This window comes from Pinus tabuliformis, chromosome 1_1 (genome assembly GCF_031772625.1).
Source record: "Pinus tabuliformis cultivar Carrire ecotype Pingquan chromosome 1_1, CPIR1, whole genome shotgun sequence".
NCBI lineage: Eukaryota > Viridiplantae > Streptophyta > Pinopsida > Pinales > Pinaceae > Pinus > Pinus tabuliformis.
Window position 1 is genome coordinate 131,318,505 of NC_142297.1, and position 288,358 is coordinate 131,606,862.

Below are 288,358 nucleotides of genomic sequence, written 5' to 3' on the forward strand. Positions count from 1 at the left end.
GCTTGTTTACGCGCATAGGAAAACTCTTCACTCTCTCTTTGCGATGCGATATAGCTCTTAGGGAGTTAAATACAAAAATTTTGATAAAAATATTTTTGAGATTTTTTGTTAAGGGTCCCCCTTTGCTTGATATTATTGCTAATACTAATCAAAGAGGGGGGTTGTTGGTGACCACAACAGGCCCTTAGCCACCAGGGAAGCACTGCTATAGTTACTCCAAGATCATAAGACAAAACAACAACGAAGTTATATATTAATCATAAATGGCAGAGTTACAGCGATCGCTCTTCAGAGAGAGTCGATGATCAAAGTTAAGATTACAACAATAAGTTCTACAAATTAACAATAAAATCCGCCCACTGGGCTACCAGCATTGTCCCATTTTATAATGGCCAGGCAGAAGTATCAAGAGTACTGATAAGCCTTGAAACAGTGATCCCTCAGGATCAATGGATACTGAGGGATTCTATTTGTCTTTGATTTCCAGTTATCGTTTTGTCCTCTTTCGCTGATGTCACATTTTCTGTTCCTTTTCCTGGACCATGTGCTTCGATCTTGATTTCCTTGTCTGGATTCAGATTCCTGTCAAAGGGATAGTAGTTGCTTCTACTTTTTCTTTTCCTCCAAAATAGTGATTTTCCATTTTCTTCACTTTCTGTATAGAAAAAGACAATAATTAGTCATTTTGCATCAATCACAAATCTCCTTAATTCTATCATAATTCTTTAATCATATTACCGTCTTAGAGTGTAAAGAAGTTATGATTCAAAGGAAAATATAAATAAATAAATGGTAAATACATATCTCTTCCAGTGTTCAACACACCCCCCTGCTTACGCTTTTTCATGCCCTTATGAAAACATTGTAATTTACATGCAAGGCAATTCGGGAATAGGGTGGGGAATGACTTTCATGCAATGGTGATCCAAATCTTGGGGGGAGACCCCCAAGGTCTCAAAGATTGAAATGGATCTTGGGGGAAAGGCCCCCAAGATCTGAAAAATTGAAATTCCAAAAGAAAAAGAGGGGAATGCCTAATAAACAAAACCACAAAGATTTTTTCTATAATACAATAGAGAATAATTGTAAGAGCTATATTGTGGTGGACAAAACTGTCCTTTTACAAAGTGCAACTTGTTACTTATAGTATTTTTCAGTTACAATACCATGGGTCAATTCCATGGGTGAATGAATACCATGGGTGTATGCCACAATACCACAGGTCAAATCAATGGGTGAATGAATACCATGGGTGGAAGTCACTTACAATATCATGGGTGGATGCCACTTACAATACCATGGGTGGATGAATAACATGGGTGGATGAATACCATGGGTTGATGCCAATTTCCATTTGGATCATTCCTCCCTCCTTAAGAAGTAATTTGTGTGAAGTTCCCTCCTACAAAGTCCTTGTTGAATATGAAGACCCACTGAAGAGAAGGGTTTTATGTGGTTAACCCATAACCATGATGAACGAATATCCGAGGATAGAGATACCCTATAATGCTTGTGACCAACTGTGATACTGACAATGTGCAGCCTAGCAAATGGACTTCAATGAAGTGTGGGTTTGTGGATGACCCATAACCATGAAAAACAAAGATCCGAGGATAGAGATACCCTGTAATGCTTGTGACCAACTGTGATGCTAACAGTGTGTGGCCTAGCAAATGGACTTCGATGACAAGGATTTTGTGTGGTTGACCGATAACCATGATGTTGGTTATTGATGATGTAATAGGTGCCTACATAGCCTGAGGTGGGAGGGCATGTCTCCAAAGAACCCAAGCCAAATTCTGCTATGATGAAACTAATGAATGTGAACTAGGTGATTACTAAATCAGGGTGGGAGGGCATGTCTCCAAAAGGAACCCACTCTGAATGCTATTCTAGAATTAAAATGGACATAAATCGGTCAATATAACTCAGAATATTTATTATAACCTATTTTTGGAAACATAAGGATCATTTTTCATCTTCCCATGTGTTGGAAATCCTTATCTAGACACTCTGAAATCTCAGATTTGCGCTGCAACTATTCTGCTGTCACAAAAGTTTTGAAAAAATAGTTGATTTTAAATCAGCAATATCTCACACATCTGAATTCTGATTCGACATTTTTTTTTTGAAATTGGGTGATTTTTCTAGGGGAACTCATATATGTAATCATTTTTTTGAAATTCTGCATAGAAAGTGCAAAATATTATAGGAGAGTCGTCATCCAACAATTGTCGTTAGAAAAAATCTAGAACATTGTTGATTTTAAATCAACGATATCTCCCTCATCCAAACTATGATTCGACCATTTTTTTTTAATTTTGGTACTTTTTCACAAGGAATCTAGATCTGGTATTTTTTTTGTAAATTTTGTACCAAATGTTTCATATCTGATCTGAAAAATTGCTGCCCAAAAACATTCCTACAAAAAAATGAAAAAAGAAAAATTCTTCCTGCTTGGCCCAAGAAAATGCTCTATGGAGGACGTAGCACATGCCTGAAGTTTGTTGAATATTGCTACAAAATTTGAGACTGAAATATGCATCAAACCCTAATTGCCATGGAATCATAACTTGCTATGATACCACTAATCCGGATATTGTGGGGAGACCCCCAAGATCTCAAAAATTGAAATGGATCTTGGGGGAAAGGCCCCCAAGATCTAAAAAATTAAAATGCTAGAAGAAAAAGAGGAGAATGCCTAACAAATTAAACGACAAAGATTTTTTTATAATAAAATAGAGAATAATTGTAAGAGCTACATTGTGGTGGACAAAACTGTCATTTTACAAAATGTGACTTGTTACTTATAGTATTTTTGAATTACAATACCATGGGTCAATTCCCTGGGTGAATGAATACCATGGGTGGATGCCGCAATATGTTGGGTCCCTATAATACTAGTGATTACCCCATTACTATTGTAGTTATACCCCTTATTTATATTGTTTTTCCCCTATTACCCCCATATTGTTATTTATGTGCCCCATAGAATCCCTCTATTGTTATTTTTGTGGCTTTATATTATTATTGTTAGGTCGGCTGGATTATATTGTGACTCCCTAGACTCCTATAAATAGAAAGGAGGTTTTGTCATTTGTATCATCCAAGAATTGTTCATTTATGTAATGTAAAGGAGGTTGCCCCCTCGAAGAGGCTGAATTCTAAGGCGTTGATCTATCTTTTCTATCTTTTCTTGAGCTGGTTTCATAACATTTGGTATCAGAGCTTTGGATTCTAGGGTTTCGCTGCTCCAAATAGGTCATCGTGGCATTTTCGCTATAACTTTTTTGCTGTGACGTTTTAGAAGTCACAAAAAAAACCCATTTGAGAAAAATTGGCGCTGAACCGTGGGTCCGAATTTCAGAGCTTTTTGCGCGATATTTTCGGAGATATGATCTGAGGAAGTTGCCCTTTTTTGCAGACTCCTGAATTACATTCAAAACAGGTGACCTGGGGAAAATCATCATAACTCTCTCTCTGAGGATCGGATTGAAATTTCGTAAAAAGGTACAGAAAGAGGACAGACTGTAGTTTCTTGTGTGTGTGTTTCAGATTCAAAGGTTGAAACAGTGACTCGTGGCACGTCGTACAATTGCGCTCTACTGAACCAGTCTAAAAGCAAGTCACTGTGGGAGATTTCATATAACTCTTCCTTGGAGAATCCAATTTGGCTCAGACTTGTGGAATTGGAAAGAGGACACAGAAGGCTACTACAGGTAGCAATTTTAGAACTAGATGATCCAAAATTACAGAGATACATCAGATTCAATATCAGGCTTCTATAAAGTGAAAAAAGGTGTGTAGTTTTTTTTTAAATTTTTGTGTAAGCTTCGTTTAATGGAATTCAAAGGGCATAGTAAAGCATTATTATCGGTAGCTGATGCCCCGAGGAAAGAAAATGCAAACACCTAGTAAGGAACCTGAAAGCTCTAGCATGACTCATGAAGAAGAAGAAGAAATGCTACATGATATATCAAAATTACAAAAACAAGTGCAACAAATGTCACGTTCACAAAAGCTAACAAAAGCTAAGATAAGTGGCGTGGAATCTAAGATAAAGGGCATGGAAGCTAAGATGGATGATTCAAAGATAGATTTGAAGAGAGACATGGTAGATTTGAAGATACATTTGAAGACAGACATGGCAGATTTGAAGACAGATTTGACAAATTTTCTACAAGAAATACTTACTAATGGTGAAAAGGTTGTAAAGGAAACTCATGATGTGAACAAAAGTAATGTTAATCATGATTCCATAGACGCTAATGTTGGATCGAAGACCCACCATATTCCAAAAATCGATATGAGGAAGTTTGATGGCAAGGATCCCGCCACATGGATATTACAGATGGAGCAGTTCTTCGATCTCAATAATGTGCAAAACACACAAAAGGTACGTATGGCAACTGTATATTTGGAACCAAATCAGTTTGTATGGTATAAATGGCTTTGCTCTCGTAAAAAATTTATCACTTGGGCAATTTTTACGGAAGAATTGATAGCACATTATGAAGATACAAAAAGCAACACTTTTTTTAGCCAATTGATAAGTCTCAAACAAAAGGGTTCAGTAATGGAGCACATTGAGGAGTTCCAAAAATTGAACATAAGGGTAAAAGATATTCCAGAGGAGCATAGGATTGATGTGTTCATAGGGTCTTTAAAGGATAATATCCAACATGATGTTCGCCTTTGGGAACCTGATTCATTAGAGAAGGCATTCAGGTTAGCAAGAAAAATGGAAAGAAAAATTATGGCAACTAGGAAGCATACCATTCACAACTATAAAGACGGAAGTGTTGTTTCTCATAGTCTTCCACAACCTACAAGGTTGACACCACAACAATTGGAAGAAAAAAGAGCAAAAGGGCTTTGTTACAATTGTGATAGAAAATACACAAAAGGTCATAAGTGTGCTGAGAAGAAATTATTCTACATAGATTGTGAAGAGGAAGAAGAAAAGGAGCAAGAAAGGTCAAAAGAAGAGGATATACTCCAGGAACAAAGCCTAGATGAAGAACAAATAAATCCGACCATATATTGTAATGCATTGGCGGGAATTACCACTCCTCAAACCATCAAGATAGAAGGACAAATCAAGAAGAAAAAGGTAATAGTGTTGATTGATTCAGGAAGCACCCACAATTTTATTCATTGTAGGGTAGCAAAAGAATTGAATTGCTTCCTATATCCAGCACCAGAGTGTCAAGTGATGATTGCAAATGGAGGAACAATAAATTGCTCTGGAAAGTGCCATAATATCAAGCTATCCATGGGAGAATATGTATTGACTAGCCCAATGCTTTCCATTCCAATGGGAGGTGCTGATGTTGTACTAGGAGTCCAATGGCTACAATCCTTGGGTACAATAGCTTTTAATTTTCAAGAACTTTTCATGAAATTTTATGTGGAAGGAAAGGAAGTTGAATTAAGGGGTATTGTAGGGAAACCAGGAAAGATAATCATCTCTAATGGCATGACAAAGCTTCTAAAAAAGGAGCAAAGAGGTGTAATTGCACAATTATGTTCACTAGATGTTTCCACATTGGAATCATCTATTTCGCCAGATCTCCAAAAAGTCCTGGACAATCATTCCAAGGTATTTGAGACTCCCAAAGGTCTCCCACCTATGCGTGATCATGATCATGCTATTCATCTGATTCCAGGAAGTGTTCCGCCAAACATCAGGCCATACAGATATCCCTATGTCCAAAAAAGTGAAATTGAACGTATGGTTGCAGAAATGCTAGAGGCTGGTATAATTCAACCGAGTCAAAGTTCTTTCTCAGCTCCAATAGTATTGGTGCACAAGAAGGATGGATCATGGCGCATGTGTCCAGATTATAGGGAGCTCAACAAGCTCACTATTAAAGATCCATTTAAAGCCAGTACAGTTTCTACTGCATTTATGGAAACAGTTCAAAAGCTACATGGAAACCCAAAGATTATTGTAAGTGATAGAGATCTCATTTTCACGGGAAATTTTTGGACAGAATTATTTTCTTGTCTTGGTACTCAATTAGCTCACAGCTCATCATATCATCCTCAATCTGATGGGCAAACTAAGATAGTAAACAAATGTTTGGAAGGATATCTTCGTTGCTTTGTATTTGATAAACAGACACAATGGGTCAAATGGTTGCCTCTGGCTGAATGGTGGTATAACACTTCCTTCCATACAACAACAAAAATGACCCCATTTATGGCATTTTATGGGTATCAACCACCATCCATCACATCATATTTAAGAGAAAATTCTAAGGTTTAGGTAGTGGAACATCACATCGAACATCAACAACAAGTCCTCCAACTCTTAAAGGATAACCTCGTGTTGGCACAAAATAGAATGAAACAACCGGCAGATCAACATCGCAGTGAAAGAATTTTTGATGTAGGTGATTGGGTATTCCTACGGCTGCAACCATATAAGAAAATGTCCCTAAAGCAAGCTAAGAAGGATAATAAATTATCACCAAAGTATTATGGTCCGTACAAGGTGTTGCGAAAGATTGGTACTATGGCATACAAATTGGAGCTTCCTGCAGCTTCTCGATTGCACCCAGTTTTCCATGTTTCATGTTTAAAGAAGGTTATAGGCGACAAGCTCCCAGTTCAAACAATATTGCCAGAACTTGACGAGGAAGGAAAAATTATATTGGAACCAGAAGCAGTCACAGAAACAAGAACTCGACAGCTACGAAATCGATCAATTTCAGAGTATCTTATCAAGTGGAAGAACTTATCCGCTGAAGATTCCACATGGGAGGATGAGAATTTTATGTAGAAGTATCAAAAACTACTCAAGCGTTGAGGACAACAATTTTTTGAAGGAGAGGGGCATGTTGGGTCCCTATAATACTAGTGATTACCCCATTACTATTGTAGTTATACCCCTTATTTATATTGTTGTGCCCCTATTACCTCCATATTGTTATTTCTGTGCCCCATAGAATCCCTCTATTGTTATTTTTGTGGCTTTATATTATTATTGTTAGGTCGGCTGGATTATATTGTGACTCCTTAGACTCCTATATATAGAAAGGAGGTTTTGTCATTTGTATCATCCAGGAATTGTTCATTTATGTAATGTAAAGGAGGTTTCCCCCTCGAAGAGGCTGAATTCTAAGGCTTTGATCTATCTTTTCTATCTTTTCTTGAGCTGGTTTCATAACACAATACCACGGGTCAATTCCATGGGTGAATGAATACCATGGGTGGATGTCACAATACCACGTGTCAATTCCATCGATGAATGAATACCATGGGTGGATGTCACAATACCATGGGCAAATACCATGGGTGAATGAATACCATGGGTGGATGTCACTTACAATACGATGGGTGGATGCCACTTACAATACCATTGGCAAATTCCATGGGTGGATGAATACCATGGGTTGATGCTATTTTCCATTTGGATCAAGTGGTCTAAAACCATGATTTCTAGTTAAAGCTTCAAAAATATGCCCTGTTTGGCCTTCAGGAAATTCATATAGGGCTCTATACCCTGGTGCAGGATACCAGATGATTGGACTTCGAAACCTACAGCCTAACAAATGCGGGCCCTCTCTCAATATGAGGTCACTATAGGCAACCGGGTGATCAGCAGCTAGCTTAAAATTTTCATAATTGAATGTTTCTCAGTCCTGAACATTCCAATTGAAAGTCTTGTATTGGAGTTTAGCTACTGCTATGGCAAGGTATTTGATGGCTAGGAAGTATTCTACCCCTTGTTGGACAACTGTTGTGTGAATGGGTCCCAATGTCTGGATCACACCATGCTTTCTCATTAAGCTTCTATGCTTATTCCATAGTCGTAATGGGTTTCTTGGTTCACCCCTTACCCATAGATCTAACCCGTTCTCCTATCTTTGAAAGGTATTATGGTCTTTTAACCACTTTATCTGGTTAATAGCAAAAGAGATGAATGCTTGGAGTTGGATATCACCCACAAAAGGGCTAGGGTTTTCTTTCGTTTCACCGTCCAACACAAGATTATGCAAAGAAAACTCACATAGCAATTGCTAGACTTTCACCTCATAATATTTAGAGTAGTTTATGAAATCATCAATAGTTTTTAACTCTATAGGCAGTCCTGCCTTGACAACTTTAATTTTTAATTGTAAGTGCTTTTCCATAAAAAACAAAGCATAATTTTTGGCAGGTGCCCTACAGGCTAGAACATCAGTATATAGAGAACATAAGGTATCCATTTGACTCATAACTGTCTCTAGTCTATTGGTTACCTTTTTAACTTTTTCCTCTGCCCTATGCCATCTATCAAAGGGGTCACTCTCCGATGCATTGATGTTCTTTACTTGCTGTTGTAACTTCTGATATTTATCCTGAGGAACAGTTTCCTCTATGAGATTTTCTATCATTTGTTGGGCCTGTGCCAGATATTTTTGAAGTCTCACTATCCTCGGATAATTATCCATCATAACATTTTTGGGCTAGAGATCTACTTGGATCTCCTTATTGCGACATCTGGTTCCTATAGTTTGCATTTCCTTCTCATAAATTGTCCAGTTAGTCATGATGCTAGAGGACAATACCTCTGTTTGGAAGTCCTTATTACAGACTGGTGTGCTTTTTGTTTGGGCCTCTGCATTTATAATAGTTGCATGCTATTCCTTGTGGTCCTGATTCATAATGGGATTGATTTGAGTCCTTTTTGTCTTCCTTTTATGGGGTTTCGTCTGGGTGGTTGCATCCTTTGTTCCAGGAGTTATTTTTGAGATTTTCCCCATTTTTAGGACCCTCATTTGCTGTCTGATCTGTTTAACTACATTTAGTAGTCTCTACTGTTCCTTTCGCAGCCTTTGGATTTCATTCATTTTCTTCAAAGGAACAACAGTTTCTTTTCTTGGGCCCGGGATTTGTTTTTCAGATTGTACCCTTGCCTTGGCCTATTTCCATGATTTCTGCTTGGAACACTTCTTTAGTGTTCTCGTCCTGCTGATCAAGTTTTTCAGGGGTGGAAACCCTCGGTTGATCTGCTATTTCTCAGATGGCTTCCTGTGAGTAGAGTGTTCCTATGATTGTCTTCCGTCTTCTTCCTCATTGTTCATTTCCTCAGATGCACTCTTATTGTGATCAGAGTGCTCCTGTGATGGTCTTGACTCAATATATAGGTTAAGTGGGTTGTGGGGTTGGATGTATTCCCCCAAATTGGCCAAAATTTGGGCCAATTCGTCTTCTTGTAGAGGGTTTTTTTGTGGGCTTTCGCTGAGTTTCTCTACTTCCTCCCCTTCTTCCTCGCCAAAGTGCTCAGTTTCCTCTTCCAGTTCCTCTTCTTCATTTTCTTCTAATTCTTCTTCTTCATTTTCCCCTCCTTCAAGTTGTGGGGGTTGCTCGTCCTCTGAGTCATATATCTCTACTGGCTAGCTACTGCTTTCTTGGGGATTTCCCAACATTCCTCTGCTTCTCCCAAATCTAGTGGACTGTCTTCGTTTCTACGGTCTCATTGGCGTGCTATTGGTTCTCTTTCGTTTTGGGGCTGGTAAGGCTAATCCCCCATCTATTGAGAATACCAATTCCTCCCAACTATTTTGCTGTTGAGCGAGACTATAACTGACTATTAGTTGAATTAAGCTATGATGACTTACTACTAGTTTTACATGACGAGATTTTCTCATACTTCAAGCAGCATCATGAAATAAAGAATTTAAGTATGTGGGCATATTTACAACACATTTTTGTTTTAACACAACTAACAATTTGAGATGGCATGGTCTTACCACGTCTTTTCTGCCATCGCTAGTGATGTAGTTTTGCACAATCCTGGCTAATTCTGCCCATGGATCTCCTATGGTTGCAGGAAGAACTCCTTTTCCTTTGACAGTAAGGCTCTGTCCTTCGTCTTGAAAGATGGTTATAGCATCTTGAAGTCTCACTTTCTCTAGGTCCATACTAGTCCAACAGTTGGCGATCCCGATACTTCAGCAATTATCATGTCTGTTACTGTGATTTGCCTCCCCCTCACCATGGAATGATCTTCCTGCAAATTTTGCATAAATTCAATGGCCACCATCTCATTAGACTACTATAGTTGGTTAAGGTAGGTAATCCATCCTGATCTTATTAAAATTTTGCATGCAGCATCGGAGATCATTAACACCTACTGCTCACTACATATTGATCTGCCTCCCATCTTTGTTCAAGCTTAGCACACTATTACTTTTTTTAGAGTAAAATCACAGAAATGGCGATGGAACAACAAGTTGTTCAAGCTTTAGCACACTATTAATTTTTACAGAGAAAAATCATAGAAATGGCGATGGAACAGCAAGTTGTTCAAGCTTTAGCACACTATTAATTTTTACAAAGAAAAACACAGAAATGGTGATGGAACAACAAGATTTTCATATTGGGAAATATCAATATCATTTAGCTTTCTATTCCCGAGTTTTGATGGAGTCATAGTACCTACAAATAAAGTATTGACACATATGCCAACATAATATGGAGGTCACCCATGCCCCCTCGAAATGTGATAGGCTTTCCTTGGCCAGCAAATAAAGGAGCAGCATGTTAGACTACAGTCGTACAGTAAAATAAAGAAACTGCATATATATCCATGATATGATTACAAAAATCAGTAGATTATTGAAATCGAGGCTTATGATGGGAATCGCAAATAGAGAAATAGATGATAGGACAACTAATGTAAGTAAAAGTTCTTATGCGGTCATTATCCACTTTAACCATTATGATTGATTTACAATTGATTTTTCATGTATAAAAGGTTCGAAAGGGTTATATAAAATAATCTCGTTTGAAATCAATATAAAGATATAAGAAAAAGGGTTTATAATGACTATTGGTGTATGAAAAGTATGACTTCAATACCATCAGCAAAGCTCTATTGCCCACAGGTGTCCATAACCTTGACAGAGTTGATTGTTTCACCGTTGGAACAATAATCCTTTATGTATGCCTAGGAAAGTGTTGTGCGATGTCAAAATGGAGTTCATTGTGTTGGCTTGGTAACCAGATGAATCACAATCCATTCACTAGGAAGGAGTGAAAGGTGGGCAGGTTGGCTTGTGATGAGACCTCTTATTCCAAGGATTTTTTTATTTTTCTGATATGCTTCTTGGATCACATCCCTAGTGTGGTGGCAATTGTTATGAAACCAGCTCACAAAAAGATAGAAAAGATAGATCAACACCTTAGAATTCAACCTCTTTGAGGGAGCAACCTTCTTTTCATTACACAAATGAATGATTCTTTGATGATACAAATGACAAGACCCCCTTTCTATATATAGGAGTCTAAGGCATCATAATATAATCAGATCCAACATAACAATAATAATGTAAGGGCACAATAATAACAATAGTGGGCTTGTATGGGGCAAAATAATAACAATATAGGGACTGCATGGGTACAATAATATAATAAGGGGGTTGTACTAATAACAATAAGGGGTTACACTAGTAGTATAGGGGCCTAACATGCCCCTTTCCTTCAAAAAGTCTTGTCCTCAATGCTTGAGTAGTTCTTGATGCTTCTGTATAAAATTCTTGTCCTCCCATGTGGAATATTTGGTGGGTAAGCTCTTCCACTTGATGAGATACTCTGAAATTGATCGATTTCATCGATGTCGGGTTCTTGTCTCTGTGACTGCTCCAGGTACCAATTTGATTTTTCCTTCCTCTTCAAGTTCTGGCAATATTGTTTGAATTGGAATATTCTGCAACTTTTGAATGAGTGGCCATTCTTCTTCTTCCCTCTTCCATTCATCCCTTGCTTCGTTTATCCAATCTGGTTGGATAATAGAAATATCACAAAACAATGCTTCCACATCCTCATCCTTTATTGAGAGTGCATCTACAACAAAATTTTTGTTCCCTTTTCTGTAGATAATGTCAAAGCCATAACCCAACATATTTGTGACCCATTTTTTTGTTCTTCTAAAGATAATAGTTGTTCTAGAAAGTATTTAAGACTATCATGATCCATTTTTACCTTGAAGTGTCTTCCCATTAGGTAGGGTCGCCATTTCTTAAGTGCATGTAATATTCCAACATTTCCTTCTCATAAATAACTTTGTGTAAAAAAATTCCCTTGATTGGACAACTTTCAAAAGCAATGGGTCTTTCATCTTGCATTAAAACAGCACTAATTCCATTTCCTGAAGCATCACATTCCACAATAAAGTTTTTTGTGAAGTATGGTGTAGCCAATATCGGTGCTTAGCACATTGCCTCTTTAAGATGTTCGAAGGCCTTTGTTGCTTTTGGAGTCCATGAAAATGCATATTTCTTCAATAATGTTGTTAGAGGTGCTACTACTCTCCCATAATTCTTAAAAAACTTGTGATAATACCCTGTCAACGCGAGAAATACTCGCAGATGCTTTATGGATGTGGGGATTTTACATTCCTTAATGGCTTTAATTTTGCCAAGGTCTACCTTAAATCCTTCATGAGATACATTATGATCCAGATATTCCACCTCTTGTACTCCAAAGAAACATTTGGATCTTTTTGCATATAATTGTTTCTCCTCCAATAGTTGTAGCACCCTATCAACATGTTCAACATGATCCTTCCAAGACTTGTTGTAGATTAGTATATCATAAAAAAATACTAACACAAATTTTCTAAGGAAGGGTTTGAAAATGGAGTTCATCAAACCTTCAAATGTAGAAGGTGCATTGTTAAGGCCAAAAGGCATGACCAAAAATTCATAATGACCCTCATGAGTTCTAAATGTTGTTTTTGAAATGTCTTCAGTCTAATTTGATGATAACCTGAACGAAGATCTAACTTAACGAAGTAAATTGATCCATGCAATTCATCCAGTGATTCATCAATGACAGGAATGGGAAACATATCTTCAATAGTGAGCTTGTTGAGCTCCCTATAATATAAACACATGTACCATGATCCATCCTTCTTATGCACCAATACTACTGGAGCAGAGAAAGAACTTTGACTAGGTTGAATTATACCAGCTTCTAGCATTTCTGCAACAATACATTCAATTTCACTCTTTTGGGCATAGGGATATCTGTACAGCTGATGTTTGGAGGAATACTTCTTGATATCAGATTAATAGCATGATAATGATCACGAATAGGTGGGAGACCTTTGGGAGTCTCAAATAACTTGGAATGATTGTCCAAGACTTTTTGGAGATTTCGAGAAATAGATGATTTCGATGTGGAAACATCTAGCGAACATAATTGTGTAATTACATCTCTTTGTTTCTTTTCTAGAAGCTTTGTCATACCCTCAGAGCTGATTATTTTTCCTGGTTTCCCTGCTATACCCCTTAATTAACCTTCCTTTCCTTCTGCAAAAAATTTCATGAAAAGTTCTTGAAAATTAAAAGCTATTGTACCTAAGGATTGTAGCCATTGGACTCCTAGAACAACATCAGCACCTCCCATTGGAATGGAAAGCATTGGGCTAGTCAATACATATTCTCCCATGGATAGCTTGATATTATGACACTTTCCAGAGAAATTTATCGTTCCTCCATTTGCAACCATCACTTGACACTCTAGTGCTGGATATAGGAAGCAATTCAATTCTTTTGTTACCTTACAATGAATAAAATTGTGGATACTTCCTAAATCAATCAACACTATTACCTTTTTCTTCTTGATTTGTTCTTCTATCTTGATGGTTTGAGGAGTGGTAATTCCAGCCAATGCATTAAAAGATATGGTTGGATTCATTTCTTTGTTGTCTAGGCTTTGTTCGTGGAGTATATCATCTTATTTTGACCTTTCTTGCTCCTTTTCTCCTTCCTCTTCACAATCTATGTATAATAATTTCTTCTCAGCACACTTATGACCTTTAGTTTATTTTCTATCACAACTGTAACAAAGCCCTTTTGCTCTTTTTTCTTCCAATTGTTGTGGTGTCAACCTTATAGGTTGTGGAAGACTAGGGGCAACAACACTTCCATCTTTATAGTTGTGAGTGGTATGCTTCCTTGTTGACATAATTTTGCTTTCCATTTTTCTTGCTAACCTGAATGCTTTCTCTAATGAATCAGGTTCCCAAAGGTGAAAATCATGTTGGATATTATCCTTTAAAGTCCCTATGAACTGTTGAAAATGAAACAAGATGATGGAGCTTAGTGAAAAGAAGATGCCTTCACTAAGTGGGCCCACAGCCTGTTTTTGGCGCAAAGTCTATTTTTAGACTATGTCTATTTTTAGACATATCGATCATGGTCTATGAGTTGCAGGATGCTATTTATGGATGATTGGTAATGTTGGTAAAAATAGATGGACCTCTATTTTTAGACATATGGGCGGAGTCTATTTTTAGACTGCAAGTCTAAAAATAGAATAGTCGAATATTATTAGCTCTTAATAATATTTGGACTATAAACATTATCTTATCCTCTTGCAGCACTTCAGTTCGAGCTACGGATGTGTCACATGCAACTGCCAGAAGGAAATATGCTTTTCCTATGGGTTAGTTGAGCTATTGCATGATGGACTTCAGTTACAACTCAAGTGATTGAGTTTGGTGGAGTTGATTGAGGAGTTGATGGAGTTGTGTTCAGTTTGACTCAGTTGAACTAGTTGTATTTAGTCTAACTGCCAAATACACTAGTGATGAGTGATGTGAATTAATTATTAATTAATTCACTAATTATTAACTCATAAATCAACTAAAGAATACATTAGTTAACTCAGCGCATGGACAGTTCAGTGGAGACAAGTGTTAGAGGTGGGTGAAAGGGTGAGACTAATATTAGTTGTGACTATAGCTGTACATTAGATTTACACAATCATTGATTGAGATTGCCAATGAGGATTGCGCAGTACAAGACAATGGAATTCGAACTTGGATCAGATCTATTCTCAACTTGGATTGCGCAGTAGAGGCAGGCAAAGAGTGGAGGAGATTTGAACCCATGACTTGTTCAGATCTGAGCTAGTTTGTGTGTAGCAGGTGGAGATAGTACTAAGTACTTGTGAGGAGTATTGTACTATGTATTGTTACATGTTCTCTATCATTATAATATACAGATAGTTGGGGGTTTTCAGTTGTATGCTTTCCCCATTACATACTGTGTTGATATGTGCGATTGATGTTTCAATGTGTGCATGCAATTGTTTTTTAATTCCGCAAATTGATGATCAATGGTAGAGGAGGTTATGTATTATGCATGCATTCCGAAAATAGCGTATAATCAGGATAATCTCTGTGAATAAGTGTTATATTATTCAAAATTTCTACATGGTATCGGAGCGAAGTTGATCATCAGATCTATTATTCAGAAAGTGATTACATTTTATTTCTTCAGACAGAGTCTATAATCGGTCCAGGTAGCCTCTGGATTCATCCTTCTTTTGGAAGGTGAGATATCTGGTAAATGCCCATATAGTCAATCTCTGTATGAGAAATACTTTGTTCTCACAAATTTTAGATCAGAAGCGGTTGAGTTTTGAGCTGGTGGAATTCGAATTTGCAGTAGTGTTTTCTTGGTGTTGAAGTTGAAAAATCTTTCAACGGATTGCGATTGGAGTATGCCCTTGAAGGTAGCTCAAATTATATTGCATGGAAAGATAGGATGGAGGTGGTGTTAGATGACAATGGGTTGAATGATTTCATAGATGCTGAGGTCCCAAAGCCTACTGATGTTGCTCACGTTGAGGCTTGGCAAAAGAAGACAGTAAAGTGTCAAAGGATTTTGTTGGAGGGTGTGAAGGATCAGATTGTATCCAACCTGCATGGAAAGGCTTCTCCATACATGATGTGGAAAGCGTTGACAGATTTATTCCAAGGCAAGAGCGACCAGAGGAAGTTGGCGCTCAAGGATAAACTCAGAAACATTAAGTGTGAGAAAGGAGACAGTATGCCCAAGTATCTCACGAAGTTCACCCAATGTCGGGATGAGCTGGGAAGTGTGGGGGTGAATGTCGATGATGAGGACTTGGTGAGCTTGGCTCTCCTTGGTCTTCCGAAGAGTTGGCATTCCTATCAGGACTCTGTCAATCGTCAGGAGAAATTGCCAAGATGGGAGAGACTTTGGTCTAATCTTGTGCAAGAGGAGATTAGGCAGAATACCAGGGATGGATCTTCATCAAAGGCATCCGATGAAGAAAATTGCGCTTTGGCTGCCAAAGCAAAGAAGGGGAAGAACAAGAAAGCTTCTCATTCCAGTGCGAAAGGTAAGAAGCAGGACATGTCCAAGGTGAAGTGCTTTCAATGTCACCAGCACGAACATTATGCCACAAATTGTCCGCAGAAGAAGAAAAATATGCAAGCTACTGAATCTGCAGCAGGAGAGGCCTTAGCCTTGCAGTTTGAGCTAGATTTTTCACTGATCGCATGCTTGGTATCAAGTGTGATGGGATCGGTATGGTTCTTGGATAGTGGTGCGTCTTTTCACATGACAGGAGATTGAGATTTGTTTTCTGATCTGGATGAGAAAGATCTTGGAGTGCACATTGAGATGGGCAATGATGGTAGATACAGTGCGACCATTATCGGTACCATTTCCTTTGAGAGGGAGTCTGGTAAACCCTTCGTATTGAAGGAAGTGATGCATGTTCCATGATTGAAGAAGAATCTTATCTCTGTGGCGATGTTAGAAGACAAGGGATATGATGTTGTCTTCAGTGAGGGAAAGGCTTTCCTACGTAGTAAGACAATAGGAGAAACCCGGAAGATATGGGTTCAAGTCAAGAACCTTTATCAATTGCATGTAGATGGCTGCACAACAATGGCATGCAAGGTAGAAGGATTGGTGAGCCGGGATGATGGCAAGTTGTGGCATCGGAGATTGGGCCACCTTCAACATGGAGCCTTGAAGATACTACAGCAGATTTCTATTGGGCTTCCTAAAGGCACTCTTGCAAAGTCAGATTAGTGCAAGGGGTGTACTTTGGGAAAATTTGTGAAAGCCACCTTTCACGAGAAGGATAGTCGCGCCACAATTATCCTTGAGAGAATTCACACAGACGTGTGTGGACCTTTCTCAGTAGCTTCGACAACAAAGCACAAGTACTATGTGATCTTTGTTGATGATTTCTCTCGAAAGTGCTGGATATTCTTCATGCAGAAGAAGAGCGAGACATACTCAAAGTTCTGTCAGTTCAAAACACTGGTCGAGAAGGAATCGGGGAAGAAGGTGAAGGCTCTTAGGAGCGACCATGGTGGTAAATTCATCTCTTATGAGTTCAAGGACTTTTGCAGTGCAAAAGGGATTCGAAGAGAGCTCATAGCTCCCCATAACCCATAATAGAATGAGGTTGCTGAGCAAAAGAATAGAACGATCGTGGGTGCTGCATGGGCGATGCTGCATGATCAGGGCCTACCCCTTCACTTGTCGGCGGAGGTATGCAATACTACAGTATATGTGTAGAACCGTTGTCCTCACAAGATACTTGGCATGAGTACACCCAAGGAGGCTTATTCTGGAAAGAGGCCTGATATTTCCCATTTGAGGATTTTTGGTTCTCATGTTTACATGCATGTGATGAAGGATTTTAGGAAGAAGCTGGAGCCGACCGTAGAGGTTGGGATATTTGTGGGGTACACTAATATGCCCTAAAACTATTGTGTGTATTTGCTAGATAGTCGCAAGACTGTTGTGTGATGAGACATCAAATTTTAGGAGTAGAAAGCCATGAAGTGTTTGCTTGAGAGGGAGCCACACTTGCATGCAGATGAGGAGCTATTAGTTCCTAAGGATGAGCTTCAGGATGTGGATCAGCCACAAGATGAAGTTCATGGAGTGGAAGAGACCACTCATGCAGTGCCAATCATCAGAGGGCGAAAGCGCACTACAGAAGCTGAGCGACTGGCTCAGGATGCAAAGAAGGTTGTAGGACCACCTACAACACAGCGAAGATAGAGATTGCCACCTGATTGGTACACTAGATACATGGCTCTTGTGAGCGTGTCATGACTGAGCCATCCTCTTTCAAGGAAGCTGTGGAGGATCCCGCATGGGTAGATACCATGGTGGAAGAGTATGATTCGATTGTCAAAAACAGTGCATGGGAGATTGTCCCAAGACCGGAAGGGAAATCAGTGGTGGGTTCGAGATGGATCTACAAAGTGAAGCAGGCAGATGAGCTGTTGATACTTTCATGCAAGGAGGATCTTGCTAGAGAGTTTGAGATGAAGGACTTGGGCCTCCTTCATTATTTCCTGGGATTGGAAATTTGGCAGCGCAGTGATGGACTATCTGTTTCTCAGGGTAAGTATGCCCGGGAGATACTAGATAAGTTCAACATGCATGGCTGCAAGCCTGTTGATACTCCTATTCTTAGAGGTTGGAGGAAGGAGGATGCTACTTTAGCGGAGGTAGTGGATGCCACTATTTATCAGCAATTGGTGGGGTCGCTTATGTATTTGGTCAATACATGACTTGATATATGCTATGCTATTAACCAGCTTTCACAAGCTATGGTTAAGCCAACCAAGTTCTTCTAGAAGGCCGACAAGCATGTATTTCGTTATCTCAGAGGCACATCAGGATATGGATTGTGGTACAGACAGGAGGATGAGGTGAAGCTATGTGGCTTCACGAATGCAGATTGGGCAGGGAGCCCAATGGACAGAAAGAGGACATCTGGAGGGATCTTCAGTATCGAGTTGACAACAGTTCCTTGGTACAGCAGGAAGCGGAGATCTGTGGCACTCAGTTCAATAGAGACCGAGTATATGGTAGCAAGTTTGGCTGCATGTGAGGCTATATGGATGAGGAAGATCCTGGTCGGGTTGTTCAGGTCACACTTGGAGCCTACTGTGATTTATCGTGATAACCAGAGTTGCATTAAACTCTCGGCTAATTCAGTATTTCATGATAGATCCAAGCACATCGACATCAGGTACCATCATATTAGAGATTGTGTGCAGCGGAGAATCATGTTACTTTCATACATTCCCACGGAGGATCAGGATGCTAATATCTTGACGAAGGCGCTCACCAGGAGAAAATTTGAATACCACAGAGGCAGGATAGGGGTTGCAGATAATCCATATCTTGTTGAGAGGGAGTGTTGAAAATGCAACAAGATGATGGAGCTTAGTGAAAAGATGTCACCTTCACTAAGTGGGCCCACAGCCTATTTTTGGCACAAATTCTATTTTTAGACATATGGATCATGGTCTATGAGTTGCAGGATGCTATTTATGGATGATTGGTCATGTTGGTAAAAATAGATGGACCTCTATTTTTAGAAATATGGGCGGAGTCTATTTTCAGACTGCCAGTCTAAAAATAGAACAATCGAATATTATTAGCTCTTAATAATATTTGGACTATAAACATTATCTTATCCTCTTGTAGCACTTCAGTTCGAGCTATGGATGTGGCACATGCAACTGCCAGAAGGAAATACACTTTTCCTATGGGTTAGTTGAGCTATTGCATGATGGACTTCAGTTAGAACTCAAGTGATTGAGTTTGGTGTATTTGATTGAGGAGTTGATGGAGTTGTGTTCAGTTTGACTTAGTTGAACTAGTTGTATTTAGTCTAACTGCCAAATACACTAGTGATGAGTGATGTCAATTAATTATTAATTAATTCACTAATTATTAACTCATAAATCAACTAAAGAATACATCAGTTAACTCAGTGCATGGATAGTTTAGTAGAGACAAGTGTTAGAGGTGGGTGAAAGGGTGAGACTACTATCAGTTGTGACTATAGCTATGCATGAGATTTGCACAATCATTGATTCAGATTGCCAATGAGGATTTCATAGTACAAGCCAAGGGAATTCGAACTTTGATCAGATCTATTCTCAACTTGGATTGCGCAGTAGAGGTAAGCAAACAATGGAGGAGATTTGAACCTGTGACTTGTTCAGATCTGAGCTAGTTTGTGTGTAGCAGGTGGAGATAGTATTGAGTACTTGTGAGGAGTATTGTACTATGTAATGTTACATGTTCTCTATCTTTATAATATACAGATAGTTGGGGGTTTTCAGCTGTATGTTTTCCCCATTACATACTGTGTTGATATGTGTGATTGATGATTCAATGTGCACATGCAATTGTTTTTTAATTCCGCAAATTGATGATCAATAGTAGATGAGGTTATGTATTATGCATGCATTCCGCAAATAGTGCATAATCAGGATAATCTATGTGAATAAGAGTTATATTATTCAAAATTTTGACATGAACACATCAATCTTATGCTCCTCTGGAATATTTTTTACTCTTATGTTCAATTTTTTAAACTCCTCAATGTGCTTCATTATTGAACTCTTCTGTTTGAGACTTATAAATTAGCTAAAAAAGGTGTTGCTTTTTGTATCCTCATAATGTGCTGTCAATTCTTCCATAAAAATTTCCCAAGTAATAATTTTTTTATGAGAGCAAAGCCATTGATACCATACAAACTGATTTGGTTCCAAATATAAAGTTGCAATACGTACCTTTTGTGTGTTTTTCACATTATTGAGATCGAAAAATTGCTCCATCTGTAATATCCATGTTGCGAGATCCTTGCCATCAAACTTCCTCATATCGGTTTTTGGAATATGGTGGGTCTTCGATCCAACATTAGAGTCTATGAAATCATGATTAATATTTCTTTTGTTCGCATCATGATTTTCCTTTACTACCCTTTCACCATTAGTAAGTATTTCTTGTAAAAATTTGTCAAATCTTTCTTCAAATCTACCATGCATGTCTTCAAATCTATCTTCAAATTATCCATCTTAGCTTCTACGCCCTTTATATTGGATTCCATGCCATTTATCTTAGCTTCTGTTAGCTTTTGTGAGAGTGACACTTGTTGCACTTAGTCTTGTAATTTTGATATATCATGTAGCATTTTTTCCACTTCTTCATGAGTCATGCTAGAGCTTTTAGATTGCTTACTAGGTGTTTCCATTTTCTTTCCTCAGGGCATCAGTTACTCATAATAATGCTCTACTATGCCCTTTGAATTCCTACACAATGATTTTTCAAACCAAGCTTAAGAAAAAATTTAAAAAAATCTACACACTTTTTTTCACTTTGTAGGAGCTCGATATTGCCTCTGATGTATCTCTGTAATTTTGGATCATCCAGTTCTGAAATTGTGATCTGCAGTAGCCCTCTATGTCCTATTTCCAATGCCACCAGTCTGATCCAAATTGGATTCTCCAAGGAAGAGTTATGCTAAATCTCCCATAGTGACCTAATTATAGACTAGTTCAGTAGAGTGAACTTGTACGACGTGCCACATGTCTCTGTTTCAACCTTTGGCTCTGAAAAATATACACAAGAAACTATAGTCTATCCTCTTTCTATACCTTCTCATGAAATTTCAATCCAATGCTTAGAGAAAAAGTTATGATGATTTTCCCCAGGTCATTTGTTCGGAATGTAATTCAGGAGCCTGTAAAAAGACCAACTTCCTCAGATCATATCTCCGTAAATATAGCGCAAAAAGCTCTGAAATTTAGATCCAAGGTTCAATGTGATTTCATCTCAAATGAGTTTTTTTTCGCTTGTGAAATGTCGCAGAAAAAAAGTTATAGCGAAAATGCCACGATGACCTATTTGGAGCAACGAAACCCTAGAATCCAAAGCTTTGATACCAAATGTTATGAAACCAGCTCAAAAAAAGATAGGAAAGATAGATCAACGCCTTAGAATTCAACCTCTTCGAGGGGGCAACCTCCTTTACATTACACAAATGAATGATTCTTTGATGATACAAATGACAAGACCTCCTTTCTATATATAGGAGTCTGAGGGGTCATAATATAATTAGGGTCGACATAACAATAATAATTTAAGGGCACAATAATAACAATATGGGGACTACATGGGTACAACAATATAATAATGGGGTTGTACTAATCACAATAAGGGGTTACACTAGTATTATATGGGCCTAACAGCCATAGTGGGAATGCCACTTCACTTGCTTCCTTATGATCATGGTAAGTTGGCTCTTGATGAGACCGCCTATCCTCCATCTGACAAATCATGTTAGTATATATATATTCTTTTATTTTATATAGCACTTTCCTATTTATATATAGAGGGTGGCTCAACACTCCTTAAGAGTAGGGATGGTGGAAGAAGTCTAAACATCTCAATAGAAAAAAATATGTCCTTATTCTTATTCAATAATAATAATCAAAGAGAATTATGAAGATTTAAGAAAGAACCAACATGATAAAAATAATCAATCAAATTGATTTTAGTGAAAATAAAGACAACAAAGTGATATAAATAGTTGTGTCATTTTCTCTTTTTTCTTATCGATTCAAAGCAATTTCTCTAAAGATAACGATTTTTCTTTGATTTGTTGATTTCAATATCCTCTAGTTTTTTTGTTCTTGCATAAATGTATAGTTGTGCCTTAAATGAGCCATTATTCAAAAAAATTCTCTAAATGATAAAAAACACACACACACAAAAAAGTGCACTCAAACAGTGTTTTTCCTTAAAAGGAACATCTTTTATTCCCTAAGAGGGACAACAAAAGAATATTTGCACACAAAAACCGGGGTTCCTTTAAGAGGAACAACAAGCAAAAGAAAAAAATACACTTGAAACTATTGTTCCTTAAGAGGAACAATAGTTGTTCCTTAAACGAAACAAAAAATAAAGCAAGCACAAAATAAAATACCACTCCTTTGGCGGAATGGCTTGAGATCATCCGAAATCGAAACTTTTGTTCCTTTGGAAAGAATGGCAGAAAGAAAAAAAATGCAAAGGAGGGTTGTTTCTTTAGAAGGAATGGCAAAACAATTTGGCGGAAGTTTTGTTCATTTGGAAATGAATGGAAAAAAAATCTGGCGAAAGTGTTGTTCCCTCAGAAAGGAACAACAAAAATTCAGTAATGTTGTTCCTTCAGAAAGGGACGACAAAAAACAAAAGTGTTGTTCCTTCAGAAAAGAACAGCAAAAATGCAGAAATGTTGTTCCTTCAGAAAGAAACAACAAAAAATGAAAGTGTTGTTCCTTTGGAAAGGAACAACAAAAAACGAAAGTGTTGTTCCTTCAGAATGGAACAAAAAAAATGTAAAAGTGTTGTTCCTTCAGAAAGGAACAGCTAAAAACAAGAGTGTTGTTCCTTCAAAAAAGAACAACAAAAATGCAGAAATGTTGTTCTTTCAGAAAAGAATAGCGAAAAGCGAAAGTGTTGTTCCTTCAAAAAGGAACAACAAAAATATGAAAGTGTTGTTCCTTCAAAAAGGAACAACAAAAATATGAAAGTGTTATTCCTTCAGAAAGTAACAGTAAAGGATGTGAAAATATTGTTCCTTCGGAAAGGAATAGAAAAATGTGAAAGTGTTGTTCCTTCGGAAAGGAACAACAAAAAAATGAAAGTGTTGTTCCTTTGGAAAGGAAGATCAGAATGCAAAAGTGCTATTCCTTCAGAAAGAAACATTAAAAAACAAAAGTGTTGTTCCTTCAGGAAAGAACAACAAAAGACGAAAGTGTTGTTCCTTTGGAAAGGAACAACAAAAAGGCAGAAATGTTTTTCCTTCGAAAATGGACAGCAAAATGCAAGTGTTGTTCCTGTTAACACTCAAATTTTCCTAGAAGCTGTAAGAAGAAGGAAAGGGATCCGAGGTAACTACAAACCAACTTTTAAGTATAGAATCTAGCCAATATGTACTCAAAGAGGGCTCTCTCTTTATGATTTAGCTTTGTTTATGGGATATTAGGCTAGTTATGAAAGCTTGGGGGGTTTTGATTGTGTTTGGTGGTGGAATTCTGTAGCAGATGAATAGAGCAAAGTATCTCATGCCATTGGGTTATGGAGTCAATTGAATATGGCTTAACTAGATCAAGTTTATCAATAAAGGAAGCCTTCACAGAGCAAGATAACTAAACAAAGGAAAAATGGTAACTTAAAAGGATGGAACGGACTTAAAAGGGAAAAAGGGCAATTAAGAATCCTTTAACATGTTTTAAGAAGAGGGAAAATGGGTGATCACTAATAAAAAAACCATTAAGAATCTCTTATTAAATGACCACAATGATAAAATAAGAAGCAGGAGCAATTAAGAATTCCTTGCTTATGATAGCTTAGAAGAAAACATTTAGAATAAAAATGATTTTAAACAAAGATTGCACTTAAGAACTTTCTGAAATATACTTTTTCGTTTTAATATTCAGATATGAAACACAATTAAAATAATAAACTAGACAACAAGAACACATTAGATATAGAATACTTATTTTTCCAACGCTTAACAAATGAATCTTATAAAAAGTCCTTTGCTTTATTTCTTCATCTAGGCAGCCATACAAGAATTGTCCAACAGCTTTTCTTTTCCAAAATAATAAGTCTATAGAAATGTCTAATAATCCACCCTTAGTACTTCGAATAAGGAAGTACTTATACAAAAATTTACAATAAAATATCTCTTAACAAAGAGAGATATAATCTGGGAAGCCTAACTATATGTTACGTAAAAGTAGAGACAGATGGTCTCGAAGATAGAAGCTATAAGTAAACTGATGGCTTGTTGTCCCTATTTTTGTGAATGAGCTGGAGGCAGGCCCTATGCTTTAGCATCTTGTTGTCTTCCTCGTAATTTAGTGTTGGCTGTTTGCTTTTCAACTTCTTACTGATACTCTTTTACCTATTCTGATACTGTTTACCTACTTTATCCCTGTTTACTTTTTTACCTAAATTGACCATGGTAAATACTGAAAATTTACTTTTTACCAAGGTAGATTACAAAATCTCTATCATATCTGTCCACCAATCTTCCTTTGGTATTCTGGTCCTTTAAAGTTTCCTAAATATTTCATCAACCTTAGTGTATTTGACAAAATTAGGCTGAACTGGAAACAAATGTTTTATTTCATGTTCAATTTAAAAAAGGTTCTCTAGACTGTCATAGAGAACTCTGCCTGTAGGCAGTCTCTTGGGTGCAGATGTACTAGTTGATGAACTAGCCTGATTGTTTACATACTAAGCCAATTTGATAATGTAGTCTTCATGCCTCATCAATTTATCTTTAATTACTAAAGGACTAGGAAGTCCTTTGCTCTGTAAAATACCAAATTTCTCGATAAAATCACTAATGTCCTCCGGCATCAGAGACATTTTGGTCAATACCTTTTTGATTTCTAGGATAGTTGCAGTTCTATCCTCAATATTTAGTTCTTCAAGCTGGTACCTATTTTTGCTATTCAAAAAATTTATTAGCATGATTTCTTCCTCAGGCTTCCCTCCTAGTTCTTCATTAGTCTTTTGAATCTCTTGTAGAGCCACTTTCACCAATTCAATTTATTCAAAAATTATTTGTATAGATGACCAAGCATCATTTATTGACTGAGTGATGTTGGTCCATAGAATATTTCTAGTGTTTGTTAAGAGCTTTTCAAGGGTAAGGTCATTCTCTAGTGTTTTCACCTGTTGTGTCAAGCCTTATTCTTCCTTACCTCTTCAGCAAAATTAATTTTTGAAACATCATATTTATGTTTTAAGGTAATAAAATTTTTCTTTACCTTTTGTAAATTAGAGACTTGGAGTTTCACCTCCTCCATTGACTTGATTAACTCTTCTATACTCAAACCTAAAGTTCCTACTGGTGTTGTTCCTGTGCTTATACATGTAATTACTTCTGTTGGGACCGAAGAGACATTAGGTGCGAGGGTTGTTGCAAGTGTTGTAGGGACGTCCATGGAGACCACTATTATCACATTTTGAGGCTGAGAGGTCAACTCACTCTGCCTGTTTTTTAATGAATTTTCTAATTCTTTCTCAGTCTCCTTCAACTATTCATTTAGCCTTAGGACTAAGTCCATAAGCTCTTCTTCATATTTCTTTTGGATGACTTCAGCAATTTGTGGATGCCTTGATGGAGGTACCTTTAACTACTTTCTTAAGGCAGCTATGTCTTCATATTTTTTCTTTATTAAGGCCTCTGCAGCTTTTACATCCTTTGGGTTATGACCCAATCCAATGACCAACTCTTCTAGTGATTTAATTCTATTTTCCTTAGCCTATGAGGAGGCTCTTTCTAGCTGTAAGTGGGCAATTGTGTTGTTTAATGAATTTTCTGATCTTTGGGCCATCATGGCCTTACTGGTTAATGTTAAATACACCATCTCCCTATTGGCTTATGTAATTTAATCTAATCCAGGGGGTGAATGTTCTTGGCCATAATCTCAAAATCAGTTTTGAGGTAGCTTGCATTGACTAAGGCTATTATACTTTGGGCTTGAAAAAAATCATTAGCATTTTACCTTCTTTGATGTCATAGGCTGACATCAACCTATTCTGATTGGTGGGAGCCATCTTCAAATACTGATTATAGACCCGAACCCTTAGTGGTTCATTTCTGGATTTTATTTCTTTGAACTTCTCTTTAATGTCTAAGTTCTTATTAACTGAAGGCCCGAAGGATGACACTTCAGCGCTTTGTTGTCGTTCCAATTCCTGTATCTGTGAGCTAGAAGGTGTCCCACCTACTGGGAAAGTATACTGATTGTCTGCACCTTCTTTTCTTTGACTCTTTGTAGTTTCTTCAAAAAATTCCTCCTCTAATGGGGGTTTAGCCGGTGCCTCTTAGCACTAGGCTAATCTGATGGACCGCTAGCAGGGGTAGCTAATTCCTTGTCTCTCTTTAAGCTCTTTCCCTCATTCAGAGGAGTCTGCAAAATTGGGGGATCTCCCATTTTGACTTGATTTGGGTGGGCCTGTGTTTGAGCCTACTCCTAAGAGGTTTGAGGCTGCTTTGACATGATTGATTGTTCTATTGCTTGAGTGTTTGTATCTTTTTGTCTTCCCTATGATGTCTTTGCAAGTGGTGTTCTGGTCTCCTATGAAAGCCTTTGAGAGCTATCAACTATTGAGGCACTAGTCTCTGATGCTGGCTTGTGAGAAGTATCAACTAGCACTTGTTCAAAAGAATCCAAGTCAAGTGTATTTTCTATATCTTTCGTGACATTTTCTACATTGACCTGATCACTATCCATTTTTACAAGAGTCCCTTCCCTCCATTCATCCATGTTGGCATATTGCTCAATTTCTAGGATTCTATGATGAAAATAGGGTGATAGTCTATTTTTCATTCTTCTATCACAGATGAAACTATGAGGGTCGTATGGAATCTAGCCAAAGCTTTTGCTTAATCTCATGTGGTCTTCTAAGATTTTCTCTGCTACTTTTCCTACTTCCCTATTATTGCAGATGAATGGGTCTAGGTGATCTTTAATTCTCAGTTGTGATTTCTTCTTGGCCTTGGTAAAATGAACATCCTCTGAGTTGATCATCTATCTATAACATTCTAAAGTAAATATTCTCATTGGGACATATCTTGGTAGCTTCAATGGGGGGAGCTCACAACCATATACCCTAATTTCTGTGTAATTCTAGTATAAATACCAGTCACCTACTCTGTACTGTTTTGATAAATGAAGGATCCTCTTGATTTCATCATTAATTCTTGGAGGAGGATTTCCTGTTAGCAAGGTAGTTGCTGGGTGGATAAATTGGTCAATGAACTGATTATAAGCAAAATATGTATGGAAGATAGAAGTCCAGAAGATGACTGACCTTGGATTACTTTTTGTATCAAGTTTCTTGACAGAAAAAGGGAACTTGTCAGATTGATAGTAGAGGATGAGGTGATATATGAAGGAGGAGTACTTGAAAACCTTTTCATTTTCCAATCTCATGAACTAGTCATGGATTTTCTCAGCAATATATGAAGCATAATTATACCTCACAGCAGGGGATTGACCAAGGGTAAAGATGGACAGCAAAACTAAGACCAACTCATCTACATACTCACTAGTGTTGAATCCCATAACTGTAGCTATCATATCAACTATGATTTTGCCTGTATCTATGAAGAAAGCTGACATATAAGGAGGAGGATCTTTGGGTTGATGCTCTTTTACTATGAAGGTCTAACAGAGGCAATTGAGTTCAAATTGGGATAACTTGGTTGATTTTTCAATCAATTCCCCAAGGGGGATGGGGGTGAGGGTTTGACTAGGATGAAATTGCAGCATTTCATTGATTGAGTCAGTAGTTATTGTGAAGAGGACTGTTTGATTAGGAGACATCACTGCACTAAGGTTGGGGTCAAAATTTTCGTGGCACTGATGGATTATATCAGGAAACATGTGCACAGAAGGGAGAAAGTATATGGGGAGGTTGGATTCCCACAATCCTATTGCATCATGGCCATTCAAATGATTGTCTCGGCATTAGAAAAACACTTTGAGATGGTCTTTATCAATAATTAGGTATTTTATTTGCAAATATTTATCTGCTAGGGGCAGATAGTCTAAATCATGGTGAGAGGTGGAAATGGGTGCAATATTTAGGGCTACCGGAGTTTCCATTCTAGTTCTTGTGGATTCAGAATGGAAACAAAGGTTTTCTTTGAAAAATTGGTGAAACAATGGGTTTGGGGGGCTTGAATTATAAAAGTAGTAACCAAATTATGGTAAATTTTGGACTTTTCAATCAATTTGTAGTGGAAAACAAGTATTTGTCGGGTTTTCTTGATGGGAAATTGGTAAATACCTGCTTTTGAGGATAGGAAATGGAATGCAGGTACTGCGTGTGACTGGATGGCTCTGGTTGGCATTGACTGCAAAGTTTGAAGTTGGTTGGCGGCTGGGAGCACAAGATGGTTGATCTCGTTGTTAAAATTGCATGGATGTATAGGTTCGCAGAATAGAATGATGAAATGATTTGTTTTATTTTTATACAAAGTCAAGAATTTGGCGGGTTTCGAGATTTGGACGAGTGACGTCGATGGGCAAATGATATGATGTTTTTTCATTTAGTGGGAGGTGGTAAGTGGCTTTTATCACCTGCTTATGGAGGGGGGCAATATTTGGGCTCATCCGTGCGATTCCATAGAATGAATGACGCATGGTGGAGGCATTGTTCACAAAATCACTTCGCGATCGCATGCTAACGTTTGGTCACAGAGGCTCGTGTGAAATGCATGATAGTCATCAGATCTTGGTGGCTTGATTGGATGACTATCGGGGAAGTAAGGTGACGAGAGTTTGATGAGGGCAGGCCCGATATAATTAAGAGTTTTTTAATCATATCAAGAGCAGTGGGATTGGTTGGGGAAGTTGTTAATTAACCATGAGGGTTAATTAACCCTTTTTTAATGTGTCAGGGAGTCAGGGTTCTTAATTAGTTATGGATTAACTAATTAATTCCAATTAAAAGTGCATTATGGTTATATTTTAACTCAAGAGGCGGGATATTAATATTTCGAGGTTTTTACATAGTTAAAGTAATACAGGAATAGGTAATTTTTTATATGGGGGGACTATATAATAGTATGAATTAGTAGTTAATATGACCAAGTGGAGTAAGCGCTAAGTCCAAACATTTTCATGCATATATTTAGACTTCGGCTAAGTGAGAAAAGAGGGTTTTTATGAAAGTATTTTAATTTCCCTTAGGAAAAACTTTATCAATGGAATGAATGATTTATGAAGGGGTGTAATTATTGATGAATGGGCTTAAGCACTTAGGTATTTACAAATTATTAGGCTGAGGGTCTGGTCACTCCAGAAGTCAGAGAAATGCTCTGAGCCCCTCTAACTTGTTAAATACCTTGGCACTTAGGGGAAATTAGTGAAAATTTAGGGGAAATGAGTAGGGGAGTTAATTATTTTGACTTTTCTTGCTTGATATATATTTCCTGTGCTACATGCCATTTTCCTTATGATGAAAGTAAAAATATTTGCACATTTAAACTCATCATTCACCATATGTTATTCTGCAACCATCATCTACTTATCCTACTTACTTAACCTATCATTTTTACTTCTTTATTTGGGTGCACTTAGACTGGCAAACCCTTATCAAACGTTTCTTTTCTTTTACATGGTAATGCCTATATGAGTCTACACGTATTACATCCAAGGGCTCAGATTAAACTATTGAGCTCCTTTTTCACTCTACCTATCTACCAAGATTACACTGTTTGGTCAATTCTTTATTCTCTATTTCTACAACATGAAATTGAAAAATGAATTAACCAAGCTTAAACTATTTGAGTATTCATGAATTGTGGCATAGGTGACAAGTTGCACACAATTGTTTATTCTACAACAGTAAAACATTAGTGGCATTTAGACTTGCAAACTTTCCTGGTCTTTCATTTTTTGACCATCTTTTTATTCGTTTCACCCTTTGATTTTTCTTCTAGGGTATACCCTCTTTACATTTTTTATTTTATTTTTTGATTTGTTACAAATATGGAAAATCTTTGCAACAAGTAAAGGTATGAACATATTACAAAGCTCAATAAGTCAATCATGACATATGACACCTATTGGTATAAGGGAATAACAGTGGCTCCACTTGGGGATGGCTTTTCCTGGTGGAAAGTCAAGAATAGTGTATCAGAGGCCTTCTGAATGACTTTGATCTTGCTTTGCAATCTTCTTTTGCTTGCATCTCTATTGTATGTATGACAATGATACTTCTAAAGCTTAGGGTCTTCTCTTCGGGCTTCAACTCCAAAAGGTTACTGTCCAATCAAAATTATGACATTACAAAGGATATAATATGTACATGTTAAGAACATGGTAACAGTAGTAAGTAGGATCAACATAATGTTTCAACATCCGACCATTCACTGGTCCTTCCTATGCTTCTATACCATCTTATTTTTTGAGAAAATATATATTATTTCCCTTGAAAGCATAGATGATATATGGCCCTTTCCATAGGAAGTCAAAGTTTCCATGTTTCCCCTTATCCTCTCTTTTGGAATCCCATCTTAACACTTTGTCTCCAAGATAGAAATCTTCTGCCTTGGTTCTTTTATCAAATATCTTATTAAGCTTTTCCTGCAACACTTGGGATGTTTGGTACACCTCCTCTTTGCTCTACTGTAAATTGATAGTCTGGTTTATCCTTCTTTGAATATCATTAGGTTCTACTTGAGCTTCTTGGAGTAGTTTCATAACAAGGACACTTACTGATGAAGGAAAAACAATTTCCATGCCATATACTAACTCATAAGGACTGGTTCCAATGGATTTTTTGGTTGTAAGCTTGTCTAACCATAATGCATTTATCAGTTTCTTGTTCCAAGTCTTTTTGTTTTCCTCTAATAGTATTTTAATGATATTAATTAGACTCTTGTTGGAAGATTCAACCAGTCCATTCCCTTGAGGGTAATAGGCTGTGGAATGGCCCAGTGTAATGTGGTATTTGTTACAGAAACTAATCATCTTTTTTTATTTAAAAGCTGCATATATTGGTTTCTAGGAAACCTATGATCACTGTTTCATTGGCTTGTCTGGAGGGGATGGCATCTATCCATTTAGTAAAATATTCAATGGTAGTGAGTATCCATTTGTGTTTGCCTAAGGAGGGAGGATGGATTTCCCCAATGAAGTCAAGACCCCATTGTTGGAAAAGCTTCTCGGTGGAAATGGTTTTTACGGGTAAAGGTAACAACTTTTTCTTGCCTTCAAAATTTGACACTTATGGCAAGAAGTCACAAATTTCTTCACATCTACAAACAAGTTTGGCCAATAGAATCCAGCCCTTAGGATTTTATCTGTAGTTGATTTCCAATAGAGGTGTCCACCATAGCCTCCTGCATTAAATTCTTGGAGAACCTTGTCAGCTTCATCTTTTAATAAACAATTCAATAAAATTCCTTCATGATTTTTCCAAAAAAGAGTATTATCTAAGATGCAAAACTTTGAAGCTTTCATTTTTAAAAACTTATTTTTGTTTTCGATAACCCTAGAGGAGCCTACAGGTTTTGTAAAATGTAAATTACATCAGCATACCAAGATGAATCTGAAAAGGCCTGGCTGATTTGTGGAGTCGCCATCTCCTACTCGTCATCCAATTCATTTACGTCCAGGGCTTGACAATTAGTTTCTTCCATGAGTTTGGCCAATCTCTGTCCTTTTATTAGTTTTATAGGTTTTATCTTTATATATCATACTCTAAGATGGTAGCAATACATTTACCTCTTTTGCCATCAATTCCACCTTGAGTTAGGATGTCTTTGACAACTGCATTAGGTACATAAGATATCACATGAGAGTATAATGTATAGACTCTAAAGTATTTAATGGCTTTTACAAGAGCAAAAGCTTGCTTCTCCATGATTTTGTATTTTAATGATGCATCTCTGAGTGCTTTACTAAAAAAGGCTATAGGTTTTTCACATCCTTGGTCATCCTTTTGTAATAAAACAACCGCTATAGTGTGTTATGATGCAAAATAAAAATGATGAAGTCTCTATCAAATTGAGGACTTGTGAGGACAAATGTTCTAGTTAAGGCCATTTTAATTTCTTCAAATGATTGCTTGGCCTCTACTATCCATTTTATACTTGAATCATTTTTTAGCGTGTTATTCAGTAATCTAATGAGTTTTGCTAAGTTAGATATGAATCTTCTCAAAAAAATTATCTTCCCTAGGAAAGCTTGAAGTTCTTTGATACTTCTTGGATGAGGTATTTGTAGTATAGCTCTAATTTTGGAAGGGTCAATTTGAATGCCATCCTTGGATATGATATGACCTAAAAGTCTACCCTCCTCTCGACCAAACAAGGACTTCTTTAGATTCAAAGAAATACCATATCTCTTGCATTTTAGAAAGACTTGCCTAAGATGGTCCCGGTGCTATTGATCTGATTTAGAAAAAACAGTTAGATCATCCAGATATATAACAAGAAAATCATGAATTTCTTTGGAAAATGCAATGTCCATTTCCCTTTGGAAGGTTGCTCCAGCGTTTTTTAGTCCAAATGACATTTTGATGTACATAAATGTGCCCCATGGTGTTGTAAAAGCAGTTTTCTTTTGGTCATCAGGATGAACCAAGATCTGGTTATATCCTGAAAACCCATCTAAAAGTGAAATTCTACAAGAACCCACTACCCTTTGCAAAATATGATCCGTCTTGGGTAAAGGGTAGTTATATTTCAGAGAGACCTTATTCACATTTCTTAGATCAACACATAACATTATTTCCCCAATTTTCTTCCTATTAGGAACCAAGTTAGACACCCACTCTGAAAACCTAATAGGGGCAATAACCCCCACTTCATACATGCGTTTAATTTCTTTTTCAATCAGTGGTAATAATACAGGTTTGATTCTTCTGAGTTTTTTTTTAAAAGGATTTTGATTTTATTTCAGAGGTATAGTGTGTTGAATAATGGAGGTGTCATATGACTTCAAATCTTCGTAACTCCAAGCAAAGATATCCTGGAATTCCTTCATAATTTCAACATATTTTAATTTCTAGTTGAGAGGTAACGATTTCGATAGTTTTATCACTTTTAGATCATCCTGAGTTCCTAAGTTGTACTCTTCAATATCTGCTTTTAACAATTCCATTTTAGGTTTCTTGGGAATTTGATTAGAATCAAAAAGGTCTTCTAGAGGAGTCAATCCTTTTGGTAAATGATTATCTTTTAAGTTAATAACCTTTGTTTCCTCATCAATAATTTCATCTAGGTCTATTTTTTTCAGGCCTTGAACTTCCTTTTGTGTGAATTTTGTGGGATGAAGCATATTAATTGAAATTTCCTCTAAAATGTTTTTTTCTACCTCATATATTTGATTGGAGTTAATAATTGTATCTACATTTATGACACTGTTAGAAAACTATTCATCTAAAGTTAAAAAATTATTGATCTGCTCATCAATATCAAAAACCTGCCAATTCTTCAGATTATCAGGGATGGTTGGTCTATGCCTAATTTCAGCAGTGAACTAATGATTAGGTTCGAAAGGTAAATTTGTAGGTGTTGGCAAACATTTCCAGGTTGTAGGCTTGCAAATTGTGTTTTCTAGGGATTGTGGCAAACTAAGTTTCCAGAAAAGTATTGAGAATCTCTATGACTGTTCCTCTATAATACCCTAATCTAGGATCTCTAGTTAAGTATTTTCCTTTGATTTGTTTAATGATTAATTACAAGTCTCCTATGACAGACACCCTAATTGCTCCTAATCTTTTGAAAAGTTTAAGACCTAGAAAGTGAGCCTCATACTCTGCCATATTATTGGTGCACTTAAAATTTAATCTGTAGGCATAGCCTTCAGCATGGTCATTTTCTAAATTATACACCCAAACTCCTGCCCCTGCCCCTAATTTATTGACTAAACCATCAAATTATAAATGCCACATAATCTCATGCTCATAATTGGTGTCTGGGGTGGTAGGAATTTGTTTAATAGTGGAATCGGGTTTCTCATTATCATCTGGTTTTTCTTTGGTATCTGATATTTCCTAAATCTGAACACTTGATTTTCCTTTTTCAATTTCTTTTTCTTCTGCTGCTAAAACTTTTAAGGTGTTGGGAGGATTGGTTTCTGCATTATACAAAATGAATGAATCCATGTCAGAGTGTATTGAGTAGATGGGGAAATTTTGTGGTTTTTCCTGACTACTTACTACATATTTCATGAATGTTTCTCTGTATAGTTTCTTTGATTGGCCGAAAACCGAGATAGTAGAATAGGACATGTCCAATTGAAGAGATCCCTGAAGCTTAGCACCCCAGGACTTACACAATGACATGTCATGTTTTGGTGGTATATCTACTACCACTATATCTATTAAGATTGTTTTTGCAGGGTAGGAACCAGTGAAACACACAAGTCTTTTATCAATCCTAAACATCTCACCTAACTAAAATCAAAAGAAAACATATCTTTGTGTAGTCTAGTGATGTCTAGGTCTAGCTTTTCCATTACAGACTTGGGCATATGGTTGTGAGATGCCCCAGAATCAAACATGGCATTATGAAGGATTTTATCATGTATGTTTAAGCTCACTTACAAGGGAGGAATTCCTGCTTCTAAATGTTTCCCATTTACTTCTGGGCCAAAGATTAATTCGGGTTGGTCATCAAAAACATTAACTAAATCTTTAGTTCCACTAATCTTTAGTGATCTATTGATTTGAGTTTGATAAGCATCATGTTTAGCTAATACAGATAATGGAACAACAATTTTTAGTTTACCTACTTTAGTTTTCAGATTAAATGGTTTTTCTGTTTGGGTTTTTGGATTTCAAACAATAGTATTCTCTCTATTTTTTATGTTTTCTGTTTTTTTCTCCTTTTCAGGAGTGGGGTTATGATTTTCAGCTTCTCCTGAATCAACTTCTGGTGGTTGCTCCACATTTCCATTGAAAGGAAGAGGAGTGTAGGACTATTTATTATTTATTTGATTATTAGAAACATCTTCAATTATTGGGGTAGAAGGGTTATTGTTTGATCTAGAAGGAATATGTACAGGTGTGGAGACTGTCTTAACTTTTATTGGCTATTTTAGAACCTTTGGCTTGTTTGCTTTAGGAACATAAATTCTCCTACTTCTTAGGTTGCATTGCTTATGCACCTCAAATATGGCTATGTCATATCCTTCCTTCAAGTCAAATGATTCACCTGACTAAGTTTGAAATTGTTTAAGAATATGGGCTTCTTGATCTTCTTAGGTCAGAAAAACTTGTTTTTCATTATTGAGCCCCATCAGATTTATTTGAGTATCTTCTACTGGATCTTCAGAGTTGGAAGCTTATACATAATTCTCTTGGAAAGGGGGTCTAATGTTTTGGTCTGGACCAGTCTTCCCAGTGTTCTGATTCTAATTTTTTCAGAAATTAGGATCTCCCTGTGTCGGTTGGCTGACCATCCCAAGGAGCTTTCCTTTCAATTGTTTCCACTCTGTCTCCTAATCTATCCATCCCTTTAATTATGGCATATATTTTTTGTTCAAAGGGTGAGGCTTCTTCCTTTACTGGTATCCTCCTTTCACTCCTAGCTTTGGCTCTTTTAGACATCAGGTTGGCTTCAGCACTGACAACTATGCTTTGCATATCTTCCAAAGTACGAGGGGTTCATTCTCTCAGTTGGAAGGCCATATTGGAATCAAATCCATCTAGGAATTTGATCAAGGCTAAATTAGGTGGGGGTCAGAGTTTTTGAGGTATGGCATTATAGACATTATTGAATCTAATACAGTAATCCTGCACGGTTTCTTGTGCTCCTCTCTTTAGGTTTTCATTATCACATAGAATCTGAAGAGGATCTTTCTTTTTCTCCCATCAATTTAGGAATTGTCTTTGGAGAGTTTTTAGGTTGTATATACTATTTGCTGCTAAAGGTCTAAACCAAGTTTTGACTTCCTCGGTTAGAATCTGAACAAATATTCTCATTCATACATCATCAACATCTATTTCATATATTTCAAAATAATTAGTCATCTTTTTGGTGTGTTGTTGAACTATAGAGGTACTAGTACCATCAAATTCAGTGATCTTACTTTGGTAGTCCTGGGGCATGGCACCTAAGTTTGCTAGTGGAACCAGGGGGGTATAGATGTTTTCCATTGATGTAGGTAATGATGAAATGAAAACTGGGGTTGGGAGAACAATGGGTGTTTGATTTGTGGATGGAGGGCCAAAAGGGGTGGTCTGATGTGGAGTGTTTTGTGGTTGAGATGTATGAGGAAATGGTCATGAGCTTGCAAAGGCAGAAGTGATTACAGAGGAATTGGGTGTTCCTTCAATGGTAAGATCAGATTGTATTGAGTTATGCAAATGTCTATCAATTGAGGAATTGACAGCTTGAAGCTCTAATTCTTTGATGAACAATGGGTTTGGGATTAGGTCAATTAATTCAGAATCAGATGAAGTATTGAACAAAGAGGTTTCAAAGTATTCATCAAAGGGTTCGTCTTCAAGATAAATCCACCTAACAGGATAGGATGTTGATCTGAAGGTGGGCCGAGAACTAACAGAACATTCTTGGCTTTCTTGTCTCCTAAGAATTCTAGGGATCAGATTGGAGTTCTCAAACACTTGTGGTGGATTGGGATCGAGATTAGCTCTATTGTAACGAGTCCTTTCTAAAGCCAGGTTTTTAGCTTTAGTTTTGTATTTTTCTTAATTGATATCGAGAAACAACTTCTATGATTTCTTTAAGATGCTTTAGATTCAATATTTAAATTTTCTTAAAGATTTGTTATGATTGAGGATTTCGTTTCCCTAGTGAAGTTGCCACTATGTTAACACTTAGATTTTCATGGAAGTTGTAAGAAGAAGGAAAGGGGTCTGAGGTAACCACAAACAAACTTTTAAGTATAGAATCTAGTCAATCTACACTCAGAGAGGGCTCTCTCTATGATTTAGCTTTGTTTATAGGATATTAAACTAGTTATGAAAGCTTGGGTGGTTTTGATTGTGTTTGGTGGTGGAATTCTGGAGCAGATGAATAGAGCAGAGTATCTCAGGCCATTGGGCTATGGAGTCAATTGAATATGGCTTAACTGGATCAGGTTTTTCAACAAAGAAAGCCTTCACAGGGCAAGATAGCTAAACAAAAGCCAAATGGTAACTTGAAAGGATGGAATGGATTGAAAAGGGAAGAAGGGAAATTAAGAATCATTCAACATATTTTAAGAAGAGGGAAATTAGGTGATAACTAATAAAAATCAATTAATAATTTCTTATTAAATGACCACAATGATAAACTAAGAAGCAGGAGCAATTAAGAATTCCTTGCTTATGATAGCTTAGAAGAAAACATTTAGAATAAAAATGATTTTAAAGACAGATTGCACTTAAGAACTTTCTGAAATATACTTTTTTTGTTTTAATATTCAGATATGAAACACAATTGAAATAATAAACTAGAGAACAATAACACACGAGATATAAAATACTTATTTATCCAATGCTCGACACATGAATCCTCTAAAAAGTCCTTTTCTTTATTTCTTCATCCAGCCAACCATACAAGAATTGTCCAATAGCTTTTCTTTTCCAAAATAATAAGTCTATAGAAATGTCTAAGAATCCACCCTCAGTTCTTCAAATAAGGAAGTACTTATACAAAAATTTACAATAAAATATCTCTCAACAAAGATACATATAATCTAGGAAGCCTAACTATACATAAAAGTAAATATAGATGGTCTCGAAGATAGAAGCTAAAAGTAAACTGATGGCTTGCTGTCCTTATTTTTGTGAATGAGCTGGAGGGAGGCGCTATGCTTTAACATCAAGTTGTCTTCCTTGTAATTTAGTGCTGGCTGTTTTCTTTTCAACTTCTGATTGATGTTGACATGTTCGGATACTCTTTACCTGCTTTATCCCTGTTTACTTTTTTACCAAAATTAACCATGGTAAATACTGAAAATTTACTTTTTATCAAGGTAAATTATAAAATATCAGTCATATCCATCCACCAATCTTCCTTTGGTATTCTGGTCCTTTTAAGTTTCTTGAATATTTCATCAGCCTTAATGTATTTGACAAAATTAGGCTGAACCTGAAACAAATGTTTTATTTCATGTTCAACATAAAAAGGTTCTCCAGACTGTCATAGAGAACTCTACCTGTAGGCACTGTCTTGGATGCCGATATACTAGTTAATGAACCGGCCTAATTGTTTACATACTGAGCCAATTTGTCAAGGTAGTCTTCATGCCCCATCAATTTATCATTAATTACTAAAGGATTGGGACATTCTTTGCTCTATAAAATACCAAACTTCTCCATAAAATCATTAATGTCCTCCTGCATGTTCTGGCATCTTCTTTCTAAATTCTGCATCAAAGACTTTTTGGTCAATACCTTTTTTATTTCTAGGATAGTTGCAGTTCTATCCTCAATATTCAGTTCTTCAAGCTGGTACCTATTTTTTCTGTTCAAAAAATTTATTAATCTGATTGCTTCCTCGGGCTTTCCTCCTAGTTCTTCTTTAGTCTTTTGAATCTCTTGTAGAGCCACTTTCACCAATTCAATTTGTTCAAAAATAATTTATATGACCAAACATCATTTACTGACTGAGTGATGTTGGTCCATAGAATTTTTCTAAAGTCTGTTAAGGGCTATTCAAAGGTGAGGACCTTCTCTAGTGTTTTCACCTGTTGTGCCAAGCCTTTGTTCTTCCTTTCCTCTTTAGCAAAATTAATTTTTGAAACATCATATTTCTATTCTAAGGTAACAAATTTTTTCTTTACCTTTTGTGATTCAGATATTTGGAGTTTCATCTCCTCCATTGACTTGATTTAACTCTTCTGTACTCAAACCTGAAGTTCCTGCTGGTGATGTTCCTATGCTTGTACCTGTAATTACTTCTACTGTGACCGAAGGGACATTAGGTGCGAGGGCTATTGCAAGTATTAAAGGGACTACGGTGGAGACCACTGGTATCACATTTTGAGGCTGAGAGGTCGACTCACTTTGCTTGCTTTTTAATGACTTTTCTAATTCTTGCTCAGTCTCCTTCAACTATTCATTTAGCCTTAGGACTAAGTCCATAAGCTCTTCTTCGGATTTTTTTTGGATGAATTCAACAGTTTGTGGATGCCTTGATGGAGGCAACTTTAACTGTTTTCTTAAGGCAGCTATGTCTTCATCTTTTTTCTTTGTTAAAGCCTCTGCAGCTTTTACATCCTTTGGGTTATGACCTAATCCAATGGCCAACTCTTCTAGTGATTTAATTCTATTATCCTTCGCCTGTGAGAAGGCTCTTTCTAGCTGTAATTAGGTAGTTGTGTTGTTTAATGAATTTTCTAATCTTTAGGCCATCATGGCTTTACTGGTTAATGTTGAGTACACCATCTTCCTTGTCTACTTGTGTAATTTAATCTGATCCACGGGGTGAATGTCCTTGGCCATAACCTCAAAATCAGTTTTGAGGTAGTCTGCAATTGACTGAGGCTGTTGTACTTTGGGCTTGAAAAAACTCATTAGCATTTTACCTTCTTTTATGTCATAGCCTGACATCAACCTACACTGATTGGTGGGAGCCATCTTTAAATATTGATTATAGACATGAACCCTTAGTGGTTCATTTCTGGCTTTTATTTCATTTAACGTCTCTTTAATGTCTAAGTTCTTATTAACTAAGGCCTGAAGGATGATACTTCAGCACTTTGTTGTCTTTCCAGTTCTTGTCTCTGTGAGCTAGAAGGTGTCCCACCTGTTGGGAAAGTATATTGACTATCTCCACCTTCTTTTCTTTCACTCTCTGTAGTTTCTTCAAAAAATTCCTCCTCTAAATGGGGGTTTAGCTGATGCCTCCTAGCACCAGGCTGATCTGATGGACCGTTGGCAGACGTATCTATTTTCCTGTCTCTCTTTAAGCTCTTTTCCTCATTTAGAGGAGTTTGCAAAATTGGGGAATCTCCCATGTTGACTTGAGTTGGGTGCACCTTTGTTTGAGCCTGCTCCTGAGAGGTTTGAGGCTGCTTTGACATGATTGATTGTTGGTCTCCTTTTCTCTTCCATGTGATGTCTCTGCAAGTGGTGTACTGGTCTCCTATGAAGGCCTTTGAGAGGTATCAACTGTTGACGCACTAGTATTTGATGTTGGCTTGTGAGAAGTATTCACTGGAACTTGTTCAAAAGAATCTAGGTCAAGTGTCTTTTCTAGATCTTTCATGACATTTTCTACATTGACCTGCTCACTATCCATTTCTACAAGAGTCCCTTCCCTCCATTCATCCATGTTAGCATATTGCTCAATTTATGGGATTATGTGATGAAAATAGTGTGATAGTCTATTTTTCATTCTTTTATCACAGATGAAATTGTGAGGATCATATGGAGTCCAACCAAAGCTTTTGCTTAATGTCATGTGGTCTTCTAAGATCTTCTCTGATTTTTTTTCTGCTTCCCTATTATTGTAGATGAATGGGCTTAGGTGATCTTTAATTCTCAGTTGTGCTTTCTTCTTGACCTTGGTAAACTGAACTTGATCTGAGTTGATCATCAATCTATAATATTCCAAAGCAAATATTCTCATTGGAACATATCTTGGTAGCTTGAATGGGGGGAGCTCACTGCCATATACCCTCATTTGTGTGTGACTCTAGTATAAATCCCACTCATCGACTCTATACTGTTTTGATAACTGAAGGATCCTCTTGATTTCATCATTAATTCTTGGAGGAGAATATCCTGTTAGCAAGGTAGTTGTTGGGTGGACAAATTGGTCAATGAACTGATTATAAGCAAAAAATGTATGGAAGAAAGAAGTCCAGAAGATGACTAACCTTGGATTAATTTTTGTATCAAGTTTCTTGATAGAAAAAGGGAACTTGTTAGATTGATAGTAGAGAATGAGGTGATATATGAAGGAGGAGTACTTGAAATCCTTTTCATTTTCCAGTCTTATGAACTGGTCATGGATTTTCTCAGAAATATATGAAGCATAATTATACCTGACAGCAGGGGTCTAACCAGGGGTAAAGATGGATAGCAAAGCTAAGACAAACTCATCTACATACTCACAAGTGTTGAATCCCATAACTGTAGCTATCATATCAACTGTGATTTTGTCTGTATCTGTGAAGGAAGATGACATATAAGGAGGGGGGATCTTTGGGTTGACGCTCTTTGAATATGAAGGTCTGACAAAGGAAATTGAGTTCAGATTGGGATAACTTGGTTGATTTTTCAAGCAATTCCCCAAGGGAGATAGGGGTGAGGGCTTGATTAGGATGAAATTGCAGCATTTCATTGATTGAGTTAGCAGTTATTGTAAAGAGAACTACTTGATTGGGAGACATCACTGCTCTGAGGTTGGGGTCATAATTTGTTAGTCAAGGCCTTGCTATGTGACAATGTTGGTTGATATGATGTTATACATATGGGTTACCAATTTGATACTTCTTATAACAAATTATTCAAATTGAGAATGATCAAGTACCATTATGAATACCTCCCTAGTTAAGAGGGAGTGTTGAAAAATTTGACTAGGTTCGGTCTTCATAATGACATGTAATTGTGATTTTCGTAAATAATGAAAAGAAGAAAATAAAATTATTTTTTTGATGCTTGTTTCATGGGTTTCATGAGAAAGGTATTTTATTTTAGATGGTTCCCATTAACAGCCTTAGGATTTGTCATTAAAGTCAAAGATTCAATGTCATGTATGAAGATCTCTACTTGAGCATGTGCCAAATGTATAGAACTCTGTAAATCCCTCAAACGACAAGAACGAGTCCCTCTCTTCCTGTCGGCCTGTAAATGAAGTAATGGTTCATATCAACTCACTCAATTAAGGAGACACACCCATTGAGATGCTCATGTCGGCTCATTATATAAGACAAATTACTATATATATGCGGCTAGGCTCTTCACTTTTGTACAACATGGAACTTCGCATGTCTCTGGGATTTCGGTGAACAGTGGAAGAAAGGAGGTTCAAATCACCTCTAATTCGGATATCTATCTCGGTGAATGGTATAGCTTGAAGGCTATAGATCAAAGGCTACAATTCTATGAGAAGAAATGGAATTTGAATCCCTCTAAGATTAACATCATAGTGACAATGAGAAAGTGACAAGTTATGAAAGGAATGTGGATATATAATGAAGAGACAATGAAAGTATGTTTTGAGCCAAAAAAATTTGGATCTCTGAAAGAAGGTCTTGGTGCTAGGAAGAAGTCTCATATCAGTGTTAAAATTAAGCTACATATTTGGTGCTATCTTTGATGATGTAACAATTAGTTTTAGTGATTCTGCAAAGATCATAGTTTGGTGATATAACAATGATATGTTTGCATGATGAGAGTGGCATGCTATTTCATTAATACTATGTCTCGAAGAAGGTTGAAATGGAAGAGGAGTCTAGAAGAAGGTTGATTGTCAAGGGATCTTGTGTCTTGGTCTTGGAGTGGCTAATAGGTCAAGGGTATTTGTCTTGGTATTCGTCAATTGGAATCTCTATAAGAAGAATTTGTGCGGGTTTTCCTCTCAAAGAGTGAGAGGTTTTGGCCCTAGCTCATAGCCTACATCCTGTCTCTCTTGTCTATTATGTTCATGCATTAGTATTTGTTTGATGAAGAAGAACACTAATGACTTAAGTAAAGAAATTATCCTAATCTAATGAAGTAAAAGACACTCAAAAGAAATTACTAATCAAGAGAAATCACTTAATTCTAATGCCCTATATTTCTCAACGCCCCCTTCGTTAATGTTTGAGGATGTGGGGGTTGCCACTATTAGGTGGAGGCTATTGATCTGAGCGGGCTTCATCTCCGACATTCATTGTTGTGTCTTTGTTATTTTTCAACCAACAATAGTCACATCAAACCATTTTATTATATGAAACATATAAAAAACAATTAAAATATGATGGGGTGGCATTTAAATGCGTGCGCCATTTTATTGGGATTTTATTTTTATTTATTTTTTTAATCCATTTTGTTACAGGGAAAAGTGTCTATTTAGAACTGCTCTATCCCACTAAGGTGTGACAGCTGCCTTAGAAACAAACAGAGAAAAAGTACTTTTGTTTTTCCTTTATGAATTATAGATAGAGAGGAACAGAAAGACCAACCTCTGTCTTGCGCTAATCCTTCGATTCGATCCCTCTCTTCTTTGATAGTCCTCAGCTACCTACTCCCTTGCACGCCCAACTTCACAAAGTACCTGTAAGATCACAGAAGCATAGCACTATACAAAGACATGGATCTATAATCATAAACAATCTAGGATCAGATGTAAATTGATCATACAAATGTAACAAGCATCAATGATACAAAAGCATGGAGGAAAACTCAAATAGCTTTTATTGATAAACAAGAAAAGATCCAGGAGGAGTTACAACCAGTTGTTCCGACCGAGCATCAACCTCGCAGCAAAGAAGACCCTCTTCACCTCAAACAAAGCTTAGATCACCCAACAATCTGATGTTTGTCTCTAGAAACCAACAGCAACTCCTTACAATATGCAAAATTCCAGCCTTTAGATCTCTGGGATGAGGGATCCATATATAGATATCTGTAAGGGGGATGAGTCAGCTTGTGATTTGATTAGTGTCTTCTCTTTGACAGTTCTTGCTTCCACTTGGAGACTGAGGGCCTCTTACTCATCCTTGGTCGAATTCAGTGAGGCAAGTGTCACAGGAGAAGATTCTGGAAGCTTCCATTGCCTCTCCACCTCGCGGAATGACACTGCCATTTGTCATTTCTCGCCCATCACACCCCACAGAAGGGACTTTTGAAATGCAACGCACCCTCACAGTGTATTTAGGTGAGATGCAACGCACTTAGCCAGTGGAGCAGCTGCAATGATCTTGTTTTGACCAATTCTGAGTAGTTTCTCATGGAGAACTTCTGGGAGAAGCTGTAATCTATTGACCTTGTTCCTTTAGGGGTTAGAACAACACTTTTAGGGACTTAGGAGCCCTTGGTTTATGGACATTTCATGCTTGGGGTTGTAGGGCACAAAAATGTCTATAACACCTTTTATCCTTTTGATTTTTCATTTTGATTTCTCTTTTCTTTCTTTTGTTTCTTTTTCTCTTTTTCTCTTTTTTGTATTTTTCTTTCTTTCTCTCTTTTTTTCAAATCTTCTTTTTCTCTCTCTTTTTTTTTTAACATAAATGGAAAAACTAGAAAATAGCAATAGGGTACAAATAACTTACAACAACTTCCTTGCCAACGTTTTTGTAGAATCTTTTCCATTTTTCCACTCTCAGTTGTAGTCTCTTGCAAGAGCACTATGTACGGTTTCTCCGTGTTGATTTTTGTTTTCAAGTAAGGAAACTTACCTTCACTATTTAAGCCCTAAATATTGCATGAGACTATTTTCATTGGGTAAGGTGGAGGGTTCTGGGGAAGTGATTTATGAGATGACTCATTTAACTAGAGTTCAGAAGAAATTCCCCTCCTTCCCTTAGGGAAACCTTTGATGATTTTATTCCCTTCTTTCCTTTTTTAATAACTAGTAGGTCCGATTGGGATAGACTTTGTTGTCCACCCTCTTTTCCAAGGATAAGTGGCCTTGTGTCACCCTCAAACTAGGTCAATCGAGCACACCATTGACCAGATAAGTTTATGAAGTGAACTAGTTGGTTAGAGGGAATGTATTTGATATCTGCCTTAACCCATACTCGAAATAACTCCAACATTTTCTTTTCATCAGCTCCTAATATGTTGTTCTTCTCTTCCACCTCCAAAAATTTGCTGGTGTGGATGAGGACCTCCTTTAGTTTGTGATCCTCCTCCACATCTTCTGGTGTTTTCCTCTTAGGTGTTGGTCTTTCTATTCCTTTGTTTTTCTTTTGATCTGCATCCATGAGGTTTAGTGCCAATTGTCTTGCCCGGCTTTTTGCATCACCCATTTTTTCCAAATCACCCAAAATTGTAAAAGGTTTTTCATCCACGGTTTTCTGCGCTTTCATTGGAGCCACATCTATTGTCAACATTTCTTTGGTGGGTTTAGCAGCACAGATACTTTGTTGTGTTTTTTGATTATGGGCATTTCTTCCCCTTCTTTAACCTACAGTCTGGAAACCCTCCTCGTCCTTAGGCATTGTATTTTGTTTCTCCTCAACTAATCTAAGCAAATAGTCTCTAAAGATATGGCCATATCCATGGAAACGAAGACACTTGAATGCCACATTCTCATAATTGAGAGGTTGCGTCCAAACTATGTCATGGTATTCAAGATCTATTGACTCAGGTAAGGCCTGAGAAATATTCATGTGAACACAAATCTAAGCATAAGCTGCATGTCTTTTTTTCTTTTTGAGCTCGAATATCTTAACAAATTCTCCAATGGAATTCCCAATACCTTCAAGAATATCGAGCTCCCAGAATTCTTCTGTCAGGGAGAAAAAAAGAACCCACAATGAGGCTACCAAAAATTGTTCCTTTTCTAAGTTATAGCATTCTTCCTAGAAACAAATAAATAATCATGCAATTTTCATAAAGTATAGTCCATTTTCAAACACTCGTTTGTGGCCTTCGAGATCTTCAAAATAATCATGAAGAAACCCTTTACTCGTAGTCGCTAAACAAATAGTGAAGATTAATTTGAATATAAATGAAATCATAATTAAACAAATCCTTGTCTCTTCTAACTCTTCCCCAAAAATTAATTCGTGTATCATATATTAATTTCCAGTTCTGTAATGTTACATAGCGCTTCCATCAAAACTGAATTATATACCCTAGCGTCGACCTACAAATCCTAAGCACATATATTTATATATATATAATTTTAAGAAATTAAATTATTATTGGTCGAAATTGATCCCTATAGGTTTTAACTCCATACAGAAATTACCTACATACAAATTCTAAAAATAACACAGAAAATAAACAATGCAAGAGCATAACACATAAAACACATATACACAGAGATTTTCCCCTGGATCCCAAAATCGGGACTACCAGCTTGATTTTTCATTATGTCCCTTTCAATGTTACAATACATATTTATACATGCTGAAGCATCCAATGCCATGGACCGAAAACCATCGCGTCCAAAACCATGGACCAAAAAACCATAGGTAAGTCCACCCAACCTAATATAGGGTCCAAGAAAAACTTCTCGGGGCATTGCCTCGGACCCCATAGAGGGAGGCTACCCGCCCCCCTCAAACCCCTTGCTGCGCAATCAGCATAACAAAGGGGGGCGAAGCCACCCACTCGACCCCCCCACCCCCCCCCGGTTCACTACGTAGGTTAGTCGTGGAAAGAATATAACACAACCCAACAATCCCTATAAGTGATTGCTAGATGCATACTTAGATAATTTATAATAGTTGTAAACCTATTCACTACAAATTTACATTTGAAATTACATCTAATTCTAATTTAATCTACTCTTATTATGATACGGTTTTGGAATTTTATTTTTTAAGTAATTAAAATCTTAGATATAGTTAACCTATTAAATTATTATGGAACACTTTTGTTTGGTATTTTACCAATTCGTAAGTTGAAATTTATTAATTTTTCAAGTTTTAGCATAATATTATTTTCTTTTGCATAATGGTTTAGTGTTAGTTGAATGTAATTAGCTTAGATCCATCTTAACCTCTTTTCACTTTAAAAGAGAAATGCATATCAAGAGATTTGATCTATCTCTCTGTTTAGTAGATGTGGAGTTAAGATGGATCTAGGCTTGGTAAATATGGAATTAAGATGGATTTAGGTTGTTTTAATTTCCCCCTTTAAATAGGCTATATTCCACATGAATACCATGAATTCTCATAATCCTAGAGCTCAAAAACTACTGGTAATAATTTATTTTTATTTAATTTTCACCAAGTTAAAATGTTTACATGACATGACATTACACTACATACAAAATCTCTACCTACTAGATTGAAGACTCTCTTGGGGTAATTAAGACTTTTCATATTTTGTTTGATTTTTTGTAAACATGTTGTATAGAAGATAAATTTGCATATATATTGAGAGGTGTGTGTTAATATGGAAATAAATTTATTTTTTATATTTATTTTTGTTTTTCTTTATTTTGAATTATTTTAAAATACAATTAATTAAAAAATAAATTCAAAATACAATTAATTAAAAAATACAATTAAAATTCGTATTTATAAATTAAATTAAATAACATTATAATTTTATATATAATTAAGTGGTTTATTATATTTCTCTTTAAATTATATATATATATAATAAATAATTATATTTAATTATAATTTTAAGTGGCATGGTTTTTTAATGATGACATAGACAATAAGCGATAGTTTGAATAATAATGATTCAATCTACATCCACAACTAGCAATGTGGGATAACTATCTTTAATACTAATTTTACAACTAAATTATCATAAATTTCTTCACTGTATTTTTTTATTATGTATATAACGAAACATCCTCATAACAACTAACTTGATAGAAATGTATTTCTTATTTCAATAGTTTAGTGAGAAAAATATTAGGGAGTCTTGTAAATAAATAAATGAGTGAAAATGGAAAATTAAGTTGGAAATGGGCGGCTGGAACCTTCCCTCAAAAGAAAGTAAGTATCGAATGTTCGTCCCGTCAAAGAATTCATCCACGAAAGTCCTCATCATGAGATTTGACTTTTATCTCTATAAATTTGGCATTTTAATAAATTAAAATTCAAACAACCCAGATAAGCAAAAGGACAAAGCAAATTGTGAGATTCCCACATGACAATTACTGATGCGCGGACTGTCACAGACAGCCAGGGCACTTCCACCGTCCACGGTGAGTGTCAAAATTGGACACGACATTATCAACGTGATTATCGTTACAGAATCTTACACTGGATGTTGGACGCCTATAAAGGTACCCCGTCAATCACGAGATCGATCTCCGTTGATGTCTCAGGGCCTAGTGAGTCAGTGACTCATTTCCCAACCCGCATAATGGGACTCAAGAAGTAATGGGACTCAAGAAGTGAACACTAAAATCATCTTGATTGTCAGTTATATTATATTAAAAGTTTCAGTGGGTTACAATTCTCTATCCAAGGACAGTAGTACAGGAGGAACTCAGTAATAAGACGCTAACATAGATGATGATGACAATGGTATTGATTTGTGCTTTCCTTATGGTGTTTGGTAAGGAGAAAAATACACAAATTTTACTCCGAGAACTTTTATCAATTTTGTATGGAAACTTTATTACAAGCACTTTCCCAACTTTCAACTACTTTAAGTCATCTATCTACATATAAAAATAAGTGAACATTTTCATTTAAACACCATCAGATAAGAATAATGGCACCACTTTTAATATCAAAAATTTATTTGAGTCCAATTCTTTTTACTCACCCTGGTCTTTCTATAATGCAAGTAATTGAAATTTCATTCTATAATATAACAAGCTATTGCAAAAGCATACACAAATCATTAGTTCTTTTAATCTAATAAAGACTCATTTAGGAAATGGAAAAGTTGGACAAAAAAATGGTAATTGTTTCATTTTCTTTCAAGGAAAAACCCATGGACACTTTTTCACATTTTGTGGATGTTACCTCACATAAATCCACTGACATTGATTACAGATAGTGACCTAGTAAAGACAACCAATGCAGGGATCAAAAGCACTCAACCAACTCAAAACCTAATAGTTTCTTATTAACTTCTGATGCAAAAGTGCTCTTTGTTTCCACATCTATATTGTTTGAAAACATCAACTCAACTTAGGGTTTTGGTTTCTCTACTACATTTCCATTGAGAAAGCCCTATTCCTCGCCACCTTGACTAAATAATCTTGGTCTTTATAATTCCCTATAGATTATTAAATAGGGGACAACAATTGTTTCAAGATCTATATTGTTTGAAAGCAACAACTCAACTGTTCTCTACTACATTTCCATTAAACGATGTTTGAAAACATCAATTCAACTCCTCTCTATTGCATTTCCATTAAACGATGTTTTGTAAAAGCATGCTTTAAGTGAGATTGTTTTCCATTCATCTCAATGTAGTATCCTTGAACACACCTATCACAAAAGAAGTGTAGTCTGAGGTGGAGAGAGACTTTGTTGGAGCAACTTGAATCATTTCTAATGGGGCTTTGAAATCAACTTTGCAATCTCAATTTCACACATTCTAGGGATTGCCAACATAAGTCCATCTCCCATATCTAATAAATAGTAATAGGATTAACAAGGATCTATGTTGGTTTATTTTAGTATAGAATTTTATAATATTATAGTCCATTTTAGTTTTTAGTTTTTATTATTATGGTTAGATAATTTTTTAATTTTCATTTTTATGTATTTTTTCCAATTACTTTTTAATTTAGATTGTAAATTTTTTATTATTAAATGACAATGCATAAATCTAAGACAAAAGACAACATATTTTGTGCCAATCCAGAGTTATTGTATTTTATTTAATTATAAAAATAAAAATTGTTATATTCAAGAAATACAGGAAAAGCAGCAAGAAAAGCCATTTATAGCCAAGACTATATGTTTGAGGTATCCATCAATGATGATTACAAAGTATTGAACTAATATTGTTGAACATTCATAAACCTATTACCTAGATCTAGCTATCATGAATCTTTCACAAAACAATGAATTGGAATGAATGAGCATTCATTTATTTGTTGGTAGTTGGAGTGTTGAAAAAATGTAGCAAGAAAGGCTCAATTTGACTTTAGCCTTAGACAAATTGAGTAAATCGAATTTCCACATCAACATGACAACTTGGAGGCAGTTAACTAGTGTGACATGGATAATGTCACTCAGTTAGCTCAATAAATTCAAGTTAGAGGGCTTGGAGTTCAGTTATGTATGCGTGATTGCTAAATTTTAGTAGTTCAGTTCAGTTATTTTTAGTTATATTCAATTAACTGACCTCTAACTATTGTCAAAGTTAGTTGAAGGTCAATTGTGTAGTGGGACAACAATCTAACTCAGATATTTGTTAGTTAATTGATCAATCAACCCAAAATAGCTATTTCATGTAGAGAATTTGAGTTCCTCAGCTAAAGTGGAGATGACAAGGCAATGTAACATCAATTGTAGACTAGTCTTGAGTGTACAGGTGTTGCATGAAATCAGTGATCAATCCTTGGGAATTGCGCAATCAATTTGGTGGAAATTCCTCAAGAATAGGGGTTAATTTCCTCAGGATTTGCACAAGGAAATAAGAGACTAGGTGAGTAAATAATTATCTAAGTGTTGACCAAAGGTCGTTCATTGAGAAAAGAGAACAATTATTATTTTGTAGGTCGAGCTTAGAGTTGGAGCTAGCAATTGTAATAGATTCTCAATTCATCTAATTAATGCAAAAGAGGCTTGAGGGGTTTTTTTCCCAGTTGGGTTCCCCTAAAAATAATTGTGTACTTGTGGTTTTTCTTATTGCATGTATGTGCATGTTGTTTTAAATTGTGAATTTCATTTCACAGATTAGTAGAGTGGAATTGTGTCTCATGATTTTCAATTAGAATTCTTGAGAAGTTGCAATTTATATTAAATTTAAACATGGTATCAAAGCCATGAATTCACATTAGAACCAGTATTTTGAACATGTCTCTTAACAATTTCGAATTTGCAGAGTTCTTGTAGCAATTTTTCTTCATGATCGGGATAATGTCTTTCAAAGGACTGAGATTGGAGTATGCCCTAGAGGGTAGCTTGAATTTCATATCCTAAAAGGATCGAATGCAAGTAATGCTCGATGACAATGGTGTGTTAGAATATGTTAAAACTAACATTGCAAAACCTCCACATTTGAATGCACAACAATTAGCCCAATGGAAGAAGGATGTTGCAAAGGCTAGGAGAATTCTTCTGGAAGGTGTGAGAGACCATGTGGTCTCAAATATCCATGGCAAAGAGACACCATTCGCTATGTGGAAGGCATTGACTGATCTATTCGAAAATAGTAGTGACCATAGAAAATTGGCCCTAAAAGACAAACTTTAAAACATTAAGATGCAAAAAATTGATATTATTTCGCAGTATCTCACCATATTTACACAAGTTCGTGATGACCTTGGAGGGTTTGGGGTGACTTTTGCAGAAGATGACCTAGTGAGCCTAACTCTTCTAAGCCTTCCAAAATCCTAGCACAACTACCACGACTATGTGAATGGAAGGGAAAAATTACCAAAATGGGAAAGGTTGTGGCCTAATTTCGTTCAAGAAGAGTTCAGGAGAAATAACCAAGATGGAACTTCATCTAGAGCACAAGATTAGGAAGTTTTTTCCTTGGTTGAAAATGGGAAGAAAGGCAAAGGGAAGAAGAACTAGAGGAATCCTGAATCTAGCCAAAATAATGGCAAGAAGAAAGACTTGCGTAATATCAAGTGCTTCCACTGCCACAAGTTTGGGCACTCTGCACACAATTTTTGCACAAGAGTCTACCAAGAAGCCTACATGAGGAGCATCATGTGAATTATTGGCTTCACAATTTGAATTAGACTTCACCCTAATAGCATACATGATCAACACTGTTATGGGGAGTGTGTGGTACCTTGATTTCGTTGCCTCATTCCATATGACAGGGTGCAAGGAGTTTTTCAATACCCTTGAGGCGAAGGATCTCTAGATGCACATTGAAATGGGGGATGATGGGAGGTATAGTGCTACAATAATTGGTATTGTCACCTTTGAGAGGGAGAAAGCCTCTCCTCTTCATCTCAAAGATGTTATGTTTGTACCTAGTCTAAAAAAGAACCTAATCTTTATATCAGTTGTGGAGGATTGTGGCTATGATGTTATTTTCAATTAGGGGAAATCCTTTCCGAGACACATAGCTACCAGGGAGGTGAAGTAGATCGAGGTTTTAGTGAAGAACCTATACTGCACTACATTGAGCAACAAGGCTGAAAAGGTTCAAAGTCGCGATGTTGGAGAACTCTGGCACAGGAGATCGGGCCATTTACACCATGGTTCCTTAAATATCATGTAACAAATTACCACCAACATCCCTAAAGGCTCCCTTAACCAACGTGAGGTTTGTAAGGGTTGCACATTGGGGAAGTATGTTAAATTCACTTTCCATGATCGAGAAAGCAAAGCAGATGCAATATTGGAGTGAGTCCACTCTAATGTTTTTAGACCCATTTCTACTGCCTCCATAGAAAACATAAGTACTATGTTATTTATATTGATGATTTCTCTAGAAAGTGCTAGATCTTCTTCATGTGGAAGAAGGATGAAGTTTTCTCCAAGTTTGTTGAATTTAAGGAATTGGTGGAGAAGGAGACTGGGAAGAAGGTGAAGGATTTCATGAGCAATAATGGAGGTGAATTTTTTTTGCAAGCCTTCAAATATTTATGTGTGAAAGAAGGCAATCAAATAGAGCTCACGACATTCCATAACCCAAAGCAGAATAGGTTAGCTGAGAGGAAGAATAGGAGCATAGTGGGAGAAGCAAGGGCCATGTTGCATGATCAGGGGCTTCCTTTTATCTATGCCCAGAAGCATGCAACACCACAGTCTACTTGCAAAACCATAGTCCTCATAGGATTCTCGACATAATCACATAAGAGGAAGATTTCTCTGGAAGAAAGCTTGATGTGTCTCATTCCAGAATTTTTGGAGCTTCATTTTATTGTCATGTCTCCAAGGATTCGAGGAAGAAACTTGAGCCTATAACAAAGTTGGTAGTTTTTGTAGGTTACACCAAAACTCCACACAATTACCAGGTGTATCTTCCTTCACTGAGGATGGCAGCTGTGAGGAGAGATGTCAAGTTTGATGAGGAGAAGTCTATGAGATGCCCTCTGGAACGAAAGATGAGTACCCCACTAGAGCAGGAGATTATAGATCCAAAGGAGGAGCCTCGGGATGAGCTTCAGGAGGTTGTGGAGTAGCCACATGCAAAGGAGTATATAGGAGGTAGAGTGGAGGTACACACTGAAACAAAATATTCTAGAGAGGGGAGAAAGAGAACCATAGAAGTTCATAGATTATTGTAGGATACAAGGGAGAATGTGGGAGCCCCCACATCACAGTGTAGGAAGAGGAGGTCACCTAATAGGTACACTGGGTACATGGCTCTCATAACAGAGCTCATTGAGACATAGCCTTCTTCACTTGAGGAAGCATTTTCTCAACCTGTTTAGGTTAATGCCATGCTGGAAGAATACAAATCCATAATGAAGAACAATGTATGGGAGGTGGTGCTAAGGCTAGAAGGGAAATTAGTGGTTGGTTTGAGATGGATCTATAAAGTGAAGCATGCAGTGGATCGGAGCATCAAGAAGTACAAGGCCAAATTTGTGGCCAAAGGATTTTCTCAAATAGAGGGAGTGAACTGTGGGAAAACGTTTGCACTAGTTGCAAGATATTCCTCAATCAGATCCATTCTAGCTTTCGTTGTGTAGATGGGATGGAAAATTCACTAGATGGATGTGAATACTACCTTTCTCAATGGTGTTGTTGAGGAGGAAATTTACATAGAGAAACTAGAAGGATTTGAGACATATGATCGAGAGTCACATGTGTGTAGACTCAAGAGAGCATTGTATGATCTCAAACATGTGCCTCAAGCATGGTACACTCAGAGTGACATGTATCTCAAAGGATTGGGTTTCACCAAAAGTGAAGCAATTGTGAACCTCTATCACATTGTGGTAGATGGTAAGTTGCATATTCTTGTTTTATATGTTGATGATTTAATATTTGTAAGTGATGAATAGATGATCCACTCTTTAAAGAAGATCTTGCAAGATAATTTGAGATGAAAGACATGGGCCTCATACATTATTTCCTTGGGCTGGAAGTATGGTAGGGTGATGGTGAATTATTTGTTTCTCAAGGCAAGTATGATACCGAGATACTTCGGATATTTCTCACAGAGAATTGTAAGTCGATGGACACACCTCTATCCACAAACTGGAGGAAGGAGAATGCCACTTCCAGTGAATAGGTTTATGCTACCATTTACAAGAAACTTGTGGGTTCATTGATGTATATTGTGAACACATGACCTGAAATGTATCATGCATTCAATCAACTTAGCCAAGCTATGGTGAGGCCTGCCAAATTATAATGGAAATCAACAAAACATGTGTTATCATACCTCAGAGTTAGTACCCAATATGGATTATGGTGCAAACAGACAAAGGGAATGAAGTTGCAAGGTTTCAATAATGTAGATTGGGCAAGGAGTCCATCCAATATGAAAAGTACATCAGGTGCTATCTTCAGTGTTGGGTCCACAACTATTTCCTGGTATAGCATGAAGTAGAGGCCTATGGTTCCTAGCTCAACAGAGGTTGAATACATGGTTGCAATTCAAGAAACATGTGAAGAAATATGGATGAGGAAAATAATTGTGGGAATATTCAGTCAGGATATGGATCAGACAATAATATATTTTGATAATTGGAGTTGCATTAAGATATCTGAGAATATGGTATTTCATGATAGATCTAAGCACATTGATATCTGGTATCATCACTTGCGAGACTGTGTGCATAGGAGAATTACGTTGCTATAGTACATTCTAACTGAGGAGCAAGTTGCTGACATATTGACAAAGGCATTTTCAAGAGGTAAATTCGAATTTCATAGGTGCAGGATAGTGGTGGTCGAAAATCCCTTTCTTGCTAAGATGGAGTGTTGAAAAAACGTAGCAAGAAAGGCTCAATTTGACTTTGGCCTTAGTCAAATTGAGTAAATTGAATTTCCACATCAGAAGGACAACTTGGAGGCAGTTAACTAGTGTGACATGGATCTTGCCACTCAATTAGCTCAGTAAATTCAAGTTATAGGGCTTGGAGTTTAATTATTCATGTGTGATTGCTAAATTTTAGTAACCCAATTCAGTTATTTTTAGTTGTATTCAGTTAACTGACCTCTAACTATTGTCAGAGTCAATTGAGTGTTAGTTTTGCAACAGGACCGTAGTTTTGTATTGCATCATGGAAACTGTGTTCTCATCTACCGATTTTTGCTTTTGTTGTGCCTAGCTCCTGATGGCTGAAAAGAAAGGAAGATTGAAGTTCATTTATTATTAATGAAGAGGAAATAGGTTAAAGAGGAAAGATAGTTTCCCTCAATCATTATTACATTCTGCTTTAGAGAAATGAGGGCATTCATGGTTGTGTAATTGATGCCTAGTCTTTCTTGCACCAACTTCTTCCAATTTTCTCTGTTGTAAACAAATAAGGAAATGATTTATCCATTCTTCTTTCCTTAACTTCACTTCACTTTCAATCAAATAGAAAAACACGGAAAAATGATTTAATCAACTGAGAGTAGTAAATCATTATCCAACATCAATTGTTGCACCTAAAAAGAAAGAATGATGTTGGGGGCTTTTTTGGCCTATCAGGGTTAGAATTTTTCTCTTTCAACTGCGTCTTTTGGTTGAGCTTTATATTCATAGTCTACATCATAGAGAAATGAAAGACATAGGTGGCTCAATATGATGTATATATACAGTAGTAAAATAATGGAAAGATAAAATAGATAGTCATAGTGTTTCCTAAGTTGCATTCAAGATGATTTGGGAAGGACATAAACACATACCCTTTTTAGTGTCTCTATTTTTTCGTTTTTCCTGAGTAGTTGTAGACCTTGTTCTCTTTCAAGTTTTCTCAGTTCCTCCTCCTCTTTTGAAGCAGAGGCTACTTCATATTTTTCAGAAACCATCTATCAATCATATGGATAAACATAAATCTATTCTTGTTTGATGGTTGTCAGAATAAGTGCATGAAAATTACAATGTGATATCCTCAACATATATTCAAGTGTGCAAGGAACATTTTTATAATATTTATAATGATAATATTGACATAAGCTTCAAATCCCTTCCATTTGAGTTCATTAATAGGTGCTCTTTCAATATTGCAATTTCACTTTGTAAACTGTCCACTTACCTTAGCCTTCTTTTGCTTGTACAAACTCCATCCCCCCCATGTACTTTTATTTTTCCTCAACAAAAAACTTCATAGAAACATTTAGCAAATCCTTTAGTTTGGTGTGGTAGTGGTGAACTCCAATATTCTTCCTAGACTTACAAGTTACATTTTTTGATGTTATTTTCCTAAAACTAAATTTGTTTGATGTTATTTTCCTACAACTTAATTCGTTTTCCTCAATTCCTACGACTTAATTCTACAAAGAATGAGAATGTACCTGCTCATATGGATCTCTCTCTTCCTTGGTCATGTTTTTCCATTCCTCCCCCAAAATTTTTGCAATCTGTCGCAACTCATTGTTATCAATAATTTTATTGCTAACAATAGATTCTATATATATATATATATATATATATATATATATATATATATATATCTGATGGATATCTATCAAATTTGAAATGGCATATAGTTAGCAATAGTCTTGTTTGCATATATTTGGATGAAAATCTTTTGAGAAAATTGTAAATGTGTTATTTTTAGTACTTCTTTCTTTTGTGAAAATATACAATTTATACCATTGTGATGACTTGTACTGTAGAAATCTTAGGTTTATTTAACAATTTTTTACGTATGGTTCATATTGAAGAGTGTGTGGTTCATGAGTTTGCAAGTGTGTCCTCCCCTAGATTATGATTTTCTAAAGTTTTTGGTTGTTAGAATTGTCTAAGGCTCCAAACTTAAGAACCCCGATATCATCGCTACTAGACATAGAGTTGTTGTTGGTTTTGTCCTTGCAGTCAATCTCTCTCTTTTTGGATTAAAAGCTATTGCATCACTGATAATCAAACATTTGTCATTTTGAATATCTATACTAATGGTATTATGGGGCTTGCTTGTGGTTGAGATTTACAAGTTGGAATAATTTAGTCTCTCATGTTTGATTTTGGAAAGTTTCAAAGTAACTGAAAACAATTTTAACTTCATGACTTGCTTTCATAGGCTTCGTGTTTTAGTGTAGCATTACCTTCCCTAATTTTGTATAGGAAGCTCATGTTATGTCGTTATTTTGTCATATTGTTGTAGTGATTTGCATAAAGGATTTCCTATTTTCTAGACATTAAGTATTTTTGTCTCCACATTTTTATTACTATAAGTTGTATATTAGGCATTGCTAAGTTTCATAGATCTAACTCTATTTCTCCTATGACATGAGAAATAGTTTGTCAACTTATTAAGCTTGTAACATAGATGGAAAGTTGACATTATTAATATATCATCTAGTTTTATTTTCAAGCTACCTTTTTTCTAAAAAACCGATCTTGCGATGGAAGAGAATATGGATGGTCTAATGTGATTACCCTCATCTACCCGGACCGTATGACAATTGTATATAGTAAAGCAATTAATCTGCACACTTTGTGAACTCACACTCATTTGGTATGCTTATCATGATCCATTAGGCATTTGCTATTTTCCAATTTCATATCTAATAGAGTTGGAGATATATGAATTTTTTGAGGCTTTTATGTCTGTCTTACATGATCTCATCATGTGTTTATACAATTGGAGATTTCCTCCTTTAGGTTAATTGTTAAACTATATTTGGTGAATGGATAAATAGAACAAGGCAGTGTTCAATTTGGACCTGCCATGTGCACCAAATTTGACCAGTCCAAGGTCTCTAACACAGGCATTCATGCTTGATGAGGTATTTAAATCAACTTCTAGAGGAAGCCCTTACCATCTAAATTCTCAAATATTTTCATCTCAGAGTGGTGGAGAGTCTAGCTCTATTATTTCTGCTACCCTATCCTATGAAGAGTTTGAGGATGGGGCAAATATACTAATCTTGAAAACTCGGGATTTGAAAGGGTAAAGGTGACACCTAAAACCCATCTCAAGTTAGGGTAAGCATGGAGAGACAAAAGCATCAATTTTTTGAGATAAAATTATTGATCAACCCTGACCATTGAGGTTTCGACCACTAATTTGCATATTTCTGAGTAAAAAGAAAATGCCCACTAAGAAAGGGGAAGAAAGGATGAATCCAAACTTCTGTGTCTAAACCCAGGTTTGGACCTTGCAAGCACCACGTTAAAAAAATATGAAACACTTAAAAAAAATACATATCAAGTACTAAAAGTTCTAACACAACAAAAACTAAATAAAAGTAAAGTACCCACCTCAGAAAGTATCGAGCTTGGAGCACGAGAAAATGAACAAACCTCACTCATATTATAACACTGGAAACACTGTACAACTTTTGCCAGCTTCGTGATGCTCTCAGGAATCAAACCAGACATTTGGTTCATGGATAAATCCAAGTTTGTGAGCTCTGCAAGATTCCCTAAAGTCTCTGGAATTTCTTCGATGAGGTTGTAGCCCATAATCCATAGACGTTGCAACTTCTTTAGATTTCTAGCTCAGAAGGTATGGTTCTTATGAGAAAATTATATGGACATCATGTGTTTTCTATGTTTACCATTCACGTTTTCTAACATAAACATAAAATGTGTGAAACACTTTTTCAAATTGGTGTCACACTTGATTTGCCTAAATGGAATGCTTTATATTTAGGCTTCCGAAAAAAAATCTAATGTCATCCTCTGAGAAAACATTGATGAAAGACACATCATCGTGTTTCTAAGCACATGACAAACTGTAATGTGGGTGGGAACCATGATGACCCAAAGCACAAAGGAAAGGCTTGAATTTGAACAATTTATCTATCAAATACCATAACAGAGCTTCAGTTCCTGTCACAAAACTTCATCGAACTGTTTGATGTGTCTTTTGAATCTGTTTAAACTGTCAAATTCCAACCCTGACGGGTATCCCGCAGCATGCTCATTGATCAAATCCTAGACAATCCCATGGGAAATGGACATGGACTCTGCCGCTGAGGTAGTCATTCACGAAACAAATTTACAAAACTGTAACATTCATTGTACCTACCAACTAAGTTTTGACTTGAAGCAATACATTAAGTGGTAAGATGATTATACCAGAAAAGTATTCAAAAGAAAAAATCCAAAAAGGAGGATATGTATTTCAATTATGTGTAGACCATGTGATGATTGAATGCGATCAAAATAGTAAGTGGGAATTTATTATTGTATCTATTTTGGGCACATTAATTTATCTCCGAAGAAAACAATAACTGGCTTTCACAACTCGTCGAAATTGATCACAAAAGAATGAGCATCGTAAACATGACAAGGAGGGCGATGATGATATCTGCACCCAAAAAAACTGTTGCGAGAATTTTCTATATTGCATTTGTTTCATGTCAATGGGCGATGATAACGTCATTCATGATTACAAATTTGTATGAATTGAGAGTGTACAAAGACATATTATTTGCATTCGAGATTCTAGTTGAATTTGTATTATATTACAGATTGTATGCGTAGCCATTACAAATGATCATTATTATTATCTATGATAGAAAAAAGCCATTGCAACTATGGTACGTAGAAAACTTTTGAACCTTGGAATCCACCGCAAAATAACACATAACTGTGATTATGGTACAATAAAAAAATTAGAACTCATGGAAAATATAGTGGTGTTGTAGTTGGGAGAGAATTAGGGCCATGATCTGTGTGGCCCATTATTGCACTGGGGCTCCAGAAAGACTGCTCATTGGACATTGTTTCGATGCCTGGCGAATTAATGAGTTGTTTAGATGGTTGTTGACGTTGTTGTCATAGCGTTGAGAAAATTGGAGAAGAGATTTAAGACTTGCAAATCTGGTAACTTGTCGAAAACAGTGAGAATCAGAACGTTGAAGGTTTTTTTTGGTTGGGAGAGATCCAATGCTTGATACTTGGGAGCTCGGAGATGAAATCTGGGAGTTGTGAGATGCTGCCATGTGGTAAAAAAATGATGATTTGATGGAGGAAAATGAAAATCAAAGGATCTAATTGGTCAAATATAACCAAGCAAACCCAGCAAAAGAAGACCTTAGGTGTAAATATTATACTATATAATAATACTTATTATATTCATATTATAATGTTATAGTTTTTATATTCATATCATAATGTTATAGTTTTTATGTGATCATTATATGAAATAATTTTTGTTGAGTTTGATTATGATTTATAATGGTTGACAATGTTAGACCACAATTTATTATGTTTTATTATGGTTGACTGTGTTTAATTATATTTAATTATGTTTTGATTGTCATTAATTATTGTTAGCCTTTTTTAATTATAATCCACTACAATTGATCATATTTGATTATGGTTGACTCTGTTTAGTTATGGTTAAATATGATTTAGTTGTTGAATTCCTTACTGTGCTTGAGTATGGCTACTTATGATTGTCTATGTTATATTTCTAGTTAACCATATTCGTCTATACCTAATTATGGATGGACATGAATAATCATGTTCACTATGGTTGAACATGGTTATAACTGATAATGTTGACTATGGTTTAGCATGATTAATTGTGATTGAACATGGTTCATAATATAATTTTATATAGTTATGTTAATAGTTCACTATATATTTGATTGTATAATTATATATAATATAGCAAGGACAATTCCTTAAATAATAATGTAATTTGGACCATATTTGATCATGGTTGACTCTATTGACATCTGTTAACTATGTTTGGCTAGAGTTGAATTTGGTTAATTATGGCTGATTATAGTTAACCATAATTTACTATGTTTGACTATGAATCACAAAGTTTAATTAATATTCACCATGATTGACAATAATTGACTAACTTTCAAAACTTTTTAAGTATGAAGGGTTATGCTACCATGTTTCATAATTATTTACATTAATTAACTATGGTTGTCTTTCGTTATTGTTGAGTCTCAAAATTTTCTTCCATCTTCATCCATATTTCCATTATTTCATAACCATTTAGCCCTCATTTCATAACTATCTAGCCTAAAACCCTACATCAAGTAACCATCTTCATAATTATATGGGTTCGGATCCTTGTTTTCCAAAGTTATTTAGTTTATGTATATAAAGTGAATTTATGATTAAAAACTAGGAAATTAACATGGTTTCATATATCTATATATGTGTTACGAGTTTTGTGAAATGATTTAATAAAAGTAACATTACATAGATATTCAATTTACGAGCTGCGCACGCTGCCTAGGGTTTCTGCTGCGCATCAGATTGGCTTTCTGCCTATCGTTCATCGACCATGACCCCCCCGGAGGCTCCACCGGAGGGGGTCGATACCAAACAAGCGTTCTCCAATCTGGTAAATTCATTGCCGCCTCAGCGTCCTCATCCTGCTGTCTCAAAATTTGTCAAGAAATTAGACGGCCTTCAAGAAGTTCGTTTGCCTCCTGCCCTACCTCGCTTAGCTGCTCTTTCGTTGGCAGAAAAAAGACTCATCAGTTAGTTTACGGGCCTCTGGCCCTCCCCTAAAACCGTCCAGAGATGGGTTGAGAGAAACTGGTCTGATAAAATACAAGGGAAGATATCCATCAGATTCTGCGAGAAAGGGTACTTCACATTTCACTTTGAATCCAAAGAAGACAAGGATTTAATTTTCAGAAACGGACCCTATTTCATGGATTCTAGGGGCCTATATCTCAAAAAATGGAGCCCTGATTTTGATCCTGAGCTTGATGTCCTCAATGTTGTCCCAGTCTGGGTCCGGCTCCCTCATCTTCCCCTTCACTGCCAGGGGGATGATTCAGTCCAAGCCATTGGGAGTGCAGTTGGTAAATATGTAGATCGAAGCGAGCCAAAAGACAACATGCAAGCTTGTGCCTGGATTTGTGTTGAACTGGATCTCGGCAAAGGCCTCTCGGAAGCCATGAAGCTCAAAGTGGATGACTAGAGCCATATTCAACAACTGGACTACGAGAAGATCCCGTTCAAGTGCAAGGTATGTCATGAATACGGCCACTTTGCAAATCGATGTACTAAGCTTATTAATGTAGAAAATGGTCTTCAAGAGGAACAATGGGAAGTGGTTAAAAAGAAGAAATCGGCCTCCCTGGCTAAAGGTCCCTCTGAAGCTGGTCCATCGACCGCTGCAATAGGTCATCCTTCCCCCTCTTCTCCTACTCCCTCCAAATCTCCCCCAACTCCCCTCCTCTGCCTCCTTCATCTAATCCCTTCTCTATCCTTTCTCTCCCTGAAAGCCAACCCCTAGACCCTCCCTCTCATGAAAGCCTCCCCCAAAGCTCTTCCAAATCCACCTTGCCCCTGATCATCTCCTCTCAGCCCCCTTTGGATCCTCCCTTAAACAGAATCACCAGGAGCTCTTCCAAAGACCACGGAGGATCTAGTGAAACCTTCAAGAAGCCTGGACCGGGTAGGAAATCCGCCAAGCAGCATCGGGATGAGAACACGCAGAAAGATATAGCTATGGGAACTCAGACACCCATAGAATCTTTCATCCTGGGTCAACATGACAAAGATACAGACAACAAGGAACAAGGGGGGCGAGCACCACCCTGGACATCACATTTACAATGATAAAAATACTGTCTTGGAACAGTAGGGGATTTGGGCACCCCTCCAAGATAGCAGCCCTGAGAGATCTCATTCACCAAGAGAAACCTGGAATCATTTTGCTGCAAGAAACAAAGCAAGGTCAGAGGGAAATGAACAATATCATAGAACAACAGAATCAGTATAAAGGAAGTATCAGTGAAGCAAGAGGAGCTTCAGGAGGAATAGCCACTATCTGGAACCAGAATATATGGAACTGTAATTCGGCAACCATCAACCAACACTGGATCAAAACAGTCTTGGAAAACAAAGAAGATAGGCAAATTGTAGTCATTTACAATATTTACGTGCCCAATCACTACAGAGATAAGGATTGTTGTTGGCGCGATCTAAAGTCCAGCATCGATGAAGAAGGGAGTTCCAACATTATTTTGGGAGGCGATTTCAACCTTATCCTCCATGCCAACGAAAAGAGAGGCGGCAGTTTCACTTCTGACCCCTATAGAACACATCTGGAAAACATCATGCAAGAATCCGAACTTGTGGACATTGTACCCAAAAATCGACGTTACACATGGAGCAATCGCAGGATTGGCGCAGGTAATATTATGGAGAGATTAGACAGAATCTTAATCAATGTTTCGCTTCTTTCCACGTTCTCTGTTGGATACACCAGCGTTTTGACATGCCCTGTCTCAGACCATTTCCCTATCACGCTAACGCTGGAAAATCACAGCAATCTCGGGCCTATTCCCTTCAGGTATATCTCCCTATGGAACGACATTCCAGTAGTGGCTGAAATCGTCCTCAGTACCTAGAGACAACATGTTGAAGGGTCCCCTGGATTCATATGGGAGTCCAAAATAAAAAAAACCAAACAGGCAATTAAAGAATGGGCCAAAACGAGCTACAAAGAGCCTGAAGAGGTAAAAAAGGAGCTTAAAAACAACCTCAACAGCACGCAAAGAGCGATAGAGGAATTTGGCCTCTCCCAAGAAAGTAAACAACAGGAAAGTGACCTCTATTCACAATTGTGCCAAGTTAAGAGAGCAGAGGAGTTAAAATGGAGGCTAAAATCGAGGCAATTGTGGCTGCAGGGAGGAGACAGGAACTCAACTTTTTTTCATAAACAAACAACAGCCAGAAAGGTAAGGAATAGCGTACGCTCCATAATAGATGCTGAAGGTAACAGGCAAGTAAGCCAGGACACCATCTGGAGGACATCAACAAAGCATTTTCGAGACCTCCTAACTGAAACTAAAGAACAGGAGGATTATACTAAGCTATTGCAACATTTGCCTACAGGGATAAGTAAGCAAATAAATGATAGTTTAACCAGAGAGATTGATGAGGAAGAAGTCACCAGAATGGTATGGGCCTTTCAGCCTGACAAAGCCCCAAGCCCTGATGGTTTTCCCATATGTTTCTATCAAACATTCTGGGGAATCATAAAAAAATACCTGATAAAAATGTTAAAATGGATCCAACGAAAGTGAAAAATAGGGGGGTACACCAACGCCACTCATCTGGCCCTCATACCCAAAGAAAACTGGCCCTCTTCATTTGCCAGATTCCGTCCTATTTCCCTTTGTAATTCCTCCTACAAAATCCTGTCCAAAGTCATCGCCTCTCGCCTCAAACCCTTCCTTCCATCCCTCATTTCTGAAAATCAAGGGGGGTTCTTAGCAAACCGACATATAACTGACTCCATCCTCCTAGTACAAGAAGCCATTCACTCGAGCCAATCCAGGAAGGAGAAAGGATTTGTTCTCAAACTTGATTTGGCCAACGCTTTTGATAGAGTGAGGCACTCTTTTCTCTTTGCTGTCTTGAAGAAGATGGGTTTTGATGCAAGCTTCCTTAACCTCATCAAAGCTTGCATCTCCGGGCCATGGATCACCCCTCTTGTAAATGGCAGACCAGGTGAAGCTTTCCAATCCTCCCGTGGTCTAAGTCAAGGTTTCCCTCTCTCACCTTATATTTTTATTCTAATGGCTGAATCATTTAGCAAAGCGCTGGATTTCCATCGGAGGGTTGGTCTCATAACAGGAATAAAATTTGGGAATGGAGTCAAGAATATAAATCACTCTCAATTTGTAGAAGATACCTTGCTAATTGGGGGGGCTTCTACCACAATAGTCAGGCGTTTCAAAGTTCTTCTGGATAAATTCATGGATTACTCTGGTGGTCTGGTCAATCAGAAAAAAAGTTGTATTTACGGCCGGAATACAACATTGCAGGTCCTTCATAATATTGCTGTAACATTTGGGGTCTCATATCACTATGATTGGACTCATTTTTCATATTTGGGCATTCCTGTAAGCGTAAGGCCATTGAGGGCAGAAGTCCGGGACACCATAACCGATAAGATGAAAAGGAAAGTACATCAGTGGGGTTCAATATGGCTTAACCCAGCTGGTTGCCTCACCCTTCTAAAATCTGGTATATCCTCTTTGCCTTTATACCAATTTACTCTCCTTCAAGCCCCTACCTCCTTCCATCACAAAATGGAAGGCATCCTCCGTCATTTCTTGTGGCAAGGAGGGAAGCAAGACAAAAAGAAGTTTAATTTCATTAGCTAGAAGCAAGTAATTCAGCCCCAAGACCGAGGTGGCCTTGGCATCAGATCCCAAAAATATCTTAACTTAGCTTTTGGAGGAAAAATGGTTTGGAGATTCATAACAGGCCTTTCTGCATGGTGGAAAAGGGTACTAGAAATTAAATATTTGAATTTTCCAAGGCATCAGCTCCTCGATCAAGACATCCCCAACAGAGACTCCACCAAAATCTGCCGCTTATGCAAAAAAGCAATTCCTATAATTGCCCAAAATACTTCCAAAATTCCTAAGGGAGGAGCAAGCATCAATATTGGAACAGACAAAATCATGGGACAACAACCTATTAATGTGAAAGCTGGAGTCAATCCCATCCTCTTTTTTTTTGAAGGAACTGGCATCCATCATTTAGATCAGATCTCTCAGTGGGATCCTTCATCCCTACTATGGTCTGGATGGTCTTTCCCTGTTATACCCAATGATCTCAAAGATAGTTTGTCAGCTCTCCAATATCACTTGCATAATATAGCCCTTATCAAAAAGAATACCTCAGATGGATTCAGTTGGGACCCTTTTGGATCTGCTTATACCATTAAGGTTGCCCATCAATTCCTCTGCAGCAGCAATCATCCCATGCTAATCTGGAATCATTGGAAGGTTGTTTGGAAGTCTGAGGCCCTTCCAAAAATCAAATTTTTTATATGGACTCTTCTTAGAGGAAAAACTCTTAGTGCCGAAAACTTGCAAAAGCGTGGAATTATCGGCCCCTCTCGCTGTCCCAACTACTTGGCTGCTGAGGAATCCATCCACCACTTATTTATTGATTTCCCCTTTGCTACTGAACGCTGGGGAAACCTGTCTCAGAACAATCAGACTCCGTGGACCAGCTAAGATAACATAGGAGAAATTCTGCATAAGTGGAAAAAGAATTACCCCTGGCAGCGAAGGAAGAATAGCATTGCAAAAATTCTCAAGCCCCTTGTCAGAAATATTGATTCTTTCATCAAAGACTCCCATGACTTTGTGAATCTCATTAAGAATGAAAGGATAGAACGTGATGACATCCTTGTTAGCTTTGACGTAGTGTCCTTATTCACCAAGATTCCTCTTGATGAAGCCATTCAGGTTACAAAAGATGTTACTGATCCAGGGACTGCAAGATTGGCCAAAATCTAATTGCGATCAACAGTTTTCACCTTCCAAGGAACATATTATGAGCAGACATCTGGAGTGGCAATGGGATCCCCCCTTTCGCCAATCGTGGCCAACTTAAACATGGAATACTTTGAAAAGAAGGCAATGGAATCTTACCCTCTGAAGCCAGCATGGTGGAAGCGATTTGTCGATGATACCAATATAAAATGGACACATGGTAAAACAGAGCTTGACAAGTTTTTTATTCACCTAAATTCCATCCCTTCAAAATAAAATTCACTATGGAGCTTGAAGAAAACATGAGCATCCCATTTTTAGACATTCTCATCATCAGGAAAGAGGATGGCTCCCTAGGGCATAAGGTTTTCAGGAAGTCAACCCACATAGAAAACTACCTCCACGCTGATTGCCACCATCACCCAGCCTAGAAATTTGCTGTTCTAAACACTCTTGCTATCAGGGCCCTTCAAATTTATGACGCTGATCATCTGAATGAAGAAAAGAAGCATTTAGTCTCAACCTTTAAGAGTATAGGCTACAAAGAAAATGAGATTAAAAGAGCAATAAAGAAAGCCGAGAAAAGGATGTTATCTCATGAACCTAAGGCCCGAGATCAACCTCAGGGTGGTAGGGTTTTTCTACCTTATATTCATGGAGTTACAGATAAGATTGCAAAAATCCTAAGGAAGAAAAACATAAGCACGCAATTCTTAGCACCTGGAACTATTAGGCAAGTTATGAGATCTGTCAAGGATAGTATTGATAGACATCAACTTAAGGGAGTCTATAAAATTGATTGCTCATGTGGAAAAAGCTACATTAGTGAAACAGGTCGCTCCCTGCAAACCAGACTCAAGGAACATGGAGCTGATATTAAGAATGAAAGGTCTCGTACTTCCTCCCTAGCAGAACACTCCTCAAAAACTAAGCACTATGTCTGCTTGGAAAGAGCCTCAATTATCGCTAGGGAAGAACAACATCATAGGCGAAAGATCAGAGAAGCTCTTGAAATTATCAAACACCCGCATAATCTCAACAGAGACAATGGTATGGAGATTAGTGGAAGCTGGCTTCCCCTAATCAGAGAAATTAAGGTCACCAATACTTCTCAAGTTTAACTTTCTGTGGTAGAATCTCCTCTTCCTCCCGCCCCCTCTCCCCCTTTCGCCCGCGCCCCCTTTTCTAATCTTAGTAAGTTAGTAAGCTCGCTCTAATAATTTAAGTTTAATAATAATAATAATAATTAATGCAAAATTAAACATTACAATTATTAATTATTAATTATTAGGTCTTGATATTTATCATTCATTAACCCTAATTATTTATTATTTATTAATTATTATATCATAATATCAATTTTAATATAATTATTATTATTACTATTATCAATACATTTTAAATGATTTTAACATTAATACATTACACTAATAATACTATTCATAAAATATCAAAATATATTAATAATAATTCTTTTAAAATAATATTGTACTAACATAGATTATATATAAATAAAAATTAAATATTAAATACAATATTCTAGGATTAATATTATTAATATTAAATATTAATACAATATTCTAGGATTAATATTATCAATATTAATTACGATCAATATAAATATTATTAATACTAATTACCATTATTAATTATTATTATATTAATAAATAATAATTAATAATAATAATAATATTTACAATTAATATTATTAATAATTTCTTTATTAAATTAAATATAACTTATTCTTAAAATATATTAATAATAAAAATTGTACTAACATATATTATATATAATAAATATTAAATAATAATACAATATACTAGGATTAATAGTATTAACATTAATTATGATCAATATGAATATCATTAATACTAATTATTATTATGAATTATTATAATACTAATTATTATTATTAATAATTATATTAATAATAATAATAATTACAATTAATACTAATAATAATTATCATATTAAATTAAAAGTAACTAATTATTAAAATATTATAATTAGTTAATTAAAATTAATATTAATATTAATTTTTAAAATGATCAACATAATAATAATTTATATTAATTTAAAATAAATTAATTAACTCATCATTAAAATGAGGGCCGACTTCTCATCATAAATTAATCAAAAAATTATTTTTCAAAAAAGAAAAAAGAAAAAGAGAGTCGACATTCATCTCAATTTACTCTCCTCATTACTATTTAATCTCTCAATTAAGCTCTTCTTCTATCAAACATTCAAGTTGTCCTGATGATGGATCCCGGTTGGGATTTGAAACGTTGGCAGAAAATGGTTCTTATTGTGGATTCTCCAGTAACTAAGTCAAAAGAATAGCATTGCGAAGAGGGTTTGGGATATTCTATCTTACACCATGTTATGGAATATTTGGTTGGCCCGCAATCGAAAAGTTTTTAAGGACAAGGGTTTGAATACTAGAAATCTATGCAGCAAAGCAAAGGGTCTCGCCCTTGAAACCATATCAGCGAAAAACCAAAGGACTGTAGACATCACCGAGCTCAGTTTGGAAGAACGAAGCTTTATTGGTCACTTGTTGGTCAAAAACAACAGTAGGCAGATAGGTAGCACTGCTCACAACAGGCAAAATGTTGTCCCTCATAATTGGAAAATTAGACTCAAAGAAAATGAGTTTGCTGCTTGGATCCAAACTTGCAACAGGTACTGTCTTTTTTTCAACGGAGCTTCAAAGTCGAACCCTGGGGTTGCAGGGGCTAGACGAGTGATAGTTAATGCTAATGGAGACATTGTTTTATCATATGAATGGGGCCTTGGCCACATTTCCAACAGCAAGGCAGAAGCACTGGCCCTATACTAGGGACTTATTCAACTTGGGAAGCTTGGTACAAATGCAGCCTTCATCTTTGGAGATTCGACAGTTGTTATTAGTTAAATGGTCTAGAAGAAAGACTCCATAAATGTGTTTCTCCAGCAGATTTTAAGTCACTGCCACATTCTAGCTCAACCTATGGAAGATCTGCGCTTTCATCATATTCTGTGCAACTTAAACAAAAATGCTGACAAACAAGCCAACAAGGCATGTGCCAGACCTCAAGGTTGTCTAGTTTGCAATGGAGTGGAGACCTATCACCATTTGCCATGACTATGGAAAGCTTTTTCCTCATTCAGCTTTGCAACAAGCTCATAAGTCCTAATATGATAGAAGATCAGATGAATTATAAATCTCTCACTGTGACCAAGACAGACAGAGGGATCGGGCACACTCAGGTAATTCATTTGCACGAGTTATCAGTCAGTCAACTGTTCCTTTTCTCACATCAGGCTCTCCCTTACCCGCTCCCCTGTTTCAGCTCCTTCTCTCCCTTAATTCTGCCTTTTCCCTTTCGGTTCATCTGAACACTTGGTTCCTGCGGGCCTGTCTAATTCTTATGTCTCATGAATCCCCTTCCTTTGGAACTTTTGGATGGCCCCTGTTCAATGATCCTCCCTCCGGGCAGCATATTCCACTCACATCGCTCAAAGAACAGAGCCCCACGATAGCGCTCCCAGCCTCTTTTTATCAGGATCTGTTATCAACTATTTCATTGACGCGGTTCAGACATGCACTACAAATAGAGATATCATATTTCTCTTCATCTTTTGGCACAGATCAGCAAGGCGTTTCAAACAGGCACATCAGGCTTCTTTCCATTTATCATAGTCAGGCATATCATCCATTTCACTATTGATAGATAATGTTCTGCAAATGTCGTCTTTTAGCGCTCCAATTTGTTAGGATATATTCCAGCTTAATTTTCATTTCAAAGCCCAAGTGGAGGGAACCTGGAGGATCCTGTTGTTGTAAATCCTTCTTTCCTAGCTTCACTCGGCGAATAATTATGTACTACAAGGGAGCAGTTTCCATCTCCCTCTTTTTTCGAAAAGCAATATAGCAACCGATGATGTTAAAATATATATATATATATATCTGTCTGTGTGTGTGTGTGTGTGTGTGTGTTATGAGTTTTGTGACATGTGTAGGCTTATTTGGAGGTTCTAGAAGGGTCTTACTTGACCTCCCAAGATCAAATTCGAATTTCAACTCAAGAGGTGGACCATATTCCAAGGAGAAAGATCATGGAGATCTTGATGTGTCATAGGATTTGTATCTAGTATTTAGGGATGAGTTGAGACAAGTATGGATCTAGTAGATATTTAAGGGATCTACATTTATTGAGTAGATATCCCTAATTCATGTATAAATAAGAGGAGCATCCTTCAAATGAAGCCAACAGTTGTTAGTTATTCACTAGCATCAGATTTATGATTGTTCATTCAACATGAATAATATTATTTTCTTCCAATTATGATTTATGAATGTTGCTTGATTCTTAGGGAGTGATAGTTGTTCATGTGTGTTCATTGAGGAATGGAAGGATCCCCATCAACCACAATTCACATACATCTGTAACATAGTTTATTTTCTATTCTTTCCTTTCATGTTGGTGTGATTTATTTTCCACAAGTGTGTTTTGTTATGTGAAGATTTATTTCCTTTCAGTAGCTAGTTTTTATGTGAGAATGAAAACCAAGACTCTTGAACAAGAAACTCTTCTCCATGCGCTAGATTGAACTTAAACAAGATTTACTTTCTTATATTCTTTCCTAGATTAAATTTATGTGAAGATTTAATTGTTTCTTAAATTCTAGTTTATGATTTGATGCAATGGTAATGTTGTTGGAGTAGAACTGTGAGAAAGGAAACCAGGACCTCCTATCTACACATCACAAACCACTGCTCTTTAGTTTCTCTTCTTGGAGGAAGTAATGTGAGGAAGGACAACTAGGACCTCCTAAGTTAGGAGCCTATTCTCTTGTTCGTTGCATCTTGAATCAGAAACTTAGTTTATTTAAACATAGAATTTATTTGTAATATGTATTTCCTTTATTTGTTTCTATCCTAAACAAACTTTCCACAACAATTTCATCTAAGGTCCCATATATTTTGTTTTGCTTCTAAGTTTGCAAAACCACCGAGTTGACATATTAAAATAACAAGGGATTTAACATACCATTAAATCACCCTACAATTATCTATGGTTTTTTTTGACAAATTCGGTTGCTATTATAAATCTGAAAAAGAGAGGGAGATTGAGCTCCTGAAATACATGCTGAGGTGCCAAGAAGAGCTAGGGAAGGAGTTACAGGTTAAACAAAATTCCTCCTTAATCCTGCCTTTTGAGCTTCTAAAAACTAAAGACAAAAGGTAAATCCTAACAAACTGTTGTAATAAATAACCAAATTTACAAAGAATATAAATCTATATTACTATGGCTAGTGTGTCGAGCAGTGGACTCTTCAGGTTTGTCGTCGGCGCTAACTTGCTTCAAGCTTGAAGAACTTGTTGGAGCTGCGTTTTTCTTTTCCATCATGTATTTCTCATTAACAATACGATGTTGACTGTCGGTTTTATCTTCTAGAGCCTTTAGATGGGCTCGGACTTGCTCCAGCTCTACTTGGAGATCTAAACAGTGAAAACAATCCTTGTTGTGATCCAGGAACCAAGGTAGATGCGTTGCGCCTGTGAGAGGACAGATAACAAAGGGGAACAACAAAAATGCAAGTTCTGTTCTTTTTGGAAAGGGAACAACAGAAAAACAAAAGAGCCGATCCTTAGGAAAGGAACAACAAATAAATGCAAGCGTTGTTCCATCAGGAAAAAGGAACAGCAAAAAAGGAACAGCAGAAAAGGAACAGCAGAAAAGGGACAGCAGAAAAGGGATAGCAGAAAAAGAATAGCAGATAAGGAACAATAGAAAAGGAACAATAAAAAAGGGACAGTAGAAAAGGAACAGCAGAAAAGGAACAACAAAGAAGGAATAGCAGGAACAGGAGAGTCGTTCCTTTGGAAAAGGAACAAAAGAAAATACAATTGCTATGTCTATACCGAGTTTGTTGAGATGAATGGATCCAAAACGTCTCTTCATCATGGTAACAGCTGAAATGTTGAAATCTCCAAAGATGTGAGCTGTGTCTATATCGAGTTTGCTGAGCTGAATGGATCCAGGAGGTCTCTTCATCATGGTAAATTCTGAAATGATTCCACGCCTTTATAGACAAGGAAACCCAAAGGTCTGGCACAAGCTTTCTTGGCTTGACTGTCAGCAATTTTATTGAGCGATTGCAAAATATGATAATAGCGCACGTCTTTTATGGTGTGTCCTAAGATTTGGCACCATCTAATAATCTTCTGAAGGAGAGCATTGGGAAGATCCCTGTTTTGAACCATTGCACTGACGACTATCGTCGAGTCTCCCAATATCGTGACTGTGTCTATACCAAGCTTCCCAAGTTGGATAAGACCTTGGTAAAGGGCCAGGGCTTCTGCTCTGTTATTGGAAGTGTGGCAAAGACCCCACTTGTATGACAGGATGTTATCCCCATTAGCATTAAATATAACTCCTCCCACCCCTGCTACCCCGGGATTTGACTTTGAGGCCCCATCAAACAGAGATAATGCTTATTGCTATTTTTAAGCCAAATTGCAAATTCTTCCTCTTCTAGCCTAATCTTCCAGTTAGGGGAAGCATTGTTGTTTCTGGTGCTAGCAACGCTGCCCATCTGATTGCTAGTGTTTTTGTCTAACAGGCTTCCAATGAAAATGTGTTCTTCTATGCTGAGAGCGCTGACATTTATACTTATCGGATTCTTAACTGAGATGATCTTGAGGCCAAGACTCCTTGCCTTGATGCAAAGACTTCTAACAGTCGAATCCTTGTCCTTAAAGACCTTCTGATTTCGTGCTAGCCAAATGCTCCATAGCATATTGTGGGGAAGAATATCCTAGACTCTCTTCACTGTGTTATTTTTCCTGTGCTGCTAGGGGTAGTTTTTTTTCCATTTGTAAAGAATTTCTCCTATGGTGTTTTGGGTGTTCCATGGGATTTGATTGTTGTGAGATAAGTTCCTCTAGCAGTCGATGGCAAAAGGGCATTCAATAAAGAGATGATGCATTGATTCTTCAACAGCTAAGCAGTTAGGACAGCGAGAGGGACCATTGATTCCCCTCTTTTGCAAATTTTTGGTCGTGAGGACTTTCCCTTTGAGGAGGGTCCAGAGAAAAAACTTAATTTTTGGAATTGCCTCGGATTTCCAAACCACCTTCCAGTGGTTCCAACTTGGCATGGGGTAGCTGATGTTGCAAATGTAATGGTGAGCAGCTTGGATGGTGTAAGAGGATCCAGATGGGTCCCAACGAAACCCATCAAGATCATTCTTTTTGACAGGGGCTATACTGTGCAAATGGGATTGAAGGGCAGAAAGATTAGTGTTAAGGCCATTGGGTATGGCTGGGAATGCCCAACCTGACCAAAGAAGAGTGTGAGGATCCAATTGGGAGATCTGGTCTAGGAAATGTATGCCTGTTCTTTCAAGAAAGGAAAGGATAGGGTGGACTCCCCCATGTCTGCTTATTGGCTGCTAACCCATGATTCCGTCAGCTCCAATGTTGATGCTTGCACCTCCATTGGGGATTTTTGAAGTATTTTGAGCGATTAGAGGAATTGCTCTCTTGCATAGTCGCCAAATTTTGGAGGAGTCTCTTTTGGGAATATCTCGGTCAAGAAGCTGATGTCTAGGAAAATTAAGATATTTAATTTCCAGAACTTTTTTCCACCATGCTGGGAGTCCAGTAATGACTCTCTAGACAATTTTTCCTCCAAAGGCTAAATTGAGAAATTTAGGAGATCTAATTCCAAGACCTCCTCGTTCTTGGGGCTGGATCCCCTTCCTCCAATTAGTCAAGTTGAATTTCTTTTTATCATTTCCCCCCCTGCCATAAGAATTGGTGGAGGACAATTTCCATTTTGTTGTGGAAGGAGGCCGGAGCTTGAAGAAGAGAAAAATGATATAGGGGGAGAGAAGATATACCTGACTTAAGAAGAGTGAGGCGACCGGCTAGGTTGAGCCAAATGGATCCCCACTACTGCACTTTTCTTTTCATTTTGTCAACTACTGTGTCCTAGACTTCTGCTCTCAAAGGTCCAACACTTACAAGGATGCCCAAGTAAGAGAAGTGGGTCCAATCATACTTGCATGTGACTCTGAAAATGTTGGCAATATTGTGGAGCACCTGTACTATTGTGTTCCAGCCATATATGTAGCTTTTCAAATGATTTAACATTCGCCAGAGTAGTTCATGTATTTATCAAGGAGAGATTTGAAGCACTTGGCTATTGTAGTGGATGACCCTCCAATCAGCAGGGTGTCATCGGCAAATTGTGAATGATTTATGTTATTGACCCCGTCCCCAAATTTTATTCTTGTGATTAAGCCAATCCTCTGGTTGAAGTCCAACGCCCTGCTGAAGGTTTCAACCATTAAAATAAAGAGATAACGTGAGAGAGGGCAACCTTGTCGGAGGCCTCTGGAGGATTGGAAAGCTTCTCCAGGTTTGCCATTTACAAGAGGGGAGATCCATGGCCCCGAAATGCAGGCTCGAATGAGGTTGAGAAAACGGTCATCAAATCCCATCTTCTTTAAAGATGTCAAGACGAATGAGTGTCTCACTCTGTCAAATGCATTGGCCAGATCAAGCTTGAGAATAAACCATTTCTCGTTTCTGGTTTGACTTGAATGGATGGCTTCTTGCACAAGTAAAATGGAATCAGTTATTTGTCTGTTGGATAAGAATCCCCCTTGATTTTCTGAAATGAGGGGGGAGAGCAAAGGCTTTAGGCGAGTAGCAATGATTTTTGTCAAGATTTTATATGAGGAGTTACAGAGTGATATGGGTCTGAAACGAGCAAAGGAAGATGGCTTGTTTTCTTTGGGGATGAGTGCTAGATGAGTGGCATTAGTATAATTTCCTATTTTGCCTTTTCGTTGGATCCAATTGAGAATTTTTGTCAAGTCCTTTTTAATGATTCCCAAAATGCTCGATAAAAGCAAATGGGAAAGCCATCCGATCCTGGGGCTTTATCAGGTTGAAGAGTCCAGATTGATCTCCTGATTTCCTCCTCATCTATCTCCTTGCTTAAGCTATCATTCGTTTCCTTGCTTATTCCTGTTGGGAGATGCTGCAATAGATCTGTATAATCCTCTGCTTCCTTTGTTTCAGTTAGCAGGTCCCGATAGTGATCTGTAGCAACTCTTTGAATGGCCTCCTGAGTGCTTTGTCTATCACCTTCAACATCTAGGATGGAGCTTACATTATTCCTTATCTTTATGGCTATTGTTTTTTTGTGAAAAAAAGTTGGGTTCTTGTCACCCCCTTGCAACCATAATTGTCTTGACTTGAGCCTCCATTTTGATTCATCTTCTCTGTTAACTCGATATAGCTGTAAGTAGAGTTCATTTTCCTACTGTTTGTTCTCTTGGGAAAGGCCATTTTCCTCTATTGCTTTTCGAATACTCTTTAGATTATTCTTAATTTGTTTTTTTAACCTTCTCTGGTTCTTGATACTTTGTTTTAGCCCATTCTTTTATGGCTTGTTTTGTTTTCCGTAAAAAATTTCCCAAATGAAATCGAGAGATCCTTCCATGTGCTAGATCCAAGATCTGTAAACAATTATTGCAACTGCTGGTATATCATTCCAGAGAGAACCATATCTGAATGGGGCCCAAGGTGCCTATGATTTTCCAGCGTTACAGTTATTTGGAAGTGATCGGAGGCAGAGCACGTTAGAATGTTAGCATATCCAATGGAGAAATCATAGAGAAGTGTAATATTGATGAGAATTCTATCCAACCACTCCATGATGTTACTAGCACCCATCCTGTGGTTGTTCCAAGTGTATTTGCAGTTTTCTGGAGGGACATCCATAAGATCATGCTCCTACAAGATATTTTCCAACTGTATTCTGTATGGATCAGGTGTAAAACTGCCTCCCCTTTTCTCATTGGCGTGGAGGATTAAATTAAAGTTACCTCCTAGAATAATGTTAGTGTTTTCTTTTGCGTCCAGACTATCTTTTGGATCATGCCAACAACTTTCCTTATCTCTGCAGTAATTCAGCACATAGATGTTGTAGATGATAATGGCTTGCTGATCTGCTTTATTTTCCATAGTTGTTTTGATCTAGTGTTGATTTATTGTTTCCAAAATACAGTTCCATATACCTTGGTTCCGAATTGTTGCTACTCCTCCTGAGGCTCCTCTTGCCTCACTAATGCTTCCTCTATACTGTCTCTACTGCTCAATGACTTTACTCATTTCTTTGTGGTTTTGTTTTGTTTCTTGTAACATAATGATTCCTGGCTTCTAAGAAATGATAAGATCCCTTAGGGCTGCTACCTTAGAGGGGTGTCCCAGTCCCCTGATGTTCCAAGATAATATTTTCATCATTGGATATGCGGTGTTCGGGGAGGTGCTCACCCCCCTTTGTCCTTCTTGATTGATTCTTTGTCATGTTGTCCTAGGATATAAGTTTCTATGGGTGTTCCCATTGTTATGTTCTTTTGTGCGTTCTCGTCCCTATGTTGATTGGCAGATTTCCTTCCCGAGCTAGGTTTCTTGGAGGGTTCACTAGAACCCCCATGATCTTTAGATGAGCTTCTGGTAATTCTATTGAGGGGATGGTCAAGAATAGGCTGAGAGGAAATAATAAGAGGCAATGAGGATTCGATAGTGTCTTGGCATTGGCTTTCAAGGAGAGGGGGCACCTTGGGATCAGGGGGGGAGAGGACTGAGAAGGGGTTGGATGAGGGGAGGGTATGAAGACGGGAGAGGGGAGGTGGCTTAGAGGGAGTAGGGGAGGAAGGGGTGGGATGAGTTGCAGAAGAGGTCTAAGGGACTGAATCAAGGGGAGCTTTCACTGAAGAGACTGTTTTCTTTTTTTTAACCATTTCCCATTGTTCTTCTTGTGATCCATTTTCTACATCAATAAGTTTAGTGCATCTATTGGCAAAGTGGTTGTATTCGTGACATACCTTACACTTAAAGGGGATCTGCTCGTAGTCCAGTTGCTATATGTGGCTCTAGTCATCCACTTTAAGCTTGATGGCTTCCGGGAGGCCTTTGCCGAGGTCCACTTCAACACAGATCTGCACACAGGCTTGCATATTTTCTTTTGGTTCACTTCAATCAATATATTTTCCGACTGCATTCCCGATGGCGCGAACCGATTCATCTCCCCAGTAATGAAGGGGGAGGTGAGGGAGCTGAACCCAGATCGGGACTGCACTAGGAACATCTAGCTCTGGATCAAAATCTAGGGTCAATTTGTTGAGATACAGGCCCCTTGAGTCCATGAAATAGGGCCCATTTCTGAAGATTAAATCCTTATCTTCTTTAGTTTCAAAGTGGAAGGTGAAGTACCCTTTCCCGCAGAATCTGATGGAGATTTTCCCTTGTATTTTGTCGGACCAGTTCCTTTCAACCCATATTTAAATAGTTTTTGGAGATGGCCAAAGGCCTGTGAATTGACCTATAAGTCCTCTTTCTGCAAGAGACAAGGAAGCCATGCATGGAAGAACTAGGGGTAGGCTGCCCCCCTAAAGAACATCCAACTTTTGATGAATTTCAAAACTGCTAGTCGGGGACGCTGTGGGGGCAACGATTTAATCAATGTCGAAAAGGCCTGTTGAGGATCGATCCCCTCCGGTGGAGCTTCCAGAGGCGCCATGAAGGGAGGCCGAAGCTCAGTCTCCTGCACTATGATCGTTAGGTCAGTCCCACGGCTGCAGCTCGGGTGCCAAAAAAAAAATGGGTAGTGGGCTTGGCCTGGTTTAGACTAACTACTCACACGACGAGCTACAACCTTGCTAGGGATCGAACACAAGACCGGTCCATCATGACGAGGCCAACTTTACCACTACGCCGCCTCCACGACCTTTACAGTTATCTATGGTTATAATAATAATAATAATCTAATTTTAAGGTTACAACAAAGCTAGACACCAAATTAGTGTATAAGATCCCCTTGTGTGTGGGACAATGAGCTTACACAATGATTTTAGTACTAAAGTCTACAAAGATACACATACTCTGCCCCCCTCTGGATTTGAACCTATGACTTGTTAGGAGAAAACACATGCTCCTAACCATTATGCCCACTCAAGTGGTATTGGATTGCAACATTCCTTAAAGGTTACATTACATCGTGACATCAACCTTAACCAACTTATCTCAAATTGCTACACTTTTCGATGGTTATTTTTCATTGCAACACCCATCAAGGGTTATGTTTCAATGAATTTGGTTAATTTTGGTTGGTGATGGTTGATTATGGTTAACAACTGTTATTTCAGATTGAGATGTTCCTCAATGGTTATGTCTCATTGCAAAATTCACCTAGGTAGGTTTATTTCAAATTGTTGTACTTCTCAAATATTATCTCCATTTTAGAAAAAAATGGAAATTAATTTTTTTTTTCATGGAAAACTAGCCCACCTACGAAAATTAGCCCCTAAAATTTTCCTTGCAGAGAAATGGAGTGAAAAGGGAAATAATGAAAACACCCTAGAATGAGGTAGTATACCACATAATTAAATATATCCCTTGTTATGTAGACTTATTATGGTGTATGCATACCAATTTAGATTACTACATCAACTCAAACACCTATCCCACCCCCATCCATCGCAAAATTTAAGTATTCCCTATGTTCTCTTACAATCATTGAATGATATGAGTAGTAATTAAAGGAAGGAAAGCATGAGGCCTTGGCTCATCTTGGAATTACTACATCAAGAGGCACTCTACATCCCAATATAAGGGAGATGTGTATGTGTAATGTAATGTAAGAAATATATAATGTCAACTCAACATGTTGAATTTATAAGACGTAAAGTATATTGTAAATATTATCCACTTTTAAAAAGGTATTATCAAATGCTATGGGTTATTTAATACTATAGGTCTATAAACAATAAATTGTATTGTATTAAAGTTATCCAAATATCAAAATAATATTATAACATGAGAAAACATATAATATATTTAAATAATATAAAATATTACATGAACTTAAAAAGTTATTATCTAATACCATGGGTTACTTAATATCGTGGACCCATAAATAATGAATTGTAAACCAGTCTAGCCAATATGGTATATATGTTGTAATGTTATGTTTTTTTAACATTTTGACTTGGTCCAATTACATAAAAATAATTAAACTAGCATAGATCCATTTTAACTTTGGATTTACCAAGTATCAAGAGGGATCAAATGTCTTGAGATACAAACCTCTTTTAGAGTGAAAAGAGATTTGACCTATCTCAAAACTTGGTAGATCAAGAGTTAAGATGGATCTAGTTTGATTAAATTAATTGCTTGTGATGCTTTAGATATTATGGAACATCACGTTTCATGGGTTTGTTTTGTAGATATGGATAGATAAAATTTCTTGGATACACAAGAATCCTTAAAGGAGATATGTATTACAGTCAAGAAGAAGGGAAAACCATTCTTGGATCTTTTAAGAAAAATAAAAAGAATATTAGGGTAGAAGTGATAGATAAAGAAATTGTAGCGACATTTTTTAAGATGGGCACACCCCTTAAACCCAAGCAAAGGAAACCAGTGATTAAATAGGAACCTCGTGTCCTTAGAAGGCATAGACCTAAAATCAAATCAAATTCCAAGAAGAAGCACATTACAGAATTGAAACTACCTAAAAATGAAGGAGTACCCAAGGAAGAGGCACAAAGGGTACAACAAGAACCTATAAGTATTTTTGGGCCATTAACTTCAGGGAGGATCCTGCTAGCACATATCTTACCCCATTAAATTTTGGAAATCTAAAAGGCCGAGATAAAGGACCATAAATGAGAAATTAGTAGGGGAAGTACGTAGATTATAAAATAAAATTGACTAACTCGAGAATATGATGTTTCTCATAATTAAGGAGGAAAATAAGAAGGAGCAATTGGAGAATCAAAACAAAAAAATCAAATAGCAATCAGAGCAAGCATAAGGAGTAATAACAGTCAGGGATAAGGTCACAAAGATGGAGGCTTCTATGGGGGTCATGACACATTTATCGTTAGGTTTAGCTAGCTACAAGTAGGAAACTAGAACCTATGCACTCCTTTTGAGGGAGAAATGGTACAAGTATTAGATTTTTAATTTAGCTCAGTAAGGGGAATTCCATATCTAAATCCCTAAAGAAATTATCAATCTGTCATGGTAGCAACATGGATAAAAAACCTAACTTGTGTGAGTTTTACCTCCACAACCTTGTGTTATCACAATAACCCTCCAAGAATTCCAATACCTAAGTGGGGGATGTACAACTCATATCCTTGGAATCTTAGATTAGGCATGAAAAAATGAGCGTAGAATCAGTTAATAAATAATTTTAGGATAAACTATCTACCCCTATATTGATTAAGATGGAGGACCCTAATCCTAGAATAATCATAGTAGCTCATTATATTTTTTGGAGGAGCAATTGTTAGCTCCAATATGGAAATGAAGACAAGAGGATTCCATTTTTCCCTTCAAAACATTATGTGGTTATTGAGGCTATGAATGTTAGAAAATTATATATTACAGAGCAATGGAACACATAAAATATTGCAAAAATATACACACAGAAAACACATAAAACAAGAGAGACACAGATATACATGGTTCACCCAGTTTGGGCTACATCCACAAAGAAATAACCAGTCCTTCATTTTATATTATCCAACAAACTGAAGAGATACAAACTACAACAGATCCACTGTAATTCCCTCTTCGCTCTCAATCTCCTCTCTCTCCCTCACTCATAATACAGATCTACATAGACGTAATACAATTCCCTCATATATAGCGAGGGGTTGCCTTCTAGGGAAAAAAAACCCTCAATTAAACATAACTTCTACAGTCAGATCTCTGCCTAATGAACGGCCCAGATTGACTACAAAATTACAAAATTTTACAAGGAAAATTTACATCTATTTTTAGCTTCAGGGGCACTTCCCCCGATCGGGGGACGGGGTGCTCCTAAAGGTCGTAGCCACCCCCCTAGACCTCACTTGCAGCAAATATTTTACGGGTGTCGTTTCCGCCCCATTACGAACTAGGGTCAAATGTGGCGATACCTTTGAATACAGAAGATAATCATGCTCCACACCCAGCAATGAAACCACAAAAGCTTGCCATATAAGGTGGCAAACCCTACCCTATGGCCTTCAAATTAGGGAATCTCATTCACCAATCAATTTACAAATGTCATCTCCAAGACACCTCTATATAAGAGAATATTGCTAAAACTTAAGACAAAGTGGATAGGGTTGTGGTTTAAGGCATTGCTCCTCCTTATACCTTCAAGGGAAATAATCCAAGACTAATAAGCCAAAGAATGGAGGAATATAAAGGACTCAACTAGTTGTTACCAATAGGTGGAACTAACCAAATATGTTTCCTTGGATGCAAGGTAATTTTTCAAGGAGCAACGAGATAATAATTAGGAGTGATAGAGGAGATATGGGTTACGCAAGGGTTTGCAACACTTCAAGTTGTGGGGTGATGATGAACCACATAATGTACATCCTATAGGACCATCTCTATTGATATTTCATCAATTCCACATGTTCATAACCTTGGAACAAATATTTTGATAGACACATGATGATTATGTGTACATTAGGGTTGCTTGAAATACTAGCTTGTCTTTAGGTTCTTTTAACTTCTTTTTGCATCTAAATTGAATAATATGACAAATTATGTGAGGATTTTCTCAACCAACAACAAGGTTTCTAGGATGTTTTTCCGTCTTATAAATAGCTTTATCTTAAGCCACTTGTATACATTTAAGGAAAATAAATCTATTAGAGGAACTTATCCGGATAACTAGGAGACATCACTAAAAATGAAGCCCTAATTTAGGGATCTTTTAGGTAATTTATCCCTCCTACCAAGGAGGTTACTCCCACACCTTGTACAAGTAGATCACAAGGCTTAACCTCATGAGTTAGCTATTTTTATTAACATTCCTCCTATTATACAAATTTCAAGATTTGTAATCAAGAACTTATGTCTTTCATTTTAGTAATTTAATGAAGTATTTATGTTATTCATCCAATTAATGTGATTTCTTGAAGGGATTTGAGCATCTTGGGAGAGCCCAACCCATAGGAGCTCCAAGGATCCTTGTGCGCTTTCTTTCTTCTCATTAACATCATTTTTTTATGTTGAAATTGTTTATGCAATTCCTTCATTGCAAGGAATGTTTTTTCATTCTTGAGTAATTTTTTTTTTTTTTTTTTGCATGAATAAATTAGGCATTGTGATGCATATTTTGTCATATAAAAACATTTTTCTTCTTTGAATTTCCTGTATGATTTTCCTATAGAATTATAGAATTTCCAATAGCTCTACTATTGTTCCTTTAGTACAACCCTGAATCATTCATTTTAAGCATTTTTCTTCTTTATAATGCATACTTTGTCTATTAATTCATCAATGGCACCAAGAAAAGTGGTTTAATATAAAGGGGTATCAATAATTAGATAGTATTCTCTTGAATTTAGTTATGAATTCTTTTGTTTTGTGCATTTTGAATTATTCAATTTAGATATTTTGGTTCTTATAGTTTAGAAATAGCTTCTTTATTTCTGCAAATTAGTGGTGGCACTTTTGTTTCTATAACGTAGTAATGACATATTTATTACTTGCAACTAGAGCTAATTGAGAGTTGATTTAGTATATTTAGCTTTGAATGAGTCTTAGTGATAAACCATGAATTGCTTTCCTTTTACCTGATCTAGCGGGGTGACATTAACCTTCATTAGTTAGAATTGATAGCTACCTCATGTATAGAGAATGTGGCTTCCACATATAGTTCCCAACACCTCTTAAGTTTCTATGAATCCCTAGTTGAAAATTAAAGTTGAGAGAAACATGAGGACAACATTATTATTGTGATTCTAGATACCATCACGTGGTGTATGAGTGCAACCATATGGATGGATGGGTTTGAAAATTTGGAGGGGATGGGAAATGATAAATTCTCTTGATTTCTACAAAGGAAGGAAAATATTCGAGGGGAGGGGGACTGAATGTTATTCCAAGAGTTGGGGTAGGGTAGCCAAGGAATGAACTTGCCCTATAGCCTAAGACAAAGATAGGAAAAATGTTTGTAATGATGAATGATATAATGGTGGTACTCGAGACTGTTGTGACCAGCAACAACCCCCCCCCCCCCTTCACATTTAAGTGTTATCCAAAATACTAAATGTATCGGGACCCTTAGTTAAAATTTAGGAAAAGCAATAGTAGTGCTTAAATTCCTTTTCCGCAAAATAAAGTTACCATCGTAAGCTTAGGAAACTCCTTCGAATACTTAAAACGTAAGTTTATGATAAGGGAAAAATCTTTAAAATCGCATCGTAAAATGGTAGAATGATGCCACCATTCAAGTGCAATCCCGTCATATGCGAGATTTGGTATTGAACAACTATCGCGTCGTAATAAGAGAAACCTATAAGGAAAAACTTCAAGATTTACCGATTTGCGATGACGTCGATCGCAAGATCGCATATCACACGAAACAGGTTAACGAAATTTGTTATACATAAACTTCTGCAATCTGCGATATTGCGATATCGCGATATAGCGATGGTTGCGATGTTAAGCCAAACCAACGCCACGATGTTATATTTGTGCGATTTTACGATATTGTGATAATGCGATCTGCGATGTTGTGATCTGCAATGTTGCAAACCAAATCACAAAATCGCTCCATCGTAGATCGTTCGGGCACAATATTCAAAGAAAAGCTACTTGCCATAAGCTGACACATGATTATGCGCTTTAAATGCTAATACAGGAGTTAGTTGCCATTTATTAATAAAATATGGACGCGTTCTTCTCAAAGAATCACTTCACGTAAGGTGGTGTATTTAGTATGTCTGCGGCATTTAAAACTCTCCCATCACCCGTCCGGGTCATTCATTTCCATTTCACTTGTGAATTGCAGGAATGGAGAACGGAGGACGATATAAGGCAATACGCAGGTTGAAATGGGGAATAAAAACAAAGCCCTGAGCTCCGAAGAAAAGAAAATGGCGCCTTTATATACATACACGGCTTGTAACAGAGACATAGGAATAGCTACATGGGAAGGCATGTACAGACTGCTCGAAAAAGAGAATCCCACAGTAATGAAAGTTACTGTTGTCGCGGGCTCACAGAGTTCTTCTGAAGCATCCCTAGAAGAGCTAGCGTGCTCATTCCTACATCGGATAGCAGCAAGGCCCAAAATTCTCCCATACATAGACATGGTCAAGTGGATACTTGATAGCGCAGAAATGAAAAATAGACAGTTCAAGGTTCATGGTCAAGGGCTCATCGGGTCGTTCTCTGCATAGGACTTAAAGCTTATGTATCATCTACCTGAACCACAGGAAACTTATAACATGCAATTCATAGAGAAATTTGTGAAGGAGAACCTGAACCTGTCAGAAACCACCAAAGACTGGTCCAGGAAAGATGAACCGCTCAAGAAAGATAAACACGGTATGTACAGTACTGGTTACCTTACCTCCCCATATTGCTTTGTTGCTGCCATGCTCTGTAGATTATTTGGAATGCCAGATATCAACAAATTTTCATCTAAATGGTTACCATTACTAGATGTTGCCACAAATGCCAATATTGTAGATTGGGCCAAAATTTTATCCGATAACCTAATCATGGCTATTGTCAGTTACCGGTCCAAAAGATCTACGTCTCAAAGGATTTATCCTCCTTTTTACCTAGCCGCATATGTTATGGATTCTATATGTTATGTTTCTAAATTCCCTGTTATGGGTTGGAAGTGGACAACTCAAGACCCCTTACCCATCCATGTCTATCATAAGATATTGTGGGACTCTCAGTTCACTCCATATTTCTACCAGATTTGTCATGGACTTATGCTGCCCTTGTATAGAATGTTGCATGATAAAGAACCCCCGAAGTGCTCACCTAAAGCATAGATAGATATCCTCCCCATCGCAAGATGGTTCGGAGAAGAATTGTTCACTTATGTTAGAGTATTTGGAAGTACTGCACCCCCTCATGTTCTACCCTTTTATATCCCTGATAAACTCCTAGCTCGAGAAATTGCATATCAAACCTGTTCAGAAGGCAGTCTAACTAAAGACTTAAAGGACAAAAAGAAGGCTATATGGCCACAGTTTCCTGTGGCTTGTGGGGCCTATTCGCTATTTGATGTAGGTCACGTGTTCACTGAAGTATAGAATATGATGTGTTTACAACTATTTAAATTCCCGGGAAGACCATTTGACACGAATGAGGTTGCCCAGAATTTCACAACTACAGTCAAGATAAAAGTGTTCGTTGGGAAAAAGGATTTATTTGATGATATATTCCAACATAAAAGCTCACTTCAAGAGATTTTGCGTGAAGCCCAACTGCAATTGTCTCCAGAAGACTTTCAAAAGTTTACGGTATACAGAGAAAGAAGACTAGCCAGTATTACTCTAGAAAAGCTACGACTGTCTGCAAGAGAACCAACTCCAAGCGTTAGTCTCAGTGGGAGTTCAAGCACTAACGGATCTAAATCCAAGTCGGAACAATAAATGCCTGAACACTCTAAAAGATCCGGAAATGACCAAGATAGGAGCGAAGAGTCAGCTAAGGACACCGCTCAGTCAATGGAACTTCCACAACAATAGGTTATTACCTCCCCGCAAAGAGATCCTCCCCCTCTCGTCATTGAAGCACCACCAGTCACGACAGAAATAGATAAGGAATGGGAAACCTTCAACGAACTGATCAATCTTGAAGGACAAGCCCCAAAAACACCTGTGAGCAATACACAGGTAGCACAGGAAGTAGTCACAACCATAGTTAGTGATGTCTCAGAAATAGAGCATATTCCTATTGCTCCATCTTCTGAGCTTCTACTTAATGTAGAATAAATTCCTCCTCTAGACATATTTTATAGTCCCCAACATAAAGTAGTGGTAAGAAGACAGAGAAAGAAAAGGAAATTAGAAAATAAACTCTCTCAAGATGCAGAGCAATTAGACGTCTTATGGAAAGATCCCACCAGTAATCCGACTGAAAATCTCACCAAACTATCTCAAATCGCAGGAGCGTATGCCTCTGTGACTATTGACAAAGCATCAGAAGTACATCAATTGTTGAAAGAGAGAGAAGATCAAATACAGGTACTGCAACTACAATTGCAACAAGCCAACACTAATAATGAGGCACACAAACAGCTTGAAAAGTTGCAGGAGGACTTCCAGCAAATACAGATAAGTTATCAGAGAAGTTTGGACGAGAAGGGAAAACAGTTACAGGATTTACAAGAGATGCACAGAGACGACCCTAAGCTTACAAAGTTTATTTCAAAATCTATTTCCTTGAATGAACAATTGCTGCAGCAGCAAGAAATGTTGGGCCAAATGATATCATAGTGGAATTATTATTGCGAAATGAGTGATAAGATCACTAATCAAGTGGTCGACTTACGAAGTGACTATGATCTGATTGATAAACGAGTGACTGAGTACTTGGCTTGGCAAGATGAAGACGAGGGAAAAGGAGCAGGCGCACCAAGAAAAAATGAGAACCATAAAGAGCTGCTCTTTAACAAGTGGGACGATCAAATCAGGGAGGCAGAACAAGCGGCAGAAATAGCAGCCATGACAACAACCATTCTTATTGGCTGTGTAAATGAGAATTTGCACAGAGGAAATTTAATCGCAGAAACCACCCCGGGATATTTACCGAACAAACTACAAATAGAGATGGAATGGAAGCAGAGAGCGCAAGAAAAGGGAAAAGCAGTCCAAGCGCTGAACAAGTTAAATTGGGAATGTTACTGGACATACTTGGTAAAGCCGCATGGTCAGTGGATGACTGTGAAGTGTATCATAAATGCGGCCGAAAATATGGTACCAGCTCTCATCAATTTTGTTTTCTTAGCCTAGCTCATAGCAGAAGTCAGCCAGTCGACTCTCCTTAAACCAATGCTGAATACATGCAGTTTTAAAAACCAGATACAAAAGTAGTTTAGTTCTGAATTTAATTTTCACTTTAAATTTTGCTTAGAAAAAGGGCGGTCATTTTAAACCGCATCCTGAATTTTTGTAAATAAACTATTATTAGATTTATGAAGTAGTATTTAAACCCTTCTCATGCATTTAGAGAAGGGTCCAGAAATTTATCAAAAACTTGTCCTCAGAACATGCACTTTTGCACCCTCAGAGGAGGTTTTATTGAATGAATGGATCAATATTTGTTGATGTTTGCATTTGATATCTGCTACTGATGTTGCACTTCTGTACTCTTAGTAGATGTTAGAGCAAGGAGAGATAAATCATTGTTGCTTGAAGCTTATGAGTAGGACCAATCATAAATGGTACTTTTATCTCTTGACCATTTATGCTTATATGTTAAAGTGATATACAGTTTTTAGTTGTTTCTGTATTATTGCATGAATGCTTGAGTTATCATTTGGCACTTTTGTATGGTGGTAGCTATTTATTTATGTTTAATGCATGAATAGCTCATTATGCGATATGTTGTTCACAACTATTTCGTCTAACTTTGTATGCGAAGTGGTTCATCTTTCTTGATTTCCTTTCTTATAATCACTGAATGATATTTATTACCAGTTGTTATTTGAAATCTCTTTAGATCGCATAATAGAAGAATTACATCCCAGGTTAGCATAGATTTAGATGCGCTGTTTATTAGATTACAATAGCATAGAATTAGATTAAAGTTTGAATTAGAATAGCTTAGATAGGAATTGTTAGATCAGCAACATCGAATTCTACACACACACACACACACATAGATTGGGAAACTGGTCCCATTATCCCCAGTTGGACCCGCTATACCAAACAGATAAGGAGCTGCCAACCAAGGTCCGGACCGGGCGGGTATCCCCCTTGTTTTCGACCCGATTTTCGGGGCTTCAACATAATTGGCTCTAGAAGGAGGGCGTGAACATGTTGTCTGTTGGGGTTTGTTTTCAATTGTAACATTCGAATTAGGATGGCTTCTCTTAAACTTCCCATTTGGAGTTGTATCCATGTTCATACCTCTTCCAACACTCCACCCAAAGTGGTAAGAGTCTTGTCTCAGGTAAAATTTAATGGTAAGAGAAATTCTTCTGCTTTTAATCATGCCCTTCAATTTATTCAAAATGTTTCAAATTCAAATTTCCAAGGAATTGATGAAGGCATCTTATGCAGAATTTTTACTCTCACATTTGTAGCGGAAGCTAGAAACTAGTGTAGAACCCTCCCAGTTGCCTCAATTCACAGCTGGGACCAATTTGTCATGGCTTTCAATTGTAAATTTGATTGTTATGATTACGATCAGGTATATAATGAAATTGAATATCTACACAAAGAAGATGAGTCTGTTAGAGATTTTAATTTTCGATTTCATCTTAATTGTTTGAAATATGATGTTGAGAATGAACTCGTGAATGAAGAATCATTAGATTGTGTTGATCATAATTATTCTCTGCCCCATATCCCTGATCCAGTAGAAATTAGTCCAAGCTTTGTTCCATTTTCTGTTGGCATTATGTTTTAGGAATGGCTATATATGTTACAAATGTTGTACTTGATGGCAACTCCCATGGCAAGGCTCTCCTTTTTGAAAATAAAGAAGGACGCAGGAAATCAGATTCAAAAGATGCGTACCCGCAGGTACACCATGCAGAAGCCGCATCCGGAGACGCAGGCAAGCCGTTCAGGAGGTGCGTCCACCCAGTGCACACATTTTAAGGCAGATAAAAGCACACGTGGGGGTTTCTTGTGTTTTACTCTTGGTATCTAGCTGACGGTATTGTGTTACTATGGTGTCGGCTCGTGGTATTGTTCCATGATTTGAGGAGGAGCTTGCCTATATAAAGCAAAGGAGATCATTTGGTTTTTGTATGTCTTTTGGTTGAATATCTTATGAGGCTAGATCTGGTCTAGATCTAAAAAGGCGAATCTTCTGAAAGACTGAGATCTCTTTGGCGCATGATCAGATCTGTAGATCTAACTGTTTGGGTTACTCTTGAAGTCTTGAAATCATCTATGCCCGGAGGTACGCAGGTGCAGTAAGGGTGCAGGTGCGCCGGGACGCAGGCGCAGAAAGGTTCAGGTGCGCCAGTACGTAGGAGTAGAAGGGTTCAGGTGCGTCCGGGACGCAGTTCAGTAACAGGAGATCTGCGTGGGGACGCAGAGCGACTAAGGTTCAGGTGCGTCCGGGACGCAGTTCAGTAACAGGAGATCTGCGTGGGGACGCAGAGCGACTAAGGTTCAGGTGCGTCCCTGGAGCAAAAGGACGCGGCGCGATAGCATTTCTGGGTGCGTCTCTGCAGCAAAGTACGCGGCGCGATAGTGTTTCTGGGTGCGTCTCTGCAGCAACAGGACGCAGTACAGTTCAAGGAACAGTGCGTGGGCACGCAGCGCAACAGAAGGATCTCTGCGTGTGGTCGCAGGGGAGCAGAAGGTTAACTGCGTCTGGTCGCAGGCCACAGAAGGGAAAACTGCGTCTCTGTCTTAAGATGTTCTGTTGATTGAATTTCTCTGTTGATAAGGTGTTCTAGGTTAGTTCTGTTATTACTGATCTGATAACTGTAGTGGACTGTAACTGTTATGTACTTGATGATCATTTGATGCTTTATGAAAAGAAGTAGGGGGTTGTAGCTCCCTTTCAGGAGAAGACTGAAAACGAGAGAGAGAGTTGTAGCTCTCTGCAGGTTGCAGCCTGCGTACTGGTAAAGGACCGCACCAGTACAAAATCATTGTAAAAGGAGTTTCTAATTTGAAAGAAGATAGAGACATATTGCAGCAGGTGGTTTTCACCCACATTGGGTTTCCACCTTACATCTTGTGTTCTTTGGTGTGACTATCTGTTTTCTTTGTTCATTATTTTATGGTACTGACATGCAAAAATAATTCAAAGATCAAATAAGGAAGATTTATTAAATTGCTAGATAATACTGATTCACCCCCCCTCTCAGTATTATTTCCAACAATTGGTATTAGAGCAGGTCCTTCAGAGAAGCTTGATCGCTTGAAGGTAGATCATTCATCATGAGCAACTATGAGAGAGAAGCATCAATCAGGCCACCGGTTTTTGATGGGACAAACTTCAATTATTGGAAGGTAAGAGTTACTGCATATCTTCAATCTCTTGGTACAGAAGTTTGGGACATTGTAGAAACAAGCTACGCTTTTCCTTCAGCTACTCCTACAGATCCAGCAGAGAAAAAGAAGTATGAAACAAATGCAAAAGCAGTCAGTACTCTGTTAGGATGTATATCCCAAATGGAATTCATGAAGGTAATGCACTACAAATCCACAAAAGAGATATGGGACAAAATTGTCACAAGCTATGAAGGAGATGAACAGGTAAAGCGTGCTAAACTTCAAACTCTCAGGATTCAGTATGAGACTCTCAAGATGTATAATGATGAAAGTGTGGCTAACTATTTTCTTCGGGTAGATGAGATTGTTAATTGTATGAAAAATTTGGGTGAAGAAATAAGAGAGGCTATAGTGGTTGAAAAAGTTCAAAGATCTTTGTCTCCCAAGTTTGAATCTAAAGTATCTGCTATAGAAGAAAAGGAAAATCTACGAATTCTTACTATGTCTCAGCTACATGGAATTCTAACTACTTATGAAATGAGAAAGGGAGGTCCTTCAGACAGAAGAGAAGCTGCTTTCAAGGCATCAGGCAAAGGAGACTATTATGAAGCAAGCCACGTCCCAGAAGAAGAGGAAGAAGAATCAAATTTTGTCAGAAATCTTCAAAGGGGTTCTGGAAGGTTCAGAGGTAAGTTACCTTTTAAATGCTTTGCTTGTGGAAGAGTAGGTCATTATGCTGCAAAATGCCCTTATAAGGATAAAGGAAAGGAACCTGCTAGATGGAACAAGAAACAGAACGCAAATAAGAAAAGCTACTACACTCATGAAGATAGTGATGGTCTATCAAACAGTGATGAAGATGAACAAGGTAATGAATATAAGTTGTTAATGGCATTTGAAGATGATGATTATATGGATGCTGTAGATGTGGATAACCTTTATGATGAAATTACTAGACTCAAGAGATGTATAGAAGAGAAGAACATGATCATTGATACTCTACAATTTCAAATTGATGAAAAGGAAAAACATCTTGAAAAATTAGAAGGTGAAATTGTTGGTCTTAGAAAAGAGATTGAGAAAACAAAAGCTATTAATCTCAAGTTTGTCAAAGGATCTGAAACTTTGGATGAGATTATCAATGTGCAGCGATCTCCTCTAAACAAGACAGGTCTGGGCTATAATGGAGAAACTTCTCAAGCATCCACCTCAAAAAGTTATCTTGATGCAGCAAGAAGAAATGAGCAAAAGCAAAATGAAGATCATCAGGTAAAGCAGGGACGAATTACAAACAGAAACTATCAGGGGCAATCCATCTTAAGGGTGAAAAAAAGCTACAACCAGCCACATGTAAAATCTTCTCAATTTGGTTCAAGAATGGATGACAATAGAAATTACAATCATTTGGCCGGTAGATTTGATAACCGCAGAAGTTTCTTCAATGGACAATGTTTTTCCTGCCATAACTTTGGTCACAAAGCAGCTCAATGTGTTGCATATAAAACAATCATGACTAGGGAAGCTCAAAAACAAAGAAGTATGACAGGGATTACAAAAAGGACCTATAACAACTTTTCGGTTCTTGAAAATGAAGTTGAATGTTCTATTTGCAATAACTTTGGTCATGAAGACTCTGAATGCAGGAGCAGGTTCCAGCAGAAAAAGGAACAAGCCTCAAGCACCAAAACATGGAGAATAAAGGAACCTCAAACAGAAAGATGTGGGATAGCATTTTATGCAGAGGGACAGGAAAATCTATGGTACATTGACAGTGGATGTTCGAAGTATATGACAGGTGATAAAGAAAAACTTGAATCTTATTCTGCTCTAGAAAAGGGAAAGAAAGTCTCTCTTGGAAATGATACTCCTGCGACTATAAAAGGAAAAGGCATTGCTCAGTTAAAAGAAAAGGTCAAGGCTGGAAATGTTTTGTATGTTGATGGATTAAAGCATAATCTTCTAAGTGTCAGTCAGATGTGTGATCAAAGAACCGAGGTTATATTCAGATCGAATGGATGTCTTGTTCGTGATCTTGATACAGGTAAAACAGTGCTCAAAGGCAAAAGAACTCCAAATAATCTGTACACATTTGAAGAAGGACAACAACAATGCTATCTGAGCAAGGATGAAGAGCACTGGTTATGGCATCGAAGGTTGGGACATCTAAGCTTCTCACAAATAAGGAAAGCATGCAAATATCAAGCAGTTCGCGATCTTCCAGATATTAAAATTCCTGACAACACCATATGCAAATCATGTCAGTTTGGAAAACAAACCAGAACTAACTTTCCAGAGAAAGAAGGATCAGCTAGCATGCCTCTTGAGCTAGTACATACAGATACATGCGGTCCCTTCAGAAAAAGGACACCTCGAGGAGAAGAATACTTGATATTATTCATTGACGATTTCTCCAGGTTTGTCTGGTTAGGACTTATGAAGCACAAAGATGAAGCATTCGAAAAATTCAAATCCTTCAAAGCCTTGGTTGAAAATGAATCAGGTCACAAAATTAAGTGCCTCAGATCCGACAGAGGTGGGGAATTTACTTCAAATGAATTTTTCGATTTCTGTGATGAACATGGGATAAGGAGAGAATTCTCTACAGCTAGAACTCCTCAGCAAAATGGAGTTGTGGAAAGAATGAACAGAACGATCCAACAAATGGCTCGTGCTATGCTTGATGAATCAGGAACTCCCGCAACTTTCTGGGGTGAAGCTACACATGCTGCGGTTGTTATTCTCAACAAAACAAATGTCCGGGTGAACAACACTCAAACTCCTCATGAGCTTTGGAGTGGTAGGACTCCTTCAGTAAAGCACTTCAAAATCTTTGGGAGCAAATGCTATATCAAGAATACTGATGAGCAGCTTGGCAAACTTGAACCTAGGGCAGATGAAGGCATTCTTCTTGGTTACTCTCCATATAGCAAAGCATACAAGTGCTACAATAAAAGACTTGGCAGAATTGTTGACAGTATTGATGTAGTGGTTGATGAGAAGGGATGCATTCCTAGGCAAGTACATCATGAAGACATAGAAGAAGATGAAGGCTACCCTCAAAGACAGAATGATGAAGAAGAAGAACCTCAAGCAGAACCTCAAGAAGAACCAGAGGAGCAGATAAGAATAGAAGAGAAAACCCCATCCAGATATGTTCAGAAGAATCATCCAGAATCTCAGATTGTAGGGCAGAAAGAAGCAGGTGTACAAACAAGAAGAACAGTTGCAGAAGCCTCAAGCTATTTGGCATTACTCTCCTCTACTGAACCACAAAATGTGAAATAAGCATGCAAAGATGAATGTTGGGTGAAAGCAATGGATGAAGAACTTGAGCAAATCGAAAAGAACAACACTTGGGAGCTGGTTCCTAGACCAAAGGATAAGAATGTAATCGGAACAAAATGGGTCTTCAAAAATAAATTGAATGAAAATGGAGAAGTAATTAGAAACAAAGCCAGACTTGTTTGTAAAGGGTATGCGCAGCAAGAAGGAATAGACTTTGAAGAAACCTTTGCTCCTGTTGCAAGACTTGAGGCCATCCGAATGTTCCTTGCTCTCTCAAGTTTTCAAAACTTCAAAGTATTTCAAATGGACGTGAAATCAGCCTTTCTGAATGGAGACTTGGAAGAAGAAGTGTACATTGAACAGCCAAATGGGTTCATTCTTGGAAATGATCCAAATCTTGTATGCAGATTGAAAAAGGCTCTCTATGGTCTCAAACAAGCTCCAAGGGCTTGGTACTACCGTTGGGACAAATATCTTCATCAACAAGGTTTTTCAAAAGGATCAGTAGATAGCAATCTTTATATAAAAGTTGAAAATGACAGATTGCTAATACTTGTTGTGTATGTAGATGACATTATTTTTGGGAGCAATGAAGAAGCTATGAGTCAAAGCTTTGCCTCGGTCATGCAGAAAGAATTTGAAATGTCTTTACTAGGAGAACTGACATATTTTCTTGGTTTGCAAATCCAACAAAAAGAAGGAGGAATCTTTTTATCTCAAACCAAGTATCTCAAACAGATTTTGAAGAAATATGGTATGGAAGATGCAAAACCAGTATGTACACCCATGGTCACAGGATGTAGCCTCAGTGCAAATGATGAATCTGCAGCAGTACATCAACCAACCTACAGATCTATGATTGGAAGTTTACTTTATTTGACAGGTACCCGACCGGATATCATGCATGCAGTTGGAATAGTTGGAAGATTTCAGGCAAATCCGAAGGAGACTCATCTACAGGCAGTGAAGAGAATTTTCAAATATCTTCAAGGGACTCAAAATTATGGCTTATGGTATCCTAGAGATACAGATCTCACACTTCATGCTTATACAGATGCAGATTGGGCCGGAAGTGTGGATGACAGGAAAAGCACAAGTGGTGGTGCATTCTTTATGGGTTCCAGACTGGTATCTTGGTTCAGCAAGAAACAAAGTTCGATTGCCTTGTCTACAGCTGAAGCGGAATATGTTGCTGCTGCATCTTGTTGCACCCAACTCCTTTGGATGATGCAGACTTTGCAGGATTTTCAAATCACTTGTACACCACCTATCCCCATCTTATGTGATAACACAAGTGCAATCAGCATCTCAAAGAATACGGTTATGCATTCAAAAACCAAGCACATACCAATCAAGTATCATTTTCTCCGGGAACAAGTGCTTGAACAGAAGGTCAAGTTGGAGTATGTTCCTTCTAAGGAACACATTGCTGATATTCTCACCAAACCATTGCCCAGGGACACTTTTGAATACCTCAGGCAAAAGCTGGGGGTTGTTGATGCATCATCTTATTGTTGAACCTTTTCTGATTGATGGTACAGGTTCAGGGGGAGCACATAATGCATTGTTGGCATTATGGAGGATGGTCAGAAGGAGATCTTGGAAATAGCTGCAATATGTCTCTATCTCTTTCATTGAGGATTATGGTTCTTTGTTGCAGATCTGGTTCAGGGGGAACATGATCTTAGGGGGAGCATACCCTTTGCCCGTGATGTCAAAGGGAGAGAATGAAGCAAAGTTTGTGAGGTTGCCATCAAGTCCAAAGGGGGAGATTGTTGGCATTATGTTTCAGGAATGGCTATATATGTTACAAATGTTGTACTTGATGGCAACTCCCATGGCAAGGCTCTCTTTTTTGAAAATAAAGAAGGACGCAGGAAATCAGATTCAAAAGATGCGTACCCGCAGGTACACCATGCAGAAGCCGCGTCCGGAGACGCAGGCAAGCCGTTCAGGAGGTGCGTCCACCCAGTGCACACATTTTAAGGCAGATAAAAGCACACGTGGGGGTTTCTTGTGTTTTACTCTTGGTATCTAGCCGACGGTATTGTGTTACTATGGTGTCGGCTCGTGGTATTGTTCCATGATTTGAGGAGGAGCTTGCCTATATAAAGCAAAGGAGATCATTTGGTTTGTGTATGTCTTTTGGTTGAATATCTTATGAGGCTAGATTTGGTCTAGATCTAAAAAGGCGAATCTTCTGAAAGACTGAGATCTCTTTGGCGCATGATCAGATCTGTAGATCTAACTGTTTGGGTTACTCTTGAAGTCTTGAAATCATCTATGCCCGGAGGTACGCAGGTGCAGTAAGGGTGCAGGTGCGCCGGGACACAGGCACAGAAAGGTTCAGGTGCGCCAGTACGCAGGAGCAGAAGGGTTCAGGTGCGTCCGGGACGCAGTTCAGTAACAGGAGATCTGTGTGGGGACGCAGAGTGACTAAGGTTCAGGTGCGTCCGGGACGCAGTTCAGTAACAAGAGATCTGCGTGGGGACGCAGAGCGACTAAGGTTCAGGTGCGTCCCTGGAGCAAAAGGACGCGGCGCGATAGCATTTCTTGGTGCGTCTCTGCAGCAAAGTACGCGGCGCGATAGTGTTTCTGGGTGCGTCTCTGCAGCAATAGGACGCAGTGCAGTTCAAGGAACAGTGCGTGGGCACGCAGCGCAGCAGAAGGATCTCTGCGTGTGGTCGCAGGGGAGCAGAAGGTTAACTGCGTCTGGTCGCAGGCCACAGAAGGGAAAACTGCGTCTCTGTCTTAAGATGTTCTGTTGATTGAATTTCTCTGTTGATAAGGTGTTCTGGGTTAGTTCTGTTATTACTGATCTGATAACTGTAGTGGACTGTAACTGTTATGTACTTGATGATCATTTGATGCTTTATGAAAAGAAGTAGGGGGTTGTAGCTTCCTTTCAGGAGAAGACTGAAAATTAGAGAGAGAGTTGTAGCTCTCTGCAGGTTGCAGCCTGCGTACTGGTAAAGGACTGCACCAGTACAAAATCATTGTAAAAGGAGTTTCTAATTTGAAAGAAGATAGAGACATATTGCAGCAGGTGGTTTTCACCCACATTGGGTTTCCACCTTACATCTTGTGTTCTTTGGTGTGACTATCTGTTTTCTTTGTTCATTATTTTATGGTACTGACATGCAAAAATAATTCAAAGATCAAATAAGGAAGATTTATTAAATTGCTAGATAATACTGATTCACCCCCCCTCTCAGTATTATTTCCAACATTTTCTTCTAATGTAAATGAGAATTCCAATGTGGATGTGTGAATAAGTCATGATGAAGAAAATTCCCAAAGCTTAGGGGACATGTTTGATCCAATACAAGAAGACAAAAGCGGCAATGTTGGAAGAAGGCCCGCCTTGGAATCGGAAAGCAACTCTGAGACAAAGTCAGATAATATGATCGCAAGTCGACAAATGCAAATGCCAAGGTTAGAACAACAAAATAAACCTCTTTCAAAAAACATGAGCACACAAAGGTATGATCTAAAACCCGAAATCTACGATGAATGTGATGAACAAGAGTTTTCACAGGGAGATATTTTCAAATGCATTATTTCAGAGTCACATTTTTCTCTTTATCCTGATGTTTTTAATGATGATAATTTCCCCCCCTCAGTATTAACGATATCTCAAAAAGTACAGAGGATCATCTAAATGAATCACCATTAGGTTTTCAAGATAAAAAAGCAGCTATAGAACACCCTTTTGTCATTTACAAACATGAACGACTCAACCCTCCTTGTTTGAATATACTGGATGAAAAAGAGCAATCTAGGGAATCTTGTGAAGTCATTTATGATAGCTACTTTGATATTGAAGATGGTGATTTATCTTGAGTGAATCATCAGAAATCTGAGAATGAGAGATATTCTAATTCAAGGATTATTTTAGCTGATCCTCATTCCAGAGTAGCAGATCATTTGCATGATTTCACTACCCAAGAGAGTATTCCAATCTATGATTCATATCATGAACAAACCTTCACGCCTGTTCCCAATCATAATTTGTTTTCTAATTCGCAAGATGGAATTCGAAATTACTCGAATCCCATAATTCTGGCCAATCCTTGTTAAAGATAAAATATTTCAAAATAATCCCAGTTGTGCTATAATACTAGCTGTACAGATAGTCATTGCATTCTTTTTCGCTTGCACTCATTTTGTATAAAACCGGATTTTTCTTTAAATTCTAGTTTTCAGACTCTTGATAGATTACTATGGCATACTGAGCACCTTACCGACAAACATTTGAGTGATGTTTTACCATTTTGGAAAATTGAATTGTGTCAAAGAAATGTAGAACTTTTTCAATTCCAAGTCCAATCAATATCAGTTTTTCTTGAAAAACTTCTATCTTATCCAAAACAGCATCAACAAAAGAAGGTATTTTTGGAGAATTGCCAACAATTCAGGTTAATTCATAATTGTCTTTTGAGAAATTTCCATCCATTCTTCATTGATTCATTTAGAGAGATATACTTGGAAACTTTCCTTTCATTAGAAATTATCAAAGACCTAACTTTCACACATGATAGAATACAGGCTATTAAATCCAAAAACTCATATTCACAACCTAGCCTATCATCTTTCCTATTGAACGATTACCAATCCATAATAGAAACTCATCCTGATTTTTATGATCCAATAGGTATCCAATTGGAAAGAAAATTTCATAAGAAGGAGATTTCAGGCATAATTCTGACAGTAATTACGCTTTCTAATTCCACATTTAACCTTTTCAGTCCAGTAAAAAACTTATTCATAATACTGATATTTGAAATGTATACACATGTAGGAATAAAAATGGAAAAATGGTTACACTGGAAATATCATTATACCTAGTCGATTTTCTGTGTATAGTTAAAATAGGAGTAGAATTAATTTAGCTAGGTTGTTAGGTGGATAGTTTATTTTTAACAGTTGGCAGGCAAAATAAGAGAAGTAATTATCCCTATCATGTAAATAATCCAAGGGAATAATTACCTCTCATTTCCTTAAATATGTTTTTCCCTAATAGAATCTGTTGTCGTTAACAGCATTTGACATTTACTAAAAGACTCCAACTCTCTTTCAGATTTTGAACTCTTCGCTTGTATAAATAGCAAATCTTTTGGAAAACTGTTCTTTATTATTGATAGATACAGTTAAAAAATCTAACCTAGATATGATACTAGTTTCAACTTCATAAAGTTTGACGAAAAAAACCTTTAGTGAAGAAATTGTTTTATCTCAGTACAATGAAAGGTATCAATAACAAAAATAAAGGTTCTCTGTAGAACAGCTGTTTCCAAAAAACTCTATTATTGTCGTCCAGAGCTATCTTAAGGAAACAATGACTTCCTCCCTGCTAAGGAAATCACAACTTTCAGAGGAATAATCCAAGGATACACTTTATCTTGAAGAATAAGAGGTCTCATCACGAGCCGGCTTATCATTATCACATATATTGTAACTTGTTGATTTTGCCATAGTGTACACCACAACAGGGCAATGACTCAAGATTGTTGCAATCAAAAGACAAGGGGTCTCATCGCGAGCCAGCTTGCTTAGCAAAGTTATAAATCAAGTGAATGTCTGTCTCATAATTTGGCTACCAAACCAAGACATTGTTCTTTAAGAGTAAAATGAAAAAAATCAAAGCAATAAGTGTGGATATGGATTTTTCTTTGAAAAGTTGTGGGCTGCCTTAAGTAGGATACATGAACATTGCTGGGTAACAGGTAACCCTATCGAGGCTATAAACGCCTGCTGGCAGCAAAGGCTCTACCTATCACAAATGAGCATATTTAAAACTGCTATACAGAGGAGACTTTTGTTTTATCTTTACAAGACAAGTAATGGTTGATGTAAATACAAGGACTAGCCTGAGGAAGCTAATAGTCAAAGTAGAAAAAGGTTGAAACAAAATATCATTGACAGTTTAGAGCATAATGTACTTTATCTTTCCATAATAAAGTTTAATTTTCTGAAAAAATTTCTGTTTTGGAAGTTTGAAAAATTCAATAGAAAAACAGAGATAACTGGTTCACCCAAGTGAATCGCCAATTGTTGTGACCAGCAACTACCCCCCCCCTCCCTTCTCATTTAAGTGTTATCCAAAATACTAAATGTATGGGGACCCTTAGTTAAAATTTAGGAAAAGCAAGAGTAGTGCTTAAATTCCTTTTCCGCAAAATAAAGTTACCATCGTAAGCTTAGGAAACTCCTTCGAATACTTAAAACCTAATTTTATGATAAGGGAAAAATCTTTAAAATCGCATCGTAAAACGGTAGAAGGACGCCACCATTCAAGTGCAATCCCGACATATGCTAGATTTGGTATTGAACAACTATCGCGTCACAATAAGAAAAACTTATAAGGAAAAACTTCAAGATTTACCGATTTGTGATGACGGCGATCACAAGATCGCATATCGCAGGAAAAAAGTTAACGAAATTTGTTATACATAAACTTTTGCGATCTGCGATATTGCGATATCATGATATAGCGATGGTTGCGATGTTAAGCCAGACCAACGCGCGATGTTATATTTGTACGATTTTACGATATTGCGATAGTGCGATCTGCGATGTTGTGATCTGCGATGTTGCGATCTGCGATGTTGCGATCTACAATGTTGCGATCTGCGATGTTGCGATCTGCGATGTTGCGAAGCAAATCACAAAATTTCTCCATCGAAGATCGTTCGGGCACAATATTCAAAGAAAAGATACTTGCCATAATCTGACACATGATTATGTGCTTTAAATGCTAATACAAGAGTTAGTTGCCATTTATTAATAAATATGGACATGTGCTTTTCAAAGAATCACTTCACGTAAGGTGGTATATTTGGTATGTCTGCGGCATTTAAAACTCTCCCATCACCCGTCTGGGTCATTCATTTCCATTTCACTTGTGAATTGCAGGAACGGAGAATGGAGGACGATACAAGGCAATACGCAGGTTGAAATGGGGAAGAAAAACAAAGCCCCGAGCTCCGAAGAAAAGGAAATGGCGCCTTCATATACAAACACGGCTTGTAACAGAGACGCAAGAATAGCTACGTGGGAAGGCATGTACAGACTGCTCGAAGAAGAGAATCCCATAGTAATGAAAGTTACTGCTGTCGCAGGCTCACAGAGTTCTTCTAAAGCATCCCTAGAAGAGGTAGCGTTCTCATTCCTACATCGGATAGCAGCAAGGCCCAAAATTCTCCCATACACAGACATGGTCAAGTGGATACTTGATAGCGCAGAAACGAAAAATAGACAGTTCAAGGTTCATGGTCAAGGGCTCATCGGGTCGTTCCCTGTGCAGGACTTAAAGCTTATGTATCATCTGCCTGAACCACAGGCAACTTATAACACACAATTCATAGAAAAATTCATGAAGGACAACCCGAACCTGTCAGAAACCACCAAAGACTGGTCCAGGAAAGATGAACCACTCAAGAAAGATAAACACGATATGTACAATACTGGTTCCCTTACCTCCCCATATTGCTTTGCTGCTGCCATGCTCTGTAGATTATTTGGGATGCCAGATATCAACAAATTTTCATCTGAATGGTTACCATTACTAGATGTTGCCACAAATGCCACTATTGTAGATTGGGCCAAAATTTTATCCGATAACCTAATCACGGCTATTGTCAGTTACCGGTCCAAAAGATCTATGTCTCAAAGGATTTATCCTCCTTTTTACCTAGCCGCATATGCTATGGATTCTATATGTTATGTTTCTAAATTCCCTGTTATGGGTTGGAAGTGGACAACTCAAGACCCCTTACCCATCCATGTCTATCATAAGATATTGTGGGACATTCAGTTCACTCCATATTTCTACCAGATTTGTCACGGACTTATGCTGCCCTTGTATAGAATGTTGTATGATAAAGAACCCCCAAAGTGCTCCCCTGAAGCACAGATAGATATCCTCCCCATCGCAAGATGGTTCAGAGAAGAATTGTTCACTTATGTTAGAGTATTTGGAAGTATTGCACCCCCTCATGTTCTACCCTTGTATATCCCTGATAAACTCCTAGCTCGAGAAATTGCATATCAAACCTGTTCAGAAGGCAACCTAACTAAAGACTTAAAGGACAAAAAGAAGGCTATATAGCCACAGTTTCCTGTGGCTTGTGGGGCCTATTCGCTGTTTGATGTAGGTCACGCATTCACTGAAGTACAGAATATGACGTGTTTACAACTATTTAAATTCCCGGGAAGACCATTTGACCCGAATAAGGTTGCCCAGAATTTCACAACTACATTCAAGATAAAAGTGTTCGTTGGGAAAAAGGATTTATTTGATGATATATTCCAACATAAAAGCTCACTTCAAGAGATTTTGTGTGAAGCCCAACTGCAATTGTCTCCAGAAGACTTTCAAAAGTTCATGGTATACAGAGAAAGAAGACTAGCCAGTATTCCTCTAGAAAAGCTACGACTGTCAGCAAGAGAACCAACTCCAAGCGTTAGTCTCAGTGGGAGTTCAAGCACTAACGGATCTAAATCCAAGTTGGAACAAGAAATGCCTGAACACTCTAAAAAGATCTGGAAATGACCAAGATAGGAGAGAAGAGTCAGCTAAGGACACCGCTCAGTCAATGGAACTTCCACAACAATAGGTTATTACCTCCCCACAAAGAGATCCTCCCCCTCTCGTCATTGAAGCACCACCAGTCACGACAGAATTAGATAAGGAATGGGAAACCTTCAACGAACTGATCAATCTTGAAGGAAAAGCCCCAAAAACACCTGTGAGCAATACGCAGGTAACACAGGAAGTAGTCACAACCACAGTTAGCGATGTCTCAGAAACAGAGCATATTCCTATTGCTCCATCTTCTGAGCTTCTACTTAATGTAGAAGAAATTCCTCCTCTGGACATATTTTATAGTCCCCAACATAAAGCAGTGGTAAGAAGACAGAGAAAGAAAAGGAAATTAGAAAATACACTCTCTCAAGATGTAGAGCAATTAGATGTCTTATGGAAAGATCCCACCAGTAATCCGACTGAAAATCTCACCAAACTATCTCAAATCGCAGGAGCGTATGCCTCTGTGACTATTGACAAAGCATCAGAAGTAAAGCAATTGTTGAAAGAGCGAGAAGATCAAATACAGGTACTGCAACTACAATTGCAACAAGCCAACACTAATAATGAGGCACACAAACAGCTTGAAAAGTTGCAGGAGGACTTCTAGAAAATGCAGATAGGTTATCAGAGAAGTTTGGACGAGAAGGGAAAACAGTTACAAGATTTACAAGAGATGCACAGAGATGACCCTAAGCTTACAGAGTTTATTTCAGAATCTATTTCCTTGAATGAACAATTGCTGCAGCAGCAAGAAGTGTTGGGCCAAAAGATATCACAGTGGAATTATTATTGCGAAATGAGTGATAAGATCACTAATCAAGTGGTCGACTTACAAAGTGACTATGATCTGATTGATAAACGGGCGACTGAGTACTTGGCTTGGCAGGATGAAGACAAGGGAAAAAGAGCAGGTGCACCAAGAATAAATGAGAACCATAAAGAGCTGCTCTTTAACAAGTGGGACGATCAAATCAGGGAGGCAGAACAAGCGACAGAAACAACAGCCATGACAACACGCATTCTTATTGACTGTGTAAATGAGAATTTTCACAGAGCAAATTTAATCGCAGAAACCACCCCAGGATATTTACCGAACAAACTACAACTAGAGACGGAATGGAAGCAAAGAGCACAAGAAAAGGGAAAAGCAGTCCAAGCGCTGAACAGGTTAAATTGGGAATGTTACTGGACATACTTGGTAAAGCCGCATAGTCAGTGGATGACTGTGAAGTGTATCATAAATGTGGCCGAAAAGATGGTACCATCTCTCATTGATTCCGTTTTCTCAACCCAGCTCAAAGCAGAAGTCAGCCAGCCGACTCTCCTTAAACCAATGCTGAATACATGCAGTTTTAAAGACCAGATACAAAAGTAGTTTAGTTCTGAATTTAATTTCACTTTAAATTTTGCTTAGAAAAAGGGCGGTCATTTTAAACCGCATCTTGAATTTTTGTAAATAAACTATTATTAGATTTAGGAAATAGTATTTAAACCCTTCTCATGCATTTAGAGAAGGGTCCAGAAATTTATCAAAAACTTGTCCTCAAAACATGCACTTTTGCACCCTCAAAGGAGGTTTTGGTGAATGAATGGATCAAGATTTGTTGATGTTTGCATTTAATATCTGCTACTGATGTTGCACTTCTATACTCTTAGTAGATGTTAGAGCAAGGAGAGATAAATCATTGTTGCTTGAAGCTTATGAGTAGGACCAGTCATAAATGGTACTTTTATCTCTTGACCATTTCTGCTTATATGTTAAAGTGATATACAGTTTTTAGTTGTTTATGTATTATTGCATGAATGCTTGAGTTATTATTTGGCACTTTTGTACGGTGGTAGCTATTTATTTATGTTTAATGCATGAATAGCTCATTATGTGATATGCTGTTCACAACTGTTTCGTCTAACTTTTTATGTGAAGTGGTTCTCTTTCTTGATTTTCTTTCTTATAATCGATGAATGATCTTTATTACCAGTTGTTATTTAAATCTCTTTAGATCGCATAATAGAAGAATTACATCCCGGGTTAGCATATATTTAGATGTGTTGTCTATTAGATTACAATAGCATAGAATTAGATTAAAGTTTGAATTAGAATAGCTTAGATAGGAATTGTTAGATCAACAACATTGAATTCTACACACACACACACACATAGATTGGGAAACTGGTCCCATTATCCGCAGTCGGACCTGCTATACCAAACGGATAAGGAGTTGCCAACCAAGATCTGGACCGGGCGGGTATCCCCCTTGTTTTCGACCCGATTTTTGGGGCTTCAATAGAGACCTAGAAATCAATGAATCAATGTACATAACACTTAAATATTTCGATTATTACAAAAATGTGACATTCAACCAAAATAAGGTAACAAATTTCTTATTTAAATAATATTTAAGTCGACACGTGATACCTAGGAAGGGGGTGATTTTTCCACCATAGGTGCAAATGGTTCATCACTATTGTAGACCAATATCCCTAAGTTGATGCTCACTAAAATTATTTCACAACCAACCAGCCAACCTAGATATCCAGGAGGCTAAGGGGTTAACCTCCCTTGTCTTCTTATCCATATAATATTAGTTGATAAAGGCTTATAATAGCCATAAACATTCACATTAACTAGTACTAAGATTATGTTAGTCCTATGCTCAAGCGAGTCATTTCATCCATGTCCATAATCATGAAAAGAACATTAAATATAAACAAGAAGATATATGAATATGACATTGTCATCATAGCCCATCATTACCAATTCATGTCATGATCACGTATCACATAAGCCAATATATCCAATCAACATAAAACATTTTAATATATAGAACTTATCAACATCATTTCGATTTCATTGAACATGATTTACATTTCAGGTTTGAATTACACGAGGGCACTTACCTAATTAAGATCATTAGTTTCTTATAGTTGATGAAGGCTGGGCCACATTCCACCACACCACAGGCTTATCTATATTGCAATTGGCCATCCCCAAGCCAAACCAAGAAGTTGTGAGGGTAGTTCTCACTCAACATTATATGGTATAGTCATAAAAGACATTCTCCTTGATCAAATGAAACTCATCAGTTCCTTGTGAAATCACATTAATCATATTGTCTTCCTAACTATTATGGGTGATTTATCAGTTGCTCTACATAGAAAGCACCTAAAGGGAAACTCTTTCCCATGCTATCAAAAGGGTAAGGATGAAGGCCATTCTCCTTCATCCATATAAAACTTAGTATGTGATGTTTCAACCTATTGAGCTAAGGCATATTCTCATTCATGGTGTCCATAATAGGCTTGCCCAACATGAAAGGATCTCTTCTTTAAGCTAGTAGTCCCTTAATGCTTCCCCTTTGGTATTGTTTTTGCATATGTTTAGACAAATTCCTCAACAATTCTAGCTATCCCTCTAGCTTAGGTTAAAGACTATAGCATTGACTTCGCTCGCTGGTGAACTAAAATAATGCATAGGTTGTTATTTCATGTGCATGGCTCTCTGTCCACACAAGAGCCACTCCTTTGTCTCTTTTCTCTACTCTCGCACCCCCATGAGTGTCTCCCTTAATCACTTGCACATGCTTTTGTATCCTTCCTTCCTTTTATTCACGTGCACATCCTATAATATTGATATACTTTGACCTGATAGTTAGAAATTTGTGTTAATTGGCCTTGAGCATTCACAATAGAAGACACAATGGTGTTTAGGGATATGATTAGTGCTAACGATGAGGGCTCTATGGTATCCTATAACTCTTGTGTAAACGCCCTTAAGGACCTCAACTTTTCATTAATTTACATGTTTATGTTTGTCAATTGTGGGTTGGGATTTTTTCTATCTTCATGAGGTGATGTTGGATTGACCTTTTCTTTAAGATCCATATGAATTAAGTGTAATATACTTTAATTAAATTTTAAACCAATTAAATAATTATGAAATAAAATAAAAATAAAATTCAATAAAAAAAGCTTAAGTGAAACTAAATGATTACCACAACAATACAGATTGACAATGATTTGGTAAGCTCCCCTCAATTTCCAATCACAATTTGCTCAATAATTTTAAAAAGTTAGATGCACTTTGTTGGTGAAATAAACTAGCCCTGGTTTTAAAAATAAAATTCCAAATAGGGATGCTCAAACATTTTTGTTAAGAACTACTTAAAGTTAACTTGGTAGTCTCAATGACAGTGTGGAGAATGCCAAAGTTGGCCACTGCATTCCGAAAAAGGCCTATTTACCAATGACTTGATAGCCTCAATGACAAGAATTTCAAAGCTAGAAACTCGAAACATTTATGAGAATATGATCGTATAACCATGTTTTCAACCATCATCTTCATATAAACACTATATTTATTGATGTTACTCTCCACAATCACCCAATATATTTATTGATGTTACACTCCATAATCACCCCAATCCATTTATTGAGGCAAGAGGCTCATTCTACAACCCACTATGAGGGGATGTGTAAGTTTGTCCGTGCTTGTGTCAAGTTGACACGTGGTCCTTTATAAAAATAAAAATAAAAAATTATGCTCTAAATAGAAAAATAATGCAGCTATAATAAAAAAAATGAATATGTTGTAAAGTAATTAGAAGTAAAAAAAAAATGCTTGAGTAAAATGTTTAAACGTCATAATTTTAAAAAATATTTCAACATGAGATTTAAATAAACTATTTGAGGATCTCTGTTAACTAATTTATGTTGATATAAACTTCATATATATATCTATATATAGAAAAAAAATTGTTGAAATAAAATATTTTAATGTTGCGTATAAAAAAAATATTCAATGTGGGTTATCAATAAAATATTTTAATACCAATAAATATTCACATATACTTAAAAATATACTTATAAAAATTTTATTTTAATAAAAAATAAGTTTTATTGTTAAAATGTTTATTTGGTCCTAGATATACTCTATATAGTATTCAAAAAATACAATACAAACAATGAAAAATAACACAATGTATTTTGCACTTTAAAAGAATTTGCATAAGAAACTTGATCTTTCTAAGTTTATATTAGATCCGTACTTAAAATAGATTTTTTATATATCCCTTAAGAATTATTTCACATGGATTCTCAATAATATTTTGTAGGAAACCTAGCTGCGGACTGCGCGCGCTCCTCTGCTCCACCGCCATTGAAACCTGTTTCTTCCTCGACCGCTCGGATGGCTCCTCCGGAAGCACCTCCGGAGGAGGCTGTGCTCCAACAAGCATTCTCGGCCTTGATTAAATCGTTACCAGCTCAACGTGCTCGCCCTTCTGTATCCAAATTTGTCAAAAAAACTAAAGGGCTTCAGGAAGTCTATCTTCCTCCTTCCTTGCCCAGAAAGGTTGCTCTCGCTTTGGCGGAAAAAGGACCAATAGGAAAATTTACAGGGCTTTGGCCCTCCCCAAAACTATTCAGAGATGGGTGGAGAGGAACTGGGCTGATAAAACCCAAGGAAAAATTTCTATCAGATTTTGTGGAAAGGGCTACTTTACCTTCCATTTTGAAACTAAGGAAGACAAGGATTTAATCTTCCGCAATGGTCCTTACTTCATGGATTCCAAAGGTTTGTACTTGAACAAATGGACTTTGGACTTCGATCGGGAACTTGATATCCCCAATACGGTTCTTGTATGGGTTCGACTTCCTCACCTTCCCTTGCATTGCTGGGGAGACGAATCTGTTCATACCATTGGGAATGTTGTTGGGAATTACATTGACAGAAGTGAGCCGAGAGACAACATGCAGGCTTGTGCTCGTATCTGCATTGAAGTTGATTTGGGAAGAGGCCTTGCAAAAGCAATTAAACTCAAAGTCTACGACTGGACGCACATTCAACAACTCGACTATGAGCAGATCCCATTCAAGTGCAAGGTATGTCACGAGTATGGACACTTTGCTAATCGTTGCACTAAGAACTCTAATGTTGAAAATGTTCTGCAAGAAGAACAATGGGAGCCCGTCAAAAGGAAAAAATCAGCCCCTAGTCAAAAATCGCACATGGCTGCTAGTCCCTCTACCCACCCCTCCACCATCTCTCCATCATCATCTCCTAGCCTTCTCTCCCTCTTCCTCCTTCTTCCCATCCTCCTCTGCACTCCGTTCGACAGTTGGAACCCTTTCTTTCATCGCCCTCCTCCAATTTTTTCCATGCCATTTCCCTTCCTGAGGAATCCTCTGTTCCCTTATCTCAACCTGATCCTCCCTCTTCTCCCCTTCCCCTGATCATTCCCTCCTCCCTTCCATATGATCCTCCCCCTCTAAGAATAACCCGAAGCAACTTCAAGGAATCCACGGTAGATAGTAAAAAGAAACCTGACAAAAAATCTTCCAAACAACACAGGGACGAGAATGCACAAAAGGACATAGCACTAGGAATCCAGAATCCAATAGAACCATATATACAAGGAACAATAGATAAAGACACAACATGCAAAGATAAAGGAGGGAGAGCAACTCCTCGAGTCCCTCTGTTGAAATGATTAAAATACTATCATGGAACAGCAGGGGATTAGGGCTCCCCTCCAAAACCAATGCCCTAAAGGATCTTATAAACCAAGAGAAGCCAGGTATCGTATTACTACAAGAAACAAAGCAGAGGAAGTCTGAAATCAGCAAGACCATCGCATACCATAAGCGCTATCAAGGAAGTATAAGTGAATCCAGAGGGGCCTCAGGTGGAATTGCCACTCTTTGGTACCAGGACGAGTGGAGCAGTACAACAGAAGTAATAGATCAGCATTGGATTAAGATAGTGCTACAGAACAACCTAAATGGACAGCAGATAGTAATATACAATGTCTACGCCCCTAATCATTATAGGGACAAAGAAGTTTGTTGGGATTCCCTCAGCAAGAACATTGCAGAAGAAGACAACAGCAACATCATTGTCGGGGGCGACTTCAATCTAATCTTACATGCCAATGAAAAATGTGGCGGATGCTTCACACCAGACCCCTGCAGAAGTCAGCTGGAAAATATAATGCAGCAAGGAGATTTACTCGATGTCATCCCCAAAAATTAAAAATACACCTGGAGTAACTGTAGATTGGGCAGCAGTAATATTATGGAGCGGCTTGATCGATTTCTGGTAAATATTTCCCTTCTTTCCACCTTTTCAGCTGTAAGCGCCACCATTCTTCCATATGCTACCTCTGATCATTTCCCTATAACTTTAGCTCTCGAATCTCACAGACCTTTGGGTCCTTTGCCCTTTAAATACAACCATATATGGAATGGCTACCAAGGTGTCAAAGAACTAGTTCAGTAGACATGGCGTCAGCACGTTGAAGGATCCCCATGCTTTATATGGGAAAGCAAACTAAAAAATGTGAAAAGGCACTAAAGAATTGGGCCAAAACGCAGTATATCAAGCCAGAAGAAAAGCAGCGTGAGGTGAAAACCAAAATCGAAGACCTCCACTATGTTATAGAAAAGCAAGCATATCAACAAGCTGAAAAGATCCAAGAAGAAAGCCTTTACAACCAGCTAAGCAGCATTAGAAGGGAAGAGGAAGAAAAATGGCGTATGAAATCCAAGCAAACTTGGCTGAAAAGCGGAGATCAGAATACATCCTTCTTCCATAAACAGGCCACTGCTCGGTAAATAAGAAATAATATAACAGCCATCATAGATAGCTCAGGGACTCAGCACAGCAATCAGGCAGCGATCAAAAGTGCGGCCTCAAACCATTTCAAAAAGCTATTAACTGAAATCGGAGATGAAGGAAACTATGATGACCTCCTGCAACATCTGCCAACTAAGATTACATCTGAATTAAATGAAATGTTGGCAAAAGAAATAAACAAGGAAGAAATCGAGGATGCAATATGGTGCCTCCAGCCAGACAAGGCGCCAGGGCCGGATGGATTCTCTATTTGTTTTTACAGAGAATATTGGGGAATGATAAAAAAGGACCTCATTAAATATCTCAAATGGATACAGAGAAAAACAAAATAGGAGGATACACAAACTCAACACATGTGGCTCTCATCCCAAAGGAAAATCATCCTTCCAACTTTACCCACTTTAGGCCAATATCATTATGCAATTATTCCTACAAAATCTTCACAAAAATCCTTGCTTCTCATCTCAAACCTCTCCTGCCAAAGTTAATATCTGAAAACCAAGGAGGCTTTATGGCTAACAGGAAAATCTCAAACTCTGTCCTCTTAGTTCAGGAGGCCATTCAGTCAAGCCATTTGAGGAATGAAAAAGGCTTCATTCTAAAATTGGACTTGGCAAATGCATTCGATAGGGTAAGACACTCCTTTTTATTTGCTGTCCTTAAGAAAATGGGCTTCTCCTCTCACTTTATTGAAATTATAAGAACTTGTATCTCTGGACCATGGATTGCACCTCTTGTCAATGGCAGACCTGGGCCTCCCTTCCGTTCCTCAAGAGGACTATGGCAAGGCTGTCCCTTATCTCCCTACCTCTTTCTCTTAATGGTAGAATCCTTCAGTTGTGCCCTTGATCATAAGTGCCAGATAGGCCTCATCACTGGTATTAAGTTTGAAGATGGAGTGAAAAACATAAATCACTCCCAATTTGCCGATGACACCTTGCTGCTGGGAGGGGCAACCACAATTATAGCTCGTAGATTCAAAACACTGCTAGACAAGTTCATGAGATACTCAGGGGGACAGATTAATAATCTCAAAAGTTGTATTTATGGATGGAACGCCACAGCCCACACGCTTCAAAGCATCGCCAACATTTTTGGTGTCCCTTGCAAACTAAATTGGAGTCACTTCAGCTACCTGGGAATGCCTGTAAGTATAGGGAAAACAAGGGCTAATGCTTGGGAAACAATTCTGGACAAAATGAAAAGGAAAATCCAAAAATGGGGAACCCCTTGGCTCAACCCAGCGGGCAGACTGGTGCTCCTTAAGTCGGGCCTTTCCTCTCTTCCCCTTTATCAATTTTCCCTTACTCAAGCTCCAGCATCGTTCTTCAGCAAAATGGACAGTGCTCTCAGATTTTTCCTTTGGCAGGGGGTAAAAATGAGAGGAAGAAATTCAATTTGGTAGGATGGAAACATGTCATTCAAAGCCAAGAGAAAGGAGGCCTTGGCATTCGATCTCCATCTCTCACAAATCTTGCCTTTGGCGGAAAATTAGTTTGGAGACTAATTGAAGGATAACCAACTTGGTTGAAAAAAAATTTAGAGGCTAAATACATTAGTCAACCTCGGCAGCAACTTCTCACAGTCGAACTTCCCAATAGAAGCTGCACAAAGATCTGGAAGCTGTGCAAAAAAGCCATCCCCTTTATGGCTCAAAACGTCTCCAAGGTGCCTAAAGGAGGCAGAGAAATCAAAATCGGCATTGACAAAATAATGGGGAATCTGCCTCTCAAGAGCCTCCCAGGTATGGCTACAATTATTGTTTTTCTTCAAAGCAAAGGAATATACAATTTAGAACAACTGTCTCAATGGGACACAATAACCCATGCTTGGAAGTGATGGTTTTTTCCTCCTATCCCTCAACGTCTCAAAGAGAAATGCGACCAATTCTGCAAACAACTCCACAGCATTGCACCCACTCTAAAAAAAGACAAGGACACTTTCAAATGGGATCCCTCTGGCGCTAGCTATACAACAAAGGCAGGTTATGACTACTTGTGCAGTGAAGACTATCTGGCAACAACATGGTTGCATAGAAAAACGGTTTGGAAAGCAGAAGCAATCCCCAAGTTGAAGTTTTTCATGTGGATATTGTTAAAATGGAAAACACTCACTGCAGAGAATCTTAAAAGAAGAGGCATTGTTGGCCCCTCCATATGCCCTAATTTCCAAGAAGCAAAGGAATCGATTCAACATCTATTTATCTCTTGCCCCTTTGCATTTTCCTGTTGGAACAACATCGATACTTTCGTGTCTTCCTTCTGGCAGTCCCAGCTATCCATTGAAGAAGTCATTAACAACTGGAAAAAAAATTACCCTTGGCAATTCAAGAAAAATAACCCTGCCAAGCGTGTGTGGGATGCCCTCCCTCTAACCATTCTATGGAGGATTTGGCTTGCGCACAACAATAAGATATTCAAAGACAAAGAGACATCTCTGAGGCATTTATGCAACAAAGCCAAAATTCTGGCAATCAAAACCATTGCATGCAAGATCACAAAAAAAATGGATACTACAAATCTTTGGACAGAGGAAAAAGAATTCATAGGGAGTTTGATAGACAGGCCTAACATCCCTCCAACTATGAAAACCCACAGCAACCCGGGCAACTCTCGCAGCCACAGATGGAAAATTCGACTAAATCATGATGACTTCTTCAGCTGGATACGCTCAAGCAATACCCACTCTTTGTTCTTTGACGGTGCTTCCAAATCAAACCTGGGAGCAGTAGGAGCAGGGGGTGTCATCTTCAATCCCAATGGAGAGCCCTTAATTTCCTTCGAATGGGGCTAGGGATTCTTTCAAATAACAGAGCTGAGGCTCTGGCTCTCTACCAAGGTATTCTGCAATTACAGGCTCAGGGAATCCAGAAAGCCATGATCTTTGGTGACTCAGCCATCATTATAAATTTAATGACTAGCAGAAGGATAGCCTCCAATATCTTCTTGCATCAAACCATTAGTAGATGTCAAGTATGGATCAACCAAGCGCAGGACTTTCAACTCTTTCATATCCTCCACTCCATCAATCAGGAAGCAGACAAACGTGTCAATCAAGCTTGCACTCGACCAAAAGGAAGTCTTCTCTGCAATACTGAGGATTCGCATCAATTCCTTCCTTGATTATCATGACCAACTCAATTTCCCGTGCCCTCCACAAGGCGTGTCTTGTTCAAGCTTACAACATCGAAGCTCTCTGCCATTTGTCGCCGGAAATCCTCCTTTCTCTCCCTGCTAAACCCTCTATTCCTTTGAAATCATGCAGCGCAGCTCATCCTCTCAATTGGCTTACACTCCCATACACAGCTTATGCTTCAGCGCTGCCAAAGTCCGCACTTGTCCTGCTACATGAACATGAACAATGCCTCCAGCTCCAGACCCTCAGCGTTAAGATTGAAGAAGTTGTCAGCTGCCCTGAAGACTTTATTAATCGATAGACTAATCTCATAAGCAAAGATTAAATGAAATGTAAAATCTGTTTACTATTGTTTCAATTTGTTCGAGTTTATACCTGTGTTAGTGCTCCTCAAATCGAAAAAAAAAATGAAAGCAATTCAGCTGACTACCTAAATGTAACACAATTGCAAGCTCACCTTATGAGCCCAACTCATGTAATGCTGGAGCTTAGACTCCCTCCTTTTTTTGAATAGAATCAGCAGCCGAAATTGTTTAAAAAAAACAGAATTATTTCACATGGATGACTTTGTATGTTTATTAATTTAGGCCTCAAAAGTCATCTCACATGTATAGCATCACGACTTTGTAATTTCGAAACTCTTCTAAAATGTTGGGACTCTTCTAAGTCAAGCAGCAAAAATAGAAAATTTGGTCCCTATGATGAACCACACTTGTTGATTTGAAACGCATTACCAAAAATTTCTCTTATACTATTTCTATCGAAAAACTTTATTTAATAGAAAATTAAATTGAAAATGTATCCTGGACCTTCTATGCAACGAAATAAACAGCTTTATTTAATAAAAATTCAAGTTGAAAAATGTGTCATGGAACCTTCTATGCAACGAAATAAACCTCCAAAGTTTGTTTTGTCGTAGTATTCATCCAAGAAACTGGTTCACTCTCATCAGGTAGGGATTTAATTAATTGAAAAATGTACAGTCCAATAAAGAAAACAAAAAAATAGGAAGCGAGCTGTAAGATACTCACGTGACTTTTACTAATCGACCGAGACAACCAAGTCACTATCACCGTCAACGTGAGTGTGAAATTTGTACACGACACGTCATTATCGTTCCAGAGTCTTACACTGAATTTCAGACTCCTGTAAATGATCCTATCAATCATGGTTTCCTAATTTACACGGTGTTTTGTCAGTCAATTGACGCGTGGCTTTAAAAAAAAGCAATTGTGTTTCTACAGATATTGAAATTGGTGAGATATTATTTTTATATATGGGAAAAATTTATTATAATTTAATAGTTAAATCAATAGGGGTAATTATTGTTGGCTTTTATCTGTGAAGGTAAGTTGAGTCATTAATGTTATTCAAGGAAAATCATACCATCCCGAAATACTCACTAGTGGTCCATAAGGCGTAGGCTTTCACTCCTAGATGTCTTGAGGTTTTTGGTGGTTAACATGTTTCCTTATGGCAGTGGAAGATGAGCTCTTATCCAAGCAAACAGTTTTAAGACATGCTCTAGACCCTAAATGTTGGGGTATTATATGACTAGATTGTTTTATATTTTGATTTTTACAATATAACTTTTGACAATCTTATACAAAATATAACATAGCATATTTTAATTATACAATGTGAAATTTAAATGCTTCCAGTTTTTTAAAGGAATGAATAAGGGATTTACATTAATAAATGTTAGATCAAGGACCAAAACCCTTACATAGTTTTCCTCCATACAAAATTTTTTCTATTATTAGTGGTCTGTTCAAAAAGTTTGCCAACTCTCAAATTGCAATTCCATCTTAGTCTAAAGATATGTATACAATAGACTCTACAAAAAAATCCTTAGTGAACAACAAAATCTGCATAGTAACATAGAAAAACATATTTTACCAAAAACACCACCCACAAACGAGAACGTCCAAAATCAACATTGATTTTGATCATTGGCATATTACCCCTTACAAAAAGCCTGCAGCAAACAACAAAATTTGCATAGTAACATAGAAAAGCATATTTTGCAAAAAACACCACCCATAAACACGAACCTCGAGAGTCAACATTGATTTTGACCATTGACATCATACCTCCTTACAAAAAATCCCCAGTAAACAACAAAAAATCGCCAGTAAACGACACAATTTGCATCGTAACATAGAAAAACATATTTTGCAAAAAGCACCACCAACAGACATGAACCTAAATAATAAACATTGATTTTGACCATTGCCATCAAAACTCGTTATGCCGAAGGTTCTTCTCCTTTCAACAAAGATGTTTGAGCCATCACCTCCCGAGGTCATTGATGTGTTTCCAATTCTGGATACCTTCAAAGTAGATAGACAAACATTGAGCGAGTGAACTTCCTCCCACAAATTTTCCATTAATTGTTCCATTTCAGCATGATGCCTGAGTGGTTTTGATTCCAGGAAGAGCTGGAAAGCGTTTCACTACTTTTTGACCATGTCTTCAAGTTTCTGAGTTAAGACTAGCATCGGCAATTTCTGAACGAGCTGGAGAGTTTGCCATTGCGTACCAGTGACCCAACACCTAGCCAGATAACTTGTGGATAATAAAACTATCAGCTTCAGAACTGAAATGAAATTAAAACATATGGGTATGGAGAGCCGAGGAGTTCAAAATATAGGAAAAATTGAAACCATTCTACAAGCCAAACTACAACAATAAATCCAGCGCCATCTTCCATATCTTAGTCGGACATAGAATTGACATCTGAGGAATGGTGTCGGGCAGAAGTGTTAATTTCATTCTACATAACAGGGGTATGGTCTCCATGGTTGAGACAATCCATCACAGTGCCTACCAAGATAGAATTAAATAGACAAGACGCCCTTCAAATGAAACGAGTGAAATGACATGCCACATGTAGTTCCATTTGAAACCACAAGGAGGGATCAGAGAGATCTGTAGCCAAAAGGCAGCGGCTAACCACCCTGTTATAGGGCATTAAATGCTTGGTTATATGCATGCTGGATAACCCGATAACACGCGCGCGTCTATTTCTTATTTATCTAATCTCCGCGTGCACCCGTGTTATCAGGTTATCCAGCCTACATATAACCAGGCATTTAATAAATCTCCGCATGCACGCGTGTTATTGGGTTATCCAGCCTACATATAACCAGGCATTTAATGCCCTATGACAAGCTGGTTAGCTCCTGCCTAACCAAAAAAAAGAGAGTTGCAAAATCCCGAAGCTAAACTAACCACATTAAACATTTTATTGGAGGAAGCAGACCACGTAATAGAACCAAAAATTCCCCATCAGTGATCAAATCAATAATCAAATGATTGCATCTTGAAATACTCAATGAAACATTGTGACATGGGATATATGCCCCGCCTCTAGTTTGACAGTGGATTTATCCTTCAACCATAATTATGGGATTGGAGAGATGCTAATTCTATTATCCTTTTCCAACCTTCCTTGTTCCAAGGTAGAGCCTTTTTTGGCTGAAGTATATGCCTCTGAATTCAAATTCTTATATATGTGAATGAAATCCAATTTTTCAAACAGAGAGGAAGAGATGAGGATTCTCTGATTCAAAAGAGGTGAGTCAGAGCAAATCACCTTCTTAGCCTTAGCTGTTTGGCAAATAACTAACATAGAATCTCCAAATATTAATACGCTTGAATTTTTGTTATCAATAACAGTTTCGAGGTCTTTCCATAATGCAAAATAGTCAACAAAGTTAGTGGGCATTGAGCTGAAACCCCAAGCCAATTATGAAACCATTTTTCAATTGGAACTATATATAACCCCTCCCATGCCTCTCCCAAATGTTTCCAAATTTCTTAAAATATTAAATTTTCTTCATTATAAATTAAAACTTAAACAACAAAAAAATTTACAATTTTTCAAAAAAAATATATTATATTATATATATCACAAGAGTGTTTTTTGCCTGCCTCTTGCCTCTAGACTTATGGTCGTTCACCCATAAACGACCACCACGAATGTATATTTGAATGTATGTGCCTTTCTCTTGAGTTCTCATTATTCGTAGGGTTTTTAATGATGTGTTTGATTTGTTAAGAGATTATAGTGATTGGTTTTTTTCACAATCACTATTGCATTATGTTTACTTTTAAGGTTTTGAGTAATGTGGTTGATTTGTTAAGAAATTATAGTAATTGGTTTTTTCCATAATCACTATTGCATTATGTTTTTTTATTAGTCCCTACGACAGCGCAGGGACTATAGTGTTTTCATTGGCGTTGAATCCTTATTAATTTGAGTTGACCAGTGCATTTAATTGATGTTTTTCACTTTTATCTGAAGTTTTATATTTGAGGTCTGATGTTTTTTTCTTTTATCCCTACTTTTATATTCGAGGTCTTATTGCTGGATTGTTAAAAATGAAAATCCAAAAAACGTTTAACCAAAGTCTGGATTTACTTGCTATTTCACTTTGTGGATTTTAACCAATGTTTGGATGGCTCGTGGGAGAGCCCATGGGGAATAAAGTCTGGATTCAGCTTTGGATTCAGCTTGGGATTTAGCTTGGTAAATTTTATCCAAAGTTTTTAGAGCTTAGGGGGCTAGAGTAGTTTGTTCGCATGTATCCAAAGTCTGGATTGCCTTGGTTATTTTTTATCGAAAGTTTATATTCATGCCACCTCTATCGCTCCCTGCCACTTGCCATATATTTTGATAGAAATTTGTTGCCACCCGCCACTGCTTCATTTCAAGGACAACACATCTCCCCATCTTCGAAGCATTATTTATTCCATCCCCACCTTCTCAACATTATTTATTCCACCGCATAGAGAGAGACCCCATTCAATTTGGTTCTTCTTACTGCAGGAACTCATTTTGCATCCTATAAAGAAAGACATGCAATAATAAAAAATCATTGATAATCTCGAATCATCGTTGCAAATCATCGATAATCAGAAATCATTTCTCAAGACAAGCAATAATCAGAAAGCATCAATACACAGGAAATAATCAAAAATCATCTTTTCTCACTTAGGAAAGACATGCAATAATCAGAGAGAGCTCATTGCTGCAAGTACAATACACAAAGGTAAATTTAGTCGGTAATACTTGTTAATGATTCAGGCCCATTTTTCTATTTGTTGTAGTGTTTTTCTATTTTCGAATGGAATGAATTAAAACTCAAAACCCAATCTCAATTTACCAAATCTAGAAATGAAGCTAAGCTAGTATACTTAACGTGTTCAAAGCACATTTCCTCCTCTGTCTGATGGAAAGAATACTATTATACGATGTAAAGTGTTTAAAAACCCTCAGAGTCTATGCATTGAGCCAACAGTGCTTTGAGATCCGATCTTAAGAAGACATTTCTACGAAAAAAATTGAAAAGACATTCTTGTAAAAATAAAATAAAATAAAAAAATAAAAAAATAATCTCTAAAAAAATCTGCTTCTCTGAATGGTCTATGAATCATTATTTTGTTGTAGCCAACTTTATTGTCCAACTGAAGCACTAGAACTTTTATCTTTAGTCTCTCTCAACCTGCAATATACTCTTTTATTACTTTGTTCTACAAAGTATTCAAAATGCATGTTAAACTTTGACAACATATTCAAATTGCATGTTAAACTTTGATTTATATGGTTTTATACAAATGCTAGTAACAATTTTACAGTTCAAACTAAAAGGCTAAAAGCATGAAGTGCATAATTGTTGAGAAGTTCCTGCAACTATCCCATATAGAACTCATTGTCCTGCACTCATTGTACTACAGTTCAAGGACATAAGTAGCTTCATGGTAGTCCCAAGGAGATAGGTACACCCCAAAATCTAGTTGTACCACTTGGGTTGCCTTTGCCAAATCCTTTAAAACATCCCCCTTACCATCTTCTTGTTAAAAAAATAGATCAACGAGTTCAAAATCGGACTCTTCGAGGTGGTAACCTCCTTTACATTACACAAATGAACAATTCTTGGATGAAAAAAATGACAAAACCTTCTTTCTATATATAGGAGTCTAAGGGTCACAATATAATCAAAGCCAACATAACAATAATAATATAAGGGCACAACAATAACAATAGTGGGACTCTATGGCGCACAATAATAACAATAGGGGACAATATGAGCACAACAATAACAATAAGGGCTACAATGACAATAGTAATGGGGGAATCACTAGTATTATAGGGACCTAACATGCCCCTCTCCTTCAAAAAAGTGTTGTCCTCAATGCTTGAGTAGTTCTAGGTTCTTATGTATAAAATTCTCATCCTCTCACGTGGAATCTTCAACGGGCAAGTTATTCCACTTGATGAGATACTCGAAAATTGATCGATTTCGTAGTTGTCGAGTTCTTGTTTTTGTGACTACTTTAGGTTCCAATATGATTTTTCCTTCCTTTTCAAGTTCTAGCAATATTGTTTAAACTGGGATCTTGTCAACTATAACCTTCTTTAAGTATGAAACATGGAAACCTGGGTGCACTCAAGAAGCTGCAGGAAGCTCCAATTTGTATGCCATAGTACCAATATTTTGCAACACCTTGTACAGATAATAATAATTTGGTGATAATTTATTATCCTTCTTAGCTTGCTTGAGGGACATTTGTTTATATGGTTGTAGTCATATAAATACCTAGTCACCTACATCAAAACTTCTTTCACTGTGATGTTGATCTGCCTATTGTTTCATTCTATTCTGCACCAAAGTGAGGTTATCCTTTAAGAGTTGGAGAACTTGTTGTTGATGCTTGATGTGATCTTCCACCGCTTGAACATTATAATTTTCTCTTAAATATGATGTGATGAATGGTGGATTATATCCATAAAGTTCCATAAAATGGGGTCATTGTTGCTGCAATATGGAAGGAAGTGTTATACCACCATTTAGTCAGAGACAAACATTTGACCCATTGTGTCTGTTTATCAGATACAAAGCAATGAAGATATACTTCCAAAAATTTGTTTACTATCTCAGTTTTCCCATCAAATTGAGGATGATAAGATGAGCTATGAGCTAACTGAGTACCAAGACAAGAAAATAATTTTGTCCAAAAATTTCCAGTGAAAATGGGATCTTTGTCACTTACAATAATCTTTAGGTTTCCATGTAGCTTTTGAAGTGTTTCCATAAATACAATAGAAACTGTATTAGCTTTAAATAGATGAGATAATGCACAAAAGTGTGCATAGTTGGTAAGTCTGTCAACTACCACCATTATGACACTCTTTCCTCCAGACTTGGGTAAACCTGTGATAAAATCCATTGAAACCTCCTCCCAACATTGACTTGGAATGGATAAAGGTTGTAATAGACCTGGGCTCTTAATTGTTTCAACTTTATTTTGTTGGAAAACCAAACATTCCGCCACAAACTTTTGAATATCAGATTTAAGGCCATCCCAAAAAAATTCCTTCTTAACGCTATGGTAAGTTTTTAAAAATCTTAAGTACCCTCTTAAGGGAGAGGTGTGCAATTTCATAAGAATCTTTTGTTTGAGTTGGGAACTCTTACATAGGTATAAGCGATCTTTGTACCATAACGAATCATTTTTCCAGCTAAATGTATCAGATGTATTGGATCTTGCTGTATCTTTTGAATGAGTGCCCACACTTCTTCATCATTCTTCCATTCATCCCTTGATTCATTTATCCAATTTGGTTGGATAATAGAAATGGTGTAAGGCAATGTTTCCACATCCTCATCCTTTCTTAAGAGTGCATCAGCCATAACATTTTTCTTCCCTTTTTTGTAGATGATTTCAAATTCACAACCGAACATCTTTGTGACTCATTTTCGTTGCTCTTCTGAAGATAATCTTTGTTCTAAAACGTATTTAGGACTATCATAATCCGTTTTTACCTTGAAGTGTCTTTCCATTAGGTAGGGTCGCCATTTCTTAAGTGCATGTAGTATTGCCAATATTTCCTTCTCATAAATAGCTTTGTGTAAATACTTTCCTATAATTGGATGACTTTCAAAAGTAATGGGTATTTCTTTTTGCATTAAAATAGCACCAATTCCATTTCTTGAGGCATCACATTCCACAATAAAGGTTATTGTGAAGTCTAGCATAGCTAAGACTGGTGCTTGGCACATTGCCTCTTTACGATGTTCAAAGGCCTTCGTTGCTCCTGGAGTCCATGAAAATGCATATTTCTTCAATAATGTTGTTAGAGGTGTTGCTATTCTCCCATAATTCTTAACAAACTTGCGATAATACCCTGTCAACCTGAGAAATCCTTGCAGATGATTTATGGATGTGGGGATTTTCTATTCCTTAATGGCTTTAATTTTGCTAGGGTCTACCTTAACACCTTCATGAGATATAATATGACCCAGATATTCCACCTCTTGTACTCCAAAGAAACATTTGGAGCTTTTTGCATATAATTGTTTCTCCTCCAATAGTTTGAGAACCCTGTCAACATGTTGAACATGATCCTTCCAAGACTTGTTGTAGATTAGAGTATCATCAAAAAATATTAACACAAATTTTCTATGGAAGGGTTTGAAAATGGAATTCATCAAACCTTGAAATGTAGAAGGTGCATTGGTAAGGCCAAAAGGCATGACCAAAAATTCATAATGACCCTCATGAGTTCTAAATGTTGTTTTCAGAATCTCTTCAGTCTTCATTCTGATTTGATGATATCTTGAATGAATATCCAACTTAGTGAAGTAAATTTCTCCATGCAATTCATCCAATAATTCATCAATGACAGGAATGGCTAATTTTCTTTAATAATGAGCTTGTTGAGTTCCCTATAATCCAGACACATTTGCCATGATCCATCCTTCTTGTGTGGCAATACTACTGGAGTAGAGAAAGAACTTTGACTAGGTTGAATTATACCAGCCTCTAACATTTATGCAACCATACATTCAATTTCACTTTTTTGGGCATAGGGATATCTGTAAGGCCTGATGTTTGGAGGAACACTTCCTAGAATCAAATGAATAATATAATCATGATCACGAATAGGTGGGAGGCCTTTAGGAGTCTCAAATACCTTGGAATGATTATCCAAGACTTTTTGGAGATCTGGAGAAATAGATGAGTTCAATGTGGGAACCTCTAGTGAACATAATTGTGCAATTACGCCTCGTTGTTCTTTCTTTCGAAGCTTTGTCATTCCATTAGAGTTGATTATCTTTCCTACTTTCTCTGTGATACCCCTTAATTCAACTTCCTTTCCTTCTGAATTTTGTTTCAAGAAAAGTTCCTGAAAATTAAATGTTATCGTACCCAAAGGTTGTAGCCATTGGACTCCTAGTACAACATCAACACCATCCATTGGAATGGAAAGAATTGGGCTATTCAATACATGTTCTCCCATGGATAACTTGATATTATGGCACTTTCCAGAGAAATTTATGGTTCCTCCACTTGCAACCATCACTTGACACTCTGGTGCTGGATATAGGAAGAAATTCAATTCCTTGTCTATCTTACAATGAATAAAATTATGGGTTACTGCATGAATCAATCAAAACTATTACCTTTTTCTTCTTGATATGTCCTTCTATCGTAATAGTTTGACGAGTGGTAATTTCGGCCAATGCATTACAATATATGGTCGAATTCATTTCTTCTTTCTCTAGGGTTTGTTCCCGATGTATATCTTCTTCTTTTGACGTTTCTTGTTCTTTTTCTTCCTCCTCTTCACAGTCTATGTAAAACAATTTCTTCTCAACACACTTATGACCTTTAGTATATTTTCTATCAAAATTGTAACAAAACCCTTTTGCTCTTTTTATTCCAGTTTTTGTGGTGTCAACCTTGTAGGTTATGAAAGGCTAGGGGCAACAACAATTTCATCTTTATAGTTGTGAGTGTTAGGCTTCCTTGTTGCCATAATTTTTCTTTCCATTTTTCTTGTTAACCTGAATGCCTTCTCCAATGAATCAAGTTCCCAAAGGAAAACCTCATGTTGGACGTTATCCTTTAAAATCACTATGAACACATCAATCCTATGCTCCTCTGGAATATCTTTTACCCTTATATTCAATTTTTGGAAGTCCTCAATGTGCTCCATCATTGAACCCTTTTGTTTGAGATTTATCAATTGGCTAAAAAAGTTGTTTGATTTTTGTATCCTCATAATGTGCTATTATTTCTTTCGTAAAAATTGCCCAAGTGAAAATTTGTTTACGAGGGAAAATCCATAGATACCATACAAACTGATTTGGTTCCAAATATAAAGTTTCAATGTGTACCTTTTGTGTGTTTTTCACATTATGGAGATTGAAATATTGCTCCATTTGTAGTATCCATGTTACGGGATCCTTGCCATCAAACCTCATATCGACCTTCGGAACATTGTGGGTCTTCAATCCAATGTTAGAGTCTATGAAATCATGATTAACATTTCTTTTGTTATCATCATGAGTTTCCTTTACTACACTTTTGCCATTAGTAAGCATTTCTTGTAGCAACTTTGTCAAATATATCTTCAAATCTTCCATGTTGCCTTTTAGTTTTTCTTCTATACCATCCATCTTAGCGTCCACACCATTCATCCTAGCTTCCATTCCATCCATATTAGCTTCCTTGCCATCCATCTTAACATCCACACCATTCATATTAGCTTCCACACCTTTCTTTAAACCATCCATCTTAGCTTTTGTTACCTTTTGTGAGAGTGGAATTTGTTGCACCTAGTTTTGTAATTTTGATATATCCTGTTGCATTTCTTCCTCTTCTTCAGAATCATGCTAGAGATTTTAGGTTGCTTAATAGGTGTTTCCATTTTCTTTCTTCGGGGCATTAATGAATGATAATTATGCTTCACTACGCCCTTTGAATCACTTCAAACTAACTTTTCAATCCAAACTTATGCAACATTTTAAAAATATTACACACCTTTTTTCTCTTTGTAGGAGCTCGATAATCTGTTGTATCTCTATAATTGCGGATATCCAAGGTATGAAATTTCATCTGTGGTAGCCCTCTGAGTCATATTTCCAATGCCACCCGTCTAATAGAAATTGGATTCTCCAAGAAATTGTTATGCCTAATCTCCCAATATGACCGGATTATATAGTGTTCAGTAAAGCAAATTTGTATGAAGTGCCACGTGCCATGATTTCCACCTTCGGATACAAAAATGACATAAAGAAAACTAAATTCCATCCTCTTTATAGAACTTCTTACGAAATTTCAATCTGATGCTTATAGAGAAAGTTATGACAAGTTTCCCAAGGTCACTTGTTTGGGATGTAATTCAGGAGCCTGCAAAAAGCCTAACTTCCTTGGATCATATATCTGAAAATGTAGCACGAAAAGATATGAAATTTGGACCTGAGGTTCATTGCGATTGCGGCTCAAATGGTCTAAAACTTTGTAGAAAAAAATTATAGAAAAAATTCCACAATGACCTGTTTGGAGCAACGAAACCCTAGAATCAAACCTCTGATACCAAATGTTAAGAAACTAGCTCACAAAAAGATAGAAAAGATTGATCAACAACTTCAAAATTAGCCTCTTCGATGGGGAAAACTCCTTTACATTACACAAATCAACAATTCTTGGATGATAAAAATGAGAAAATCTCCTTTCTATAAATAGGAGTCTAAGGGGTCACAATATAATCAAAGCCGATGTAATAATAATAATATAAGGGCACAACAATAACAATAGTGGGTTTCTATGGGGCACAATAATAACAATATGGTGACAATAGGAACACAACAATAAAAAAAAAGGTTACAATGACAATAGTAATGGGAGAATCACTAGTATTATAAGGACCTAACACTTCCCATTTGTTGTTTTTCACAAAATGATTGTTGTAGGTTTTTTGCTAGAGGAAAAATCCATCATGGTGCTTGGCAGTCAGGATCATTAGAGAGAATCCTGCCTCCTTGGCTACTCAGCATTGAGGGCTTTTGGATTCAACAATTGCGGATCCTCCTGTCCATCCCACCATTCTCTGTCAGTAAATGTGTTCATGTCGAAATGAAAGAACATTGTCATCTCTCGTTGTTGCCATTTGACCTGCCTAGCATTGGGAAGACACTACCATATTTAGGACAATTAGTATTCATAGTACAGGTTGATATTAATGTGTTGCATATTTCTGTGATGAATATTTATCATAAGAAACTGTAGCATTTTTATGCAGTCCTAGCACCCCGTCTTGTACATTTTTATGCAGTCCTAGCACTGCTTCTTGTACAAATATGCATATTTTTATGCAGTTGTAGCACTGCTTCTTCTACACAAATGCACATTATTTTGCAATTGTTGACATATTTGAACATTTATTTAAGCCTTTCCAAATCCTATCCCATCCTTGTTCCAAATTCTAAAAGTAAAGGAAAATACTAAGACGCAACCTACAATAGATGCACATTTTTTTGCAATTGTTGGTATCTTAGAACATATATTTGAGCCCTAATGCAAAAGGAGAAGGAAAAGGCAGTGTCACTATTGACAATAAATATGCATTTCAAGTTTTAAAGGGGATCTATAATTGTTGGCAACTCTCCTAGGAAGGTCAATTTTCTTTGAAAATTAATGATGAGCAAGCAATAATTTCCATGATAACACCCAAAAAAAAACCTGAATCAAAAGAAACCTAAACCAAAAGTCATGCCACTACTACGAGGGACATCACAAACATATGCATGTCATTCCATATTTCCAATATAAAAAATCTGAGTGATTTGGAACTAATTTTTGCCAAAATAACATACACATTTAAATTCATGTGTTTACTCTCTCAGGCAAGATTTACCTCTTACCTAATGTCACTCGCTCTGCGTACATTTTTTTTATCTTTACTTTTACTATGCTCCCACTTTAGAAAGCTTCCTTGGGTTCGCTCTAGGTTCCAATCTAAGCTCAGGCTTCGTCCATCCCGGAAGCAGATGAAGCAGGGTGACACACCACTTCAATAACAAGCAGATACTCAAACCATAACTCATCCTTGCTTGGCATACATATATAATAATGAATTCCTCTAAAGAAGGGTCTTCTCATAGTAATAGCTAGATGTAGTGACTGTCACTTGTTTTCCAAATTTCGACCTGCAAGATTATACAACAGTCATTCATAACAACACAGAGTTCCATAACTATGGTTACCTGTACCCATTACAATGCAACATTGTTTTGATTTAAAACACTCCCCTTCCATTAGTAATATTTGACAAAATAAGAAATAAGGTAGAGGGGTGGAGATTGATCACCATATGGAAAGCATTGGAAAGCATTACCACCATTTCTATTGGAGTTGCGATCACTGTTTGATCTATTGGAGTTGTAGTCAAATTACACTCCACCATGACCAATGGTGTTGTACATTGAGTGGGGGAGAATTATTTGAACTTTCTCATGCATGTTGCGTTATGGTAGAATAGACAAGTGCATGTTGCATTATGCCATAATAAACAGGTTGGAAAATTGTGGGCAAACAACCTTCAACAAGTGGTAATTTATATTTAATTTACTTAATAGTTAGCCAATGACTTTGTCATTGTCGTTATGGTAGGACATGTATAATTCCATGTATGTGAAATTTTTTCATGCATTACCCGTGTATCTTGTTGGATATGTTCAAGAGTTTGTTGCTGAGGTGTTGGATGCACGACGTTATTTTCTTTTTTTAATGAATCTTGTCCTCGGACAAGCAATGCCATTAGCAAAAATTTCCATCTTTAAATTCTCTTGTAACATCAAGAATCAATGAAGGTTAATGTGTTAGGCCCCTATAATACTAGTGTAACCCCTTATTGTTATTAGTATAACCCACTTATTATATTGATGTACCCATGTAGTGCCCATATTGTTACTATTGTGCCCCATAGAAGCCCACTATTGTTATTATTGTGCCCTTACATTATTATTGTTATGTCGGCTCTGATTATGTTATGACCCCTTAAACTCTTATATATAGAAAGGAGGTATTTTCATTTGTATCATCCAAGAATTGTTCATTTATGTAATGTAAAGGAGGTTGCCCCCTCGAAGAGGCTGAATTCTAAGGCGTTGATCTTTCTTTTCTATCTTTTCTTGAGCTGGTTTCATAACATAATGACCATGGAGCCTATGGTTTGTCATAGATGCCACTACCATCTTGGCGTGTTCCTTAGAGGATAGAGCCTATAATTTATCACAGATGCCATTGCCATCTTGGTATGTTCCTGTGAGGCATCTCTAGTTCCATTTCATGCTCATAAAGAAGTATGAGCTTCTCTCTCTTTGTGGTTCTACTCAGGTCATATTCTCAACTACACGGTCCAGGGCATTGTAACCCAGTGGCACACTAGTAGAGATGCAACTATTAGTGGTCGAGGTAGGAGGTCTTACCCTTCATCACCATCATCAGAATTTGGGTCTAGTCCTGGAACTAATATGGGTTAACTCTTACCTGCATCAAATGCGGATCAACCAATAACCTTCTAATCACTAAGTTTTGTGAGGCAACTGTAGTTCAAAGTAAAGAGAACCGTGTGGGTGCCCGCTTGGGGTGTCGGAGATTGGTCCATTGGGGTTGAGAACATTGCACTATTCACTTCATTAGGTATCTTACTATCTGCTACTTATTCAATCTACCTATTTGACTGCATTAGTTTCGGACATTACAACTAAAGATTCTTTTTAGATATGTCATATCGGCTTCATAAACCTTCTTATTGATTTTCTTTATGATTTCTTCTTCTTCGGCGTGATTATGTTATTTAAATGCCATCTTTACCTCTTTTCCATCGATGGAAAGTATAGTGAGGAATCAGCAGATCCCTTGAGTAAAGGAGTATGGTCCATCGAGCCACAAGTGTCCCTCCTCGATCCCAAAATAGCTTTGAAGTCGATATAGACACCAACCATCTAGGCCAATAAGAAATTAAAAGTAGAAAAAGACTAGTTAGTACAGATCCTTACTCTTTGCCTTACCATTAGGCTGGCAAGATAGATAAGAGAGACTTGAATTCCAACATGGTTGGTGGTTCTTCCGCCTTACCATTAGGCTGGCAAGATAGATAAGAGAGACTTTAATTCCAACATGGTTGGTGGTTCTTCCACATTGGAAGTAGGAGAGCTGACTCAATGTTGGACCTCTCTGAATTCTGATAGGGTTCGTAGTGGTTTTCCAGATCGGAAGGAGGAGCAGGCCCAATACTGGTGTCCACTTGTTCTGGTTCACGTGGGTTTAACAGAGAAAACAAGTTTGATATGATGACAAGTCTCTCGTAGTATTTACTCCTGTTTAGCCCATGAGTGTCGTTTCAACATCTTCCTCGTAGCCTGTTTCGCTGCCTGGTCCTTTGACTCCGGTTGGCAAAGGAAAGAAGGGGACAGGGGGAAATAATCAGAAGGCTGGGGTGAGCCAGTTGTGTCCAATCAGATCTCTGCACCCAAAAAGACCCCATCACCTTGTGCTCTTTGTAATGTCACGCCATGATATAGGGTAAATTTTGTTATGAAACCAGCTCAAGAAAAGATAGAAAAGATAGATCAATGCCTTAGAATTCAGCGTCTTTGAGGGGGCAACCTCCTTTACATTACATAAATGAACAATTCTTGGACGATTCAAATGAAAAAATCTCCTTCCTGTATATAGGAGTCTAAGGAGTCACAATATAATCCAGCCAACCTAACAATAATAATATAAAGCCACAAAAATAACAATAGAGGGATTCTATGGGGCACAGTAATAACAATATGGGGGCAATAGGGGCACAACAATATTAATAAGGGGTATAACTACAATAGTAATGGGGTAATCACTAGTATTATAGGGACCCAACATGCCCCTCTCCTTAAAAAAGTGTTGTCCTCAACGCTTGAGTAGTTCTAGATACTTCTGCATAAAATTCTCATCCTCCCATGTGGAATCTTCAGCAGATAAGTTCTTCCACTTGATAAGATACTCTGAAATTGAACGATTTCGTAGCTGTCGAGTTCTTGTTTCTGTGACTGCTTCTGGTTCCAATATAATTTTTCCTTCCTCGTCAAGTTCTGGCAATATTGTTTGAACTGGGAGCTTGTCGCCTATAACCTTTAAACATGAAACATGGAAAACTGGGTGTAATCGAGAAGCTACAGGAAGCTCCAATTTGTATGCCATAGTACCAATCTTTTGCAACACCTTGTACGGACCATAATACTTTGGTGATAATTTATTATCCTTCTTAGCTTGCTTGAGGGACATTTGCTTATATGGTTGTAGCTGTAAGAATACCCAATCACCTACATCAAAACTTCTTTCACTGCGATGTTGATCTACCTGTTTTTTCATTCTATTCTGTGCCAACATGAGGTTATCCTTTAAGAGTTGGAGGACTTGTTGTTGATGTTCGATGTGATGTTCCACTGCCTGAACCTTAGAATTTTCTCTTAAATATGATGTGATGGATGGTGGTTGATACCCATAAAGTGCCATAAATGGGGTCATTTTTGTTGCTGTATGGAAGGAAGTGTTATACCACCATTCAGCCAGAGGCAACCATTTGACCCATTGTGTCTATTTATCAGATACAAAGCAACGAAGATATCCTTCCAAACATTTGTTTACTATCTCAGTTTGCCCATCAGATTGAGGATGATAAGATGAGCTATGAGCTAACTGAGTACCAAGACAAGAAAATAATTTTGTCCAAAAATTTCCAGTGAAAATGGGATCTCTGTCACTTACAATAATCTTTGGGTTTCCATGTAGCTTTTGAATTGTTTCCATAAATGCAGTAGAAACTGTACTGGCTTTAAATGGATGTGATAATGCACAAAAGTGTGCATACTTGGTAAGTTTGTCAACTACCACCATGATGACACTCTTTCCCTCAGACTTGGGTAAACCTGTGATAAAATCCATTGAAACCTCCTCCCAACGTTGGCTTGGAATGGATAAAGGTTGTAATAGACCCGATGTCTTAATTGTTTCAACTTTATTTTGTTGGCAAACCAAACATTCAGCCACAAACTTTTGAATATCTGATTTAAGGCCATCCCAAAAAAAATCCTTCTTAACCCTGTGGTAAGTTTTTAAAAATCCTGAGTGCCCTCCTAAGGGAGAAGTGTGCAATTCCATAAGAATCTTTTGTTTTAGCTGGGAATTCTTACAGAGGTATAAGCGATCTTTGTACCATAACGAATCATTTTGCCAACTAAATGTATCAGACGTACTGGAATCTTGTTGTAACTTTCGAATAAGTGCCCACACTTCTTCGTCATTTTTCCATTCCTCCCTTGCTTCATTTATCCAATCTGGTTGGATAATAGAAATGGCGCACAACAATGCTTCCACATCCTCATCCTTTCTTGAGAGTGCATCTGCCACCACATTTTGCTTCCCTTTTTTGTAGATGATTTCAAAGTCATAACCCAACATCTTTGTGACCCACTTTTGTTGCTCTTCAGAGGATAATCTTTTTTCTAAAAAGTATTTAAGGCTATCATGATCCGTTTTTACCTTGAAGTGTCTTCCCATTAGGTAGGGTCGCCATTTCTTAAGTGCATGGAGTATTGCCAACATTTCCTTCTCATAAATAGCTTTGCTTAAAAACTTTCCCTTGATTGGACGACTTTCAAAAGCAATGGGTCTTTCATCTTGCATTAGAACAACACCAATTCCATTTCCTGAAGCATCACATTCCACAATAAAGGTTTTTGTGAAGTTGAGTGTAGCTAAGACCGGTGCTTGGCACATTACCTCTTTAAGATGTTCAAAGGCCTTTGTTGCTTCCGGAGTCCATGAAATGCATCTTTCTTCAATAATGTTGTTAGAGGTGCTGCTATTCTCCCATAATTCTTAACAAACTTGCGATAATACCCTGTCAACCCGAGAAATCCTCGCAGATGCTTTATGGATGTGGGGATTTTCCATTCCTTAATGGCTTTAATTTTGCTAGGGTCTACCTTAACTCCTTCATGAGATACAATATGACCCAAATATTCCACCTCCTGGACTCCAAAGAAACATTTGGATCTTTTTGCATATAATTGTTTCTCCTCCAATAGTTGTAGCACCTTGTCAACATGTTCAACATGATCCTTCCAAGACTTGTTGTAGATTAGTATATCATCAAAAAATACTAACACAAATTTTCTAAGGAATGGTTTGAAAATTGAATTCATCAAACCTTGAAATGTTGAAGGTGCATTGGTAAGGCCAAAAGGCATGACCAAAAATTCATAATGACCCTCATGAGTTCTAAATGTTGTTTTTGGAATGTCTTCAGTCTTCATTCTGATTTGATGATATCCTGAACGAAGATCCAACTTGGTGAAGTAAATTGATCCATGCAATTCATCCAGTAATTCATCAATGACAGGAATGGGGAACTTATCTTTAATAGTGAGCTTGTTGAGCTCCCTATAATCCGGACACATGCGCCATGATCCATCCTTCTTGTGCACCAATACTACTGGAGCACAGAAAGAACTTTGACTCGATTGAATTATACCAGCCTCTAGCATTTCTGCAACCATATGTTCAATTTCACTCTTTTGGACATAGGGATATCTGTACGGCCTGATGTTTGGAGGAACACTTCCTGGAATCAGATGAATAGCATGATCATGATCACGCATAGGTGGGAGACCTTTGGGAGTCTCAAATACCTTGGAATGATTGTCTGGGACTTTTTGGAGATCTGGAGAAATAGATGATTCTGATGTGGAAACATCTAGCGAGCATAATTGTGCAATTACACCTCTTTGCTCCTTTTTTAGAAGCTTTGTCATACCATTAGAGCTGATTATCTTTCCTGGTTTCCCTGCAATACCCCTTAATTCAACTTCCTTTCCTTTCATAGAAAATTTGATGAAAAGTTCTTGAAAATTAAAAGCTATTGTACCCAGGAATTGTAGCCATTGGACTCCTAGTACAACATCAGCACCTCCCATTGGAATGGAAAGCATTGGGCTAGTCAATACATATTCTCCCATGGATAGCTTGATATTATGGCACTTTCCAGAGCAATTTATTGTTCCTCCATTTGCAATCATCACTTGACACTCTGGTGCTGGATATAGGAAGCAATTCAATTCTTTTGCTACCTTACAATGAATAAAATTGTGGGTGCTTCCTGAATCAATCAACACTATTACCTTTTTCTTCTTGATTTGTCCTTCTATCTTGATGGTTTGAGGAGTGGTAATTCCCGCCAATGCATTACAAGATATGGCCGGATTTATTTGTTCTTCATCTAGGCTTTGTTCCTAGAGTATATCCTCTTCTTTTGACCTTTCTTGCTCCTTTTCTTCTTCCTCTTCACAATCTATGTAGAATAATTTCTTCTCAGCACACTTATGACCTTTAGTGTATTTTCTATCACAACTGTAACAAAGCCCTTTTTCTCTTTTTTCTTCCAATTGTTGTGGTGTCAACCTTATAGGTTGTGGAAGACTAGGGGCAACAACACTTTCGTCTTTATAGTTGTGAGTGGTATGCTTCCTAGTTGCCATAATTTTGCTTTCCATTTTTCTTGCTAACCTGAATGCCTTCTCTAATGAATCAGGTTCCCAAAGGTGAACATCATGTTGGATATTATCCTTTAAAGACCCTATGAACACATCAATCCTATGCTCCTCTGGAATATCTTTTACCCTTATGTTCAATTTTTGGAACTCCTCAATGTGCTCCATTATTGAACCCTTTTGTTTGAGACTTATCAATTGGCTAAAAAAAGTGTTGCTTTTTGTATCCTCATAATGTGCTATCAATTCTTCTGTAAAAATTGCCCAAGTGATAAATGGTTTACAAGAGCAAAGCCATTGATACCATACAAACTGATTTGGTTCCAAATATAAAGTTGCCATACGTACCTTTTGTGTGTTTTGCACATTATTGAGATCGAAGAATTGCTCCATCTGTAATATCCATGTGGCAAGATCCTTGCCATCAAACTTCCTCATATCGATTTTTGGAATATGGTGAGTCTTTGATCCAACATTAGCGTCTATGGAATCATGATTAACATTTCTTTTGTTCTCATCATGAGTTTCCTTTAGTACCCTTTCACCCTTAGGGACCATTTCTTGTAGCAACTTATTCATATTTATCTTCAATTCGTCCATGTCTGTCTTCAAATCTATCTTCAAATCATCCATCTTAGCTTCCACGTCAATCATCTTAGCTTCTACGCCTTTATTTAAACAGTCCATCTTAGCTTCTACACCTTTCTTTAAACCATCCATCTTAGCTTCTACATCGTTTTTTAAACCATCCATCTTAGATTCTGTTCCTTTTTGTGCAAGGGACAGTTGTTGCACTTGGTCTTGTAATTTTGATATATCATGTTGCATTTCTTCCTCTTCTTCATGAGTCATGCTAGAGCTTTCAGGTTCCTTACTAGGTGTTTGCATTTTCTTTCCTCGAGACATCAGTTACCGATAATAATGCTCTACTATGCCCTTTGAATTCCTTCAAAATAAAACTTCAAACCAAGCTTAAGCAAAAATTTAAGAAAATCTACACACCTTTTTTCTCTTTGTAGGAGCTCGATATTGCCTCTGATGTATCTCTGTACTTTCCAATCGTCTAGTTCTAAATTTGTGAGTTGTAGTAGCCCTCTATGTCCTCTTTCCAATGCCACAAGTCTGACCCAAATTGGATTCTCCAAGGAAGAGTTATGTGAAATCTCCCACAGTGACTTGCTTATAGACTAGTTTAGTAGAGCGAAATTGTACGACGTGCCACGAGTCACTGTTTCAACCTTTGGATCTGAAACATGAAAAAAAGAAACTACAGTCCGTCCTCTTTTTGTACCTTACAAAATTTCAATCCGATCCGCAAAGAAAAAGTTATGACGATTTTTCCCAGCTCACCTGTTTTGAATGTAATTCAGGAGTCTGCAAAAAGACCAACTTCCTCAGATCATATCTCCGCAAATATCACACAAAAAGCTCTGAATTTTGGACCCAAGGTTCAGCGTGATTTCTTCTCAAATGGGTTTTTTTTTCGACTTCTGAAACGTCACAGAAAAAAAGTTATAGCGAAAATGCCACGATGACCTGTTTGGAGCAGCAAAACCCTAGAATCCAAAGCTCTGATACCAAATGTTATGAAACCAGCTGAAGAAAAGATAGAAAAAATAGATCAACGCCTTATAATTCAGCCTCTTCGAGGGGGCAACCTCCTTTACATTACATAAATGAACAATTCTTGGACAATTCAAATGACAAAACCTCCTTTCTATATATATGAGTCTAAGGAGTCACAATATAATCCACCCGACCTAACAATAATAATATAAAGCCACAAAAATAACAATAGAGGGATTCTATGGGGCACAGTAATAAAAATCTGGGGGCAATAGGGGCAAAACAATATTAATAAGGGGTATAACTACAATAGTAATGGGGTAATCACTAGTATTATAGGGACCCAACAAATTCACTAATGAAAGGTGGCATGCGTGGCCTTGCCCTCCCGGCTCCGTTGCTAGGGAAATATATTGGATGATGAAAGGAACCACATTTTGACCTAGAGGAACTTGGACTGAATTTATCATTGAATTTGGGTGTCTTGAAATTGCACGCCAGCAGGGGCTCCTGCAACGGAAGTTGCACTTTTATATTTGAAATTATAAAGTTATTTCACCATCCCTAAATTTTGAATTGGGCTTATTATATTGGAAAAGTAATATTTAAAACTAGAATGCTAAGTAGGGAAAACAAAATGGAATACAATAATGAAAAATAATTAAGTTTATTTTTTTTTCGTTAAAGTTACTGATAAATAGATCCTCGGCGCTAAATTTATTGGAAAGGTAATATTGAAAAGAAAAACATTGAGTTTCGAAAATAACTATGTTTCTCGATCAAGGTTTCCAATAAATGGATCCTCATGTTTAAATTTATATGAAATTCTCTTAACGGTTCTCCATATCACCCAACAAATTATTGAGATTGATTTAGAGTTACTATGGTATGGCTTTGAGACAACCAACTACTAGAGCTATCAACCAACCAAATTCAAAGTTAAACACTACATAAAATGATTGTTTCAGGATGCGAGTTTCACCATATAAATCGTCTATGTTGGCAACACCCAATTTCCCACCTTGCTTAATTGAGTCAAAGTATAAGTGACCACCAAAACAAAAGAGGATATATGTTAAAATATGCAGTTTCCCCTTTTCACTATCACTAATTGATATAAACATAAGTTCTCTAACAAAAAGGTCACTTACCAAACTTATTAGCCACTATCATTAAATAATTCATTATCCAAACTACAACCATTGATTAACAAAATTTCTCTAAAGAATCATTTGCCCTTTCAAGAACTCATATAAAATAAAAAAGTTCTATGACAAATAGGTGGCCAACCAAACTTAATACAACATACACCATTTACTTCAATTTTTATACATGATGACTTCATGAAACAGGTCTAACCAAACTTGGTCTCCACTAGTTTAATATTTTTAATGCATCATGATTCATTTGACCTTTATTTCTCATTTAAGAAATAGTGCACACGAATTGTACACACCTCTTCTTGATATTTTTCATGAGATTAAAGACCTTCATTAATGCAGGAAAATCCACTCTTTTTGTGTTTTAATATAGGAAATTTGTTTTTCTTGAAAATTCTATCTCCTCTATTTATGGGATATTAGTGTTCATACACCTTTAATATTTCCTGATCTAGTTCTATTATCCTGTAATAAAACAAACACAAAATATCTATGCATGTACCCAATTCTTTCCTTACTTAATAGAACCAAATCCAATAACAGGGATTGCTTCCTTCATATGATAGATTTCGAAAATCTACCATTCATTCACTTAATAATAAATTCTCTTTAATATTTACATAGGATTATTTCTTCACATGACATATTTATAAATCAATCTATCATCAGTTTCATGCTTCACACAGATGCTAAAACTTTGTTAATTCTAGATTTCACAAAGACTAGAATTCTTCTTAATCGCACAAATACACATGGAATTCATGAACACAATAAATGTGTGAAAGATCTATTTTATTAATTAAAAATGTACATACATCTACTCAGAAAATCTCATTCCTCTCTATGGCTCGATTCTACATTCATTTGGCCATGTTCTTTTTTCGTGATACTTACTCTCTTTTTTGTTTCCTGTAGGCTTACAATAGATAGAATTTAGAAACATACTTATTTTTCTAGATCCTAAAAACACTCCATAATTGACCCATAAATAAATCCATAAATCATATTTTTCTAAATCCATAAATCACTCCATGAATAAGATTTTTCTAAATCTTAAAATCATTCAATCTATCCCTAGAATATCTCATGCTTTAAAATGAAGATTTTCTTTTAACATATCAACAAAATTTTATCTATCCAAAAAATTTATAGACTCATGACTCATTTACTTAGGTTTCCCAGAATAAATCAACTCATAATAATATTTACATAGAAGAATATGAATTCTTCTCAAAATGTCAAGATCCCCTTTTGGAACTTTGTCCTCTAAAGGTTTGATGGTTTAGAAGCTCTAATGCTCCTACATCTGACTCCCATAGTAGAAACATTTATGGCCTCCTGGTCATAACCTTTTGATGTAATAATCCTCCTGGATTCCAAACTTTGTATTGTAGTTGATCGTCCATTTCTTTATGTTGTTTTTCTTCTCCTATTATAGTTGTCCTCAATTCCTAGGCCTCCAAATTCTATGTTGGAGTTGTCCACTTGTTTTGTTGTTACACTCTTGTATAATCACTTTCTTTCTAATACTGAATTCCCTTTTCACATCGGTATGCATTCTCTTAGGCATCCTCCTCATCAACATCTATAATATGTAAATCTCATTGTTCAGCTTTTTCATTTGATGAAACTTACTTTCCTTTTCCGCTTGTTCCATATCATCCTTTACAATACTCTTACTAAATTATAATTTAAAGATCTCCTTTATGATTTGTTAGTCATGTTCTGCATCTTCCTTATCACTATTATCTTTTAAGACAATTTCTTCCTTTGGTATCAGTCTATCATCTTGTTGATACATGTTATTTCCTTGCTAAAATGTGTTGTTGTTTCTGTCCATGATTGTTGCAACTTCTTCTCTATGTCATTGTTATATGACATTATGATTTGTTCCTCAAAATCCGCTAATTCTAAAAAAAATTGTAGTTTTTTTGTCATCGCCTGTCTCTCTTGCCAACCAATTCTCTAAAAATACCCTTTCCTCTTCAAAATTTTCAAACATTAAATATGAATGTTCTTGTTGAGGTTTTATCTCATCTCTACGAAGTAACTCAGCTTGTATTTCTTTAATTGCAATCTCATGTACATCATTATTTTCTATGCCTACATCCTCATAATTAATTTGTAAATTAAAATTTACCTCAAATTCCTCAATTGTTGTAACACATCGTCATTGCTAGGAATTTGTGAACATTCCTCCTCTTTGGTTGTAGTTTCATGTTTAGACTCATATACTCTCAACAACTTTTCTGGAAACTCTAACTGCTCATTATGCTTCTTGAGCATTTCATCATAATGCTTCTCCTCATTTTTGTTCTCCCTTTGGATATCTCCATGAGCCAACTTTGTCCCATTCTCTTTATAAATAGGTTCTTGAAATTTTCCTCCAGTAATTAAATTACAAAACTATATATGGGTCTCCATTTGTTTACCCTTATGAGACAATGTGGTATCATTCTCCACCTTTGTGACAACATCAAATTATTGTCTTTTTTCTACTAAACCTGTAGTCATACGCAAATTGCATGTTTCAAAAATACGAGGTCTACTAGCCTCATTTGATGACTCTGTAATCAAATATTCCTCATGCTTCCTTGAATTTTCCACATAGTTCATGAGACTCTCAATAGCTCTCCTATCAGAATCATCTCCAACAAATGACCCTTTCTCTAGTTTACAAAAGTGAACTCCTTTTTGATGAACTTTTTTCTTAAGCTCAAATCCCCTTAACTGGGAATTCATTCTTTGCCTCAGTTTCACTTGCAATAATTTCCACTTAACCCTCTTCTATAGATTCGATCTATACCTTTGGTCTTCCTCACCTTCTTGTAGCATTTCCATCATCACATATATTTTTACTTTTATTGCAGTTATTTCTCTATCAAACTTATCATGATTTTATTTCCTATGGCTTCCCTTTGAACCTTTATTATGACCATCAATATTCATACTTATTATTTCTATATGAACTTTCTCTTGCTTATTGTGAGCTTCGGTCAAGCCTTCTATGTTACTTGTTACTCAATACCTCAATAAGATTTCTCTTTTGCTCAACCTTTTGGCATTCTTAGTTTCTCTCCACCAAAAGCTCCTTCTTCTGAGCACTCCCTATTATTAAGGATTCTTCACTTATCTAGATCACCTCTTCGAGAAAATTATCTGCCCTCTTCCTTCCAAATTTCAACTGGAACACATCCTTTTCCATAGTCTCCAAGAACATCACTTGTACTATGTTACAGTCCCCTTGTTGTAATCATTTCCACCACTGCTACTTGTATTCAACCAATATCTTTCACAAATTAGTTGAAAATAGAAAGACCAAATTACCTCTTGTTCGAGCTATTTCAAACATGCATACTACTGATGCAACTTTCTCCATCGTTCTACTAATTATGCTATTGCATTCTTCCATTATTATTCCTCATCCAAAGAACATGCTTCTCCTTCATATTTTCTTCCTGAGAAAAATCTATTCTAATTTGCTTCCAAAGTAGATTTATTTTCAATGAACTCCAATGTTCTTTCCACAAGAGCTTAACTTGAAAATATTAATTTCTTGTTCAAATCAAATTAATCATATAAAATCATTTCACCAATCATATTTTACCCAGATTGAACTCTTGCAAGTTCTGCAAGCTCTATCTCTTCACTTCTTCTACCATAATTATTTTCTCAATTGCTTCTTTTTTCAAATTAACATGTAACAACGTCAATCAACCATAAAGATCTTCATTATTAAAATTCATTTGATCTGCATTGGTTCACCTCACCGTAGTTCTACCCAAATTCTCTTGTTGGAACTACTTTATTTGTCTGCAAATCTACTATTGTAGATTTCATTATCCTTCAACTACAAAAAAAAACATCCTTTTACTCCCAAAGTAGAAAAATCCTTCCATATCCTCAAATAACTTTAGTATTCTTTATCAACCTTCCTTTCAGAACTTAATCCAAGTAGTCATCAATCCTCTATCACAATATAAATTGCAAAGTAAAACAAATTTACTTCATCAGATTTCTCAAACCTTTGATGATGCAATCTCTGAATTTCTCCAAAGATTTCTCCTTTGAAGAGCATACTCATTCTGGTTTCCTTTCCCAAACATAATAACTTTGATACAACTTAATCACCACTTAATGCAGAAAAATTTGGCTTTTCCTGTAAGATCAACTTCTAGGTCATGGAGACTTCTATATATTTTGGAACCTCTATAGGTTTTATCCAAAGTCAATCTCAAATTTTCACTAGAATTCCAAATGGGAATTCTACCCAACTCTACTCTAAACGAGTCTTATAAATCTCATTTATTCTCCTTACATTTGTTCACACCTATGGACTATATTTTATTAGGATTACATGCGCATATACTTTTATTCCCACAACTGTTATTCACCACATCTCAAAGTATTTAACATAACACATAGTAATACAAAGAGTCATACACACAACATTTGGAAAATCTATATTTCGATTAAACGAAGGAAATGTACATTCATAAACTCAAAGCATATGTTCCTCCCTATGGTTGATTATACATTCATTTCACCATCCTCTCTTTTCCTCACACTTACTCTATCTTTTATTGTTTATAGGATAACAATAGATAGAATTTAGAGACATCACATATTTTTCCAAATCCTAAAATCACTCCATAGATCATATTTTCCTAAATCCTAAAATCACTTCATAAATCTCTCCATATATGAGATTTTTCTAAATCCTAAAATTACTCAATATATCCCTAGAATCTCTCATGCTTTACAAGGAAGTTTTTCCTTTCAACAAAATATTACCTATCCAAACAACTTCTAGACTCATGACTCATTCACTTAGATTTCCAAGAATAAATCAACTCAATATAATATTTACATAGAAGAATATGAATTCTTGTTGATCTATCAAGACCCACTTTTGGAACTTTGTTCTCCAAAGGTTTGATATTTTATAAGCTCTAATGCTCTTATATCGTTCATGAATCCAATTATTGAGGATTTATTTTTCGTTGTGTAATATTTGTAAGTAGTGTATATAAGTAGTACAAGAGTATGTTAATTAGAATGCATGAATAAAGTGAAATTAGGAAATTATAATTTATGATTTATATTAATATGTCTATGATTGTATTTTTTTCCACAGGAAAAAAGCGTAATATTGTTAGTGAAAACAAAGTTACATGTTACATTTTCAAAGAGCCATAGCAGCATCAAGTCCTTGACTAATGATAAGCAGAAACATGCAAAAATAAAATGCAAACTAATATACAATTAGGAGGAAAGCTAGGATTTTCTCCCTTTCTTTTTTTCCACCTTGCGCCATTCCCCTTGGGATGGAAAAGAAGAGACTAATGCAAGCTAATTTCCAGGTTCAGGTCTAGAATTGTCCGTGTCTGAACCTGAATTGTCTGATAGATGGGTACGTTTATACCCACTAGTTTCCATAGCTTCTGGCACGTTTGTTGTTTGTACCTGATTGTCCTGTGTTCCATTGGGTTCCAGAGGAAAATCCCCCTATTTATTTGGTACTTGTGATGTCTGGTTGATCCCGATTTGTGTGGTTTTCTCCTTTGCTTCGTCTTCCTCCACATCCTGTTGGGGTGGAGGGAAATTCCATCCTTTGGGTTGTTTCCCATTCTTCTTCCTTTTGATAGTGTCTTTTTTGGCTTCAGGGAATATATTTTTTAGATGCTATGTTTGTCTGCAGATTCTGCATCTGAAGGTTGTGTTTTCATATCTAGAATCTGGGTCTAGTTCATCTACTTATGGGTCATTTGTATGCGGTCTGATATGTAGAAAATATGATGTGGTTTAACCCGATAATGCAATATACATCAAAGCAAAATACTATAACCTAATTCTACTATCAATTTGGGGAAGCTTAAGGATCGAGCTAAATAGTATAACCAGAAGAAGAAGAATCAGTGCACAATACACATGAAAATACTTTGGGGAAAGCCTTAGTTAAAAACCCCACTATCTGTATTATCATACAAGGTGGAAATACATAGGAATTATATAAAGTCTTAGCTCTCACAGCGAGCCAGATCTCAGTACAATCCTCACAGATGCTCACAGGAAATCCTTGCTTCTCTCAAGCCTTCCTCTCTGCCCTCCAAGCTCTTAATTCCTTGTGATGTTCCCAGTGGATGATTCTCACCTCACCAAGTGGAACACTACTCTCACACCCTGTCAGAACTGCACAATCCTCAAGGAATGATTCCTTCTGCATGCATGAGTTTTCTTTATAGGAAAACACATGCAACTAATAGTACATTGTCCTTGACATTTAACTTAATTGGGTATTTCTCAGAATAGACATGCATGAGTCTCTGAAGAGGGAATATTCAGTTAACTGGAGTACACTAGTTGAGTGCATGCAGTCATCAATGGACTGTTAACTCACCATTAGTTCCTCAAACAGTTTGGAACTAATTTAACTGGACTTAACTCAGTAAACTAAGTTAACTAGTTACAACTTAGTAAACTAAGTTAACTAATTACAACTCAAATATAACTCAATCATATCTCTTTAATTTAAGGGATAACTCTTCCATGACTTCAAAAAGAATTCTAACTTGAATTTCTCCAACTAATTAAGTCAAAATAACTTAATTAATTATTTCCAAGTAGCTATTAAGACTAAATTCGATTTTAATTCACAATTTAATTCAAGGACAAATTAAATTGGAATATTCTTGTTGCCACATTTCAACACTCTCTCTCAACAAGAAAGAGATTATCTGTCACCCCGATCTTGTCTCTATGGAACTTGAATTTACATTTTGACAATGCCTTTGTCAAAATGTTAGCATCTTGCTCCTCTGTCGAAATATACTACAGCAACATGATCCTCCCATCAGTAGCAGCGTGCTTTACCTTGTAAAGCCAACGGGAACTCACAACTGACTTGTTCTCCAGTCTCGGAACCACGTCCCAAACACTGCTATGAACTATGGAGTCATACTCCTCCACCGTAGCATCAACCCAAATCGGTTGTTGCACTACTTCCTCTAAGGAAGATGGCTCGGTCTCAACACATTCCCCTGCAAGGGCCATGTATCCAGTGTACCTCTCAGGTGACCTCCTCTGTCTGCACTGAGAATATGGTGCTCCCACATTCTGTTCATCAAACTTGAGATCTTTGCGAACCACTATCCTCCGACTAATACGCAAGTATAATCGATAGTTGTGAGGTGTATCAGTGTACCCCACAAGTATCCCCAACTCTACTGTCGGCTCAAGCTTCTTCCGTGCATCCTTTGTCCCACGACAATATACCGATGAGCCAAAGATCCTGAAGTGACCCACATCTGGTCTCTTACCGGAGAAAGCTTCCTCTGGTGTCTTCATCCCATGTATGCAATGCTGGCTTCTATTCTGCAAATAGACTGCTGTGTTGCATGCCTCAGCCCACAAGTGAAGTGGTAGGCCTTGGTCATGTAGCATTGCCTGTGCTGCCCCTACAATAGTTATGTTCTTCCTCTTGGCCACGCCATTCTGCTGTGGGTTATGAGGTGTTGTCAACTCTCATTTAATTCCTTCTGCTGCACAGAAGTCCTTAAACTCTTGAGAGACATATTCTCCACCGTTGTCACTTCTCAAGGCCTTGATCTTCTTCCCTGAATCTTTCTCGACCAAAGCTTTGAACTCACAAAACTTTGTGAAAGTTTGGTACTTATTCCGCATGAAATAAAACCAACATTTACGAGAATAGTCATCAATGAAAATCACATAATACCTTTGCTTCACTGTGGATGCTGTCAAGAATGGTCCACACACATCAATATGAACTCACTCTAAGATAGCCTTTGCTTGACTGTCTTGTTCATGAAAGGAAGACTTGGTGTACTTTCCCAAGGTACAACCTTTGCATGTGTCAACTTGCTCAAGTTTACCTTTGGGAAGTCCTGTAGATATCTACTACATTATCTTTAAAGCCCCATGATGCAAATGGCCCAACTGCCTGTGCCACAACTCGCCAATGTCTTAGCTTTGCACCAATTTTTCTTTCGTACGCAATGCTGCACAATCACCTACCTCTAGTTTATAGAGATTCTTCACCCAAATCACTATCTTCTTGGTCAGATCTGTGGCTATGTGTCTGAGGAACACCTTTCCTTTACTAAAGACAACATCGTAGCCTTTGTCCTCCAACATTGCGATTGATACCAAATTCTTCTTCAGTCCAGGCACATACATCACATCTGTCAAGGTGAGAGGAGCTCCATGCTCCCTCTGAAAAGCAATCATGCCCACTACTGAAACACTATACCTTCCATCGTCACCCATCTCTATGCCCATCTTGAGGTCTTTCTCCTCCAAGGCACTGAATAAATTTTTATCACCAGTCATGTGGAATGAGGCTCCACTGTCAAGATACTAGACACAACCCATCATTGATGACACCATGCATGCGATTATGGTAAAGTCCATTTCAAACTGAGAGGTTAATGCCTCACCTTCCGATCCTTCGGACGATCCCTTCTTATACTTCTTCGATGGGCAATTAGTCGCATAATGTCCCATCTCATGACAATTAAAGCATCTCACTTTAGACATGTCACCCTTCTTCCCTCCATGAGAAGAATTCGATTTGGAACGGGACGCCTTCCCCTTCCCTTTCCTTGCCTTACTTGCGAAGGCTAGATTTTATTCATCATCATCCTTGGATGAAGAACCATGTCGTGTGCTCCTCTTGATCTCCTCTTGCATCAGATCCAACCACAGTCGTTCCCAATTTGGCAGTTTCTCCCTTTCATTCACAGAGTCTTGGTATCTATTCCAACTCTTTGGAAGGCCAAGGAGAGCGAGGCTCACCATATCATCATCGGTAGTAGTTATTCCCAAACTGCTAAGCTCATCTCTGCAGGTGGTGATCTTGTTCAAATATGTGGAAATAGTATTGCCCTTCTCCATCTTGATTCTTCGAAGCTTATCCTTGAGTGCTAATTTCCTTTGGCTGCTATTGTTCTGGTAGAGGTCCCTCAATGTCTTCCACATTGAAAATGGAGTATCCTTCCCATGGAGACTCGAGACAATGGATGATCTGTCTCGCCTTCGCCACACACTTCTTCTACTCAGCCAACTCTTGTGTATTAGTTGAAGCTTGCTTTGGGATTTCTTGACCAATGAATTACTTCAAGCCATTGTCTTCTAATACAACCTCCATTCTATATTTCCATGCCATGTAACTCAAGCTACCTTCCAATGGATACTCGAGTCTCAAGCCATAGAACACCATTGGCCAACCTTGAAGTATGATAAGAATTCAATCTGCACGTGCAACCCTGAACTTCAAACTTCAAATTCTCTCCTCAGTATACTGTTCACAGCTCCGATAAACTTGCCTCTGATACTATGTAGAAAATTTCTACAAATCCAGCTCGGATACCATGTACAAAATATGTTGTGGGTTAACGCGATAATGCAATATACATCAAAGAAAAATATTATAACCTACTTCTACTATCAATTTGCGAAAGCTTAAGGATCGAGCTGAACAATATAACTAGAAGAAGAAGAATCAATGCACAATAGACATGAAAATACTTTGGGGAAAGCCTCAGCTAAAAACCCCACTATCTGTATTATCATACAACATGGAAATACATAGGAATTATACAAAGCCTTAGCTCTCACCACTAGCCAACTCTCAGTACAATCCTCACAGATTCTCACAGGAAATCCTGGCTTCTCTCAAGCATTCCTCTCTGCCCTCCAAGCTCCTATTTCCTTGCACTATTTCTAGTGGATGATTCTCACCTCAGCAAGTGGAACATTGCTCTCACACCCTGTCAGAACTGTGCAATCCTCAAGGAATGATTCCTTTTGCATGCATGAGTTTTCTTTATAGGAAAACACATGCAACTGATAGTACAATGTCCTTGACATTTAACTAATTGGGTCTTTCTTAGAATAGACATGCATGAGTTTATGATGAGGGAATATTCAGTTAACTGGAGTACACTAGTTGAGTGCGTGCATGCATCAACAGACTGTTAACTCACCATTAGTTCCTCAAACAATTTGGAACTAATTTAACTGGACTTAACTCAGTAAAATAAGTTAACTAATTTCAACTCAAATATAACTCAATCATATCTCCTTAATTTAAGGTTTATCTCCTTAATTTAAGGGATAACTCTTGCATGACTTCAGAAAGACTTCTAACTTGAATTTCTCCAACTAATTAAGTCAAAATAAATTAATTAGTTATTTCCAAGTAGCTGTTAAGACTAAATTCGATTTTAATTCACAATTTAATTCAAGGACAATTAAATTGGAATATTTTTGTTGCCACATTTCAACACGATAATTCTTTGTTGAGATCTACTTCCACACATATTTGAGCATGTGTGTAGATCCTTTCTTCCAATCTTTGGGTATCCATCTTGATGTACTTCCCAATGATATTCCCGATACCTATGAGTATTCTCTCATCCCAAAAATGAAGAGGGAGATTGTGAAGTCAAATCCACACCGACATTCTGGTGATGACCATGGTGTTTGCATCAAAATATGGGAACCAAGGAGTGATGAATAGGCCTATTGATCCCCAGAACGATGGTTCATCCTATATAATTTTGTCTCTGGCCTCTGGTGAAGGAAATTTTGTGATGAGGAAAACCTTTGAGCATAGGTGTATTTCACACTCTAGTGACCAATTGGTCAAAATCCAATGAAATAGTTCCACATGTTTTGGCCAAAAATAGTTAAAATGACATATAATAGCTTATGATTCGAAATTGGCACAGATCTCATATGATTTTGTATCATATTTAATAAGTTCTGGGATTGAGTTTAGAAGCTCCACTATGTATGGGTTGGATGATGTACCCACATTTTTTTTTTTGGTTCTGTCACTGTTCTTTTCCCTTACAGGATATTCTTAAAAGAGGGTCCTCCATTCATTTGCTTCAGATTGACTTCTAAGTTTTTCGAAGTAGTGCTCCCAAATCCATTATCGACATTGAATGGTTTTCTGGCTGAACTAGCACCCCCCCCATTCTCAGGTTGAGGGTAATGGTGGATTCAAATTGAATATGGTAATCCTACAGAAACGGGATATCCTGTAATGCTTTGCCTCCATATATCAAATTTTGCATATGTGCAGGATATCCATCCTTTTGCATGGTGGTGTGCTTTAGGTGATTCACAAGGTCTGCTTGATTTAGGAATGCCCAATAGGAGTTTTAATAAAAATTTGAAAATGATTGGGGGTTACCACGTATTGGGAGCCTTCCGCCCACTTTTTTCCCAAATATCGCGCAGCAAGGGAAATCTCGTGAGCCATAGAGGTCCGGATGGAGCGATTTATGGCATAAGAAATACACAATTCCATCGCATCGGAGCCCGAAAACAGTGCTCGAGTCGGCTGAGACCTTGGGGAACATGTGATGATGAGATACTGCAGAGATTTGGGGCTGGAATATAGCCTGCCCACAGCCTCGATTTTATTTGGAACCGAAGAAGCCAGGGAGGTTATTTTCCCATCGACCAATATGAAAAAAATCTGGAGAAACTATAGCAGATGACCTGTGCCCTCCTCTGCGCCATAAGTCCCACAGAGCTCCCGCAGTAAGCCAAACGATAGCGAGCCTTGGTCGAAGATGAGTGAAAAATCATAACAGGGACTGCCGCAGGGATTCACAACCCATGTTTGACAGACATCCAATGTTCGATGTGAAAGATATAGAATGGACAACGCCAACCACATGGACGCCAAACTCGACCATTGTATAGAATGTTAGAGAGCCCACGACAACCCACCCGACCTGTGTGAACAACCCCCGAAGGGTCCATGGTGCAAAAGGAGCCAAGGGAGGCATAATGAAATTGTTTTTGTCTGCGGATGCATTGCCCACCATCGCCCAGTAGAACCGTGTCCACCATTCGAGCCATCCAACAAACAAAGCCTGGCAGCCGCTCCCAAAATCTCGTTTTTGTGCAAAGTAGTCCTAGCTCCTGTTTGTTCCATTTTTTTATCTCTATGATTATATTATATAATTTGTCTTAACATTTTGTATTGTTGGAAGTTATAATTTCATTTAAAGTTAATATTGTATTGACATTTTATTTATTTATTGTTGTAGAAATATGGTGATAGAATTGCAACTACTCTAGAAGTCTAATTTGACTCAAGAGACAAAATTCTACTCTACTACTCTACGGAAATTAATTCACAATTTAGAAAAATATTCACAAACATGCATCAATCATGTACACAAGTACACAAATGTATCTTGGGGAAGCCAAATGGTAAAAACCCCTTAAGCCTACTTACAATAATCAAATGAATAGAGAATCTATTATAATTGCTATCTCCAACTCTGAGCTCAACCTACAAAAGAATAATTGTTCTCTCTGCTCAATGAGAAGCTATGAGCCAGACTTAGTCAATTTATTCCCCCACATAAGCTCATATTTCCTTGTGAAAATCTTGAGCAAATGGGCCCTATTCTTTAGGAATTTACTCCAAAATGATTGCGGAATTCCCAAGGATTGATCACTGATTCCATGAAACACATGTACACTCAAAAATAGTCTACAATTAATGCTACACTACCTTGGAACATAGAAAATTTTAGGGGCAAATGTTCGCCCTTTGGAAAAATTAAGGGGTTTTAAATTTTTAGTGGGCGAATATTTTGTATCATAGCACATTTTTACAAATCACCTCAAATAGCCTACCTTATTTTAAGGGAGAGGGTAAAAAAGGTAAATTTAGCCCTTAAAACTAGGAGTTACAACCTTCCATTCGCCCATTTTCAAGAATAGGTTTTATTTAAGTGAATCCATTCACCCATTTCCAAGAATATGTTTTATTTAAGTGAATCCTATGGGTCAAATACCATATTTATAAAAGAAGTATTGTAAATTAATAAAAATATAAATAAATGAGAGGTATGGTAAATAAATAAAACATTTTTTATATTTACTCCATAAGTCACCTTATATACATGCAAGGGTGTAAACAAATAAAAATATAAGTAAAGTGGAGGTATGGTAAATAAATAAAACGTCTTTTTATACTTACGCAAAAGGTATGGTAAATAAATAAAAATATAAATAAACTAGACGTATGGTAAATAAATAAAACCTCTTTTTATATTTAGTCCATAACCCTCATTCTATTTATGAAGGCTCAAGAAAGAGGTTTTATTTAAGTGAATCCTATGGGCCAAATACCATATCTGTAAAAGAGGTATGGTAAATTAATAAAAATATAAATAAACGATAGGTATGGCAAACAAATAAAACATTTTTTATATTTACTCCATAAGTCACCTTATATTTACGAACACTCAAAAAATGCGTTATATTTAGGAGAAACCTATGGGCAAAATACTATGGGAAAAATACCATGGAGTAGATTGTTATTAATACCATGCAAGAAAACATTATGAACCCTAATATTAGTATTAATAAAAATAAAAATGGCACATGGTATTGACCCATGGTATTCACCAAAATGGCACATGGTATTGACCCATGGTATTCACCTTGAATGTAGCCTATTTAAATGGGGGAATTAAACCAGCATAGATCCATCTTTACTCTGGATCTACTAACCCCTGAGAGGTATCAAATATTGTAATATGCAAACTAGCATAGAGTGAAAAAATATTTGATCCCTCTTGGGGCTTGGTGGATCAAAAGTAAAAATGGATGTTGTAATTTCATGTATGTTAAACATTTTAGCTTGGTTAAAATAAAAAATAAAATAAAATTCAACTATTAATTTTATTAATTTTTATAAATTACTAATAGTAATTTTTAAGCTCCAGGTTTATGATAACCCATGGTATTGACCCATGGTAACACCATGGTATTCATGTGAGCATAGACTATTTAAAGGGGAAATTCTATCATCTTAGATCCATCTTAATTCTGGGTCTACCAAGTGCTCAAAGGGATAAATAGATTTCATCGCCCTAAGAGTGGTAGATGTGGAGTTAAGATGGATATAGGTTGGTTTTTATGATAATGAAGATATTAAATAGACTTAGGAAATTATATTGTAAAAACATCTTAAGGTGAATGGTTAAAGCATAGACATTGGACAAGTATATTTGTATACTTCTGTTTTAAACTGAAACAAATCCAGGGCTAAAAGGAATGGATTGATTGCACTAGTCATCCTTCTATAACTTTCCAACATATGCTGGAGTAAATAGATTGTAATTTGGGTAATTTTTATAACTGCAAACAGGAACATACTTGTGTATTGGCAGGGTGGTTACAAGGTCCCTAGAAGTGATGAATTTGAATTTTTCTTGGTTTTATATATAGTATTAGGTTTTTTCTCATGCTTTCTATGAATGACACGGGTGCCACCAGGTTATCAATATGTAATTTCAGTAATTTTGATTTCAAAAGATATTTTAAAGAAATGAAATGATTTCATTTGTGTATTCAATAAACACAATATTCTAATGGAATTCTGCATTTGTGGTTTACCTATATAGATTCCATGGAGAAGTGTTAGTGGTGTGACATCAATTGTCCTCAAGTAGAGGCTTTAGTTTTACTCTTTTTGGAAGCAAATACTTTCTTCCAACATTTCTGAGTTCCATGAAAAATTTGAAAGTTCGAATAGTATTCAATTATGGGTTCAAGAGAGACATAGTATTCAATTATGGGTTAAAGAGATCCACACTGAATGATCTATCAGCCTTATCTTCACTTAGTTTAAGACTATTCACTTGGAGAGATTGCATGTGCCCCCACTTCAAGAGCATAGTAAAGTCATGTAGAACTTAGAGAAGCTATCTTTAAGCTTTTAGTTAAGAATGGAAAAATGTTTGGGTTCAATAACAACCAGTCGAGCATTAAGCTTTCAATAATGCTAGATTTTAACCTAGATCACTTTTGTGATTTGGAGGAGATGCCCCTTGTATTTGTGACACATCTTCAGTTGTGAATTGGACTATTACTAACTATAATTTCCTTCGAAAGTTACCTGATGACATGGGGAACCTCAACTCTTTAAGAATGTTAAGGAAGGAAAGAAAGTACATTATGCTAAGTTCTCTTATGCTTTTCAAGTTTTTCTTGGATATCTACAACATTTCAGGTAGGAAAGTACATTCTGTTAATGAAAATTTGTCTTGATAGAAAGGCCCAATTTCAAATTCTAATGCTTTCAAAAAACATTGTATGACTGTAATGTTTCTAAAAGGAAAGAATATTTTTTCAATTTAAGTATCATGATCCCATATTCCAAGTTATTTTTTAGTAACCCATTAGGATTTGTAGCTTTGAATAAATCCATGTCTTTTGATAAGATCCTCTTCCAAATTAGAACGCAGTTTCCTTTCGGCAATAACCACATACAATGTCTTGATTTTGTTATTGAGAAAATAAAGGTTGTGAAACAAGCTTGTGCCATACAAGGAATTGATTGATTGATTATGTATCAATTATGGCTCTTGATGTAACAATGTCTTGATTTTGTTGCTTGAAAATAGAGGTTACGCTTTACTATTTCACAGAATTTCTTACAATCTTTCCATAAGTATTGATTTGTAATCTCAGTCACCGAGGGATAACAGTAATGACAAAGGTAATATTCCATGGTTTGAAGTTACTCTCTTACTAAATATTTAAATATATAACCACAATTTAACTATTAGTTAAAGGAATTGTATTTTATTTGTAAACAATTCATTGCTTGATTTATAGATTTTGAATTTTTCCCTTTTTTATTTTTTTCTCAGATTTGGTATGATATATCTTCCAATATTTGGGTTCCCTAGATTCCCCACCATAGCTATGAGGTTCAGATGCTATCATTAAATATTCTCAGAACGTTACAACTTTTCTAGTAAGTGTACTTTGAAACATTGTTGTTGCTTTTCCATGGTGTTAATGCAAATAAGCACTACAACTAGTGCCATTATTTAGATTAAGTGCCGAAATCTAGGTGGTCTTGTAATGATGGAGTGATTGTTTTCTAGCTACTAAGGCCATATGCATTTTTATCTCTTATGTTGTCCTGAGATATTCAAATTTAGAATAAGAATTGAGGTCTCGTTTCCACTGTAGATTGCAATTAGTTTCTTGAACATAATATATAGTAGATTATATTTTACTAATCAACTGTGGATGTGATCCCTCGTTGGAAAGGAAATTAAAAGTGACTTTGATTTCACATTGATTTGTCAAAACATCCACACAGGAAAGGAGATTTAAAGTGACACTGATTTCACACTGATTTGTCAAAATGGAGGCAAGAGAAAAGGAAACTTTGTATTCAACAATGCTCTTAATTTCATATGTACATGCACAGACATATTAGTAGAAAATATTGAAGGGTTGCCTAAGTAATATTTTCCATTCCACTACATTCTTTACAGCTTGTAAATAAATAACTCGGAACAATTCATTACAGTACTTGTTATTCTTTATTAATCAGTGGTTAAGATTTTGATATTGAACTGGCTAAGATTTTTCTTCCTTCTGTGAAATTGTGTGTTCGATAATGCTTCTTTTCCATTCACTATGTATAGCATATAAAGTGTGTCTAATGGAGTAGGAATATTGGAAAGTCTTGTGATCCTTGAACTATGTTACAAGGCAGAAACCCAACGGGGCAGGGTAGGTGCATCCCCACAAAGGGGTCACAAATACCAAAGTTGGTATTGGCTAGTGCCTTGAGCTAGAAAATTTCCTTTACCCTTGTATTAACAGTGAATCTGGAGAGGATTCTAATATTATCTTTATAAGAATTATATTAGTTAAGGTTGATGAATAAAATTCATGAGACATGAGCTAGGATGTCCTTGCAAGGTGGTTGTTTATTATTGGAAGCTATGATGGCCATTATGTCAGGCTAGGTGGTTGCACTCCCTTGATCATGAGCATGATTGTGATCAAGATGGAAGACTTCATAGTCTGGATTGATTGTTTAGCAATGATAATTAGTGGGCTCATTCACAAAATTTTCTATTTCACTAATCCTTTTTATAGAGTTGTGAGATTCAATTTCCAAAGGTTTTAATTACACTATAGAGTTGAGTTCTGAGAGAGTTGTGATTCACAGTGTTAAGTATAGCAACTATGACACTTGAATGAAGACAAGCATAGTAGATGTATCATACTCTGTTATAAGCTTACCTGCATATTATAAGGGACTTGGTTGGCCTTTTTATAATTTTATAAACAAGTTCCATTTCGTGGAAATGTGAAAAAAACAGTGATATTGCCACCATGTGGCTCTTGTCATATATGGTTTTATACTTTTTCAAAAAATTCTCTAAGAGTTCACAATGCTAAGATTCACTAGGACCTTACAAAGTTTTATTATTTAGTGAAAGACTCACCATGATCTTACAAGATTTTATAATTGAGTAAAATATTCGCCATGCCTGGTGAGAGATTCGCCAAAAAATTATATATACATATTATATTATTGATAAAATCGCCTTCCATTTTTCCTATATACCATGAAGATTTGCCCATTTATTATACATATAAATTTAGGGGGGGTTCTTAAAATTTTCCCTGCCTTGGAATCTCCACCACATCTAATAAATTCGAATTCCTTGCATTCATGAGCTATTTTTGGTTGATTAACTAGTTCACTGGATGATCTATGAGTTAGACTACTGTCCTACTACACAACTGACCTCCAACTACTTTTGTTAACTGTTATAACTAGTTTAACTGAGCACAACTAGAAATAACTGAACTGGATTCCTACAATAGCAATCAACACATACAAACTGAACTCAAAGCCCACTAGCTCGATTATACTAAGCTAATTGAGTGACAGGATCCATGTCACCACAGTTAACTTCCTCCAAGTTGTCTACTACTATGGAAATTTCAAATTTTCCTAATTTGACCAAGGCTAAGTCAAATTGAGCCTTTCTTGCTACACTTCTCAGCACTCCCTGTTAGCAAGAAAGGGATTATCAACCACCCCTATCATGTACCTGTGGAATTTGAACTTCCCTCTTAACAAAGCCTTTGTCAAGATGTCAACAACTTGTTCCTCTGTCTGAATGTATTATGGAAAAATTATCCTCCTCTGCATATGTCCCATAAATTATGATACCGGATATTTATATGCTTGGATCAATCATGAAATACCAGATTCTTAGAGAGCTTAATGCAACTCTGATTATCACAATAGATTACAGTTGGATCGATCTCCTGAGCAAATAGTCCCATAGGTAACTTTCTCATCTAGATCACCTCACATGACACTTGACTTGCAACCATGCATTCAAATTCTGCTGAGCTTAGAGCCACAAATCTCTACTTCCTGTTGTACCAGGAAATTTCTATGGACCCAACACTAAAAATCCCACTAGATATACTCTTTTGGTTGGATGGACTCCCTACCAAATATGCATCTTTGAAGCCACACAACTTCACTCCCTCTGTCTGTCTATACCATAATTGATACTGGGTAGTGCCTTTGAGGTACAATCAAACATGATTATCTTCCTTCCAATACAATTTGGTCGGCCTAACCATAGCTTGGCTACACAGGTTGATTGTGTAGCATATATATGGCCATGTGTTCACAAGCTACATTAGTGAACCCACTGGCTACCGATAAATGGTAGCATCAACCTCTTCACTTGTAGTGGCATTCTCCTTCCTCTAGTTGATTTCTAGAGTTGTCTCCACCAGCTTACAACTCTCCATGCGAAAGCTTTGCAGTATCTTAGTGGCATACTTTCCTTGAGACACAAAAATTTCCCCATCGCTTTTCCATAGTTCTAGCTCGAGGAAGTAGTGTATGAGACCCATGTATTTCATCTCAAATTCCCTTGCAAGGTCCTCCTTGCAAGAGTTGATCAACTACTCATCACTTGTCAATGTTAAATCATCAACATATAAAACAATGATAAGCAATTTACCTTCTACCAAAATATGATACAGGTTCATATCCACTTCACTTTTGGTGAAGCCCAATCCAGTGAGATAATTATTGATTGGGGTGTACCAAGATCGAGGTGCCTATTTGAGACCATACAATGCTCGCCTAGGTCTTCACAAGTGAGACTCCCGATCAAATGTCTAAAAACATTTTTATTGCTCTATGTAAACCATTAAGAAATTTTGCTTTCACATCCATCTAGTGGATCTTCCACCTCATCTGCACAACCAATGCAAGAATTGATCTAATGGATGAATACCTTGCTACGGGAGAAAAGGTCTCCTCATATTCAATTCCCTCAACTTGAGAGAATCATTTGGCCAAAAATATGGCCGTATACTTCTCTATGCTTTTGTTTACTACATGCTTAACCTTGAAGATTCATCTCAAATCCACAACTGATTTATCTGCTGGTCTTGGGACCACTTCTCAAACAATGTTCATGATGGATTCATATTCTTCCAGCATTTCATAAACACAAATTAATTTCTCAACTTCTTCCTCAAAAGAGGATGGCTTAGCCTCTACAAGCTCAGTCATTAGAGACATGTAGCCATTGTACCTCTGAGGCGACCTCCTTTTACTGCACAAATTTAAAGGATCTCTCACATTCTCCCTCGCATCCTACACCAAGTGATCAACTTCCCTAGTTATTTTTTCTACCTTCTCTGGATGGTTATGCTTGAGTGGATATCTCCACTCTGCCTCCTCTCTTCTCCTCCATTTGTGGTAGCTCGACAACTTATAGAGGCTCTTCCTTTGGAGCTAAAATATACTCTTCTAGTGGGATTTGAAGTTCCCTCTTAAGCTAGCATTCTCATTGCTTTCTCCTCATAAAACTTTACATCCCTTCGCACAATTTTCATTTTGAGGGAAGGTAAGTATATCCAGTAATTGTGTTGAGTTTTGGTGTAACCAAAAAAAACTCTCAACTCTATTGTCAGCTAAAGTTTCTTCCTTGAATATTTCGAGACATGGTAGTAAAGAGAGGCCCCAAAAATTCTGAAATGAGACACATCTGATTTTCTCTATGAGAAATCCTCCTCCGATGTAATCATTCCAAGAATCTGATGAGGACTCTAGTTCTACAAGTATACTATTGTTTTACAAGCTTTTCCCTACAAATGAAATGGCCGACCTTGGTCATGTAACATAACTCTCATATCTCCCACAATGCTCTGATTATTTCTCTCAGTTACCCTATTCTGTTGTGGGTTGTGGTGAGTTGCTAGGTCTCTTCAAATTCTTTCTTTGTCACAAAAGTCCTTGAGGTCATTCAAAACATACTCACCTCCATTGTCACTCTTGATAGCCTTCACCTTCTTTCCGGTCACTTTCTCAACTAGTTCCTTGAATTCAACAAATGTTTAGAATGTCTCATCCTTCTTCTGCATGAAGAAGATCCAACACTTTCTTTAGAAATCATCAATAAAAATAACATGTTATTTATGTTTGCCAGTGGAGGCTATCGAGAAGGGTCCAAAATCATGAGGGTTGACTCTCTCCAAGATTGCATTTTCTTTTCTATCTCGATCATGGGATGTGGATTTTACATACTTATCCAAGGTACAACCCTTGCAGACATACTGCAACTCATGTGATCCTTTAGGAAGGCCAATGGTTATTTGCTACATAATTTTAAGGACACCATGGTGCAAATGACCAAGTATTTTGTGCCAAAGTTCACCAACATATTGACTCAACACTTTCTTTTCCTCTCTGAGTAATGCATCGCAATCTTTCACATCAAGTTTATACAGGTTCTTCACATGAACCTTGATCTGCTTCACCCACCCAGTAGCTATGTGTCTCAAAAAGGGTTTCCCTTTATTGGAGATCACATCATATCCATAATGTTCCAAAACTTATACAAATATGAGGTTCTTCTTCAAGCCTGGCACAAACATAACATCTTTGAGGCGATGAGGGGATCTCAACTCCCTCTTAAAGGTTACTATACCAATCCCAATAACAATGTACCTTTTGTTGTCCCCAATCTCAACATACACATGGATATCTTTCTCCTCTAGGTCATTGCAAAACTCTCTACACCCTGTCATGTGGAACGAGGCACATGAATCTAAGTACGAAACACTCCTCATCAATGTGTTGGCCATGCATGTGATCAGGGTGAATACTAACTCAAATTGTGAAGCCAATTCTTCACCTACTGCTCCTCTTGATTTCTTCTTGTTAGAATTTTTGTGTGGACACTTTGTAGCATAGTGCTCAAATTCACGATAATTGAAGCATTTTATTTTGGACAAGTTTTTCTTCTTGCCCCCTTGGCTGGAATCTGGTTTGGTTTGAGATTTCTTCCCTTTTTCCTTCTTTCCCTTTCCAACCAATGCACAATTTTATAATCCACTAAACCTTAGAATCCATAGTTGCAAGCTTGTAAACAATATATCACTTTTTCCCATAAAAACAAACTATTAAACTTTTCTCATGTCTATACCACACTACATGTGGCTAAATTCACAAAAGGAAATGTAACTCGCATTTATTGTACCTTAGAAAACATAATGGAATGATTTTTCCCAGAACAAGAAATTCTGGAACTTTTCTTCTGTCTACACCACCATCTAAATGGCATGTCGAAAAGGCATTAATCCAAGTACAATTACCAAGCATATTTGACAGAATAGGTACTATTGATACTTGGTACCTAAGCTTATAGAAGCCCATGTTATGAAATGTAGCCCCAATCTTTAACCATGTTCACTATGGGGAGTTATATATCATTTTCTCTTGAAATGCTAACCATTCAATATGTTATTGCTATAGATTTTCATTGTTGAAATAAAATAGGTTAAAAATGTTGGGTTGTGTTATATTCTTTCCATGACTAGCCCACATAGTTAATCGGGGGGTTAGATGGGGGGCGTAGCCGCCCCTTCATTGCGCTGATTGCATAGTGGGGGGAGTCACAGGGTGTTTGACAGGTGCAGGTAACCCCCATCTATGGGGTTCGGGGCAGCGCCCTGGAAAGTTTTGTTTTTTGGACCCTATATTAGGTTGGACAAACCTACCTATGGTTTTGTGCATGATTTCCCCACATGGTTTTGGACGTGATGGTTTTCGGTCCATGGTTATGGACGCGATGGTTTTCGATCCATGGTTTTGGACGCGATGATTTTTGGTCCATGGTTTTGGATGCGATGGTTTTCGATCCATGGTCTTGGATGCAATGGTTTTTGGTCCATGGTATTGGATGCTTCGGCATGTATAAATATGTATAGTAACATTGAAAGGAACATAATGAAAGATCAAGTTGGTAGTCCCGGTTTTTGGATCCATGGGAAAATTTTTGTGTATATGTGTTTTATGTGTTATGCTCTCGCGTTCTTTATTTTCTGTGTTCTAGAATCGTATGCAGGTAATTTCTGTATGGGGTTAAAACCTATAGAAAAGCTCTAGACAAGTTTGACACTATGAAAAATACTAAAAACATGGGAGTTGCTCATGTCTTTGGATAAATAGATGGTGCCTAAATTGGGATATGGATGTTAATGATGCGTGTAAAGAAAAGTAACATTGCAACTCAGGGATCTATGTAGAATCTTGATTGCAAGTATATGGATCATTCCTTTGGAAAACTAAGTGGTTCCAAAATGGGGATGTGGGTGTCAGCATTGCACATGTTAGGAGCAGTGCCACCGAGAGTATAATTCCCCAAGATGAGCATATCTATATAAGTAACAATTTGGAAAATAAGTTTAAAAAATTCATACTAACATCCATACTTCTCATACACTAAACATCAACCATTAAATAAGTGTAAACCCCACCCCACATTTACCTTCTTTTACAAGCTATCCAAGGTAAACATGAGATGAGAGTTACTATGACATGACCCAACATCCAAATTCTAGTTATGGAATGGGGGTATACAAACTGAAAACATACTATAACCTCCTAGGGGCACCACATCACCCAGATACCAAACAACATCTTTTGATGATCTTGCCCTAGGCTAGAACTAACATTTTTCCTAACCCAACATCCTAGTAAAATGCATGCCAAGTTATGCATGCGGTTAGAAATATCCAACCATACACACATGCCTTCTTCCATGCTGTTGCAGTCGAAATATCTTAGTTTAAAGGGTGCGTCTAGCAACCCAATTCTATATTTTCAGGGCTAGCTACATGCCAACTATCTAGAACAATCCAAAACTTTCTAGAATTCAATACAAGATGATAATAATTCTGTATAATGAATACTAATACTAGGTCTTGCTCATAAATTTCCAAACACGTTCTAAACATTTCGTTAAACACCTAGTAAACATAGTAAATGCATGTCATGAATGCATATTTATTCACTCTCTTATTAAACTCATGAGAGAACCATCAAGAAGGCTCAATGCCCTCTCAAACTAGTTGCAACAAAAATTATTAACCCATGCATTCATATACAATTCAATAACTTATCAATCCATAAGAAAGATCCATAACAAGAGCACATTATACCACAAGAATGTACCATGCCTATAACCAACATTTAACTAGAATAAATCTATGACAAACTAGTCATAAAATCAACACAATAACCCATACATGTTCTCATTTATTTCAATCAAAAATAACAGATAATAATATATGCATAAAACGAACCAAGTCAGGGGCTTCCATGTAACACCCGACCATAGATTGAGTTGAACCGAATCTCTCTTTCATACCAATCACCCCTGTGCCATATTCCAAGTATGAATGTGGGATCATATGGGTTAAACCAAAATAAAACTAACCAGGGCTTCCAAAGGCCAAACCACCTCAACCTCAACCTTAGTTATTTCACCTAAACTAGTCCAGAAATCACTAACACCAAATAATATTGGATGCCTCTTATTTTCTTCACCATAACCAGAGGAATTTTCTTGTCTCCACCCATCCGTCAAGAGTTACAGGAGAAATCCCATCTCCACACTCGACCCTTGGGAATTTTCTTGAGACCACCTCACTAGGATCCAAATTCTACTGACCATCCAAAGCTTAATCAAAATAGGGAACCCACTACAACATGGCTATCCAAGAAATGGCAAGGCAAGGCTGAAACCACTACCAATCTAGGAAAATCCCATGCCAATGAGATCAAAAAAACCAAATAACCAAATTCATGTACCATGCATTACAATCTTAACAATGAAATCACACATGCAACCTGTTACCTATAATGTTCTTCTATTGTAGATTCTTTTAGAACATTCTCTTTCATTGCCCACGAATTCCTTTACTTGTTTAATTCTATCCAATTGCTTTTTCTCTTCAAATCCAAGTGAGAATGCCTCTATGTCCAAGTGAATGCTATAATGCTCCAAGAATGCTCTAAGTATAAGAGTGTATGAGTAACTAAGAGTATCCAAAGTAACCAAGAGTAACCAAGAGAGGCATTGAATGTCGTCCCTGTCCTTTTTTTTCCCTTTTCGTTCAATTTCCTTCATTTTCCCTTGCATGAATATTTGTGTCTCTTCATCTCCCTTTTCTCCCATTTTCCTTTATTTCTCAAATTAAGTTGTCATTTATTGCCTTTTGCCTTTTCCAATGTCATTGCCGATTTTCATAGCCAATAATAAACTAGACGTGATGCCCATTACAATGTTTTCCCCTCCATTCATCTTAGAATATGTATTCCATGACCTTGGTTTAATTTATTTACATTGAAAATCAACATGGGGTTGTAAAATACCCCTCCCCCTTGGGGCAACACCATCCTCAGTGTTCTATGACATTATGACTAGAAAAACATACTTCTTGTGGAGATTTATAACACAACTCGATGCAATATTTACACACACACACACACATACAAAAATCTCATTTTCTTCAACCAAGAAATAAGGAAGGATATAATGCCCGCATCTAATCATCCATCTCCCATGTAGCTTCATCGGTCCCAAAGCACTTCCGCTGCACTTTAACCTACTCTACTGCTCGGTTCCATAACATGGGTTGTTTCCACTACAATACGCATTGTGGCTCCAGCTAGAATTCTCCCTCTAGTTCCACATGTAATACAAAGCAATCAATCACATGATCAACATCCTATACATATATTTTAAGAAATGAAACATGGAAAACGTCATGGAATTTAACTGATGGTGGCAGTGGAAGTATGTAATACACTGGACAAATCCTCTCAAGGATCTCAAAAGGCCCACAATACCGAGGTGTGAACTTGGCACATGATGCAATCCTCAAGGAGCTCTTCTTGGGCTTGATGTGAAAGTACACAATGGCTCCCCAACCTGAAACTTCTTGAATTCTTTATGTTGATTCACATAACTCTTCTTCCTGTCCTACACTTCCCTTAAATTCCTTTTAATAACTTGCACCTCCTACTCTATCTTTGTCAACATGTCTAGTCTAATCAAAACCCTGTTCATTGGATCACTCTTGCTGATAGGATTATTACAACTCCATCCATATAGAACCTAAAAAAAACTCATCTTCAAGGATTCTTGATACCCATTATTATAAGAAAACTCCACCAGTGGAAGATACTCCTTCCACTTCCTCCATTGATGCATGACATACATCCTCAACATATCCTCAATGATCTTGTTAACCCTCTATGTTTGTCCATATGTGTGTGAATGATAAACTATAATGAAGGCTAATTATGTCCCCAAGCCTACAAACAATTCCTTCCAAAACTTGGAAGTGAACTTGGCATCTCTATCTAATATAATATTCTTGGGAACTCCATGCAACCTGACTATCATCTTGATGAATATATGAGCTACCTCACTAGATGAATTAGTAGACTTCACTACAATGAAGTGAGCTACCTTGCTCAACTTTTTAACCATAACCATGATGGAATCATGTTGTCTTGATGTCCTCGACAATCCTATAATGAAATCCATGTAAATGACCTTCCATTTCCATTCTAGAATCGGAATAGGATGCAATAGACCATATGGATGCTTGAATTCAACTTTCACCTACTGATAGTCCAAGCACCTAGCAACAAACTCACCCACCTCTTTCTTCAAATTTGGCCAATAGTAGAACTTCTGGATAGTTGTGAAAGTCTTTTGGTATCCTGGGTGGCCTGAATATGGATTGACATGAAACTCTCTCAAAATAAGCTTCTTCAACTCGCTGCTATCTAGCCCATAAATATTTCTCTTGAATCTGACCAATCCATCTGTCGTGAGGTGATACTCCTCATCACTATCACCTTCACCTTGCTAATGAAACCTTTGATTTAGTTGCTGGTACTTCTCATCATGCTTCTCTGCATGTAAGATCCACTCTTATCAATCTACAACCCTGTTCTCTTTGCCTTTAATTCACTTGATCTCAAAATAAAACTCTCTGAGAGTAGCCAACCATTGTGCTTGTCTTGCATTCAGATTGGGCTAGTCAAACAAGTACCTCAGACCACTATTATCACTCATCAAGATGAATCTCTTTCTAAGAAGATATGTCTCCACATATTCAATGCATGAATGATTGTTGCCAACTCAAGATCATGAGTCACATAGTTCTGATCGATTTCATTCAAATTCCTTGATTCATATCAAACCACTTGCCCATCCTGCATCAAGAATCCACCATGTCCTTCCTTGTAAGCATCTTTACAAACTACAAACTTCTTATTAGGATCTGTGAACTTCAAAACTGAAGCATTCGCAAGAAACTACTTAAACTACTAAAAATTAGTTGCATACTCTATAGTCCATTGAAACTTATTCCATTTCCTATACAAAGATGTAATTGAATAGCCAATCTTGGAAACTTTCTTGATGAGCTTCCTCTAACAACCTGTTAGTCCCATGAATGATTTGGTTTAATCCACATTCCTCAGAGCTAGCCACTCCATGGTAGCCTCAATTTTTTCTGGATCCAGTGTTATCCCTTCCTTGGAAACAACATGTCCCAAGTAATGAATTCAAGTTTGAAAGAAACTTCACTTGCTGAGCTTGGCATATAACTTATGCTCTCTCAACAAAGGCCCAACACCACTGCCAGGTGCTTTGCATATTCCTCCTCATTCTTTGAATATACCAATATGTCATCAACAAAGACTATCACAAACTTATCTAGGTAAGGGTGCAACACACTTTTCATCAAACACATGATGGTAAGACCAAAAGGAACCACCAAAAACTCATAGTGCCCATACCTTGTACAGAATGAATTGTTTTAAATGTCTTCTTCCTTGATGTACACCTGATGATATCTTGATCTCAAATCAATCTTCGAGAATATTGTTGCTCCCATCAACTAATCAAACAAATCATTTATCCACAATAATTGGTACATGTTCTTAATAGACACTTTATTCAACTTCTAGTAATCAATGCACAATCTGAGAGCACTGTCATTCTTCCTTACAAACAACATTGGTGATCCCCAAGGAGACACACTTGGCCTTATGTATCCCTTATCAAGCATTTATTTAAGATGAAACTTCATCTCCACCAACTCGAGTGTGCTCATCTTGTAAGGTGCCTTAGATGTTGATGTTGCTTCTAGGATAAAATCAATAGAGAAATCCACCTCGTTATGAGGTAGAAGCTCTAGAATCCCTATAGGAAAGATGTCTTGAAACTCCTACAAGAAATTATACTTACCCAAGACTTCATCATCCTCAACATTCTTCCCTTTGTCATTCGAAACATAAACTACAAATAATAAACATCCTTTCTTATGGTAGTGCTTGACTTGCATAGATGTAACCATTCTCACTAATGTAGGAATATTCTTTCCCTACAATATTTTATTTTCTCCATCATTATCATCCAGAAACTCAATGGCATTGTCATAGCAATCCACCTTAGTCATATGAATGAATAGTTAGTCCATGCCCAAAAGCATGCTATATGAACCCAAAGGAAGTATATTTATATGTGTTGTTGTAGGCATGCCATTAAGCTCAAATGCACAATATCTCACACAATGATGAACTCTTCTCTGGGTCCCTATAGCCAACTGAACCAACCAAGATTCTGCATGCACTTCTTTATTCAACCGACATTGATCCACTAGGTCAAGACTAATATATCTATAATTATATCCAAGATCAATTAAAATATAAAAACTTGATAAAAAAATCTTAAATTCCATATCAATAATGGATTCTCGATGATCTTCCTTCCTAATATATATTATCGCATAGATATGGGAAATGCTATGACCTACATCTCCAATTGTCTGTGCCTCTTGAGCACTATATATCTAAGGCCTACCACCCTGATGTGATGGGAAGTCCCTCCTGTGATGGTCTCCATAACAAGTCCAACAACTCAAATATTTTTTTCCATCAACTTTGTTCTACTACTCCTCAGGTTGAGACCCATGTCCTCTCTCAGCTGCATTGAATTTCTTATGAGGTGCAACATTTTCCTTGTCACTTGCATCCTGATATCTTCCTCACTTCTTGAGCCATTTTCCTTTAGTCTTCTCGTTACCTTTCCAATCACACTTTAACTCATGCATGTTCTTTGAATTCTCATGCAAATTCTTCAACTTTCTAATGGCTTCCTCCAATGACCGAGCCTCATCGAACAAAATCTGATTTTTGAATGCTACTAGAAACTCATTGATGAACCTTTGAATCTTTTCTTTCTCATCTTTAAGATAGGGCACATATATCAACAACTTTAGAAATATGGTTGTGTACTCTTCATCTATCATGGAACCCATCTTGAGCTCATAGAATTATTTGGCCTTTCCATTGTAATATCTCTCAGACAAATACTTCTTCCCAAAGAGTGTAACACCCTCCTCCCACATCTGCCCAAGTAACCAGCCAACCAGGGTAAACATGTGACAAAGAGTTACAATGATATGATTTGACTCCCAATGTATCAGTTAAGGAAGTGGAACTGATGGAACACAACCAACCTGGCCTTCTACACATGCAATACAACCCCCAAGAACCATCCAACCCATCCAGGTGACTAGCCCCTGAGACAAACTGACATTTTGATACGTTAAAGCTTCAGTTTCTCCCTTAAATTGGGCATGCATGGGACTGGGAACCTCCACTCGCTCCCATAACAAGAAATTCCTATGACTGCGGACTTTTCCAAGTAGTTCTATGCTAGCGACTCTGGATTTTGTGCCACTTTTTCAGGGCCACGACTTAGGCCATTGCCCCAAAACTCCAAGAAACTTCCAGAAATGAAAATTAACATAAAAAAATGATACAAATGAACATACTTTAACAACGACTTAACTGTACCCCTACTAGCTATGATAGGCATTTTGTCAAACATGTCATAGATATGCATTCTACAAGTTTAAACAACAAATCTAAGCATAGGGGTCTCCCAATTATCTGAGAATTACTTATAAGCATTGTTACCTCATCACAATAACTACACTACCATCTATTAAGCCATATATTCATTGTACATTCAAGGATGAACCAAAACATGATGAGAGGCATACATTTTCACTATCATGAAACTCACTCATAACGAACATATAACCAATAAAAATATCAAGGATATAACATCCATATAAGCCACATATAAACAAGTATATTTGCCCATAAAATACCAAGGAGGAAGAGCTCTTTTTAATGATTGCATATGTCAACCAAGTATGAGACTTCCATGAACCACCCAACCTTAGACTAGGCTGAACCAAATCTTTCTTTCAGCTAGTCAACCCCGTGCCATATTCTAAGGATGAATGTCAGATCTCATAAAAAAATCAATCAAAACCATCTGATGGGCCTCTAAATATGAAACAAATTAAGGCCCATCTAACCTTTATTAGGCACATGAAGGTTATATTAAACCTATCCTTATACACTTAATAATGTGTTTTTATCTTTAATATGTTCATTAGGAAGGTTTAAATATAATTGCATATTTGTGCCTAATATTATTTATTTTTGTAGAATATTGTGAGAATATTGGGCATATCATGAAGATTTGGAGGAGGAGATAATCTAAGGACTTTCTCCCTACTATAGGAGGATCAACATTGGATAATAAATCAACAATATATTATGAAATTATTACACAAATTCTGGAGCTCCGGTGATTGAGAAAATCTAGGAATGTGTTCCCTCTCATTTAATGCAGATTCCTAGTGTTGGGAACCAAATCCACTATTTGAGGGATTTTAGAGGGGAAAGCTTCCTCCTTTCAAGAAAAATGCTTCCTTATCATTTTGTATAAGTACCAATTCTATTTTTCGTCTAGAGGCATGTGTTTCTTAGTCTTCCTTTGAAGAAAACTTGTATTTTTGCAACTCCACTTTCATTTTTAGCAGGGATGTACTTGGATGGAATCAAATAATGAACTTTGGTGCTATTTTTAGCTTTTAGATATTGTTATCTTCCATAGGACCTGAGTTTCCTTGGGATTGTCCATGCCAGGAGCCTCAGAGCCCTTTTGTATACTTTGATTTTTTCTTTTCACTTCTTATTCACATGCATTGCTTATTCTTGTTTTTCCTATTTCTCCATTTAGTATTGATGATTTTTGGCTGTAGGATTGGGTTAAATGGTTGAAGTGAGTTATTTTTCTGGTTATTTATAGATTCACAAGCATGATTTTATCCTTGTAAGAACTTTGGAAGTTCATAGTCATAATTGAGATACTTGTATTAATTTACTTATTCATAAACCTAAATTTTTTTGAAGTCCCTTGTAGAAAATAGTAGTAATTTTATGATATTTTTTAGAAAATGTTATTGGGCTTCATTTGAGTTGATTCCACTAGGAATAGGTCATAAAAATATTCAAGTTAATGAAAAAATTTACCCCATTTCGCTTTCACTTCATTAGGTTAGGCATTTGATAGGTTAACTAGCTCACTAGTTCTCAAATTTCCATATTTTAGACTAATAATTTTATGATATTTACCACGTGTTAACAAGGGTATTTTGGATTGGTTCCACCTGGAATGGAGACCTATGATACTCAATTAAACAATTTGTCCCATCCCATTTTCATTTGATTTACTTGGTCATTTGGTGACTTATCTCCTCCTATAGAAATTATGTCTTCTCCTGTAGCAAATTTGTCCCTTCCCATAGCAAACATGTAACACCACTTTCCTTAATTAGTTTTGATCCCCACTAAAACTATGACTTAGTATAGATGAATAATGACCCCCAACTATGATTTTATGATCAAGGAAAGCTCGTAAGCCACTCCAAATATTCCTTTTATTCACTGCAAAAATAGAGTAGACTTAGTTTCTTTATCACAAGTATGATGCAAGTAGGCTACTGATTTACAGGCAAGTGCAAACTAGGTAGATGGTACATGCAATTATGATTGGTATTTTGATGAATTATGCAAGATAAAATCACTTTATTTCTTCAAATATATTAACCTTTTTCCTTTCATGAATTGATTAGTTAGCCTTTACAAGTTGAGCAAGTAGAATTTCCATTTCTTGCAACTAAAGTAACAATTCCATTTTTTCTTTGATTTCATGACATTCACTCCATTACATCAAATCAAAAAAAGAAGGACACATTGTATGTCACACATATAGTGCCTATACCTCTTCATTTTTTACAAACCCCAGGTTGATAATTAAAGTTGGTAGCCTTGGGAGTTGCAACATTCTTGTTTCAATATTGAGGCTCACCACGTTTTGGCGTCATTGTTGGGGAGGTGTCGAAGTATGGATTGTTTTATTCCCCAGTTGATTCATTTCTTTTACTTTCTACAAAAACAAAAAGATTTGCATTAGGAATATTTCGTTTCAAAAACAGAAAATTGCATTGCAATAGCATTCTTATTCAAAAAAAAAAAAAACTTCTCCAACACGAACCCCTGCTCATTTGATCACATGGTGCATTAAGAGCCACATCACTATCCAATTTTGCAAGTAGAAGAAGAGGAGGTGATAGAGAAGGTAGAAGAAATGTATGGAGATCATGAAAATGAAGAAGATCATCTTGGATTTCCCATTCAAGATATTGATGTCAGTGTGCACATGAAGAACATCCCTCCATCTTTCCTTCCCACCTTTCTATTTTAATTTTAATCTCAGATGAGAATGTCAGAGGATCCAGAAACCTTTCTATTGGAATTTGAAATTGTTTATAGATCTTATGGTTACTTATTAAACACTCAAAAATTGAGATATTTTCTGGCAACATTGAAAGATAGATATCTTAAATGGTTCATGAGTTTAGGGACTAATTCAATAAGATCATGGAATTATATGAAAAATATATTTCTAGAAAAATATAAAGATCATGATATTAAAGAAGAAATATTTAGAATTAATACAAAAAAAGGACAAGCGCCTTGAGGATCTAATAGAGAGGTTCATGTATAATGTTAAGAGGGAAAAATTACATCATTTAGGATCTGACACACTAAAAACCCACTTAGAAAAATTAGGGCTAAGTGGATTGATCTCCTTGATCTCATGAGTAGAGGTGACGTATACCAATTATCATTTTAAGAAATTCACGAAACATGCAGACACATATCAAGAGTAAGGGCAAGAGTAAGTAAATCATCATCAAGATTTATAAGTCAATCTAAACTTGGAAATTTTTTGATGACTTTAAAACATGAATTTTAGCAATCTAAGTGAACAAGTATAAATGTTAAGAATGGGAAATGAGAAAAAAGAAGATGTCGTTATTTGTGTTGTCCATGCATAATGGCATGTTGATAAATATTGGCCATCATTACCAAGGTTGAAGGACCATTACCAAGAGGAAAATGGAGCAATTCAATCACCAAAGCAACTATGTTATGTAGCTCCAAGAAGACCATGGCAACCTAGTCAACCTAGTATGATGCAAGAACCTAATTCAAAATTTTAAGGTTATGCACATCCATCTCAGAGTAATTGTTACACACCCTTTCCTTGGAAACCTTGGCCATCTTAACCCCAAAACCAATCTTGGAAACAAGGTTGGAAAGTAACTAATGGGAGAAATCCACAATATCCACAATATTTTCCTCGATAGCCTCCATACCCAACTCGATGCTATCCCTACCATCCACCTCCACCACAACCACAACCCTAACCACATCCATCTCAAAGGTCCACTCCCACTCAACTACCTACACCACCATTTCCAAACCCACACACAGAAGTAGCTCAACCCACTTATAATGCTAAGGTACAACACTTCCTAACATATCCTCTTGATCTAAATGATATTCATCTTAGCTCACGAAGAGTATTGCAAAAAATAGAATATGTTGATGACATTGAAGGACAACATGCCAAAAAACAAGATTCAAATGAGAAGACCAAAGAATCATTGGCTACACTTGACGAAGAGCAGACATCAGAATCAAAGATTGAGAAAGTTCCCTCATGTTTACCATCAGATTCTCCATGTGTTCAAGAGAATAATATACAAAAAGAGGAAGATTTGAATGTCATGGTAGAAGAAGACATGAAGAATTATCCAGAGAGACAAGTGAACCAAGGACATCAAATCTATATTGAGGTTTAGTTCCAGAAAATCAACAAGATCGAGCATCACCCTCTTCTTCAACTATGCTTGATATTGTCAAAGTCAAAGCATTTGGTCTCTGAAATTCAGGTACATGTCAAAGAATCAGGGAAAATTTTAAGAACCCCCCCTAAATTTATAAATATAATAAATGGGTGAATCTCCATGGTATATAGGAAAAATGGAAGGCGATTTTATCAATAATATAATATGTATATATAATTTTTTGGCGAATCTCTCACCAGGCATGGCGAATATTTTACTCAATTATAAAATCTTTTAAGATATTGGCGAGTCTTTCACTAAATAATAAAACTTTGTAAAGTCCTAGTGAATCTTAGCATAGGCTACATGCTGGTTTAATTCCCCCATTTAAATAGGCTACATTCCAGGTGAATACCATGGGTCAATACCATGTGCCATTTTGGTGAATACCATGGGTCAATACCATGTGCCATTTTTATTTTTATTAATTCTAATATTAGGGTTAATAATGGTTTTTTGCATGGTATTAATAACAATCTAGTCCATGGTATTTGTCCCATAGTATTTTGGCCATAGCCCATTTTTTGAGTTTTCGTAAATATAAGGTGACTTATGGAGTAAATATAAAAAAATGTTTTATTTGTTTACCATAACTCTCGTTTATTTTTATTTTTATTAATTTACCATACCTCTTTTACAAATATGGTATTTGGCCCATAGGATTCACTTAAATAAAACCTCTTTCTTGAGCCTTCATAAATAGAACGAGGGTTATGGACTAAATATAAAAAGAGGTTTTATTTATTTACGATACGTCTAGTTTATTTATATTTTTATTTATTTACCATACCGTTTGAGTAAGTATAAAAAGACGTTTTATTTATTTACCATACCTCCACTTTACTTATATTTTTATTTGTTTACATGGTTACATGTATATAAGGTGACTTATGGAGTAAATATAAAAAATGTTTTATTTATTTACCATACCTCTCATTTATTTATATTTTTATTAATTTACCATACCTCTTTTATAAATATGGTATTTGGCCCATAGGATTCACTTAAATAAAACCTATTCTTGAAAATGGGCGAATGGATTCACTTAAATAAAACCTATTCTTGAAAATGGGTGAATGGAAGGTTGTAAGTCCTAATTTCAAGGGCTAAATTTACCTTTTTTACCCTCTCCCTTAAAATAAGGTGGGCTATTTGAGGTGATTTGTAAAAATGTACTATGATACAAAATATTCGCCCGCTAAAAATTTAAAACCCCTTAATTTCGCCAAAGGGCGAACATTCGCCCCTAAAATTATCCTTGCAAAGAATATATATAAAGTCTACACATCAGTTTATCTATCATCTTGATGTGCACATGGCTCCATTGGAATAATTCCTATACTTGAAAGAGATTTGGTTTTTTTCAAGTAGAGGAAGATAGGAAAAAAAAAGGAAAAAAGAAAAAAAGAAAAATCTCAGGTGAAAACCTCATTTGAGGCACCTAAGATTGGCTCATTGATTGAAAAACTCCATGAGACGGTCAATGGGTTTGAAAAAAGAGATGAAATAGAAAAACAAATGATCTAAGTGAAAACCTCCTTTGGGGCACGTAGGTAGACCTACTAGTTGAAGACCTCATTGAGGCAGCTTGTAGGCCTAAAAGAAAAAATGAAATGAAAAAATTATTTTCTCCATGTATCTCTCTCTGATGAATGTGGGTGCTCTCCAACCTTTGCAAGCAACAAGAACACTTTAGGAAAAAAAGGAAAAAATTGATCAAACCTCTAGCAAAGGAAGTCAAGCTTAGGCTTTCTCTTCCTTTGCCTAGATGCTCCAACAGGACCAAGGTCATGCCAATTGGTGGGCTCCAGTATTGTAGCAATAATGCTACAACTCCTGGAGCTTCCTTCTCTAATTTTATCAACTCGGTAGTTCGTAACAAACTTGGAAGCGACGGTGCTGTATGCACAAGTACTAGCTCTTGTCGCAGCTGTCACTTGGTCAGCTGGCACAAGTCCGCTAGGGCTCAAGCCAACTTCTATGAGTTCTCAGAAGAAGCTTTTTAACCGATGAATGAAAGCTATCTCAAAGGAAATTAACCTACTGCAGGAAGAAACTGAAAGCCAACAAGGAATGAAAACCCTAGCAAACCCTAATTCTACCAGCTAGTCCTACTGATGCAAAGGTGGGAATGCAAACTACTGAAAGAGGTGTCATTACTTCTAGGAAGGTGAGGTGCATGTGTCTAGACTACTTTGATCTAAAGAAAACATGTTTTTGTATTTTTGTTCAAGTTGTTGGAATTATTATGTGTGTGCTTCTAACTGGGTCTTGACTGTGCAGGGATAGATCAAGGAGGGAAATGCTTGGGGAAGGTCAGGAAGGCTCAGAGAGGGTCTAAGGGATCCCTAGCATCCTTTCAGAGAAGTTCATAAAGTTTAGGTGCTTGGCAACCGTGTTTACAAGCTTCTACAGGAAGTCTGCAGGGGTTCTACAGGATGTTCAGAATTTCTACAGGAAGTCTGTTAATTTCTATAGGATGTTCTGCAATAGGATTTTTGGGTGATGGATGAGTGGAAGAGGCTATGTGGATGGACAGGGAGGTAGGAGGGGAGCTTGTGATGGCTTATGGTCAGAGAGATGAGATGGAGAGGGGGTGTGCACAGCTGGTTGGTCTAGAGGAGGTTAGAGGGAATGGAAGGCCGAAAAGCTAGAATCACGTGGGTGATCGAAGAGTTTAGGAGGTAAGTGGTCTAACTGAGGGAAGAGTGGATGGCCTAGGCACGGATTAGGAGGGTAAGGGTGTGAGAGAGTGATACTGCACAGTGTAAATGAAACAAATCATCCGTGTCTTGCACAAAACCGAGATTTCATCAACCTATTCTAACTGTTTTTATAAAACCATAGAACAACAACGTGATTTTGTGAGGAAACTCTTGCATGGCATTGAAACAATGATTCATTTCACAAGATCTGAATGCATGGATGCTGCTACAACCGAGAACATTGCATTAAAGCTTGTATGAACATGTAAAACTGTGTTTTTGGTGGGTGGCACGGGCTGCAATCCCAATCTCTAAACAGAGGTGGAAGTGAGTGTGCAATCAACCCCTTTTTTGGAGCTCTGATTAACTCTAATCTAAGCTACTGAAAGCAACTTTATCCATAAAACTAACCTACTTAATCACATCAAGAAATTCAACTCAGCAAACTATGTTTCCAAATGCATGTAAAGGGAAAGAAATACAATGTTGAAGGAAAAGTAACAATACAAAGAAAGGAGGTATATTGCTCTCAGGTTGGGCCCAACGCCGAGAGCTATAGCTCCTCTAAGAACTCAGAACTGAACTCAAATCTGCCTGCCTTTTATTAAAAGATAATAGTCATAAGTCTAACAACATTCCAAAAATGGCTTACAAAGAGCAAAACAGAGCTATCAGCTCGTAGTCCAGAATAAACAACAAAGTTTCAAAAGTTCCCATCGAAGGCTACAGCCTCATCATTTATACATTACAAGGGCCAAGCTGGCCTCCTAAATTAGTGGGGTTTGGCTGTCCAAACTAAGAGTAATCTGTTGTTTCCTTTCAATCCGTTTGGCTGCCTTCTAGCTCGGTGGTGGTTGGAGCTCGGAGTTTGGGTGGAGATCACGAGGAAGGCCATTCAAGGCTGTGGACAACCTTCCTACAAAACCGCAATCCCCTCTTGGCTGTCTCCTAGCCTTCATCTGCGTAGTTTTGCTCCATTAAATGTCAAAAAAACTTGAAATAAACATGTGTTAGCCACCTAGGAATAGTGACTGCCCTCCTTCGTACAAATAACATGAATATACTAAAAAATGATGCATAAGTGATGAAAAATGAAGGGTTGAGCAAGGGTAAGTAGGCCAAATGAGCCCAAAATGTTACCAAATTTGGGGCTCATCATCACCCCCCAGCTAAAGTGATTGCTCATCCTTGAGCAACTAATCCAGCTCCTCATCCTTCATTGCCTTTACTGCCACCCTCACATCCCAAGCTTCTACAGTAGTGTCCTCCTTACTAACATGGAACCCAGCCTTTCTCTCCACCTCTTCCCACTGTTCTTGCTCATCTTTCTCTGTGCTACCTTCCATCAATCCTAACAGCAGAGGTGGGCTTAGCTTGAGGCCAATCTAGCTGGCCTGGAGGTTCTGCATAGATTTCTTATAGAGGGGCACCCATACTAGAGCTTCCCTCATCCGAGTTGGAGTATGATATTCTCTGATTTTTAGACTGTGGGCCAATGTATTCCATCGGCGGGTGCAAGCTTGAATACAGTTATCTCTTAACAGTCTCTCCATATCCTTGAAATGCGCTATGGCTTAGGCCTGCTGATCCATAAATTTCAATGAAGCTTGAGGATCGGTGGATAAGTGTTGGTGTGCTGATATTAGTGCAGTTGGATCCCCTAGTTCTGGTCTAATTAGTAATGGCTCATTCAGCTCTCGGTTCATGACCGCTTTGGCTTCTGCTGCTCTTTTGTCTTCATGGTTCAACCATGAGGCAAGCGCCATTAACTGCATATCCCCTAAGACCGTGTTGGGATCCCATGAAATTACATTAGGAAGGGCCAAATTATGGAGGTAGAACTTCGATAGTTTGGCCTTATCCTCAGATGAACTGGTATTGCATAATTCAGTGAACTGCTGCGGGTCTTGGAGCTGAGAGATACCCCTTTGCGCCAAGGTGTTGATTTGAAATTGTAGCCATTGGTCTCTCAGGTACAGGCCATAAGATTTGGCCGACTGTCTGCATTGTATAGCATCCATGGCCCAACTGGCCATGCAGGCCAATTGTGCCTCTTTCTGCTGCAACTGTTGTCTGAGAGCTTGCACCTCAATTTGTGCTTGCAGCTCTGCTTCCTGTAGATGTGTGGTTGGCTCCACAAGACCGGTGTGCAGTTCCTTTTTGCCTTGCTGTTCTGCTGTGGTGTCCCCGGAGGATGTACCTGTTCCTCTCCTCAGCGCCTGTAGCTGCAATCTAAGCTTTTCGTTTTCTTCCTGTAGGAACACTCGTTGGCAATTTGCCACGTGTTTAGCCATGGCTAATTCCCTTCTGGCCTCCTTGAGTTGCTCCTCCAAGGGGCCTATGTCCGCCACACCTTTTGATTTGGCTATCTTCATCCACGTGTGTGTACGTACTCTCTCTTCCTCCAATGCAAAGAACAGTGGCACAGTGAATTTCTGTGGTATAATTTTGCCAGCTTCCAAGAAGTTATAGTATGAGCTTAGACTTGGCTAAGGGCTAGGCTCCAGAATATGCTCTTTTCCTTCTTCTCTTGGTGGCTCTACTTTGCCCTCCCTCGGTGGTGATGAGGGTGCTTCCCCTTCCATTCTCTCTGTTTCCTTAAGCCGGGCTAAGGTTTCCTGTAGAGCAGCTTCAGCATCCTATAGCCGGGCTTTTGAAGCCAATTGGTCTAACCTTTCTTTCCAAGTGGTTGTTTTTGGGCTCCCCCTCTCATAGGTGACTGATATCTTTGAGGGGGACCTCTCCTTGGGCGAAGTAGGGGCATCTTCGATAGTGATTGGGCTGCTGGACGGAGGCTGTGGCTTGCCCGTCTTTATTCTCACACTTCTCCTAGCTTTAAAATATAGAGGGGCCTCCCTCTTTCTCTTTTCCTTGGGCTTAGGAGGTGTACTGAGGGCGGCCAGCACAGCTGCTGCCTCCCTTGCAAGAACGTCGGCCTTCTTTTCCTTTGATTTTCTTTTCTCAGGGCTTCCTGTAGAAGGCCCTTTTTCAGCTGATTTCGGGCTTCCTGTAGAAGCCGGTTTCGGTTTTCCTGTAGGAACAGGTGGCACCACTTTAGTTTTCTTTGCTAAGGGTGTTTTACTTTTTGACTTGGTCGAGGCTATTGTCGAGGTGCCTTTGCTGATGTGGACCTGCTTAGTCTTGTCCACCCTGCTTTGTAATCTCTTCTCTCGGGGTGTTAATATGGGTGCTTCCTCTTTCTCCTTGGCACCCTTTTTCTCTTGTTTCTCCTTTTTCTCTGTCCTTGGTGTTTTGGCCGTGGGTCTCTGGCCTTTTTCTTTCTTTCCTACAGGTGTTGACTCCTCCTCGCTGCTGGAGGAACCAAGCTCTTCAGTCAACATTTTTATATTTCCATCCTTGGTTAAATTTCGGAAGGCTTCCCATGAGAGAGGGACTTTGTAGGTGTGGAGTGCATCCTCCACGAGGAGCTTAATGAGCCCGTGATGAGCTACCTGGTCTGGTGTGCCTTCCCTCAACTTGGTGGCACATTCAGTCATAGACTGCAATAGAAAGTAGGGAATGCTTAATTTGTTCTCTCCAGGTAGGTCCATCTGATGCCTCAATTCTGTGAGTAACCGAAAATGGTACCCATACACAATGCTAAACCGACCTTCGCAGGTGATGTATTTCATGATTTGGAGGCTGACTTCGCTCCATAGTGGCAGTAAACTAGTCCTGCGAACCCCGTTCTTATCTTCTAAGAACTGCTCCTCTGGTGGAAAGAATTCTTTCTTAGCCTGTTGGCCTAATTTCCTCTCTTCTTTGTCCCATGGTACTCCCATTGGGAGCTCGGTAACTCGGTTGATGAACTATGGGGTGAGTCTGAGACTCAAACCCCTGAAATTGACGATGGCTAATGTCTTTGATTTTGGCTTCAGAGCCCGCAAGAACTCCTCTACCACCTCATCATCATACCCCTACAATTTGTCGCAGAACGACATCCATTGCGCGCGGGTGAACAGCTCCACCACCTCAGGGTTCTCTCTTAGTTTCTTAGAGTCGGTTGGTTCCTTTCTAATGAACCCACCCGGCATGGTGAAAAACTGCTACGTTGGCTGGAGGTGGCGGATGCAACAAACTAGCCTTTTGGGACAGAGCCACGCATACAATTCACGAAAACTATCTCTAGATGAATTTTGACAGAGCTTTAATTACAAACTATATCCTGTAGGAGACTTTACATACACCCCGACGACAATTCATGCAAACGGCAGACAATACTTGCATTCCTTTATGAGCAGACTGTAGAACGTCGACTCCGCCACCCTCGAAACCAATTGCATGGGAGACAAGGTTCAGGCTTACCTTTTTAATTCTCCACCTTTGACGTGAAGAGCCCAATTTTCCCGTGGCAGTAAGCTTCCTGTAGAAGCAGCTTTCCTGTAGAAACAGCGCACGGGTTCTGGAGAACACTGCAGTGATTCTACGCTCTCTGTGCTGCTTAACAGACGTTCGAACGGCCGAAGACTTGGAGTGTCGAGCTTCAGAGGAATCTGGATGCTCACTCGACTTTCAAACGGCGAATGATAAATGCGTGGGGTGGCAATCTAGCCGATAGATTTGAATCCGGCGGAATCCGTGGCGCGGGGGTGAGCTGTCCCTGCCAGACCATTGGACGACGTCACTCAATCATTCTTCTGCAAGTTCCCTTACTGCCGCATCATTCCCCGCAGATCCGCCGCCGTCATTTCTGTTAAAACGCGCTTCTCCCCGACTGGATGGCTCTCACGTGTGCACTACCCGTTCCTTTTGCCACGACCACCGTTTACACATCCGACTAGACCATCTGACTGGTCGACGTGGCCAGTCGAATGGCCATACGACCGCTCAACCCATTCACTTCACACTTGCAAACATTTCAAAGTAAAATTCATGCAATTCGACGGAAGAAAGGGCGAGGCACTTACCTGTGCGGCCGCGACATGATTCTTCAGGCTTTTGGACGACGATGAGTAGATTTGTTTGTTGCTGCTTGATTGCATAGGCCCGGAGGTTCCTCTTCACAGGCCGCTAACGATGAAGCTTATGATTCGGCTGCATGTGCCCGCGTTATCATTGCATGTTGCAGGCGCTTGAATGGTGTACACTCTAGTTGGCTTAACTGCTACGGGACTCCTGCAGGATGTCCTGTAGCAGTTTTTCCTCCTCGGGTGCATGCTGAACGATGAAGAAAGCGGCATCACAATCACGCTCACAGGGCCCTTGGGTAGCTGTGATGGGTATTGCATGGCACCTCAGCATCTTTTTTCATTTAAAAATTGCTTTCTCTTGATAACTCAATGATCTGCTTTGATTGTGCAGGTACTTTTATTGCATGTCAACTGGGGTGGTAGCAGGAGGTGACAGCAGTGTGTGATGGAGGAAATAGTAGCTTGCATGCCTCCATGTCGAACCTTGGTCGTTAGATCTCCTCACACAATGAATTCTGGGCCGTCCTGAACTTCCTGTAGAAAGTCCGCACCTTCCTGTAGAAGACTAAGCTGTGATGAAATCGTGCCCATACCTTGGAGAAGATGAGTGTTTTTGGAGGAGGTGCTGGTGAGGTCTCCTTGCAGCATGATAAGGATCCTTGACTTCGAGTTGAGAGACCTCCTCTCCTTCATAGAATACCTACAACCTGCATGCATTGCCACATTATAAACTTGTTGTCCCTGTTTTTTCATTGTTTTTTTTTTCTTTTTTTTTCTTATTTTTTTTTGAAAGATAGCAGGGGCGCCTCAATAAGGTTTTCACCCTTACCATCTGCCTTAAGCACCTCAGAGAGGTTTTCACTCAAGGATCTTTTTCAAATCTTTTTTTTTTGAAAGACAATAGGGGCGCCTCAATGAGGTTTTCACCCCTACCACTTTCCTTGGGAGCCTCAGAAAGGTTTTCACCCAAGGATCTTTATTTTTTTATTTTTTTAGGTTTTTCAGGGTATGCCCAAAGTAGAGGCAGAACTCTTCTCTATGACAAACACTGATTTCTCCACAGTTTTGATGAACTCTTGCCTTGAGAGAGGTTTCCTGTAGATCTTCAGGCGATGCCCATTGACAAGCATGGGGATGGACTCCTCATCAATGGTCTGAATAAGAACAAATCCATTGTCATGACATTTTTCCACTGCATATGGTCCCAGCCATCTGGTTCTCAGCTTCCCCTTGAAATCTTTGTGCCTGGAGTCATACAACAGCGCCTAATCTCCTGGCTGGAATTGCTTGTCATTGAGGTGTTGGTCATGCCACACCTTTCTCTGAAGTTGAACCACTTCTGAGTGAAGGAGGGCCTGCATTCGGTGCTCGTCCAGTCCATTCAGCTGCAATAACCTTTCTTGTTGGGCATGGCTGAGATCTAGGACCAGCTGAGCTGCCAACTTCAAAGTGTTGTATTCAAATTCAATTGACAGCAAAGCTCTCTTCCCATAGACCAGCTCATAAGGTGTGAAGTCAGTTGTGGTCTTCCAGGTGGTGTTGTAAGCCCATGTGGCTTCAACCAGGCGATCTGCCCAATCTTTCCTACTGCTTCTCACTACCTTGGTCAGAATCCCTTCCAATGCTCTATTGGTGACTTCCACCTGCCCATTTTCCTGAGGATGATAGGGGGTGGAAGTCCTATGCTTGATTTTGTGATGAGCTAGTAGGTCTTCAATTAAGTTGGATGTGAACTGGCTTCCTTGATCGATGACTAGCTCTCTTGGGTAGCCAAATTTGTAAAAGATGTTTTCTCTTAAGAACTCAGCCACCTTTTCTTCTGTTGCTACTTTGATTGCCTTAGTTTCTGCCCACTTTGTTAGGTAGTCAATGCACACAATGATGTAAGACCTTTGCCTCGAAGGAGGGTTGATTGGACCCACAAAGTCCATACCCCACTTCTCAAATGGCTCAAGAGTCACTTGAGGTTGGAGAGGCATCTCATCCCTTTGAGTCGGTTTCCCCATTCTTTGGCATCGGTCACATTAGCTGATATACCTTCTGACATCTTGATGAAGTGTGGGCCAATAGTAGCCTACCTGCAGGATTTTGAAGGCAGTCCTCTTTGCTGCAAAATGTCCTCCACAAGGCCCATCATGACAGGTGAGGAGGATATCAAAGACTTCCTCCTCCCTTACACAACGCCTTAAGATCTGATCAGGGCCGAGCTTGAACAGGTTGCCCCCGATCCATGAATGAGGCACTTTTTCTGATGATTCTGCTCTTCTCTCTTGAGGATAGGTGCGGAGGGAACTGTGCTGAAACAAGGTAGTTTGCTATATCAGCAAACCATGGAGAGAGTACTGAGATAGCAAACATATGTTCATCGGGCATCTGGTAATCCATTGTTCCATCCTCATCTGCAGATAGATCCAATCTAGATAAAAAGTCAGCAACAACATTTTCTTTACCTGGTTTTTTAACGATAGTCAAATCAAACTGCTGCAACAAAAGTAACCATCTAATAATATGAGCATTCACATCTGGTTTATTCATTAAATATCTAATTGCAGCATGATCAGTATGTACAAATGTTTGATAGCCAGTGATATAATGTCGGAACTTGTTCAGTGCATGGACCACAGCCAAGAATTCTTCTTGGTTACAGTGTAATTCAGTTCTGCTTTGGATAAGTTTTTGCTGACAAAGTAAATGGCATACGGAAGTTTTTGTTCAACTTTTCCTAAGGCTGCCCCTATGGCTTTGTTCGAGGCATCAGTGTGGATGTGGAAAGGTAGGGCCCAGTTTGGACCTCTCAAGATTGGGGCAGACACCAACTTGTCCTTTAATTCATTCAAAGCCCTCTGACAATCGTCAGTCCATTTAAACTCCACTTCTTTTGCCAACAAGCCAAACAATGGTGAGGCTAGCTTGCTGAAGTCTTTAATGAATCTTCTGTAATACCCTGCTAATCCTAAGAAACTCCGAACATCCCTTACCTTTTGGGGAGGTGGAACCTTCTTGATGAGAGCAATTTTGTTAGGATCCACCTGTAACCCTTGGCAAGAAATGGTATGGCCTAGCACGGTCCCTTCAGTCATCAAGAATTCACATTTTTTAGGACTAAGGGACAGGTTCATCTCAATGCATTTGGTTAGGACTTTTCCCAGATTGGACAATGCTTCCTGGAAGTTGGACCCATAAGGAGTGAAGTCATCCATATAGATTTCCACCGCATCATGGACCAGCTCAGAAAAGATGCTCAAGACGGCTCTCTGGAAGGTAGCAGGAGCATTGCATAGCCCAAAGGGAAGAACTCGGTAGGAAAAGGTACCCCAAGGACAAGTGAAGGTGGTCTTATCTTGGTCTTCCGGGCTGATTTGGATTTGGTTGTACCCGCTAAACCCATCCAGGAAAGAGAAAAACTTCTTTCCTGCCAGTCCATCCAACACTTGATCTATGAAAGGTAGAGGGAAATGGTCTTTCTTGGTAGCTTTGTTCAGTTCTCGGTAGTCCACACAGATTCTCCACTTCCCATTTTTATTGGGAACCAACACCAGAGGGGACACCCATTCACTATCTCAGATGGGGTAAATGAATCCGGCATCCAACAGTTTTTGCAATTCTTCCTTGACAATGTCCTTAAGGGCTGGATTCATCCTCCTCTGGGGTTGCCTAACCGGTTTACAATCCTCCTTGATGTAAATGTGATGGGTACAGACCGAAGGATGGACTCCTTTCATCTCCTTGTAGCTCCAAACAAAAGCATCTAGATGACTGGCCAACAGACTACACAGCTCCTTTTCCTGAGAAGGAGATAGGGAGGAGCTGATCTTTAACGTCCTCTCAGGGCCGAACTCCACATTCTTGACTCTGGGAGTGACAGGGTTGGTTGCACAAAGGTCCATTAAGGTGCTGGCTTGGGCATCCTCCACCAATTCCTCTAAGGTCAGTGCACTGGGAGGTGGATTCTGGATCAAGGTCTCAATCAAATCATCCTCAGTTGGGGGGTCTCCCCTAGAGGTGTCTAGGGTGCACAAAGGTGCTGAGTACACCTCATCCTCTTCTCCTTCCTCCAACCAAAGTGGTAAGTCATGCTCTAATGAGGGTAGGGCAGGAGGGTATAGGACTAGCTGCTTGGACATAGGACCATTTTTGATGGTCATGTTTCCTGCACGGCAACTTATGTAAGCATCTGCAGTGGCTAACCAAGGCCTTCCCAAAATAAGAGGATATCCAGTGAGCTTTGCCTTTGGTTGCAGCACCAAGAAATCTGCAGGATATTCCCAAGAGTCAACAGAGACCAAGACATCCTCCACAATCCCTTCGGGAGTCACGGTGGAGCGATCTGCTAGTTGTAGGACTGTCGAGGTCTTCCTCAAGGAACCCTGAAGGTTGAGTTTGAGCATGGTATCCCTGGTCATCACATTAATGGTAGCCCCCAGATCAATCAAGGTGATGAGCCCCAAAAATGGACAATTATTTGGGCTCATTCAACCTCCTAATTTGACTTAATCCACCATTCTCATTAGTTCATTGCATGTTTTTGATTATATTTATGTTAATAGAGTGAATTTGGTTAGTCATTATGCCAACAAGTCTAATGGGTGCTTTGTGTAGCCTTTTTGGTCAATTTGGAGACAAAATTGAAGGTCTTAATGAGCACTTGGCAGCCAAATTCGTGGGAGAACAAGCTAGAGGATTTGTAGGAAGGTGTCCCCTTCATTTATGGGCCCTTACCTCGAATTCTCCACCATCAGCTCGGAGTTCAAGGGCCACCGAATCAATTAGCACAAGGGCAGCCAAGGAAGTCAAGTAGGACTGCTGTTAACTACAAGTCTTGGGTAGCCGAGTCCCTAAATTTTAGGAGGACTGTTGGGTCCTCAAATTGTATAAATAAGAGGGCTTAAGACCTCATTTCAATTAGTAAATTTGGGTTAGCCAGTGTAAGCCAGTTTTGGCATGATGTTAGACTCATGATTATTCAGTAAAGGCAGGCAGCTTTGGATTCAATTCTGAGTTTTTAAGGGAGCTATAGCTCTCAGGTTAGGGCCCAACCTGAGAGCAATAGACCTCCTTTTCCTTGTATTGTTACTTGTTTTCCTTTCAGCACTTTATTTCTTTGCTTTGACATGCATTTGAAAAAACACAGTCTGCTGATTTAATTTCTTTAATGTGATTGAATAGGATTAGTTTATGGTTAAAGTGCTTTTAGTTGCTTAGCTTAGAGTAGGAGGATCAGCATTCATTAGAGCTCCAAGAAAAGGTTGACAGTGCACTCACTGCCATCTCTGTTTAGAGAGTGGGGGTGTAGACCGTACCAACCACAAAAAACGCAGTCTTATACTTTCATGCAAGCTGCAACACAGTCATTTCACTTGTAGATCCATCCATGCATTCTGATCTTGAGCATTACTTCTTTGTTCCAACACCATGCACGATTTCTCTCCACAATTTACATTGTTGTTCATTGATTTAATAACACAGTTAGAATAGGTTGATGTAATTCTTGGTTTTGTGCAAGACATAGAGGATTTGTTTCTTTTACACTGCATAGCATCACTTTATTGTGTTCTTCTTCTTCTCAACCATGCCTAAAGCCACCTATTCATCCTTTGTTCAGCTCGTTAGCCTTCCAACCCTTCTACTTCTCACGTAGCTCCACCTTTTTAACTTTTCATTGCTTCCACCCTTCTATCCACCAACCAACTTTACCCATTCTTTCTCCATTTGTCCCTGAGCCACCACAAACTCCACCTTCACCTTACCCATCCACCCATACCACTCCTCCACTACTCCATCACCCAAAACTCCAACCATAGCACATCCTGTAGAAGTTAGCAGACTTCCTGTAGAAATCCCAAGCTTCTTGTAGGATCCCCTGCAGACATCCTGTAGAAGCCTGCAAACTCGGTTACTGAGCATCTGAACATTGTGGACTCCTGTGGAATGATGTTAGGGATCCCCTGGAACCTCTCCTAGCCCTCTTGACCTTTCACAAGCTTTCTCTCCCTTTGCACCACCTCTGCACAGCCAAACCCTAATAAGAAACAAAATCATAATAACTCCAACCACTTAAGCAAAAATACAAAAATAATGTTCTTTTCAATAGAAGTAGTTTAAGTTCATGCATTTCATATCACTAGAAGTAATGACATCATTTTTAGACATTTGCACTCCCACCATTGCATCATAGAGATTAAGCTAGTCAGATTAGGGTTTACTAGGGTTTCCATGTTTTGGTTGGCTTTCAGTTCATTTTTGCAAAGTAGATTAATTTTCTTTGAGATAGCCTTCGTCCATCATTTAGAAAGCTTCTTCTGAGAGCATATAGAAGTTGGCTTGAGCCCTAGCGGACTTGTGCCAGCTGACCAAGTGACAGCTGCGACAAGAGCTAGTACTTGTGCATACAGCACCGTCGCTTCCAAGTTTGTTACGAACTACCGGGTTGATAAAATTAGAGATAGGAAGCTCCAGGAGTTGTAGCATTATTGCTACAATACTGGAGCCCACCACAAGGTGTGAGGTATGATGGTGCTATTGATGTGGACATCTACTACAGGACTCCCAGGATCTAGGTACTTCGGGCAGATGACTTGTCCCAACATAAGGTTAGACAGTTGTCCTATGACATTGATGGTTGAAGCATCCCTCTTTCGCCTGCCTGGGTGTTTGAAACACTTTTCCTTAACCAGTTTGTTGTATATTGGCACATCCTTGATGGCTTGGAGAAGTGGTATTTTCACACACAACTGCTTGAGCTCTCCCAGAAGCTCATCCTCCTCTGGCTTGGGTTGTGTGGTGGCTGTTAGTCACTCAGGAAAGGGTGGAATAGCCTTTGGTTCACTTTCCTATTTGTCTTCCTCGTCCTCTGGGGGAGGAGGTTGGCGATGCGGAAGAGTCTTTCTAGATCGCAGATTGATCTCCTGGATCTCCACAGCATAGGTAGGGCATGATGTTTCCCCAGTGTATACCTGCTGGGCCTGTCTGTTGTTGGGGTTCGGGTTCGGTTGAGCAGGCATTTGAGGTTGCCTTGGAGGAGCGAGAGGTAATGGTTGAGGTTGAACAGGTGGTGGAGGCAAAATGGCGGGAGGAGTGTTGTACTGGGGCCTCCACCCCGACTGAGGTGCATTCCACTGAGGCTGTGGCTGGGCATGTGAGTGATATGAATGAGTAGTGGGTTGAGTATGGTACTGAGGTGGATAAGACCATGGAGGAGGCACAGACCAGGAAGGATGAGCAGGGGGACCCCAGGAAGGCATAGGAGTAGATTGGTTGGGGCTGTAATAAGCTTGGGGTGCCCCTTGCATCCCCTGCTGGTAAGGTCTAGGTCCTTATGGCCTCCTTTGGTTGAGGAAATAGAGAGGTTCGGTGGGGGCTTCTGTCCCTTGATACATGGCTTTAAGCCCAGGTAAGGTTGGGCATTGGTTTGTGTGGTGGTTCTCCTCACAAACGAAACATACTTCAACCGAATGTAATGGGAATTCGTTCTTAGGGTGTCTCCTTGTACACCTAGGGCAGAAGATAGCCAAGGCCCTCTCAGCTTCTTCCTTCTTCTACTGGATCCTGAATGTATCAAGTTGCATGGCAATGGTCTGTCTCACCTCACTTTTGAGATCCTCTAATTGATTTGCAAACTCATGTTTGGAGAAAGGAATACTAGCTGAGAGGAGGTTTCCTCTATCTCGTTTCTGGGCTGCCCTAGAGTGGTTTCTAAACACAGTCTTTATGTCCTCATAAGGCAGTTGGTAAATATCTCCTCCAGCTAACATGTGAAGGGTATCTAAGAGGTCTTCAGGGACTCCTCGGAGTAGGACCAACTTGATGGATTCAGGGTCAAGTGTGCACCTGGCCCGTTTATAGCTAAGTTGGAACCTTTCCTCATAATCCTCTAAGGACTCATCATTTCCCATGGTCATCTGGAAGATTTCTCCCTTGGTTTCCTTGGACCTACAGTAGTCCCGGTACTTGGTATTGAAAGCTTGCTGCATCTGAGCCCAAGTGGTGATACTGTTCCCAGGTAAGCCCATGAACCAGCGTAATGCTGCATCCTTAAGAGTTGAGGGGAGTAGTTTCAGCTTCTGCTCATCTTCAGTATAGTCATAGGTTCGACAAAGGACAGCAAACTCAAACAAGAAGGTATCAGGATCTTCAGTAGTCAGTCCATGGAAGTGAGGTAAAGCGGAGGGGCTAAAGTTCATCATTTTCATGTCTCCATTGGTCTCTCAGATGGGAAAGGCACCTTCTATTCTCTCATCTTCTCCTCTATTGTCAGCCATAGCTTCAGATGGGATGGTCTCTAATTCTTCTTCTGCTATAGGATCTTCGTATATCTCAGGAGGTTCACCTATAGGTTCTTCTGGATCACTGTCACCGAAGAAGAGAGAAGGGTGACTCAATGATGTAGTGGGGGTGTTGGGTAAGAATTTGCCTGTTTTATCTCGATTCCTACGAGGCATGAAATGGAAAGACTTTTGATTGCTTTTGTTTTTTTTCTCTGGTACCTGCAAAAACTGAAACAGATTGATCTACAACTAACTATCTTGCTGAAATGAAAATGCAGAATTGAAATGAAAGCAGGAAAGAACTAATCTACTTTGCTCAAATGAAATTGCAGGAATGGAAATGCTAGTCTACGCTTGCAGAATTGAAATGCTAATCTATGCTTGCAAAAATGAAATTGCGGAATTGAAATGTTAATCTATGAAAGCAGGAAATGTCTATGCTACTTTTGCAGAATGGAAATGAAATAAACTACTTGGCAGAAGGCGAGAGTAGGCAAATAGAAGAAAAGCAAAAATTACTAATACTCTGACGCTTCCCCGGCAACGGCGCCAAAAAGATGGTGGGCTCCAGTATTGTAGCAATAATGCTACAACTCCTGGAGCTTCCTTCTCTAATTTTATCAACCCGGTAGTTCGTAACAAACTTGGAAGCGACGGTGCTGTATGCACAAGTACTAGCTCTTGTCGCAACTGTCACTTGGTCAGCTGGCACAAGTCTGCTAGGGCTCAAGCCGACTTCTATGAGTTCTCAGAAGAAGCTTTTTAACCGATGAATGAAAGCTATCTCAAAGGAAATTAACCTACTGCAGGAAGAAACTGAAAGCCAACAAGGAATGAAAACCCTAGCAAACCCTAATTCTACCAGCTAGTTCTACTGATGCAAAGGTGGGAATGAAAACTACTGAAAGAGGTGTCATTACTTCTAGGAAGGTGAGGTGCATGTGTCTAGACTACTTTGATCTAAAGAAAACATGTTTTTGTATCTTTGTTCAAGTTGTTGGAATTATTATGTGTGTGCTTCTAACTGGGTCTTGACTGTGCAGGGATAGATCAAGGAGGGAAATGCTTGGGGAAGGTCAGGAAGGCTCAGAGAGGGTCTAAGGGATCCCTAGCATCCTTTCAGAGAAGTTCATAAAGTTTAGGTGCTTGGCAACCATGTTTACAAGCTTCTATAGGAAGTCTGCAGGGGTTCTACAGGATGTTCAGAATTTCTACAGGAAGTCTGTTAATTTCTACAAGATGTTCTGTAATAGGATTTTTGGGTGATGGATGAGTGGAAGAGGCTATGTGGATGGACAGGGAGGTAGGAGGGTAGCTTGTGATGGCTTATGGTCAGAGAGATGAGATGGAGAGGGGGTGTGCACAGCTGGTTGGTCTAGAGGAGGTTAGAGGGAATGGAAGGCCGAAAAGGTAGAATCACGTGGGTGATCGAAGAGTTTAGGAGGTAAGTGGTCTAACTGAGGGAAGAGTGGATGGCCTAGGCATGGATTAGGAGGGTAAGGGCGTGAGAGAGTGATACTGCACAGTGTAAATGAAACAAATCATCCGTGTCTTGCACAAAACCGAGATTTCATCAACCTATTCTAACTGTTTTTATAAAACCATAGAACAACAACGTGATTTTGTGAGGAAACTCTTGCATGGCATTGAAACAACGATTCATTTCACAAGATCTGAACGCATGGATGTTGGTACAACCGAGAACATTGCATTAAAGCTTGTATGAACATGTAAAACTGTGTTTTTGGTGGGTGGCACAGGCTGCAATCCAAATCTCTAAATAGAGGTGGAAGTGAGTTTGCAATCAACCCCTTTTTTGGAGCTCTGATTAACTCTAATCTCCTTATTCTAATCTAAGCTACTGAAAGCAACTTTATCCATAAAACTAACCTACTTAATCACATCAAGAAATTCAACTCAGCAAACTGTGTTTCCAAATGCATGTAAAGGGAAAGAAATACAATGCTGAAAGAAAAGTAACAATACAAAGAAAGGAGGTCTATTGCTCTCAGGTTGGGCCCAACCCCGAGAGCTATAGCTCCTCTAAGAACTCAGAACTGAACTCAAATCTGCCTGCCTTTTATTAAAAGATAATAGTCATAAGTCTAACAACATGCCAAAAATGGCTTACAAAGAGCAAAACAGAGCTATCAGCTCGTAGTCCAGAATAAACAACAAAGTTTCAAAAGTTCCCATCGAAGGCTACAGCCTCATCATTTATAAATTACAAGGGCCAAGCTGGCCTCCTAAGTTAGTGGGGTTTGGCTGTCCAAACTAAGAGTAATCTGTTGTTTCCTTTCAATCCGTTTGGCTGCCTTCTAGCTCAGTGGTGGTTGGAGCTCGGAGTTTGGGTGGAGATCACGAGGAAGGCCATTCAAGGCTGTGGACAACCTTCCTACAAAACCGCAATCCCCTCTTGGCTGTCTCCTAGCCTTCATCTGCGTGGTTTTGCTCCATTAAATGTCAAAAAAACCTGAAATAAACATGTGTTAGCCACCTAGGAATAGTGACTGCCCTCCTTCGTACAAATAACATGAATATACTAAAAAATGATGCATAAGTGATGAAAAATGAAGGGTTGAGCAAGGGTAAGTAGGCCAAATGAGCCCAAAATGTTACCAAATTTGGGGCTCATCACCAATCCATCACCCTCATCTATTTCCACCATCCAGGTATCATTCTCAATATTTCCCCATTCATTTTCCTTAATGTCCTACAATGCTACTAGAGGGCTCTGTTTTGCTACAGGAGGCCAAAATACGCATAGCAGAAAATTGTTTTTATCATATGTTGAAAATAGTGCATCCATTAAATTTCGAGTTGTTTCATGGGGAGATGCATGTGGATTATGGTAACATTCTCAATAAAAATTAGCAAATTCTAGTCCACAGTTTTTGAGAAATTGGCCTCCATCAACTACAACCATTTTTAATGTTTCTCGTGATTCGTGCATCCATTGGCCAAGGATTTATATCGGTAGGTGCATAAGGATGATGGAAACATTTCCAAAAAATCTCAGGTCAATCCAATCTATGGTTTGATAGATACGAATAAAATAATGTTGCTACAAGAGGTTGTCCTGAAATGCTACATGAGGGACCAAAATTGCTACATGAGGCATATCCGATTTGAGAAAAAGGAAAAAAATGTCATGTATTCTTTAGGAAATGTTGGGATAGGGCCACCATAGTCTCATCATTCATTTTCCACACCACTTGGCCTCTTATCCGCTCTCATTTTCATCTTTGTCCATGAAAAATATCCATTTTCACCCCCTCTTTCATTACTTTAATGAAAACCAAGGTTTTTGGTCCTTGTCCATAGATTGATCATGAATTATCAGTGTTTTTGGAAGAATTATCTAAAGGATATTATTATCATAGAATGGTTACTGTGACTACTATAGGAAGAAATACATTCCTGTAGCAGTCTGCAGTTACCTTACAAAACGACAATTGATAACACTAGAATGAAGAACCAATAATATTGATGACATTGGAGAGTCATTTCCTCAATTTTGGGTAGCTACGGGACCTCTACATATTGTTTCAAGATTCCTATTCATCTCCAACAATGGCCTTTGATCCATGGTGGCACCTATATTTTGATCACATGGAACTTCAATCAGCAATGAGAAAATTCCATCCAATGAAAAACGATTGATGAAAGTGGAATTTTGTACCTCAAAGATAATTCCAACAGCTTCATCAATGTTCCAACAACTTCATGCAAGCATCAAGTCAATCATAAAATACAAAACTCACTCATGAGCATCTCAACAACAACATTTTAGCTAGGGATGTGAAGCAGTGGCAACAACAACAAAAAAAATCGAGAATACCTCCAAACTCAAGGCTATTAGCAATAGGACCTCCAATGGATTATCACATGTAGCTCCAGGATCATCAATGGTAGCTTCAAAACCACCAAAGGCAGCTTGAAGAGTCATATCAGCAACCTCAATATCACTTGCAAAAACACATCAAGGGTAAGGCTTAGGTATGTAATCCTCTAAAAATTTCCTATGAACTTCTTTTACCTTGAAAAATGTTTAAAGTGTATGAAGGAAAAGGTTTTTTTATAGCCAAAATGAGTAGCAGAGCAACCTCGACCTTATATAGAAAATAACTTCACCTTTCCACTGACGCACCCACATGTGTGGGAGAGGAACAAGACAAAAGTGAAGAATGCTTGAGAAAGTGGGTTGTAATCATTTAGTAGTGATGGAGGACAAGAAGTGCAAAGGGATAAGTGAGGACCAACTCAGTTAACTCAAATAACTTTGAGTTTCTTTTGCATGCAATGCAAAAAGAGAGACAAAATTTGAAAAAAGAAAAAGAAAAATAATGAAAAACTCAATAAGAAAAAAATAGGGTGGACCCACCACCTCTTGGCATGCAAGGAGTAGCTTTTATAGGATTTGGGTCAGTTGCTACAAAAGAAAACAAAACTACTATAGGAAGAACAAATTTTTTACAAGAAGGACAAATTTGATATAGGAAGGAACAATTTGCTACAAGAAGCTATCAGAGTGCGTGACAGGAAGGAAAATTTCACCCAGAACAACCACTGGAGCCTTGGGAAGCAAGGAAATATTCAAAGGAAAAGTCAGTAAAAGTTCCTTCTCTCCAACCTTTGGTATAAGGATTCCAAAAGCACCTCAAAAGTACTTTGAAAATTTACAGTTTGGATTCTACTAAGAGAAAACAGTTGGATTGGTTGAGAATTTGTTTAAGAATATGGTGTGTTGAATAGGGCAAGGGTGCATCTTGTAATTTTTCTTTCCTCAACCTTGAAACGAGAATGTCAAAAACTTATTTTGCTACAACAACCTCCAATGCATAGGAACCTACAGGGTATGAAAAAAGTGTTACATGAGAGTCACAAGTTGCTATAGGAAGCTTGGTAATGGACGTAATTTCCCTCAAACCCTATGAAGGTGGAAAGAATCATGAGGGAAAGGGTAAGTAAAAATTTTCTCCACCAATACTTGGCATGAAAACCCTTAAAACTCTATCAATTCTCAAAAGCATACTTTATAGCTCTGAAATGCTACCTGAGTGCTGGCTGAAGATGATACATTTGTTGACACTGACTGTGAATACGAGGCAAAACAAGCCGTTTCCTCATTGGATCAGGATGAGGACTGACAACATCATCAAGTACAATGCAAAGCGCATGCATTGACATAGAACAAAACTTGGCCTATGAGGCTGGAACAGTACATGTTACTTTTATTTGGAATGGATGTATTTTGGTACTGTAGAAATGCCAAGTGCAGGCATTAGAATAGAACAGGTTAAAACACCTATGGCGAAATTGTGTAACAGGCGGATCTGACAATCTTATCTAGCTGCCATTGTACACCTGCGGAAGAGCCTACACATTGAATTTTAGAGTTGTTGATGTTCTCGAATGATGGCTAAAAACCGACCTCATGTCGTTCTCCTAGAGCAATTTGCATCAATCTTTAACGCCAAACAATAAGTTTCCCGTTAAAAAAGACTTTATTAATAATCCCTTGCAATAGAAACCGATATTTTCAAATACTGAGCTCGAAGATTTAATATATTCATATTGTTCCGTAAACACAAGCTCTGTGTGCTTGACGTGCAGAAAATGTTGTCAATGTTATGCGTCCAAAGCTCAGAACATGAAAATGTCATCCATAATTAAATACAGAGACTTTATAGATCGATTCAGACTTGCAATAACTACTTCCCTACATTCATTGTTCCAGCCCGCCTACCTCGTTCATCAAGTCCGCGCAGTGTGAAAACTACTAACGCATGACCCACACTCATTTTTCATTGCTGGTAGGAATGAAACTAGATTTAAGGGAAATGATTTTTGGAAGCCTGCAAACTTTTCACGCAGGGTGCTTATGTACTTATGAATACGATGAACTAACCTGTTGCAAACAGTAATCTAATGTGACATAAAAAAACTCAGATCCAAGAACCCACGCAAGATTTTAAATCCTCCATCGCCAGGCCAAAAATCACAGTAAAAAACTTTTATTTCTTCCGAAGGGGCTATTCAATCATTAATAAAATTTCTATTCCTTTTCAACAAAAATTGGACAAATACCATACCAATCATTTGCTAATCAATTCAACGGAGTGTTCCAAAAAATTTGTAGATCTGGAATCTCCTCCTCCAATTCACTGCAGTGCTCTGATACCACAATAATGGCAGAAGTATCCTCAGACACATAATTTTATTAATCAGAAAAACAATTACATAATTGATTTTGCAAGAGTTTACACCCGAACAATCAAACACTCTTGCAATGAGCTATTTATAAGCTCCATGTCCTAACTACCTCTAATTATGGATCACTTATTAAATAACAAGTATCCATTTACAATAAATGCTATTCAAACCAACTAGCTAACTAATCTCCTAAAATAGAGCCTAAGATACGACACATTTGGAGAGTCATATCTTGTTACAACAATATACTAATTTCTAATTGTCTCCATTAAATAATTAATCATTCTAGAATAATAATTATTAATTTAATTTCTTAAATTAATAATTATTTTATTTCAATTTTATAACCTATGATAATAAATTATTTTTGGATCATCTAACACCAGATATTTAAATATCATTAAGAAAGATCAATGAAATTGTGTCATTAAGCATAAAGTGTCTTGGGTTTCATGTTGAATTTTACCTTCTCCTCATCATCATAAAAAGAACATTTATTCTACCTTTGTTTCCGTCAACACTCTCACTCCTGTAGCAGAAAAAAGAAATTCCTTATTCTACATTGATAAAAGTTTATTGAAGTCATGAAAGGATATAGAGAATCAAAGGAATGATGGTAAATTGAGATAAACAAAAATCTTATCCAATAGGGACAGTTACATCCACATCAGTATGGGATATCATGAAAGTCATCTAAGGCATACTAAAAGAAAAACATGGCAAGAAGATGGATAGTTTGCTCACAAGATAAGCAACAATTTTAGCAGGGGGGTATGATGGGCCTCTAAATTAGACACAAATTAAGGCCCATCTAACCTTTCTTAGGCACAGGAAGGCTATATTAAACATCTCCTTCTACACTTAATAATTTTTTTTTAGCTTTAATATGTTTATTAGGAAGGTTTAAAGATAATTGCATATTAGTGCCTAATGTCATTTATTTTTGTAGAATGTTGGACTGATTATGAAGATTTGGAGGAGGAGATAATCTAGGGACTTTCTCCCTACTATAGGAGGAACAAGGTTGGATAATAAATCAACAGGATATTATAAAATTATTGCAAAAATTCTGGAGCTCCAGTGATTGATAAAATCTAGGAATGTGTTCCTTGTCATTTAATGCTGATTCCTAGTGTTGGGAACCAGATCCACTATTTGAGGGATTTTTGAGGGGAAATCTTTCTCCTTTCAAGGAGAATGATTCCTCAACATTTTTTATAAGTACTAATTTGAATTTTCCTTTAGAGGCATGTATTTCTTAGTCTTCTTGTGGAGAAAACTTGTGTTTGTGCAGCTCCACTTTCATTTTTAGCAGGGATGTACTTGGATTGAATCAAATAATAAAAGTTGGTGCCATTTTTAGCTTATAAAGCTTGTTATCCTTCATAGGACTTTGAGTTTCCTTGGGCTTTTCCATCTCAAGAGCCTCAAAGCCCTTTTTTATAGTTTTGATTTCTTCTTTTCACTTCTTATTCACATGCATTTCGTATTCTTGTTTTTCCTATTTCTACATTTAGTATTGATGATGTTTTGTTGTAGGATTGAGTTAAATGGTTGAAGTGAGTTATTTTTCCGATTATTTATAGAGTCAAAAGAACTATTTCATCCTTGGAACATATTTGGAAGGTCACAGTGATCATTGAGCTACTTGGATTAGTTTACTTCTTCGCAAATCTAAAATTTATGGAAGTCCCTTGTAGCAAATAGTAGTATGTTATGAAACCAGCTCAAGAAAAGATAGAAAAGAAAGATCAACACCTTAGAATTCAGCCTCTTCGAGGGGGCAACCTCCTTTACATTACATAAATGAACAATTCTTGGATGATACAAATGACAAAACCTCCTTTCTATATATAGGAGTCTAAGGAGTCACAATATAATCCAGCCGACCTAACAATAATAATATAAAGCCACAAAAATAATAATAGAGGGATTCTATGGGGCACAGAAATAACAATATGTGGGTAATAGGGGCACAACAATATAAATAAGGGGTATAACTACAATAGTAATGGGGTAATCACTAGTATTATAGGGACCCAACATGCCCCTCTCCTTCAAAAAAAGTGTTGTCCTCAACGCTTGAGCAGTTCTGGATACTTCTGCATAAAATTCTCATCCTCCCATGTGGAATCTTCAGCGGATAAGTTCTTCCACTTGATAAGATACTCTGAAATTGATCGATTTCGTAGCTGTCGAGTTCTTGTTTCTGTGACTGCTTCCGGTTCCAATATAATTTTTCCTTCCTCGTCAAGTTCTGGCAATATTGTTTGAACTGGGAGCTTGTCACCTATAACCTTCTTTAAACATGAAACATGGAAAACTGGGTGCAATCGAGAAGCTGCAGGAAGCTCCAATTTGTATGCCATAGTACCAATCTTTTCCAACACCTTGTACGGACCATAATACTTTGGTGATAATTTATTATCCTTCTTAGCTTGCTTGAGGGACATTTGCTTATATGGTTGTAGCCGTAGGAATACCCAATCACCTACATCAAAACTTCTTTCACTGCGATGTTGATCTGCCTGTTGTTTCATTCTATTTTGTGCCAACACGAGGTTATCCTTTAAGAGTTGGAGGACTTGTTGTTGATGTTCGATGTGATGTTCCACTGCTTGAACCTTAGAATTTTCTCTTAAATATGATGTGATTGATGGTGGTTGGTACCCATAAAGTGCCATAAATGGGGTCATTTTTGTTGCTGTATGGAAGGAAGTGTTATACCACCATTCAGCCAGAGGCAACCATTTGACCCATTGTGTCTGTTTATCAGATACAAAGCAACGAAGATATCCTTCCAAACATTTGTTTACTATCTCAGTTTGCCCATCAGATTGAGGATGATAAGATGAGCTATGAGCTAACTGAGTACCAAGACAAGAAAATAATTCTGTCCAAAAATTTCCAGTGAAAATGGGATCTCTGTCACTTACAATAATCTTTGGGTTTCCATGTAGCTTTTGAACTGTTTCCATAAATGCAGTAGAAACTGTACTGGCTTTAAATGGATGTGATAATGCACAAAAGTGTGCATACTTGGTAAGTCTGTCAACTACCACCATGATGACACTCTTTCCCTCAGACTTGGGTAAACCTGTGATAAAATCCATTGAAACCTCCTCCCAACGTTGGCTTGGAATGGATAAAGGTTGTAATAGACCCGGTGTCTTAATTGTTTCAACTTTATTTTGTTGGCAAACCAAACATTCCGCCACAAACTTTTGAATATCTGATTTAAGGCCATCCCAAAAAAATTCCTTCTTAACCCTGTGGTAAGTTTTTAAAAATCCTGAGTGCCCTCCTAAGGGAGAAGTGTGCAATTCCATAAGAATCTTTTGTTTTAGCTGGGAATTCTTACAGAGGTATAAGCGATCTTTGTACCATAACGAATCATTTTTCCAGCTAAATGTATCAGAAGTACTGGAATCTTGTTGTAGCTTTCGAATAAGTGCCCACACTTCTTCGTCATTCTTCCATTCCTCCTTTGCTTCGTTTATCCAATCTGGTTGGATAATAGAAATGGCACACAACAATGCTTCCACATCCTCATCCTTTCTTGAGAGTGCATCTGCCACCACATTTTGCTTCCCTTTTTTGTAGATGATTTCAAAGTCATAACCCAACATCTTTGTGACCCACTTTTGTTGCTCTTCAGAGGATAATCTTTGTTCTAAAAAGTATTTAAGGCTATCATGATCCGTTTTTACCTTGAAGTGTCTTCCCATTAGGTAGGGTCGCCATTTCTTAAGTGCATGGAGTATTGCCAACATTTCCTTCTCATAAATAGCTTTGCTTAAAAACTTTCCCTTGATTGGACGACTTTCAAAAGCAATGGGTCTTTCATCTTGCATTAGAACAACACCAATTCCATTTCCTGAAGCATCACATTCCACAATAAAGGTTTTTGTGAAGTCCGGTGTAGCTAAGACTGGTGCTTGGCACATTGCCTCTTTAAGATGTTTAAAGGCCTTTGTTGCTTCCGGAGTCCATGAAAATGAATCTTTCTTCAATAATGTTGTTAGAGGTGCTGCTATTCTCCCATAATTCTTAACAAACTTGCGATAATACCCTGTCAACCCAAGAAATCCTCGCAGATGCTTTATGGATGTGGGGATTTTCCATTCCTTAATGGCTTTAATTTTGCTAGGGTCTACCTTAACTCCTTCATGAGATACAATATGACCCAAATATTCCACCTCCTGGACTCCAAAGAAACATTTGGATCTTTTTGCATATAATTGTTTCTCCTCCAATAGTTGTAGCACCTTGTCAACATGTTCAACATGATCCTTCCAAGACTTGCTGTAGATTAGTATATCATCAAAAAATACTAACACAAATTTTCTAAGGAATGGTTTGAAAATTGAATTCATCAAACCTTGAAATGTTGAAGGTGCATTGGTAAGGCCAAAAGGCATGACCAAAAATTCATAATGACCCTCATGAGTTCTAAATGCCGTTTTCGGAATGTCTTCAATCTTCATTCTGATTTGATGATATCCCGAACGAAGATCCAACTTGGTGAAGTAAATTGATCCATGCAATTCATCCAGTAATTCATCAATGACAGGAATGGGGAACTTATCTTTAATAGTGAGCTTGTTGAGCTCCCTATAATCTGGACACATGCGCCATGATCCATCCTTCTTGTGCACCAATACTACTGGAGCTGAGAAAGAACTTTGACTCGGTTGAATTATACCAGCCTCTAGCATTTCTGCAACCATACGTTCAATTTCACTTTTTTGGACATATGGATATCTGTACGGCCTGATGTTTGGAGGAACACTTCCTGGAATCAGATGAATAGCATGATCATGATCACGCATAGGTGGGAGACCTTTGGGAGTCTCAAATACCTTGGAATGATTGTCCAGGACTTTTTGGAGATCTGGAGAAATAGATGATTCCAATGTGGAAACATCTAGCGAACATAATTGTGCAATTACACCTCTTTGCTCCTTTTTTAGAAGCTTTGTCATGCCATTAGAGCTGATTATCTTTCCTGGTTTCCCTGCAATACCCCTTAATTCAACTTCCTTTCCTTCCACAGAAAATTTCATGAAAAGTTCTTGAAAATTAAAAGCTATTGTACCCAAGGATTGTAGCCATTGGACTCCTAGTACAACATCAGCACCTCCCATTGGAATGGAAAGCATTGGGCTAGTCAATACATATTCTCCCATGGATAGCTTGATATTATGGCACTTTCCAGAACAATTTATTGTTCCTCCATTTGCAATCATCACTTGACACTCTGGTGCTGGATATAGGAAGCAATTCAATTCTTTTGCTACCCTACAATGAATAAAATTGTGGGTGCTTCCTGAATCAATCAACACTATTACCTTTTTCTTCTTGATTTGTCCTTCTATCTTGATGGTTTGAGGAGTGGTAATTCCCGCCAATGCATTACAAGATATGGTCGGATTTATTTGTTCTTCATCTAGGCTTTGTTCCTGGAATATATCCTCTTCTTTTGACCTTTCTTGCTCCTTTTCTTCTTCCTCTTCACAATCTATGTAGAATAATTTCTTCTCAGCACACTTATGACCTTTTGTGTATTTGCTATCACAATTGTAACAAAGCCCTTTTGCTCTTTTTTCTTCCAATTGTTGTGGTGTCAACCTTGTAGGTTGTGGAAGACTATGGGCAACAACACTTCCGTCTTTATAGTTGTGAATGGTATGCTTCCTAGTTGCCATAATTTTGCTTTCCATTTTTCTTGCTAACCTGAATGCCTTCTCTAATGAATCAGGTTCCCAAAGGCGCACATCATGTTGGATATTATCCTTTAAAGACCCTATGAACACATCAATCCTATGCTCCTCTGGAATATCTTTTACCCTTATGTTCAATTTTTGGAACTCCTCAATGTGCTCCATTATTGAACCCTTTTGTTTGAGACTTATCAATTGGCTAAAAAAAGTGTTGCTTTTTGTATCCTCATAATGTGCTATCAATTCTTCCGTAAAAATTGCCCAAGTGATAAATTGTTTACGAGAACAAAGCCATTGATACCATACAAACTGATTTGGTTCCAAATATAAAGTTGCCATACGTACCTTTTGTGTGTTTTGCACATTATTGAGATCGAAGAATTGCTCCATCTGTAATATCCATGTGGCGGGATCCTTGCCATCAAACTTCCTCATATCGATTTTTGGAACATGGTGAGTCTTCGATCCAACATTAGAGTCTATGGAATCATGATTAACATTTCTTTTGTTCTCATCATGAGTTTCCTTTAGTACTCTTTCACCCTTAGTGACCATTTCTTGTAGCAACTTATCCATCTTATCATCCATGCCATCAATTTTAGCGTCCATGCCATTCACCTTAGTTTCCATGCCATCCATCTTAGCTTCTACACCTTTCTTTAAACCATCCATCTTAGCTTCTACATCTTTCCTTAAACCATCCATTTTATATTCTGTTGCTTTTTGTGCAAGTGACACTCGTTGCACTTGTTCTTGTAATTTTGATATATCATATAGCATTTCTTCTTCTTCTTCATGAGTCATGCTAGAGCTTTCAGTGTCCTTACTAGGTGTTTGCATTTTCTTTCCTCGGGGCATCAGTTACCGATAATAATTCTCTAATATGCCCTTTGAATTCCTTCAAAATAAATTTTCAAACCAAGCTTAAGCAAAAATTAAAGAAAATCTACACACCTTTTTTCACTTTGTAGGAGCTCGATATTGCCTCTGATGTATCTCTGTAATTTCTGATTATCTAGTTCTGAATTTGTGACCTGTAGTAGCCCTCTGTGTCCTCTTTCCAATGCCACAAGTCTGACCCAAATTGGATTCTCCAAGGAAGAGTTATGCGAAATCTCCCACAATGACTTGATTATAGACTAGTTCAGTAGAGCGAACTTGTACGACGTGCCACGTGTCACTGTTTAAACCTTTGACTCTGAAAAATATATAAAAGACAACTACAGTCCGTCCTCTTTTTGTAACTTCTTACGAAATTTCAATCCGATGCTCAGAAAGAAAGTTATGACGATTTTCCCCAGGTCACCTATTTTGAGTGTAATTCAGGAGTCTGCAAAAAGACCAACTTCCTCAGATCATATCTCCGAAAATATCACGCAAAAACCTCTGAAATTTGGACCCAAGGTTCAGCGCGATTTCTTCTCAAATGGGTTTTTTTTGCGACTTCTGAAACGTCACAGAACAAACGTTATAGCGAAAATGCCACTATGACCTGTTTGGAGCAGCGAAACCCTAGAATCCAAAGCTCTGATACCAAATGTTATGAAACCAGCTCAAGAAAAGATAGGAAAGAAAGATCAACGCCTTAGAATTCAGCCTCTTCGAGGGGGAAACCTCCTTTACATTACATAAATGAACAATTCTTGGATGATACAAATGACAAAACCTCCTTTCTATATATAGGAGTCTAAGGAGTCACAATATAATCCAGCCGACCTAACAATAATAATATAAAGCCACAAAAATAATAATAGAGGGATTCTATGGGGCACAGAAATAACAATATGTGGGTAATAGGGGCACAACAATATAAATAAGGGGTATAACTACAATAGTAATGGGGTAATCACTAGTATTATACGGACCCAACATAGTAATTGTTTGCTATTTTTTAGAACATGTTAATGAGGTTCATTTGAGTTTATTCCACTTGTATTAGGTCATAAAAAAATTAAATTTAATAACAAAATTTACCCCATTTATTTTTCACTTGATTAGGTTAGGCATTTGATAAGTTAACTAGCTCACCAATTCTCAAATTTCGAAATTTTAGACTAGGAAATGTCAAGGATAGGAAAAACCACTATCAATATAGGAAATCCTCTACGCCAATGATAGATCATAACCAAATAACCACATGCATATGTCATGTATACCAAAACTACCAAGGAAATCATACATGAAACTCGGTACATGCAAGAAAAATCCACTATAGTTGTTGATCCTGATATCCTCTTGCACTTTTCTGCTTTTCCTTTTCCTTATTGTTCCAAATCTCAAGTATGCAACACTCCTGTAAGAGTGCTCCAAGAAAACTATAAGTCTCCAAGAGTATTAGAGTGAGAGAATAGAATGAGAGATCCAAAACTGTACTGAAAAAATTATGTGAAATAATCCTCAAAATCTTTTTTATTAATGAGGCCTCTAATTTCTTCAATTTTCCATTATTTTCCTTCATTTTCCTCCTCACATACAACCTATGACATTTCACCTTCTTTTTCTCCTGATTTCCATTATTTTCATAAATATATGTCATTTTACCTTTCCAAATCCTTGGTCATTTCCTTTTCCAATTTTCATATCCATTAATTAACCAAATGAAAAACCACACTAGGATGTTTTTCCCAACATTCATCTTGGAATACGTCTCCCATGACCAAGGTCTTATTTTTTCTTTATTAATTTTTACATGGATTTTTTACTAGGGCTATTACAAAACATTCCCCCTTGGGGAGTAACACTATCCTTGATTTTCAATGACACCTACAACCAACAAGACTGTTGAAATCAAAACACACTTCCCATGGAGATTTATAACTTAGCTTGTTGCAGTATTTACAATGATCAACCTGTTGAGAAGAAAACCAACATGACAACCATAATGACATGACACCCATACTACTTATTGGAGTTTTATAACACAACTCGTGGTGGTATTTACATCCATATACATATGTACATATACCCAAAAAATCATACCAAGCATATATCAAAGACATATATCAAGGACACTCATTCCACCAATGAGTAGAGAATGATGCACAACTGACATCTAATTGGCCATCTCCCATGTAGCTTCATCGGGCCCAAAGTTCTTCCACTGCACTTTATCTTGCCTAGTTTCTTGGTTCTGAAGCATGAGTGTCTTTCTCTGCAATATACACTGAGGTTCTAGCTGGAATTATCCTTCTGGCTCCACCTGCAATATAGGCTAGTCAATCACATGATGAACATCTTTAACATACTTTTAAGAAATCATACATGGAAAACATCATGGAAATTCACTTTCAGAGGTAGTGAAAATCAACAGGCTAGTGGTCCAATCCTTTCAAGAATCTTGAAAGGTCCACAAAACTAAGGTGCCAGCTTGGCACATGATCCAATCCATAAGAAACTCTTCTTAAGCTTGAAGCGCAAGTACACCTGTTCTCGAACCTGAAACTCCTTAAACATCCTGTTTTGATATGCATAACTCTTCTTTCTATCCTATGTTGTGTTTAGATTTTTCTTGATTACCTGCATTTCCTGATCCATTTCTACCAAGATATATGGTCCTATCAATACTCTATTAATTGTATCACTCCAACTAATAGGAGTATTACAACTCCAACCATAGAGTGCCTCGAACGAAATCATCCTCAAAGAATTTTAATACCCATTGTTGTAAGAAAACTCTACCAGTGGAGCATACTCTTCCCACATTCATTGTTGATGCATCACATACATCCTCAACATATCCTCCAATATCCTGTTGACCCTCTCTGTCTTTCCATCTATCTGTGGATGGTAAGTTGTGCTGAAGGCCAACTCTATACCCAAACCTATAAATAACTCTTTCCAGAACCTAGAAGTAAACTTAGCATCCCTGTCTAACATAATCTTCTTTCAAACACCATGAGACCTCATCACATACCTAATGAAAACCTGTACTAAATCATTGGCTGAATAAATAGACTTCACTGGAATGAAATGTGCTACCTTTTTTAACCTATCAACCACAACCATAATCGAGTCATGTTGTCTAGATGTCCTTAAAAAACCTGTAATGAAGTCCATCGAAATGACCTCCCATTTCCACTTTGGAATTGAGGTCAGTTTTAGTAACGCACTTGGATGCTTACGCTCTGCCTTTACCTATTGAAAATCCAAGCATCTCGTGATGAACTCTGCCACTTATTTCTTAAAGTTTGGCCAGTAATAGAACGTCTTCACTGCTGTCAATTTCTTCTGATACCTTGGGTGACCTAAATATAGTTTGGCATGAAAATCTCTCAAGAGAAGATTCTTGAGCTCGCTTTCATTTGAAACATATATCCAATCCCTAAATATGAACAAGCCATCTGCAGAGAGACGATAGTCCACATCCTGTGCACCTATACCTACACTTGTGCCTCTACATGTACCTATCCCTGTACCCATACTATGTTGTAATATATGCCTGAGTTCCATGTACCTGTTATCCTGCTAACCTTCCTATGAGATCTGAGCCTGTAAATCTGTTCCATAAGAACTCATAGATGCTATGTGGTTCACCTGTATCTGTCCGCTAAGAGAATTTGAAACCATGTTCTATTTACCTTTAATGTACTTGATCTCAAAGTCAAACTCATTGATCATGGCCAACCATCTAGCTTACCCAACGTTCAAATTCGGTTTGTCAAGTAGATACCTAAATCTATTGTGATCATTCATCAATATGAACCACCTGTCAAGAAGATAGTGCCTCCACACCCTCAATGCATGGATGATTGCTTCCAACTCAAGCTCATGTGTTGGATAATTTTTCTCATGCTCATTCAATTTTTGTGATTCATAACATAGTACCATTCCTTCCTACATAAGAAATCCATCAAGTCCTCTCTCACAAGCATCTGTGCATACCACAAACTCTTTGTCCAGATTTGATATCTCTAGCATTGGAGCATTTGTCAACAACTGTTTCAACTGCTCAAACTTATTGCACATTATTCTTTACATTCAATTTTTTTACCTTTTAGCTGCAATGACATGATAGGATATGAAATTTGAGATAAGTTCTTGATGAACCTCCTGTAGTAACCTACTAACCCCATAAATGATCTTACCTCATCCATATTCCTAGGAGTTGCTCATTCCATGATATCCCTTATCTTCTCTAGATCTACAGCAACATGCCCCATGTAATGTACCTTTGTCCAAAAGAAACTGAATTTTCTAAGCTTAACATAGATCTGATCCTCTTAGAAATCTCCTCACTACTGCTAAATGTTCGGCATGCTCTTCCTCATTCTTATAATATACCAATATATCATCAATAAATACAATAAAAAACTTGTCCATATAAGGACACAACACACCATTCATCAAACACATAAAAGTAGTTCGAGAATTAGTCAAACCAAATGGAACTACAATAAACTCATAATGTCTGTACCTAGTCTGGAAAGTTGTCTTGTGAATGCCATCTTCTTTAATGTGTACCTGATGATATCCTGATCTCAGATCAATCTTCGAGAAAACCACTACTCCCTTCAACTGATCAAAAAAATCATCAATCCTTGGCAACCTCATAGTACCATCATTCTTCTTCACAAACAAGGTCGGTGCACCCCATGGTGATACACTTGGCCTAATGTATCCCTTGTCAATTATTTCCTTCAACTTCAAATTCAGCTCTACCAACTCTGCAGTGCTCATCATGTATGGTGCTTTTGATGCTGGTGCTACCCCTGGTACCAACTCAATAGAAATATCCACTTCCCCGTGAGGTAGAAACTCCGAAATATCTACGGGAAATACATCCTGAAACTATTGTAAAACTAGGTACCTACTCAAAACATCTGCATCCACAACATCCTTACCTTTATCACTAGAAATATGTACCTCAAATAACACACACCCTTTCCTCTGACTACGCTTCACCTATATAGATGTCACCATTCTAACTAATGTTTCCTTCTTCTTACCCTACAAGAATCTATGTTCTCCATTGTCATCCAAGCACTCAATAGATTTGTCATTACATTCCACCTTGGTCCTATGGAGATACAACCAGTCCATACCAAAAAGCATGTTGTATGAACCCAACAAAAATAAATTCAAATGTTCAGATGTAGACATGCCATTCAACACAATTGTACATGATCTTACCCAATGATGAAATCACTTCTTTGTACTTATATCCAATTGTACTAACCAAGATTATACATGCACTTATTTATTAAAACCACACTTATCCACTAGGTCAGGATTAACATAACTATAATTAGATATAGGGTCAATAAAAATAGAGACAACTTGATAACAACTATTGCTGTCCATCTCGATAATAGACGTCTGGTGATCTTCCTTCTTGTTATCCAACACTGCATAGATCTGAGGAGCACTTTGTCCAACATCCCCCACTATTTGTGCTTCCTGAGCAATGTAGATCCATGCTCTACCACACTGATGTTGTGGAAATCTCTCCTACAATTATCTTTTCCACAAGTCCAACATTATATAGGCTTCGAAACTACACCCTTTTTTTGTTCCTCAAACTCAAATCCCTACCCTTTGTCAAATGGATTGAACTTATTGTGTGATGTTACATTATCTTTGTTACCTGTGTCTTGAGGCCTTGCTCACTTCTTATCTCATTTCCCTTTATTCCTTGTATTACATTTCTAGTTTGGTTTAGTCTCAGATCTATGCTTTGATAGTTCATAACATTGTTTTAGCTTCTGGATGGCTTCCTCCAATGATTTAGGCTAATCAACCTCAATCCTATCTTTGAATTCTATTGGAAACCCATTGATGAATCTATGAATCTTTGCTTTCTCCTCCTTGAGGTAGGGCACATACCTCAATAACTCTAATAACCTACTAGTGTACTCCTCATCAATCATAGATCCCATATTTAGCTCATAAAACTCTTTTTCCCTGTCATCATAGTATCTCTTTGATAGATACTTCTTCCTGAATAGTCTCTCAAATTCACTCCAAGTCAACTTCTTCTCATAAATATCTCTGATGTTATTTACAACTTCCCGCCAGATATTTGTTTAACCTTTAAGACTGAATGTAGATATTATTCTCTTCATGTTCTCTGAGTAATCATGCAATCTGAAGAACTTATTCGTTCCAAGAAACCATGCTTCCGCATCCTATGTTTTCTTCATTTCCCCATCGAATGTAGGTCGCTTTGATTTCTTGAACTCATCTGAAAAATATCCCCTATCACTCCTCCTGTAAGGATGATAATGATGATAACCATGATACTTGTTAGAACCAGAACTAGAATAGTGCATGTGTCCATCACACCTCCTATCCAATGTATCGAAGAACATTCCATCCCAAATAGTGTCATCTCTATCTAACATGTGCCCACTATGGGGTCTTCCACCATAGGCCCCATTAGTACTATCCTCTTGCCCATAGCTAATCTTAAGTGGTCCTTGTATCTACAGTTTTGACACACTCTAAAGAATTCTTGCATTTACGTTTGCTTGTTTCTCCTGTTCCTATATGATTCTATCATTATCTGCTTTTAAACTTCTTATTTCTTACTTCAAACTCCTCGGTGTGTCTGCTAAGTTAGAAGAGTTTCCAACACCACACTGCTCATCTAATTCATAGGGAGAATCTTTGTAGTCTACCATCTTGCTAGTCATGTTTGTTTTCTTCTTCCCACAAGGTATATCATGTCAGCTAAACAAAATCATAAACAAACTAGCGTACCTTAGTATATTTTAGGGAGGATGTCCCATCTACAAGGCCAACCAAATTAGCATGATACATAAATAAACATAATCAGATCAACATATAAGCATATTTTCAGCCATTATCCAGTTATCCATGCATGACCATGATAACCACATACCATGACTTCGTGCACAATGACAATCATCCATCCAATGTATGTATAACAACATATAAGCACTAACACACATAATTGATGCATGACAGTCATAAACTCACAATAAATACATTCAACAATTACAACATCGATTTTCACATGGCGACACCACTACAATCATGACCAATCTCATGCATACACAACAAGCACATAGACCACAAGCAAAAGGACCTATATGCAACTGACATGTACACATGACAACACCTTCATCCAAGGGAAACAAAAACCAAACATTACTCAAGAAGAATGGAACCAAGTTTTAATACCACTATGTAACACCCTCCTTCCACATTTACCCAAGTAACCAACCAACTAGGGTAAACATGTGATGAAGAGTTACTATGATATAATTTGACTCCCTATGTATCAGTTAAGGAAGTGGAACCGATGGAACACAGCTGACTCGACCTTCTACACATGCAATAGAAACCCCAGGAGCCATCCAACCCATCCAGATGACCAAGCCTAAGACAAATTGATATTTTGCTACATTAAATCTTAAGTCGCTCCCTTGACATGGGCATGCATGTGATTGGGAACCACTAGTTGCTCCCACCAAAAGGCATGCCTATGACTGGGGACTTTTCCAGGTAGTTCTGTGGTAGCAACTCCATATTTCATGCCACTTTTTCAGGGCGAGGACTCAAGCCACTACCTAGAATTCTAGGAAACTTCAAGAAATGAAAAGTAACATAAAACAATGATACAAATGCAAATTCTTGAAAAAGGCCTTGAATGGGCCCCTACTATCCATTACATACATTTTGTCAAACACGTCACAAATACGCATTCTATAGGTTTAAACAACATATTTGAGCATAAGGGTCTCCCACTTATCTGAGAATCACTAAGAAGCATTGTTGCCTCATCATAATAACTGCATTAGCATCTATTAATCCATATATTCAATATACATTCAAGGATTAACCAAAACATGATGAGAGCCATACATTTTCATTGTCATATAACTCACTCATAACCAACATATAACCAAAAAAAATATCAAGGATATAACAACCATATAAGCCACATATAAATAAGTATATTTACCGATAAAATACCAAGGAGGAATAGCTCTTATTGATGATTTCATAAGTTGATTAGGTATGGGACTTCCACGAACCACTCGACCATAGACTAGGTTGAACCAAATCTTTCTTTCAGCCAGTCACCCCTATGCCATACTCCAAGCATGAATGTGGGATCTCGTAAAAAAAATCAATCAAAATCATCTAGGGATTCCCAAGGCCAAAACACATAAACCCTAAACAAGTGATTCCACCTCACAATTGGACATCACTAACCATCACCAGATTGGTCTCTATCCAAGCTATCCAGGGCTCTAGAGCATTTGTTCCAACTAGGGCTTCTAGAAATAGTAACTCAATCCAGAGTTGTCGCCGGGATTCCAAAGAATTTGTCCAACCAAGGCTTCCAAGACTAGTAACTCAACCCACCAAGGGCTTCCAGAGCATTTGTATAACCAAGGCTTCCAGGACTAGTAACTAAACCCAAGTTGTTACAGGGCTTCCAGAGTGTTTTTCCAACCAGGGCTTCTAGGAACTAATATTTGAACCCACAACCAAAGGCACAAGAAAAACAACCAGAAAACAAAAGTAAAACCCACAACACTATGACTATCCAGGAAATGGAAAGGCTAGAAAAATAATTGTCAATCCATGCAATCCTCCATGCCAATGACAAATCATAACCAAATAACCACATGCCTATGCCATGCATGCCAAAACTAGTAAGTAAATTATACATGTAACTCGATACTTGCAAGAAAAATTCATTGTAGCCACTTATCTTGATGTCCTCTTGCGCTTTCCTACTTTTCCTTTGCCTTCTTTCTCTAGATCCAAAGTATGTTGTTTGGGCTTAAAAATGTCATACAAATATCACTCATTACCATACATTTTTCACCTATGTTTCCATTATATCACCCATTATTCACCACCATGTCACTTCATTTTCCCTATTATTCACCATTAATGGGTCTCTTTTATATTTTCCAAATATTATTTATTTTTAAGCATTTTTAAGAGAAATTCTTGATTAAATATTAGAAAATAATATATTTTACTTTATATATGGAAAGTGGGCTATTTTTGTGACATGTGTAGGTGCCAAGGAAGCTTCCAAGACACCTTTATGTGGCCTTGAATGATCAAATTCGAATTTGAAGAGATAAACCTCATGGAGAAGATCAAGGACAAAAGGGGGTTATGTGTCTAGATGGTTGAGAGATTTATGGAACTAAAGAGAGATTAGTGGATGATCATTATGAGTTTGTTACTCATCCCATTGTATAAATAGGAGTACAATCTCCTCCATTTGTAATCTTGAAGTTTTTGTAATCTTAGAATTTTGGAGTATGTAATCTTAGAAGCTTAGAGTTGTAATCTTAGAGTTGGTTTGTAATGGAGATTTTGAAATAAAGGATCATACTTCAATTTTGCTTCTACATTTGAGTCTCCATTGAAGTGGTGTGCTTGTGGAGTTATGGAGGGCCCCCATGGCCTCACTTGCATGCTTATTTGTTTATTTTAGGTATAATTTATTTTATGTTTTTGTTTGATTTCAGTTTTCAAGTTTTTGTTAAATGTTCTAATATTGGAAGAGTCTTATTTGAAAGTGTTCTTGTAAGAGAACCGTAAGATTTCAAACAATTATTAGATCTAGGCTTTTAAGTTCTTATTAGATGTTCTAATGTTGGAAGAGATCTTGTAAAATATGTTCTTGTAAGAGAACCATAGATCTCAAACAATTGTTAGATCTAGGTTTGATTAGTTATTGAAAGAGGTCTTAATGAATATGTTCTTGTAAGGGGACTTTAAGATCTTGGACAAATTAGGAATCCTTCTAAATCTATATATTTTAGATAAGCGCTTCTAAGTTTACCTTCCCGGGTTGACATTAAATTGAACTCTAATTGACATCATCAATTGGAACCAAACATTTTGGCGTCGTTGCCGGGGAAGTGCAACTAGAAGGATTTAGTAATTATTTTATGCATTTGTTTTTATGGACTAATTTGTGGAACTTGGTGACAGCAGGTTCATAAAGGAGTTCAAAGTTTGGAGCATTTTTTATTTTCGTACATAGTTAATTTAAATTCAGTTTTTATTTAAAACCCCCCATTTCTCACTAATCCATCTACGGATGAGGACTTTGACAATGTTGAACAGGTACTTCTTGGAGAGCAAGGACAATAACCTTGAGCCAACTCTAAGACAGGTTACTCACATACGTGTAAAACATAACGTAAAAATTTTAAATCGTGATGTGAGCATGTTCAAACTTTTAATTCGTAGAAGGCTTCACTGGAAGCATTCTTTTACTTAGAAAATAAAAAATGTTTCTAGTTAATGTAGAATAGAAAAAATATATAAATAAATAAAATGAGATCTCATTAGAAGTCATTATCATTAGAAGTTTTTAGTCTTGTTTTCAAAAAATAAATCATCATGAATAAATTCAGTGGCACATCTTTACATCTCTATGTCTTGTTTCTGTATCACGAGTGAACTAGGAGCTTGATTATCGGAAAGCCTTGTCTTTTGAGAGTCTAAACGCCCCCGTGACATTGCAGAAAGAGTGTAGATAATGCAAGGTTTTGTCGCAAATCTTAATTGTGTTTTATCCATCCACGCTAGCCTACATAAATAAAAAAAATCAAGAGATTATTATGCTCTCTTCCTGCGCTTCGTGCGATCAGGAAGATCAGAAAATCTATTGATTTATTTCAAAAAAAAAAAATTACTTTTGCTGGAAAATTGAGCTGCGCATTCTATAGAAATTTGCAAGATTCTGATATCGATCTGCTGCAACAATTTTCTATTCAAACTAAATTCACATCATATTGAAATAAATCAATGGAATTATTAATGTACATATTTGATTTTGCAATTTTTTTTTTATCATATTCTCTAGTTCTGGCCTCTCGATTTAAATCTATCGTTCCTGTGCCATATACAACATAAATATATATCCATTGAAACAAGAATCTTCCTAGGTCACTCAAATGCATTTCTACACTTACGTCCCATCTTTCTATTAGACATGCATTGGCTTTGCAAGAATGCATCATACTGGTTACATATCACTCTCTGCTAAAAAATACTCTAGCAACATCACTACTGAACATACAATTACACCTTCAAATATTTCTATGTAGTCAATGTCATGAGTCTCATGGGTTTGTTGGTTCCAAATGCTCTCTCTGAAAAAAACTCGATCGATCCATACTGATGATTATAATTCAACCAAATCGACACCACTGACCAGATAAGGTTCCCACGCAAATCTATCTTACAAGCAATCCATACGCAACCCCTGAAAACGTCAGTTTTAAAAAGCGGTTTGTGATCAAACCAAGACAAATATGGACAAACGAAGACATGGGTTTTTTCCAAAATAGAATTAGTTACATAACCCAAAAATCGTTTGCTTGAATTCCTAATGGTTTGAGAGGGAATCACGGTTCTTCGAGACCCTATTTTGGGGACTGCGTGAAGAAAAATGGTTTTTACAATCAATGTGCAGAGAATTATGGGTTTCGCTGGCAGTAGAGCAGATTTTGAGTGATTTGAGTGATTTTGCATGCAGATTTATTGGCTCGATTTGAGCGATTTGCACCCTCACGTGTTGCCTGGCTCAAAATGAGCATCTACAAACCAAAGTCAAGAAAGCCAATACGCCCATCGTGAAGCTGTCAAAGCATTTTGATCTGGTCTCTCTCTCTCTCTGCTTATTTGTTGAGCAGAAAGGGTTCCCCGTCTCTTAAATTGGATCCATCTGCTTCAATTTTTCCATGTTCTGTTATACATCTGGATTCAGCCTCATGTTTAGCACATAATGTCAATGCAATGTATTGAACGTTCAGGAAGACATATCCATTATATTTCTCATTGACGTTTGTGTCGTATGTTGTCCTTCATCTTCAAAAGTTTATGGAGTCTCCCATGCAGACATGTTGGAATGCTATTAATGGGGCTGTGCGCTCTACATCAATCCTGTCGGCTTTTGTAGGAATATTTCAGGGAGTTAGACGCTTGCAAAGAAAGGTTTTAACAAGGGACCATAAGCTTGTGTATTGGTTTGCTAGAGGCATGGCTGCTTTGTCTGCCTTGCTATAGAGGAAGAGCAGACGAGACGAATTAGCTCTTTATGTGCTTCCTCGAGCTGCAGATTCATTGTGGTATATTTTAGTGAACAGATATCTACTTCCAGATATAAGAAACGTTGAAGTGGCACTTTTCTGCCTATGCATGGGAGGAATAACGTATTATATGGAGTATGAACCAGATACAATGGCCCCTTTCTAAGAGGGCTGATAAAGCGTTTTCTTGCTTGCCGAAGAAGCACAGCTGACCAGCCTCCCGACCTTGGGGCTTCATATTTCTATGTCAACACCTTGAACTCTGGACATACTGCAAATTCAGAAGATAAACATGCCAGAAACTCACGCAGTTCATCAACGACAAGGGAAGAGTTGAATCTGGAAGCCTTTTCTGGACTCTGACCACAATTTTGACAAGGGAATCTCTTTTATTTAAGTGGAGTGCTATGATATGTTTTAGCTTTTCCCTTGGCATAGTTAAATTCATTTTTTTTCTCTTCTTAAAATTCATTCACAACATTCTATTTTTCACCAGTGACTTGGAGTAGGCATTGATTGTTGTATGCTTTTATAACGTACTCATCAGCAGCAGCGCTGCTAGTGCGCCAGACTGATCTACTGTCGCGGGTTGCCAATTCACCAGCAACATCGTCCATGCCTCAGAAATGCATCATACACTTCACCATGCCAATTCACCAGCAGTGAAGCAGATTTTGAGCTTAAAAAGACATGGTAATTCTTTTCTTTGGGCATTGATTAAAAAAAAAAAAACGTTGATGAGTTTGGAAACTTCATTTTAGAGTTAGTTTATTTTGAGAATTTTTCTTTATTAGTTTTTAATAAATAAAATTGTGTTGATTTTACCATTTCAAAAAAAAACTCAACTTAAATGATAAATTAAAAAATTTATGTTTTTTAATTTGTTGTTTAAAAAAAAAAACTAAATAAATAAAAAAAATCAACATAAATAATAATAATAATAATAATAATAATAATTCAAAAATAAAAAAATATATGTCTTCATTTATTTATTACTTTTGATAATTTCTTTTTAAATTTGTTGTTTAAAAAAAATTCACAAAATTCACGCAGATTTGAAAATAAAAAATGGGATACTTGGAAACAAATTTCGAAAATCGATTTATCAAACATTGGAGGATTCTAGAGATGATGATTATCTTGTTTCGATAGCTTCAAGTTGGCATTAAACTCATAACATCTTTCTGTTGAATGCTTTTATGTGACATACTAATATGCAGAACACAACAGATCTTTCTAATGTCAATCTTTTTACCTAGCACATTTCATGAGTTATCTGACACAAACAGGGAGTATTACTTTTCATGGTTATTTTTAAGAATGGATTGATACTAATATCATGAATTGAGTTAATTTCAACACTTTGATTTTTCTTAAATCTGTTTTATTTTGGTATGAAATTTTTGCGTAAGAATCATGAAGGAAATGCGCAATTCTTCTTGAACACACTTATGTTTTCTTTCTGCCAAGTTTTTTTAACAGGTTACAGGATAATAAAGTGATCATTAAGAAGATTACATTGTGACGACAATTAGTCTTCCAAAGACTAAATTGAGTCAAAGTCCTAGAGTCTAATTAACTTTTTAAAAAACACCTAGAGGCTTGCATGCCTTAATGGCAAGTACTCTTGCCAATGAACAATGGGAGTACATTAATATCCCTTGTTCATTGGATCTTGTAGGTGACTCGACCACGACAAATTCATTCGTACCTACAAAGATGTGTTAGGCATCTTGACTCCCATTGGAATTAATGGTGGGAGCTCTCGTGTTGGCTAGTCGCATTCATTGATGGCCACTAAGTCAACAAATTCTTACTATGTTCGACACCAGCACATTTAATCACATAGTAAGATTTGTGCCATCGACTGTCAAAGACTTGAAGACGCATATTTTGTAGCAGATGAAGCAGATTTCCTTTCATTTTTTGTCAGTTTGTCATGACTTGAGGACAAGTCAATAAATAAGGTTGGGGGAGGAAAATGTAACTTATATATTTTGTATACCTTCCAAGCCTTATAGATTTTCAGCCATATTCAATAGACTCATCAGATTCATCAGACTATCCAGTAGTAGATACGACAATACAGATCCATCTTTCATCCACAACTTGCAGAAGAAGCTTCAGATCAGAATTGTAGCAGTTGAACATGCATGATTCATCCACTTTTGTAGGTAAGTAAGGTATGATGTTTTCTAACCTTTAATCTTGAAATTCTTTTTAGATGCTAAAATGATGATATTTGGAAAATATTCCACTATTTCACTATTCCCTTTCTCATTAAAAATTGCCAAAAACCATCAGTTGGGGAGAGGGGAATTTCACACTTCATTTTTTCCCTCATTCATATTACATCTTAACCCACATAGTCTTCCCACAATAAAAACTACTACAAAATGATGAGCATATTAAATGACTTCTTAAAATGATTGATCTAAACAAAGTAAATAATGATTGTAACACAAGAACCAATCATTAAAAGATGCAAATGCTTTGAAAAAAATAAAAGTTAAAAGGAAGTCCATGATTGAAGGATGTTTGTTACACAAGAACCAAACATCTTGTAAAAGGAAGCTCATCTAAGAAATAAATCAAATAAGTGATTGTAGTAGCTTGCATCAGGACATGCAAGAGCTTCAATTGGGGAGTATGTTTGGGCTTCAAAATGTCATACAAATATCACTCATTACCATAAATTTTTCACCTATGTTTCCATTATATCACCCATTATTCACCACCATGTCACTTCATTTTCCCTATTATTCACCATTAATGGGTCTCTTTTATATTTTCCAAATATTATTTATTTTTAAGCATTTTAAGAGAAATTCTTGATTAAATATTAGAAAATAATATATTTTACTTTATATATGGAAAGTGGGTTGTTTTTGTGACATGTGTAGGTGCCAAGGACGCTTCCAAGACACCTTTATGTGGCCTTGAATGATGAAATTCGAATTTGAAGAGATAAACCTCATGGAGAAGATCAAGGACAAAAGGGGGTTATGTGTCTAGATGGTTGAGAGATTTATGGAACTAAAGAGAGATTAGTGGATGATCATTATGTGTTTGTTACTCATCCCATTGTATAAATAGGAGTACAATCTCCTCCATTTGTAATCTTGAAGTTTTTGTAATCTTAGAATTTTTTGGAATATGTAATCTTAGAAGCTTAGAGTTGTAATATTAGAGTTGGTTTGTAATGGAGATTTTGAAATAAATGATCATACTTCAATTTTGCTTCTACATTTGAGTCTCCAATGAAGTGGTGTGCTTGTGGAGTTATGGAGGGCCCACATGGCCTCACTTGCATGCTTATTTGTTTATTTTAGGTATAATTTATTTTATGTTTTTGTTTGATTTTAGTTTTCAAGTTTTTGTTAAATGTTCAAATATTGAAAGAGTCTTATTTGGAAGTGTTCTTGTAAGAGAACCGTAAGATTTCAAACAATTATTAGATCTAGGCTTTTAAGTTCTTATTAGATGTTCTAATGTTGGAAGAGATCTTGTAAAATATGTCTGAAATAATTGTTAGATCTAGGTTTGATTAGTTATTGAAAGAGGTCTTAATGAATATGTTCTTGTAAGGGGACTTTAAGATCTTGGACAAATTAGGAATCCTTCTAAATCTATATATTTTAGATAAGCGCTTCTAAGTTTACCTTCCCGGGTTGACATTAAACTGAACTCTAATTGACATCATCAATTGGAACCAAACATATGTCACACTCCTCCAAGAATGCTCCAAGAAAAATATAAGTTTCCAAGAGTATGAGAGGGAGATAAGAGAATGAGAGCTCCAAAAATTTTTGGGTTGTGTTATATTATTTCCACCACTACCTGACGTAGTTAACCGGGGGATTAGAGGGGGGCAGCGTCCCAAGGAAAAAAAAAATTGGACCCTATATTAGGTTGGGTGGACCTACCTATGGTTTTGTGCATGGTTTTTCGCACATGGTTTTGGACGTAATGGTTTTCGGTCCATGGTTTTGGACACGATGGTTTTTGGTCCATGGTATTGGATGCTTCGGCATGTATAAATATGTATTGTAACATTGAAAGGAACATAATGAAAAATAAAAGCTGGTAGTCCCAGTTTTGGGATCCAGGGGAAAATATTTGTGTATATGTGTTTTATGTGTTATGCTCTCGCATTTTTTATTTTCTATGTTTTAGAATTCGTATGCAGGTAATTTTTGTATGGGGTTAAAGCCTACATTTGGTATCAGACTTGTTTTGGCTTCAAGGGGATGCCTTTGTTGCTGAGGGGTTTCACTCGGGCCTGTGGTAGACCCTGTTCAATGGGAGATCCGCGTGATCGATTCTGGTGGCGAAAGAAGATGGCGAGCAATGGAAAGATAGAGAGAAATTTAAGGGTCAGAGTTTTGAGTTATGGAAACTCAAGATGGAGGATCTGTTGGTGGATAAAGATTAGTGGATCGCGGTAGATCCGGGTACTAAACCAACAGGAGTGTCCGATGAGGAATGGAATAAGTTGGATCGGAAGGGAAAGAGCACAATATGATTGTGTGTCTGAGATTCAGTATTGTTGAATGTATCAGGGGAAGCTGCGGCTAAGGCTTTGTGGGACAAGTTAGCGACTTTGTACCAATCTAAGTCTTTGGTGAATAAATTGTTCCTACATAAAAAACTGTATAACCCGAGGATGAAAGATGGAGACTCAATGAAAGAGCATTTGAACACATTTAATACTATGGTAAGTAAGTTATTATCTATTGATATTAAAATTAAAGATGAAGATAAGTGCATCAGTTTATTGTGTTCTCTACCAGATTCGTGGGATAGTCTGGTTGTTGCAATTGGTAGCAATGCAACTGCCTTGCAGTTTGACGAAATAGTCTTATCCTTGCTGACAAAGGAGATGAGATGGAAAAATATGGAGAGCCAGAATGGTGATGCCTTGCCTGTACGAGGACGGTCCCAGAAGAGAAACAAAAATAAGTCATCGAGTAGGAGAGTTAAATATGGAGGGAGATCTAAATCTCCAGGAAAACCTGTAAAGGTGGTGTGTTGGAAATGCTGAAGGGAAGGGCACTACAAAAGGGATTGTAAATCTAAAGCTCTTGACAAAGGAAAGGGATTTGATGTTGCTCCTTCTGTAGAGGTGAAAACCACCTCAGATGAAGGTGGGGATGTGTACATTGGCTTCTTCAAGTACACATGTAGAACATGAGGCATGGCTGATTGACTTAGGTGCATCCTTTCACTTCACTCCCCATAGAGAGTGGTTCTGTGAGTATGAGAAATATGATGGTGGTGATGTATTCTTGGGGGATGACAAGAAGGCTAGAATCGTTGGTCATGGAAAAGTAAAGTTGAAGTTGCAAGGTGGAAGGATTAGAACACTTCCGGGTGTTCTGCATATTCCTACATTGGCTAGAAATCTGATTTCCGTAAGCAAGATGGACGATGCAGGTGTAAAAACAGTGTTCGATAAGGATACCTGCAAGATGGTTCGGGGAGCACTGTTATTGATGCAGGGAGTTTGGATTGGAACTTTGTACAAGCTGCAAGGTAGCACTGTTGTTAATGGGTGAAACAGTTCTGTGGTTCCTGAAAGTGGAGCAGAAAATCTAGTGGTCTCTGGAGAGAATACCATGTTGTGGCATCAAAGGCTTAGACATATTGGAGAGAAGGGCCTTCGAATACTTCATGGTAAAGGTATGGTAGAAGGTATGAATAATAACTCTCTAGATTTTGATTTATGTGAAAATTGTGTATATGGGAAGCAGAATCAGGTGAGTTCCCCTCTGGTGGTAAGAGGGAAAAACAAATATTAGAGCTTGTGCACAGTGATGTGTTTGGACCTATGAAGGTTCCATTACTGGGTAAGTTTTTGTACTATGTATCATTTATAGATGACTTCTCAAGGAATACATGGATATATTTCCTTAAGAAGAAATTTGAATTCTTTGACAGGTTTAAAGAATTTAAGGCTTTGGTGGAAAATGAGATAGAGAAGATGATAAAGGTGTTGAGGACAGATAAAGATGGAGAGTTTTGTAGTAAGGAATTTGAAGATTTTTGTAAGAAGTGTGGTATAGTATGGCAGAAGACTACTCCATAAAAACCTAAGCAAAATGGAGTTGCAGAAAGAATGAACAAGATGTTGATGGAAAGGGCAAGAAGCATGCTCAGTGGTGCCAGGTTAGGACAGGAATTATGGGCAGAGACGGTGGAGACAACATGTTACCTCGTCAATAGATCACCTTCATCAGCGCTAGAGGATAAGACTCCACAAGAGGTATGGACTAGTAAGAAACCTTCTCTTTCACATCTGAGGGTATTTGGATGTGATGCATATGTACATGTTCCAAAGGAGAAAAGAACCAAGTTGGATAGTAAATCTAAAAAGTGCATCTTTATTGGGTATAAGGATGGTTTAAAGGGTTATAAGCTTTGGAACCCAGTAACAAGGAAGGTTGTGTACAACCGAGATGTGGTGTTCAGAGAGGTGAAATATATTATTAAACATGAAGTCCAATGAAAGGAACCTGAGAAGATAGAGTTTGAGTTAAAGGAGGAAGAATCATAGTCTACAACAGAAGAGGAATCAAAAGATGAAGAGCCACAAACTCCAGATGTGAGAAGATCAGTTCGAGAAAGAAGGCATCCCGAAATGTATATTCCATCTGCTTTCTGTTCAAATTTTGCTTTATCTATTACTGATGATGATCCCAGAACTATGAAGGAAGCAGTAGATTTAGAGGATAGAAAACTCTGGAAAGAGGCCATGGTTGATGAAATCACATCTTTGCACAAAAATGAGGCATGGGATCTGGTGGAGTTGCCGGTTGGATGGAAACCCATTGGCAACAAATGGGTGTTCAAGAAGAAGACAAATGCATAAGGAAAGGTGGAGAAATATAAAGCTTGGTTGGTAGAAAAAGGTTATTCCCAGGTGTCGGGAATTGATTTTGGTGATATTTTTTCTCCTGTTGCCAAGGTAGCTTCTATTATATTACTTTTATCTGTTGCTGCTGCTTTTTATTTTGAGGTAGAACAGATGGATGTGAAGACAACATTTCTTCATGGGGATCTAGAAGAGGAGATCTACATGAAGCAACCTTGAGGCTTTGCGGTGAAGGGTCAGAAAGAATGGGTATGCAAGTTAAAGAAGTATTTGTATGGGTTAAAACAGTCACCAAGGATGTGGTATGAGAAATTTGATACATTTATATTGGGACTGGCTTCACCAGAAGCAAAGAAGATTACTGTGTGTATTTTAAATTAATCGGTGACCGTGTTATTTATCCAGTCTTGTATGTGGATGATATGTTGCTAGTTGGAAATGACAAAGAAATTATCTAGGATTTGAAGACCCAATTGTCCTCCAAATTCAACATAAAATATCTTAGTGCTGAAAACCATATTTTGGGCATGGAAATTAAAAGAGATTGGGCAAAGAGGAAGCTTTAGTTAAAACAGAGGAAGTATGTTGAGACAATACTACAAAGGTTTAATATGTAGGATAGTAAACCGGTGAAGGTTCCTATTCTTGTAGGTGTGAAGTTATCTGTTGAACAGTGTGATAAGACATAAGAAGAGGAAGAGGACATGTCCCGTCTTCCATATCTAAGTGCAGTCGGTAACCTGATGTATGCAATGTTCTATAATAGACCAAACATTTCACATGCAGTGGGAGTATTGAGCAGGTTTATGTCAAAACCAGGAAAGGAACATTGGACAACAGTGAAGCAGGTTTTTAGGTATTTGCGTGGCACTAGTGATTATGGTTTGTGCTACCAAGGAAGACCAGGATTAGACAGAGTTTTGGATATCCATGGCTTTGTTGATGTACACTGGGCTGGAGATCTAGATCAGAGAAGATCTACAAGTGGTTATGTGTTTAACCCATTTGGAGGTGCAATTAGCTGGATGAGTAAGAAACAATCTGTAGTGAGATTATCAAATACAGAGGTAGAATACATGGTAGCCACTCATGCAAGCAATGAAGTAGTTTGATTGGAGAGATTGTGTTCGAGTATGGGGTTAGTATAGGGAGCTATAAGGATAGACTGTGACAGCCAAAGTGCAATATTCTTGGCAAAGAACCCTGCTTATCATTCAAAGACAAAGCACATTGATGTTCAGTATCACTTTGTGAGGGATATGATAGAAGACAAAAAGGTGTTGCTGGTAAAGGTGGAGACTTTGAAGAATACTGCAGATGCATTGACAAAATCTATGAGCTCTAAGAGTTTCTCTTGGTGTAGAGAAAAAATGGGCGTTGCAAGGATGGATAAATGACTAAGCTCTCTTGTGGCCCCCTGAGGAAAGAAAACAATAAGTGGGAGAATGTTGGGTTGTGTTATATTCTTTCACCACTACCAAACATAGTTAACCAAGGGGCTAGAGGGGGGGCGGAGCCCCCCTTCGTTGCGCTGATTGTGCAGCGAGGGGGTGGTAGCCCTCCTTGTCCAGGGGATTTGAGGGGGGTAGGTAGCCTCCCTCTATGGGGTTTGGGGCAGCGCCCCAGGGAATTTTTTTTTTTTGGACTCTATATTAGGTTGGACGAACCTACCTATGGTTTTGTGCATGGCTTTCCGCACATGGTTGTTGGCATTATGATTCAAGTGTTGTCCTTGATGGCAACTCACTCAGAGGTTGGTACAGATGCTCAGAAGTTGGTACAGGAGATGGCAACTTAATCAGAAGACAGATCCTAGTACAGCTTGCCAAGGAAGTTCATACACGCAGGTTTGTTAAGACCAAGTCGCGTGTACACGCAGGTTGGCTTCAGAAAAAGCGCGTGTATGTGGAAAAGTACCTTTGGTCCATGGCGATTAGTCCTTGGAAGTTGTGCCTATGGTTTCGGACCATTATGTCTCGACGGACGTGTTGATCCCTAGTTTCGAGGTTGATGGTATTGTGTTTCTATGGTTTTGGCTCTTGGTATTGAACAAGGCCTAAGGCTATATAAGGAGAAGATCACTAGGCAAAGGTGAATGGATTGTGTGTGTCTGACGCAGTGAGAAGATCTGGTATTGCTGGTTATCTGTTCGGGACGCTTGGCAAGGGTCGGATCTGACAGCAAAGGCAGAAGTAATCATTTCTAGATCTGCACGCGGGTTGCCTTTGGAGAAAGCTCGTATACACGCGGTTTTGGTACAGTGAAGTAGCGTATGCATGATAAGTGTTAATATTTCAGGTTGCTGTTGATTCTGGTGGTTGTTGCAGAGTTCTAGATTCTGGTTTGGGTTCTGTGTTCTTGATGACAGGGTTTCAGTGATTCGGTATTGGGTTGTTTAATGAATTATGATGCAAGTATAAGTTGATGATTGTATTGCGGTAATGTTTGCTTTGTACTCTTGGATCCAGTATGAAAATGTATGAAACGTGGTCCCTGAAGGTTGTAGGGTCAGCACCTACGTACTAGTAAATGGATCAGCTAGTACAAGAGCTGAGGGGGTTGTAGCTCCCTTCCAAAAGTAGTTGGAAAACGAGAGAGGGTTGTAGCCCTCTGCAGGTTGTAGCCTGCGTGCTGGTAAAGGACTGCACCAGTACATTGTAAAAGAAGTTTCTCATTAAAGAAGAAAGAGACAAATTGCAGCAGGTGGTTTTCACCCACATTGGGTTTCCACCTTATATCATGGTGTTCATGTGTGTGGCTTTTGTGTGATGATCTATTCTGTTATACTGCATCTGTTTACTGTTAATATGCTTAATAATATCCTGATGCATTTACTGAAGATAAGATTAACTGAATCATAAGATCTCTGCATATACGCTAGTTGCTTTAGACACAGTCGCGTGTACACGCGGGTTCACTTAACTGAAGTCGCGTATATGTTTCTGAGTATGAAATTGAAAAGTTTTATCTGATCTGATAATACTGATTCACCCCCCCCCTCTCAGTATTATTTCCAACAATTGGTATCAGAGCAGGTCCTTCAAAGAAAGCTTGATCGCTTGAAGGAAAAGATCCATCAAATGGCTAATCCAGAAAGAGAGGCACACATCAGGCCACCAGTCTTTGACGGGAACAATTTTACTCACTGGAAGATAAGAACCACTGCATATCTACAGTCGCTTGGAGCAGAAGTTTGGGGAATCGTAGAAGGAGGATACAAATTCCCATCAGCAACTCCTACAGATCCAGCAGAGAAAAAGCAATATGAGCTCAATGCCAAAGTAGTTACTGTCCTATTGAGTACTTTGACTCAATCAGAATTTATGAAGATCATGCATCTCAAATCAGCTAAGGAAATATGGGACAAAATCGTTACAAGCTACGAAGGAGATGATCAGGTAAAAATAGCAAAGCTTCAAACTCTCAGAATCCGATATGAAACTCTTAAGATGCGAAGTAATGAAAGCGTAGCTAATTATTTCCTGCGTATGGATGAGATTGTGAATTGTATGAGGGATCTGGGTGAAGAATTTGAGGAAGTTGTCTTAGTTCAAAAGGTTTTGAGATCTCTGTCTACTAAATTTGATTCTAAAGTATCTGCCATAGAAGAAAAGGAGAATGTGCGGAAAATTACCATGTCACAGCTTCACGGGATCTTAACTGCTTTTGAAATGCGACAAGAGGTACCACCAGAGGCCGCATTCGAAGTGTCAGAGGAAGAAGATGAGGTAAATTTTGTCAAGAATCTTGAACGGGGATCTGGACGGTTCAAAGATAAGCTACCTTTCAAATGTTTTCTATGTGGTAGAGTTGGTCACTATGCTGCTAGATGTCCTCATAACAAAGAAAAGATATATGAAGAAGATGGTAGAAGCTATTATACCCATATTAAAAGCTCATTAAATGATAGTGAGGATATTAGAAGTCTCATGGCACATAAGAAGAAGAATGCTTCATCCAATAATAGCGAGGATATTAAAAGTCTCATGGCACATGAAGAGACGAATGCAAAAACTGAAGAAGTTGCCAAACTAAAAGAACTATTGGAGACAGAAACCAGGGTAAGGGAGAAATTGCAGGATATAGCAAAAGATCATAGCACAACTATTCAGAGACTTGAATCAAAGATCCTCTCTCTAAAAGAAGATCTTGAAGATCAAGAACATGAAGTGATCAAACTAAAGCGACAAATGGAAGAAGGGAGAAAAGTTGAAGAAGACCTAAGGAAGAAGTATCTGAAAAAGGAAGAACAACATCAAGTTGAGGTAAATATCTTGAAAGGTAAACTAGAAGAAAAGGATAAGCTTTTACGATTTCAAGATAGTTCTAAAGTCTTGGATGATATTCTTAATAGTCAAAGATCTCTTGCTATCAAGACTGGTCTTGGTTTTCATGAATATGTTGAAGGTGAATCTAGTTCACAAGGTGAGACAAGAAACTCTAATGAGAAATCTGAAATGCTCAAGGAACAACCAAGGAAAGAAATTCCTCAAGGAAGATCCTTTACTCCTAACTATGGACGTGATAGACGATTATTTCCTCCGCTGAATAATGTTGAATGTTATGTATGTCATAATCTTGGACATGTTGCAGCCAGATGCAGAAGTAGAATGGTTCAAGAAAGATCATCGCATCCCAGGTACTTCAGAGGGTATTGCTTTGCCTGCAATGCATATGGACACAAAGCAATTGATTGTGATAGAAGGAACATGAAAAATATAAGGTGCTATACATGCAACAACTATGGGCATAAAGCAAGGGAATGCAGGAGCAGATTTCAAAATTCAAGACAAAAGGACCATACATCATCACAGTTGCACGAATTGAAGAAGACAGAGACAGAAAGGTGTGGGATAACTCAGTCAGCTGACATAACAGACACAGGGGAATCTGAAAGTGAAATTCAGTATTCCATCATGCATACGCTTATATAATGAAGACAAGTCGCGTATATACGCGAGTTACAGGCTGCAAAGTCGCGTATATGGAGAAAGGGCAGCAGAACAGACCCAAGTTCAGTCATGGTTGGCTCAGGCTCAGGGGGAGCAGAACAGACTCAGGAAATGGTTCAGACATGGTTGGCTTACACTCAGGGGGAGAATATTCTTCAAATAATGCATTGTTGGCATTATGGTTAGAAGGTGTTGATAAAGTCTATGAAGCTAAATGATACATCTTACTGTTTAGGAATGGTATTGCAGGCTGATGCTTATGGTACAGATCATGATGCTGTTGGTGGCTTTCATAAGTCTTGGTCTAGATATTTCATCACTATGTCATGTATCTCTTTTATGATGTCAAGGTCATGTAACGGCCTATGTTGGTTTCCCCACTATGCCTGGGATGAATGATGAAATGTTCATGTATTATCATGTATCTTCACATGGTTAGGTGGATGAGTCAATATTGGTATATCCCCACTAGGTTGGGTGATGAATGTATGTTGAGTCTTTTGGTGATAGGAAGGTCTTCTATGATGTATAAGTCTTTGTTCTTCTTGAAGAACATCTTTTGCAGATCTTGCCTACAGTCAAGGGGAGCATGAACAGCACAATTCAGCAAGAGCAGGATGGATAGATTGGTACACTTTGGCATACACAAAGGGGGAGCACATTTGGAGATTTCAGCATGTACTCAGGGGGAGTATGGACAGCAGTATGGACAGGAGAGGGTATACCAAAGAAGAGAATATCTTGGTCCACCCTTTGCCCTTGATGTCAAAGGGGGAGAGTGACTTGGTGCGGTGGTTGCCATCAAGTCCAAAGGGGGAGATTGTTGGCATTATGATTCAAGTGTTGTCCTTGATGGCAACTCACTCAGAGGTTGGTACAGATGCTCAGAAGTTGGTACAGGAGATGGCAACTTAATCAGAAGACAGATCCTAGTACAGCTTGCCAAGGAAGTTCATACACGCAGGTTTGTTAAGACCAAGTCGCGTGTACACGCAGGTTGGCTTCAGAAAAAGCGCGTGTATGTGGAAAAGTACCTTTGGTCCATGGCGGTTAGTCCTTGGAAGTTGTGCCTATGGTTTCGGACCATTATGTCTCGACGGACGTGTTGATCCCTAGTTTCGAGGTTGATGGTATTGTGTTTCTATGGTTTTGGCTCTTGGTATTGAACAAGGCCTAAGGCTATATAAGGAGAAGATCACTAGGCAAAGGTGAATGGATTGTGTGTGTCTGACGCAGTGAGAAGATCTGGTATTGCTGGTTATCTTTTCGGGACGCTTGGCAAGGGTCGGATCTGACAGCAAAGGCAGAAGTAATCATTTCTAGATCTGCACGCGGGTTGCCTTTGGAGAAAGCGCGTATACACGCGGTTTTGGTACAGTGAAGTAGCGTATGCATGATAAGTGTTAATATTTCAGGTTGCTGCTGATTCTGGTGGTTGTTGCAGAGTTCTAGATTCTGGTTTGGGTTCTGTGTTCTTGATGACAGGGTTTCAGTGATTCGGTATTGGGTTGTTTAATGAATTATGATGCAAGTATAAGTTGATGATTGTATTGCGGTAATGTTTGCTTTGTACTCTTGGATCCAGTATGAAAATGTATGAAACGTGGTCCCTGAAGGTTGTAGGGTCAGCACCTACGTACTAGTAAATGGATCAGCTAGTACAAGAGCTGAGGGGGTTGTAGCTCCCTTCCAAAAGTAGTTGGAAAACGAGAGAGGGTTGTAGCCCTCTGCAGGTTGTAGCCTGCGTGCTGGTAAAGGACTGCACCAGTACATTGTAAAAGAAGTTTCTCATTAAAGAAGAAAGAGACAAATTGCAGCAGGTGGTTTTCACCCACATTGGGTTTCCACCTTATATCATGGTGTTCATGTGTGTGGATTTTGTGTGATGATCTATTCTGTTATACTGCATCTGTTTACTGTTAATATGCTTAATAATATCCTGATGCATTTACTGAAGATAAGATTAACTGAATCATAAGATCTCTGCATATATGCTAGTTGCTTTAGACACAGTCGCGTGTACACGCGGGTTCACTTAACTGAAGTCGCGTATATGTTTCTGAGTATGAAATTGAAAAGTTTTATCTGATCTGATAATACTGATTCACCCCCCCCTCTCAGTATTATTTCCAACAATGGTTTTGGACGCAATGGTTTTCGGTCCATGGTTTTGGACGTGATGGTTTTCGGTCCATTGATTGGATGCTTCGGCATGTATAAATATGTATTGTAACATTGAAAGGAACATAATGAAAAATAAAAGCTGGCAATCCAAGTTTTGGGATCTAGGGGAAATCTCTGTTTATATGTGTTTTATGTGTTATGCTCTCGCATTGTTTATTTTCTATGTTTTAGAATTTGTATGCAGTTAATTTCTATACGGGGTTAAAGCCTACAAAAATGAATAGAGAAAAATATGTGAATTGATCCTCATAAGCCTTTTTATTAATGTGGCCTCTAATTTCTTCAATTTTCCATTATTTTCCTTCATTTCCTCCTCACATGCACCCTGTGACCTTTCACCTTCCTTTTCTCCTAATTTCCATTATTTTCATAAATAAATGCCAATAAATGCAAGCCTTTTCTATTTCCTTTTCCAATTTCCATAGCCATTAATAAACCAAATGAACACCCACACTAGGATGTTTTTTCCAACATTAATCTTTGAATACGTGTCCAATGACCAAGGTATTATTTTACCTTTACTAATTTTTACATGGATTTTTGACCAGGGATGTTATAAAGAGTCTTTCAAACTCATCCCAAATCAACTCCTCTTCTTTGATGCCTCCAACATGCTTAACATCTTCCCTCTAAATGCCTGTTTTTCCCTTGAGACTAAAGGTAGTTATCTTTGCTTTCATGTTTTATGAATAATCATGCAATCAGAAAAAATTCTCCATCCTAAGCAACCATGCTTCTGCATATTTTTATTTCTTCATTTCTCCATCGAATGTAGGAGGCTTAGTTTCCTTGAATTCTTCTAGCAAGTATCCCCTCTCACACTTCTTATAAGGATGTTGGCGGTGATGATGATGATGTCTCTCAAAACTATAGATAGAATAAAATCCATGAGTGCTAGCCCTCCTCTCATGCGTACCCAAGGATTTTCCACCCTTTACTGTATCATCTCTATCCATCCTATACCCCTTCTAAGGCCTACTTCAATCTGCACCATTAGTCTTTTCTTCTTGTCTATGAATGATCCCCAACTGTCCTTGCTTCTACAAATATCAAAGGCTCTAGAGGATGATTGCATTAACCTTGGATTGATTTTATTGAGCTCCAGAGAGCCTTTCCCATGCCCCAATCAACCGCTCATTGTCTACCTCGCAACTCATGATTTCTGCCTTCAAACTTCTCAATGTATCTACCAAACTAGGAGAATGTCCCTCTCCCCATTTCTCAATTGATCTCTCCCATCCTACCAATGTCTCTTCTGGCATGTACAGAGAGTCATATGAACTTGTTGAAGCCTAAAAAATAATTGCAACAACATGGAGGAAAATGACCCGGTCAGGGAATTGAATACCATCCCTTTTCCATTTGGATTAGTGGTTCCGATTGGATATAATGGGACCAGCTTCCTAATAAAAATGTGATAGGATGGAAATGGTGGTTGATTACCAAAAAATAAGTGATAGATGGGCTGGTTTTCAACTGAAATACACACACACACACATATATATATATATGTAACCTATCTATATTTTACCCGAGATTTTACTTATACTTGTGTGATCTACAATGGTTATCTTTAGTGAAGATTAATCAAATACTAATAGAAATTAAAAGCCTTTGAAGTAATTATTTTGATTAAATAGTTAATCAAAATATTGATAAACAAATATCGGATCAAATATTGTTTAAACACTTGTTCATCAATGTATTAAAAGATAACAGTCCAAGCATGTTCAAAAATAAGTGAATACAGAACTGCATGAAAAAGATACAAATGACAAACAATATAAAGGAAAATGGCTATCAATTCATAAAACAATTCAATACAGAATGATATAAGTACCTGATGCATATAAATCTGCTCATGAAGAGAATAGCTCCATTCCAGTCTTTTTCATTAAGATGGTTTCCAAAAGTATAAAAGTGCAAGCTTCCAAAAGCATTCTTCACAAAAACTTTAAGGTACAGAAGTGCAAGATTTTAAAGTGTTTCTTTATAAAATTCAGGACCCTTTCTTCAAAGACATGAAAGGGTTTATATAATAAAAATAAAGTACTAAAATAGAAATTACATAAAGTTCTGAGGAGGTTTAAATAACTCTCCTTAAAATAAGTGACAAAATTAAATAAAACATAAATATTAAAATGACAAGCTCCAACATGTAACAGTGTATATTCCTTCATTCGTTGTCTGAGCTCATAGATATCCATCATTGACCTGACTTCAGGAGGCTGACTTGTCCTCATGTGCAGCTGTCCTGTATACACTGCATCTGAAAGTGTAGGAAGCATATGCATGGATGAGTCAGTGAGGAAGTGCAACATTAGCCACTGCCTTTATGGCTTCACCAAATATCTCCAATATACTTCCTAGTCAAGCTTTGTCAGTTATTTAATCACCTCTTCTCTCGCTTTGAATTTTTTTTTCTAGTGTGTTTCTAAGGCTGTGATATCGGGGAGACTCCCTAGTGGGAATTCCTGTATCAAACTAGCATTGTGGAAATTATCATTGATGGTCGAAATGATATTATTTGCAGCATCAGTCGCTCTTGAAACTTCTCTTTTTGGCTGCTTTAGCTGAATATCCCAATCAGTAAAGAGGATGTCTTTATGATATTCCTCTATCCTGGGAAGGTCTGCTTCTTTGCCCTCTGGAGTATCCTGCCATGTAAGATACCCTGAAATCTTCTCATCAATCTCATTGAATGTGATCCTCAGACCAGATGTTTGATTTATAAGTAAATCACTTTGCTAGCACATTGGATTGATGAATGATAACTTCTGACAAAATGTTGTTTACTGCTTAGATAATAAATAATTGAGTTCTAATGCCTCTTTTATAAAATCCTCAATCTTAGGATTATCTTTCAACCAATCTATAGAAAATTTCAGTTGTTGTATTTGACTATATTTGGCACTTGTTTCTTCTTTATACTAGAGTTTCAACTGGTCAAAACTATGTTGGAATTGGGCCATTTGTGCCTGCATTTGATGGTCTACATTTTGTCTCTCTTTGACCAACTTTTGATCTAGTTGTTGTATCCTTTCATCTTTCTCCCTTACTAGTTGTTTGAATTCCACTGCCTTATCAAAAGTGGCAGATGCATGAGCACCTACATACTGTGACAATTTGGTCAGATTGTCCAAAGGGTCCATGGGGGTATCCTTCCATACTACATCCATTGGTTTATTACCAGGAATTTTCAATGAGGATTGCTCTGTTCTCCTCCTTTTCCTCTGTCTTTTTACTACAACCCAATGCTTTGGACTGTAAAAGACATCAAGAGGAGGAATTTCCTCCACTCTAAGAAGAATTTATGTTGAAGGGAAGGTTGGGATGATTTCAATCTCTTTTGTGGTGATAAATTTGTCAGTAGCCCTGTTAGTGAGTGATCTTTCTCTAGTGCTTTGAGGTGTATTGAATGTTGTTTCCATTTCAACATCCTTTTCTCCCAATTTTCCTCTTAGTTGCTCATCAAACTGCTTCCATTCCTCATCCAGTTGATTATTTAAGGGGTTTCATATGTATGCACTTTAGTAGAAACATCTTCCACTTCTTTCTCTGTTGACACCTTTTCAGATTTCTTCTTAGTGTCCTTTTCAGGACTCTTTTTTGGGCTATGCTCTGGGCTTTTTTATAGCCTATGCTGAGGGGCTCTTCTCGGAGTCATGCTCTGACTTATGCTTTGAACTATGGGCTGATTTCTGCTCTGAGGTTTGTTCAGAACCTTGTTATGATTTATTATGTGAATCATGCCTAGAATTGTGTTTCGAGCCCTTCTCTAAATCATGCTCATAACTGTGTTCTAAGACCTTTTGCAAACTTCGGCTTGAGCTCTATTCCTTTTGAGCATTTGGCTTAGGTATTTCTAACAGATCCAAAGGTACATTTAGTAAACTTTTCTTCCTATACTGGTGGAAATGGGCCAAATATGGTGGGTTGAATCTCAAAGTAGACAAATGTTGGACTTGTGAAAACATTGTGACTAACTCGAACAAGTCATCAAAATCATCTTCCTCATGGCTAAATTGTATTATTTTAACTGAAGCAGTGGAGTTTTGTGTGACCTTATTGGGGTGAAACTATATGCTAGGAATGGTGGAAATCTTTAAACAAGTAATGTGATCCATTTAGAACGCAGCATGCTTGAAATCATGTAATGTGTTATCACTCTAAAATTTCCCTAGGGTTGTCATGTTGCATTCAAAGAAATAATAGAGGTAACCACAAAACTACTTCTGAGATCAGGATCTAGCCTTCCTAATGCTCAGAGAGGGCTCTCTCTTAATAATTTAACTTTGTTGAATTAATTGATTTTAGACTATCTATTTAAGCTTGATTTGGTTTTGATTTGATTTGTTGGTGGAATTACTAACTTAGATGGATAGTAGACTGTCTATTTTCCAATGGGCTGTGGAGTCAATATGTCAAGAAAACAAGACTGAATGAAGTTCTATAGGAAGTGTCCATAGGGCAAGGTAGATGAGCAAATTTAGATCTTTTAGGCTAAAGGGTGAAGTGGTTTTCAATCAGGATCAAGGAGCAGTTAAGGATTCCTCAAACTGGATAATGAGGGAAATGAAAGAAATCAATTGAAACTAATGAGAAATGAAGAATTCCCTACTCTAGATATCAGAAGAAAACATCAAAATGAATAACTATTCAAGACAGAGTGTACTTGAAATTTTTCTGTAATAATATTCCAGTTATTACATCCAAATTTGGAAAACATACAAGTTTATGGAATACTTAAGAAAAATAACAATTTGAACAGTTGAAAGATACTTCACTGAAGTTGCCCAGCACATGAATCCTATAATGCAATGCCTTTATTACTTATCCAATATGTTGACTTGAAAATGGTACAATAAACCCTCAGGTTGTAGATGAGTTCCATTATAGAAATGTTAAGAAATCCACCCTTTAATACTTCGAATTGTGAAGCATTTATACAAAAACTATTACAAAATATCCTAAAACTGATTTAAGAATTACTCAAGGAAAATGAAATATCTTCATGCAAGAAGATAGATACAACTATCTAACTGATGCAAGTTGTCCTTATTTATTTGGCTTTATTGTTTGCTTTCACTAATATTTTTTAGCTTTATCTCTTTTGTTGTTTTGCTTATGTTGGCTATCCCTTTACTCTGCCTTTGACTTTTAAACTCTATCTTTCATCTCATACTCTTTACTGTTTTACCTTGACTTCTCTTGACTGCTGTGTTTTCACTGTTTTATATTTCATTTTCACAGTAAATCATTCAAATTTTCCCAAGACTCTACATCTGGTAATTTAATATTTACCATTCTTCTTAAGATTTCATCAGTTTATGTGTACTTTGCAAAAGTAGGTTTGTTTATAAAGAGATGTTTTACCTCATGTTGGAGGTAAAATAGGCTCTCAAAAGTCTGATAAAGCACTTTTCCTGTAGGAATTCCTTTCATGGAGGAATTGTTGGATTGTTCTTTGGCTACTTCTCTGATTTTCTTGTCATAATCTTCATGTTTCATCAACCTGTCATTAATCACCAATGGATTAGGCAGACCTTTCTGCCTCAAAACATCAAATTTAACCATAAACCTCGCTATTGCTAGCTCCATTGTTTGGCATTTCTCCTCAAGCTGTATCGTCATATTCTTCTTGGTGATTACTTTCCTTACTTCTAGTATGGTTTCTATTCTGTAGGTTATTCCAACCTCCTACAAGTCATACTTGTTTTTTGAATTAAGGAACTGGATTATTCTTGAGGCTTCTTCTGGCTTATTTCCAATTTCGGCTCTTACCCTTTGAATTGCCTCACCAGCTTCTTTGACCAAATCATTTTTCTCAAATATCATTGGTATAGAAGTCGAAATATCATTAACTAAGTTGATGATACTAGCCCACAATTGTTGCTTCTCTTGGGCAAGTGGTTCTTTCAATGTCGATTCTTTCTCTAACTTCTGTATTCTTTCAGTCAATTTGTTTGACTTCTGTGTTTCATCTTTATGCATGATTTGTACCAACTTATTTTCATCTTCTAGACTTTTTATTTGATCTTTAAGTCTATTTATTTCATTTGTTTGGATGGACATATCCGACATAACTTTGATTAATTTACTTGCTTCATCACTAGGATGAGCTGTTGTTGTAGATGATTATGTAACTGATGTAGTTGTTGATGTAGTGGGAAGCATTATAGCTACTGGAACTGTTGTGGCTGCTGAAGCTGCTAAAGTACAAGGAATTGTTGTAGTAACTCTAGGAATAGTAGTGACAATAACTACTCCCATGCTGTCCTTTTTATCCTGCACTAACTTATCCATCTCATTTTCCATTTTTGTTAATTGAGCAATTAACTGAAGAATGACGTTCATGATCTCATATTTTTGGTTTTGATTCTCTAGAACTTCCTTGGTCTGTGGATGTTCAGTAAGAGGCAATTTTAGCTACTTCTTCAATGCAGCAATATCTACATTCTTTTTCTTAATGAGTTCTTCTACAACTTTGACATTGTTTGGATCATATCCCACTTCAATAACCAAGCCTTCAAGTGGTTTAATTCTGTTATCCTTTTCTTGTGAGGATGCCTTCTCTATTTTTAACTGTGCTTTGATATTCTCTAGAGAATTTTGTAGTTGTTGTACACTCATAGCTTTGTTGGCCATAGTTGAGTATAGCATTCCTCCTGCTTTCTTATGAAATTCTATTTGGTTTGTAGGATGAACATCTTTGGTAGGAATCTCATAATATCTCCTTTTGTAATCTGCTAATGACTTAGGATGCTGTACTGTGCTGCAAAAGCGTCATCTACATTTTTACTGTCTTATAATCAAATGCATAAAGTAATCTATTTTGGCTGCCAAGAGTCTGCTTCAAGTACTGTGAATATATTTCAGATTTTATTTCTTCATTTTTGGCCTTAATATCTTTGTACCTCTCTTTGATGTCTTTTTCTCTATCCATTGGTTCACTTGAAGAAGAGACTTCAACGCTATTCTCCATCTGGATGATCTGAGCACTAGACGTTGGAGGCTGATGAGTTTCCTTTGAAACTAGTGAAGTGCATTTTCATTACTTACAGTGTGTGTATCAATGATCTCAATTGCATCATTTACTTCTTCTTGCTCACTTACTAGATTTAGCTTTGTTCTTTTTCTATACATAATTTCAAATTTGTTATCTGTTGTATCTTTGTTTGAGAAAGAACCTTATTCTCTAGTCCTTTTTTCATTTCTGTCCTTTAGGGCTAGAGTATGTAGAATGGAACTAGTATCCATTTGGTTCTCCATATCTAGTAATGTGTTTTCCAACCACTCTGACTAGTTGGCATATCTTTCAATCACTGGACTGGACTCATGCATAAAAGGGCTCAATTTAAACTTGAGTCTTAGTTTTTTTATGACACACAAAGGATCATACTGCCATTTGAAACTATCACTGAACTTCATTTTTTGTAAACATCTTTCTGCTTCCTCTCTAGCCTCCCTATTATTATAGATAAAAGGACCAGACTGGTTCTTGATTTTAAATTGTGTTTTCTTCTTGGCTGATAGAAAATTAACATCATCTGAATTTATGAGCTGCCTGATATATTCTAGTGAAAATATCCTCATGGGGAGATATTTGGGCAACTTATATGGAGTGAGTTGACATCCATACACCCTAATTTCAGTGTAGTTCTGGTATAATTACTAGTCTCCTGTCCTAGTGTGTCTGGACAACTGCAAAAAATTATTTATTTCATCACTAACCATGGGTTCATTGCTACTGCTTAGCATGTTAACCATTAGGTGAAAAAATGAATCAATGAAATCCTTGTAGCTCAAACTAGTGGAATATTTTTGGATTAAGGGTGTCCAAAAGATAACAGATCTAGGATTTCCCTTTTTGTCTAGTTTTTGGATGCTAACTGTAAACCTTTCGGATTGGAAGTATAGAAACATATGGAACAATACTGAAGAGTATTTGAATACTCTTTCATCTGGAAATCTGATGAATTGATCATGGATTCTATCTCCTAAGAATTGGGCAAAATTGAAAACTGTCGCTAGAGGGTTGCCTGGGAAAAAAATAGAAAGGAAACCAAGTATAGGCTCATCTACATGTTCATTAGTAGTATATCCTAATACCTATAATACAGGACATCATGGTTACAATTTGTTTGGCTCTTTCAGAGAAAATGGTGGCAGAATATAGAGGGTTGTATGTAGGAACTTGAGCCTTTTCTAGGAGGAAAGACTAAAAATTTTGGGATCTCTTGGGAAGGTCCAAATTTAAGTATAGATCAATTAGGTTTTCAATAAAAAATGGGGCTTCATTAGGATTTGGTTGCATCTGAAACCTTTCATTTATTGATCCTACAGTGATTGTGAACAAAATTTGCTGGTTAGGAGAGACTATGACTCTTTGATTGGGAAATAGCAAAGTTGGAATAGGTGGATAATTTTAGGGAACTGGTATACCTGTGGGAACAAGTATTTGGGTAAATTTGACTCCCATAGCTCAATATCATCAATCTGGTTGAGAAATTTATCTTTGCTCCAAGAGTGGAGTTTCAACAAACTGTTAGGGTAGGTTGTGTCTTTGATCTGGAAATCTCTATCGGCCAATGGGAGGTGGTCAATATCTAGGTGAGGAGTTTGCAAGGGTTTTGCATCGAGAATTCTTTGGGAAGCCATAGATTTTTTTGTTTGATTTAGTTTATCACTATTTGGCTTAAGAAGTAGGCTTAGGACCTTTGGAATAGTGTGAAAAGATGAATACAGTCTGCAAAAAGGGTTTTGGATGCAACATTGGCTTTCTTTAGGTCGACAAGGCTTCTAAATTGCTTCAATCTGATTAATCCTATTAGAAATTTTGTGCAAAGCTTAAGCATAGGCCTTTGACACTTCAGGAATACTTGGAAAATGAAGCTTTGGTATGCAGAAGGGTTCTCTGGGGGTAGCAGAGGCTTTCTGAGGCTTCAACGGTCTTTATACTTCTTCAAATCGGAGTTGGCAACGTATTTTGGTCATAAATGGCTTAAAATAGCTCAACAAATGTTCTGGTGTTGTAGAATAGGTCGACAAAGGTTCCTTTCTGCAATCCTTAACAGAATAACAATGAAAAGATTGGAAAGGGCAGCCTTTTCGTTTTTAACCAATAGTGGTTAATATTTGGGCACGGGGTTAAATTTAAACAATAGGGCAGTTTCATCTGACATGAGGAAGTGGTAAGTTGGTTTATCACACCGCTTTAAGTGGTAGGGTGGCATTATTTTAAAGGATGTGATATAACGTGGGGCTTCCACGTAGCAAAAAGGCGGGCGGGAAAACAACTAATCTCGCATGCTTTTGTGATGTTAAAAGTCAGATGTCAAAGCGTGCGATATGGGATGCGGTCCTCTGGATCTAGAGGTGGGTGATCAGAGGGTTATCAAGTGGTAGAGTTGTGAGGGATGAGTTGAGGTTTTGAGTCCGATTAATTATAATGTAACGTAGTTAATTAATAAGTAAATACGAGAATTAATTATGCGATGAGGATTATAAAATAGTATGTGGGGAAAAAATATACTAGGGATATGAGTTAAAAGGGTATCGTGGAGGGTTTTTCAATGGGTCTCGATATATTTTAATTATTTAAACTTAGGATAAGGTGGTTTTAGTGGGGTTTTAAAGGAAATGTGTAGGGGAGGGTGTAAAATAAAGGGAAAAAGGGTTATTTTACAAGGGAAAATGAGATGAAATAAGGGCAAATGTAAAATGAAGGGGAAGGGATATTTTTACAGGGGTAAATGAGTTTGGGAGGAAGTTAGTAATACGAAATAACCCAATTGTTGCTTTCCATGCCTTATGAAAACTACTTCTACCTACCCATCATTTACCCTAACATTTTTTCTTCATTTACTGGGTGCATTTGAGCTTGCTAACCCTTTATTTCTTTTTCTTTTGTAAGCAAACTATCTAATTCTAACCTTATGACTTTCCAATGGCTCAAATTAAACTGTTGAGCTCATTATTATTCTCTACCTAACTACTGATCTGCCAAGATTAAATAGTTTGGCTAGATCTTTATTCTCTATCTATCAGCATGAAATTTAAAGCATGAATGAATCAAGATTAAACTATTTGACCATCATGGATTGTGGTATTTTTGACAAGCTGCACACAATCTTATTTTGCAAAGTAAAGTAAAAAGTAGTGGCATTTGAATTTGCATCACTTTCAAAATCTATTTTTTATCTCTTTTTGGTGGGGTTTATACTTTATATTATTTTTTAATCTTTTTCTTTTATTAGTCCTTTGGTATTTCTTTTAGGACTTCACCCTCTTTACATTTTTTATTTTTAATATGAGAAAACATTTTGCAGAAAGAAAAAGCATGTACAATATTACAAGACTAATCATAGTGGATTCAAAATTATGAATCCTATTATTATAGGACCCTAACAGTGGCTCCACATGGGGATGAAATTTCGTGGTGAAATGTCAAGAAATTTAAGATCAGTAGCCTTTGAAACTTTGATTGTGCTTGCCTTGTAACTACTTTTCTGTGATCTGCTTTATTCATACATATGATGCTACACCTTTCAAAGCTTAGGGCCTTCTCTTTTGGCTTCAACCTCAAAAGGTAATCATCCAATCCAATCTAAACTTTGCAATTTTATGTACAATGAACAAAGTACATAAAAGAACTAATGTTAATTCAGGGAAAAGTAATGCTTCATCATTCTACTATTGACTGGTCCACCTAGTAGAATTGTTCCATCTAACTACTTCAATAAAAATGCATTGTTACCTATGTAACCGTAAATGATGTAAGGGCCTTGCCATAGGAAATCAAATTTACCATGTTTACCTTTTTCTTCTCTTCTGGAATCCCATTTGATCACTTTGTCACCTATGTAAAAGTCGTCAGCTCTGGTTTTCTTGTCAAAAATCTTTTTGATTTTATCTTGGATCACTTAGGATTTGTCATAGACTTCTTCCCTGGTTTGTTGCAAATGTATTGTTTGATTTATCCTCCTTTGGATATCATTTGGTTCTACTTGCAATTATTGAATCATTTTCATCACTGGTACTCCTAATGTGGATGGAAAAACAACATCCATTCCATATACTAGCTGATAAGGAGATGTCCCAATGGAATTTTTTGTAGTTAGCCTATCTGCCCATAAAGAATTAACCAATTTTTTGTTCCAGGTCTTGTTATTGTCTTCTAACAATTTCTTGATGATATTAACAAGGCTTTTGTTTGAGGATTCTACAAGTCCATTACCTTGAGGGTAATAGGTCGTGGAATGGCCAAGGGTAATGTGGTATCGGTTACAAAATTCTACCATTTTCTTGGATTTGAAGGCATCAAAATTATCAGTGATGAGGTTTTGTGGGCATCCAAATCTAGAAATGATGTTGTTCTCAAGGAATGAAATGATGACAAAAGCTGTGGCATTTCTAGAAGGGATGGATTATATCCATTTAATAAAGTAATCAGTGGCTATCAAAATCCATTTATGTTGGGTTGAGGAGGGTGGTTGAATTTCCCCAATGAAGTCTAAACCCCACTATTGAAAAGGCATTTCTGCTGAGATAGGTTTGAGGGGTAATGGTAAGAGTTTCTTCTTGCCTTCAAATATTTGGCATTTGTGACAGGAGGTCACATATTTTCTGACATCTGCAAAAAGGGTGGGCCAATAAAAACCTACCCTTAAAATCTTATTAGCAGTTGTTTTCCAGTATAGGTGTCCCCCACAATCCCCTGCATGAAATTCCTACATGACTTTGTCAGCTTCATATTTTAATAAACAATTTAACAAAATTCGACCATTATCTTTCTAAAATAAAATATTGTCTAGGATAGAATATTTCATTGCTTTCATCTTTAGGAATCTACTTTTAGTTCTAGATAAACCAGGAGGAGCTTGTAAGTTGAGTAAAATGAAAATAATGTCTGCATACCAGGGTGAATCTATGAAAGCTTCATTGATTTGTGGAGTTGCCATCTCTTCCTGATCATCTATAGCAGTAATGAAATTTATGTCTAAGGCTCGACAGTTTGATTCAGCCATGAGTTTGGCTAAACCTTGGCCTTTAATCAATTTTGTAGGCTTGATCTCAATGTCATATTCTAGTATGGTGGCAATCCATTTGCCTCTTTTTCCATCAGGCCCATTCTGAGTTAGAATGTCCTTTACAACTGAGTTTGGAACATATGCTATTATGTGAGAGTACATAATATATACGCTGAAATATTTTATGACTTTCACTAAAGCAAGAGTTTGTTTTTCCATTATATTATACTTTAGTGTAGCATATCTCAAAGCTTTACTGAAGGAGGTAATGGGTTGTTCATAACCCTCATCATTATTTTGCAACAAGACTACTACAATAGTGTGTTCTGAAGAAAATGAAAAAATTATGAAGTCTTTGTTGAAATTAGGACTTATGAGGATAGGTGTTTTAGTAAGGGCTTCTTTGATTGCTTCAAAATACTTCTTAGCCTCTACTGTCCACTTAAGTTTTGAATCCTTTTTCAACATGTTATTCAAAGATCTAATTAGTTCTGGTAAGTTAGAAATGAATCTTCTAAGAAAATTTATTTTACCTAAGAATGATTGCAATTCTTTAATGTTCCTAGGATGACTGATGTTTAGGATTGCTTCTATTCTAGTTGGATCAATTCTAATGCCCTCTTTTGAAATTATGTGTCCTAAGAGTTTACCTTCTTCTAGTCCAAAGAGTGCCTTTTTGGGATTCAAAGAAATGCCAAATTTTCTACATTTAATAAAAACTCTTCTCAAATGATCTAGATGTTGATTGTATATTTTGGAGAATACTGTTATATCATCTAGATAAATGAATAAAAATTCATGAATCTCCTTGGCAAAAACTATATCCATAGCTCTTTGAAAGGTAGCTCCTGCATTCATTAGTCCAAAAGGCATTTTCAAATACATGAAAGTACCCCAGGGAGTGGTAAATGCAGTCTTTGCTTGATCCTCTGGTTGAACTAAGATTTGGTTGTATCCAGAAAACCCATCAAGTAATGAGATTCTAGATGATCCTACCACCCTCTGTAAAATATGGTCCATTTTGGGGAGAGGATAGTTATCTTTTAGTGACACTTTGTTTAAGTTTTGGAAATCAACACAGAGTCTGATTTCCCCTATCTTTTTCCTAGTGGGAACTAAGTTAGAAACCCAATCTGAATATCTAATTGGTGCTATGATTTGTGCCTCATACATCCTTTTTACTTCTTTTTCAATCAATGGCATAAGAACTGGATTAATCCTCCTAAGCTTTTGTTTAAAGGGTTTCTGATCTTCTTTGATGGGTATTTTATGTTGAATAATGTTGGTGTCATAAGATTTGAGGTCTTCATAACTCCAAGCAAAGACATCTTGAAATTCTTTAAACAGACTTATGTATTTCAGCTTTTCAGTTGGAGGTAATGCTTTAGATAATTTAATAAGCTTATCTTTTCCTTCTGTTCCTATATTACGTTCTTCTATGTTCGATCTTAAAGGCTCCATTTTTGGTTTTCTAGCTACATCATTTGAATCAAACAAATCTTCTAATGGGGCTAATCCCTTAGGCAAAAAGTTATTTTTAAGGTTTAAAATCTCAGAATCATCATTGGCTATTTCCTCTATTTCTATTTTTTCTAAGTTATCTATTTCTACTTTAGTGAATTTAGTGGGTTTATTTACATCTACAACATTTATATATATATCACTATTTATTTATATCTATCTCACTATTTATGATGTCATCTACTGTACAATCAGTATCTATGTTACAGTTTTGGAATTCTACCTCAGGATTCATAAAATTATAGATTTGCTAATCTTGTGAAAAAATATGTCAGTATTTCAGATTATTAGGTATAACTAGCCTGTGTCTTACCTCTATAGTTTACTAGTGATTGGGTTGAAAAGGTAATCTGCAAGTGCTAGAAAAAGTAGCAAAACTATGAGCTTGCATGTTCTGTTTCCTAGGAATAACAACAAAATCAATTTCAAGAAGTCCTTTAATCAGATCTAGAACAGTTTCTCTGTATTGGCTAAGTCTAGAATTATTCACAAAATACTCTCCATTAATTTGTTTTATGATCAATTTTGAGTCTCCCATGATAGACACTCTCTTGGCTCCAAGGTTTCTTACAGTTTGTAGTCCTAAGATTAAAGCTTCATACTCTGCCATTTTATTGGTTCATTTAAAGTTTAATCTGAAGGCATGACCTTCAAAATGATTATTTTCCATGTTATGAATCCAAACTCCTGCATCTATTCCTAATCTGTTCGCTGAACCATCAAAATCTAGGTGCCACCTAGATTCATGAAATATATTATCACTGTCAAGTTCTTTATGTTTTTCTTCTAAAGTTGTGATTTCATTTTTGCCATTGTCTGAATTATACAAGATAAATGAGTCCAGATCAGAATGCATGGAATAAATAGGGTAATTCTGTGGTCTTTCTGAACTACTTACCATGTATTTCATCAAGGTTTCTCTATAAAGATTTCTTTGCTGTCCAAATACAGAAATGGTAGCATATGACATGTCTAATTGCAAAGATCCTTGTAATTTTGCTCCCCATAAGCGAGTTAAAAACATACCATATTTAGGGTGAATATCAACAACTACTATGTCCATAACAATACTTTTTTCTGGCATTGGAATAGAGCTACACACATATATTTTATGAAGCCTAGGCATTTGACTTGACTAGAATCAAAAGAAAACAGGTCCTTGTAGGGTCTAGTGATGTCTAAGTTTAATCTTTCCATGACTGCTTTAGGCATTGGGTTATGAGATTCTCCTGAATCTAACATAGCATTATGTAGGATTTTATCATGAACATTTAAGCTAATGTAGAATGGAGGAATACCCCCTTTTTTATGTTTCCATTCACTTCTAGACCAAATAATAACTTAGGTTGATCATCATTAAGGTTTACAACATCTTCTCCTTCACCTATGTCAAGTGTTTCAGTAATTTGTGCTTTGTATGATTCATTTTTCACCATAACTATTAAAGGAACTAATATTTTCAATTTGGCTATCTCAATTTTGATATTGAAAGGCATTTGAGTTTTGCCTAGTTAAATGATTTCATCTTTAGCAATTTGGGTTTGTGTGTTTTTGTCTTCTTTACCAACACTTGGTAATTCAGTTTGTGTATCAATAATTTTGTTTTCAATTTTCTTGTTTGGAATAGTTTGAGTAGCAGTTGAAGTTTGAGTTTTAGCTGAAGTTATGTCTACAATTTTTGGGCTGAAAGCCTCCTGAGTTCCTCTAGGTAGAATTTGTAGAACTTTGGTCACAGGAGCTTCTACTACTTTCTTAGTTTAGGTTTGGACTTATTTCTTAGTAGGAAATTTTTTGTTCTTTTTGCTTCTAAGGCTATATTGTTTGTGAAATTTATAGATAGCAGATTCATAGCCTTGTTTGTAGTCAAAGGACTCTCCAGATTCTAATTGTAATTGCTATAACATGTACAATTCTTGTTCTTCCTGGGTAAGAAAAATGGCATCTTCATTGTTTATTCCCATCAAGTTTATTTGGGTGTCCTGGTCTTCTTTAATTTGTTGTGAACCTTCAGCATATTTTTCATGGAAAGGTGGCCTAATTTGTTGATTGGGTGTACCTTCTTTTGATTTTCCAGTATTAGGATTTTTCCTAAAGTTAGGGTATTTCATTTGAGGTTCTTGTTGATTTTACCACTGAGGTTTTCTTTCCATATTCTCTAATCTATCCATTAACTTTTCTAAACTTTTAGCCAAAGTATCTATCTTAACATCTGAAGTGGATGGTTCTTCCTTAATGGTAACTCTCCTCTCATTCCTCATTCTAGCTCTTTTAGCCAACAAGTTAGCTTCTACACTAAATGCATCACTTTGCATCTGTTCTAAATTTGGAGGGTTTCTTTCTCTCAATTGGTAAGACATATCAGTGTCAAAACCATCAGGAAATTTGATTAGTGCCAAGTCTGGTGGAGGTTTGATATTTGCAGGGATTGCATTATAAATACTGTTAAACCTAGTACAATAGTCCTGAATAGATTCATTAGGAGCTCTTCTAATGTTTTCATATTCAGACAATATTTGTAAAGGATTTTTCTTTCTTTCCCATCTATTGATAAACAATCTATGGAAAATAGTTAAATCAACAATATGACCAGCAGGTAAAGATTTAAACCATTTCTTGACATCTCCTGCTAGTGTTTGTGCAAATAATCTCATCTGTACATCTTCTTCATCAATTTCATGTAATTCAAAATAATCATTCATTTTATTTACATGTTGTTGTGCAGTATATTGACCAATACCATCAAATTGAAAGATTTTACTCTGGTAGTCTTGGGGCATGTCATGTACTTGAGATGGTAAGGTGAAAGGAGAATATCTGGCAGCCATGGCTAAGATTCTATCTTGGCTAGGAGGTAAAGTGGTGTGCTTGAAAATGAACTTGAACTACTTGCAGATGAGCTTGAAGTGCTAGAAAATGTAGCAGAAGTGCTAGAAGATGAACTTGAAGTATTTGGAGATGGAAATAAAACTCTAGGCTGAAGAGGAAGCTTGGGGATGAATGATTCTGTGGAATGAAGTGTAGTGGAAATAATAGATGAGGTGGTACTAAATAAATATGAATTTACAGACTCCGAAGGAATGGTAGAAGGCTTAGGAGTAGCAGTAATTAGAGCATCTAATTCAACTGACTTTTGAAAATAGGCTTCGTCTATGTGCTTTATCAAAGTTGAGGTTAAAGCATCAAGTTTGTCAAAAGTGTCTAGAACATGTTGATCTAAATTAGGATGTATAGTATTCTTCTTTGATTCAATAAATTGAATAAAAGTAGGGTCTATTACAGTATCATGGACTGAATTTTCAGATTTGGTACGAAACAAAGAATGCTCAAATGATAAATCAAATTGAAAATCCTCTAAGTTTGATAACTCTTTAGGAAGTGAATTTGCTTTGATTAGCTGACTAGTGCTTTCTTGACTTTCTACTTTATTGTTTTTTCTTAAGATTTTGTCTGGATTATCAACAATTATAGCAGGGTTTGGATCTGGATGTGCCCTGGTATAGTATGTTCTTTTGGAAGCCAGAATTTTAAATTTTTTATTTTTTAATGAAACTTTTTGACAACCCTAAAATGGCCTTAAGGTGAAAAGATGAGATTTAGGATTTCCTTTAAGGTTTATTAAACTGAGGACTGATTTCCCTAGTATGGTCACCACTATGTTATCACTCTAAAATTTCCCTAGGGTTGTCATGTTGTGTTTAAAGAAATAATAGAGGTAACCACAAACCTACTTCTGAGATCAGAGTCTAGTCTTCCTAATGCTCAGAGAGGGCTCTCTCTTAATAATTTAACTTTGTTGAATTAATTGATTTTAGGCTAGTTATTTAAGCTTGATTCAGTTTTGATTTGATTTTTTGGTGGAATTATTGACTTAGATGGATAGTAGTCCGTCTATTTTCCATTGGGATATGGAGTCAATATGTCAAGAAAACAGGACTGAACCAAGTTCTAAAGGAAGTGTCCACAAGGCAAGGTAGATGAGCAAATTCAAATCTTTTAGGTTGAAGGGTGAAGTGGTTTTCAATCGGATCAAGGAGCAATTAAGGATTCCTCAAACTGAATAATGAGTGAAATGAAAGAAATCAATTGAAACTAGGGAGCAATGAAGAATTCCCTACTCTAGATATCAGAAGAAAACATCAAAATGAATAATTTTTCAAGATAGAGTGTACTTAAACAAATTCTGTAATAATATTCTAGTTATTACATCCAAATTTGGAAAACATACAAGTTTATGGAATACTTATACAAGTTTATGGAATACTTAAGAAAAATAACAATTGAACAATTGAAAGATACTTCACTGAAGTTTCCCAACACATGAATCCTGTAATTTTATTACTTATCCAGTCTGTTGACTTGAAAATGGTACAATAAACCCTCAGGTTGTAGATGAGTTCCACTATAGAAATGTTAAGAAATCCACCCTTCAATACTTCGAATTATGAAGTATTTATACAAAAACTATTACAAAATATCCTAAAATTGATTTAGGAATTATTCAAGGAAAATTAAATATCTTCATGCAAGAAGAGAGAGACAACTATCTAACTAATGCAAGCTATCCCTGTTTATTTGGCTCTGTTGTTTTGTTTCACTGATATTTTGCTGCTTTATCTCTTTTGTTGTTTTTCTTTATGCTAGCTATCCCTTTACTCTGCCTTTGACTTTTAAACTCTATCTTTCATCTGATACTATTTACTGTTTTACCTTGACTTCTCTTGACTGTTATGTTTTCACTGTTTTACCTTTCATTTTCATAGTAAATCATTCAACATTTCCCAAGACTCTGCATCTGGTAATGTAATCTTTACCATTCTTCTGAAGATTTCATCAGTTTTTGTGTACTTTGAAAAAGTGTGTTTGTTTATAAAGAGATGTTTTACCTCACGCTAGAGGTACAAGAGGTTCCCAAAAGTCTGATAAAACACTTTTCCTGTAGGAATTCCTTTCATGGAGGAATTTTTGGACTGTTCTTTGGCTACTTCTCGAATTTTCTTGTGATAATCTTCATGTTTCATCAACCTATCATTAATCACCAATGGATTAGGCAAACCTTTCTGCCTCAAAACATCAAATTTAACCATAAACCTAGCTATTGCTAGATCCATTGTTTGGCATTTCTCCTCAAGCCGTATAACCAGATTCCTTTTTGGTGATTACTTTATTTACTTCTAGTATGATTTCTATTCTATCACTTATTCCAAGATCCTACAATTCATCCTTGTTTTTTAAATTAAGGAACTAGATTATTTTTGAGCCTTCTTCTGGCTTATTTCCAAGTTCGACTCTTACCCTTTGAATTGCCTCACCAGCTTCTTTGACCAAATCATTATGCTCAAATATCACTTGTATAGAAGGCCAAATATCATTAAATGAGTTAATGATATTGGCCCACAGCTCCTGATTTTCTTGGGCAAGTGGTTCTTTCAATGTCAATTCTTTCTCTAACTTATGTAATTCTTTCAATCAATTTTTTTGACTTCTGTGTTTCATCTTTATGCATGATTTGTACCAACTTATTTTCATCTTCTAGACGTTCTATTTGATCTTTAAGTCTATTTATTTCATTTGTTTGGATGGACATATCCTGCATAGCTTTGATTATTTATCTGCTTCATCACTAGGATGAGCTGCTGCTATAGATGATTATGTAACTGCTATAGTTGCTAATGTAGTGGGAAGCATTGTAGCTACTGGAACTATTGTGGCTGCCAAAGCTACTAAAGTAGAAGGAACTTTTGTAGTAACTATAGGAATAGTAGTGACAGTAACTGCTCCCATGCTGACATTTTTCTCTTGTATTAACTTATCCATCTCATTTTCCATTTCTGTTAATTGAAGAATGAAGTTAATCATCTCATCTTTTTGGTTTTTATTCTCTAGAACTTCCTTGGTCTCTGGATGTTCAGTAGGAGGCAATTTTAGCTGCTCCTTCTATGTAGTAATGTCTGCATTATTTTTCTTAATGAGTTCTTCTGCACCTTTGACATTCTTTGGATCATATCCCACTTCAATAACCAAGCCTTCCAGTGATTTAATTATGTTATCCTTTGCTTGTGAGGATGCCTTCTCTAGTTTTAACTGTCCTTTGAAGTGCATTGTCTTTAATTACAATGTCTGTGTCAATGATCTCAATTGCATCATTTAAATATTTTTGCTCACTTATTGGATTCAACTTTGTTCTTTTTCTATACATAATTTCAAATTCTTTATTCGTTATATCGTTGTTTGAGAAAGAACCTTCTTCTCTAGTCCTTTTTGCATTTCTGTCCTGTAGGGTTGGAGTATGTAGAGTGGAACTAGTATCCATCTGGTTCTCCATATCCAGTAAGGTGTTTTCCAACCACTCTAACTGGTTGTCATATCTTTCAATCTCTGGCCTGGACTCATGCATAAAAGGACTCAATTTGAACTTGAGTCTCAGTTTGTTTATGACACCCAAAGGATCATTTGAAACTATCACTGAACTTCATTTCTTGTAAACATCTTTCTGCTTCCTCTCTAGCCTCCCTATTATTGCAGATGAAAGAAACAAGTTGGTTCTTGAGTTTAAACTATGTTTTCTTCTTGGTTGATAGAAAATTAACATCATCTGAATTTATGATGTGCCTGATATATTCTAGTGCAAATGTCCTCATGGGGAGATATTTTGGCAGCTTATATGGAGTGATTTGACATCCATACACCCTAATTTTAGTGTAGTTCTCGTATAAATACCACTCTTCTATCCTACTGTGTTTGGACAACTATAAAACTTTCTTTATTTCATCACTGACCTTGGGTTGATTGCTACTGCTTAGCATGTTAACCATTGGGTGAACAAATGAATCAATGAAATCCTTGTAGCTCAAATTAGTGGAACATTTTTGGATTAAGTGTGCCCAAAAGATAACATATCTAGGATTGCCCTTTGTGTCTAGTTTTTGGATGTTAACTGTAAACCTTTCTGATTGGAAGTATAGAAACATATGGAACAATACTGAAGATTATTTGAATACTCTTTCATCTGGCAATCTGATCAATTGATCATGGATTCTACTAGTAAGAATTGGCAAAATTGAAAAGTGTAGCTGGAGGGTTGCCTAGGAAAAAAGTAGAAAGGAAACCAAGTATAGGATCATCTACATGTTCCTTAGTAGTATAGCCTAGAATACAGGACAACATGGTTACAATTTGTCTGGCTCTTTCAGAGAAAATGGTGGCAGAATATGGAGGGTTGTTTGTAGGAACTTGAGCTTTTTCTAGGAGGAAAGTCTGAAAAATTTGGGATCTCTTGGGAAGGTCCAGCTTTAAGTACATATCAATTAGGTTTTCAATAGAAAATGGGGCTTCATTAGGCTTTGGATGGATCTACAACATTTCATTTATTGATCCTGCAGTGATTGTGAACAAAATTTGTTGGTTAGGAGAGACTATGGCTCTTTGACTTGGGAAATAGCAGAGTTGGCATAGGTGGATGATTTCAGGGAACTGGTATACCTGTGGGAACAAGTATTTGGGTAAATTTGACTCCCATAGCTAAATATCATCATTCTGGTTGAGGAATTTATCTTTGCTCCAGCAGTGGAGTTTCAACAGATTGTTAGTGGAGGCTATGTCTTTGATCTGGAAATCTCTATCGGCCAATGGGAGGTGGTCAGTATCTAGGTGAGGAGTTTGCAGGGGTTTTGCAACCAGAATGCTTTGGGAAGCAATAGATTTGTTTCTTTTATTCATTTTATCACTATCTGGCTTAAGAAGTAATCTTAGGACCTCTGGAATAGTGTAAAAAGATGAATACAGTCTGCAAAAACGGTTTTGGATGCAACAGAGGCTTTCTTTAGGTCGACAAGGCTTTTAAATTAGTTCAATTTGATTAATCCTATTAGAAATGTTGTGCAAAGATTAAGGACAGGACTTTGACACTTCAGGAATACCTGGAAAATGAAGCTTTGGTATGCAGAAGGGTTCTTTGGGCACAGCAGAGGCTTTCTGAGGCTTCAATGTCTTTATACTGCTTCAATTCGGAGTCGACAACATCTTTTGGTCGTAAATGGCTTAAAATAGTTCAATAGATGTTTTGGCATTGTAGAATAGGTCAGAAAAGGTTCCTTTCTACAACCCTTAACAAAATAACAGTGAAAAGATTGTAAGGGATGACTTTTTCATTTTTAACCAATAGTGGTTAATCTTTGGGCGCGAGATTAAATTTAAACAGCAAGGCGGTTTCATCTAACGCGAGGAGGTGGTAAGGTGGTTTATCACACCGCTTTAAGTGGTAGGGTGGTATTATTTTAGAGGATGCGATATAACGTGGGGCTGCCACGTAGCAAAAAGGCGGGTGGGGAAAACAACTAATCTTGCGTGCTTTTGTGATGTTAAAATTTGGACGTCGGAGTGTGCGATATGGGATGCGGGCCGTTGGATCTGGAGGTGGGTGATCGGAGGGTTATCAGGTGGCAGAGTTGCGAGGGATGAGTCAGGGTGTGGGGTCGAGTTAATTAGAATGTAACGTAGTTAATTAACAAGTAAATACGAGAATTAATTATGCGATGAGGGTTAATAAAATAGTATATGGGGAAAAAATATACTAGGGATATGAGTTAAAAGGGTATCGGGGAGGGTTTTTCAATGGGGCCCAATATATTTTAATTATTTAAACTTAGGATAAGGGGGTTTTAGTGGGTTTTTAAAGGAAATGTGTAGGGGAGGGTGTAAAATAAAGGGAAAAAGGGTTATTTTACAAGGGAAAATGAGATGAAATAAGGGAAAAGGTAAAATGAAGGGGAAGGGATATTTTTACAGGGGTAAATGAGTTTGGGAGGAAGTTAGTAATATGAAATAGCCCAATTGTTGCTTTCCATGCCTTGTGAAAAATACTTCTGCCTACCTATCATTTACCCTAACAGTTTTTCTTCATTTACTGGGTGCATTTGAGCTTGTTGACCCTTTATTTATTTTTCTTTTGCAAGCAAACTATCTAATTCTAACTTTATGACTTTCTAATGGTCAAAATTAAACTATTGAGCTCATTATTATTCTCTACCTAACTATTGATTTGCCAAGATTAAACAGTTTGGCTAGATCTTTATTCTCTATCTATGAGCATGAAATTTAAAGCATGAATGAATCAAGATTAAACTATTTGACCATCATGGATTGTGGCATTTTTGTCACACTGCCCACAATCTTATTTTGCAAAGTAAAGTAAAAAGTAGTGGCATTTGAATTTTCATCACTTTCAGAATTTATTTTTTATCTCTTTTTGTGGGGTTTATACTTTATATTATTTTTTAATATTTTCCTTTTATTAGTCCTTTGATTTTTCTTTTAGGACTTCACCCTCTTTATATTTTTTATTTTTAATATGGGAAAACATTTTGTAGAAAGCAAAAGTATGTACAGTATTACAAGACTAATCATAGTCAATTCAAAATTATGAATCCTATTATTATAGGACCCTAACATAATGCATAGACACTGTATTGGAGGGGAAAGGAAGGCCAAAGAGATTTTTAAAATTCTTTAAGGGTATTTTTTATCCCATCCCTTACAGTTTGGTAAGCAATTTCTCTAGCAAGAAATTTGTCTGGCACATACCATGGGAGAACATGGGGAGGTACTATGTTTCCAAAGACTCGGACATAAGTAAAAATTCTTCCCTGAGCCACCTACCTACTAGTAAAATATCAATCTTGGCCTCATCAGATAACCTTGGGGCCCTCTTGTCAAAAGAAACTTGGTGGATGGGTAGCATAATCCCTTGGTAGATTTTGTAGAAATGGGTTTGGTAATTTGGTTCCCACATAATTTTTTGATATATGTGAATGAGCGTAGGATATTTGACAGTCCATTTCCACCCCATAGTTGGGAAACTAGTGGTGAAACAGACCGCATCCATAATGTAGGCACTCATAAAAAAATGGTTGGACTATTCTAGAGGTGACAAATCATTTTTTTCTATATTCCTAAATTTGTAAGGAAAGGTTGTTAGACAAGATAGTACCCCAATATATTATAAAAGAGTCTACTGCTACATCTATTAGGGGAACCCACTCAACGGAAAACTTGGCTGTATCAACATACCCACATAATCTACACATCATAGTTGCGACATAAGAGTAGGGAGCAGTGAGAGGTGCTATAGGATACATACCCGATTTCTATTGTTTGTGCTTGTTTGAATTGGACCTCCAGTGCCTAATTGGGTCTGATGGTTCCTCATTCTCTTTTGTGAAATGATCGAGGAATTCTTTATCATATACCTTCTGTGGGTCTCGTATATGATACATTCCCTTCAGGTATTCTGTTGTGAAGGAACCAATAACATTTGCCTTGAAGTCCGAAATGCCCGGTCAAAAATGTTAATATTATATATTATTCATTTTACCATATATGTGTATGGAAAAATATTTGGTCTAGTAGCAATTTTGTGCAAGAAAGAACTTGTAGCTTCAAAGTGAGAGGCTTCTGAAGAGGTAGTGGCATCTGATGTTGCTTTACTCTGAATTATCCTTGGACCTTCGCTCTCCAGAAACTGGTACATGGTTTCCCATGAGGAAGTACCATTGTCGATAGTGCATGTTGTATCTGAGAATAATAGAGGCATTTCTGTTACATCAGATGTATAAGATTGTGTGGCTTCGCTGGATTTATTTCCTTTCTTAGACTTAGTCATCTTGTTACACAATTTTCTCTCAGGAAAAACCTACAAATTGAGAATACAGAGAGATGAAGAGAAATAGGAGTTAAATGTAGAAGCATTCAATCACATAAGGCTTTGAAATGACGGAAAGGGAAGCTTAAATGCGAATCAATCCAAACAGGCCATCAAATCTCCTTGGGCTTTGAAATCATAAATACCGTTAGAATCCTTTAATAACTGAAATCATGGCTTTGCATGGTTTATTTATTATTCATTAATATATCGCATCACAAAACCTATTCAAACAGTAAATAAAACTATCTTCAAGTACCCTGCTGATATGCGATAGCGATATCACTGTATCAGTTTATTAAGTGTGAGAGATGTGCGATTGCGATAATCACATTATCGCAATATCACAATCGACAGTTTTGGGAGTAGTGGAGAATAGATATGGCCAAAATCTTTTAGCAATTGCGATTGTGATAAGTGACGTGGCAATGTAGCGGGCCCATAGGTTTATTATTAGGTGCAAATTTTGATTTAGATTTATGATATTCTTTAGGGCACGACCTTTAAAAACCAACTTTATCGCAATCAGAACAATTTGGAATGATATAATCAGAGATAATAATGGTACTCTTGCAATTTATCCAGATGTGTTGTGTTTTAAAGAGTATATTTTATTGTTTCATCAGGTCCAGTAGGTTATGACATTTCACAATTGGGATGTTCCTTGGTCTTTAGGATACATCATTTTATTATAAGATTGAGATGCGAGAGTTTTTTCCTATGAAGGATTTCCATTAATAATTAAGCTTTTTAAAGGATAAATATGTTTTCATTCCTGGGGGCTACCTATTATCGCAATCGCAAGTCTTTGTCGGGTAATTAAAACTTTGTTCCTTGTAACTTTGCAATATGTGATATTGACGGGTTTTCTTTTAAGGTTAGCCTTATTTGAGTCATTCAAGCCTTAATGAGGGTTTATTTATTAACAACTCAAATTTATTCTTAAGACAATCCCTAAATTAAACTATATTTTTATGTTTTATTTTTAATTTTTTAAGGGTCCCCATTTATTTCTACAATGATCACGTAAGTTATTTTTTTAGAAATAAAGGGGGGGTTGTTGCACAGAACAAAAGAATTGTACTCAACTATTATTCTCTTCATCTCTTGGCCTTCTATTTCATCCAGTATGCCATTTTTATCTAAGTAAAAACATAATCAAAATCATACCTCAATGTATCTCAAGGAGGGAAAATGGATTTGCAGAGGACAATCCATATTCGCATGATACAACATCACAATCATACCAAATCATACATGGATATCATAACCATAACAATAATTAGATAACCTACATGCATAATAACATATAGAAAATTGACACGCATGCATGAAAATCTGCATTTACCCCGAGGTCCAGTGCTATAACCTCACTCTTATACCACACTGTAAAACCCCAGCCCATGTTTACCCACTTTTACAAGGTCTCTAGGGTAAGCAAAAGTTGAGATTTACTATGTCATGAACCAACATCCATGTTCCAGTTATGGAAGTGGGGCCTACAGATCGGAATAATACTACAACATCCCAGGAGCATCACATCACCCAGATACTAGACAATATTTTTTGATGATCTTACCCTAGGCTGGAGCTAACTTTTTCCTGACCCTACATCCCAACTTCATGCATGCAAAGTTGTGCATGTGGTTGGAAATATCTAACCTAATGAACAAGCATTTCTCCATGCAATTGCACCTAAAATCTCTTAGTTTAGAGGGTCCATCTAACAACCCAGTTCCATATTTCTAGGGCTAGCTACATGCCAACTACCCAGAACAACCTAAAACTTTCCAAAATTTAGACTAAGATGATAATAAGTCTATGTAATGAATACTAGGACTAGGTCTTGCTAAAAAAATTCCAAACACATGCTAAAAACTTCGTCAAACCCATGGTAAATGTAACGCCTTACTCCCACATCTACCCAAGTAACTGACCAACCAGGGTAAGCATGTGACAAAAAGTTACTATGATATGATTCGACCTTCTAGGTGACCTTAAGGAAGTGAAATCGGTGGAAACCCACAACAAAAAACTTCTATACTTGCTACAAGACTCCCACATGCCTTCTAAGTCATCCGATGACCAGTCCTTGGGTCTACTGAGTTTTAGACCATAAAACCCTTGGACGCTCCCTTGACATGGACAAGAGTGCATTTGGGAGGCTCAAAACACTCGCACAACAAGGCATGCGTGTGTCCGTGGGATTTTCTCCTTAGACCTGTGCCTATGACTCTAAGATTTGTGCAACTTTTCAAGCCCAAAATCTAGGTCACTACCCAGAAACCCATGTAGCTTTCAGAATCCATAATTAACATGACAAAAAGACTTAAAAATTGAAAACTAAATCCAGGACTAGGCCTGACCATCCCCAACCAGGACTAACATTCTATCAAATACTTGGCATCAATGCAATATACAGGACATGAATACAAGACATAACATAAATGACTGATAACTCATATGAGACTTCACAAAAGGATCACCACCCTCTTCCCTTAACTATTTTGACATCAATTAGGTGTTGCATCCATTATACTTTCTGTTACAAGTAATTACATGAAATAACCATGACTATAACCAGTAACATAACCATACTTATAACCAAAATTAAACCATGTAAATAAAAATGAGATAACAACTATTAAGGCTACATAATAACAAGTAAAAAATAAAAAAAACTCAGCTTTTGTTAAACATAGGCAAGAGCCAACCAAGTTCGAGACTTCCATGTACCACCCGACCATAGACACGATTGAACCAAATATTTCTTTTAGCCAGTCACCCTCGTTCCATATTATAATCATGAATGTGGGATCTCATGGATAAACCAATCAAAAAACAACCAAGGGAATCTAGAGGTTAAACCACCTCCACCCTCACCAAACTGTGATCTCACCAAAACCAGCACCGAAATCACAAAACCAAACTGAGCTTGGAATGCCTCCAGACTCCATCACTATCCTTGAGGAATTTTCCATCTCCTTGTATCTCATGCTTTACCACAATCCACACCGGATAACTAGGCCCTAAACCTAGACACCACCCTCAGGCTTTACTGTGTATCCCACAAAAACTGGTCAAGGGATTCCTAGGCCTTTGGGAATTTTCTTGAAACCACCCCCGCCACAGATTTTGAAACCCTCTGACAATTCAAAAGCTCAAAACTGAGGAAACAATCCCATCACACCTTGGATATCTAGAAAAAGGCGAGGCAAGACTGAAAACCACTGTCATAGCTCGACAAAACCATTCCACCAACAACAAGATAACCATATACCAACATGCAAAGCCATGCATGTCAAAAATAGCTAGGAAATCACACATGCAATATGTTACCTAGAAGTATTCCTACTAAAGTTGCTTTATCCTTCTCCTCCTTACTTGATCTTTTATTTCCTTTCCTTTCGTTGTCCTTCCTTTGCTTGCTTTTCCTTTCTTTCCTCTAAAGCTAGAAATGTCCAAGAAAACTCTAACTGTCCAAGAGTGTGAGAGAGAAATAATAATGAGAGAGCTCCAAAACTAAACTCACAAAAAGCCATGAACTGATCCTCAGAATCCTTTTTATCAATGAGGCCTCTATTTTCTACATTTCCCATTATTTTCCTTCAATTTCTTCCTCACATGCAACTCGTGACCTTTCATATTCCCTTTTTCCTATTTTCCTTTATTTTCATAAATAAATGTGCCAAAATATTTTTTTCCCTCTTTAATGTCTTTTCCATTGCCTTTCCAATTTCCCTTATCCATAAACACATCCAGTGATGCCCACGAGGATATCTTTGCCGAACATTCAGCTTGGAATTCATGTCCCTTAACTGTGGTATTATTTTCCTTTAGTAACTTTTATTACATGACTTTTAACCAGGGGTTGTTACAGATCCCTCCCCCTTGGGGAACACCATCCTAAGTATTAAACCACATTGAGACATCAACAAAATTGCTGAAAAGAAAACATATTGTCCATGGAGCTTTATAACTTAGCTCATTTTAGTATTTACAATGAATGACCCGATCAAAAGGAAAACACCATGACAACATGACAAGATAACATCCATATCACTTATTAGAGCTTTATAACACAACTCTAGGTGGTATTTACATCCATATATATACGCACATAAACCAAAACACCAAAAAAACATATGCCAAACATCATACCAAAAATGCTTTGCCTCCACTGACAAATAAAGAAGGATACATGGCCTACATATGATTCACCATCTCCCATGTAGCTTCTTCAAGACCAAAGTGCTTCCACTACAGTTTTACATGCTCTATGGCTCTGTTCCTGAGCATGATCCGCTTCCACTGCAATATGTGATGAGGCTCCTGCTAGAATTCTCCTTCTTGCTCCACTTTCATTAGAAACCAATCAATAACATGGTCAACATCCATTATATACCTCTTAAGAAATGAAACATGGAAAACATCATAGAATTTCACTAATGGAGGCAGTGCAAGTCAATAGGCCACTGGTCCAATCCTCTCAAGGATCTCAAAAATCCCACAATAGCGTGGTTCCAACTTGGAACATGATCCAATCCTCAAAGAGCTCCTCTTAGGCTTAATGCACAAATACACATGCTCCCCAATGTGAAACTCCTTGAATGGCTTGTGCTGGTATGTATAACTCTTCTTTCTATCCTACGTTACCTTTATATTATTCTTTATAACATGCATTTCATGTTCCATGTTTGCCAACATACCCGTCCAATAAGTACCATGTTCACTGGATCACTCCAATTGTTGGAGTATTACAACTCTGCCCATACAGTGCCTCGAAAGGAATCATCCTCAATGACTCCTGATAATCATTGTTGTATGAAAACTCAACCAATGGAAGATACTCCTCCCATCTTCTTTGCTGGGGCATCATGTACATCCTCAACATATTCTCCAAGATCCTATGGACCCTCTTTGTCTTTCCATATGTTTGTGGATAGGTTGTACTAAAGGCCAACGTTTTACCCAAACCTACAAATAGCTACTTCCAAAACTTGGAAGTGAACTTTGCATCCTTGTCCCACACAATCTTCTTCGGAACACCATTTAGTCTCATGATTTCCCTAATGAAAACCTTTTCCACCTCACTAGCTGAATATGTAGTCTTCACTAGAATGAAGTGAGCTACCTTGCTCAACATGTCAACCATGATCATAATAGAATCATTTTGTCTCATTTTCCTCATAAGAGATGTAATGACATCCATGGACATGACCTCACATTTCCATTATGGAATCGAAATAGGTTGTAGTAGACCACCTAGATGCTTACATTTTGCCTTTACCTACTGACAATCCAAACATCTAGCCATGAACTCTGCCACTTCCTTCTTCATATTTGGCCAATAGTAGAACCTCTTCACTGTCGTCAACTTATTCTGATATCATGGGTGACCCGAGAATGAATTTATGTGAAACTCCCTCAAGATAAGCTTCTTGACCTCACTGCAATCCGACACATAGATCCTGCCCCTGAATCTCACCAAACCATTTGCGGTGAGATGATAGTATGCATCCTGATCACTTGTACTTGTACCTGTACCCGTACTCTATTGTAACTTGTGCATAATCTCAATATACCTATCATCTTGTTGTCCTTCCTGCAAGATCCTATCCTATAAATTTGTCCCAAAAGACCTCATAGCTGCTATATGATTCACCTATACCTTCCTGATAAGAGCATATAAAACCCGGTTCTCCTTTCCCTTAATGTATGTTATCTCAAAGTCAAACTCACTAAGGGTATCCAACCGTCTAGCTTGCCTAGCATTTATATTCAGCTAGTAAAAAAAGTACCTCAATCCACTGTGATCGCTCATCAATACAAATCTCCTGCCAAGAATATAATGACTCCACATCTTCAAGGCATAAATAATGACTTCCAACTCAAGATCATGAGTCATGTAATTCTACTCGTGCTCATTCAAATTCCTAGACTCATAGAACACCACCTATCCCTCCTGCAAAAGGACTCCACCAAATCCTCTTTGACATGCATCTGTACACACTACAAACTCTTTATCTAGATCTGTAATCTTAAGGACTAGAGCATTGGTCAACAACTTCTTCAACTTCTTAAAACTAGCTCCACATTCTTCTGTCCATTCAAACTTCCTACATTTCCTTTGCAAGGATGTCATAAGATATCCAATGCGTGAGAAGTTCTTTATGAACCTCCAATACTAACTTGCCAGTCCCATGAATGATCTCACCTCATCCACATTCTTAGGAGTTTTCCTCTCCATGATGGCCCTTATCCTTTGTGGATCTACTGATATGCCTTCCTTGGAAACATCATGTCCCAAGTAATGCATTGTTGTCCGAAAGATGCTGAACCTGCAAAGCTTGGCATACAACTGATGCTCTCTTAGCAATCTCAACACTACTGCTAAATACTTGACATGATCTTCTTCATCCTTAGATTATATCAATATTTCATCAATGAATATAATAAAAAATTGTCCAAATAAGGACACAACGCACTATTCATCAAACACATAAATGTGGTTGGAGCATTAGTCAAACCGAATGGAACTACAACAAACTCATAATTCCCATACTTGATCCTGAAGGTAGTCTGGTAGATTCATCTTCCTTGATGCATACTGATGGTATCCTGATCTCAAGTCAATCTTAGAGAACATTGCTGAACCCTTCAACTCATCAAACAAATCATCAATCCTCGACAATGGGTACATGTTCTTGATTGTCACCTAGTTCATCTTCCTATAATCAATGCATAATATGAGATTACCATATTTCTTCTTTACGAACAACACTGGTGCACCTCAAGGTGATACACTTGGCCTAATGTATCCCTTGTCAAGCATCTCCTTTAACTGCAATTTCAACTCTACTAGCTCTAGCATACTCATCTTGTAAGGTTCCTTCGTTGCTGGTGCTACCCCTAGAAACAAATCAATAGAGAAATCTACTTCCCTGTAAGGAGGTAACTCTAGAATATTTGTTGGAAACACATCCTGATACTGCCACAATATAGGGTACATCTTGAATATTTATGCATCCTCAACATCTTTACCCTTGTCACTAGATATATGCACTGCAAGCATCACACAACCTTTTCTACAACTACACTTAGCCTACATAGTGGTAACCATCCTCACTGATGTAGGCTTCTTCTTTCCTTGAAAAAAATATCTTTTCCCCATTATAATCCAAGCACTCATTGGCATTTTCGAAGCAATCCACTTTGGTAATGTGAAGGTACAACCATTCCATGCCCAAAAGCATGATATACGATCCCAATGGCAGTACATCCAAATGCATTTCTATAGGCACACCACTTAACTCAAATGATCAAGCTCTTACCCAATGTTGAACTCTCTTCTTTGTACCTGTAGCCAACTATACCAACCAAGATTCTACATGCACTTATTTTCTCAAACCACACTTATCCACCAGGCTGAGATTAATATAGGTATAATTAGATCCAAGATCAATCAAAATAGAAATAACTTGATCACAAAGCTTACCATCCATCTCAATGATAGATACCTGATGATATGCTTGCCTATTGTCCACAACTACGTAAATTTGAGTAATTCTATGACCAACATTCCCAACTGTATGCGTCTCCTGAGCAGTATAGATCTGGGGTCTACCACCCTAATACTATGGACAATCCCTCTTACTATGATCCTTACAACATATCCAACACTGCAAGGGTGCTCTACCATCACCTCTAGTTTTCTACTCTCGATGTCCCTTCTCAAATGTATTGAACTTCTTATAACGGACCACATTTTGTTTCTCACCTGCATCTTGAGATCTTCCCTACTTTTGTGGCCATTTTCCTTTAACTTTCTCATTTCCTTTCAAGCCACGCTTAGGATAAAATTTTCACTTCAACTACTCATAAAAATGTTTGATATTTCATATTGCCTCCTACAATGATATGGGCTCATCGAACTCAATCCAGTCTATATATGTTACTAACAGTATATTGATAAATATTTCAACCTTGGCCTTCTCCTCCTTGAGGTAAGGCACATATCTCAATAGCTCCAAGAACCTACTAGTATACTCATGATCTGTCATGGAACCAATTTGTAACTCATAAAACTCCTTAGCTCTGTCATCATAGTACCTTTCCAATAAATACGTCTTCTTAAAGAACCTAACAAACTCATTCCAAGTCAAGTCATCCTCCCGAATACCTTTAACATTCTTCACATCCTCCCAACAAACATCTTCCCTTTAAGACTGAAAGTGGCTATCTTTGCTTTTGTGTTCTCTATATAGTTATGCAATCTGAAGAATTTATTTAACCCAAGCAACCATGCCTCAACATCTTCTAACAACTTCATCTCTCCATTGAATGTAAGGGGCTTGACTTTCTTAAACTCCTCTGGCAAATATCCCTTGTCACTTCTCCTATAAGGATGATAACGATGACGATCATAATTCCTATCTGAACCAGAACTAGAATAGTACTTGTGTCTATCATCCATCCTATCCAGAGTGTCCAAGAACCTGCCATCTCTAATCGTGTCCTCTCTATCTAACCTATACTCACCATGAAACTTGTTGCCATATGACCCATTAGTTCCATCCTCCTACTCATGGTTGATCCGAAGTGGTTCCTGTCGATGCAATTCTGACAAACTTCGAAGTATCATTGCATTTACCTCTGCTTGTTTCTCTTGTGCCTATATGATCTTGTCATTTTCTACGTTACAACTCCTTATTCTGCCTTTAAGATTCTTAGTGTGTCTGCCAAATCAGAAGAGTTCCCAACACCCCGCTACTTATCTGATCCATAGGAAGAGTCTCGAGAACTTTAGTCTACCATATTTCTAGTCATCTTTGATATTCTTCTTGCAAGGTATATCGTGTCAGTTAAACCAAATCATAGTGAACCAGCGTACCTTAGCATAATTCAGGGAGGACACCTTGTCTATAAAATCAACAAATCAACGTAATACATGTATAACATAATCATGACACATATAGAAATATAACACATAAGCATATAAGCATATAACCATCATTCTAGATGAGTCTAGTCATGAATGCATGACCATATCAAATACACATACCATGAACTCATGGATGAAAACGACCACCACATCATTGTACACTTGACCACATGTGAATACTAATGTGGATAACAATGCATAATCAACCATACACTTATGACGACACACTCCACAATAACACCATCAACTTCCCATGGCGACCTCACTGCAACCATAACCCATACCATACAAATACAACAAGGACACGGTATTACAACACAAGAAAGACATATGCAACCAACATGAATGCATGACCAACACAAAACCCATCCAGTATGAGGGGTGAACCATGCTATGATACTACTTTGGGGTATCAGATATCATATAAAGAGAACGGAAACCAGAAACTACCCAAGGAGAACGGTACCTGCTTTGATACAACTTTTTGGTATCAGATATCACACAAAGAGAATGGAAACTAGAAACCACCTAAGGATAATGGAATCCGATCTGATATGACTCTATAATGCCCTCCTCCGCCACATCTACCCAAGTAACCAGCCAACCAAGGTAAACATGTGATGAGAAGTTACTATAATATGATTCAACCTACTAGGTGACCTTAAGGAAGTGGAATCGACAAAAACCCACAACATAGACCTTCTATACCTACTACAAGACTCCCATATGCCTTCTCAGTCATTCCCATGATGAGTCCCTAGATCCTACTGATTTTTAGACAATTAAACCCCTGGACGCTCCCTTGATATGGACAAGGGTGCGTCTTAGACTCTCTAGATGCTCATACAACAAGGCATGCATGCATCTGGGGACTTTTCTCCTCAGTCCTGTGCCTACGACTGTAGGATTTGTGCCACTTTTCAAGCCCAGAATCCACATCACTACATAGAAACCCATGCCAAGCTTTTAGTATCCATAATTTACATGACAACAAGACTTATAAATCAAAAAATGGCTTCAGGACTAGGCCTGACCATGCCCAATCGGGACTGAAATTCTATCAAACACTTGGCATCAATGCAATCTACAGGCCATGAATACAAGACATAACATAAATGTCTAATAACTCATATGAGACTTGACAAGAAGGGTCACCAACCTCTTCCCTTAACTGTTTTGACATCAATTAGGTCTTGCATTCATTATCCTTTTTGTTACAAGTAAATACATGAAATAACCATGAATATAACCAATCACATAACCATGTTTATAACCAACATTAAACCATGTAAATAAGAATGTGATAACAATAATTAATGCCACATAATAGCAAATATAAAAGCAAGAGAACTTATATTTTATGAAACATAAGAAAGAGTTGACCAAGTTCAGGACTTCCACGTACCACCCGACCATAGACATGGTTGAACCAAATATTTCTTTCAGCAAGTCACCCCCACGCCATATTCCAAGAATGAATAGCATATCTCATGGATAAACCAACCCAAAAACAACCAAGGGAATCCACAGGTTAAACTACCTCCACCCTCACAAAACCGTGATCTCACCAAAACCGACATCGAGATGACAAAACCAAACCGAGCTTGGAATACCTCTAGACACCTTCACTATCCTTGAGGTATTTTCCATCTCATTGCCTCTCAGGATTTACCGCAATCCACACCGAATCAATAGGCCCTAAACTGAGACACCACCCTCAGGATTTACCAATTATTCAAACGAAACTAGTCAAGGGATTCCTAGGTCTTTGGGGATTTTCTTGAGACCACCTCTGCCTCGGATTCCGAAACCATCAGGCAATTCCAAAGCTCAAAAGTGAGAAAAAAATCCCATCACACCATGGATATCCAGAAAAAAGAAAGGCAAAGTTGAAAACCATTGTCATAACCCAGAAAAAGAATACCACCGACAACAAGAGAACCATATACCAACATGAAAAGCCATGCATGTCAAAACCACCTAGGAAATCACACATGCAATATGTTACCTACAAGTATTCATGCTGAAGCTACTTGATCCTGCTCCTCCTTTCTTGATATTTCCTTTCCTTTCCTTTCCTTGTCCTTCCTTTCCTTTCTTTTCCTTACCTTCCTCCAAATCTATAAATCTCCAACAAAACTCTGAGTGTCCAAAAGTGAGAGAGAGAGAAAGAATAATGAGAGAGCTGCAAAAATGAGCTGAAAAAAATCTGTGAACTTGTCCTTAGAAGCCTTTTTATCAATGAGGCCTCTGTTTTATTTATTTTCCATTATTTTCCTTCAATTTCCTCCTCACATACAACCTGTGACCTTTCACCTTCCTTTTCTCCTATTTTCTTTATTTTCATAAATAAATGTGCCAAAATACCTTTTTTCTTTTTAATGCCTTTGTGATTGCCTTTTCCAATTTCCCTTAGCCATAAACACATCCAGTGATGCCCGCTAGGATATATTTTCCCAACATTGAGATTGGAATATGTGTCCCTTATCCATGGTCTTATTTTTCCTTTCTTGATTTTTATTACATGACTTTTAAACAAAGTTGTTATAGGAAACATAGTAAATAAATGTGCCAAAATGTGTTTTTTTCTTTTTAACGCCTTTTCCATTGCCTTCACCAATTTCCCTTAGCCATAAACACATCTAGTGATGCTTGCTAGGATATCTTTTCCCAACATTCATCCTGGAATTTCTATCCCTTAACCATCGTCTTATTTTTCCTTAATTAACTTTTATTACATGACCTTTAATGAAAGTTGTTACAATAAACATAGTAAATACAGGTCATAAACACATATTTGTTCATTGTCTTATTAACATCATTAGAGAACCATCAAGAAGGCTCAATTCCCTCTCAAACCAGTTTCCCCTGCATTCATATACCATTCAATAACTTATCAAGCCATAAGCAAGATCCATAACAAGAGAACATGATAGCACAAGAATGTACCATGGCTATAACCAATATTTAATCAAAATAAATCCATGACAAACTAGTCATAAACTCAACACAATAACCCATACCTGTGCTCACTAATTTCAATAAGAAATAACACATAATGACATATTCATAAAGCCAACCAAGTGAGGGACTTCCATGTAGGACTCAACCATAGATTAGGCTGAACCAAATCTCTCTTTCAACCAATCACCCCCACGCCATATTCCAAGCATGAATGTGGGATCATATGGTTTAAACCAAAATAGAACTAACCAGGGATTCCAGAGGCCAAACCAGTACCTCAACCCTCAACGATAGTGATTTCACCTAAATTAGTCTAGAAATCGCTAACACCAAACAAGTTTGGATGCCTATAGATTTCTTCACCATAACCAGAGGAATTTTCGTGTCTCCACCAATTCATCAAGATTTCTAGGAGAAATACTATCTTCACCTTTGACCCTTGGGAATTTTCTTGAGACCACCTCACCAGGATCCAAAGTCTACCATCCAACCAAAGCTTAATCAAAACACTGAACCCACTACACCAAAACTATCTAGGAAATGGAAAGGTAAGGCTGAAACCACTATCAATCATGGAAAATCCCATTCCAATGAAAACAAAGCAACCAAATAACGAAATGCATGTATTCCATTGCTGAGATTTGAATGCATGTTACATGCATTCAAATCTCAACAATGGAATCACACATGCAACTTGTTACCTGCAATGTTCTCATGTTGTAGATGCTTTTCCAACCGTCTCTTTTTCAAATCTCAACAATGGAATCACACATGCAACTTGTTACCTGCAATGTTCTCATGTTGTAGATGCTTTTCCAACCGTCTCTTTTTCTTTCCACAAATTCCTTTACTTGCTTTCTTTTGTCCAAGTGCTTTCTCTATCCAAATCCAGGTGAGAATTCCTCTATGTCCAAGTGAATGCTATAATTCTCCAAGAATTCTCTAAGTGTGTAAGAGTGTATGCATAGCTAAGAGTAGCTAGAGTAACCAAGAGAGGCATTGAATGTTATCCCTCTCCTTTTTGTTTTACTTTTCCTTTCATTTTCCTTCATTTTCCTTCATTTTTCCTTGCGTGCATATTTATGTCTCTTCATCTCCCTTTTCTCCTATTTTATTTTATTTCTCATATTAAATTGTCATTTATGGCCTTTTTCCTTTTCCAATGATGTTGCCAATTTCCATATCCAATAATAAACCATAAGTGATACTGACTATAATGTTTTCCCCTCCATTTAGCTTGGAATACGTGTCCCATGACGTTAGTTTAATTTATTTCCATAGAAAATCAACCCGAGGTTGTTACAATAAGGATGCAAAAAACTTTGGAAACAACCATCATATAAACTAACATGTTGTGGAATTTCATATTGTAACTTCATACTGCTAATGGGGATTTGGTATGTTTATCAGGTTGACAAAGGATTCAAACATCCACCAAGGTTCCATTCCCACTATGATCTGCCCTGGGATGCGTTTCAAAAGGAATGACACCAGGTGCATGTCAAAAATCAGGTTGGTAATAATAGCATTAGAACTCACATCCAATCCAAAGGAAGTCCACTATGTAATGTATAGTCACTTGGGAGATATTTCTCCCACCACTTAATTTTTTTGAAAAGCAGGCTTCCTTCTTAATTTTTCCATATATAAAAAGCAATAGATTAATTAATATTGAATTCATAAAGCTTTAAAGACACCATCTTTATATGGCCCTTAAATAACTTCAAGCTTTTTCACAACTAACACGGAAAGTGAAGCACCTTGGAAACTCCCTAGTAAAATAAATTTAAGACTTGCATCTCAACATCTCTGAAATCCAAAAATACTAAAAGAAAGAAATCCATTTGGAAACACCCAATTCAAACACTCACACAAATAACTTATGGTTAGGATCTACCTTATCTTCAGGAAAAGCAAAGGAAAACTTATGAGCTAAAATCATTCACCCTACAAGGTGATTATGAGGTGATTTAGAGAGTTCACTAGGTTACTTTCTCAACTATAAGTGAAATTGTAAGCATCATTGAAATTTCTTGATTTAAAATACGACAATGATCACCATTACAATTCAATAAGGAAAAGCATCATTGAAAATTCATGATTAAACATACGACAATGATCACCATTACAATTACATAAGTAAATAAACACACAGCACTGAAAACCTCAATAACGCTTACAAGTAAAGTTGTAGTTACATCAATCATGTTTCAAATATGAGAATCTAAGTTAACATATACATTTCTTGATTGAATGTTTGGGGATAACATATTTGTCAGATCTTACAACAATAATGTTTTAACTCCAGCAAAATTGAACAAAATTGAAATCCAACAAATCTTCGCACTTTCCTACTTTCTCTAGTCTCCATGGGATCCATGTAGGAAACTTTTTCATGGGCCATTACAGGGCACATTTATGTTTTTTGAATAGGATTACCCGGTGATTCAAATTGAGAAACAAAAATACAAGTAGGGAACTGAGAAAGAGGGATAATACACAACTTCATTGTAGATTAGATTGTTGATGAATGTACTTTGACCTGACACAATAGAAAATGTGTTCATCATGTGTTATGGAATTAGGAAGTTGTTGGTCGTGCACCGTAAAAATCGTCATAGTATGAAACTCGCTCAGATAGTACCCCTCTGAAAATGAAGTGAGTGGAAATGGCAGATGTATTAATGGTTTTAGATTTTTACTGGCATAGACTCCATGAAGAGAAATTCAAAGGGATCGTGAGCACATAGAAGAAATATGTCTAGGAACCAGATGCCAAGAAGAAAGGAGAATGGTGGGCATAAGAATGTGGGCCAAATGTCAAACGAAGATGAGAAGTGTAGGCTAAAATGAAAGGTTTGAAGATTCAAAAGAAACGCCTATCAACGTAATTAGGAAAGAGCCAAATTAGCAAAATAATTTTGAATTAGTGACTAATTAACTGAGCTCATTAGTAGAGAATCGATATTTAAGTCCCTTAGCATATCACCAAAATGAATAGCTAGGATATTTTATTAAAATAATTCCCTTGCATTGCATCTATTAGTGCATAATTACATGAATAACAGTATCCCAAGGAAACTTCATAATTATGCCTCATTTTGCTTTCATAATTAGATATTTCCCATGTGAAGAGTGCATTGTAGGAGCTTGGAGTTACAATAAGCTTCAATTGAGTTCACGAAAATATTCTTGACTAGACACTTAAGCATGTATGCTCTAAGACCACACATTAAGGTAAGAGATAATATGTACACAACATGGGTTGGATCAGATCCCAATTTACACACTATTGAGTCAAATGAGATGATTGTAAACCATATACATTATTATATTTAGGTATATATTGAATGTATTTTTTCCTTTATTCATTCAATTCGCACTTCAACAACACATAACTTTTATGCGGAGGCTTTCAATTTGCATCTTCACACATATAATAATTGTGCGTGTTGTAGCTTTTTCTATCTCCTGTCACACAATTTCGTTTAGAAGATATAGAAGCCTCCTAGAGATAACCTCTGGGTTCATAGGAGACTGATGCCTAGGGAATCTGAGAGGAGTGCTTTTGAAGATTATTAGTATGGCTTTGTATTTCACTCCATATGTCACATAATTCAAGGGCTTGGTTCAATAGTCTTTCATCAAGATGAACTCAAGCAAACACATAGATCTAAATACTCAGGGTGTAAATATGGCTAATCTCAAAGAGAAATGTCTTGGTTCTGGTGGTCAACACACAACAATAGGCAGCTTAACATTGTTGTTGTAGTATATATGAACAAGAGGAAGGAAAGGAGAGGAATTGATGCTGGGGGCTAGAAAACACATAATCCTAAGCAACAATATCCAACAGAAATATGAAATAGCGAGGAGATGAAAATGTAGAAAGAGTGGAGCGTGAATTAAGGTCTCGAACTCTATGCCTCACGAATACATTTGTCACCAAAAAAAATAAGTAAATCTGTGCACATATAGGTATTGTAGGCTATTCAATAACACAAGTAAGTATGTAGTTAACATGGGTAGTTTTTACAACTTAGTCGCAAACATACAACCATAAGGAGAGATATACCATCAACTTCATTACACTATTTCAGAGGAAGAAAGACATACATGAAGTGATAAACAAATGGGAAACATATTGTGCATTGCTTTGATTGGAATAAAAAAATTGTTTCAGTAATCCTTCAAGATGGAGTCCAAATCACCAGTGCATTACGTTTAACAATTGTACATGCCCGAGCACCACATGAAAAAGAAAATTGAACCAAAGTGGACCCACTTTTTCTACAAATAAAGGGCCTCCAGAATGTAGAATTTGGGAACCTTTGTTAAGTGTTTCTTCCCTCTATTTATAAGGAGAGGGGGAGAATTTTTCAAAAGTTACAAAATATTTCAGTCGAGCTCTAGTTGTTTGATCGACTAGCTATCTCGGCATGTGATATCTCTGCTACCCAAATCATTACAAAGTATTTGATTCCTTTCTTTAAAATGCAGAAATTATAGAATAAAAGTAATAAAGAAAACATAATGATGGTTGAGGAAAATATCTCCTTGCCATTCTTGTGATGGCCTCTCATCAGGCCACATCTCTGCCACAATGTGCCTCTTCTGTTACTTGGTCGTTTCAATTTTCATTCTCATCTTAACTGCTTGAATTCCCCACTCTCTTGAGCTGGGAGCGATCAACTATCAGTTGATTGCCATAGTACAGAAACACATATTGACTTGGAAATTTTTCATTGCTTGACTACATGGAGCTCCATGCTAAGAAATTAATTATCAGGGGAACTACACACTACTTCATGAGTCCCATACCTCCTTTTAACTCATTGAAGATGTGAACACGAAGCAATCAATCACTTCCTCTAGGAACTCGAATTCATTTCTGCTACCCATGTTGTCCTCGGTTTCTTGTTATAGAGTCTTCCATAGGATTAGCCCTTTTCAATTACCAAATCCTTAGTGTCTTCATTCAATATCGCAGCTTCTGACCCATACGCCCTTAAAGTTCTATACTTCCTTATTGGAGAAATTCCACCTCATGCTTTAGTGATACTCCCAAGTCTCTTGCAATTTTCTCCTTTGGCATTCATTTTGTTATATGACCGAGCCGGTGACTATCAGCTTAATACTACATATGATCCTTTTTTGTATTGTAACTTAACATGAAATTTTGATTCTGTCCTCACTCCTTTTTCTTAGCCTTTTTGTATTTTCCTCCATGAGACTAGGTGTGGTGGCCAGAGGCTTAGCCTTAATGCGCTAGGGCATTTTGTTGCTATCCAGGGGTCATTTTCTATATGTTAGGAGCTTAGAGCCCTTGGTTCTATAAGTTTTTCTTGACCATGTGCCAGCCCTAATATTGGAGCCCCCTTGTAGGAACTTTTTCCAGTGCCAACCATTATAAAGTGTTGACATCCTCAACCTCCAATATGATGTCATCACTCCATGTGGCACTTCTTGAGTGGTGACACATGTCATTCAAATTTTCCCCTTTAGGCCCCTCAATACGCCAAAACTGTCTGCCATGTGTCTTACCATACCGCCATGTCACGCTGACGTAAGATGCCACTCTAGCTTTATCAAAACCAATCATATGATGCCACGTGTCTTTATCAGAGCCAACCATATGCTGCCATGTGTAGATTATTAGAACCAGTCATATGTTGCCACATGTTCTTCTAGTGGAGAGAGAAAAGGGCCCGCCCACCTTTGGTTTTGTGATGAAATCCTTTATTAATCCTTTATTGGAATTCCTGACCATTTTAACACTATTAGAACTTTTCGAATATCACAAATTTCAAAAGGCTTACACTTTCAAAAGTTTTGATTCTCCGCTTTTCGATTTTCTGATGTTGTGATATTGTGATGCATCGATCTCCTTCGAGCTCTGAGATTGGTTGCTCCAATGTATTGGACCTCCAACATGTAGGACCTATGATATGCGATCATTGACATGTCTGACCTCTGATATGCGATTTCCGATATTCCTAATGCTTTGATGTTGCAATCGCCGATATCTCTAGACCTTCATAAGGCTTCAATCCTTGAACTTTAGTAGACCATATCTTTTGATCCAGGTGTCCAATTTTGGACTTCCACATATCGTTGGAAAGCTTGCTCAAAGAAATTTCTTATGGAGAGGGTTCAGTGTAGGCTTTGAGTCCTTTTGTGGCTTGGAAGATGACTACAAAATTCTCTTCTCATTTAATCTTTAGATAACAAAAAACATATTTTGCAGTAAGTGGCAACATTGGCTCCAACTAGGGACAATGCCTTGCTAGCAAGGTGTTGAGAACCTGGAGACTAGTAGCCTTCACCATTGGGCATGGAGTCAAAAATATAATGAGCCTATAAAACTAGAAAATCTCCATGGAACTTTATTTTTTGGGAGCCCTTTCCTCATAAAAAGAACTACAAACTCTAAAAACTGGAAATTAAACACTCACATAGTGAGCTTATTTATATACAACTTTTGCTTATGCATAGGGCCAAATTCACCCAAGTGTGGTCAACCTTCCAATGATACCATCCTAACATCCGAGTACTAGACCTTATGTTATTGTTCTCTTAGAAGTCAACAACTAAAACATGCATGCACCACTACCCCTAAACTAATGTTTAATGCTCAGTTCTTTTATTCTCTTCCATGAACCTTCTAATTGGGATGTGTTCTTGAAAATCAGTGAATAAAATAGGCATACACCATTTGAAATCTTTAGGTAAGACATTTTATACATACCCCATAATTGAGATCAACTGCTGACCAAAGAAATATGCCATATAGACATCTACTGGATCATGGAACTCATGAGAAAAATTTGTGGCTGTCTCCCTTTCTTGAAAAATTTCCAAGGACAAATCTTTTTGTAACAAGTAGGTATCGATGTTTCTAGGCTTCTCTTGAAGGAGATGTTGTTGGTAATCTTCTCCCCACATTTTTGTAAGAAAATCCCTTTGAACGTATGAAACAATCTCATACTCCTTTGGATCATATGAATCATAGATTGGAGAATCTTTATCAATTTTAATATCAGCTTCTTGAACTTGTTCTCCATTTGAAGGATGTAGATCATAAACTAGAGCCTCTTTATTGACCTCCTGGTGGGCCTCCTCTTTTTGTACAACTTCCCAGACTGGGATTGTTGTATTCCTACATTGCTCAACTTCGCATCGGAGTCATACGAATCATAAGAAGGAGAATCATCAAATTCGACAAAATAAGATCTCTGAGGGTCTATTTGCAGCTTGATAATGTCTCCTTCTTCCCTTTCTTGATCGTTGGGTGATGCTTCTTGATGCAAGTATATGTTTTCTTTGATTTGAGCCCCACAAACATCTTCAACAAGATCATTAACCTCAGAAATATTTTCAACATTAAAATGTGCACAACAATCTTCAAACAGAGCACTCGATGGATATAATATTTTGCAAAAAATTATAAATTATATGTGAATTATTTTTAAGGAATATATGTTCTCATGAGGTAGTGTTTTTTACCAAAATCTAGCATCTTCAGCTAAAGAATCTATGAACCATTTGTTCCATACATTCATGAAAATCCTTGAGGTGTTGGTCCGACCTTCTATCTATGTTTCCAATGAATCTAGGAAAACGTTCATACCATTCATGAAATGAAGGGACATACTCGGCATAACCAACAATAGAAGAAAAATGCAGTGGGGAAAATATGTTGGCCAAGAATGCAAGAAGGGCCATTTTGAAAACCCCTTTAGGTGAGTTATCTCAAGTTCAAATGTAGGGGAAGTTTTCTATTGTTTAGCATTAGAGTGAGTATGAGGACTCTTGAAAGCCAGTATGATCAAATAAGGATATATATAGTGGATTTTCTAGAGTGTTTATAATAAGATTCAAACAGTGGATTCACCAAGGTGAGATATCTTCAACCCACACTTCCCTTGCTCACCCGATAGAGGGAATGTAAAAAAATTTGTACACAAGGAAAAATATTTTGATTCATTCCCTGACAATGGTGCCAGAAATATGTTGTATCTTTTTCTATCTCCTCTCACATAATTTATTTAAGCAGATATAGAAGCCTCCTAGAGACAGTCTCTAGGTTGATAGGAGACCATTGCGTAGGACATCTGAGAGGAGTAATTTTGAATATTATCAGTAGGGATTTCTGTTTCATTTCACTCCATATGTCATGTAGTTTGAAAAGAGATAATTCAGGAGCTTGGTTCAATAGTCCTTCATCAAGGTAAACTCAAGCCAACACATAGATCTAAATACTCATGGTGTAAATATGACTAATCTCAAAGAGAAATGCCTTGGTTCTGTTGGCCAACACATAAAAATGGGTAGCTTAACATTGTTGTTGCAGTATATATGAACAAAAGGAAGGAAATGAGGGGAATTGATGTAGACGGGTGGAAAAAAAACATAATCCTAAGCAACAACATCCAATATAAATATGAAAGTGTTAGGAGATGAAAATGCAAAAAGAGTGGAGCATCAAATAAGGTCTCAAACTCTATGCCTCATGAATACATTTTTCACCAAACAAGAATAAGTAAATTTGTGCACATATAGGTACGGCAAGCTATTCAATAACAAAATTAAATCTATAGTTAACATAGGTACTTTTTACTACTTAGTAGCAAACATACAACCATAAGGAGAGTGATACCAACAACTTCATTACACTATTTTAGAGGAAGAAAGACATACATGAAGTGATAACAAAAGGGGAAACATGATGTGCATTGATCTGATTGTAATCAATAAAACAATTTCATTAATCCTTCAATATGGAGTCAAATTCACCAGTCCATTACATTTAACAATTGTACATGCCTGAGCACCACACGAACAAGAAAATTGAACCAAAGTGGAACCATTTCTCTGTAAACAACGGCCTCTAGAATGCATAATTTGGGAACCTCTATTAAGTGTTTATTCCTTCTATTTATAAGGAGAGGGGGAGCCTTGAATAACAATTACAAAATATATCATCTGAGCTCCAATTTTCTAATCGACTAGCTATCTCGAAATGCGATGGATATGTTGCCAAAACCATTACACATGATTTGATTCCTTTATTTAAAATGAAGAAATTACAAAATAAAAGAAATAAGGAAAATTGAATGATGGTTGAGGAAAATATCTCCTTGCCATTCCTGTGATGGCCTCTTACCAGGTCACATCTCTGCCACAATGTATGTCTTTGGTTACTCAGTCAGTAGACCTGTCATTTTTGTCTTAACTGCTTGAATTCCCCACTCTCTGGAGCTAGGAGTGATCAACTGTTGGTTCCTTGCCACAGTGCAGAAACAAAGATTGACCTGACATTTTTTCATTGTTTGACTGCATGGAGCTCCATGCTAAGAAGTTAATTCTTAGGTGACATGTAAAATACTTCATGAGTCCCATATCTCCTTTTAACTCACTGAAGATGTGCACGTGAAGCAGATGATTTCTCCCTGCTTCAAGTACTTGAATTCATTTATGCTAACCATGTTGTCCTCGATTTCTTGTTACAGAGACTTCCACGAGATTAGCCCTTTTCAATTACCAACTCCCCTATGTCTTCATTCAATATCATAGTTGCCAACCCATACGCCTTTAAAGCTATGTACTCCCTTATCAAAGAAATTCCACCTCGTGCTTCACTGATACTCCTCAGTCCCTTGCGCTTTACTCCTTTGGCATTCATTTTATTTTATTGCCAGGGCGGTGAATATCAGCTTAATACTACATCATAGGCTCTTCTATATTGTAACTTAAGGCGAAGCTTCAATTTTGTCTTAGCTCCTTCTGCTTAGCCCTTATCTATTTTACTCCATGTGACTTTGTGCGGTGATCAGAAGCTTATCCTTAAGGCGCTAAGGCATTTTGTTCCTGCCTAGGGGTCGATTTTCCTTTGTTAAGAGCTTAGAGCCCTTGGTTCTATAAGTTCTTCTCGACCTTGTGCCAACCCTAATATTTGAGACCCCTTGTCGGAATGTTTTCTAGTGCCAATTGTTATAAAGTGACAACATCCTCAACCTCTGATATGACGTCATCAATCCATGTGGCACTTCCTGAGTGGTGATACATGTCACCCACATTTTCCCTATTAGGCCCCTCAAAATGCCAAAAATTCTTGCCACGTGTCTTGTCATATCGCCGTGTCATGTTGACGTCAGATGCCACTGTAGCTTCATTAGAACCAATTATATGCTGCCATGTGTCTTTGTCGAAGTCAATCATATGCTGCAATGTGTAGCTTATCAGAACCAATCATATGTTGCCATGTGTCATGCTAGAGGAGAGAGAAAAGGGCTTAGCTCACCTTTGGTCTTGCAATGAAATCCTTTGTTAATCCTTTTTTGGCGTTCCAGGCGGTTTTTAACACTATCAGAACTTTTTGAATATCACAACTTTTAAAAGGTTTACACTTTCAAAGTTCTGATTGTCGATGTTCCAATGTTGTGATATTGCAATGTGACGATCTCGTCTGAGCTCCAATATTGATTGCTCCGATGTATTGGACCTCCACTATGTAGGACCTCCAATATGCGATCACCGACATGCCTGACCTCTGATATGTGATCACCGATATGCCTGATATCCTGATGTTGTGATCACCAATATCTTTGGACTTTCCTAAAGCTTCAATCCTTCAAATTCAACACACCATATCTTTCAATCTAGGAGTCCATTTTTGGCCTTCCACATATTGTTGGAAAGCTTGTTCAGAGAAATTCCCGATGGAGAGTGTCCCATGTAGGCTTTGAGTCCTTTTGTGGCTTGGAATATGACTGCAAAAGTATTTTTTGATTTACTCTTTGGACAGTTGAAAACATATTTTCTAGTAAGTGACAACAATGTGAAAGCTTCCATTGCGCAGAGGTGTAGAGTAAGAGCCATCACAATGAAAGCTTTGACACCTTTGCACAATGAAAGCCTCCCTTCACAATTATAGTAGTTAGCTATGTTATGGAGGGTGTTTCTAAATGATTTTTTGTTTATCTATATAAATAAACATTCAAGCAAATTGTCTTCTTCCACTCACAAATACTCTCTGCCATTTGCAGGATATTGCAACAAGCTTTCCTGTATGAAAGTCATGTTATGATGTCAGTAGGTTAAGTGATAACTCTATTCCCTAGTAGGATCTCACATGGATTAGACTTTCTTTAAATGCGTCTTGCTTTATTTTTCACCACTACCCTCACATATTGGAAGAATGCGAAACCTGAAGATTTATTCATAAATTTTCCATTTCTTGTGAAATTCTAGACGAGCTCATAATTCCTATTGTAAATTTAGTGAAACGTTACTAGCAGATGACTCTAAAAAAAACTTCCCAAGGATTCTAACAGTTGGTTGTATTAAAATACATAAGCATTTTAAAACTAATTAGTTGTATTAAAATAGCATTCAACTTACCATAAATTGTAATAAGTCTCGTTCTGGATGGTAGGGTTCAAATGCGTAGCAATCCATTAAACCCTAAGTTAAAGTGCAAATTTTAATTAATATTCTCATGTTATTGGGAAAGATCAGTTTTTATATGGTTGAAAATAAAAACTCTGGATACGTATCATAATGAAAAATAAAAGGATAGTTATCATAAAAAGAGTATGGGAAAAATGGAATGATTCGTTTACCTAGGTGTGCTAGTTCTAGATTTTTGTTATGAAATAAGTTAAGACAGAGTCAAAATAAGGTTTTCTTAGAAAACAACCAAATAGGGTTTGTTTAAGCTCCATCCAAAACAATGTTTGGTTAAGCTCAACACAGACCAAAGCACATACAACTACAATTTTACAGTCAATACAGAACCATAAAAAGACATCGCAACCATTAAAGAGAGAGTTAGGTAATGTTGGGCAAGGTGGTTAAGTTTGAGGATCACTACCTAGCTACCAATGTCACATTTCAAAAAAGCCACGCACAAAAATTATTATAATGGGACTAGATTTGTTGCTAGGGTTAGGTGTTCTTCACGATACCCAAGGCGGGCCTAGCTAAAGCTTCACATTTATCCATGGCTTGTATTGAAGTATGAAATGACTCCAAATCGAACGTGCAACAAAAAAAAGGGTTCTGGGTCGCTAATCTTGTGGCAAACCATTTTGTTCGAAAAAGGCTACCATTTTAGTGAAGTCCATAATAAAGATATAGAGGAGGTCAGTCGAGTAAGCATTGACAATTCCATTGCCATTACTAGTTGCCTATGTCGACGAGGTGGCACACTAGAGGCATCTGTTTCCACGAAACATCGCTTCTTTGGTTGGGAATCAACATCAAATTTCTTCAACTCAGTGCCTTTTGAAGTTCGAAAGGAAATTCACACTCTTAAGGAAAACTAATTTGGGGAACACTCGTTCTATTCATATTCAAAGGTTATTTGCAGAGGCAATACAAATTGGGCTCTTGACCCAGGTAAAGGGAGGAAGAGATGACTATACTTTCTCCATTTAGTTGTAGCTCACAAGCAGATGGTGAACCTCTTCCACATGGTATTGCGCGACAAGAAGGTAGACAATTACAACTTGTTCTCTCGACAGGAAGATATAAACATGATTTTACGAGACATTTTCTATGATATGAATGAAATAATTGTTCATCTCAACAAAATGTAATGCTACATTGTATCAAATTCAGATACTGACTCATAGGAACCCAAAAATAGTGAGGCGATCATCAATGTTGCTGCACTCAACATGGCTCATGCACCTCCTTCCAAGGATCCCTCAGCGATTATACTGGATGACTAAATTTACAAATGTTTCTACTTTTGTCTAGTCTCTCATCTATCTGGCATTATAACCAACTCCCCTCTCTCTTTATATATATATAGTTCACTATAACATTGTTAAGTCCTCATTTTCATTGCCTACTACGAGTGTGTCAAAGGTTAATTAGTAGTTTTAAAATTTCAAATTTTTGGGAATATGAAAGGCAACCATGTTACTTTGACTTTGAAAATTTATCTCTGCTTTTGTCAATAAGCTAATGGTCCTTAACTAGGTCAATGATGGTATTCATATGTAAATCATGGTCTTCAAGAAACATCATATGTAAATCTATTCTCTTTTTTAATATTAATAGAAACCATGGTAGGGATATTACACAACAAAAACAAAAAAAAAAAACACCCAAGAAGCTAAATGCTATTTATATGGCATATGGAGCCAAGAGTGTTCACATCATTTTCGGAAAGCCTGAGATCAAATCTCTTGTAACTTAGTAGTGAAATTTGGCTTCATTCTAGCTTCCCTTTCACCCAACTCCTAACCATATTCCATGAGGTTTTTTTCTTTTTTATGGGTATGTTTTTCATATGACTGCTAAGGCGACCCGTTGCCCATTTCTCGGACTCGTCTCACTTTGTATTTTTGAAGGTTGAAATAGACGATGTAAATTTACAAGGATTTCCTTCTTGAGAGACTGCATAATTCTCCATTAGAAGACAATTATTAGAAAATTATGATTTCAACCGAATGGCAAGCAGTGATTGGTATATTATAAACCTAAAACATTAATGCATTGTGCAGAGTGTGGAGGTGTGAAAGAGCCCCCACTCTTGGGGCTTTTTCACACCTCCACACTCTGCACAATGTATCAACATTATGCCCCCCCTCAACTACATAAGGGATCTGGAACTTTGTCAATTTTGGCATCATTGGGCATCGCAGTCGTAGTGTTAGTGTCAAAGCACTCAACGATGGAATGGCCATTTAGAAAATTATCCATTTTTTATTTTAAAATTATTTTATATCGAAAACAAAATATCCTCTACAAGGGGAATTATGTCTCATTAAAGCTCACTCATCCAATTAAAAATTAGAAATAATATTTCCACAAAATTAAAAAAAGTATTTTTGAATTTACCGGAAAATATAAATATTCAACATTTTCCCAATTGCAAAAACAAAAAATAATGCAAAGTCAACGCACTTTGAATGCAAGGCAAATGCTATAGTCCCTCGCAAAGCACCGACTAAAAATGAAGTGGATATTGTGAATATTATTTTATGTTGGAGATTAAATATAATTGATAAATTAAAAATGAAATAGGTATTGTGAATATGACATGTGAGGAGATTTTTAATTTTATTCAATTCAAAGGAAGGATATATAACATTTTTAAATATTTATTTTAAAAAACAATATTTAAAAATTTGTTTTAAATAAAATATTTATAAAGTATTTTAAAATGTGGTTATATGTGTAAACTATTTTTTTTATAGGGTTGTAAATTTTTATTTATATGTAATAATTTTTGAAAGAAAATTATCAGTGTATTGAATAAATATTATTTAATATTATAATTTGAAAAAAAGAATTAAATAATATAAAAATAATTTTTATTTTATTTTATTATTATTTATATTTTATGTAATAAATATTTGTTTGATAAACAATAAAAGGGGAAATTTCAAAACTACAACTTCATAAATAATTATATGGTAAGTTGGAAAACTAAAATCTTGCATTTGCAACTTAGGACCTGAAAATAGTTATGGTAAAGAATGGAAAAGCCAAAAACAACTCATTATTTATTGCATTGAGAAATTAAAGTTTTTTTTTTCTTAATTAAGTTATAATTTTTCAATTTTTTTTTTTTTTTTTTAAATTAGGTCATTGGCACTAGTTTGTTTATAGGATGGAAGAATTATCTACTCACAGTGAGATGCTATTATCGGGATTGGGATGGTATCGATCTTGTTCTATCACCAAGATTGAGCTTGGGATCAGTATCAATCTTTTGTTATCGCCAAGATTTAGTTTGGGGTCGGTATCAATCTTTTGCTATCACTAAGATTTAGCTTAAGGTCATTTAGTATCACCAAGATTGGGATGTTATCACTAAGATTGAGCTCATGAAGGTTGGTCAAGCTTAAATGTCCCTTGGGATAGTTTAATTCCCCTAAAGTGACTTCCATCCTTAACATCTCCCCATGAGGTTGAACCAAAGTGACTTCCATCCTTAACGCCTCCCCATGAGGTTGAACCTAAGATTTGGCGGGAACTAAACACTACTCAAACCAACTTGTCTGCACCGGGTTAAGTTTAATTTAGTTATTCTTTTAGGTGGTAAATTGAACATGCATAAACATGGGATATAGGAGCATGCACATCTTCATAAGAGACCATAGGTTTACATCTAGAGGGGGTGATGTATATACACCTCTATAGATTGTAGTAGTCAAATTGTTACATGAAAGCTAGTCCTTTCTCCCACAAACAAAGGAGTCTCATACACAATTTTGATGTTTAACTTTGCCATAACTTTAATATAAGAAAATAATAATAATAATAATATAAAATTTTGTATTATATAATAAATATAAAGAAGAGTAATATTTTTTTATTAATAATTTATTTATGATTTATAAAATTAAATTTTACTTGAAAACTTGTTACCCAAAATATCTAAAGATTTAAAATCACTTAATGATGATTTAGTGGTCATAATCATCTAAAAATGGTCACATCAAACCTTAACATAGGTAGATTCGAATACACTGTGACAAACTATTCTATAATAAATTTAGTATAATTATTAATTATTAATTATATAAACTTATAGTTGAATTGAGGCTTCTGTGATCCATAATAGTTGAAAGAATAACTTCGGCGTAAATCACATGTAGACAAACATTTGTCGACGCGTTTCGAACCAACTAGTGTGGTTCATCGTTAGGACAAGTTGAAGAAACAGATCCAGCTTAGCATGATAAATAGTCCAAGCAGAGTCTCCAACGGCTAAATTGACTAACAGCTAATTTTGACCTTAGGGCCCAAGTCTAATTATTATTATTATTATTATTATTATTATTATTATTATTATTATTATTATTTATTTTTATTTATTTATTTATTTATTTTTTAATTTATTTTTTTAATATTATTTATGGAAATAAGTTAAATTAGGTAAAAATACATAACTAAATTAACATTAATGGTTGGCTAAGCCCCCTCGGAAGAACCTCAGCAACGAGGAAGCCTCCGCCCTAAAATCCTTAAATCAGAACGAAGATATTGTCGTTCTGAAGGCAGACAAAGGAGGAGCTACGGTCATCCTTAACAAGGATGATTACCGGAGGAAGATGCTTGATCATCTCCACAATAGTGGCAGTTATAAAAAACTGTCCAAGAACCCTCTGAAGAAGATTTCTAGGACAGTGGCTCTCGCCATTAAATTTGATAATTCAGTGAGTTCCCTATGCCACAAGCTCATTGAAAGTAGTCCCATTGCTCCTAGGATCTATGGGTTACCGAAAATTCTCAAGGAAGGGGCCCCTCTGAGGCCTATTGTCAACACCATTGGTGGTCCAACCTATCTTCTGGCTAAGTTCCTTGCCCTTAAACTTAAGCCCTTGGTTGGCCGCACTGAGTCCTTCGTGAAAGACTCTGCATCCTTCATTAATGAGCTTAAGGATATTAAGCTTAGCCCGGAGGACATTCTCGTCAGCTTTGATGTGGTCTCCCTTTATAGTTGCATTCCTATAAAGGAGGCCGTGGAAGTGATCTATCGCCTAACAGATCCCGATACCGCGCATTTGGTGGAGATCTGTCTCACTTCCACATTCTTCTGTTTCGAGGGTGAATTCTTTGAGCAGACCTGTGGTGTTGCCATGGGTTCCCCTCTTTCCCCTATTGTTGCGAATCTTTTTATGGAAGATTTCGAAGCCAAAGCTTTATCCTCATCTCGTCTTCTTCCTAAGCTTTGGAAAAGGTTTGTGGATGACACTAATGTCATCTGGCCCCATGGCCCGGAGGAGTTGGATCGTTTCTTTAATCACCTCAACAGCCGATCCTCTGCCATTAAGTTCACCATGGAAAAAGAGGTCAATGGTTGCCTCCCTTTCCTGGATATTCTTATATCTCAGAATAAAGATGGATCTCTCGCCCACTCTGTGTTCTGAAAGAAAACGCATACTGAGCAGTATCTTCATGCTGATTCCCATCACTTCCCTGCTCAAAAGTTTGGTGTTCTTAACACCCTCGCTACTTGGGACCTTAAGATCTCTGATCGTGAGAGCTTTGATAAGGAGAGATCCCATCTCCTTAATGTCTTTGTGGAGAATGGATATAGTAGACGCCTGGGTCAGAAGGCTTTCCATAAAGCCTCTAAAAACGCGTTGATTAAGAAAGAGCCAAAAGAGCGTCGTCCAGGTGTCCATCTTCCCTATGTTCAAGGAACCACAGACAAGATTGCTCGGATCCTTAAAAGGTATGATATTCCCTCTACCTTTAGGCCCCTCAACACCATTCGCAAATCCCTCTGATCGGTGAAAGATCTCGTTAACCCTAAGGACATGAAGGGTGTCTACTTGATCCCTTGTTCTTGTGGGACCCCCTATATTGGGGAAACAGGGCGCTCCATCCGTCAAAGGATCTGCGAACATGCGGCTGACCTGAGACATGGGAGATCCAAGTCTTCAGCATTAGCTGAGCATGTGGAAAAGACCAAGCATCAGGTGTGTATTGAGGAGGCCAAGGTTGTTGCCAAAGTCGCTCAGTTCCACCATCGTAAATTGAGGGAAGCTATTGAGATTGAAAAGAAGCCGAGCAATCTCAATAGAGATGATGGCTGGAAAATCAGTAGGTGCTGGATTCCAGCACTCTCTTCTTAGTCGGTTTTTCTGCCCCCTCCTTCCTTTTTTCTTTTTTTTTAGAATATATATGTATATATGCAACATTAACAATATTTAATAAATAATTTAATTAAATAAATAAATTACCTTTTTAAAGCTAACCTTTGAATTATTCTATTTATTTATATAGTATTTTATCCTAACTTTATAATTTTTATTATAAATTATATATACATATATTTGATTATTAATAAATAACTATTAAATTATTTTTTTAAACTAACCATTATAAATTATTATTAAATTAATAAATGAAAATTCTCAACCTATTATTATGATATATATATATATATATATATATATATATATCTATATATATATATATATATATATATATATATATATATATAATTTAAATAAAAATAAATTACTTCTTTAACCAACCATTAAAATTATTTTATATATTTTTAACTAATTTCCATAAATAATAATAATTAGAAATAAACTAACCATTAAGTTACTTGTCACTTATACAACGAAATAATAAATTTTGACATCTTAAACGACCATGAACCTGACTCTGATCATAGGCCTTTACTTATAACTCTCAATTTTGTCATGCATAGAGTTCCCATAGAAAATAATACTTATAGCCAAAAGAACTTAATATTTGATAGAAATAAAAAATGAACTCTTTCTAAATGAATTAAAAACTAATTTGCTTCCTTTATCTAATATAGACAACATAGAAGACCTCTATCATAATTTTACTACAACCCTCTCATATTCTATTAACAAGTTCTCAATTGAAGTTTCAAATAATAAAAGAAATAGCAAAACCAATCCATGGTATGACAAAGATTGTAAAAGTGCAAGGAGAGCAATTAAGGAAGCTGTTGATGGATCTCTTAAAATGGACAAGATAAAAATACACAAAGCCCTAACTAAAAGGAAAAAGAGGCAGTACATTCGTCAAAGACATGAGAATCTCTTACACCTCTCTAAGGTAGCTCCTAAGAAATTTTGGAGGCAGATTCTAACTAGGAAGACTAAGGATAATAATAAAATTGCTCTTTGCGATTGGAATTCCTATCTTAAAAAGCTTTATGAATCTCCAAATGTCATGGATAATTTGGAAACCCTTCTCACAACGAAAGAAGTTTTCTCTTTAGAAGACATTAAGTTTGGGGTTAATCGCCTCGCTAATGGGAAAGCTAAGGACATTGAAGGTTACCAAGTGGAAATCTTAAAAATTGGAGGTCCTGTCCTCATCCCGCACATCCACAAGCTTTTCAATCAAGCAGTCAAGCAAGGGTTCCCTAAACCTTGGACTGAGAGCCTCATTATCCCTATTTTTAAAAGTGGGGATACAAATAACCCCTCTAATTATTGAACAATTATGATCAGCCCTCTAATTATTGAAGGTAAGCGAGCTAAAGGCCAAGCAGGTTTCAGAAGGCATCACTCAACAACAGACCACCTTGTTACGCTTAGGATCATTGCGGAGGAATGTCGTAATGATAAATCCAATTTATTTTGTTGCTTTGTGGACTTTAGAAAGGCTTTCGATACGGTTCCTAGGTCCAACATTTGGAATAGATTAGAAGAGCTAAAGGTTCCTCTCGAGTTGAGAGCTGTCGCTATAAGGTTATACGAGAATGTAATTGCCAAGCTAAAGAGCAATGAAGGGTGGTCGAAAGATATTAAGTGTAACATCGGAGTTAAACAAGGTTGCCCCCTCTCCCCTACCCTATTTGGCATTTACATCGATAAGCTCGAAGGCTATTTAGAGGAAGCAGGATGTGATGGCACGATCTTAGCTAGGATAGTCGTCATCCTTCTTCTTTATGCTGACGATATTGTTCTTTTGGCAAGGTGCCCATCTGATCTTAATAAGCAACTCAGGCTTCTTAAGGATTTCTGCTCTACCATGGGTATGACTGTTAACATTGACAAAACAAAAGTTATGATTATCAAATCCAAGAAGGACACTTACGCTAATTTTATGTATGACAATAATAACTTGGAGGAAGTGTATTCTTACAAGTACCTAGGAATTGATATTCATCACAAGCTCAACTGGAACCATAGCATTGAGAAAAGGATTAATGGGGGGTGGAAAGCTTACTATGGTCTTGAAAATAATTGTAAAATTGCAAACCTTGTAATGTGGGATAAAAAGAAGTTCCTCTTTGAAACTTTAGTCACTCCTGTTATCTTATATGGCTGTGAGGTTTGGGGTTGCAGCATCTCCAGAGAATCATGGAGAAAGATTAAGCAAATCCAGAAGCGTTTTATAACTTATAACCTGAAAATTAAAAGTAATACACCCTATCCTATTCTCCTTATAGAAGCAGGTCTTTCCCCTATTGAGAGCCTAGCTATGCTTAGGTTTCTGTTGTACAAGCACAAAATCAGTAACATAAACGATCATAGACTTCCTAAGCTAGCTTTAAATTCTAGCCAAAACCACCTAAGGCTCAATCGAGGGTGGCATAAAGACACAAGGGCTTGGTTAAACTATTGGGAGATCAAAAAAAATGATGCATTGCAAAACATAAATAACATTAAAGATATTGTTACTTCTAAGTTCAAAGAAAAAATGTGGTGTGAGAAAGACTTAGCGGCTAAAAGAAAATTAAGTTATTATAAGAAGGTCATCAACCCCACCCTAGAAGATCAAAAGTATCTCTTTATTTTAACTAGCTCAAAGAAGAAAATTAATATAGCAAAGATTAGAACGAATTCTCATGAGCTCCATAGTGAAATAGGTCGTTGGGCAGTTCCTAAAACGCCATGGACGAAAAGGATCTGCCATATATGTAAGAATAGGAACATCGAGGATGAAAACCACTTCCTCTTAGAGTGCCCCGGGTATAACCACATTAGATCTCAGTTTCACAATCTTTGTTACAATACTGACCTTCCTAGCCTTTTACAATGTCAAAATTATAGTGAGCTCGGGAGGCTTCTCTCCAAGCTTTTTGAGCATAGGAATAAAATCTTAAATCAAAATAGATAATTTGTTTCTTTAGGTCCGATAGACCATTTTTTGGTCTCAGCGGACGTTAACCATCATCATCATCATCATCAACAACCTAATATTATGATTTTAATTATAAATAAATTAGTAATATTATTTTTATTTTTATTTTTATTTTTATTTTATTTTATTTTATTTTATTTATTTATTTTATTTTTTAATTCATTTATTTATTTATTTATTTTTATTTTTTATTTTTAACTAACCATTGATATTATTTTACTTATTAATCCTAAGCTGTATCTTATTAACCTAATATTATAACTTTAATTTATATATATATATATATATATTTTAAATAAATAATTAAATTTCTTTTTAAACCAACCATTAATGTTAATTTAGTTATGTATTTTTACCTAATTTAACTTATTTCCATAAATAATATTAAAAAATAAATATATAAATAAATAAATAAAAATAAAAAATAATAATAATAATATTAAAATAATTAGACCTCGGCCCTAAGGTCAAAATTAGTTGTTAGCCAATTTAGCCATTGGAGACTCTGCTTGGACTATTTATCATGCTAAGCTGGATCTGTTTCTTCAACTTGTCCTGACGATGAACCACACTAGTTGGTTTGAAACGCGTCGACAAATGTTTGTCTACATGTGATATATAAACTTATTTTAATCATAAATTTAATTTATGAAAATATTAAATTGTTTTAATCATAAATGAAAAAATATTTCTTATAATGAAAATATTAAAAGTTAATAATATTACTATATAATTATTAATAATATTATTTATTTAATATATATGTGATTTATGTTCACGAGGTTTTGAACAGATGGTGATCAAGTGTGTTCTTAAGACACTCATAGATGTTAAGTCACTAGTTTAATTACCCACTTTATTTGGGTGTTACTCTTGGACATGAACATGATGTAGCCTCATCAATGTCAAGGATTTACAAAGACACTATAATGTATGGATTGTAGCTCTGAGGGTTTTGCAGACTTTTTGAAGTTTCGATTTTTGAGCGATCACATGAGCCCCTCGGGGGGGAAGGGGGATACCCCTCCTATAGGACTGTCTTCAACAAAATGAGTGGTAAGACTAGTGGAGGAAGACAAGCATAAAGTGACAAAGGAGTAGAAGCAAGCCCTTTGGGCATTCTAACTAGTGACAGAGATACCCTCATCCTGGGGGCACAATGGAAAGCTCGCTTGAAGCTATGATGCTTCCTAAAGATGAGTGAAAACCCTAAATTTGTGATACCAAATAATCGGTTGGAAAAATCCTGCTCTTTCACAAAGGATCACACTATAATCTACAAATTTATGGGCATTTGGCCTAAAGAACAAGACATCATCAACTAGATCCAATTGAGGTTGTGGGAGAAGGGTTTTTTCACAGTTATATTTGCAAATGTAGAGTATAGGGAAAGAGTTTTTGAGAGTGGACCCTATTTCATGAATAATACAAGTATGTTTATAAGGTTTTGAGCGGAATGCTACAACTTGGATAAGGATTAGTTCCTATCTACCCCGATTTGGGTTTGTCTTTTCTCCCTCCCAGATGATTTTTGGGAACCATATATCCTAGAAGGGATTGGAAATGCTCTTTGGAACTTGTCAAAATCTCAAAGATCATAAAACAATGGAGGCATGCTTCATATGTTTGGATCTGTGTCTATATGAACATCTCAAAACCTCTATCAGAGTCAATTGATATGGAATACCACGTTGAGATCTAGAAACAACCCCTAGACTACAAGCATGTACCCTTCAAATGCCACAAATGTCACAAGTATGGACACCTAATCAGGGATTATGCCCTTACATTAGTAGAACAACAAGTTATCCAAGGGCAAGAGAACTCAGACATATTTAAGACAATCTTTCAAAGAAAAGGAGGCATAAATAGAGCATAGGGAGGGAGGCCCTCACCAGGATATAAGGAAAAACGTTCAAAGGGAAACAAAGAAGAAAACATATTTACAATCTTAGATCAAGAGGAGGACATTGCAGAGGCGGCTCTAATGAAACAACCCCAACTGAGGAACAAAATATGGAAGTGGAAGAACCGTAAGAGGCACCATAAAAATCCTAGCCGAAGCATAAGCCCATGATGGATCCTGTATATTACTTAAATTTGAAGGAACTACTGGTCAACATGTCTTCCATCCTAGGGGTGGAAGACTGACAAGACAACCTTAGCAGTGATGAGAAATTTTTTTAGACCTGGGCTCGGGTGGAGACCGAGGAGATCCCCGCAACTCAGCTCCATCACTTCATTCACCTGTATGGTGTTTGGAGGAAATCCAACCCTAGTCTGGACAGAGTCTCCTCGAGCAACTTCGCATTAGAGAAATTTTGAGGTCTCAAATGGGTGTCCTAAGAAAAATAAAATTTATAAGAACTAATAGGATTCAAGATGATGATGTCAACCATGGGGGATGATTCGCCATTTTTGGAGTAAAAAAGTAAAAATATTAAAAAAATAAAAAAATAAAAAAAAGTTATTTTTTCAACTTATCTCCCTAAGGTTTTATTGGATGAAAATTTTAAGTCCTCATCCAAGGAGTACCCATGTTGCATACTTTCGACGGACCCTGCTACACAAAAAATGAGAAATACATGAAAAACCGTGATTGTAATCACATTTTTTCATGTATTTCTCATTTCTCGTGTAGAAGGGTCCATCAAAAGTATGAAACATAGATGCTTCGTTAATGAGGAATCAAATTATGCATCCAACAAGTGTTTCCACTCGAAATTTGAATAAACCTATAGGTATATAAGTTGAAAATATGAGTTGAAAAAATAGTTTTTTCTTTTTTTCCCTCTAAAATTTGATGATGTAATCTAATCTTATTTATTATATCAACTATTATTTTATAATTTCCTTAGGAGTCCCATTTTAAACCTTAAAATTCCCCTAATGCTAGATGCAACGGTTTAGCTCATCCGTGCAAAGCCAAGGAACAAGCTACTAACAACCACAACCGGAAAGGTCACAAGAGGACCAAAGAGATACTTAGAGAAACAAGAGAGCTTTTGTTGAATTATGGACAGATAAATAAGATCGTGGAGTATTTTCTCCACCAAGAATATAAAAAAGCATGAAGATCATCTCATGGAACATTTTCTTCCTCAATTGAAAAGGTAAGCAAAGGTATCTAAAGGCCCGAAATGAGAAAGAGAAACCATATATAGTGTTATTACAAGAAACTAAAGTGGCAAGTGCTAAGCTTGAGGATATCACAACATGATGTTGGAGGGGATGTGAGTTGATGAGTTTGGATGCCAGGGGAGGTGCAGGAGGAATCTTCTTAGCTTGGAATCCTAGACGGGATACTTTTAAGGATTGGTTGGCCAACCCAAACACTCTGACTGGCCACTTTCGGACTCTGGGATCTGGGGAGTGGTTGTGGATAAAAATGGTCTATGTACTATCGATTCCTTGGGGAAAGGAGGGATTTATGAAGGAGATCAGGGGTATTCATAGGAATATTGGTGGAGAAAGATGGATTTTAGGTGGAGAATTCAAATTGATTCAGAACCTAGAGGAGAAGAAGGGAGGGATTCGTCCTCTGGATCCATGGGAACTTCTCTTCCAAGACTTGAAAGTATTATAGATTGACATAGTAGATTACTTATCTACATGGAACAATTGACAAGGGTGAAAAAACTAGATAATGTGTAGATTGGATTTCTTCCTACTCTCTAAAGATATGATTGACCGAGATCACTTTTTAGAAGCGACAATTTTACCTAGCTTAGGATCAAATCATTGGCTTATAAAGCTAGAAATTAATCTAAAGATGACCTCAAACAATCAGCGATTCCACTTCGAAATCTTTTGGCTCTAGCACCCTAACGTCCTCGCATAGCTAGAGGAATGGTGGATGGAAATTGAGGTGTTAGGCAGTAGTAAAATGAAAACAATGCAACTAAAATTGAAGGAACTCAAGTTGAGGATTAAACAATGGAACATATCGGTATTTAGGGGTATCTTCCATGAGAAGAGGAAGTTGGAGGACAAGATGGAGGCTCTCCATGCCAACATAATCTAGTAAGGGAGGACTAAGGACCTAGTGGCCAAGGAAGGAAGCTTGCTCCATGAGCTTGAGTCTCAAAGAAAACAGGAAGATGTATTCTGGCATGAGAAATATAGAGTATAATGGCTCAGTGAGGGAGGGATAAACACATGTTTCTTCCACCAAAACTTGGTGAAATGTCATCATTACAGTTACATCTTTTCCCTCAAGTCATCAGAGGAAGCCCGCCTAGCAGAACATGAGGAGATCAAGAATGAGTTGATAGCGTATTATCGGGAGATTTTGACTGATGATGGGTAGGATAGATCTGATTCCATTGCCAAAATTACCTGCCATATTCCACATCTAATTACCTTGGAAAAAAAGTGGGTTTAATGCACGAAATATCCTTAACGTAAGTATGATAGGTTGTGAAGGAAATTCCCAGTAATAAATCCTTCTGCCCAGATGGGTTCACCACATACTTTTTCAAGGCCTACTGGTCCTTCATCGAGGAAAGGTGCATCTAATGGTGGAGGAACCTCACAAGTTCCAAAAGGTATGGTCCAAACTAAATGTTACTTATCTTACTTTAGTCCCCAAAAAAAATCACTCTGATGAAGTGAGAAAATTTAGACCTATAAATTTATGCAATGTTATCTATAAGATGATATCATCTATTCTTGTCAAATGGTTAAAACCTCTTCTAAAGAACCTCATCAATCTAGAGCAAACTGGTTTTATGGAAGGGAGACAGATCTTAGATGGTGTAATTACAACCAAACAAGTAGATCACTCCTTGAGAAAGCAAAGGAAGTCAGGGATAGTAGTCAAGTTGGACCTTTCAAAATCCCATGATCAGCTAACTTGGAGGTATCTTCTAAGGGTCCTTGTTGCCTATGGGTTATTTGAGGAATGGATTAGGTGGATCTAATCCTTGATCTATACCCCATTTGTCTCTATCCTTGTTAATGTTTCCCCCTAAACAATGTTTAGAGTATCCCGTGGGCTCCGAAATGGATATCCTCTATCCCCATTCTTGTTTATATTGGCAGCAGATGATGTGGGCCACTACACTAAAGTGACAATCTATCAGGGCCTTCTCAAGGGCTTAATAACACCAACAATTTTTCAATGAAACCATGATGTTTGGGGAACCTATGGTTTAAGAGGCTCAAAAAGTGAATCAGGTTCTTATAGATTTCCAAGACGCGTCAGGCACCTTGATTAGTGGAGAGAAATTGTGCATATTCTTTTTCAATACCAATGGGCTGGTCCAATGGCACTTGGCCAGAACGTTGAGTTTCCAAATTGGATCCCTTCCAACAAAGTGTTTGGGTGTTCTCTTGGTGGCTAATTCCTTCAGGGTGTCTTTATGGTCAATGGTAAAGGAAAAAAATTCTAAAAGATTGACCAACTAGACATTCAAGGCCTTGAACTTACCAAGTAGAACTATCCTTCTAAAATTAGTGCTACAAGCTCTTTTAAATATATCAAATTTTGGAGTTGTTGGTCCCCAACGTCATTTACCACGATATAACAACTTTATTTCATAAATCCCTATGGCAAGGGACAATCTAAGAAAGAAAATGGAACCTAGTCACCTGGGAAGAAGTATGTTGGCAAAAATGGGGAGGGGGTCTTGGAATGAGAGACCCAGACCTTATGAGTAAGGTCATGGGCGCAAAATTGTGGTGGCAATGTCTGTAATGAGGACAGGAGCTATGGAAGCAAATTTAGCATAGAAAATATTGTCCAGACTTAGGTGAGGAAGAGATAATGAGACAACCTGCATGGAAAGAAGGTTCCTCAATCTGGAATCTAGCAAGGGCTTAGAGTGAGTTCATAAGAGAACACATGTTCTAGGAGGTCAAGTATGGGCATAGGCTAGATTTTGGGATGAATCTTAGCATCAGTTCCTAAAGTTGGATGACTATGAGGATTTATGAGATATCAAGGTGATTTTGGATAATAAAGTAGCAAGGGTGGTAGTGCAATATTGGAAGGAAGAGTCAGCCATAGGCTAGTGGAGGTCATGGGAATATAAAACCAATTGTAACATGGAGGGATCGCCCCATGGTTGGAATGGATTTTTTTCTGCCCTGAACGACCAAAAGATTCAAGTTTCAAAGGATTAGGATAAAATTCATCAGGGGCAGGAATCCCTAGGTACATTTTTCATCAAAGAGGTGTAGAGTCTACTTGCAAACCATAAGGAACTGCCTAAGGAGCCTTATTTGTGGCACGTTTGAGGAGGTAGAATGTGGCCCAAAGTTGTTAGATTTCTATGGTTGATTAGGCATCAAAGTATCCTCACATGTGAACTTCTGAGGCAGAAAATTTTCAAGGGTCCATCTTGGTGTTCTATATGTCTGAGGGATGAAGAAAACATGGAACAACTACATAACGCATGCAACCACATGGAGAGGCTATGGAAAATATTAGACAACCATTTTGGCCATCTGGATAGGTCCCCAAACAGCCTAAGAGAAACCTTTGAGGCATGGCAGCCATCCCCTTTTAAAAATCACATAGTTAACCGAGCTTGGTCTCTGATTCAAGGATTTTAGTTGTGGAATATATGGAAGGCCTAGAACATGTTGATCTTCAAGAATGGTAATATTTCCAGAGATGAGGTTTAGTAGAGAATGTTTATGAATATTAAAGAATTGATATTGGTGGCGAAATGAGGGGAGGAAGATTGGAAGGCAAAAGGGGAGGAAGCCTGAATCTTGAAAAATATAGAACTCTCTCAGAAGATGGTTTTTCGGCCCCAAGATTCCTCTCTAAGTTCTAGAGCTTCATCCCCCGTAGAGTTCACCTTCCCCTCTAAAGGGTTCATAAAATTAAATTTTGATGGTGCCTCAAAATGCAATCTAGGTCTAACAGGTTTTGGAGGCATTTTTCGAGACGAGAATGGTAGTCCTTTAGGATTATTCACGGGCTATTGTTATTTCAACAACAAAAATGTGGTGGAGTTTCGATCTTTGGAAAGGTGCCTCCTCTAGGCAAGGAAAAAATATGTTTTTAGGATGCATATAGATGGGGACTCCCACTTAGAAATCAAACTGGCCCAAAGGCCCCTTGATGGTTCCCCAATTCAAAAAGTAATAAATATTTAGAAGCTGGATATTTTAGCTAAAAGAATTCAAACCCTGATGCTATATTTTCCATATGTCATCACTTCTCACTCACTTAGAACAAGGAATAAAGTGGTTGATCTATTGGCCAACTTGGGGAGTTAGGATGTGAATCTTTCCATAAGCCAAGATTGGCCCCTAGATGCTTCCATGGCTTGGGTGGATCAACTAATCCAGGTTGTAGAGAATGATGTAGAGACCTCAATGGGGGTGACCGACCCAATGTTAGTGAGTTCTGGTAGCAGGGATGTGAAGATACCGAGAGAAAGTATGTGAGATAATAATTGACGAGGGGAAGTGGTGTGATAGAGGTCGATCATCTAGAAAAATTGGAATCCCAACAAGCACTGTAATAGGGAGGGATTTTTCTTGTTGCAATGTTTCTTTGTGGTTATGGGAGTGTTGGAGGGTGGTGGAATCATAGTGGAGTATGCACAGGTAGGCCGACTGTGCATGCCCCTTCTCTCATGGTCTTTTCAAAAACGACATTAGTGCGGGTTACAAGGATGACGGATTGCTTGGACGTAAAGGTCTAAAATGTTGGGTGTGGGATCCTAATGAAGGGTGGTGAGACAATTCCTGGAGCAGTTGGCCAATGGAGGGTCACAGTGAGCGGTTGGAGTGTTGCACTATTACAAGATAAATTCACACTTGGACAAGCTCAAATAGAGGTGTGGTAAGTTCAGTTGTTCTGCCTCCCCCCATTTGGCTTGGTGTGGCCTTTAATAGAATTACAATGTTTGTCTATTATGGTTGGGATTTTTAGTTGAAGTGTTTCAAAGTTCTACCGAGAGGGGCAATTTAATTTCGGTGTTTTGAGTTTGTCAGGGATGTTGAGAGGCCCAATGATTAGTGGTTCCAGTCTTGCATTAGTATCTGGTATTTTTCTCCATCTCTGTGTGAGTAGGGTCGTCTAGGCCTCTGTGGGACATACTGACATCTTATTAAAACTCCCTCTCTGGTGTGAAGTCATCGCATGGTGGTATTTAATGTGGAAATTATTTCTCAAATTTGTGGGAAGGATTCCTTGCCTGTCCAAGGTAGGCAGGTTTGGTCTCAGGTTATGTCAAGGTGATTTATCCTTGAGTGAAAAATGCTTCTCGAAAGGGGTCGAGCTAGGCATCTTGGGGATCCCCATGGATATACTCAGGCTCAGGTTGGCAGAGCAGCTACTGAGCTTGGGGAGGAAGACAGTGCATTAGATGGTGAAGCTGCCCAAGAATTTTGGCCAGTTCCTAAACCAGCAACGACCCTTACATATTTGGAATCTATTGTTGGTTAACTTCACACTTTCATGGAAAATATGGAAGAATTGTGGCAT

General features: G+C 37.3%; 1 pseudogene; it reads left to right on the top strand.

Moving 5' to 3' along the window:
- The first annotated feature begins 107,588 nt into the window (after positions 1-107,588).
- LOC149211991 (uncharacterized) lies at positions 107,589-209,583 on the top strand (annotated as a pseudogene).
- The last annotated feature ends 78,775 nt before the right edge of the window (positions 209,584-288,358 follow it).